This window comes from Phaenicophaeus curvirostris, chromosome 13, assembly GCF_032191515.1.
Source record: "Phaenicophaeus curvirostris isolate KB17595 chromosome 13, BPBGC_Pcur_1.0, whole genome shotgun sequence".
In the NCBI taxonomy this organism is placed as follows: domain Eukaryota; kingdom Metazoa; phylum Chordata; class Aves; order Cuculiformes; family Cuculidae; genus Phaenicophaeus; species Phaenicophaeus curvirostris.
The window spans coordinates 2,894,087-3,128,313 of NC_091404.1; the positions used below are offsets into that span (position 1 = coordinate 2,894,087).

A 234,227-nucleotide genomic window follows, 5' to 3' on the forward strand; every position below is an offset into this window, starting at 1 on the left:
ATAGATTACCTGGGGCAATAGACAAATCACAGAATGGTTTGGGTTGGAAGGGAACTTAGAGCCCATCCAGTTCCACCCCCTGCTATGGGACCCCTGGGAGGGGACATCTCCCACTGGATCAGGGGCTCCAAGCCCCATCCAACCTGGCCTTGAACACCTCCAGGGATGGAACAACCACCATTTCTCTGGGCAACCTGGGCCAGGGCCTCCCCACCCTCACAGCAAAATATTTCTTCCAAAGATCTCATCCCAATCTCCCCTCTTGCAGCTCAAAACCATTCCCACCCACCTTGTCCCTGCACTCCCTGATCAAGAGCCCCTCCCCAGCTTTCCTGGAGCCGCCTTTCAATACAACAGAATTTGCTAGCAGGAAACTCCAGTAAACTCCAATGAATTCTTAAATACTTTCCCATAAATAAAGAAAAGAAACTACAGTTCTAGAAATAAGTTAGAATTTTCATTCTTCAGTTGAGCTTCCTATAAGATTGGTCTTTACTATTATCCATAACTATTTAGAAGATGGGGGAAGTTGTGTGTTTGTAAAATTCATTTTAGGCATAGAAAATGCATTTGTCATCATTTGGTTGGATGGTGCTATGACAACCTGATCCAGTGGGAGGTGTCCCTGCCCATGGCAGGGGTTGGAATTGGGTGGGCTTTGAGGTCCCTTTCAACTCAAACCATTCCATGATTCTATAATCTGAGCATTTATCTGAAAATCCGTATTAACTGCTGGCATCATGGAATGTTGAGAAAAGCGTTTGGGATTTAGGCACTGCATTTAAGAAATTACACTTCTCATTTATCAGACTGGAAATATCTAAGGCCACTTGGTGTTCTACTTGTTGATTGAACGTGGAACATTTCTACACCAGGTATCAGAAATTCTGAAGTTCTCATTTTCCTGGCAGGATAACAGATGGATTTCTAACTTGCAGAACTGTATTTACACCTTGCTTCACTCTGGTGCATTTTAATGCAGCACACCTACTTGTTACATGAATTAAGAAGTCAGAAGTATACAAGGAAGAGACTTGGAAACCTTCATAATCCCCTGAGCACAACTCAGTTTCACTGAGAACCTTGATGTACCCGCAGTGTAAGGGCAAGCACACTCACTACCTTTCTCTGCTTCTCTTGAAGGCAAACTGAGCAAGAGTAGCAAGAGAAAATGAAAACAAACACTGTCCTTCAGCCATGGGGACTGCCAGTGAGCTACTGTAAAACTGAAAGAGGGGATCCAGTACCTGAAAGGGCTACAAGAAAGCTGGGGAGGGACTTCTTACAAAGGCTTGGAGTGATGGGACGAGGGGCAATGGGTAAAAACTGGAGAGGGGCAGATTTAGACTGGACATAGGGAGGAATTTCTTCATGATGAGAACGGGGAGGTCCTGGAACAGGTTGCCGAGGGAAGTTGTGGCTGCTCCAGCCCTGGAGGGGTTCAAGGCCAGGCTGGATGGGGCTTGGAGACCCTGATCCAGTGGGAGGTGTCCCTGCCCATCACAGGGAGCCTGGAATGAGATGATCTTTAAGGTCCCTTCCAACCCAAACTATTCTATGATTCTATGATTCAACCCCCTCATTTGTGGCATTATTTGGAATGACAGCAGGTGGCTGTAGAACTTCCACCATTCCCATTATCAGCATAGTGTAGTGTCTTGTGCATGTTCAAATCCACCTAAGGAGCATTGCAAGAGCAGTGAAGAGCTCCTTTCCTGTCACCTGAGTGTGGCTGCGTGTCCAGAAGTGCACTGGGACATCTCCAAGGCTGACTGGCACTACCTGAGCACAGTTGCTGACCCTTGCAGGTGAGGCTGCACTGGTCTAGGAGGCACCTGTGGCTGAAGAAGCAGCCCTAAACCTGGAAAAGACTCTGCTTTCCCAGGGTGGAGGTGACAGGGGGAGCATCTGCATGTCCTCTGCCAAACCCATGCTCTTCCCTGCCAGCATAAGGGTGCTTCTCCCTGCTGAAATCCTGCCTGGCATCGGAAAGCAAATGAAGAAATTCTTCACAGAAAGTGTCATTGGGCACTGGAACAGGCTGCCCAGGGAGAGGGTTGAGTCACCTTCCCTGGAGGGGTTTAAGGGACGGGTGGACAAGGTGCTGAGGGACATGGTTTAGGGATTGATGAGAATGGTTGGACTCGATGATCCAGTGGGTCTCTTCCAACCTGGTGATTCTATGATTTTATGATTCCATGATTCTATAAATGTGGGTAGGCAGGAAGCTTTGATGTGTGGGTGGATCTGCCTGCACCCAAGCACCTGAAGATAACTCTCGGCTGCTATGAGAAACCCATGAGAGGTCATGAAGGCACCATTAGGGCTGCCCAAAGTATCCTATTCAAACAAGGAACTTTCTCTGTGCCCCAGGAGAAGAGATGCACAGATGTTTAAGGAGGTGTTTAAAGGACGAGTGGACAAGGCGCTGAAGGGCATGGTTTGATGTTTGAGTGGAATGGTTGGACTCGATGATCCGGTGGGTCTCTTCCAACCTGGTGATTCTATGATTTTATGTGGTTGTTGCAAGAAGACGGGCAGCAGGGCAGAGGGGACGGAGGTTGCATTCCAGCAGCAATGCCAAATTGCTGCATAACCAGGAGAAGGAGGGCACAGAGGGGTCCTGCAAGCGAGCCAGCTTCTCAGGCAGGACCCCTCTGTGCTCCATGGCCCCTGAGCCCAGGCGATGCCAACACCCTGGCCACCCCTCTGCCTTTGGGGGAAGATGCTGCCACCTGATGCTCACACAGCTCTGGCTTTGCAGGGACAAGCGATGCTGAGACGCAGCGGGGAAAGCTCGGCTTGTTTCTTGTGCACCATCTCAGGCAGCAGCAGCAGCAACAGGAAATCCAGGAGCTCTGTGCAATGACAGGGAGGGAGAGAGAGAGAGAGAGAAGTCCCTTTGCCTTGGCTGGTGACGTTTCTCCTTCCTCCTCTTTTTTTTTTTCCTGTCCCTATAAAGAATCTCAGACTCGCATCAAACTTCCCAGTGAAAGCAAACCAAGCCCAGTGGGGTCGGGGCAAAGGGAGAGAGAAGTCCTTTTGGGCTTGCTGGCCGCCTGCGGCGTGCCCCCCGGCATGTAGCCAGCCTGGGGGACCAAGGATTCCCCCTCGTCCTGCCTTCCCGAAAACTCTGAAGGGAAAGAGTTCTTCTCCCTCCTGATCGCTGCAGCACCTGCACCTCCCTGGATAAATACATCTAAGAGGAGGTTTTCCAGTCCAGCCACCTTATCCCAAAGTCCAGGGAAGGACTGCTCGGAGCAGCAACTGGCTAGCTGGAGGAAACTTTTCACCAAACTTTTCTGGTGCTTTGCTCTGTTTTTTAACCCCTTGAGTCACTTTGCGGGCTGGGAGCCTTCTCTTCTGAGTAACACTCCCCCACCCCCCTGGCACTTAATGACTTAGAAAAGCAGGGAAATAAAGTTATTGTGAAAAAGCGGGGGAGAAACCCTCAGAGAAGAAAGGAAGGGAAAAAAAATCTGCAGCTTAAGGATGAAGCAGTGAATGGAAAGAACAATTTAACTGGAATCAACAAGTGGGAACTTCTGCACGCCTCGTTCTCCCTTCCCTTCCCGCTCGAGCCCGCGGGCTTTCAGAAACTTGTTGCTGGAAAGAAAACTTGTCCCCCAGTTGGCGAACTTCTCGCAAAGGGACAGAGCGATGGTCCCCAGGGCGAGCGCTGCCCTCGTCATCTATGCCCTTCAGGGGCTACTCCTGGTGCAAGGTAAGAGCTGCTCACGCGTGGGATTCTTGCTCTAACGGAGCGCGGTGGGGATGCTTGGTGGGGTGTATGTGCGGAGAGCCGCTTCTACAGAGCCCCTGCAGCTCTCTGCACACTCCCCCCTCATAAGGTGCCACCTTCGTGACTCACGTTTTACACCTCAAAGGGATCAGGGTTTCATCAAGAGAGATTTGGAAATAAAGGAAAGGGGAACCCCCCTCCTTGGAGTGCGTTGCACTTTAAGGATGTTATTTCTCTTTTTTATCCCCCACTCCTGATCCCCTTGAGATTTTAGCACCTGATTAAAAATAACAACTCAAGGGCTTTCATGTCTTCATGCCTCTCTCTCCCCAATGTGGGAGCATTTCAAGTCGCATTGGATGGGTTGAAGCAGAGCTCTGGTGTGTCCGGGGAGTGTGTGCAGGCTATCTGGCTTTTTTCAGGACAGAAGCTGTGTGGGCACAGAGATCTCAGGCAAATGCCTGTCTGCTCTTTGCTATTTCAATTCTCATTCACTCGGGGTTTCTCCTATTACCTAGTGCAGATGCTAGGTTAGGCTCCCTGCTCTCCAGTCTCTTTTTACCCTGCTGCAATGCCCTCTCCCCCTGGAGTCACTCCTGATTTTCACCGATATCAGAAAAGCCAAGAGGCAGGTTAATGAGATTTAGAAGGGCTTTTCCATCTGCCGTATGATTTTTCATTATCTCATTAAAGCATAAGGATTTTGCTGGATTACCCTGCTATTCATTCGTGACTCTGCAAATCTCGTACAGGAGGCACTCTGTTATTTGCTGGGGAATTCCTTCTGACACTAATGAGTTATTCTTTTTGGACAGGGAATGTATTTCACTGCATAAGACTACTGCTTCTTTAGCGTATTATAACCTTTTCATAGTTTAACATCTAGAGGATAGCTTCTGGAATCACTGTCCTTGATTTCCTTGGATTTATTCCCAGGTTTAATGTATTCCTTCTGCAGAGAGGAACTGGTTGGCAAGCACCACCCCACTGAACTTCAAATACCCCTGATGATACCTTCCCCACAGTTACCTAGAGGATAAATAGCTGAGCTGGAGATTGTGCTCCCAAGTGCTTCTCCACCTTTTCCCCTAAAAACCAGCAGCAGCAAACCTTACAGGTGACAGAAGCCCCTTTCACAAACCCTAGGGACCAGTGGGACCCCAGAGCAGGCAACCCCGCACCACACCGGGCACCAGCACTCACCCCATGAGCCGTACCTGGGCTCGGAAGCTCGCGCAGTGTTCGGAGCGTTCCCAGCTGCACGCTGCCTTAGCTTTAACATCTGAATGCTCTGGAAAAGTTGCCCGGGGAAGGCGTATTACTAGAAACCCAGTGTGATTTTCTCCAAGATGTAAATCACCGCAGACTTTCCTGGATCAGAGAGAGATAATAACAAATGTTTGGCTGAAGGGAACAAGCATGTCTTGCTGCAAATGTTCTGTGTGTTGTTAGTGAGGAGGTGGGAGGAAAGCCTGGCTAGGGATGCTGCCCTCATTTTCAGTGGTGACTTGGATCCTTACTTTCCAGGTTACTTTCCTAATAATTTTGGCACTAATAACTTTGGAATTTGTCCAGATTCACTTTCCTCTCAGTGCCAGCAACAGAGAAGGCAGAGAGAGGGCGATGTCTGCATCCATTGACAAAGAAAGGAAGGCAGGCACATCACTAACTGTCCCTGTAGGCAAGAGCTGATGATGGATTTGGAAGCAGCATTATGGATGTCAGACCTTTGTCCATCATTAGGAGAAGATAATATGTTAGCATAGTCCCCGTGTGCCCTAATTAGGCTGGAAGCCAAACTGAAATCGGGCCAGGAAGTTGGAGGATTCTGGACAGCACTGATGTTATTGAGGTATTAACTCCTCAGCCACCTTTCCCTCCAAGTGCATCTCCAACAATGAATTCAACGAGACAACCTGGGAAGGCACAGGGGGCAAAGATCTGTTCTGCAGGCTGGAGGTTAAACCTGCCAGGGGATCTCTGAGGTCAAGTTGCACCAAGGGAGGTTTAGATTGGATATTAGGAAAGATGTCTTTACCAAAAGAGAGGTGAAGCCGTGGCAGAGGCTGCCCAGGGCAGTGGTGGGGTCTCCATCCCTAGAGGGGTTCAACAACCATGTGGCCGTGACACTTCAGGGGATGGTTTCATAGGCACAGTGGGGTTGGGCTGACGGCTGGACTGGATGAGCTGAGAGGTCTTTTCCAATCTTAATGATTCTCTGATTCTATGAAAATTAGGCAGAGGTGGCGGCAGAGGCTGAGTCAAATCCAAGCAATTTCATCTGCAATGCAGATATAGAAGGTTTTACAACTCCAAAAGACATTCAATACCTGAGGTGCTGAGAGAGGACAGAGCCCAGCCGAGGGTTAGCTGACCTCCTGGATCAGCAGTTCCTGGGTGCCCAAGTGAAGGAAACAATCTTGGCTCCCAGCAAACCTTAGTGAAGGAGTCTCAGTACCCTCTCCTTCTGCAGCCGCTGTGTCATTCTTTTCTGCCCACTGGCCAAGACTGCCTAGATGTGGCATGAGTGCCAGAGGACATCACCCACAGCCACGTAGTTCATCCAGATCAAAGGATGCTCTCCTTTAGAGAACTCCTAACATCCCTAGCACTTTTGGTCCTTGTGGGTGTTTAGCAGGAGCAAAAATCATAGAATCATAGAATCACCAGGTTAGAAAAGACCCACCGGATCATCGAGTCCAACCATTCCTATCAATCACTAAACCATGTCCCTCAGCACCTCATCCACCTGTCCCTTAAACACCTCCAGGGAAGGTGACTCAACCCCCTCCTTGGGCAGCCTGTTCCAGTGCCCAAGGACCCTTTCCGTGAAAATTTTTTTCCTAATGTTCAGCCTAAACCTCCCCTGGTGGAGCTTGAGGCCATTCCCTCTCATCCTGTCCCCTGTCACCTGGCAGAAGAGCCCAGCTCCCTCCTCTCCACAACCTCCTTTCAGGTAGTTGGAGAGAGCAATGAGGTCTCCCTTCAGCCTCCTCTTCTCCAGGCCAGCCAAACATAATCCCAATAATTTTCTGCCTTATCATAAAACACAGCTTCAAAATATTGCTTGTGTTTTACATTTCCTAAGACAGTTCTGGAAGTAGCACTAAATGTTGACAATTCCCTAAAAGGAGGTTGTGGTGAGGTGGGTGCTGGTCTTCCTTCCAAGTAACAAGTGATGGGATGAGAGGCAATGGCCTCAAGTTGCTCCAGGGGAGGTTTAGATTGGATAGTAGGGAAAATTTCTCCACTGAAAGGGTTCTCAGGCACTGGAATGGCTGCCGAGGACAGTGGTGGAGTCACCATCCCTGGAGGGGTTTAAAAGATGGGCAGACAAGGTGAGACATGGTTCAGTAGTGGACAGATAGAGTTGGGCTCGATGATCTCAAAGGTCTTTTCCAACCAAATGAGTCTACGATTCTATGATTCTAATTGCCACTTTCTTTTTGCTTATTACACAGCTTATGCTCAGCTCATTAGAGCATTACTCAGGGTCTCTCTGCTCAAAACTTTGGATGTAGCAGCTATCATGCAGAATCCAACAGCTGGCACATGTAGGTACAGAGCAGGTTGGTTAAGAATAAGCTCTTTACAAAACAATCTGTGAAGAATTTTAGGGACTAGCAACATGAAAAGTTTTATATCTTTTGCCCACTGACATTATCATACGTCTTTAACATATGAGGAATCCAAGTAACTTTGCAGGTATTGGAATAAGCTCAGTAGTTTCAGTGATTTAATACTGGAAAACTAAGAAGATTCAAGAATAAACATTAACTCCTGGCTGGTCCCCTTGAAATTAACGCAAGTTCAAAATGGATTTTTTTCTTTATCTCACTTTGCACCCTCTTCTACAAACAGAATGGACTAGGATGGGCCATTTGCCTTGCTAACACAGAGGTTTCAAACATGTCATGTATCAGTAATAAGGTCAAAAGCCTCAGACTGCTCCTGGGCTGCCAGCTTGGATGCTCCCTGCGTACAGCTGGGACGCCCAGCGCGGCTCCGCACAGAGTTAGAGGCGTTTGGTGTGTTCTTTTTCCTTTCCCTGAGGCAACTAGAGCTGGAAAGTTGAGGGCTGGATAGATGACAACATGAGCTGTTGGTCGGTTCTAGTAAACCAAAAATGTGTCGCTTAATTGGTGTTATTCCGAAGCATTTGCTTTACTGTGGGAAAATGTTATAAAAAGCAGAGCAGCCTTTTTTTTTTCCAATTGTGATATATGATCCTCCTGCCAGAAGCTGCCACATTCAAACCCAACTGGAAATCTCTTTACACGATTTCATCTATTTAAGGCAAGGAAAAAAATGTAAAGTATTTCTGAATGCTCCCCGAGTGCCTAAAAACCAGTATCATACCCCAAACATACTGAGAATACAAACCAGACTGACAGCCTGTTATAAAACTTACCCTATGTTCTTTAAGAAACTATAAAACCATTTACCTGTATGCAGTTCCCTGTCGGTCTGCTAACACGGATCAACCTAAATATGAGCAATGAGGTACATCTGAGTGATGTCTGCCCTTCCATATGTTCTCTGAATTATTCATTTTGTGATTAAGCACTTGTACAAAGCAATAGCTCAGTCTACTTGAGTTTAAAGCAACAGATCAAGTCGGGTCGAATATCATCATAGAATCACGGGATTGTTTGGACCAGAACGGACCCTAAAACTCATCCAGTTCCACTCCCAGTCATGGGCAGGGATACCTCCCACTGGATGCCCCCAGCAGATTTCTCCGCTACAGTCATTGGTGGGGAATCTGCTTTTTTCCCAAGTTTGTCTTCCAAATTGCCAGTATGGTTTGAAGGAGGGTGAAAATCTGCTCTCCGCTGTCTACCTTCAGAGCTGAAACTTGTCTTTTGCTTCCAAAGACATCTGCAAAATTTATGCAGCGAGGGTAGCTTGCAAGGATCATCAGTAAAGGACAGGATGAACAAAGGAGCTGCTTTTGGTTTACATTGCAAAACAGGCTTGGGGGCAGCCACAGCAACCTGCATTTTTTAAAATGATAACAGGAAATTTCCAGGCGGCAGCATTTGACTTTCAGAGCAGGAGAAGGACAGTGATGCTCAGCCCTACCAAACCGCATGTGCTTGGTTTGATATTTCCTCCGATCAGCCTTGCTCCACCTTTCCTTTTTTCTCTGAACCAGCCTGATGCCACTGGAAAGGGAATTACGAGTGGAAGTAATTAAAAGATGTTTGGACTATCTAAACTACTGCTTGGAACAAAACAGATCTACCCATAGAGTTTTCCTTCAGAAACCACCTCAGGTCTCTGACAGAACTTGAAGGCTTCTGAGTGCCAGTTGAAGCATCCCTGTTCCTCCAGCCCCCACTTTGAGGTGCACTGAACTGTACTCAGTCACAAGAACCAAAAAAACAGGCTACCTAAATAAGCTGAAATAAAATGTGCGTAGCAGAGAATCAATCTCTGCACCAAGTTGGGCACTTGTTTAATTTTTCTTTTTCAGGACACAGAGAAAATAGTAGGAGCTGCCAAAATCAGCCAGCAAGGTGATTATCTGGAAATTGCATTTAGTATAAGCGCATGCTTGAAGCTTGCCCCAGGGAGCAGAACTTTAGCAGCAGAGAGCTTGCACTCATCAGAAAAAGGCAAGATTAGAACAAATCCTGTGAAGCAAGGGGTTTTTTTGTGTAAGAGGCGTGACCGTAGAGATTGTCCGTGAGCCACCTCCTCAAGTGGGGAAGGAGGAAGGGTCAGAGAAGGTAGAGGGTCCGATCTCGTGAGGCTGTGGAGAACATAACTGACAGCTGCCCATTTTGTGCTGAGCACGTGTGCACGGGGATGCTCAGCTCACCTGAAACCAGGTATTATCATCCATTTGGAACTGAACTGGGCAAATCTTGTGAATGCCTTTAAACGATGATCGCATCTGCTGCGTTCACCAACAAATTGAATACAAAATAAGACAGGACCTTTTGGATCAAGTCCAGTCCTGGCTTCACAGAGCTGAACCTGGTGTGATGGTGTTTTTCTTTATGGCAGCTGAGGCAGATTTGCAGCCCAAGCAGCTCGCATTGCCCTGCAAATACCCGAGCTCTGTGCTTCCAAAGGCTTTGGGAATGCAAGCAGTGAACTCTCACACTGAGGGCAGCTGAGCTACCGCCTGGTGCAGACGTTGTTAACCTTTGTATTAGGCTGATACTAACAGTGTAACACAGCTATGCACGCTGATGGATAGTGAGTAAGCCTGTGGACTGCCTTATGAGGCAGTCCCATACCCTCATCCCCAAGTCCTTGGATTAGTTAGTCTTTACAGCACATACTTTTTGCCCTCACTGCATCCTCTACCCCTTTCCTGCTTCCCCCCTTTCCTCGATGTCTCCTAAACTCCCCTCAGGGCTCAGGATTCCTTGAATTTTTACAGTAGAAAAAGCCAAGAGGAATTTCTCAGCCCTTCCATAATGGGAGGCTGTGAGTCTCTCTTCCCTGCACCAAAATGTATTTTGCCTTTAAAATTGTGTCTGATGCCCAGATTTTGGCACAGTGAGGTGGGACTGCCTGAGACCTGCAGCTCAAACTCTTGCTTTCTGCAGGCAGATGCTCTAAGCATCCCTGCTGGTCTCAATTTTACGAGAAGCAATTTTTGCGAGCCTTATCCCCAGATATCTGGAAACGCAGGAGTCACAGCAAGTACATCGGGGAAGGGAGGGGTGTGAGCAGAGCTCAGCGCTTTTCTTGTGGTTTTAAAGAGCTTGCACGGTCTCTCTTCCCTGCACCAAAATGAATTTTGCCTTTAAAGCTGTGCCTGATGCCCAGACTTCGGCAAGCCGAGGTGGGATTGATGAGACCTGCAGCTCAATCTCTTGCTTTCCGCAAGCCGATGCTCTAAACATCCCTGCTGGACTCGATTTTACATGAATCAATTTTTGTGAGCCTTTTCCCCCAATATCTGGAAATGCAGGAGGCACAGCTTGTACATAGGGGGTGTGACAGGAGCTCAGGGCTTTTGCTGTGGCTCTAAGCCGTGAAGCTTTTAGTGCTGAGGAGCGCTTGGCATTACCGAACAAGAAGGAAAGAACCTCATCTAAACCTTTGAATTATGAAAGGCTGAAGCAGCCGGTTTTCCTTTGTGCCCTGCAGGGAATGGCAAAAGCATGTGGTCCCTAAGATTTCAAACTCCAGCCAAAAACTAAACTCAGCCCCAGAATGTAAAGGAAATATAGGGACCAGCCTTCTATTTTCAGATCGCTTGCCTTTGTCTTCTGCATTTCCACATAGGTTTCCTTAGATCTTCCTGTGTTTTTCTGAACTGTGGGAACATGATTGCCAAGGAAGTGGAGAGAGGGGAGTTTTCAGCCCTGCTGGGATTGTTCTTGATTTAAGGGTCAAGGAAGCCTGACCTAGTCATTACCTGTTCCGTGTTTTACAAAATCTTCATGAATCTAAAACACTTCAGCCAAAAGGTCTGCTTCCTTAGAGCCCACAGCTCAGGAGCTGAACACCTTGAATCCTTCCTTACAGATAGCTAAGGTTAGGCTGCAGGAAAAGCACCAACCACCATGGGGCTACTTTGCTTGTTCCTCTATAGCTGTGAGGAAAATGGGACTGCTCACAGGGATATTCCGCACAAACACACACAAGCAGCTATTCTGTAAGGCATTAATCCTGTTTGTCATATCTCATTAACCAAAACCAATGCTGAATGCAATAATTCAGGAGTTAAAGCAATTCCCCCCTGTCCTTGGAAGCCTGTAGCAGGTGCTGTGATCATGGGGCTTCCTAGAATCCCAGTCCTGATCGTCAATTCTCTCACAGCTACTGGGACAAGCTCACTTTGGCCCTTTGAAGCAATAGGGATCATCCTTGAGACCTGATACTGAGCCTGGACTTCGCAGCTTTTGGGTTGGGTTGTGTAGGGGTCAGTGTTTCACAATCATGGAATGGTTTGGGCTGGAAGAGAACTGAAACCCATCCAGTCCCTCACCCTGCCATGGGCAGGGACACCTCCCACTGGATCAGGGGCTCCAAGCCCCATCCAACCTGGCCCTGAACACCTCCAGGGATGGGGCAGCCACCACTGCTCTGGGCAACCTGGGCCAGGACCTCCCCACCCTCACACCAAAACATTTCTGCCTAAGATCTCATCTCAATCGCCCCTCTTGCAGCTGGAAACAATTCTCCCTCATCCTATCCCTGCACTCCCTGATCAAGATCCCCTCCCCAGCTTTCCTGGAGCCCCTTTCAGCACTGGAAGCTGCTCTAAAGTCTCCCTGAAGCCTTCTTTTCTCCAGGCTGAACAATCCCAACTCTCTCAGCCTGTCCCCATACAGGAGGTGCTCCAGCCCTCGCTTCATCTGTGTGACCTCCTCTCCTCCAACAGCTCCATGTCCTTGCTGTGCTGAGGATTCCAGAACTGAACTGTTTCAGGCCTTTAATGTCCATTTGCCTACCCCAGTGTTTCCTTCAGGATTTATAAAATGCATTTTTCTCCTCTGCTTCTTCACTCGTTCTTCCAGCTGCCTGCAGCCACCTCCCCAAGGGGCTGTAACACATGCCCACACGGCAGCACTTGGAAGCCCTTCTTGTGGGCAATCCTAATTAGAGTACACATTCCTACAGGAAAGGACTGTTGGAAGAGATTGCCCAGAGCCCTGGACAGGAAGATGCATGCAACTGTATTTGAAAGGAGGGAAGTAAAGCACCGTGGATTTTCAGTTGCAAACATCAAGGTCTCTGTCTTTCCTTGCAGAAAAACAAACTCCCAGGTGCCGTGTTGTCCAGCGTGGGGTCACTCGGTACATCCACCACCTCTACTTAAGGAGGGGCACCCGCTCATTCACTGCCAAATATTAATACTGTCATAGAATCACAGAATGGTTTGGGTTGGAAGGAACACTCGATCCGGTTGCTCAGAGCCCCATTCAACCTGGCCTTGAACACCTCCAGGGATGGGGCAGCCACCACTGCTCTGGGAAACCTGGGCCACCTCCCCACCCTCACAGCAAAACATTTCTCCCTATGATCTCATCTCAATCTCCCCTTTTTCAGCTGGAAACCATTGCTAACTGGCAAAGATAAGGGAAATGAATTTGTGAGCATCCACTACTTAAAAGCACAGGTATTAATTATTATTATTAATAATTATTAATTATTATTATGTTATTGCTCCATAACCTGTGGGGAATATCAGAAGAAAGAATAAGGTAGCAGCCAGGTGAGGGGAGAAATGTTTTTCCCAGATCTCCTTCAGGATGTATACAAGGCACGGCAGTTGTTCCAGCTCTTGCTGCATGACACAGCAGGACAGAGATAAACAGCAAATCTGGCTAGTTGAAAGGGGTTTGTACTGTTATAATTAAAGGATGATTCAAGTGAATGTAAACAATGATGTCACCCTGAGAACCTTTTAACCACAGTTTAAGCTATTACATGGTGTGAAGCGGAGAGAATTGGCTCACCTTTTGGCCTGCTGCATTTTTTTCTCTACAAATGGATGATGTCTGGATTATTTTCATTTCATGTTCATGCACTCAGGACAAGCTCTCCTCTCAGTTACACAGGTTTAAAGCTGTAGCTTGGCTGAAGACAGTAGCTAGTCTTTGGATTTCCCTTTGTGTGACTGAGCACATTGACTGTTGTGGTCGTTTATACATTCTGTGGTAGGATCCAAGTGAGAAAAGAACTGTCTGAAAGCTGCTCTCTCACTGCATGCTTTATAAAGGTAGAAATTATACTAGAATTGCTGGAAAATCCAGCAATTAGCTGGAGAGTGAGATAGCTAAGTAACCTACTTTCTTCCTTGAGGTGAAGGAAAGCCAATGCTAGTCCCTGGACCGAGACTATAGCGAAATCCCAGCTGAGGGGGCAGCACAACAACCCCCACCACCCCTCCTGAGCACTCCAGCGTACACGCTCACTTCACATGGATTTCATAGAATCACAGAATCACAGAATGTCCTGGGTCAGACGGGACCCACAAGCATCATCCAGTCCAGCTCCTGTCCCTGCACAGGACACCCCAACATTCACACTGTGGGGCTGAGGGCCTTGGCTAAACACTGCTGGAATATTGTCAGGCTCGGTGCCGTGACTGCTTCCCTGGGAGCTGTTCCAGGGCTCCACCACACTCTGGGGGAAGAACCTTGTCCTAATGTCCAATCCAGCACATCTTCCTGCTATTCCCTCAGCTCCTGTTGTTGGTGGCCAGAGAGAAGAGCTCAGTTCCTCCTCCTCCTCCCCTGGTGAGGAAGCTGCAGAGCACAATGAGGATTCCCCTTAGTCTCCTCTTCTCTAGGATGAACAGACCCAGTGCCTTCAGCTGCTCCTCACACTCTACCTCTCTAAACCCTTTCCCAACACTGTGTCCTCCTCTGAACACTTTGCTGTAGCTTTAGATCCTTTTTATGCTGTGGTTGCAACTACCCCCAGTGCTCAAGGTGGGGCTGCCCCAGCGTGGAGCAGAGCAGGACAATTCTGCTAAGCCTCCTGGAGGCTCTCCTGCTTACAACAGCTTCCCTTCAGTCTTGGCAAATTCTCTGTTGAGTAAGGATGGAGTGACAGCTAAGAACTGGGTTTCGCCCAATAGGAATTACTGTAGAGAGTATTTAATCCCTCTGTCAGCATGAAGGGAGTGGAGCATGAAACAAGGAGGGATTCCCTGGGGCAGAGCCTCCCACTGGCTGTGATCTCAATGCAGTTGGCCCATCTCACTTTGAAAAAGCTGTGTGTTTCTCACAACTCATCATCCCACTCAGTGATGACTTTCCCAAATAGAATGATGCCGTGGCTCTCTGGGAAAATCAGGTGCACTTGTTACCGTGAAGCTGTTAATCATCCCATTAACAGTTTTATTACTTAATACACTGATACATCAGGTTCTGACTTTGTCCAGGAAGGAGATAAGCCAAGTTTTTGGCGTGATGTATTTATAGGTTTTGAACTGCTTTTGGATTTTAGGCTGTGCTCATGTTTGGACTGTTTTCCCATCGTTTCCCACCATGTCAAATAAACACGGGAAGCTTCATCCTCTGGGTCAGTTTGTACAATGTTACCCTTCCCTAATGAAAGAGAAGGGCAGGTCAAAGCAAAAGACCCAGGCTGAGTCTCCTGGGATGAGGGAACTGTCTGGGCCAAACAACTTCAGAAGGGCAGCAGGGCTTGTCAAGGGTTCCCCCCATGTGGCTCCAGACAGCATTGTACACTGCAATCCCCATCAGGGAATTTTGTTGTCACATTTGAACACTTGGAGATGTCTGAGGCCAGGTTGGATGGGGATTTGAGCACCTTGATCCAGTGGGAGGTGTCCCTGCCCATGGCAGGGGGTTGGAACCGGATCCACTTTGAGGTCCCTTCCAACCCCAACCATTATGATTCTATGATTCTATGATTCTATGATTCTATGATTCTATGATTCTATGATTCTATGATTTGAAGGAGGATGTAGACAAGGTTGATTTCTTCTTGGTATGATGAAGATATGGGCTTATTCTGATCTATAAGACTGCTCAAAGAAAAAGACCAGTAGAGTTGGTCATGGATGCCTTATATCAGCAGAGCATTTTTAGACTAGGAAGAGGAGTGACAAAGAACCCTGAAAGAAATTCAGCTTTTTGCAATGTATTAATTGGAATGTGTTCTTTATATCAAGGATAAAAATAGTTGGTATAAATTAGCCACGTGCTTCGCCTTTTTTATTGTTGTCTCCTTTGTATTTGAAGTGCCTACATAAACCACGAAGGAGTGTGCTTTCTTCTGGCTACTGATCTTGATCTCTACTGAACTTTGTGCATAACTATGGTGGTTGTATCGTTATTAAAAATAAATTACTAACCTTCTTTTCCTAATGCACTACCCAGCATGTCAGAGCTGGTATATGATATCATCTAGGGCAGGCATCCCTAAACAGGCATTGTGACATCCCATAAATCTCCAAGCAAGGCAGATGCTCCCGAGAGAAGGGCTCTCCTTTCACATCCCAAAAATCTGTGCACAATCTGGTTCAACATTCTTTCTGACAGCATCTGCAGCTTTCTGGAGGGTTTATGGCAGAAAGACAAAAGAAGAGGAAAGGAGAGAGTTTTGTATCAATCTCAGTTTTCATTCGCCAAACCTGCCCTGCAGTTTTGAGAAAACTGAGACAATAAAGCTGAAAACTTGGTGCTCACAGTGGGATTGGTGGAAAACGTAAAGCTGAGCTAGTTGTGACTGCCGCGGAGTCACATTTGATAGCCGACGTTCAAGGCCATTTGCCCTTCCATTGTAGAATATTGCAGTATAACTGTACTTTAATAGTTTAATGTAGACTTTTAAATGCTGCATGGCTTTGTGGTCTGGCACAGAGCAAAGCATCTTCGACATTCCGCTTTGCTGTCTGCCTATGCCTGGCACCTCCCTCACTCCGACCCACTTGATCTAAAAATTTTGGTCTCAACATCTTCCTGATTTGAGTGAAATCTTTATAGAAAAGTCTGGTTTTCAAGATGGTTTACATTAAGAAGATGAAGGTGTCTTTCAGAAACAGGCAGCTATTGCTTGGGAATAATCATTGTAAAATGAATGACTGGGTAGAATCATTTTGGCCAGGAGTATGAGACACAAAGCTGACAGCATGAACCACTTAGCAGAGTAAATCAGATCCATTTGTGAACACAACCAGTTGGGCCAGGGTCTAGGAGTGCCCTGGGCAGCTCACGTGGCCCATGCAGTACTGCACAACCTCCTTTAGGGGCTCAGTTGCTGCATTAAAAAAAAGCCACTAATGATTTTCTCCTTGTTCAAAGAGGGTTTAGAGGTATGTGTATTCAAATACCAGCAGTGCTGCCACCAGCCCTTCTCCTCAGGTCACTATTTCTTCTTTCCTGGGTCACACCGTGTGCAACCACACTTTGTGATTAAGAAGCTGGAAATCACCTTATCAATAAACTAACCCTTTTTCTGACCAAAAAGCCAAGTGTAATCTTCAATCCAGAGTCCTGTGCTTGACAAACTGTATGGGGGAAATACTGGAGGTGTTATTCTACAACTCTGGAATTGCTGGTACAGGTTCTGGACATTTCTGATGTGGTGGTTAGGCTCTCCCTATGCACTCCCTATGCATCCTTGGAGAAGAAATGATAGTTAATATTGACATCATTAAAGCCCTCACCAGTACGGTTCAGGATAAACACTCTACCTTGATGAATCAGGCAGGTAATGTGTTGCAAAGCCGTTGCCTTGGGCTGCTGATTCTTTTAATTCCCAAACTGACCAATATAGCTGGTCTTGTCTGGTACTATAGTGCACAGTCTCCTTAAATTTAGAGCTAGGCTGACCAGACTTCAAAAGAGACAGTAAAACTGTTAAAGAGCATCATTAGGTGAGCCCAGAACAGCCTAATTCCCTCAGCCCTCTTTCCTGGTTTAAAATCTTTCTGCTTATCTCGCTTCTGGTCTTGACATCTGCTGGTGGTGAAAGCAAAGTAGTTATGTTTGGGCATGGTGGGATGGAAGGAGGGTGTCTCACATGCTGATCTTGCCACATACACGATAAAGGAGCTGAGAGTAACTCACAGAATACATAGGGCAAAGGTCTCTTTCTTGCACTCTTTCATTTCCTGATCGAAGTGCTGTCCTTTAAAGTGCATTGTACTGCTCGCCTTTGAAAGGCTGCCTTTTTGTTTTGATTCTATATTGTTCTAAGTTAAATAGTAGGAAAAGAGAAATCTCTGCCACCATAACATTCTCTTATAGGTCTATTCATTATAGATCCCAAGAGGAAACCAGGCATTCCCCCAGACAATGCTCTGATATACAAACGAGCATACATTAACTTTCTGGGGTTGTATAGTTCATTCTGGCTGCATTTCCTTTTCATTCTTAGGAACACAGATCCAGGCATAATTTGGTTTGATGTCTTCCTCTGCCTTGAACTGCTGTCTTGTTAGACATACTGCACGTCCAGCAGCCTCTCTGCAGCCGAGGCCTGGAGTGGAAGAGCTTCTGGGAGATGGATCGTGCATCGAGGGGTGTTCCTGGAGTGAGCAACAGGGCCAGGAGCAGAGGAGACCCAGGTCTGCAGGGTTTTGGCTAAACTGAGTGAGGGATGTTGGGGTGGCTCCTAGCCAGATGCCACGTTCCAAATCAACAAGGCTGCCAGATGTATTGGACAAAAGCCATGACGTTTGAGTAACTCAACTTTGGTCCTCTGTCCCTTAACAAACACCTTAGGGGAGCACTAAGTCCAGAGCAGGGGCTGCAGCAGGGTAGGATGCAGCAGTCTCTGGGTGGGAAACAGTTGATGCAATCATAACTGTGTTCACTGCACTAATTAGCATGGACATGTTGCTCTGTTGCTGCCTGAACCGTGCTCTTCAGCTTAGTGGGTACCCACACAGACCTCTAGCGCTTTAGGCACGTTGGCATTGCGTTCCCCTCTGTGGCAAAATTAGGTTCTCTGCTTTCATGCCTCTGCTCTTCTTCAGTAAACCTGGGAGATGAGCATTTGCCTTCATCTCTGGAAGAATAAGGTGATAAATGCTTTGAAGAGAAAAAGCAACTCAGGAACTGTGGTAGATTTACTTCACCTTTCACCTCCATCACCAGAGAAAAAGCCATTTTTAGCTACAAAGATACTGAGGCATTTAAGGTTGTCAGGATTAGGACTGGGATACCATGATAATGGCTGGACTCAATGATCCTGTGGGTCTTTTCCAGCCTAGTGATACTGTGATAAGCTTGGCCCAAACTGTCTAAAACAAATCTCTCTCCTGTCCAACAAATAAGAGTCCTCTGGAACTCGGGCTCAGCTGTTGCTCTTTTGCACTGACGTGTCTTGCTCTCACTTTGCATGGGAATGGAGCCAGGCAGATGAAAAAAGATAAGGGACGGGATGGGTCATTGTTACCCTGACTTCTGCTTTGCGCAGCCTGTGGAGCGTGGCACCTCTGGAACGCTGCCTGTCCCATCCGAAGCAGCGGCTAACGCAAGGCTCCCGGCTAGGCTGGCTGGCAAAGCCCACTTAACGCCCTGGGTACCACCAAGTGCACAGCAGGGATGCCCAGGGCTTGAAAGGCCACAGGTTTTCATCTTTCTTTTGATGTGGCCCCTCCCACAGCCTCTCAGCCTACAGGTATGTGGGAGGTTGCTGGTTTCCTCAGAGAAATAATAAATTGTATGTGTATTCACACACACACCAATGAATGCAGCGTCACTCACTCCGATTGCAACTACATTCCAAAAATCCTCTTGTTTTTCATTCTGACTGTGTGTCTGGCACAGAGAAATTTGCAATGCTGATTTTCAGCTCCTGTCTGTCTAATGGATTCCCCTGCTGAGCGTCTGTTACACTTAAAGGATTCCAGATTGAGAGTTCGTTCTCGTCTCCTCTGTGCACATCTATGTTGGAGGTACCTCTTGGAGAGTTGGTTAATGAGCCTGGAGTGTGACTAAGGTGGAACTTTCCATCTTCCTTGGAGGAAGGCAGCCCTCACACTCTTGGAGTCTATTTGTTTTCTTATTGCTTTCACCCCAGCAGAAATAAGGTGATTACAGGTATCAGATTGCACAAGGGAATATTGAGTCGAGAGGAGGCCACGGAGATGATCTGAGGGCTGGAGCACCTCCCATAGGAGGACAGGCTGAGAGAGTTGGGGTTGTTCAGCCTGGAGAAGAGAAGGCTGTGGGGAGAACTTAGAGCAGCTTCTAGTACTAAAAGGGGCTCCAGAAAAGCTGGGGAGGGGCTCTGGATCAGGGAGGGCAGAGACAGGACGAGGGGGAATGGTTTCCAGCTGGAAGAGGGGATATTGAAATGAGATCTTAGGAAGAAATGTTTAGCTGTGAGGGTGGTGAGGCCCTGGCCCAGGTTGCCCAGAGCAGTGGTGGATGCCCCATCCCTGGAGGTGTTCAAGGCCAGGTTGGATGGGGTTTTGATCACCCAGATCCAGTGGAATGTGTCCCTGCCCACGACAGGGGGGTGAAACTGGATGTGATAGAAGTCCCTTCCAACCCAAACCATTTCATGATTCTAGGAAATTCCCCTGTCTGGGAGCATACTTGCTCTGGAAATTGCATGCTTTCTGGGAGGAGGAAAGAGCCACAGTTGAGCAGCATGCAGCAATGGTTCAAAAATACACCATTGTACTCTATTTCCTCCTTGCCCCGTGTGCTTGGCCCAGTGGCCACCCGCAGAAGAGAGGGCACTGCTCTCCACACCAGAGAGTCACCTGAGCCAGATCCTTCCAGCTCCTCTGGAAACCAAAGACAGGCTTTCCTTGGCTGATCCTGCAGCTCAGCACAGAACTGGGAGCCAATTTACTTGAGCTCTAATTCCTGCTGTGCTGCAGGCTTCCCGTATGACCTTAAGCAAGATACTTATCTGTCTGCAGTTTCCAGCACTATATAACAGCAACTACTTACCAACCTCACACACACGTTGCAAGGTTAAATCCCTTTGTGAGCCACCTTGCAACTAATCTTAGAAATGCAGACTGTTATGATTATTAGATTTACTGCCATTTTGGCACTGCCCTTTCTCAGCCATGGATGTTTTGCTGACATTTGCACCTACCCAAGCCTACAGCTGAGACTTAAGTATCAGTTTCCATAGAAGCTTTTCTCATATTTGGACACGGTATATCAGATCTTTGGCCCCACTCGAGCCTGGGGAGGGGCTCTTGAGCAGGGAGGGCAGGGACAGGACGAGGGGGAATGGTTTTTAGCTGAAAGAGGGGAGATTGAGATGGGATCCAAGCAAGAAATATTTTTCTGTGAGGGTGGGGAGGCCCTGGCCCAGGTTGCCCAGAGCAATGGTGGCTGCCCCATCCCTGGAGGGGTTCAAGGCCAGGTTGGATGGGGCTTGGAACCCCTGATCCTATGGGAGGCGTCCCTGCCCATGGTAGGGGTGGAACTGGATGGGCTTTGAGGTCCCTTCCAATCCATACAGCTCTGTGATTCTATAATTTTATGATCTTCACCCCCAAATGTAATCTTCAACCCTCATAGCCATGCAGAAAACATGAGATGAATGGCACACACACATATAAACAAGGCAGCCCATTTTGTGCATCTTTTGCTTCCTCTGCCTGGAGACCTTATTTTAATATCTGCTTATTTTAATATCTGTTAAGATTTTCTCTTGAGGAAGGGTGGAAAGAAGGACAAAAAGAGACACTGCTCCTCTTCGTAAAACGTTTTGTTTTCCCCAAGCAGCTGGCCAGGCAGATCTTCAAGTACTTAAGTAGACATTTCTCTCTGCAGCAGGTACAAAGACATCTGTGCTGAGGCATCTTGGTAGGACAGGAGCTACCAGGACAAAAGGAGCCCAGGTGGGGTCAGTGTTGGACCTGGGCACTGTGCGCAGCTCAGTTTAGGGTCAGGGTGGAGGTTTGGAGACAGAAATGCACTGCCAGAATGCAAGTGGGGTTGCAAAGGGGATGCCAAAGGAAGGAGGCTGCAAGTCTCTGGGAATGAAGTGGCCAGGAGGCACAGGAGACAGAAGCCTAGAGCACAAAAAGATGTCTCCACGATGTCTCACTGAAGCACTGTGCTGTTTCTGGAGGGCAAGGAAGGTACTGAGGTGTGCTGGCCATGCCTCACTGCTGAGGGAGAAATCTGCCTTGCAGAATGACTATCACAGACCCCTCTTGTTGCTGAGAGACCAAGGGCCATATAGAATCATAGGATAGTTTGAGTTGGAAGGGACCTTAAAGATCATCTTGTTCCAACCCCCTGGCCATGGGCAGGGACATCCCACTAGATCAGGTTACCCAAGGCCCATCCAACTTGGCCTTAAAAACTTCCAGAGATGGTGCAGCCACAACCTCCCTTGGTAACCTGTTCCAGTGTCTCACTGCTCTCATGGTGAAGAAATACTTCCTAAAAGATTTAGGAATGACAGTCGTCATGAATTCCTCACTTACCGCGGTGAAGTATGTTTGTGAAGCTAGTCCAGAAAGGCTACCGAACACTTCAAACTCAATCACACCCCGCCTCGGATACACGTGACCAATATCCTGGTTCTCTTCGTGTTGAGTTAAACCATCTACAAAAGATCAAATTATTGAAGTCTTAGGAAGTTGATCTTTACATTCAGGCTAAGCTAGAATTACAATTACTTAATCTCTTCCTAAGTGGTTTCTCTCACATAAAAGGCACAAATGAGTTACTACCGGAACATGCTATCCTGGCATTTTAATTAAGATGGAAATATATAGGTAAGATAAAATACCTGGGCATTATCAGTTTTCATGGCTATTATTGTATTTGTCAGCTGGGGCAATTCATTTGCTGTGTGAACTGCAGTGCTAAGGGCATGGTATCTTTGTGCTCAAGAGCAACATATTCCCAAACATGTTGTCTTTGGCATGGCCAGTATTTTATCTGCCAGAGCCAACGTTAATGAAAAATTCTTGAAAAATTCCACATTTCAACACAGCAACACTCTGATGGGAATAACAATCTCTCTTGACCTCGTTCAGAAGCAGATATCAGTCAAGGTAGAAACCAGAGAGGTATTCCTGAACACTTTCTACCCAGGACTTTGGGTACTTTGTGCTCGGTTTGTGATGCTTGCCTGCCTTTATGAGTGATGTGAGCACTGTCAGGTCGTGTACTCCCCATAGTACCTGCATCCAATATCTGCATTTCTCAGGACTGACAAGCACACAGCCACAAACATGGGGCTGGAGACACTAAGAACACAGTCTCATCTCTTTGGAACAGTCAGAGCGATGCAGCAACTTTATAATGAGAACATGGCTGTATAGAAGTTGGTTTCCTTTACTGGGACAATGCTGGTGAAGTCATAAGTCTTTCTGATACGGAGGGCAGGAATATTTGTGATCCATTAGGCTGAACATTAGGAAAAAAAAAATTCACGGAAAGGGTCATTGGGCACTGGCAGAGGCTGCCCAGGGAGGGGGTTGAGTCACCTTCCCTGGAGGGGTTTAAGGGACGGATGGACGAGGCGCTGAGGGACATGGTTTAGTGATTGATGAGAACGGTTGGACTCGATGATCCAGTGGGTCTTTTCCAACCTGGTGATTCTATGATTGATTACAGTCAACATTAGCTTAGATGATTTCTATAACAATTCCCTCATTGCATGAGGCAGTCTGGAAAACTAAGGTCAAGCAAATAAAGCTGTGAAATAACAACCTGATCAGGACTAAAATGGCCTTATATCACTGTCTCCGACTGCAAAGTGACAGCACAGGGAAACGGAAGGGACTAGTTTGCTTTGATTTGCATGAATTGTATTCACACAGCAAGTGGTCTCCCTTAGGAGTTCAGAGCATCTTGTGCTTTTGCTGTAAGCAGGATGGTCCTAGAGGGTGCCTGGCACATGGGCTGTGCCACAGTGGAACGGCTGACTTGAACAAGAGACAAGCCACCTTGAATTTCAACTTTAGTCCCTTCACTTGAGCCTTGCACCCCCAGCCCATCCTTCCTGCTCTGGTAAAGTTTCTTGTCAAGCCAGTCCCAGCGATGTGGGCAGGATCGGCAAGGCAGGGCTGTAAGACGTATGGAAGCTCCCAGCACAGGAAAGAGAGCAAATTCTCAGGAGACCTTGCAACAAATCTCAGAGAGGCGTGCTGGATTTATTCATGTAGATCACTCAGTAATTGGAGAAATAAGTGAGGCTGTCAACTAGAAAGGGATTTCCCTGCATACAGCCTCTCCCCACCCTGTCCTACAACTGAAGCCCGTGTTCTGTGCACACTTTGTGGACCAGAACACAGAGGGCAAAGGGAAATCAAGACTTAATGCTAACAGGCATCCAGAATCATCTTATTGCACACACATCCACACCTGACAGAAGGCAAGGCGAGCAGTGTAATCTATTCCCCCTCTGTTGTCAGAGTCCAAGATAGCATCTCTATCGACAATGGTGTGTCACATCCTGGAGAAAGGAGAAAGCCTGGCAGTGTTCAGATAAGAGCAGGCGCTGAGCTGATGCTGCGGTCCAGCACATCGGCACAATGCTGGGTAAATGCTCCAGTTCCAGCTCTGGGAAGATCCTCTCTTGCCCAATTCTCCCCTCCTTTGGAGACTTAGAAGGCAGTTGCTCAGCTGGCACTGAGAGGACACCGTGTCCCACCTTTGTAGACGAGATCTGTGATGTGTTCATGCTCTGAGCTGCTAACTTTATTTTAGATATAAAAGGGATGCAAAGGCAAGAACAGGTTCTTGCCAATCACAGGCTTGCCTAAATATTTATTTCTGCTAAAAACAAGTTTAGTTTCTGGATTTAACCCAGGGCTGATTCTGATGAGAGACATCAAACACAACATACATGAATTGGGGACAGCACATCTGGCACTGCCTGTGTGCTGTAGCAATATAAATAAAAGAGCCAGTAAACTCCAGCTGGTGAGGTATTTGTACCACAACAAGGCTGTCAGCTTTCTAATATCACCACCCAGTGAGAAGAGGCTGCCAGGAATCCCTTGGGCCTGCTCAGGGGTCCCCCGTTGGCATGAGTCTGTCTTTTTGCATTAGAGGACTCAAAAGTGAAAGATCATTACCACTTTTTGGAAAATGATTTGTCAGAGCGTCGAGAAGAGTGGTGGGCCAAGCCAGTAGAGCCGCCAATACTTAGAACATTTCCCTGACATGATGATATTTTATTTTTGGAAGTATCTGATACAAATAGTCTTTTCCTGGAAAGATTCCTTCTCTTGCCTGCTCCTCCACCTCCCTCAGGCTGATGGTGCCAATGTTTCTGTTGCAACGTCCTTGCTCCCAGTCATTTCCTACTACAGATTTCCCTACCCTCTCTCTCAGAGCTGACGGTCCATGTTGTTCTGCTGGTCAGGAAGGCAGCAATCATAGAATCATGGAATCACAGAATCATGGAATGGTTTGGGACAGAAGGGACCTCAAAGCCCATCCAGTTTCACCCCCTGCCATGGACAGGGACACCTCCCACTGGACCAGGGGGCTCAAAGCCCCATCCAAGCTGGATGTCGGCACCTGACTCAGGTGCAGCTTGGAAGGTCAACAGGCAATCCTGTAGGCTTTTCCCCTATGGAACGGCACAGGAATCACAGAGATGCTCAGTATCTGCCAGCGCTGGGAGGATATCTCAGATATCCAAGTGAGCCCAAGATCTTCTTTATAGAAGAGCAGAACATGTATATCTTGACCTTCCAGTACCTGAAAGGGGCCTACAAGAAAGCTGGGGAGGGACTGTTCATAAAGGCTTGTGGTGACAGGACAAGGGGGAATGGATATAAGCTGGAGAAGGGCAGATTTAGACTCAACATAAGGAGAAATTTCTTCATGATGAGAGTGGTGAAGCCCTGGCCCAGGTTGCCCAGAGAAGACGTGGCTGCCCCATTCCTGGAGGTGTTCATGACCAGGTTGGATGGGGCTTGGGCAGCCTGATCTAGTGGGAGGTGTCCTTGCCCACGGCAGGGAATGGAACTGGATGGGCTTTAAGGTCTATGATTTCATATTATATTGCTGCAAGGCCTGGCAGGTTCAGGAAGGGGCCAGAGCTCTGGACTCATATGCACAGGGGGCACCTAAGTACTTGCCGTGTCTGCTTTCCATCCTCTTATCCAAGGGCAGTGCTGGCCTCTGAATTAGTAGCATCCGTTAGTGCCTTTTACTCCAGGACTCTGTAAACTGGTAAGTACAACCTTTGGTTAGGCAAAATTTGGCACAGAGACATAAGCAGAAGCGTTGGAGCTGAGGGTGAAAAAATCACAATGCCCAAAAGACTCATTTTGATCATTTGAACCAAAACCACCACACGGAGCAGCCATGGAGCGACATCAGTAATGTCACTTTCCTGATGAGCCCAGGACGCCAATTTTAGGCACTGTAAAAACAGCAAAGGTCAAATTTACTATGCAGGGCAAAGACCGGTGATTCATTTGTCCTTATTCTTCATAGTCACTTTTCACCTTGAAGAACAAAAGGGCCTGAAGTCAGAGAATGTTTGTTCTTGAGTCTTGCCAAAGCCTTTTTTTCTTACTAAGCCATCATTAAAATCTGGGGCCACTGCCTTGACAAAAGCAAAGAATATATTTGTGTATACTTAAGAGACGGGAAAGGGACTGAGCGCCAGTGCTAGTCACAGATAAAGGAATTCCGGACATTATTCCTTGTGCTCTTAGGGGTTGTGACATGGGATTTCCTTTCCAAGTGGTAAATAGCCCCACAGTTGTATGGCAGGGTGGGGTGGTCATCAATTTCTTTAAAATGGAGAGAGATGAAAGCACATTATGAGAAGAAAGAGAGGCTGGATACATGTGCACAGTGAACCCCCGTGAATGGGGGGCCAGGGGTGCGAATCCCCCTCACCCAAAGCACCAGCACAAAGTTTTGCCCTCATAACATTCCTGTGGTTTAGAGGTGCTACCAGCTGATCTCTGCTTTGGGAAGAATGGCTCATGTTACAGCAAAACAGACTGAATATAAAAACCAGGGAGCCAAAATCTCACGGCTTGTCAGCACCCGATATGTTCCTCCTCGATCTGCAGGAGATAGAATCATAGAATCACCAGGTTGGAAGAGACCCACCGGATCATCAAGTCCAACCATTCCTATCAAACATGAAACCATGTTCCTCAGCACCTCATCCACCTGTGCCTTAAACACCTCCAGGGAAGGTGAATCAACCCCCTCCCTGGGCAGCCTCTGCCAGGGACCAATGACCCTTTCTGTGAAAAATCTTTTCCTAATGTTCAGCCTAAACCTCACCTGGCGGAGCTCAAGGCCATTCCCTCTTGTCCTGTCCCCTGTCCCTTGGGAGAAGAGCCCAGCTCCCTCCTCTCCACAATCTCCTTTCAGGTAGTTGGAGAGAGCAATGAGGTCTCCCCTCAGCCTCCTCTTCTCCAGGCTAAACACCCCCAGCTCTCTCAGCTGTTCCTTATACGGCCTGTTCTCCAGCCCCCTCACCAGCTTTGTCGCTCTTCTCTGGATAGATAGAATTTGTGGGGAAAGAAGTTTATCTTGGGGTGACTTTTGATGTTTCTCAAAGCCAGACAGCCTCTGACTGTGCACTGTTGGACATCCTGGCCTGAGATGAGAGCAAGGAGGGTGGCGAGGGTGAGATACCGTAGTTGTGAGCTTCAAGAGGAGCCTCGCTGTACATTGGAGCAAGAATCAGACCGTGAGGTCTTTTGAGGCTCAAAGCACCTTTCCTTTGCTGAATCCCACACAGGATTGGGGTGAACAATCTTCTCTTCTAGGTAAACAGAAGAACTAAAGCTGCAGATTTCATCCTGTTTGCATTTTAAATAGAAAAAAAAAATCAGCTTTTTACATGTATTACTTCTTCTGTTGGGTTTTGCATTAAGGACTCACTAAAGTTTGCTGATTTTGCAACATCAGGGTAAGCGGGAAGCGGGGAGGTACATGAATCACTTGATGAAGGAGAAAAGAACATCGAGCGGATTTTATATTTGGATTTGAATACAAAACAATTTCCTTTCCTCCCTCTTCCTGTGGCTATCTGGGAGGGTCAACAAAGACTGCGGATCCCAAACCTCACAGTGAAAGCAGGGCTTAACGAGAAGGGCAAAGAAGATTCCCATGTTACTAATCTCCAAATCCTCGAATACTGTGTTCAGTTCTGGGCCCCTCACCATAAGAAGGATGTTGAGGCTCTGGAGTGAGTCCAGAGAAGAGCAACGAAGCTGGTGAGGGGGCTGGAGAACAGGCCTTATGAGGAGCGGCTGAGAGAGCTGGGGGTGTTTAGCCTGGAGAAGAGGAGGCTGAGGGGAGACCTCATTGCTCTCTACAACTACCTGAAAGGACGTTGTGGAGAGGAGGGTGCTGGGCTCTTCTCCCAAGTGACAGGGGACAGGACGGGAGGGAATGGCCTCAAGCTCCGCCAGGGGAGGTTTAGGCTAGACGTTAGGAAAAAATTCTTTACAGAAAGGGTGATTGGGCACTGGAACAGGCAGCCCAGGGAGGTGGTTGAGTCACCTTCCCTGGAGGTGTTTAAGGCACGGGTGGATGAGGTGCTGAGGGATATGGTTTAGTGTTTGATGGGAACGGTTGGACTCGATGATCCGGTGGGTCTCTTCCAACCTGGTTATTCTGTGATTCTGTGATTCTGTGATTCTGTGGGATTCAGGTCTTCAATAATAAATGGTCATTCAAGGAATCATCAGTGGAACAGATAAATTAGTGCACTGCAGAAATTTGCAAATCATAGAATCATAGAATAACCAGGTTGGAAGAGACCCACCGATCATCGAGTCCAACCGTTACTATGAAACACTAAACCATGTCCCATGGAAGGTTCCTGCATGAGCCTTCTTGTTGCTCTCTATGTTTTGGTTAGATATCTGAATTACAGCTCTATAACCCTTTTACTGTGTTACAACCCATTTGCAGATTTATTTTCCCTTTAAACACAATGAAATCTCATCGAAATCTCATATCATAGAGGTCAGAAAAGCCTTCTCAGCTCATCCAGTCCGAACGTCAGCCCAACCTCACCATGCCTGCTAAACCATGTCCCCAAGTACCACACCCACAGAGTTTTTGAACCCCTCCAGGGATGGAGACTCCCCCACTGCCCTGGGCAGCCTCTGCCAGGGCTTCACCACTCTGTCAGTAAAGAAAAGTTTCCTAATGTCCGATCTAAAGCTCCTCTGGTGCAATCTGAGGCACAATCTCATGCCAGTATAGGGAGGCACATGATAAAATTGTAAAATTTGCCTTGTAAACTTCATGCAGAGAAGGAATGAAGGTTGAATCGCTGCTTCCTTGCAAGAGTTGGTCTGGATCTACTGCTAAGGATCTTGTTCCACTAGTGAATACAACACCCAGGGAAAGCCAGAGAGATTTGCAGCCAGAGCTACATTCAGTCCCTACTGCAGCTCATTGCCTTAAGGGATTGTGTCAAGACGATACAGGTCCCTGCAGGACCTACTAAAGTTCAGAACTCGAGACGACTTCACTGGAAAAGTGACCAATTTTCCCTCTTTGTGTTTGAGCCCTTCCTAAAATCCCATTTTTTTTCTGAAAAACAGGGAAAAAGACAAAGTTCCCTTGTTCACTGCAGCAATAAAATAACGCATCCTCTGAAATAACTGTACAGCTGGTCTGAGGAACAACACAGACAGCGAAATGAATCATACTGAGAGAATGAATCATACATATGCATTTTCCAGCAGTAAACAGATCATGCTCAGCATTGTTAAATTGCAGGGATGTCTGACCATGCGCTCCACATCGCTGCTCATGTGTATTTGAGGAGAAAATGAGGTTTTGAGCATCCTGATCCAGTGGGAGGTGTCCCTGCCCATGGCAGGGGGTGGAACTGTATGGGCTTTGAGGTCCCTTCCAACCCAAAGCATTCCATAATTCAATGATTCTATGAAAATCAGTTGGTGCACAGCAATAAAACTGATCTGGATAAGCTTTGGGATTGATGTGAGTGCTTCTGCTGGGTGGGTATGGGGTTGCGTAGCAGTTGCACATCAGGAAAGCACCCTCCTACTGCTATGGATTGGTTTTCTGAGCCCTGGAACAGACAGTTGAGTCATGATTTTTTGATATCCTGGCACGATCACATTAAATCTCTTAAGATGAAAGATATTTTGATGGCCAAAAGTCAAACAAACAAAACTCTTTGAAAAATATGCAAACAGAACCCTTTCAGAAGAGTTTTCAGAAAGCCAAGATGATCTCATTCTTGTTTTAGGGATCTGTAGTTTTAAAACAGCTCGATTAAATTAAGAATGCCAAAATTGCTCGGCTGCCCTTCTTTCCAGTGGTGGTGTGAGCATGTGAGAGATTTTGTTTCCTCACAGTGGGAACTGTCCCTTAGTCATGGTGACACTGCCCAGTGTCCTGAACTCTTTATCTTGGACAACGAGGTGGAGTCAGCCCAGGCTCAGAGGACTATTTCCATTGCAAGGATGCTCACACCAGCACAACGGTTCTTGTGAATAAAGGCTGTAGCACTGGTGCTTGACATAGAGCTCTTTTTACTCTGAATCAATGTATTTTCTCCTCCCAAAGCTGCTCACATCCTATGACCTTGCACTAAAGCCCAAATGAAATGCCTTGCAATTTTGCTAAATACTATCTTTATTCTGATGGCTCCTGTAGGAACCACTGCTATGCAGTTAATGCTCTGCAGTTGTTCCTTCCCTAAGACCTTTTAGCCAAGGGTTTACAATTTGGCATCTGAGGTCTCAGCCTGAAAATTCATCTTTGTTTTTGTACTCTCCCCAAGAGTCTGTTTTAAATTGATATAAACATTTTGATAGCTTAAGAGAGCAACAAAATGGTCAGCTTCCCTTTCCAGCTGGAAAACAAGCAGGCTCTTTTGAGTCAAGCATTGCATGTTGTTGGCTAGACTCGTGGCTGGTCTCGGCTTGGCTTGGTCACCCAGATCCAGGCATCTGTGCAACATTATGACATAGCCAGGGAGTGCAGGGATGGGACAAGCGGGGATGGTTTTCAGCTGAAAAAGGGAAGATAGAGATGAGATCTTAGGAAGAAATGTTTTCCAGAGCAGTCATGGCTGCCCCATCCCTGGAGGTGTTCAAGGCCAGGTTGGATGGGGCTTTGATCACCCGGATCCAGTGGGAGGTGTCCCTGCCCATGGCAGGGGGTGGAACTGGATGGGCTTTGAGGTCCCTTCCAACCCAAACCATTCTGTGATTCTATGATCCAGACAAAAATATACCCCATCTTTACTTACTCTTTCAATGTATCTCTTTGTCCTCTTCCCTCTCTTCCTATTGCTAGGAATATATTTTCTCCAGCACGTGGAGAAAATTCATTAGGATATTTCACACCTGCCAGACCAAAATTCATAAACTCTACTAAAAGCTGTACTGACTAATCTAAGTGAGAGGGAACAGACCTCTGAAAGAAGCGACTAAGGACCCCAGCAATGCTTGCCCTACCTTCATAAGCTGTTTGTTATTCTGTGGTGCCTCAGACCTGGATTTCATTACTGGAATTAGTTCTCTGAAATCTTAGGGCAGCAAATCAAGGCTGTATGTATGGATTGAGGATGGGAAGGAACCTCATTAACTGCCTGCATGCATTTGCATTAGTCTTTCATCTCCCACATTGGTACTTTCCTCCTTTTGAATCCAAACGGTGACATTTTTCTCTCCTGGTGACATAAAGTTCTCACTTTGCTTTCATTCAGTGTTCACTTAACTTTCATGATTCTCTTTTCTCCCAGTCATTTTTAACCAGCTCTGAATTTCTTACCACGGCTTCTGATACTCTGCGTGAGGGAGTCAGGAGAGAGCTCCAAAACCAGGAGCTGTTTTCCTCATTTAATTCCTTTTAGAATAAAATGTGTTGATTTTATTAACTATGCAGCACAAGAACTAATTTTATTGATCAAAGGGCACCTGCATGTTTTGTCTGCCTTTAAGAGCTGCAACGAATCCTTGGGTTCAAGAGGTGAGATTTTCAGGGAAAGAAAACAGGGGCATTCTTGTTTCTGCTCTGTTTGAAATCAATAGTAAAAATAGAACCAGTTTAGGGGGCTTATAATAAAACAGCTTTTCATTAGAAAATTACACCGTAGCAAAAATTCAGCGTAGAAATTGGCTGGGTAAGATGCAGTTTTTCCAAGAAAGGTTCTCCAGCCAGGATGGTGCTTCTGGTCACACCCCAGCAATGCCACAACCTTGTCACTGAGATGTATGCGTAGGATGCTGGAGAAACCACGTTCCTCGGTGGAATTAAGCCTCCAAATCTGTGCCTCCCACTACCAGGGGCTGCCCTAAATATCTGGCTATTTTTAGATGAGTCTTTTTTCTGTTGCTGCTTTTCATAATAAGAAAAACCTTTGAAGGATTTCTGTTTTATCTTTATGCACAACAGGAATTAAAATAAATAAATAGATCTTAAATATTTAGACATGAAGAGAAGAATTTCCTGCCCAGCTTTTACTAAGCAGCGTAGGTGGCTTTAATGCGAACCGAGTCTGCTCCTGGGTACCAGGCAATGTTTTCTTCTCTTGGAAGTGCCTGGAGTAAAGCACTTCTAAAAGCAGGTTCCCACAGGGCAAATCCACTGCACAATCATCTCCCCCGTGCCATAATTGGACTTGATGATCATAGAAGGTTGGAAAAGATCTCTTAGATCATCGAGTCCAACCATTCCTATCTGCCAATAAACCATGTCCCTGAGCACCTCGACTACCCATCTTTTAAATAACTCTGGGGATGGTGACAAAGGTCTTTTCCAACCAAACGATTCTATGATTCTGTGATAGTTTTTCCAGATGCTGAACTGATCTGCTGCAAGCTAACAAAGCGAACAGAGCAGGAATGGCTCTAGCTAAGGGGCTTCTGCAGCATGGAGGATGTCACTAGAAGCAGGGCAGGAAGGCAAAGGGGTCCTTTCAGTGTCTGACCCCTGCAAAGCCCCTCAAAGCAAACCCAAAGTCGGTGTCTGGCACTAAACATGCAAAGTTTAGCTCTGGGCATCACCCCCGGGTTATCACCCACTTGCTACCCCTCCTCTGGGCTGGCAGGAGGTTGCACCCAGACACCAGCAACCGCTGCTCCTCCGATAGTCAAGTGAGCTCACCCGGAACCCCCTTGGGGACAAAAGAAGGGGCTTTCGTCACCAGGCAGCCACGCTATGTAGACTTGATAAATATGTGCAGTGCTAATTCGAAGCAGATTCCTGCTTTGCCACAAGCAGTGTTCCTCCAAACCCTGCCATCAAAAACATCGTGTCCCAGCTGCAGAGGAGCCCAGTGAACAGGGGAGAAGTTGGGGGTCATGTCAGGGTAACGGTGCGGTGGAGGCTGTGAGGAAGTGATTGAAGCCCTGTGCCACGGCCTGATGGAGTTTGTCATTAAGAAGGATTTCACAAATGATTTGCAGCCAATTCCCTGCGTCCGATTGGTACTTTCCAGCTTAATGCAAACCAGGGAGGAAATGAGCTTCCAGACTTGCTTAGGCCAAACTGCCCAGAGAGACGAGAGACAACATAACATTGCCCGGGGCTGCAGGACGGAACAGAAACTGCCCCTGGGTTTTAAGGAGATCGTTAGGTTCTCTCTCCCCATCTCCAGCAAAAGGCTTTTATCTTGTCTCCCAAAATAGCAACCTCCCACCCTTCAAAACAAACAAAACAAAAAGGAAAACCTCTTGAGACAGGCACACAGACAAAGCCGACAGAAGTGGAACACAGTGCTGATCGAAAACAGATTCCAGCATCAAGTCCAAAGTCGGTTTCAGCCCGTTTCTTTTTAGTGGGTAAACTTAAGAAACTCAGAAAAACAAACTAATTACCCACTAAGAAGCTTTCACTGATATTAAGCATGTACATGTTTCTGACACGTGTGATCCCTGTGATTTGATCAAACCCACCTCTCTTTAGTGTGGCGTGTCAACTGAGTTGATGTCAGGAGGCTCCGGCTCATTCGTTTCCGGATTTATAGCTCAAGGAAAAATGATAAAACAATGCTAACTGGGGTGGGCTATTGTTCTGCTTCTCTCTGACCATCCACCTTCCCTGTTCTGATCTCAACTCCGTCCCTCTCGTGGCCTTCCCTTGGCCTGCTCCTTCTGCAGGTCAGTGATTCATCACACAGGAGGACACAGATGTTCTTTACAAAGGACTCTTTCCGGGCAAGCTGATATTTTTCCTAGAAAAGAGGGCTGGGGAATGAGGAATGTGATGGGGAGGAGGAATTCACCACTGTGCAAAAGGACTGAGGACAAACACTGAGCATTGTCCACCTGAGTTGTGTGTGGTGCTGCCAACACAACCCGCCGGCACTCCAAGGGAGCAGGGCTGGCTGCCGGATTCACGACGGCAAAGCTCCACGTGGGAGACCTTGAGGCATGGCCTCAAGTTGCACCAGGGCAGGTTTAGCTTGGATATTAGGAAAAAAATCTTTACCAAAAGAGTGGTGAAGCACTGGCAGAGGCTACCCAGGGCACTGGTGGAGTCTCCATCCATGGAGGGGTTCAAAAACATGGAGACATGACACTTCGGGACATGGTTGTAGTTATAGCACGGAAAGAACAGGTCTGTCTCAACATCCCACCTAACCTCATAAAGATCTCATCGCTCAGTCAATTGCACATGGACTGCAGCGCTGAACAGGACTGGTTTGCAGGGTCCACCCTGATAACAGACACGGCTACCAAACAGAACAACTGCCAGGAGCAGGACATCCCCAAACAGGCACATGGTTTGGGTGGGAAAATAGGGGATGGGGTTAGTGAAATGAGCCAATTAGCAAAGCGTGACCCTGAGCGTATAAAGGGGTGAAGCAAGGGTGAGGTCTGGAGAACGCTCTCCAACCAGATTTATCTCTCTCTTTATCTCTCTCTTTCTCTTTATCTCCCTCTTTATCTCTCTCTCTTTATCTCTCTCTTTCTTTCTTTCCTTCTCTTTCCCCTTTCGATGCATGCTTCATGCCCAAATAAACAATTGTGCATGACCTTGCTTTGAGTCCAAGCATCTGAGCTAAATGTACCTCTATCTTTATGGCACATATCAATGGTTTAGCGGGCATGGTGGTGTTGGGCTGATGGTGGTACCAGATTACCTTAGAGGTCTTTTCCAACCTTAATGATTTCATGAGTCTATGATTCGGTTTGATGGTCAGCGGGCAGTCATCTTTCTTGATGGGTGTACTAGGACTTAGTCATGGAGCGTGACCAGAGATCGTTTAGTGAGCTACGTTCTCATCATTGAGCAGAAGCCCATTCAAATTCCTCTGCTAGCTCCTGCATTTCTTAGAAAACAGCCACAGACCCCTTTTGAGGTGCAGTTTACAGACACTGTTGACTCCAAAGCTGAGAATGCCCACTCTGCCTTTGAATCCCAGCACCAAAGAAGTTTGGAAAGGGACAAGTTTCCTTAATATTTGGCTTGTGAGCCACTAAGCCACTCATCTGGCTCCACTGGCCCAAATTGCTGCAAACAAATAATTTCCGTGTATAAAGATTTCTGGAAGGAAAGACAGAACCACAGAGTGGATCCACATGGGATATCCTGATAATTCCCATCAGCTCGGCTTCAAACATCTTTTTTTTCAGATCTTCTAAAGGTCATTCTAAAGGAATTTCTTCACAATGAGGGTGGGGAGGCCCTGGCCCAGGTTGCCCAGGGAAGCTGTGTCTGCCCCATCCCTGGAGGTGTTCAGGACCAGGCTGGATGGAGCCTTGGGCAGCCTGATCCAGTGGGCTTTAAGGCCCCTTCCAACCCAAACTATTCTCTGATTTTCCGATTCATTCTGTACCATGCAGTGCTGAAAGATATGGTACAGTTAGTTTGGGGGCTTTCCTCACGGCCTCATGCGCGAGGAGCTAAGGAAACAAGAAGAAAAACTTGGGAGACACCAACTATGTCTGCAGGCAGTAGAGGAGGGACAGGAGTGAGCATCTTCCTCTCATGTGATAAACACAGGCAGAGGCTGAATACTGGCAGAGACCACACAAAGCTGTCAAAGAAACAGACTTACTGCTAAATCAGCATTGCAGGGGTTTCATAACTTCTCTCTTTTCTTCTCAGCTCATTTTAATGTCTCTCGAGGGTATCTCTCTTATACTTTTCCAAAGTCTTTTACGTAGGATGAGTTATCATATTTTATTGTCAAAGGACTAAGCTGACATACAGTACAATAATTTAATTGACTCAGTAGTTTGAAATACTGTGTTGCTTGTTAATATCGCCTTATGCTACATGCAAAATTTCTCTGTTAATGCGTGTTCTGCCTAAGAACTTAACTAGTCAAGCTAAGCAAATTTCAAAGTTCTCATCCCTTGACAGCTCTGTAGATGTATGTACATACAGGAGGTGGGATTGTATTCTGTGCCTTGATTTGTGTGGTGTGGCCAAGTGTAATTGAATTTACCAACCTTTTTAGAATCGAACAACTGTTTGGTTAGAAAAGACCTTTGAGATCATCAAGTCCAACCGTGCCTGTCCACTGCTAAACCAGACCCCTGAGCACCTTGTCTGCCCATCTTCTAAACCCCCCCAGGGATGGAGACTCCACCACTAACCTGGGCAACCGTTCCAGTGCCTTTCCATGAAGAAATGTTTCCTAATATCCAAGCTAAACCTCCCCTGGCACAACTTGAGGCCATTTCCTCTCGTCCTATCACATTAACTTGAGAAACTTTCATTTCCACCTGTTTGCTTTTAATTTATGTGAGTGTTCTTCTCCAAGCCCCCATGGTACCACAGCCATCCTTCAGAAATAAAAGCTGGCAGTTCTGCTTTATGATTGACAGTAGTTTCATTATTTTACTTTGCAGATGTTGGGGACAAAATCCAATCTATGGCTCTAGCAGTGTGCTCTGGGTGCCAAATTGTAGAATAAACCAGCAATAGTTATTGAATTCTGGCAAAAATTCCACTTCACCACTGCTGATTGCTCCTGAGAGCAACGTTTATGGAAACCTAAGGGAAATCCTTCCTTAATATTTTACGTTGCCAGCTTAAAGTCTGACCTCTGCTGGCAGTTGGGATAAATTTTAAACGGATGCATGTATAGGTTATTTCATTGCCTCCTAAACACTGAACTAAAGGCACCTTCTGGCCTTCAGTAAAACAAACCCTACTGCATTCTTCTTGTCTCCTGCTGTGTGAATGGACTGACCTGCACACAGCTTCACGACTGCCTTGATGCACCATGTTCCCTCTGCAGGAATGGCCACCAGAGCAGGGGAATCACTCTGTGTGTTTCCAGTCTGCTAGGAGGTGTGCAATGACGTTGTCGTTAAAAACATAAAAAGCCTCATTAATTACCAGATCACATCCCCACAGAAAAGATTATGATTGAGTCTTGTTTTATCTGATAGCTATTGTCACTTCAATAGAAAAAGATGAGAAGGGGATAGAACTGTACAGAAGAGAAGACCTGGTGAACACTTTCTATTGGTGCTCTAACTTTAAGAAGTCCATTCTCTTTAATTAGACATCCAGCCTGAGAACTTTGCTCTCATCCTGAGTATAGAATCAGAGAATGATAGAAATGTTTGTTTGGAAAAGACCTTTGAGATCATTGAGCCCAACCATCCCTGTCCACTACTAAACCAGATCCCTGAGCTCCTCATCAGCCCATCTGTTAAACCCTTCCAGGGATGGAGACTCCACCACTGCCCTGGGCAGCCGTTCAGTGCCCAAACATCCTTTCAGTAAAGAAATTTTTCCTAATATCCAATCTGAACCTGCCCTGGCACAACTTGAGGCCACAGACAGACCCTTTACTCTAGGTTAAAAGTCACATATAAGTGTTTAAACTGGAGCAAGACAGAAATCACTGCTTGCATTGACAGAGATTTACTACTCATGTTTTCATGAGACGCTCTGGCTCATATCAAGATAGATTTCAATCTGATTCTGAAAGGATCAATGACTGATTCTTTCTGTGCTCATGAGCAGGTTGGGGAATAGTTCTTGGAACAGAGTCAGCACAACAGTTGCTTTCATTATTTGCAGCTGTGCAAAACAAATATGTTTGAAAGAAATATAGAGAGGTGCTGAATTCAACCCCATCGACGTGTGAGTGAGCGTAGTGTTTAGTGCGTGACACACATCAAGTCTGGGAGTTACTGCTGCTGATTTTGCAGCCTTACATGTCACCTCTGATAAATGAGCTCATCTGCTGATAGCTACTCAAAATAATAAAGTAATTTAGTTAAAAGAGTTTTAAAACATTCCTTCCTTGGCATGTGAAACTTTCTAAGTAACTACCCGCTGCATACAAATTACCCTGCAGAGAGCAACACTGATTGGATTAAAGAGAACTGAAAACAGGGGTTTGACAAGCTGGAATCATAACCTGATCCAGCATTTACTGCTGTCGCTATGAGCAACTATTGGGCTGACATGCAATAAAAATAGCCCTCTATCCCTCAAACCAAAAATACTCTCCCAGGAGTTCATCCGTGGTGACAATTCTGAGTTGACACAGGGACACAGGGAGACGTGGAAAGGACGCAGTGGAAGCAGATGTAGGTTGTCTTCTACCTCCCATTTTCCTAGACTGTGCTCTGGAGAAAGGAGAGAAATCTTGGCTACATTCACGTCCATTGTCTTCTATCTGAAGACTGAGTAGCGGTAACTTCTTTGTTTGTTGAGTCCTGGAGGCAGTGAAGGGCAGGCAGAAAGTGTGGTGTCCACTGTGGTGGACGGCAGTGAGAACAGAGCGGAAGCCTTGGGGCCAAAGCCACCCTCAGAGAGGGATGTCACATTCTTGCAGGGGCTACTCCCCATGTTAGATCATCTCAGAAACCAACACATGCCCTTGGTCCTCCTCTCACCCACAGCCTGGTCTGAAGAATGCGCTTGCTCCTTAGAACGGCCAAGTCAAGGAAGAATGAACGCTATGTCTGGAGCGCCTATGAAGTAATCCTGTCTGGGAATCATTGGAAACACTTCCATCTGTAACCCTAAAGCTTTTCTCAGGAGATCACGTTGAGGGGGAGGCAAAGACAGTCTCATACCTCACATTTTTTTACTTTTTTTCCCCCTGAAGTCTTCAGCACACAGCACAGTCTCTTTTTCTGTGTGTCTCATTCCCACTGGGTCTGCATATTTGCTAATTATGGAGATTTGCCACGTCTCCTCTTTCCCAGAGGAATTGCCATAATTTGGATCAAGAAATAACAACATTCCCAGCCTTTTTTTTTCCATCAACATGAGATTACTGCATTTCCTAAATACTTTAAACTGTGCTTGAGTGCATGGTAGATGATTGCAGATGTTGCCACCTCCTTTCCCAGATTTCATGTTTATTTTATGGCTGTAGATCTAAGTTCTCAACTTGTCATCCAGTTACAAAGAAAGGACATGTCCCCTCACTCCATATCTCAACATAAGCACAGGGTGGTATCTCTGTCATTCTTTAGGACTCAACGCTCTGCCGTGTCAGAAGGAAAACAAGGGCTCTGATTAATGAGCTGCTGCCGCCAAAGACCAAACAATTCTGACCTAGAATTGCTTTCCGTGACCTCCTTCCATATATCTGCCACTGATACGGGTAGCTGAGAAAGCACAAGGCACTGTAGGTTCAGGGAGTTGCCTTGGAGCAGGTGTAGCCAAACTCTGAAGGTTGTGTTCTGATTAGAGAAGACCAAAGAAAACCTCGTGTTAACGGACGCAAGTTTTTTTAGCATCAGCACTCAGAGCAATAAGGTGGCCTTGTTGAAGAGTTTCTGCTGATTACAGAAGGAAACCAGAGTGACCCTCTGCCACTTCATCAGGAAACGCTGATGAGCCCATGGGCGAGGAAAAGCCTTATAGGAACAAATCCCAAGAGCAGGGCCAAGGTCCTATCTTATCTTTAAACACTTGCTCTACTTAGTGGTTGTTTTTACTGTGCTGGGGTTCACGTCTCCTCTGCTTAAAATGAATGATTTAATTTTTTATTGTCTCTAGGAACATTTACACCCAAACTGGCCGAGCTACACAAAACATCCGCTTGTGGCAGGCAGGGAATAAGGATGGGTGTGAACTGCTCCCCCTTCTCCTGTGTCAGCTAAACAAATACTGGTTCCTCTGGCTTAGAAAATCAACACAGACACGGAAATGCTAGTGTTAACCTGGGAGTATTTGCCGGCTTTGCCGGCAGATACTCCTGGGTTAACACTAGCATTCAGGTATCGCTCCATCTCTGCATGTGGGCTCTTTGCTCTTTGCTTTTCTCACCTAGATGATGTGTTGGGCTTGCAAGAGCCATCAGGGCTTGAGCACTCTGGAAGTGTTTTCCAGGTGAAACCCGTGCTCTGCTCATGCCCCTGTCGCTGGGCATGGTGGGATGGGCATTTGCAGCGTTCAGCAGTCCCACAGGTGGGCTTCCTGGGTAGCAGGAAAGAGGATGGGTTGATCAACCACCACGAGATGGTGAAGGCCTGATCCCTGGACAGTGGCATGGAGAAACAAGCTGCCTACAGAGCATGAGCTGGATTTTTCTGGTGGATCCACAGCCCATTTCCCATTTCCCTTCCCAGGGACAGGCTTGTCAGGGAGATGATTTTTTCCCACTACAGTCAAGCCAGCTTCTTGGGTCCACTAACCATCTGCTTGCTTTGGGTTTCATCCTCCAATTGGGAGAGTTGTCACATGTCTGTGGCTTGGATTCCTCAGAAAAGGTGGTGAAGCTGTCTTATTTCAGTTTGCCTAGTGCTTTGGGGTGATTGTCCTTGATTTTGCAATTATCCTGCAAGTATCACATAACTGAGACATCCAGTCCGGCCATGTGGAGGAGAGCTCAGTTACCAGCCTCCAGCACATGGAGCACTTGTGAAAGCAGCACTCCTGCCTCATGGGAGACCAGGACTGAGGCAGGATCTAAACGCCTACTCATGTCTTCCTCTAGGAAAAGGAGTTCAATAAGAAATAAACGATTAAACAACAGCAGTGTGGCTCGTATCCACACCGGATGAGGAAGCCATAGCCACCTTACATTAAGTGCTGTAGAGATGCATAGGAACTGATGAAGGCTTTAAACTTTTACAGACACATTAAACTATTATCCTTGATATACACATGGAGAATTGAGGCTTAAAAGAGCAAATGACCTAAAAAAACCCAACTCCCTGAGCAAATCAGGACAGAAATGAAAAAGGCAATCAAACCACGCTAGGTCCAGAGGGTAATTTACCCCATAAGAAGCGTTTCTGACCTACACATTCCCCATCTGCAGCCCATCACAGGGGCCTCTAACCTCTGTACTGACTTGGTACCCATCAGGTGGCTTGACACAGAATGCATCAGCCAGCAGAAAAGAATCGTTATGATGATGGAATGGCTTGGGTTAGAAGGGACCTCAAAGCCCATCCAGTTCCACCCCACTGACATGGATCGGGGCCCCAAGCCCCATCCAACCTGGCCTTGAACACCTCCAGGGATGGGGCAGCCACAGCTTCCCTGGGAAACCTGGGCCAGAGCCTCCCCACCCTCACAGCAAAACGTTTCTTCCTGAGATCTCATCTCCATCTCCCCTCTTTCAACTGGAAACCGTTTCCCCTCATTCTGTCCCTGCACTCCCTGATCAAGAGCCCCTCTCCAGCCTTTTTAAAAGGAGCCCCTTTCAGGACTAGAAGCTGCTCTAAGGTTTCCTTGGAGTCTTCTCTTCTCCAGGCTGAACAACCCCAACTCTCTCAGCCTGTCCTTGTATGGGAGGTTCTCCAGCCCTCGGATCATCTCTGTGGCCTCCTCTGGACCCGTTCCAACAGTTGCATGTCCTTCCTGAGCTGAGGACTCCAGAACTGAACACAGGGCTCCAGGAGAGGTCTCAGGAGAGTGGAGTAGAGACCTTAATTACTGGTAAGGCTTTGATTGCAGGAAATGCAGGCAGGTGGGATTGAGTTCTAGGAAGGGCAAAGTTAACCCAGTGTTGGCATCTCTTAGAAAAACGTTGTTTAAATATGCCATGTCGCTTAGTGGCAGTGCTTTTCCTTCATAGAATGAACATGGATGTTCAGCATTTTAATGTATTTCATTCCGGTTTTATGGATTTAATCAATAAATACCTCACACTTCTCAAAAAAAAGTATCTAACAGCTACTCTACACTTTATAAAGTCTCTCAGATTTCTCTCCAAAGCAGCTCTCTGTGTCATACCCTGCAAATCCAGGCCCTACAACCTGCCCAGGTGGGACAGGAGACCCGTGCTGTGGGACCAAGTCCTACTGAAGCTGATGTGCTCTGCCTGTGCAGCTCAAATGATGATGTCCAGGCCTAAAATAACACTCTCCTCTGCTAAATAATTTTGGCTGTACTCTAGGGCTACAAGGGCAATAAAATTAAAAACAAGTACTCATGCCAACCATGTAATTACCACGGCAAATCTCTGCAGAGGAACAAACAGCCTGGCAGGCTTTGTTCTGATGAAGGATGGGTAAAGGCCCAGGAAACAGCACTGGTTCTGTGGTTGTCTCTGCCTTTTTCTCTGTGAAGCTGCCTGGCTGGGGTGAGGAAATTCTTTCTTGGATCCTCAGGCATGGTTTGGGATAAGATGCTAGACTGATGATGCTGTAGAATTAGCAGAAAGCCTGATGACTCCTGCAGAGCTACAGACAGGTCTCAGCACAACATCCTCACTGTAAACCAGGGGAGAAAGACAGGCTCCTCCTGGGCAGTTATATCTTGCATCCGATTATAGAATCAGAATGGTAGGGGTTGGAAGGGACCTCAAAGCCTGTCCAGTTCCACCCCCTGCCATGGGCAGAGACACCTCCCACTGGATCAGGCTGCTCACAGCCCCATCCAACCTGGTTAGGTTCTTGCCCTCAATTACTCATTGCCAGCACAGTTCACCCGACACTCAAGAGCGCAGCGTCGCCAGGCTGAAGGTTACCTCTAGAAAGAGCCCCAAGTGAGGACAGATCTTCTGTCCAGGGCCTCACTGCACCATTTCTAATCCTGAGAGCTCATTCTTACCATCAGTTTAGACTTTAGCATTCTGTGTTTGACAGTGAAAACCCCAAACGCAGCACAGCCGCACAAATCCTTGGCAGTGAAATGGGAAAGGTTGACCAATACATTATCCAGGGAAGAAAAGTATATTGAAAACTGTTTTTTTTTCTGGGATAATCTGATTTTGCAGCACAGCCAGCATTAAATAAGAGAGAATCCTCAGGCGGAGGGTAATGCGTGCCCTCCCTCACCTCTCTGTCAGATGATTTCTAACTCTATCTCACTTGGCTGAGGGAGATCCCTCCCACGCTAAGCGAATGCCTGATTGTTCATGCTAGAACCATCAGTGAGCGTGGATAAGAACTATTATTAATCCCTGTTCCTTCCTTCAAGCCTCCTCGAGGCACTGTTGCTACCCAGGAGCCATCCTAAAAAGAGCTCTCGGGAACGCTGGTGAGATTGAACGGATCTCGATATCGTACACGGTGACAGCCAACGTCGATGTGATGTCTGATTAAGAGATCCACACAGCCCTTTTGGGCACTGCAGCACATGGAGGAGGGGGAGGCTGAAAGAACATTATCAAAGAGCACCTAACCTCTGCATCAGATGACAAAGGGATAATTGCTAGGCAGAGCGGAGCCTGCTGTGTTGACAGCTAAATAAAGCAGGTTAGACTGAGGCCCCAGTTCCACAGGGAATCAGGCACACAAATAGCTTTTTGCGCATGATTGAACTCTGGGGACTATTCATGTGTGTGAAGTCACTCTTGTGCATAGAACTGGGCCCTTGGACACATCTGATCCCATTAGAAAGGACTGGAAGTTGAGTTTTAGAGCAGATTTTAGCAGGGTAAGGGGAGAGGCATATACACAACATTTAAAAACTGTTTTCTTCTTTGCTGGCAATAGATCGGGGATGTTTCTGTAAGGTGATCATAGAATCATAGAATAGTTTGAGTTTGAAAAGCCCTCAAAGATCATCTAGTTCTACCCCATTGCAATGGGCAGGGACACCTTGTGCTTGATCAGGCTGCCCAAGGCCCATCCCATCTGTCCTTGAACCCCTCCAGGGATGGGGCAGACACAGCTTCCCTGGGCAACCTGTTCCAGTTCCTCACCATGCTCATCGTGAAGAAATTCCTCCTTACGTCTAGTCTAAATCTGCCCCTCTCCAGTTTATACCCATTGTCCCTCGTCCTATCACTCCAAGCCTTTGTGAACAGTCCCTCTCTAGCTTTCTTGTAGCCCCTTCAGGTTTTGGAAGCTGCTCTAAGATCTCTTTGGAGCCTTCTCTTCTCCAGACAAGCTGAACAACCCCAACTCTCTCAGCCTGTCCTTGTATGGGAGGTGCTCCAGCCCTTTGATCACCCTTGTAGCCTCCTCTGGACCTGTTCCAATGGCTCCATCTCCTCCTTATGATGAGGATTCCAGAACTGGACATAATCTTCCAGATGAGTTCTCACAAGAGCATAACAGAGGGGCAGAATCCCTCCCTTCGCCCTGCTGGCCAAGTTCCTTTTGATGCTGCCCAGGATATGGTTGGCCTCCTGGGCTGTAAGGGTAATGATTTTTAATATCCCTTCCAACTCAAACCATTCTCTGATTTTCTGATTCTATAATCTGTGCTCACCTTAAAGCATTTCTGAGGCAGAGCCTAGATCAGGAGCACAGTCTGAAAACACTCTGACTCGATGGGGATGATGCAAACAGCACACGCAGCCCGGGGCACCAGTAATAAGGTGATCAGCAATGACGCGAATCATGCAGGTGAAGAGGTGGTACCTGTGCTGCCTGCCAGGGACAGGTGGAGCTCAGCCTCTCCAGGTGACTTTGTGCCTGCAGCAGTAAATGCCACGAAAGAGAGACAACACGCTTCCCTCTGAGATACTGCGACGCCTCATTACAGTCACTCAGTGTGAACACATCTGAAAAATGAACTTCTCCCAAGTAACAAGTGATAGGACAAGAGGAAATGGCCTCAAGTTGTGCCAGGGGAGGTTTAGGCTGGATATTAAAAAAAAAAAATGTCTTTATTGACAGAGTGGTGAAGCCCTGGCAGAGGCTGCCCAGGGCAGCGGCGGAGTCTCCATCCCTGGAGGGGCTCAAAAACTGTGTGGCTGTGGCACTTGGGGACAGGGTTTAGCAGGCACGGTGGGATTGGACTGAAGGTTGGATTGGATGAGCTTAGAGGACTTTTTCAACCTTAACAATTCTATGATTCCACTCTATAATTCTACCCTTTTTAAAGGATGTTTTCATGACTACATCCCCAAGGAAATCTTACTTGCACTGGAACTAGAAAGCTCAAGGCTTCATTGAAAAGCTGTGTGTGTTTAAACCTGAGGTCTGTAATCATCTTAGGATTTATTTCAAGGTTACCCCTATGAAAGGAGAAGACCCAACAGTACTGCCAGCTTTATTGTGTCTCAAACCCTGCAGTATTCAGTGTGTTTATTAAGTCCTCAACTCCAAGAATCAGCTTTCACTTGCTATAATAGAGTAATTTTCTATTATTTTAAAGGTCTAAAAAGGCAGTAGCAACTAACTAAAAAGACCCACCTCCTCACCTTTTTGCAGTGTATTTGGGTGGAAGAAGGTCATCCAATTTTTTATTCTTCTAGACTTATGCACTGACAGTAATAAAATGTCTTATCTATCTATCTATTCAAGATGCAAAACTTTCTAAATGAAATATTATTGCTACCTTTGACTTTCCCAGCAAAGAAGTAGGGATGCCCTTGTAGTGAAGATCTTGACTGTAAGTCAGCAACAAACCTCTTAAAAGAAGACTGTAGGGAGACCTTAGAGTAGCCTCTAGTACTGAAAGGGGCTCCAGGAAAGCTGGGGAGAGGCTCTTGATCAGAGAGTTCAGGGATGAGATGAGGGGGAATGGTTTTGAGCTGCAAGAGGGGAGATTGAGATGAGATCTTAGGGAGAAATGTTTTGGTGTGAGGAAGGGGAGGCCCTGGCCCAGGTTGCCCAGAGCAGTGGTGGCTGCCCCATCCCTGGAGGGGTTCAAGGCCAGGTTGGATGGGGCTTGGAGCCCCTGATGCAGTGGGAGGTGTCCCTGCCCATGGCAGGGATGGGACTGGATGGGCTTTCAGCTCCCTTCCAACCCAAACCATTCAGTGATTCTATGTGTTATCCTGTGTGTTTTTAGGAATAACAGTACTTTTTAAAAGAAACAGGGAAACTGCAGGGCTGGAACCCACTGGCTGTTCTTCTCCACAGCTTTACACGCAATGGTAGCTTTTGGGTGGGGCCATGGAACAGGCTGCCCAGGGAGGGGGTTGAGTCACCTTCCCTGGAGGGGTTTAAGGGATGAGTGGACAAGGTGCTGAGGGACATGGTTTAGTGTTTGATAGGAATGGTTGGACTCGATGATCCGGTGGGTCTTTTCTAACCTGGTGATTCTATGATTCTGTGAAATAATGTCACACGTGCACTGGAGTGAGAGTATGTTGGCCAGACTCCAACTTCATATTCTCCAAAGGACTTCGGAGATACAACTACACTGTCATCAGTTATGCAAAGTGAGGTGGGGGGGAATGTTTGTGCAGGTATCGCTGAAGCTGAGGCAGTAGTCAGGACTAGTTGAAATTCTCAACTAGAGGTCTGTAGGAAGGGCTGTTGTGCCTTCAGAGAGAGTCCAGCAACACGGTACCTGGGCAGGATCCCCTTTGAGAAGGATTCTCTGGTGCTGCGAGATAAGCTTGGCCTCTGCTGAGTTGCTGATGGGAGCTGGAATGGCTCATGGAAGAGGGCAGGCTCTCCAAAGTGGGAGTGATTCGCTCTCCACACGGAGAGAATATGCCAGGCTAAGAGCATTTTAGTCAAATCCAGCAAAAAAAGAGATGAGAGCTGAGTGGTGGGAGGCAAGAAAATCACTGTTTCATCCAGTTGAAAAGTTAAACCCTAATGTTTCTCTTCTTGCTAGATACATTATCTTCCCTGTTCTGCTGAGAATAATATCTCTGCTATAAGCCCAGCTAAAGATTTCTGGCTTATCAAGTTCAAGGCAAAGGAGAAGATAGAGATTTGAAGAGCAGGAGGGGAAAGAAAACATACGGCTTTAATGTCAGAGCTTTGGAAATTGAGATTCTTATCTAAGTCTGTTTTCTCCTTTCCTTGATTATGTTACTTTGAATTTGGACAAGAAAACCAGCCTGTCCAACCTCACTTCTGTTCTTTCTCAGTTTCACTTTCTGAAAATTATACTGTCATAGATGGACACACAGATATGTGTCTCACTGGGGACATCTTCACATCCAGAAGACATTTTCTGAGCCAGGAGATGATAATGAGAGAGACCTTTATCACTGCTGTCATTAAAGACCCTTGTCATCAGAGACCCGATGAACCTCATTACACTAGCGCTGCTGATGGTGTCCTGAACACTGTGTGGATTTGCCTTGGCGCAGCACCCCAGGACCCAGCCACAAGGCCTGCCAAGCAAGCAGCTCATGATTTCTTAGAATCATAGAATCACAGAATGTCCTGAGCTGGAAGAGACCCACAAGCATAATTGAGTCCAACTCCTGTCCCTGCACAGGACACCCCAACATCCACACCGTGGGGCTGAGGGACTTGGCCAAATGCTGCTGGAATATTGTTGGTGCTGTGACTGCTTCCCTGGGAGCTGTTCCAGGGCTCCACCACCCTCTTGGGGAAGAACCTTCTCCTCATTTCCAACCTAACCCTCCCCTGGCATCTTCCTGCCCTTCCCTTGGGTCCAATGCAGCATTTGTGAATGGTGCTTTGGAAGACATTAGGCTTTTGACTTGCTTTAAATATAGCAGGCGCTTCACCACTGTGAATCAGGGAGTTGCTCCCCAGAATTATCCTTTTCTCTTCTCCCATTGATTAAAGTGTAACATGTGAGCTCACACATAAAATTATTTCCCAAAGACCTGACTGCTTCCACTTTTACATATGTCTAAAATTCTTTAGAAATAAACTTATTCTCTTAAAACTTCAGTAATTCTGTAATAAAGCAGCTTGAAATAAAAGGAAAGACCATAAGCAGAAATGCAGATGATCAATGTTAGAAAATCATAGAATCATGGAATAATTTGGGTTGGAAGGGAGCTGAAAGCCCATCCAGTTCCACCCCTGCCATGGGCAGGGACACCTCCCACTGCATCAGGGGCTCCAAGCCCCATCCAACCTGGCCTTGAACCCCTCCAGGGATGGGGCAGCCACCACTGCTCTGGGCAACCTGGGCCAGGGCCTCCCCTTCCTCACAGCAAAACATTTCTCCCTAAGATCTCATCTCAATCTCCCCTCTTTCATCTCAAATCCATTCCCCCTCATTCCATCCCTGCTGTTCCTCATCAAGAGCCCCTCCCAGATTTCTTATAAGAAAGAGATGAATAAAGGAATCTAAAAACAAACCAATGACATCTCCTGACTAACCCCATGCTCCACTGAATCGCATCAGTATAAATGCAAGCACTGCGTGGGACCCCAAATTAAGAACTATTTACAAAACAAAAGGTTGCCTGACTGTGTTATGCCTGTTCTCCCACACCGAATGGTAGAACCATCTAATGATGATTTCCTCTTTATTTTTGGTTAGGTCTTGCCGAGAAAGGATTTTTTGAGAAGCCAACATTAAGTATTGCAAAAGACTCCATCGTCATCTTACCAGGAGACACCCTCAAAGTCAAATGCAGGTAAGGATTGCTCCGGCAGCACTGGATTTCCTTGGTTGTGTTGATAATTCTGGGCCCCTCACTACAGGAAGGATGTTGAGGCTCTGGATTGTGTCCAGAGAAGAGCAACGAAGGTAGTGAAGGGGCTGGAGAACAAGTCTTATATGGAGCAACTGAGAGAGCTGGGGTTGTTTAGCCTTGAGGAGGCTCAGGGGAGACATTATTACTCTCTACTACCTGAAAGGAGAATGTAGAGAGGAGGAAGCTGGGCTCTTCTCCCAAGTGACAGGGGACAGGACAAGGGGAAATGGCCTCAAGCTCCACCAGGGCAGGTTCAGATGGGACATCATGAAAAAAAATTTCACAGGAAGGGTCATCAGGCACTGGCAGATGCTGCCCAGGGAGGTGGTGGAGTCCCCATCCCTGGAGATATCTAAAAGACAGGTAGACGAGGTTCTTAGGGACATGGTTTGGTGTTTGATAGGAATGGTTGGACTTGATGATCCAAGAGGTCTTTTCCAACCTGGTGATTCTATGATTGTATGATGCCCCTGGCACAGCACAGCTCTGACTAGGGTAGAGCAAAGACTGCTGTGCAGCCAGCAGGGAACCAGGGCTGTCTACCTGCACACGCATTTCTGTGCGGAGGAGCATCTGATGGGCTGTAATAGAGCGGGAAGGAAAGTCTCAGGTCAGCATTTAGCTTGGCCAGATTCTTTATGTTGTAAAGGGGCCCAAGCAAAATCCTTAGTCAGCACTTGGGAAAACTTAGGGGAGGGGGATGCACCATGCTTACAGACACAGCTGGAAAATCCTCATCTCAAAATAGGTTCTGATTCTGCTTATCTGCTGCTAAAATCACTCTTTCAATCCCTGTCCATAAGTAAACGATAAACAAGATAGCAGAGCATATTATATAGATATATGAGCTTCAACTTGCTAACCTCATATACCATCCAGTCAGGAATATGAGAGTTAAACAAACAGCACTTAGTGTGTGTACATTCAAAAACCTGTTTAAACATATTGTGTTCTTTAAATTAGAGACAACCAGGTCTCCTACAAAACCAGACAGCTGATATGGTAACTTATGGCAGATTTATATTCATAATGCCCCTTGTACCTGACAAAAACTCATCTTTGAGCAATGGAGAAATAAATCCCAGAATAATAAATGTACAGACCCATAGAGATATTTAAGGACTTGTCTCTTAATACTCCTAGTACCCAACAAGAGAAAGCTCTTGGCACAATGTGTACACACTGGCCACGTGAGAAACCAACAGAATTTTGGTTGTGAGAAGTGTTTTCAGGGAGATGATCCTCTGGCAGTGGGTTTAGAGCACTGGGTCATCGCTGACTGCCACACAACTCGACGTAAGACAGAGTCCAAGTGCTTTCTGTTGTGTCAAACACACAGGACTTGGCTCTGTCACACAAAAGGGCTCAGACAAAGATGTCCATAGGTGTTGCTCCTTCTGGGTGTGATCTATATGCCAGGCTACTGGGAGAGGTGTCTCTTTAAAATAAAGACTATCACAGATTCTCTCTCTCACACACTCACACATTATTTCTAAACTACCTTGCCAAGTTCCCTTGACCACAGCCACTACACAGGTGGTTTCTAGCCACAGAAGTTACTGGAAACAGTAAGAAAAAGCGGTGGGAAGGTGAATCTAAGCTGAAGTTTTTGCTGACACAGATGTCCCTTCTGATTTTTGTCCTAGTCTATTTAGTTCATTGTTATAGCAAAAGATAAATTGACTCATGCTGGGTAAATTTGCGATGTCTTCTGGAGGGAAAGGCGGCTTTTCCCCAAATACCTCTAGCTAGCCATGTGGCTTTATGAGGTCAAAGCAACCTTACAGTGGTATTTCTAGCTTGGCAAGCAGCAAGAGTGATGGCAATGAAGCTTAAACAGCCCTTTAAAATCTAAATGCAGTGCTTTGTAAAGCATGTCCTGTGGAGCTGGGCTTGGTGTGGTGCTCCAGGCCAGTTAAATCAATGCTTTCAGCAGTTCTCCATCCACTGCCTTCCCTATCTGTTAGGAACACAGAATCATTAAGGTTGGAGAAGACTTCCAAGCTCATTCACTCCAACCAGCAGCCCAAGCCCACTGTGCCAGCTAAACCATTTCCCAAAGGGCCACAGCCACATGCTACTTTACTTATATCCCCAGATGAATAAATAGATGAAGAAATTGTTAACGCTTCAGTCTCAAAGTTCCTTATGGATGCAAAGCAATAAATCCACATGACAGGTCTGAGAAACAGAAAAGTATGACACACAGGAACAGAGGCCCAGAACACTGAGGTTCCTTGACTCTGGTCACACAAGAGCTGGGAATGGAAGCTGGGAGTGTGTTTTCTGTGTTTTCAGAGCAAGATTCCCCGTTTCAGGTCCTTTGCAGGTGTCTGTCATTCTGCTTCCTCTGAGCACCAGCATCTGCACACTCGCCAGTCAGCTCCACACTGACCCATCAGAAGCCTGGAGTCCTTGGTACCTCCAGGGACCACTAGGACTGTGTGGAGCAGAGCATGAGACAGCAAACAGAGGAGGCAGCTGCTGAAGCCTGTAGTAACCCTGTATAAATGTCCCCTCTCCCTTAAACTCCATTCATTTGAGGTTCTTGGCCAGGATTTTCTGATTTTTGGCAGCACAGCCAAAGCTACTGCTGTGACTCCAACTAAGGTCTTTTCCAGCCTGCTGATTCTATGATTCCATGTTTCTATGATTCTATGACTCCCCTTCACCAGATGTGTGGCAACCCCAAAGCAATAGCCAAAGTCATTTTGTAGAATAAAATAATCATGGGTTGGAAAAGACCTCTTGGGTCATCCAGTCCAACCCCTCCGTGCCCTCTAAACCATGTCCCGAAGTGCCATGTCCATGTGGATTTTGATCCCTCCAGGGACGGTGACTTCACCACTACCCTGGGCAGTCTCCACCAGGGCTTCACCACTCTTTCTTTTGGTAAAGAAACTTTCCCCACTATCCAGTCAAAAACTCACTCCCCTGGCACAACTTGAGGACATTTTCCACCAGGATATGCAGGAGGAAAAAGTGGGCACAGGCGTGTGAAACCCCTGAGCAGCTCTGCAAAGCCACTGCCGCAGATTCCAGCCCTGATGGACACTGGACTGGGGAGAGTAGAGAGGGAGGGCCATGATGATGTGCTGGGAGTTGAGTGTCAAATGGGAAGTGGCATCGTTCCATACTCTGGGCTAGGTGGTCCATTTCTTGACAGAGGTGGTCATGACATCATTAATGACGTTAGTAAGGTAGGGAAAGAGCACCGGGTAAGGACCTCCACATCAAAAAATAATTCATCCCTCTGAAGGACAGGAAGCTGGTGTGACGGATGAGGTGGTGTTGTCCAAAAATGAGGGTGAGGCTGTTCAACAGAGAGGATATTCACACTTTTCCGAGTGCTCTCATTCAGCCAAGTGCTGGGAATAATCTCAAGAGTTCAGCCCCATGTCCGCATCGTCTTCAGGAAGGCGACAAAAGGACGGGCAGAAACAAGGGCCAAGAGGATGTTTGTTTAAGTGTCACTGAATTTGCCGGCAAACGTGTTCCCTTCTCACACCTACCGCCCCGCTACAAAGCCACTGGCATAGGAGGAGTAGTTAGCTAACTGGAAACTTCACACAGCTTGCTTCTTAGCTGCCCTTGGTATCAGCATCTTCATGCTGAGTCGATGTGTCTAGACCGGATTTCTCCCTGGCGACATTCACTGGGGAAACCCAGAAGCCTCTAGTCCTTCCTCAGCTCAGCAACTGGTGCCGCTGGGTCAATAGGAATTCACTAAGGGAGAAGGGCTGATGAGCTCCCTGTCCTCTCAAACAGTGGCTTCTCTCTGTGAACACAGACAGCGCTGCCTCCCTCTAATACTAACTTTTTCCCCAGAAAAGTTCATGGATGATTACCCCCATGCCCTGCCACTTTCAACCAAAAAACAGTCTACTACAAAAGGGCTGTAAGCTTCACCCCATAAGCATGTCTAGCAGATACTAGCACAGCATCAGAGCCCTCTGAGTGCAGCCCAAGCAGAAGAGAGCTCCAAGGGCTTCTGCTGCCGTGGTGTGGCCTGATGTCTCCAGCAGAACAGGACTAGCACAACCAGTGCCTGCTACAGAGCTAACTTTGATCAGCTGGAAGCTCTCTTTGAGTCATAGAATCATAGAATAACCAGGTTGGAAAAGACCCACCGGATCATCGAGTCCAACCCTTCCTATCAAACACTCAGCACCTCGTCCACCCGTCCCTTAAACCCCTCCAGGGAAGGTGACTCAACCCCCTCCCTGGGCAGCCTCTGCCAGGGACCAATGACCCTTTCCGGGAAAAATTTTTTCCTAATGTTCAGCCTGAACCTCCCCTGGTGGAGCTTGAGGCCATTCCCTCTTGTCCTGTCCCCTGTCACTTGGGAGAAGAGCCCAGCACCCTCCTCTCCACAACCTCCTTTCAGGTAGTTGCAGAGAGCAATGAGGTCTCCCCTCAGCCTCCTCTTCTCCAGGCTAAACACCCCCAGCTCTCTCAGCCGTTCCTCATAAGGCCTGTTCTCCAGCCCCCTCACCAGCTTCGTTGCTCTTCTCTGCACTCGCTCCAGAGCCTCAACATCCTTCTTGTGGTGAGGGGCCCAGAACTGAACACAGGATTCGAGGAGCGGTCTCCCCAGTGCTGAGTACAGAGGGAGAAGAACCTCCCTGGACCTGCTGGTCATGCCGTTTCTGATACAAGCCAAGATGCCATTGGCCTTCTTGGCCACCTGGGCCACTGCTGGCTCGTGTTCAGTCGGCTGTCAACCAACACTCCCAGGTCTTTCTCCTCCTGTAGCAGGTTATAAAAAGGCCTTGGTTTTTGTGGGTGAACTATGCAGAATTGTATCTGACATTAGCTGTGACCATAGATAACACAACAGATGGGTCAGATGGGTGGGATGGTGGATCATCTGCCCTGCCAGCTTTATGTTCTGACTGCTGTGACAAGGTGAATTGAAAAATAACATGTCTTGAGCAGATATTTGAGGATTTGTAATCTCATTAGTTCCAGACCCTTCACAAAAATCAAGATTGAATCACTCTTGATTAAGCAAGAAAGGTGATGTGAAGTTACATAAATGTTCTCCTCTCTCCATGCAGCCATAGAGAATAAAAGTTCATGTAGCTGTTAAAATATGCAAGGTCCTCAGCTTGGAAGAAACATATAATTTTATCCCGTGCTTCCTAATGTTTGAAGTGGCTAAAATACAGTGTTATTAAAACAAACTCATGTTCAGGAAGTCTGTTAAAGTAAAAATTACACTTTCCTCCAGGAGCTCGCTTGCTACAATTCCCAGAGATCATTTCAGGAACCTTTCCTGCTCTGCGGAAGAGTGTGGGATGATCCACCTTCATTCCTTACAGGCTGAAACGCAAACACCCAGCAACCTCTACCAGTCATTTCCAAACTACAAGAGTAAGAACACAGGGAACATCAATAGCAGCTGGTCAGGACGAAGCTCAAATCTTGTCTGAAGCCTTGACCCCGTCTTTGATTTGTGTTGACAGGGGAGCACCATCTGTGAGTTGGCTTTTGAGCGAGAGGCAGAAGGAGGACCCCCGGGTGCACATCACTAGCTGTCGTAATACCACGAGGCAGAACTGCAGCATGCTTCTCGTCAGGAAAGTCATCGCTAACGACACCGGTTACTTCACTTGCATTCACGATGGATACCCATCTAATGAGGATCTCATGGCCAAGATTTATGTGTTTGTTAAAGGTAAGAATTCCACTTTCATGTGTTATCATGGCTTTTTTTTGGTAATATCAGTCGTGTTCAAGTGTGGGATCTGCACAAGCAATCCAATTCAGATGCTTTCACAAATCACCCCTCCCCGCTCTCCCAGCACTGGAGCAAGCACCAGCTTTAACATTTTGAAGAGGAGGGATATAATTGGATTTTCATGCCAGCTGAATTTACAGGGACGCAAACATGAGAGCCAGAAATTACCTATCTTGCTCAATTCCAGCACTTGAAAACTAGATCATCCCATCTAGTGTCATGTTTCAAATAACTGATACACAGATTTCTTTAAAGCTCTTCCCCTTTTAGGACTAAATCCTTTTATCTGAAAGCATTTTCATATCACACTGCCTTTCCTAAGATTCATCCAAGTCCTCTCACTTTTCCCTCCTTTTCAGGCTTGAAACCCGACCACAACCCTCTATCTCTTACACATTCTTACACCGCTTTGTCCTTCACAGCTGTGAGACAGACTTAGCAAATCTGGATGACTGTGTTATACGTTATTTATTGTAAAAAATGGCCCATTGCTCACTTTTGTCCTCTCTCGGCTGCCTCTGCCCCCTGGGTCAGAAGCACTGAATTCAGATCCAACAATAAATGGAAACAGAAACTTCAGAGGACCATGGTCCTCTGTACTTAAGTGAATATAACACATGAATAACCATTTCTCATTGATAAGAAGCTCAACATGTGCTTGCAGCCCAGAAACCAACCGTGTCCTGGGCTGCATCAAAAGCAGCGTGGCCAGCAGGGCGAGGGAGGGGATTCTGCCCCTCTGTTCCTCTCTTGGGAGACCTCATCTGGAGGATTGTGTCCAGTTCTGGAATCCTCAGCATAAGGAGATGGAGCTGTTGGAACAGGTCCAGAGGAGGCTACAAGGATAATTTGAGGGCTGGAGCACCTCCCATACGAGGACAGGCTGGGAGAGTCGAGGTTGTTTAGCTTCTCTGGAGAAGAGAAGGCTCCAAGGAGATCTTATAGCTACCTTCCAGTACCTGAAGGGGCTACAAGAAAGCTGGGGAAGGTCTGTTTACAAAAGCTTGTAGTGATAGGACAAGGGACAATGGCTATAAGCTGGAGAGGGAAGATTTAGGCTGGCCGTAAGGAGGGATTTCTTCACTATGAGAGTGGTGATGCACTGGAACAGGTTGCCCAGAGAAGCTGTGGCTGCCCCATCCCTGGAGGTGTTCAAGGCCAGGTTGGATGGGCCTTGGGCAGCCTGATTGAGTGGGAGGTGTCCCTGCCTATGGCACAGGGGTTGGAGCTGGGTGGGCTTTAATGTCCCTTCCAACTCAGACTATTCTATGATTTCAATAATTCAAATTTGTGTTAGAAAATGCTGATATTTTTTCAAATCTACTTGACAAATGTGTTACTAAACCACTGAATCATCTTGGATCTTCAAGCTGAGACAAAGGAGCTGACTCTTAGTGACTTGAATAGCATTCTCTAGTGCTGAGGAGGCTCACTATTCACTTCCCGACAGATACTCATGAGAATGAATTAATTCCTTTTTCTAGTAAATGCTAAAATGCCATTCTTTGACTTCTTTTACTAAAACAAATGCCAGAGGAGCAATGAGTTTGGCTGATATTGTTTGAATAGATCAGCAAACATGTTTGCTGGGCAGCTCTGAGTCTCCTGGCAGGGCTAGTGATGGTGAAAGCAGCCTGCGGTGGGATTTCCACCCCATGGGGACAGTGACAGACCCACACAGCTCGCTTCAGCTGCTGCACTGTGAGGTGCACACACCTGTTTGATGTGTGGGGGTGATATTTTCCTGTATAAGTCTGTTGAAAATAGTCCTGCTCTACCCTTATCCTGCTTTCCCAGCAAGTCTTCCTCTTATCAGAGAGCAGCTTTTTGGTGTAGTTAGTTCCTGCAGTCAGTTTTTCGCCCCCCTTTCTATTTCCTTTCTCTGATTTTTTCTTGTTACTCTAAGCCCTGGCTGCTTTACCCACCCCAGTTCTTGTGCTGATCTGTTTCCTTTTCTCATCACCCCCTGCTCAGATGCCCCACGTCCAATATTGTTAACCCAGCCCTGTGCCTAAGCTTCAGGAAACAGTGCACTGAAAATTCCGTCCTCTGCCCTGATTCAGTGCCCTGGTGGACTACCCCAACCTTCATTACTCTACAGCAGGAGCACGTGCAGGAAATGTTATGGATCTTCTGGGACTGCCTGAGCATTTTCTTTAAGAAAATATCTCAGGTTATGAAATGCTTACCGGTGATGCACTTGGAACAGTGCTAATCTAAAAAAAAAAATCACAGGATGTCCTCTTGCTTGCCTAAGACCACTGTGCCAAGGTTCTCCTGGAAAACAGCACTGGATGGCTCTTTTCTCCGCATCATCCTGCAAGACTGTCCTCTCTCACATGCCATTTAATTGTCTAATATGCCCTCCCTGCTGTGAAATCTCTTACTGGGACTCCTCAGCTTTAAAAGTTGGTGTGAGTCCAGACAAGGCCACCAAGATGATCCAAGAGCTGGAGCACCTCCTGTATGAGGAGAGGCTGAGAGAGTTGGGGTTGTTCAGCCTGGAGAAGAGAAGGCTGTCAGAAGACCTTAGAGCAGCTTCCAGTACTGGAAGGGGCTTCAGGAAAGCTGGGGAGGGGCTCCTGATTGAGGAGTGATGAGGGGAAATGGTTTTGAGCTGCAAGAGGGGAGATTGAGATGAGAGTTTAGGAAGAAATGTTTTGCTGTGAGGGTGGGGAGGCACTGGCCCAGGTTGCCCAGAGCAGGGGTGGCTGCCCCATCCCTGGAGGTGTTCAAGGCCAGGTTGGATGGGGCTTGGAGCCCCTGATCCAGTGGGAGGTGTCCCTGCCCATGGCAGGGGTTGGAACTGGATGGGCTTTGAGGTCCCTTCCAACCCAAACCATTCTCTGATTCTACGAAAAGCTCTTGAAGGAAAAGCAGGTAGAAAATGAACCAGTTTGTACTGTGCACTCCATGGCTGGAGTATGGATAAAGGCAAGTCAGCGGAGATCCCTCTGGTCCATGTCCTAGTGCGTCAGCTGCGCATCCACCCCAAAGCAGGGCTCTACCATAGCAGTTCATCTATGAGCTTGCTAGTGCTTGCTGAGACCTGGTCTGCCCATCTGAGGAAGCTGCTGCAGTGAAACGCAGTTATTTATAGTTCTGAATGGATGCCGTCCTCAGCACACGCTCTTCCTCCCATTCCGTTCCGGTGTATATTTGTGGCAAGCCAGCAGGCTGTTCTTGGGACAAGAAAGCTGTTCTTCGGTGTTGGCTCTATGAGTTGTGGAGTTTAGCAAGGCATTCAGGAGGTACCTATATTTTCTCCAATATTGAAACAGGCCTTTTTTAAGGAAATTGGACCAACAGTGTCTGGACATCACTGAGAAACCCATCCGTTGCTTCCATGTGAAGAAATTCACAGTTCCCTGTGAGTGCCAGACAAGAGTGAGGCCGAAAACACATCTCTCCAGACATTTTGCAAGTGCTCGGCAGGGTTTTTGTGAGCCCAAGCCATGTGGAGCGAGAAAATGTTGACCCAGACCCTGAAGGCTGGCGATTCCTCTGAGGTTACACACCATTATTGCCAAAAAAGGAAAGGGAATGGTATTTTTTCCCTTCATTCCTGGCCTGCTGCTTGACACTGAAATGAGAACATGATTGTATCGGAAGCCCTGCTTATTGGCTATTATTTCCTGTGCTTGCTTCTGTTTTTCCAGCCTCCCTGGTGGAGTGTCTATGCTCTGTCAGGACCTGGCGTTCAGCAGCTCTCCCCACCGGTGCAATTGAGCCGTGACCCCTGCCCATCAGTCAGATCATAAGGGCCCCGAATGCGGCAGGGTCAGCAGCCACGCCTCAGCTGCGCACGGTCTGCAGGGACAACTCAGGATCTTAATCCTGAATAATCATTCCTGCGGCTTTTTGTGCTTCCCGCTGCAGCTGCAAGTCCCGAAGATTGTAATTCAACAGCAAGACAAGCCCCTTCTCCTGTTGCCCATCTCCTTGCTGAAAACACACAACAGCTTAAGGCAGGAGCAGAAAGAGTTGGGTGCTTTTTAAGTGCGTTGTTTAACTTCATTGCCACCCTGAGGGATAATCCCTGCAGCGAAACGCAGCATCTGGTCCAACACAGCACTACGAAGCTAAACGAGAGGTGCAGCCAAGCAGGGAAGCCCCCCCTCAGCCCCAAGAACTCATGTCTGCTGAGCCAGCTCAGGGCCAGCAGCAGGAAGGGCAAGTCCTCGCTGCAAACCAGCTGCCCACGGAGAAGTCCACACCAGAAAGTCTCATAGAATCATAGAATCACCAGGTTGGAAAAGACTCACCAGATCATCGAGTCCAACCTTTCCCATCAATCACTAAACCATGTCCCTCAGCACCTCATCCACTCATCCGTTAAACCCCTCCAGGGAAGGTGACTCAACCACCTCCCTGGGCAGCCTCTGCCAGGGACCAATGACCCTTTCTGTGAAAAATCTTTTCCTAATGTCCAGCCTAAATCTTCCCTGGTGGAGCTTGAGGCCATTCCCTCTCGTCCTGTCCCCTGTCACTTGGGAGAAGAGCCCAGCTTCCTCCTCTCCACAACCTCCTTTCAGGTAGTTGTAGAGAGCAATGAGGTCTCCCCTCAGCCTCCTCTTCTCCAGGCTAAACACCCCCAGCTCTCTCAGCCGCTCCTCTTGTTCTCCAGCCCCCTCACCAGCTTTGTTGTTTTTCTCTGGACTCGCTCCAGAGCCTCAACATCCTTCTTGTGGTGAGGTGTCCAGGACTGAACACAGGATTCGAGGTGCAGTCTCACCAGTGCCAAAGAAGTAAGTAACAAGTCCTGTTATGGCTAAAGGAAAAATCAGGAGGCATCCAAACAGCTTGTCCTGTCCAAGCATGCATCAGCCACAGCAGCAAGGCAGGGTGTGAGCCCTCCCTGGGTATTCCGAAGAATAAGGAGGAGGGTTGGGGGTACTGCAGCAGGAAAGCGTAACAGCAGCCACAACCTATTCTTTATCTAATGGAATGGCATGGAGGCCCATCTTCTTCATCCCTTCGCCACCAAGAGAAATCTAAAGAGGATGGAAGTGCATGAAAGCATTTCTCATATGAGATCATATCTTGAAGCCAACTTTTGCCTCCTTAATTCTCTTGACAGTTCACAGAGATAATCTGAATGCGAGAAGCAGAAATGCAGGGTTGGGGTGACAGCCCTAGCCTGGGCTTTGGCTTGCTTTCCAGGAAGATATTCCAACTAAGAACAGAGTCAGAGTTGCATTTCTTTTTTCTATCATGCTGGAGACATTGAGACAAGCTACACTTGCTGCCAGACACTCGGCAAGCTGAGAGAGGCCGATGCTGTCCTGTCTGCTTGGTGGGAGCCGAGCAGATAAGCTGCTGTCTCACACAGACTGGTGGAAGAGTTTGGCACCATAGCTGAGTTAACAGCGATTAGAGCCACGTGACATGGGAATATCGGCTCCATCACAGGACCTTCGCTGTTGTTCCTCAAGCGTTAAGGGCTGGATCGAAGGGAAAAGTAAGACGCTTTCAGTTCTGAATCCAGACATCCAGTATCTTCAAAAGGGTCATGTTTAAGTGGAGCAGCCTTGTAAGATAGGATGCTGAGTGAGCAGCAGAGGCTCCTGGCACTTGTAGTGACAGCACTTGACATCCAAGAAGGAAGAGTAACAATCCCCTCCTTCTCACTGATAAAGAAGTTTTAAATGAAAGCCTGATGGCCAAAATCCCACACACATTGCCCCCGCTACTTTATTCCCATTTCTTATCCACTCAGTAATTGCTGATTGCTCAGCCTTACCCCAGCTCTGGCAGCAGCCAATGCAGGGGACACAGATGGGACTTCAGGTAAAGCTGGTGAATATTGTCTATGAAGTCTATGCCTGCCTAAAATCTAGTGCTGTGGGGAGCCAGAATTTATGAATTCTTCTGAATTTCAGCCAAAGTACAGAGATTTATTTAAAAAAAAACCCAAAAATCTCTCTATGTTGGCTTTTATTTGTTTGGCATTGGGAAGAATTTTGATTCCACAACGTTTGAAGTAACGCTTTTTACAGTAATATTTTTCTCTGTAAATATTCCTGTGTTTCTAACAAGTGATCTCCAGGGGAAGAATGTATTTCATTTGAGCAAATCAGAATCCTTCATGTTGACTCAGAATGGCTTCTGGGGGTTTCGTAGTTACTTTTGTTTTGCCTAAAGAGAAACTATTCTGCTTTCTGTTTAATCTAAACATTCCACCAACAATTCTTTTCACTGTCCTGCCAAAGTGAAAAGTTCTTTATTTTCAAAGATCCAGTTTCAAAATAAGTGACTTTATAGAATTGCCTTCTGTACCTAGAAGAAGCTTTGTGGGCTACCAGGAGGAACACAGCTGACCAGGCTATTTAGAATCAATGAATCCTGGAATGGTTTGCATCAGAAAGGACCTTAAAGCCCATCCAGTCCCACCCCCTGCCATGGGCAGGGACACCTCCCACTGGATCAGGGGCTCCAAGCCCCATCCAACCTGGCCTTGAACCCCTCCAGGGATGGGGCAGCCACCCCTGCTCTGGGCAACCTGGGCCAGGGCCTCCCCACCCTCACAGCAAAACATTTCTCCCTAAGATCTCACCTCGATCTCCCCTCCTTCAGCTTAAACTTCCTTGTAAAGCTTTCCCAAATCCTCTGACTGAAGTGTCACTTGGCTGCTAATGATCCTGTCAACATAAAGAACAGACTATAAATCTCCTCTCAGTGTTTTTGACCTCAACGAAGACAAACTTCATGGAGATTATGTTGAAACATGAACTTAAAGAACCTGTGAAAGTCTGCCCAGGCTTCCCAGCTGACGTACCACTGAGTGAAGAAAATATATAGTGAGGCTGAGAGAATTTTCCTTAGCAGGAACGAAGTGAGGAGCAAAATGAGAATGTTAAGGAACATCACAGACATGAACAGCCGTGGATGGGTGTCCTCAAAGGCCATTTCATGCTTATTATCTCCATGGGCTGATGGATAGTATCTGAAGGGAGAGGTGATGTTACCTCCATTGCTTTAGAAATGATACAAATACCATGAGACAAATTGCCATCGCAGTGTATGAAACACAAGTATAAATGGAAAGCACCCAAAATCCTGTACAAATTCCTGCGTGTTTGTGCCTCGGGAAGAGGTTTTGAACACGCAGGCAGGTGATACAATGCTGAAAAACAAAGAGCTGTAGGGGAGAGCTGCAACACGCTGGGTTCCTGGGGTGCAGTGCTGAGGGCTTTTAAGTCCCACGGCTTTCTCAGCTAGCAAGACGGGGCTGTGAGCTCTCTGGAGAGCACGATTCAAACAGCAAGTGAGCATGACATAATGACAGACCTCCCCCACTTCCTGGTAGATAGTCACCTCCACTGCAGATAAGACTGAACAAAGGACCAGATGTCACCATGAGGCGAAGGAGCCCGGTATCTGTGTCTGCATGCTGTCACGGGGAGCCCTGAGGAGGGAACGGCACGTTCCCCGGGCGATTGCTGTTACACCACTGAGTTCAAAGGGACCCTCCCTGGGCTCATCTCAAGCAGCAATTAATCTCTTCTATACAGAATGAGAATCTAAACACAAAGGGCTTCACTGCCTGAAGTTAAACAATGTTCGTAGAATCACAGAATCATAGAATAGTTTAGGTTGGAAGGGACCTTACAGATCATTCAGTTCCAACCCCCTGTCATGGGCAGGGACACCTCCCACTGGATCAGAGTGATCAGTACCCCATCCAGCCTAGTCTTGAACACCTCCAGGGATGGGACAGCCACAGCTTCCCTGGGCAACCTGTTCCCATGCCTCATCACTCTCATCGTGAAGAAATTCCTCCTTATGTCTAGTCTAAATCTGCCCTTCTCCAATTTATACCCATTGCCCTTCATCCTATCACTACAAGCCTTTGTAAAAAGTCTGTCCCTCCCCAGCTCTCTTGTAGCCCCTTCAGGTACTGGAAGCTGCTTTAAGGTCTCCCCTCAGCCTTCTCTTCTCCAGGCTGAACAACCCCAACTCTCTCTGCCTGCCCTCGTATGGGAGGTGCTGCAGCCCTCAAATTATCCTTGTAGCCTCCTCTGGACCTGTTCCAACGACTCCATCTCCTTCTTATGTTGAGGGTTGCAGAACTGGACACAATACTCCAGATGAGGTCTCACAAGAGGAGAGCACTTGACCTTTGTGTAGCTTTTGTTTGCGGTGTGCTTGGTTTTTCTGCCTGGCTGCATCCCTGCAGCTGGACCACAGGCCCCTTCGTCTCCGCTGTCCCGCTGCCTCGGCTTCCTTCGCATGGCTGTTTGTGTTCCCTCTCGAGCCGTGCTGGGTAAACAGTAACACCCTGGCCTGGCTGCAGTTTCCTGCAAACTTCCACTGACCTGGAGAGCCAGACAGCCAGTCTGAGACCAAAGGGAAGAGGCCTTTCCCTCCCCTTGGAGCTGGTGCTGCAGCTGATAAGTCCCTAATGGGATACAGCTCGTCTTTCTTCACGTAGAATGAGCTGCGCAGCCCACAGGAGGTTATTCTTTTGAAGTGTTCTCTAGAAGTAGGTGTTTCTTGCTGGGTAAGATCCGTAGGGCATATTACCTTCCCAGAGCAGGAGGAACAGATGTGCCAAGCTACAGGGAAATTCTGTATTTTCACAAAGCGTTTCTTTGCTGAGAATGTTTTTCCTCCTAGTCCAATGCTGGTAACGGCAGAGTTTCCAAGTCTCACATTGCAGGACGGCACCTGCATTTCCCATGCCACAGCTCTCCAGATTGCAACAGCTGAGTGCAATTGATTTACAACATCTGGAACCAGAGAACTTCCATGAGGCTGAGGTTATCAGTTTTGAAGAAAGCTGACCCTGTCCCTTCACTTTCAAGAAATTCTGTCTCCCAGAGACTTTTTTACAAGGAGTTAAATGATTTCTGATTAACTCTAGGTGGGGAACATGTTTGAAAGCTGGCAGTGATGCTCCTGATGTGACAGCAGATCATTTTTCCATGCTTAGTCTGAACTACGCAGGAGTTTCATGAAGGGTTCAGTTTTTTGTCTGTGCAAACCATGACAAAGGTATCAGCTGGCAGCCGATTAGTTCCCTACTCAGTATTTATTCTTTGTCATTTTGTTAAGACCCAAAGCTGAGCCACTTTTTATTTGCTTATCCGTTAAGTGAAGAGTCCAGCTGCCTGGAAAGGGCTCTTGCTCAGAGCATCCCCTTCCCAATGGAAGCAGGGTCGGTTTGCTCCTGCTTATGTGGCTTCTTGGAGCAGCTGGAGAGGAGCTTAAGCAGACTACGTGGAGTTTGCTCTGTTGCTCTGGGGGTGGATATTCTTTAGGGCATGGTGAGATAGAGAGAGAGAGAGAGAGAGAGAGAGAGAGAGAGAGTGCGTGAGTGAGTGAGTGAGTGAGTGAGTGAGTGAGTGAGTGAGTGAGTGAGTGAGTGACCGACCGACCTTCCAGTACCTGAAGGGGCCACAAGAAAGCTGGAGAGGGACTTTTTACAAAGGCTTTTAGTGACAGGACGAGGGGCAATGGGTATAAACTGGAGAGGGGCAGATTTAGACTAGATATGAGGAGGAATTTCTTCACCATGAGAGTGGTGAGGCCCTGGCCCAGGTTGCCCAGGGAAGCTGTGCCCCATCCCTGGAGGGGTTCAAGGCCAGGTTGGATGGGGCTTGGGCAGCCTGATCCAGTGGGAGGTGTCCCTGCCCATGGCAGAGGAGTTGGAACTGGATGGGCTTAAAGGTCCCTTTCAACCCAAAGTATTCTACGATTCTATGATTCCATATTATTTTCTCTTTTCCACAGTTTCATAGTCAGGGAGAAATAACTCTCTGGCTGCCCTCACTGCCATGCCCAGGGTATTAGTGAGTACCTAACCTTCACCTGCAAACTACCCATTCCCTTTATTCCAGGGTCACTTTCCACTGGTGGCCAAAGTTCAGCTCTGACCTCAGGTTTAAGCTCTGCAAGTAGGTGCCACATCCCCACCTTCACTCTAGGATCTGCTCTACTGACTCAGTCCAATAGCACAGATTGAAACAGGGAGCAGACGAGGCCTTGGTGGATGGAGAGCTCTCCATAGGCTGGGTGAAGCACTGAGATTAAACAAATTATAGCCATCGGCTTACTTCACAAGGGTCAAGGAAACCTCTCATTCAGTAGGAGAGAGAAGGACCCATAGAATATGAAACCTTGTTCTTGTTTCTTCAATGCAGAGTGAGAATAATGTCCAGGAGACCTGACCTCCACCAGAGATTAACAATCAACTGCAGGTCAAGCCACCCTCTCTTTCCCCAACCCAATCTCTGTAATCTAGAAACTGACTGTCATTAATTGCACAGTGGTTTTAAAACACTGTCTAGATGTCAAATACTGATAGTAGACAGCTGGATTTATATAGTTTGGTTTCCAATTCAGATTGTGGCATATGCTCTGGGATAGTGCAATTCCAGCTGTTCATAGAATCATGGAATCATTGAGTCCGGAAAAGACCTCTAAAATAATCAAGTCCAAGCATCAACACAATATCAGCATGTATACTAAACCATGTCCTGAAGTGCCACATCTACATGTTCTTTCAATGCCTCTAGGGCAGGAGACTCCACCGCTGCCCTGGGCAGCCTCTGCCAGGGCTTCACCACTCTGTCAGGAAAGGAATTTTTCCTGCTATCCAATCTAAAACTCCCATGGTGCAACTTGAGGTCATTTCTCATCTTATTGCTTGTTATTTGGGAGAAGAGACCCAGCATCCACCTCACTACAACCTCCTTTTAGGCAGTTGTAGAGAGCAATGAGGTCTCCCCTCAGCCTTCTCTTCTCCAGGCTAAACACCCCCAGTTCCTTCAGCCAAATCTCATAAGACTTGTTCTCCAGACCCTTCATGCATATATATTAGTCAGGCATATGACAAGTCAGGTGCAGGCTGCTATTAAAGTTCAATTAGGAATGACAGTGTTAATTGGTGCTTCCCACTGGTCATTGTCCAGTAGTTCAGACCACCACGATGAGTATCTGTCCTATTTACAGCTGAAAAATTAGCAGATTTTTTTAGGTCTGTTGTGGATCTGAAAATTTGATGGAGAACAATCTTGGAGACAGGGCGAGGTGACAGAGAACAGGGTGAAATGTTTTGGGTTTTTTTTCCCTGAACAGGAAATACTTCTGAGAAATTTATTCTGTTTATCTTATTCTAAGATATTTCACTTATTGCACAATTCAGTATTTTCTGACATCTTAGGATTATTTAACTTCTGCTTAGCTGCCTTTTTTTGATTTGTTTTACTTTTTAAAGAAACAGTCCTATTCTGAAACGCATCCTAAAAACAATTTTAAATCCAGTGTTCTCATCTTTTCAGTCAAAACAATTGGTTGACACTTGATCCAGATTTTGGAATAGTTTGGTATCAAGAAGCTGTAAAACATCAATGTAACATGGGAGACCTTTCTGATACAGAAAGGAGCTGGATGATCTTTAAGGTCCCTTCCAACTCAAACTATTCTATGGTTCTATGATTCTATGACAGTTGTCATTAGCCAAGGAATGAACACTCATGTCCCCAAATTAATGACCTGTTCTCAGATGAGTTACCAGTCACAGAGAAATAAAAACGAAGTGAATGAGATAACCAGCTCTGGCTTTTCCTCTGTCAGCAGTGCTGTGAAAGAGCAAATCCAAATCTCACACTCCACATTCAAACTGTTCTGCAGGTCACCAATAACCGCAGTTACATCATTTACAGGTAGAACACTTGTTACCCAGCTAAATTCAACATAAATAAGTACTTCACCTACTATTTAATGGGAGATCCTCCAGCATGGAATACACAGCTCCTGGCTAGAGTCCAAAGGGTGAATGCTTGTTTTAAGTTGAAAAGTGGATCCCGACTGATTCAAAGCCAAAGCCTGTTTGCCAGGGATGGAGTACTGGGAAAGGAGAAATTCTCAAGGATTTCACAATTTTAGACCCTTTGTTAAAAGTAGCCAAAATGGCCAACACCCAGAAAGAGATGCTCAAAATTTTTAGAGGGTTCTTCCCTCGCTGGCCAAAAAAAGTTACAGAAATAGTTCGTCATTTTTTCATGAAGATTTTAGAACATTCCCAGTTTTATCAACAGAAGAAGGAGGGAGAGTGGCCTGATACAGCTATTCAAGGATTAATGGGATGAATTAACAGCATTATTCCAACACACCTCACTTAGGACTTTCTTCAGTCACAGAACAGCTGCCGTAACAGCCTTAGATGTGAAATGAGAGCACGCATTTAGGTGAAAGGACCGGGGCCAGCTGGCCTCACACAACAGTGCTAAACCAAGATGATGGTACCAGTCAGGCTCTGTGGCTTTGACTTTTGCATTTGCAAGGAATCTGATGACGGACGGGAGGGCTCCCCAGGATCTAGAATTAGCATTGCCATCTTCATTCAGTATATGTTGAGTTTTCCATGCGTTTGCACAGACAAGGTGATTTCTGGATGCACAGCAGGGCTAGATCCATCAAGCAATAAGACATTGGGGTTTTTTCTTCTAAAAATCCCTTACTACCACATGAGGAATCAGAAAGGAAATATGAGATGATGATACAAGGGTAGTTCAGGAAGTACATTAATGATCTTTATCAAGAAGAACACTATTCCTCCTTACACAACACTGGAGAACCAGTTGCCTACACTATAGGTGCTTCCTTTTTCCAAAGCCATAAATTGCTCATTGTTGAAGGCCTCCTACTGATCCATAGTGATGAATGTGTCACTCCCAGCTCGTTGCGTTCATTAACAATTTAGTCCATTTGGGAATAATTAAGCATTCTTCTACAAAATAATTTAATTTCCTCATGGCACATCCTTCTCTAAAGTACTGTCAGAATACTTTAGAGCACATTTGTTCAACCCAGATTATTCATAGACTTTCATGTCAGCTTTTTCCCATGCTTTAGGTGAAGCCATTTCCAAAGTATATTTAAGTGTGTGGAGGCAGGTCTCAAACCAAGCTCCACAGAATCATAGAATCACAGAATGGTTTGGGTTGGAAGGGACCTCAAAACCCACACAGTTCCACCCCTGCCATGGACAGGAACACCTCCCACTGGATCAGGGTGATCAAAGTCCTATCCAATCTGACCTTGAACACCTCCAGGGATAGGATCATAGAACCATAGAATCCAAACCAACAGTGGGTGGTGGCCTATACCGGGCGGTGCAGGTGGTATGGCATTAACTGAAGGGTATTTGAAGCTTTATACCATGAGAATATCTAGTCAAAGAATGCTTTTTTAGCAAAATCTTGAAGGCTTTAGGATTTCACAAATATTATTTTAATTTTCTGACGGCTATCACAGTATTCATACAACAAAAAAAAAAAAAAGTGAATGACACTCAGGAGCTTTGTTAACTTAAACTACCTCAGATTTTTATTTATTCTATTGTATATTTATATCCAGTCTGATTTATTGTGGTAGGTCCTTAAAAAATCCCACAGTTACCAGGCGTGTGACCAAATCACTTCACTATTAGGTTAAACAGATTGTTCTTGCCTGTCTTTGTGTATTGTGGGTCTCCAGTCCCTTCCTGCATGCTGTCTGCAGTATTCTAGTTCTCATTTACAGAAAGAAGGGGTTTTCCTTCACTAGATTTATTTTAGCTGCTGTAAACTTAATGTAGCACTTAACTGCTGTGATATAATATCACCTATGAAGGAGCACTGGGGAAAGAACTCAAGTGCCACGAAGGCCTGTGCAGCTGATTGATTAACTTCATTGTTACAGATGGGGAATGGGTACGAAAAGAGTTTTTACAAGATTACACTGCAAAATTGTGGTTAGAGCTGGAGTATTCCTATTCTTGGTCTTGGCTGTAATCCATGGATGACACTGGCATTTGCAAGCAAGCAAGATCAAAGAATCATAGAACAGTTTGGGTTGGAAGGGGCCTTAAAGATCATCCATTTCCACCCCTTGCCATGGGCAGGGACACCTCCCACTGGATCAGGGGCTCCAAGCCCCATCCAACCTGGCCTTGAACATCTCCAGGGATGGGGCAGCCACCACTGCTCTGGGCAACCTGGGCCAGGACCTCCCCATTATCATCATGAAGAAATTCCTCCTTATATCTAGTCTAAACCTGCCCCTCTCCAGTTTATCCCCATTGCCCCTCGTCCTATCACTAAAAGCCTTCGGAAACAGTCCCTCCCCAGCCTTCTTGTAGCCCCTTCAGTTACTGGAAGGTCGCTAGAAGATCTCCTTGGAGCCTTCTCCAGGCTGAACAACCCCAACTCTCTCAGCCTGTCCTTGTATGGGAGGTGCTCCAGCCCTCAGATCATCTTTGTAGCCTCCTCTGGATCTAGATGTGACCGGCTGCCTTGTCACATGCTAGAGTGGGCACTCTGTGTGCAATCAGCTGCTCAGGTCACAATCTTCTGCTTGCTGAGTAGTAAAGGAGCAGTTTTACAAATCAATGTCCTTTTCCCCGCAGATTACAGAAATCCATTTGTGGAAATTCACCCAGAACATCCTGAAATAATCTACATTTTAGATTCCAAGAGAACGGTTGTTGTCCCTTGCCGAGTTACCTCACCGGATATCAAACCCAAGCTTACCCAGGTAAGTGACTGCTTCAGAGAAATTCAATCAGTTCAGAGGTCTTGGCTGCCAGAAGAACATCTAAAAATACCAAAATACCAAGAAAACATGCATGAAGCTAGGTAAGTATCAGAAGAAAACTAGCAAAGAGGCTGCAAATCCAGCAGTCAGCCCTGCTCCTGCTCTGCATTGCTATCGAACTGTGGGTAGTGCTGTTTGGGAGACTCAGCTGAGTTTACCCCATACTTTTCTCACCTTGTGGCTCAATATTCCTATATAAATTGGCAAAGAGAGATGACAAAACACTATTTCCCTTCAAAATTCTTTGTATAACACCTGTTTGTTGGCTGTTGTCATGGAGGTTTATCTCTTGGACCTCCTAAGAACAGTTGCCCATTTCTGCTTGAGTTCATAAATTTAAACCAAGTTTCAGCCTTGGTTAATAAATGGTTACAGATTCCATCCCTTTGTCAGCACTTAGAGCTGAGTGTCGAGGTTACAGAATGGTCTGTGGAGGCCAAGGCCAGTTTGTATAATAGAAGTGGAAATTTGAGGTCTGTAGCTTCCTCACTTGATGAAGACCTAGCCGCTCATTCAAAGGGCAGTATAATTACTCTGTAGAGAATAGTATCGCCGAGTGAGGAATGGAACATAGGCCTCCTGGCTTCAATTCTGCCTTTTACCTAAGAGGTCCTGTGCCTTTTCACTCCTCTGCTAGGCTGACTGCTTGCCCTGTCCTGCTGGGAGCAAGAGCTCCTCCTTTGCCCCCGTCCATTCTCTGCAGCCCATTCTGGAGGGGCTGAGCTCTCCACTTCCCATGTCCTTTCTCTGCAGCCCCTTCTGGAGAGGCCGAGCTCCTCCTTTGCCCCTGCCCCTTCTCCACAGTGCATTTTAGAGTAGCAGAGCATGCACAGATGGGTGATGCTCTGCTCGTGGAGGGCTCTGAGGACCTGTGCTCCTCTTAGGAGTTAAGATATCTTAGCTGTGAGGTGTCTCCTTCTGCTAGGAGACAGCACATGACATCACGGTGGCCTGAGACGGCGCTTGGGCTCCGGCTGGGACCGATGGCAGGTTTCCAGCAGACGTGCAGAGGGACCACGCCGGCCTTATTGCTTTAGCAGATCGCTATTTATAAATGTTGTCAATAGGGATTAGAAGAGTGGGAATAAGGCTCCTCTCCAGTTATAGCTTATCATTTCAGCCCGGATAAGTCTTATCACTTTCTCCTCCTTGGCTCTAAAAATGAAACATCCCCAACTTATTTTAGCCTCCTTCAACCCAATCCATCGCTGGAGCACTGCTGCTGGCTTTGGCACAGTCACACGACCCTAAATGTGGCCTTGGAACCTCGACCAAGCAGATCTCCACATAGATTTCCTTATTTATTTGCAGCCCTGCTCTCCCTGCTTGCCCCCTAAATTCTCTCCTGGTACTTTCTTCAAACACAAACTGAATTCCTTTACCTTGCCACAGGCTTTAAGGTCCCTTCCAACCCAAACCATTCTATGATTCTGCGATTTCTGGAATGAAATCTCCCCTGAAATTTCCTTTTGGAATTGCAAAGACGATTCATAGTATCATAGAACATCCTGAGTTGGCAGGGACTCACAACAATCAAATCCAAGTCCTGTCCTTACCCAGGACACCACCAAAATTGACCACAAAAATGGAAGGCAGGTGGGAGCAGCCAGCCCTGCACTCCATCTATGGAAAGTCATCGCTTGGCTTGCCCTGTCCAGGAATGTCACTACATTGTGTGGAGCCAAGGTGACGGCTTCCCACGCGAAGAGGAAGCGGGGCGGGAGAAGGGTAGAGGTAAGGCTGGGGGAGGAGAGGTGAATAAGGCGATCAGACAAATTTAGAACATCCTCTTCTTCCCAATTTAATCTCCAATAGACAACGAACTTCAAAGGGAGGAAAGCCACTGTGGTTTCCTTCAAGCGGCATTGACGTGTTTTGTTTGATTGTTTAAATATATATTTATGAATATTTTATGAAGACGTTTAATACGAGCGCAGTGTTGAAAAGGGCCTCCTGAGCAGGGTTATTTTTATTTTCCCCTTCCCCTCGCCATCAGGGAGCAGAGCTGCCAAACCATGAAGTTCAGCTTTATCACATTTTATTATTCTTGTAGAAAATGTACTTTTTTCCACCGTAAATTAAGTTCCTTGTGTTACCATTATACTTTAAAATCATTGCACTCTCTGGCCTTTAAATATGTATGGGAAAGGTACCTCTCACTAATGCTAAACAGACCCCAGCTAACTCTACATCTCATCCTTGTTATTAATAAAATCCATGCTAAGACACACAATTCAAACTTTTAATTTGGCTTAATGTGGTTTAAATTCTTGGCAAAAGGAGCATTTCTTGGATCTGTTTAGTCGCTGATCTGGCTCGGTGTGCATCTGCCACTTGCAGCTTTGACCTCCAGGGGTGTTAGAGCCTAATGAAGCCTTGGGTCCCACATCCCTTTCTCTAATTTCCCTAACGGTTCTGAGCAGAGATATTACAGCTATACAGAAGTATTTCCATGAAGCCCATGTTTCCTCTTGCTGTCAGAAGAGAACCACTACTCCAAAAGTAAGAAACTGTGCTCAGTTCTGGGCCTCTCACCGCAAGAAGGATGTTGAGGCTCTGGAGCGAGTCCAGAGAAGAGCAACGAAGCTGGTGAAGGGGCTGGAGAACAGGCCTTATGAGGAACGGCTGAGAGAGCTGGGGGTGTTTAGCCTGGAGAAGAGGAGGCTGAGGGGAGACCTCATTGCTCTCTCCAACTACCTGAAAGGAGGTTGTGGAGAGGAGGGAGCTGGGCTCTTCTCCCAAGTGACAGGGGACAGGACAAGAGGGAATGGCCTCAAGCTCTGCCAGGGGAGGTTCAGGCTGAAAATTTGGAAAAAAATTTTCATGAAAGGGTCATTGGGCACTGGCAGAGGCTGCCCAGGGAGGGGGTTGATTCACCTTCCCTGGAGGGGTTTAAAGGACAAGTGGACGAGGTGCTGAAGGACATGATTTAGTGTTTGATAGGAATGGTTGGACTCGATGATCTGATGGGTCTCTTCCAACCTGGTTATTCTACGATTCTATGATTCTATGAACTGTGTCACCATGCCAGCTTCCCCCAGCACCATCGCTGCTCCCTGCCCCACAGGCACAACCCCTTTGTCTCCGCTCTCTCCTGAATATCCAATAACAAGCGACCTAAACCAATGTCAACTTGATCAATTGTGTATGCGTATGAGAGGAATGAGCATCAGCTCACAATGCCCACAGCTGAAACATCTTCTGAGCAGGAGTATTATTTAAACTGAATCTTACTTAAACTGCACTACCACACCAGACTCCTGCTTGTTTGGAGACAGAAAAATAAATTGTTTGCTGCATACAAGAGCAAACCAACTCCATCATTGGGAAGATCCTACTTGCAGTCCCTAGAGTAGCTCTTCCCTTGGCTAGTTCTGAAAGCCTAAACAAGGTAGCTCTGAAAAGGAAAATATGAAAGGAAATATGCCTCATCTTCAAGAAGCTAGGTGGAGCAGGGAGGAGAAGCGCTGTGCAAATGAAGTTATCGTGGGCACACCAAGGTTCCCCAAACCCCTTCACTGTTCAGATCCCAACATTCCCACATGGCACCCTCAGTTCTAAAGAGCTTTCCCATGTCCTGCAGGAAAAAACAGACCTACAGCCTGTGCTTTCATTTCCCTGCCTGAAAACAGGCTGGAATGGGTGGATTTCATGGATCTGCTCTTGTATTGACCCCTGAGTTGTTTGTCTGCATTTAATGTCATGCATTTCTTTTCTACATTATAATCCAGGATTTTCAAAATTATTGGAAAGTAAATTACATTTTCTCTAGCAAACTGATAATTTCCCTCTGTATTAATTATAATAAGAAATGAATTACGCTCACCAACAAAAGCTGACCTGCTTGCCATTGCTGCTGCTGGAGGGTATACGGAGGCTTCATTCTTATTCCGTGAAGTTTCACTCTACTTTATTTTCCACATTTGCTGTATAAATATGTATTATATATTTATATACTATATATATATATAAGGTCTCCCCAGAGCGAGAAGAGAAGGCTCCAAGGAGGCCTTAGAGCAGCTTCCAGTCCTGAAAAGGGCTTCAGGAAAGCTGAGGATGGGCTCTTGATCAGGGTTTCCAGCTGGAAGAGGGCAGATTGAGATGAGATCTTAGGGAGAAATGTTTTGCTGTGAGGGTGGGGAGGCCCTGGCCCAGGTTGCCCAGAGCAGGGGTGGCTGCCCCATCCCTGGAGGGGTTCAAGGCCAGGTTGGATGGGGCTTGGAGCCCCTGATCCAGTGGGAGGTGTCCCTGCCCATGGCAGGGTTGGAACTAGATGGGTTTTGAGGTCCCTTCCAACCCAAACCATTCCATGATTCTGTGATGTATAGGATTGATAGATACTGTTTTTTCAAGAATCTCAGATCATTAAGAGTGTTTATGAATGAACGGCAAACAATGTTTGTGTTACTAAGGTCCTGATTCCTGACACTCTATGATTCACTACCTGGAGCAGGCAGCCATGCCTGGTGGGAATCCATGGGCTGCTTTGGAAGCACCTCATCTCCTTCGTTGACACAGAGCTGTCGATGACCAGCAGAGCCCAGACCTGCTGTCAGGGGAGGCATCAGGAATAATTCTGCCTTTTGGGGGTCCAACTGCACACGTATCTTCAAAGTACTGTGAGAACCCAGAAAAAACTGTGGCAGCTACATGTAGCAATAAGAGAAGCAAATTTTGTTCTTAAACACTTCCAGAAAGAATACAGCACAATATTCAAATCAGATAGGGATAATTATTTCCAGTAAAGAGATGAGAAAAACAGCACCTACAGTGGGCAGCATGGTATCTTGCCCGAGATCTGAGAGGACTGGGGCTACTGAATCAAAATCCCCAGTTATGAGGTTTGGATTTCAAAGACAGTCATACCTTAGGGAGGGATTTTCTATTTGCTTATGTTGATGTTGCTTAAGATATGTGTGGAATGAGACCACCAACCACTCTGAAGGGTCAAATACCTACCCTTCCACTAAAGCACAGCAGCCTTGGCTGGTTGCCTCTACGGTCTGAGGGGAAAGGCAGTGTCTCACAAGCATCCTCTCTGTTCTCTTTCAGTACCCTTATTCTGTAGAGATGAACTTCAAGAAAATGATGTGGGACCCAAGAAAAGGATTTCTCATCCCCTCTCATTCTTTTGTGTACTCTGGACTACTGACATGCACCGTAAATGTCAGTGGAAGCGTGTTCACCTCCTACTACCTAGCGCAGAGACTGGGTGAGTGACTACTGCGCGCCAAGGAATGGCCACAAGGTTTCAGTTTCTGAAGCTCCTGGGTATTATTTCTCGGTTAGCCTCAGTTCTATTCAATCTATCATTTCATTTGTATGTATATGTAACACGTCCAAGCTGGGGAACTAAAAGCAAACTCATTTTTCTCCTTTTTTCCTATTCAATAGAGCTTGGATCTGATCCTCCCCTGGGTTTGAGGTGGCACAAAAGAGGAGGATTTTATTCAGCCCCCACCAAGGCTTTGTTTGCTTGTACTGACCTCTATTTACATTAAAACAATCACTGGGTTAGGATAAACCAAACAGGAGCTTTCTTTTTGCTTCTGGTCATTAAACACACAAGATTGTGATATAAAAATCTCATTGAATGGCTAATTCAAACCTTTGCTTTTTTATAGAGTTTCTCTTGGTGATTTACCATATCCTTTCCCTTGTATTTACAGATGAGCTTCAGCTCAGAATTAATACCTGAATTGGAAACAACTAAACATTAAATGTTTGAGCGCTGAGAATTTATGTGAAGCCAATTAGAATCTCTCTTTCCTTTGTTTCCAACCTATGTTCTTTCTTTCCTCATATATTGTATTTTTGACAGAGGAGAGTTTACTGTGACTTCATTCCCATTAGATCATGGCATCCTTCTATACAATTACCACTCAGCTTTAAACAACAGGCTTGTAAATATGTATTGTAGCCAAATAAAAGTCCCATAAATCTCCCTCTCTCTCATTTTCTTCATTGTTGGAGCAATTATTTTTTTAGCAGAAGGATGAATGCAAAGGCAAAACTCCTATGAGGTCACCCCTCTCCAGCCTGGAGGGACACATGCAATGCGTCCCTGAATCATAGAATTATAGAATCATAGAACAGTTTGGGTTTGAGGGGACCCCAAAGCCCATCTGATTCCACCCCTGCCATGGGCAGGGACACCTCCCACTGGATCAGGGGCTCCAAGCCCCATCTAACCTGGCCTTGAACACCCCCAGGGATGGAGCAGACACAGCTCCCCTGGGCAACCTGGGCCAGCCTTGCTCTATAACGTGTTTCTGCACAGCAGGCAGCCCAACGTGAGGTGTGGGGCACCTCACACATGACCCAGGCATGATGGATGCAGAGAGCGCTGTGTGGTTATACCTTTACTTTTTTTTCATTTCAGAGGGTAGAGCACAGAACCTGGATCTGAAAGCAACTCCCAAAAAACTGCTGGTTGGAGAAACACTCAGTTTGGAATGCAGAGCAGAAACCTTCATCAACGGGCGCGTTGAGCTGATATGGACTTGTCCTAATGGGAGAGTGAGTTGGTGAAAACTCTGTATTCTTCTTCCATGCAGTCTCCTCTACCCGGTGGAAAGATCTGTCCACAGGGCTGTGAAAACTCTGACTGCTACTTATTCTGAACTAAAGCAAATCATTTGTAAGCCTACAACTGACAGCATCTTTAGTTTGGATGAATCTAAAACTTATCTGACCATACTGAACCTGCAAATTAAATGGCAAATTTAAGAGAGGAAGGACATGGATCTGTTAGAGCAAGCACAGAGGAGGCTACAAAGATGATCTGAGGGCTGGAGCACCTCCCATGCAAGGACAGGCTGAGAGAGTTGGGGTTGTTCAGCCTGGGGAAGAGAAGGCTGTAGGGAAACCTTAGAGCAGCTTTGAGCACTGAAAGGGGCTCCAGGAAAGCTGGGGAGGGGCTCTGGATCAGAGAGGGCAGGGACAGGATGAGGGGGAATGGTTTAGAGCTGAAAGAAGGTAGATTGAGATGAGATCTTAGGAAGAAATGTTTTGCTGTGAGGGTGGGGAGGCACCATCCTTACATTTCTAACATTATAAATGCACAATTTCTTGGCCAAATCTTGGATCAAAAATCCTATCCAAAGTGCTAATGCTTTCTAAGACTCTACAGGAATTTACGTTGGCACTTGGCTCTAATAATATGTGGTGGTCCGGTCATAAGATATTGCTTTTAGAAAGCAGGAGTCTATAAAGACAGAAAAATACTGACTGTGACAAAAAAAAAAAAAAAAAATCAAAATAACAAGCCCAGCTCTGTCCCACAGATGCCAACAGTAGTTTTGCACTGGGACCCTGGGATCTGGTCCCTCTGAAGGGCTGATCATTCCCTGATTTACCTGCCCACCCAGATTGCAGCAGAGAAGCATCACATTTCCACTCCATTCCTCTCTTTTATTTGACTTGACAGTGAAACCTCACACGTGAGGTCTTCTTGTTGATTTGTGCATTATGATATTTATTTCAGTGATGAGGAGATAGGATAATTTTGATATAAATCCCTGCTTTTCTTTACTGGTAGACTTTGTAAGGCTGAATAAAACAATCCAGTGTATGCTGGTTTTTCACCCCCTTTTTTCTGACCTCCAGCACCCTTCTCCTAGAAGGACAATAGACCAGAGTGGCACCGTGTATAAAGTTCGCAGCAGCCTGACAATTGAAAACGTCACCATGCAAGATGGAGGCCTTTATGTTTGTAAAACGTTCAACGTAACAAGGCTGGAGGCCAACGTTACAGTGACCGTGTATGGTAAGTTCTGCAGCTAAACCAACAGATCCAGGAATGAAGGTTGTTAAACTTAAAGGATAATCACAGAATCACTGAATTGTTTAGGTTGGAAAAGATTGTTGAGGTCAATCATAAACCATGTCCCTTAATGCCACATGATTATAGCTGTTGATTTAACACATGACCACAGTGAGGATGGGGAGGTTCTGGAACAGGTTGCCCCGGGAGGTTGTGGCTGCCCCATCCCTGGATGTGTTCAAGGCTAACTTGGATGGAGCTTGGAGCCCCGATCCAGTGGGAGGTGTCACTGCCCATGGCAGGGGGGTGGAATTAGATGATTCCTAAGGTCCCTTCCAACTCAAACTGTTCTAAGATTCTATGACATGCAGGTTGCATTAGGAAGGCTGCCAGCCAGCTGAACAATCAATGAATCACCTGTTCATTTCTCTTTTCAGACAAACCTTTCATCACGGTTTCACATAAGAAAGGGCCTTACTACGAGATCACTTCAGGACACAAGTCACTGAAACTAGCGGCAAAGGTGGACGCCTTTCCCCCTCCAAGCGTTGCCTGGTGAGTACCATCACCTTGAGTAAAATTAGGGATAAGTGACCTTCTTGTAGGCTCCCGTCTAGAATAGGTTTTCCCTGTTCCTTCCCACACAGATGAAAGATGAGAGCTGGGAATGCTCATAGCTGTGGTCTCACAACCCAGCTGCAGAGACGGGACTCCTGTCGGTGCTGACATATGCTCTTGTGAAGCTGGGCAAGCCGTACCTCTTTCCCATGCTATTTTTCTTCCCTAGTTATGCAGAAAAGGTCTTTACAGGAAAAATGGAGGTTTGATCACCTCCAGACACAGAACTGTTTAGAAGATTCAAGCACAAAGCTGTTAGGGAAGGGCTGCCAGTTCACCATCGCGAGTGGTGGTCAGGCTGCAAGGAGGCAGTGTGTGATATAAAGCTGCAGGACACATCCTCAACATGAAAAAACGCTTCTTTTTATAGCTTTTAAGTAATTTTCTGCAATGCTGTGCCAAGAGAAATGTCAGATCCTTGCAGACAATGCCATGAAACCTGCTGAGTGAACTAAAGGCTCCACCAGGACTGCAGTGGATCGGCTGAACAGGAAGGGCAGCATGTCAGCAGCTCCAAGAGACATTCATCTCTTTCTTTACCCTTTCATCCCTTCTCCTCTCTCTTGCTGGTTTTTCTATGCTTCATTCTGCAGGGAGTCTTTAACACCTCCTTCCAACACCTTAAACATCTCTAACTGCATGCAATCCCATCCAACAGCTGACAGGGATTCGCCTGTCCTGGCAGAGAAGGTGCCCTGGGTGAGCAGCCACTTCTCCTTGGCCCCCTGAGTGCCACTCGGGGGGCCTGGCAGGCACCAAAAGGGACTGGTCAGGGATGGATTCGCTGCATTTTTTTTTTTTTTAGCAGTGAAACAGCATGAAATTCTCTAACACTCAGTCAGAGCAGTGAAATCAGCATTGCCGGGAGATATTTTTAATTGTTGCTCTTATTTAGGAGGTGGAACTGGGTTTGTGAAGGGAAGCGGGGCTGGTCTCCTTCTTCTCTGCCAAGGTTTTGTTCTTGGGGCTCAGCAGGGAGCTGCAGGGTGGCCACCCGAGGCCACCAGAGCTGCCTCTGGCACATTCGGTGCTGCAGCTGTTGATGCTGGATGTCTCACAGTTCAGTTGTTTAAATGACTGTACAGGAGGTGTCCGGTGTTCTCAGGTTGTAGGACACAGACTCCAGCTTCTCCTCCCACCAGACCTAAAGCTCTGTCTGTGCCATGGTCTGGCCTAGTTCATATTCATAACTCAAATTTGCATATCAGATGAGCAGCAAAGAGGAGGCTGCTCATGCAGGCTCTGCTGTCCTCCTTTTAGCAAGAGGAGATTGAAGAATGTGGATTCCTCACTGACCTCCCTATTGACTGTAAATGCTGCAGGTCAGACTTTAACTTTTCCAGAAGGAGTACAGGGTCATATGTACATATTGGAAAACATTTCTGATTGATTAATATTTTGGTTTAAAACTGATGGCATAAATTTTGGATAACCCACCATTTCCAGCACTTAGTATTGCACATCCAGCATAATTTAGGTGTGTTTAGATGCACATTTCTGATCACGGTTGAGAATGTGAGAGGCACTGTTTAATCAGGTCTGTTAAAATATCTTTTTCCTCTCTGCTGGATGAAGCTGTCCCATAGCACTGCAGATAATACTCAGTTTTAGTGCAGAAGGATAGAAGGAAGAGATGTCCAGTTCAAGCAGTGACTACAGATCTGTGCTTGCGAAGGATGACTTTACACACCCTAATTTGGGTACCAGTTGGGTTTTCTGAGGGCTAACCTGCATGCATGCGCGTGGTGAGCCTTGATGGGACTTTCAAAACAGGTACAAAGATGGCAAACTGATCAAGGATAACCACACCTGCTATGAGCCGGATCCAACAAAGTACAGACTGGGCATAAGAGATGTGAGACCAAAGCATGCTGGAAACTACACCATCGTCTTGAGCAACGCGAAATACGGCCTGTATAAGAACCTCACCATGCAGCTGGTAGTGACAGGTAAGGACTTGATGTTTATAATGACTTTCTCACTGTTTATGTGATCCTGCGTTACCAGTCAGACATTTCTTCACACTTAGCTGAGATGAGCACTGTTCATAGATAACCACCTTATTTAGGAACCACGGAAGATCCACCTCATTTCACCACGCGTTCAATAGCATCAACAGAATGGAGGGCTGGTGTGAGGAGGAAATTTGAAACTAGGTCACCTAAAGTCCCTTTTCACTGAGATATTTACCACCAACATAGCCTGCAGCACCTTTGTGTTAGGACAGTGTCTCTACTGAGGGACACAGAAATGTCTGGAAAGCCAACCAATCTAAAGGACTTAGCCTAAATGTTAATAGGAGTTTGGGAGGATATCTAGTAGTGAGGACCTGGGGCTGAGGGCACGGCTTCCCAGGAGAAGTTAGAGAAGTTTTTTATCCTTTGAGGTTAAAAACGAGCTTGGGCAAAGCACTGGAGAACGTCCTGTTGGCTGACGGAAGGAACTAGAAAAGTTACCGTGTCTTTTATGTCTCTCCATCATCCTGCTCGGAAATACTTTCTAAGTCTGTATTTTATGTCTTGTCATTTATATGCTGGGAACACATGAGAGGCAGGTTCACTTTCAGGGGAATCTGGGGAAAACTGAAGTAAACTGTTTGTGCTGAAGCAGGTCTACTTGATATAGAGGAAAAATAGACACTGGAATCACATTTATTAATCTCCCTTGCTGGGATAATGGAAGACAGACCCACATTGTCTCTTCGTACATTCGCTGCCTCTTTTAATCCATTGAATTTGGGAACAGAGATTGAATCACGAGTCCAAGCAGGAGTTCAGCAGAAGTTAATTCTGCTTGCTTTTGTATTTCCCAAGGTTCACTTAGGCAGACAAATAAATCAAGTTATTGAGACAGCTTTGCTTTCTTTTCCAAGGTGAATTATTTTTTACTTATCTCTTTTACACCTAAAACCATTCTCAATAGCCCTGGTACATATACGTATGAACTGCTGTACCAGGTAACTTCTTTCTCCTTTCTCCTTTCTCCCTCCTCCTTTCAGAAAGGAATAGCACCTAACGAACAGAAAACTCAGCACTTAGGCACCATTGGCCTATTAAAAATGCTAAATAGGATATGGTAGCTTAAACCACCTTAAACATTACACAAACCCATGTGTGATGAGGCTCTGAGCACCCTGGTCCAGTGGGATGTGTCCCTGCCCATGGGGCCTGGAACCGCCTTGGCTTTAAGGTACCTTCCAATGCAAACCATTCCATGATCCTGTAATTCAATGATATGATGACTGAGCAGAGAGCCAAGAATGTGCTGCTGCTCAGCTGATGAGGAAGAATGTGTTAAGCTGCAGTAATTTGTTCACTCGAGGTTGTTTATCTGTACAAGGGGTTTGCCAGAACGGAAACATTCAAAGGAAGAGAAAATTAAGAATGATTAAATAAACTATCTTGTCAAGGTAAATATTGGTGCTTGCATGCAAAAGAGAATGTTTACTCGAAGAGCAGCCATTCCCCAAATAGGCATATGAAAAACAAATAGACCTTGTTGTATCAGCAAGATGCTATTTCAGGATTAAACCATCCCATGCTCTTCACTGCAGTGCAAGCCTTTCATCTTTTTAGTGTGTACACGTCCACGGTTCTTCATCTCTCACACACCGTGGTGCTCACTGTTAGCACTCCAGAGAGATCAGCCCAGCAAAGACTTCACTCAGGAATGATTATCATTATATTGCAAACCCACCATTCCTTGAGAGTTGGCAGAACTGAGAACCAGCAAAGGAAAACCATAGAATCATGGAATGGTTTGGGTTGGAAGGGACCTCAAAGCCCATCTAGTTCCACCCCTGCCATGGGCAGGGACACCTCCCACTGCATCAGGGGCTCCAAGCCCCATCCAACCTGGCCTTGAACCCCTCCAGGGATGGGGCAGCCACCCCTGCTCTGGGCAACCTGGGCCAGGGCCTCCCCACCCTCACACCAAAATATTTCTCCCTAAGATCTCATCTCAATCTCCCCTCTCTCAGCTGAAAAACGTTCTCCCTCATCCTATCCCTGCATCCCCTGATCCAGAGCCCCTCCTCAGCTTTCCTGGAGACCCTGTCAGGACTGGAAGCTGCTCTAAGGTCTCCCCAGAGCCTTTATTAATAATTATATATTATTATTATTCAATAATAATGGCAGCAGAGGAGAACCCTTTAATTAGGCTGAGAAGAAGATAAGAAGTCACCTGCTGGAGCCTTGCAGGACAGGACATTATCTGCACTGTATCTCCTGGCACCGCTGCCGGCTCTCCTTGGAGCCGCCTCCCGCACGCCGAATTGACAGCAACCACAGCAGCTCTGACAAAGTATATTCTGTGTGTGCAAGGAATTTTGCTCCCTGGTAATGAGTCAGCTGTTAGGAGCTGTTTCCCCCAAAGTCTGCTATGGCCGTAAAGCCAAGGAGCATCTGCAGGGGTATCAATCGTCTCAGCTCCATGGAGGCAAGGAGGAGCAAAATGAGCAAGTCCCAGAGCTGCAGGGTGGGAAGTGATTCCAATGCCAGCCCAGAGGCAAAGACGGGGTTGATGTTATGTAGGAAGGAGGATGCTGCCTGGCCAGGAGGAGAATCACGCTGCTATTCACAAAATGTCTCTTTAAGAAGTGGCTGAGCTGTGCCTTGGCCATGCACGCTCCCACTGCAGCTGGAATTTAATCTTGCAGGAGCACATATCTCCCTTGTGGAGTCACCTTGGCTCACTGTAAGACTCAAGTCCCCAGGAGGTAGCTGACTGCATTTTCAAAACACTCCTTCTTTACATATTTACACATCAAACGCCGTCCAAGAAGCGGCGGGTTGCTGTGTTTTTGTTTTGTTTGATCAAATTCTTATTGAGAAAAGCTTCAAGAAAATAATGTCCTGAAGAATTTGGAAGGGAGGGAGCAAGGAGAAGGAACAATCCTAGCAAACAGCTGGTGGCTGCACAGCTGAGCCAGCCAAGAAGGAGAAATGTGGGAGAAAAGAGTTATTCCAGGCTGGAGTACAAAGCAGTTCCAGAACAAAACATAAACAAAACCCCTGCAATCTATTTATGGGCAAGCAGGCTGCGTTTCATTCCCACCCTTGTTTGAGTCATCTGCCTGTAGCAGGGTTCTTGCTGAGCCCTTAGAGAGCAGCCAGCGTGCTCTGACCACCACGTTGGGAGCGCAGACTGCATTGAAGCAGACGTGAATTCACAAGTGGGATGAATAACCTCCTTCACCACTTTGTCTTTCTTCTTTGTCCCAAAGTTTCTCTCCTGTGCTCCCCCAAGGCTCTTCCAGCAAATATTGCTTTGGGTACCAGCTGCTCTAAGTCAACTGAAATTACATTCCCTTGTAGAGTCTTGATCCCCAAGAGCTTTTGTAGTATCTATAAGAAACGCAGGATTAAATGCTGGAACAGACTCTGCTGTAAGAAACAGTAATTCACAGGCTTGTTATGAATTCCCTTTCTCCTGGGAAAGGGCTGGAATAAAAGGAGTGCATGGAGAACTCACATGCACATTGCCATGTGCTCCTTGTTCTGCCGGCAAGGTGACTGCCTGTACCTTGATTTGGCACTAGGGAGAATAAGCTCCAGAGCACTTAACGATGCGTGTGTTGCCCTACTCTGTAGTCAGGCCAGCTCTTCGTATTTGGTTTGAAATCAAAGGCAAAGGGAGTTCTGTGCCTGACCTACTTTGGCTTGCAAGGGATGAGTTGACATCAAAGGAGTCCCCAGTGATCTCCATAAAAGTTAATAAATATGTGGTGATCCATGTGAACAATACCCCGTCACCTTCACTGGAGCCAGAAATAGTCTGCAGAGGGAACTGAGCCTTTGGGATGAGGTGAATACATCTGGGCTCTGCCAGTTCAGAGAAAAAGAGCTCTCAGAGTGACAGATCTCAATTAAAGCTGGTTGAAGACAGAGGGGAGACTCCCACAGCCTTTCGTGGATGGAAGGGCCACTGAAATCTCTAAGCTGGACACAGTTTCACTGTGAGAAACATGAATTTCTTTGGATTGTTAGTGCAGCCCAACTGATGTTTGGCTAAAGGACTGAGCCAGATAGGAGAAGCAGGGCTACATAAAACTATCTACCTTCACCTTGCCTGCGTGCTTCGGTGTCCTGCCAGGACTGCTTTTCCTTCGTGTATCATATCCATCTCCTGCATAGTTCCGTGAAGGATGACCCATTTGGGAAAATTCAAAATAGAAAATCTAATTTTCCACCTCCTGGGCCAGCCAAGCAAGCTAGAAACCCCAAAATAAAACTCAGCCTGCCTCCACCCAGCTGTTTTTCCAACCTGTTCCTCCCTGTGCCCATTGCTTTGCTCTCATGAGTGCTGGCAGCAATGGCTGTGGGCAGTGCTTTGGGTGTCAGGATGCTCAGCTGAGAATCATAGAAACATAGAATCATAGAACAGTTTGTGTTGGAAGGGACCTTAAAGAGCATCTAGTTCCAACCCTCCTACCATGGGCAGGGACCCCTCTCACTGAATCAGGCTGCCCACGGCCCATCCAACCTGACCTTGAACATCCCCAGGGATGGGGCAGCCACAGCTTCCCTGGGCAACCTCTTTCAGTGCCTCCCCACTTTCATCACGAAGAAATTCTTCCTTATGTCAAGCCTAAATCTGTCCCTCTCCCTTTTCTACCCCTTCCCCCTCGTCCTGTCACTACAAGTCTTTAAGCAGAAGAGCAAGGGCAAAGAGATGCAGCATTCCAGTCTATCATCCACATCCCATGTATCAGACACAGGCAGGAGAGAGAGAATTGACTTTTTCTAGGAGATATATAAAAGAAAAGAGAAAATTTAGCAGCACCGACATTGGAGGCCTTTCCAGCACACTATTTGTAAGCAAATTACCAAGAATTTTCTTCCTGGCATCATGCAAACCCTGCACACTTGCAGCTCTGCAGTCCATCCTCCACGCCGTGCGCTCCCAGGAGAGCCCCTGATGGCAAAGGCAGATGAGCTACTTCCATTTTGTTGGAAGAGGCTAAAGCAATTTTAGGCAGAGGAAGGTGGGAGCCTGCTGGAGTTTGCCAGAAACATCCAAAGCATTCGGCTCACGTCTCTGCAGCAGTAACGTCTCTCTGACAGCTCTTAAACACCAGCGCTGCTGGGGGAGCTGGGGTTTCCATGCTGTCTCTCAGACAAGCCTGCAGGTACCTTCACCGTGTTTTTCTCTTTTGAAAAGCTGGCAAAGGAGACAGAGAAAAAACTCCTAGAAAACTGCCTGCTCTGCTAAATGTGAAACAGCTCATCAGGATGTGTTTGCTTCTGAACTCGCTTTGGCCACAAAAGATAAGATCATAGAATCATGGAATGGTTTGGGTTGGAAGGAACCTCAAAGCCCACCCAGTTCCACCCCCTGCCTTGGGCAGGGACACCTCCCACTGGATCTGGTTGCTCAAGTCTCCATCCAATCTGGCCTTGAACACCTCAGATCATCTTTGTGACCTCCTCTGGACCCATTTCAACAGTTCCATGGCATAAGACAGACGAGAGAAGCCTTGTTTCTTCTCAAAGCTTGGCTGCCTTAGGGGTGACGGACAGATATGGGAAAGGTGGTCCAGGACTGGAAAAGGTAGCTTGCTTCCAAAAAGGTGAAGATAGATACAAGCAAATGTGACAGTACAAGGTCAAAACAAACAAACCCAAGCCAATTCCAAATTCCAAACAATAACAACCAAATTCCCTGTAGGGTAGGTCAAGTACCCTCTGATTTTTCTTAATATCTCTTCATACAGCATTCAGCCCCCTGGCTCCTACTCCATGTGCTTCCACCCCATTGGCATTCCCAGCCCGTAACAGCAGGTTACAAACCAGCAGCAGGGGGATGTGCTAGAGATTAGGGAGGCAGCCGATGGTCAGTGACCCTAATTCTATTCCTGGGCCAGGTATTGACTCACAGAGAGGTTTTGGCCACTCATTTCATCTTGGCATCTGCTTCCTCAAAGGTGCCATGGGACAACAGAAAAGCAAACAGAACGAAACAAAGAAAACCACCTAGACAGAATCAGCTGGGGTCAGGCACAAAGTTCTATTCAACCTCAAACAAAATCTGTGTTTTCAAGTCATTTAACTCTTTCCTTTCCCTTAAAAAAAAATAAATAAATAAAACCACAAACCACAGAAATCTTTGTCGGCTGAACACAAAGTGGTTTTGCTCTGGGGGCAGTTTCATCCTCTTTTTCTGTCTGTCAAGTCCCAAATGGCATCGATGACTTTCCTGCCTTACAGAATATTCCCTCAGCTCAACCTGCAAAGCTTATCTCCTCATTAAGTCCTGTACAAACACTAGGTGAAAGGCTCTAAAGTGCTAATTATTTTTACTTTTGGGAAACAGAGAGGATAAATAGAAAGCAAGTTGCCACTTTACCAATAGTTTTAATGAAGCCTTATGTCCAGCAAAATACATAAGGGTGAGACTAAATGTTTGACTGGAACCCCCTGTTATTTTAATGATGTGCTTAATGTGACAAGAGTTTCTGAAATCCAGTTTAAATGGTACTGGGGAAGGTGTGTACAGAGCAGTTCAGTCAGAGGTCACTGGGCGTAAAGCCGGGAACCATTCCATGTGCTGCTCTTCTGTGTTTGGATGCTCCTTTGGGTGACAAGTGTGCAATCCTGTAATAACACCTGCAATGAATTTAGAGATAGAGGAGGTAATGCCAGAGGGTTAATGGCCCAGTCCTTGTACTTGCTATTTGCTCCCAATGCCACAAGCTGAAGATAACACTAGAAAGGAAGGTGTGATTTCCCCAATGCTGATCAATGGGAACTTCACAGTGAGCAGAACTTCTTGGTGATTGCATTTCACAGTGCAGCAGCCGCCAAATGCTTGGTTATTCAGGTCAGCTCTCACACCAGCAATTGCACCTCTGCAAAGCTGGTTGGGGACACAATCACACTTTAAGCCAAAGAGGATGAAAACCCATTTATTTTGATACATTTAAAGCCATCTCAATGTTGCACTATCCAAATGCAGGCAGAGACGAGAAAGCTTTTAAAGTTTGTTTGGCTTCTGCTTGAGCAAACTCAGCCTGGGGAGGGCAGTGCCTGAGGGATCAGAGGTGGGGAAGTGGGAAGAAAGAAGTGGGATAGCAGGCGATGCTCTCCATTCCCAAAAACCCACTGAAATAGCAGCAATCCACACACAAATGTATGTGCATCAATCAAATCCACACTTTAGATGGATAATTCAAGGTGCAACCAGAAACATACTTGGATTTGGCAGTGCTTACCCATGGATTCATCCTATGAGCCATACCCCACATTGAAACAAGAATGAAGATAAACAAGAGCAACCTGATCCAGTGGGAGGTGTCCCTGCCCATCGCAGGAGGGCTGGGACTGGATGATCTTTAAGGTCCCTTCCAACCCAAACTATTCTATGATTCTAAGAGTCCATAATCCACGATGCTGCTTAGTCAGCACTAGGTACTTAGATCATCACTGCCTCTGGCCTCAGAACTCCTCACCAGGCGAATGGCCAATGTGGGGAGCCTTTCTGCAGATAAGAGCTGCAGATACCAGCCCACTGAGCCAACTTGAGTTATCAGACTTGAGTTCAGACTAGACATAAGGAAGAATTTCTTCACTGTGAGGGTGGTGAGGCACTGGAACAGGTTGAACAGGGAAGTTGTGGCTGCCCCATCCCTGGAGGTGTTCAAAGACAGGTTGGATGGGGCTTTGGGCAGCCTGATCCAGTGGGAGGTGTCCCTGCCCATCACAGGGGTGTTGGAACGAGATCATCTTTGAGATCCCTTCCAACCCAAACAATTCTATGATTCTATGATGATCTGAGCAAATCCAAAGGCCAGTATCCACCGCAGCAGACAGCTCGCTTGTTCCCATCACTGACAGAGGCAACTACGGTAAAGAGCATTTGGCCCAGCAGCAAGCAGAGTAAACAGCAAAGCTTCAGCTGTCTCCGGGGGGCAGGGTAAGAGGTAAAACGGCCAGGATAGCATGTAGAGGCTTGGGGAGTCTTCAGCCCAAGGAATATCCCCTAAATGAGTTCCCCACAGACCCGCAGTGCGCTGGGGCCACTGGTGGCACCATATTACAGAATGAACCCCCCCCCCCACTGCAACCTGTGCAGGGAGGCAGAGACAGAGATGCTTTTCCACACTGTGGTGATGCCTGAACCTGTGCCCATCACCAGCGACTGCCCCACGCTGACTCTGCTGGGAGGCACCGGGAGAGAAATGATGGGGAGGCACATTTAGCCAGCCCTCAAGTTTTAAGATAAGAATTGCACAAAGCTCATAAATAATAGTTATGTCACTCAATGAATCATTTTAACTCATTTTAGGTTTCAAGTGATACTTAATACTGCCATGTAGTAAAGTAATTGTGGAATTAGGAATTCATTCGTCACTCCTGTATGTTCTTACTGGAATCGGATCAAGTTAAAATTATTATTTCTTTTTTAGAAGGATAATTTAAATGACATGGTCAACATTTCACGAGAGTACAGAAAAATCTCCTAATATTCAAAGATTGTAATCTAGCCTTATACCCCCATGCTTTCTCACACACAAACACACGCTCTCCCTCCCTGAGTGCAGAAAGCTTTGTTCCTACAGCCTGGAACAGATAACACTTGAGTAACCTTTCACATAACACTTGAGTAACCTTCCACACTGAACTTAGAGCCTCTTTCTCCAAGTGAAAATCACGCTTTTGATGTCAGTCCAATCATGCGAACACAAGATTGGAGGCTGCAATGTCCAAGATAATGAAAAATGTGCTGCTCTCTCCAGGGAGTTGTACAAAATTATTATTATTATTATTATTTTTATGATCAGGAATAATTTATTGATGGGAAATGATATGCCAGTTACAAGATCTTCAACATTAGACCCAATAATTTGTGCTGTGAATTGCTCGTAAATCTCAAAGTACTTTATCAGCAGGACAAAGAATCATGGAATAGTTTGGGTTGGAAGGGACCTCAAAGCCCATCCAGTCCCACAAGGGACCCCCTGCAAAGACACCTCCCACTGGATCAGGGGCTCCAAGCCCCATCCAACCTGGCCTTGAACCCCTCCAGGGATGGGGCAGCCACCACTGCTCTGGGCAACCTGGGCCAGGACCTCCCCACCCTCACAGCAAAACATTTCTTCCCAAGATCTCTTCTCAATCTCCCCTCTTGCAGCTGAAAGACACTACCTCTCATCCTATTCCTGCCCTCCTTGATCAAAAGCCCCTCCCCAGCTTTCCTGGAGCCCCTTTCAGGACTGGAAGCCGCTCTAAAGTCTTCCTAGAGCCTTCTCTTCTCCAGGCTGAACAAGCCCAATTTTCTCAGCCTGTCCTTGTATGGGAGGTTCTCCAGCCCTCGGATCACCTTCATGGTCCTAACATTGCACAACCCAGAGCAATGTGGTGCAGGTACCTCTGTGTCCTCACTGCAGGTGAGAATAGGAGTTTGAGAGAACCTAACCACAATCTGATGTTCTCTCCCATTTGCTCTCTTCTTCATCTTCACCTTCACCTTCACCAAAAGACAATCCCTTTCCTTGTCTAAAAAGACAACAGAGTGAGAAGTGGATTTTTGGAGCCCAATAGAACATCATCTGCAGGCAGACGGGAATACAAGACTCAGCCAAAAGGGATCAAAGAAGCAAAAGACAACATGAGTGAAACCAGAGAGGGCCTGTCATCAGCGTTTGACAAGTGAAATGTTAATCAGGACCTAATGGAGGTTCTTTAAAGCAGCTAATGATTCACTATAGCATGGAAGTTAGGATATGGGTGAACCAACTGTAGTCCCTGCTCCTTTCCTGCAGTGGCGAAAAAAACACTGAAGCATTTTCAGGCAACGATGAGGTCAGAACACCTTTCAGAGTCTGCCCTGGCAGCCATGAGAAATAGAAAGCGAGGATTCCTCCAAGACATGGGATCAGCCTGGTCAGTCCTCTCTTAAGAGCAGAGGGCTGGAAGGGAAAAAAAGCTCTTAAAAAGAAGAGGAAAAGGGCTCCAGATTGATGAGGTGGGCAGTAGCTCATATTTACATATCTGGGGCCTCCTTGACAGCAGAAAAAATAAGTTAACCCAAAAAAATAGAAATCTAATCTACATCCATTTCCCAAGTTGTCAGAAGCCCTCAGCGTAAAGTAGCCACTCTTGGCTGCGCAGAGGTGTTCCACAGAGGGACCCGACCCATAAATCTGTTTGATTTCCTGTTATGAGAAGCAGACAAAGAGATACGGGATGGGCAGAGCTGTCTGCATAAGGGAAGAGCCTGTGCTTTCACCCCAAACTCAAACCCACCCTCTCTGAGGTTAGGAAAAGTTCAGTTCACTTTGCAGATTCCTTAGCATTATTTCTCATTTTCGAATGTTCCCGTGGGAGCTGGAAGAGATGGGACCAAGCGTTTCTTTCCTGCTGGCAACAAGGAGCCCTGTAAGTGTTGCACAAAATTTCATTCTTGAGAGCCCTGCAGTCCCAGAGTGTGACCTTGCAGCCCCTCCAGATGTGGAGAATGCAGTGACAGTTTGAATGGGTTTGCTGGTGGTGAGAACTTCTCGGCGGTGCTCTACAAGTGTTTTCTTCCCACTTCTTCCTTGCTTTCCTCACCTCTCCATCCAGTCCACATTACACATAGACAGAAAAGGAAAGCGAAGTTTTCAAATCAAAAAGCCTTTTTTATTTCCCTCTAAGCCCTGGAGAGAACCTGCATAATGGTACTGGCACTGCAGAATAGCTGCTGTTTGAGAAGGTTCCACTCAGGAACATCAGCAGCTGAAGGCTATTTTGCTCACAGTACATAGACTATAGCCTGGTCCTGTTGTCCCTGGCCAATAAACATTTCATGGCATAACATTTCCAGAAGCAGAGCAGGTCTATGACAACATTTGAAAGCAATCAGGATAAATGTGGAATCATTTAGGCATTAGATTCAATATTAGAACCTGGAACCTTGGATAGGATATTAGAAAAAATTCTTTACTGACAGAGTGGTGAAGCCCTGGCAGAGGCTGCCCAGGGCAGTGGTGGAGTCTGCATCCCTGGAGGGGTACAAAAAACATCTAGATGTGGTTCTTCAGGACACGGTTTAGTAGGCACGGTGGGGTTGGGTTGATGATTGAACTGAATGAGCTTAGAGGTCTTTTCCAACCGCAATGATTCCATGATTCTATGATTTCAGTGTATTTTCTGAAACACCACAGCTAAAACCCATGTTTCTGCAAATGTTTACTTTCAGTGCTACTGCTAATTTCCCTACAGCTTCAGTCCTTCTCTACATCCCCACTGACTGATCACAGTGAAAAACTTCAAAACATTTGATGAAAACAGGACCATGACCAGGAATGGAATTTGCTCATTTGTGTTTATTTTGTTGTTTTTTTCTTTTAGAGAGACCCAAAATCTATGAAAAAGAAACTGATTTTGATAAGATTGAGCGGGTGGAATTGAGAAGCAAACACAAAATCCAGTGCACCGTAACTGGGAATCCTGACCCAAAGATCGAGTGGAAGTGGCAGCCCTGCAGCCTTGCAGACGTGCTGTAAGTCGACATTCCTATGGACGAACATGTTGCAAAACAGCTTTCTATGACTTTTTCTTTCCAGTACACATTCTTTATCTTAGCTAAAAATCACAATCAGTGACTCCTGCCTGAGGATCTCAGGGGTTGTCAGCCCAGCAGACATGGTTGTGTATGAGCTTTTTGGAGTTACAAACACCTTCTGTATTATAAGAAATGTGCCAAATAAGTTTAAAGTGACTAAAGATTAAGTTTGACTTTTCTTTAACTTGACCAGCAAAGTCTCTCTGAGTTACCAAGATCTTTTCTTACACCCCCTGGATACAGCTTATGCGGCTGACAAAGGAAAAACAGGTGCTTTCTGCGTAGATAACAAATGGTTTTTTGCCTTTAAGAGCTATTGTCAGACAAACCTGCTAAAGGCTTGGCTTCAGTTAGTTGCCAGATGGAATTTACACCACTCCCTAAGGGCTGTCTTCACTAGCGCACACGGAGCATGGGCTTCTGGGGCAGCATCTGCGTTGCAGAAGCTGGAAAAGGCAGCCAAGCCCTCGTGCCTTACCGAGCGCCCTTCCTTGCTGAAGTCTGGGACAGTCTGAGGTGTGAAGACAGAGAAACAAGTCACTGGGTCAAAACTGTCAGAGAGGAACGAGGCAAGTTTAAACACAAAATGCCTTTTGAGATCCACCTTATTACAAGCAGACATTTTCTTTGCTCCTGCTGTTGTATGAGCAGAGCGAACTGTCAAGAGAGGTCTTGGCCAAGGCCCGAATGTTTCCCCTGGAAGCCCCAGGGGATGTTCAGGAGTATAACAACTCTGACTGCCCTTCCACTCTTCCCTCCAATGACAGGGCTGAAGTCAGGTTTTCCATCTATTAAAAAATTATCTAGGAAGCAAGAGAGAAAGCTGCTGCGTGGTTCCTTATTTTCTCACCATTTCAGTGCTGCAAATGGCAGGCTATGAGACTGGGAGAGATCACAAGGAGAAGCTCCTTTCCCAGCTTCACGGCAGTTGCGGTGATATCAGGTGTCCTAGTCTCAGGTTGGGGCTGAAAAGCGACCTCATGTCCCTCCACATGTGAAGTAGCCCATAACCTCATTTAGGTAGTCACGCTGCTCCTGGAGGAACAAACCAGCAAGAGATTTGTAGGCTTAGGTAGGGCTGTTGGCATCGCAGGTCAGTAGAAAGCACACAAGCTGCTGCTTCGGAGGTGTTCAACAGGCACAGAATGGAAACGCCCAAAGGAAACAGGCTATGCTTTCTGTAGGAAAGCCATGGAGATGACCTGAGATCGTTTCCAGACCTTTTTGTCTCCAGACTTTTTTGTCTAGGGAGACAGAATTGGTCATGAATGCCAAATTAAGCCAGATTTGAACCAGCAACCTGGTGGCAAAAAACCTCGTATAACCCTCGTTCCAGCTCCCTGCCTCTCTGATCTTATCAATTTAAATACAATTGCAGAGCGGACTCTACCTCCTCCTGCCTCCGGGGCAGCCTTATCTTTTTCCAGCAGAAGCTGTGGGAGGATTCCTGTGGGAAATGACACAGACCCCATTTCCTTCTGTTGTCTCACTTCCTCTCTCTCTCTTTCTCTCCCCTCTCCTCACCAATGCACTTACTGAATCCCAAAACACCATCATTGTTCCTTAGAGCTGCGAAGTGATTTGTTTCCGTTGAGTTTTTTTCCCTTCATCCTCAAGACAGAGTGGTGCCTTGCAGGAAGTCGCTCAAGACATCTTCTAATTAGGTTCTTCTGAGAGCTATAAACCCTCCCCTGACCCAGGGTGTTACCCAGGCATCTTGTGTGGATTTAGCAAAGACACAGTTGATTTATGAATAGGTTTCCTGTAGCACTGGCCCTTGGTCATCACCTATAGAAGTCCATATTCGTTTTCCCTCCTCTAATCCTAATCCTAATCTGCTATGGTGGGCTCGGAGACCACTGGGACCGGCCACGGGAAGTGCAGCAGAGGAGGCAGAGGCAGAGGAGGCAATAAGGACATTTCCCTGCTGCGCATGGTGATGACCTGTGCAAGGTTCCATTGCAATTGGTTGTGGAACTGAACCGACTTCACTAACGTGCTGTCTCAGAGTCACAGTTCCCAGCATCCAGCCCTGCTGGACTGCAGCTGAACTGGCAATTTAAAATGCAAGGCTGCCTCGAGTTGCAGAGCTGGCACCACCTAGAGCTCTGGCCTTGCTGAAGCTCTGGCACCCTGCAAAGACCTGTGTCTCTGCTCATTTATGCCAAGGGTTGGCGTTCAAGAAGATAGAAAAGCCCTTTGCCTCGGATGGTGCAGATCTGCCTTTCTGTGTGCCGTGCTCCATGGATTGCTTCTTGCCCATAATTAAAAAATGAGGATTGATAACTGAGATGTGGCTGCTTGGCTGCTGGGGAATTTGCAATACAAAAGGGGCCTTCTGCTATTGTTAGCCCAGCATTTATCCATTCACCTCCCTCAGCCCACACTTCATGTGGGGAAGCTGAGCAGATAGACAGACACGCTCAACACCACTGACCTCCCCACAGTTTTGAAAGACTGGTGTTTTGAATTTTGAACTAGGCTACGAGTGCTAAAAGAGCACTTAAAAAGCCACAACTGCACTGGGTTGCAGCGTAACTTATGTTAGCCAGATTAAACTCACATGGCTTAATTAATTGTCTAGCATTTACTATTTTCAATCTTCAGAAAGCTGAGAGGGGGGTTCTGTGCTGGTCATATCCTGATCTTTGCCTGCCTCTGTCAAGGTGCTCCATAAGTAATTGTGAAATGTCGTAACAAAGAGACCTCATTGCTCTCTGCAACTACCTGAAAGGAGGTTGTGGAGAGGAGGGAGCTGGGCTCTTCTCCCAAGTGACAGGGGACAGGACGAGATGAAATGGCCTCAAGCTCCACCAGGGGAGGTTTAGGCTGAACATTCGGAAAAAAAATTTCATGGAAAGGGTCATTGGGCACTGGCAGAGGCTGCCCAGGGAGGTGGTTGAGTCACCTTCCCTGGAGGGGTTTAAGGCACGGGTGGATGAGGTGCTGAGGGACATGGTTTAGTGTTTGATAGGAATGGTTGGACTCGATGATCTGGTAGGTCTCTTCCAACCTGGTTATTCTATGATTCTATGAAAGAACACAGCAGCATCATGAAGAGGTGCCAGTCTCCAGCAGCAACAGCTTCTAGGAGATTCTAAGACCTAAAACTATTGTCTAAGAATTATATTCTCTATTTAAAAATGCCTCCCTGAGTTATCTGTTGTGAGTACGGTTCCTGAATATCACCTTTGCTTTTCTACCTCCAGGTGCAATCCTGAGGGGCAAAAAGTTGCAGTTCAGGAGAACATGTTCATAGGCAACAAGATCAGAAGCATCGAAAACATCATAGTGAAGTTTGGGGATAAGAGAAAGGTATGTGTCTTATGAACATCCAAGCAATGATGTCATGGAATAGCAGTGGGCTTTCAGAAGGGGACCCGGAGATCTCTCCCAGCAGTTCCCAAGCTGCTGCAGATTGTCAGCATGCTTCGAATTCCACAGCCCTGGGATCATTTTCAGATCTCCTCTGTTTACAAATGCCGGGATTTCTGGCAATGATGTCACATACCCTGTCTAAAGCTCTCCAAAGACTTCTGGGTCGAAAACCTTTCTGTCTCCCTCAGTCTTCAGAAAGTGTGAGAGTGGGTCAGTGCAGGAGGGGTCCTGTGAAGCGCCTACAACTGATAAGGACTCTAAATTCATTAATAGCTTCGTACTTAGAGCACTTTGTACTGCCCAACCCTGGCTGCTCTTCCAGCAGGAGGGTTTAAAAGGCTGTGCCATTTCAGAGGCCGGTGGCCAGTGATACCTGGCCTGGTTTTCAGTTTGTATAAGCTCCTGAGGTACCTGACTGCTTCAGCTGGAGCTCTCAGCCTTTCTTTACCTATTTGGGTTGCTAATCATGTTACAGAGACAATGAAAGTAGGAAGATCTCCTCCTTTCTGCACATCCCTGTCTACTCCCCCTTCCCAACAGCACCAGGAGCACCCTCCTGGCATGAGCTGCACAGATCCCAGCTCCAAATTATGTGTGAAATGCCTCCTGGGTACCTGGAGTGTTCCTGTTCCCACAGCCCTGTGCTAATCCACAAGGAATTGATGCAACCATCCTGCTGTAGAGTCACAAGCTGCTGGCTCCTCCTTGGCTCCTCCAACCCAGGCAGTGGTCCTACTCCCATTGGACTTAGCAGGGATCCATGGCTCTAGCAGTGGTTTTGCAGCTACAGGTTTCAAGGTGGATCCTCCAGGTAGTTTCATGCCTAATCCTGCAAGGTGCTGAACGTTGCAGTTCGTATCCTGGTACAACTTCAAGCATTCTTGAGCTACTCCCATGCTTAAAGTTAAGCACAAAGTAAAGTGCTCTTCTGGATTGGGTCCAGACTAAATCAGCATCTGGCAGGATCAGTGCCTCAGCCATCTGCTCTTTCTCATGGAGACTTTCCAGCTCCAAACATAATCTAAAGCAGAGCTCTGAAAACCTGGAGTGCAGGCTGGGAAGGAGAAAAGCAGCATTGGCATTTCATTCCTGAGTTTCCCCTTTATAAACTGGATTTATTTAGATGGCACAGTGCCCCTTAAGCTCTGCTCTTAATCTGTTCTCCAAAAATTTTAGATCTCAGGTAAAAGTAACTATGGACAATGTGCTAATTACCTGTGAAAAATGGAGGCTGGCGACGCGCGCCTACAAAGGTTCTTCCTTTTCTAAGTCTTTCTGGTTGCTGCATGGGCTGCCAAGAGTTTTACAGCTCTCAAGGCTACTGTTCCCCTCCATACACACTCAGTCTGTCTGAATATATGGTCTGGTGTCCAAGAGCTCAGTTTAGAGCTGATGGTCAGTCTTACAGTTCTGTCAGTCCCCACAGAAGAGTGAATTGTCCCATGTGCTAGGACAGTGAGGCACGTCACCAATGCATCAGAAACGTTTTCCTTTGGCTTATTACATGCACCGCTCCCATTCCTTCTTTGACCAACTTCGCTGAGGCAAATATGCAACTGGCTGAGATTTTAGTCTGCTGGTAGAGTTTAGATGGGATTTGGCTGCAGTGTCTGAACTCCATGGAGTTCAGAGACTCCGCTCTGCCACGGAGCTCCTGGATCCAGTGAGGCACTCCAAACATATCCGTAAGTCCACGTTAGTGCTTGATTAGGGACTTTTTTCCTATCACCTGACTTCCCCAGAAAGAAAAGGGGCAGCAGTTTCCAGGTACAGGAGCCAGAGAGAAGCTCCGTTCTGGCAGAGGACACTGCAGCCTTGCCCATGGGTCAGTCCTGACAGCACCCAAGTGTCCTGCCTCTAGAATATGGTAGACACCAGAGTGCTAGGAGAAGGGAAGCACAACAGCGTAGCAGAAACAATGTTAATAAGGGAACCTCAATGCCAGGACCTCACACAGTCCTCCCAAAGGGCTCCTCTTGCTCCCCAAGAGCTTTGCTGCTGCACATACCTGGAGTACCACACACGGCCCTGAGGCTGCTCCTCACTCCCCTAGCATCCCCTTTCTGCCCTTTCTGTAGAATCCACACATCCTGAACTGTTTCTTTTTTAGTCATGTGAAAAAGCACAGCCCACAACCCTTTAACTTCAGGTTTTACGTATTTCATTATTAAAATTTCATAAAAATACTTCTTTACAAGTTATATAATTTACAATTTATAGTACAGCCATCATTTCCATCTCCTGCTAATCCACTGGTTGCAAAGACATTCTGAGGTGGTTCCTAAGAATTTTTATGTCCTGATTAAGATTTATTCAAATTAATAAACCTAGGTTTTGTGAATCTCTGGTTTCAGCATTTCGGGTCTCTGCTTGCATTGGCAGACAATTCCTCTCCTTCCCCTGTTGAAGACCAAGGCTATCAGTGTTCAGTGGAGTCTTTAGATAATGGAATATAATTCAAAGAAAAGACGCCGATGAAAACTAAAAGCCTTCAGACTTTTTCTTGTGTTTTATCAGTTGTCGTTCCCATCAGAAATGGCATAGACAGGAAACAGGCCAATCCATTCCCACCACATCCTAGCAAGCAGTTCTTCTGCATCAACCAGCCAGATGAAATCATAAAGATGTTGGAGTTTGACAGAGCACAGCTTTTACTGACTGTGCTATAAAGCTGGGATTAGCTGAGATCGGGTGTTTTTCCTATGGGGTTTCAGCCTGTCCAACGATATCTGGAGTCTCAGGGCAGAAGGTGGAATTTACCCCGTCCCTAAGATTCCTCAGCATCCGTAGTGCTCCCCCTCCAAGGACGACAGCACTGGATGCTGACTCAGCGATGTCTGAAAAAAGCATATTAGATTGTAGAGATGCGAAGGATCTGAGAGCAAACCCCCAGGAACTACGAGATCCACAATCATGCTCAGAAGCTGGTAAGCAGAACAGATAGCAAGGATTTTTCCAGCTGGCCACTGATGCTCAATGTGATCTCTGATTACCTCAAGCTCATTAGTCATCTATTTGACAGGAGTGGTGTGTAAAATTGAGGTCTCGTCACCTTCATTATACTCATAGCACACAGAGAGAAATGAGTTTCCTCCTATCCTGTCTTCTAAAGGCTAAGTCTCACTCCTAAGAAACCCCATGTGGTTATCAATACAATTATGATGGACTTGGGTGAAGTTTCGCTTAAACAGTGGTTGAGGCGATTGCATCAGGCAGGTTTAATTTTCCAGGTGATTTTGAGACAATATAGAACTTTCCACTTTGTAATTTAAACTCCTGTGTAGCAACCAGGCTGCTTTTTAACACCAGGTAAAACCCCCAGGATTGCCTGAATTGCCTGAATTTCCTCTTCAAGTTGGGAGGAACCAGGTTGCGATTTAATTCTCTTTCCTGTTAGTAAACTAAACATACTGGTCTAAGCCAGGGAGGAGAGCTCATAGCAAAACAGAACAGCAAGATCCATGCATAATTCAGTCCTCCTTGGGGGTTTCTTTTCCTCTCCTTTCTCCCTTTCATGCATCTACAAGAGCGTGGCCTGGCCTCGTGGATGTTTCTGCAATGAAACTCATGCATCTCTTTTGCCGGTGAAATTCATAACCACTCAAAAAAACTGACCCCAAAATGCCAGGTTTAAACCTCCTGAAGGAACAAAAAGACTGCATTTAGAGTAGCAGGATGCGATGTGTGAACAACCCCGCGGGGCTGTTTCCATCTGTCACCCTGCGTGGGTGCCTGTCCCTGTGAGCTCCCACGAGCCTTGTCACATTGGTCTCTGTGGGGGAAGGCGAGCAGCCCCACGGCTCGGGGTTGGAACAAAGCATCTGCCCTCAGGGAGACCAGCCCAGATGTGCCAGGCACTACACAAGCACAGGAGCACGTGAACTACTACTCTGTCCTTGGTGAGACCACTTGAGAGAGCCCAGCATGCAGCAGGGACACAAGAAATGGCCCTCTGCCTTGCCTGCCCTCTCAAATAGCCTGCAGTCACTGGGTGCAAGGAAGAAGTTTGGGGGTGAGGAACATTCACAACTGGCCGGCATCTACCCACCTGCCCTCGGCAAGAGAGTGGTCGGTCCATGCTGTACACCAGCTTCTCCAGAGGCACCGCAAACCTCCAGTTTTTTCCAGTTTCCTGCCTCATAGAGTCACAGAATCAGAATAGTTTGGGTTGGAAGGGACCTTAAAGATCATCTCATTCCAGCCCCTTTGCCTTAGGCAGAGACACTGGATCAGGGGCTCCAAGCCCCATCCATCCTGGCCTTGAACACCTCCAGGGATGGGGCAGTCACAGCTTCCCTGGGCAACCTGTTCCAGGGCCTCACCACTCTCATGGTGAAGAGATCTCATGGTGAAGATCCTCCTTATGTCTAGTCTAAACCTGCCCCTCTCCAGTTTACACCCGTTTCCCCCTCGTCCTATCACTACAAGCCTCTGTGAACAGGCTCATCCAGCACCGCTCCCTAGCGCACAGTACTACGGTTTACAGGGAGAGAAGCACCCACTGCCAAAAGGAGAGAAAACCCTAAAAGATCTCAGCCAGCTCATGATTTCTCTTATCACTTGTCCTCAGTCCATCCTTTAGCATGTTTTGAATGAATTAACTCTTATCATAGATCTGAATCGTCAGGCTATAAAAGTAAGTGTTACCCCATGCCATTCAAGTAGACGGATTGGGAACTCGCTGAACGTTCTCTTTGCAGGGTCTCTGGTGAAGTTCCTATAATTCCATCTCCCTCCAGCCCCCTCCACCCCAGCTCTGCCAGCGTTAGACAGCTGAGAAGCTTTCCACCCACTTTTTCTGCTCCTCATCCTCGCCCACATACAGCTAACGAAGTGAAAGAGAGACAAACCGTTAACTAAAGCCGTTGGAGGCAGGGATTAGACAAAGGAAGGAGAAAGCAAGGAATAACAAGATATATTAATTCATGCTGGCTCCAGCCTAAAAAAAAAAGGCCTCACTGCTCTTTCCTTACTACAAGATGTCTTAAAACACTCATGGTACATGGCTGTGGAATGTTGTTTGGCCGCTTCTAAAATAACGTGGTTTTATCAGCTCGAACATTACAGCACAGGACATATGGACTCTATTGAACGATTCCATTATGAGGTTTCCCAGCAGCAATGCTTATTTACTTGTCATAGCTGTTTCTTCATACATCAGGCCTTTTACTTCTTTTCTTATTGAGTTTTAAACTGAGTTTATTCTTTTATAGTAATTATTTATTAGCTAATAATCCCTTCTTTAGGATTGGGTGGCCTTTGGGTTAAGTAAAAGGAAATGGAGCCCCTTAGCTCCAAATTCAATACAGGCGATCAAAACTGGTCGGAAGGGCGATTCGTGTTTGGTATGCGGTGAACTCATGGGATCTCAGCCCAGTTCCTGCTAGGAGGATATCTAGACGTGCCATGCCAATAATTTGGTATTAATTAAGATTGGTTCCAGCAGAGGCTGCACAGAAGCAAGGACTGAACTGCCCCACAGTCTGTGCTGCCGCTTGTGGCTGGAGCATGTTGGCAAGGGTTAACGCGGCATTTAGTTCGAACCACTCTGGACTAGGACAGTGAGTGGAAGGCAAACTATAAACTGCAGGCTTCCAGGCTGAAAAGAGTCTGTGAGCAGTGATTTCTCTGAAGAGATTTGACATTTCAGGGCAATTGCGGATTTCACATCAGCATCATTCTTTAGGATTAGCAGAAAGTGTTGGCTGGGAGCAGAGCTTTCCAAGCAGGAGGCACGAGAAACAGCTTTGGAGCGAGCCCTGCTTTGAGCAAGAGGAAGAACCAGAGACCACCAGGACTGCAGGACCATCAGCGGTCCCATGCGGTCCAGGTCCTTCTGTGATTCCATGAGTCCAGACCTGGCAAATGCCAACATATTTCAAACTTTTCTATCCTGGCTTTGATTCCAGGAATAGAAAATACTTTTCCAGGTGCATGGACTAAGCGCACAAAGGAGATTATCTCCTCTGAATTTTTTCCACTGTATACTAAAGGTCCCCAACTGCTGGGGCTGTGCCACTCCGAGAGAGAAGCCTGCGAGCAGTTTTCACTGTTAATAGTGGGAAAAGATTGCGAGGTCAGGCTGCTCAAGTTCAAACCATTTTCTTATGCAACTTCTTTTTGCAGACTGGCCTTGAAATGGTTGTGTTGAAAGTATAGGGACCACATTTAGAGGAACAAATCATTATCCCTATACCTCCCCTGGTGACCCATGTTCAGATTTTCAAGGTTGTTCAGATGGGGTTGCCTGCAATAACAGGTGATGAACAAGTGACAGGCATCTGCATTGTGAATAGGATCATAGAATCATGGAATCATAGAATCACCAAGTTGGAAAAGACCTCTTGGTTCATCGAGTCCACCCATTCCTATCTGCCACTAAACCATGTCCCTGAGCACCTCGCCTACACATCTTCCTCTATGCTTCTTTCAGGCTCTTTTTGGTAAAAGACAAAACAATGTGGTCTTACAGAGGGAAGGAGGATTTGGATAACTTTGGTACAGCATGTGCATGTAAGCATCAGTCTGTTGAGTGCCTGTGCCAAGATTAGGTTAGTTTGGCATCTTTATTATGTTTAGTTTGGCAAATGCAAACTTTATTTAAGATGCTGTAAAGATAACTGGACTCCCAGTCTCAGGGAATTACCCAGCAGCACACAGTGAGAGTGAAAAGCTGATGGAGAAGGATTTCAAGGGATTCATCTTTTTGGAAGAAAATCAGCTCTAGGACCACATCTGTTTCTTTGCTGGATGCTGCTGGTTTGACAATCACAGTTTGGGGAACTCTGGTTGGTGTGAGTTCTAAGACAAGATAGTGAAGTTCATTATCTCCTGTGCTCAGGTGTGTGGCAAGCTGCTACCCAAGTGTACGACAGCAATTTGGAGCACACAAACAAGAAAACCAATTTTTCTCTTTTCCTCAGTAGATTTTTTCCCAAGAATTTGTCCCCAGATCGTTTCCCACCACCATTTGCACACCCTTTTCACCTTCACATGTAGACACAATTGAAATTAGCCAGGACGAGGTCTCAGTACAGCTATTTGCTCTTTTTTTTCCCCACTACCACATCAGAGTGTTCTGGAGTTGCGCAGCCAAGAGATGTCAGTGTGTCTGTCTGCTCATGCACAGACGTATGTGTTTACCTTTGGCCCATCAAATGCAGCTTAGGGGACTGTATCAGTATTTAGAAGAGTCACAGTCTCACCCCTAGTATTTGGACACATTCCAAAATGGATAATTACATCCCTTTTACAATTTGAACTGGCTCTCCAGCATTATCCTTGACTCCCCGTCTCGAGCTGTCACTTAGCAAGACTAATAGCCATTAAAGAGCTATCCAAGCGTATCATCTCCATCCGCAGCACGAACGTTTCTATTGGCTTTTTCTATTCCCAGATATAAAATTCTAAGATCCAGTAATCCCGAGAAGAAAGATCTTGGTCCTGGTTCAGCAGTAATTCGGGAGGCAGTGTCTGCAGCTGAGAGCCAGCGCAGCGCTGTGTTAACGACCCGTGGCGTTAGGCCCGCTGCCGCAGGGACAGCAACAGGAGGAGGAGCAGACTGCTGCTTGGGGACTTTATATCCACTTTCGAGCTGTTTTCACACCATAAATAAATCAGAACTATGCAGCTCTTTCTTTGGTGGACACCAGAGGGAGCTGGGTTGATTGGTCTCCTGTTTTCACCCCTCAATTTGGGTTGTCCCTATTCCTGCTTGATTTCTGTATTTGATGCCCATGAAAAGTCCAAGAGATACTTTCCCGCTTACCCATTATTCTGCTCAAAGTGTTCCCCACTAGAACGCAAAATGCCCTTGGGATCAAAACCTTTGAAACTCATTTCCCTGCAGGATTTAAAGTGCCAAATCTCAGAGAATCTTAAATAACTCGCTGAAAATACATCCCGCTCAGTACAGACACAACCATGGTGCGGCTTTATGAGGAGCAAAGGAATGTCTCGGGTGAGTTTAGTTTAGGATATTAAAAAGAAAGTCCAGAGATGCTTTTGTGCACTTCAAAGGACTCTCTGGAGATAAGAACAAAGGGCCAGAGGGTGTTATAAGTTTTGATTCTCAAAGTCCTTAGAGAGGATGGCAAAGAAAGTGATATTTGTTCCAAATGTGAGGGCTCAGAGCTCCTCAGGTGAATGGCTGCAGGGGAAGCAAAGCAATCTTGCAAGAATATGTCTGTCGCTTGCGCAGTCCCTGCATTCTCGCTGGCAGCCGAAAGGAAGTACTGGAAATACCTAAAGCCGTGACCCGCGGCTAGTCCTCCACGAGCTCTTGATGCCACATCCCGGCAGGGCCAGGGAGCGCCCTGTGCTGGCTCCTCACTAGAGATGCCCTGTATAGAAGCAGGGCTTGGGATGTTTAAGGAACACAAGTTCTTTAGGATGTGTTTGAGTGTCTGAATCACTTCCTTCCTCCATGTGGTGAAGAGGACAAGTGTTCCTTCCTCCTCCTTCACCATCCTCCCTTTCTTCCTCCATTTGACAAGTGTTTTAGTACAAGCAGCTTCTCCAGGGCTTCCTTCCTTACCACACCAGTCGTGGTCAGCTTCTGAGGAAGGGTTATATAATCAAGGGGCTTCCAAGCACAATTTCTGAGTGAGCTAGGGCCCAAAGCCCTCCCTCCTCTGGGGTTAGAGCAAAGCAAAATCCTCCAATATTCTTTACAGCCCATCCATATGAATGACCTGCTTCCTGTGGAAATGGGAAACCACACACGGAAACCACACATGGAAACCACAACAGAAAAGCAGAAAAGAAGATAGGTGAATGCGGGGCTTCATTTCCAGTGCCTTAGATGAACCCTCCAGGTCCTTCACTTCAGCTTTTTGCTGATGTTGTGACAGAAAGCCCTTGTCAGGGTATTAAAAGGGAACCCTGTTTTTCATCAGAGAGACTGGAAGGAAAGAAGGAGAAGGTTTAGGAATGAGGAGGGACAAGAATTAACTGGTGATGTCAGATCAGAGACCAAAAACCTAACCAAAGCACTTGTCTGTTTGTGAGCATCATTCATTACTAGAAACCACTTTGTTAAACATTTTTCTTTCACAGAACACACACTTAGCTGCTACTCTCCAGCCTGTCTGCTAAGCCACACCACTTCACTTTTTCTCTTTGCTTGGCAGATTGTGAGCACGCTAACCATGGAAAACTGCAGCACGTCAGGAATCTATTACTGTGTGGCTTCAAACAAGATTGGTGAAGAAGAGAGGCGCATTGAGTTCTACGTCTCAGGTAAGCAACACAAAACGCTACCCACAATCAAGATGCTGCTGATCTGCTTTGCCGTAAAGATTTATATCGATATGGCTGGGGAGCGCTTGTCGGAACTCCTGAGAATGCCTGCATGTTGTGTTTTCACACAAATACAGAATGATTTGGGTTGGAAGGGACCTCAAAGACCATCCAATTCCAACCCCCTACCATGAGCAGTCACATCTCCCACTGGGTCAGGTTGCTCAAAGCCCCATCCAAGCTGGCCTTGGACACCTCCAGGGATGGGGCAGCCACAACTTCCCTGGACAACCTGTTCCAGGGCCTGATGTCCCTTCTGCCCTTTTCAAGCTGCAGATGCAGGCCCTGAGCCTTGCTGCCCGTGTCTTACAGCAATGCTCCCGACACGTGAGCGCTGTCCTCAGGAAACCTCCAGCAAAAGCTCAGCCCTTTGTAGCCTTCCAGGGCCTGCAGCCTCCCCCTGACTCAGGAGAACAGCTGGTCTCCAATTAACCCAGCAGCCATAGGAAAGGTGAGCAAGGCCAATATTCAAGTGTAATCCAGGGCTGATATCACCGGGAGTTGTTGTGACATTGGATCCCTGCCGGAGCAATTAGCCTTTCCAGAGCTCTTTAAGGAGTGAGGAGGTGGACATGCTAGTTCTCCAAAGAACACAAATCCAAACAAATATCTGCTTAACCTTTCAACACAGAAATTCTTTCGTAGTGAGATCAAGATCTACATAACGCTTTTAAGAGAGAATGGGAGTTTTACAAAAGAGAAGAGTCCAGGGACAGCCTTGTTCAAGTGCTTAACCAGAACAAACCGAATAATTTCTGTGCTCACTTTCTGGATGAGTGGATGTTGGCTGGTAGAATTTGCATCAAAATAACAAGTTTTAGAACAAAGAGTGCAGAAATGTCCTGGAAGGTAAATGTCTGATGCTCACTATGTTGTTTCTTCCCCATGAAGTGATTGCTGAGGGCGAAGCTCGCTCCTGGCAGTGCTCTGCGCTGCTCCGCCTCTCCTGCGTCCTATGCCATTTGCCTCCATTGCTCTGGAGTAATTCAGCACATTGCAAATCAAGCTGACTAAAAAGGGGCTCATGAAGTGTCAGAACCATTCTGATTACACAGCACTGCAGATATGAAAAACAGCATCCAATTATAACGAACCTGATGCCACAAGGGGGAAAGATTTCACTTCCATTCACAGATTCTTTCTACCACCCTGACACCTTACAGAGAGGGAAGAGGGTTTAGACCTCCAAAAGAGATTTTCCAAAGCCCAAACTCTTATTTACTTAGGAAAATGCCTTTCAAGATGTACTTTTGGAAGATATAGACAGCACATAAGAGGTGCTCAAGATGTGACAAGACCGATGCGGATATGTTGGAGCGGGTCCAGAGGCCATGGAGATGATCCAAGAGCAGGAGCACCTCATGTAAAGGACAGGCCGAGAGAGTTGGGGTTGTTCAGGCTGGAGAAGAGAAGGCTGTGGGGAGAACTTAGAGCAGCTTCCAGTCCTGAAATGGGCTCCAGGAAAGCTGGGGAGGGACTCTGGATCAGGGAGGGCAGGGAGAGGATGAGGGGGATGCTGGGAGTGGGACTCCACAAATAAAGCAGCAACTTGCTGATTTTAAGGACCTGCTCTCCCATTATCTCCTACTGACAAAGAAGCTGGTGCATCATGAGCTGCTTTCAGACATTTGGGCTGAACTGAGCTTAGTTAATTTCACCCTGGTAGGAAAACTCTTCTTCCCTCAAACCCTGTTTTGCTAAGCTGGGGTTGAGATGTTTTGTCAGGACACGGCAGAGTCACAGAGAACCTCCCTTGGGTGCTGCACTGCTCCCTGCGGCCGTGCTTTAGTTCAAGCTGGTGTCTGCATCACCACCACGTTCATTGCGGAAGAATGTATTCATCCCAGTGGGATAATGTCAACAGCTTGTTCGTTCTCTCACTGCAGAGCTCCCACCAAAACTCCCACGGACACTAGAAATAGCACTACTCTCTATTTTTAAATCATCTCTTTGCCAGCAGAATTCACGGCAGCGAAGGGTCAACAGGGTTTGGAGACCACACTGAAACCCACCCATATAAGGGGCCCAATGTGATGAGAAACTTCATCACTCAGTGACAACCCTGAAGCCTCCCGAACTCTTTCTGCAATGTCCCCACTGCTGATGTTCCCCCTGAGTTCTCTTGAAGTTGTCCGTGGCAGCAGATGCTCTGCTGTCCATCACGCCTTGGCCTCTTATTCCAGAATTTTTGTTTTGTGTTAATCTTTTTTTGCTGTTTCTTGTGGAAACAAAATCTGCCTCCTGCCTACGGCAGCTTTGACACCAGGATTCCCATTGAAGCCAGATGGCGATTTTGTCCTAGGCAGAGGGAATGTGGGGAAGGCAAAGGATGCTCTGAACTGCCCCACGGCACTGCCCACCACCCGCTACGTTCCTAGGACACTCAGGGCAGGCTGCAGCCATCCCAGTGCAGTGAAAAGCTTCCCTGCTGTCTCCTGCAGGTATTCTTTGCCAAGGACAAGTATTATTTACCTTTTAATATCTGCTCTGAACTTAGAAAGGGCAACTGTATGTTACTGTAGGTCCACAGTAAATCAAATGGGAGCCTTTGTATGCTTCTACTACACACAACAAAGTGGGATCCCACCCATATGAAACCTCTGAATGTTCTTGGAATATAAATAAATTAGGATAAGAATAACAAATAATAACAAAACCCCTTTTCCAAGGGCTTATCTGATTGTAAAAACAACTGAGAAAAAATGGAGTTGAAGATTGCTACCAGAAAGAAAATATTCTATTTCAAACATGAGATAAAAATCAGATTCTAGAACAATGTAGGACCTGGGCTGTTCTACAGCCGCTTGCCACTCTCAATTTGTTTATTCCTCACATGTTTATGGGATTTAGGGAAAGCTGTTTCGGATGGTCGGGCTCATCAATCCCTTTTTGTCACTGTCCCTAAGTGCCGATGCCTGATGGCAACCCCCACCCCGACAGGCACAGGGAGGGAACTGGGGAAAGAGCAGGCGGTTTGAATTACATAGATTATTGTGCAAAGCACAGGAAATTAAAACCAATTAATTCCTTGTAAATACAAATGGAGCCAGACTTTATTTTGATTTATGCTGACTTTTTACCTTCCCTCGATGGCTCATTTCCCTATTTTGCCATGGAATCCCACACTGTCGAGAGTGAAATTCACAGCTACTACACTGTAACACAATATGAAAGACAAATGTTTGGTGAGTGCTGATAAAAGAGAAAAAGGCCCCATGGTGCATCCTTTTTGCCAACTTATTAGGACTCTTATAAAACACTCTATCTGTTGCGAGAGAGGAACTTAATCACTGCTCAGGTTTGAGATGGTGTAAGCAAAGGAGTCTAAGAGATGAACTGACTTATAATGTGCTCTCAGAGCTGCAGTTCCTCCCCAGATAATCCAGGTGGGAGGAGAGAAGAGCAAAAGAGACTTTTTCTCTCTTATTCCTTCCACTGTAATGAAAATCAATGAATATTCTATCAGAGCTGAAAGAGCTTCTTGAAAGGCTAACAAGATGGAAGGGAAGAGCGCAAGTTCCAGCTAAAAATATTCCAAATGCTAAATAAAAAATGTCAGTAGAAGAAACGATCAGAAAAACAAGTCGATCCTCTGCTCCCAGAATGTTAAGTTGGTAGAAGAAATCCTGCACTGGTGAAGTCCAGCAGCAAAGAAAAACTATTGAGCATCCTTCACGATTTAGGGCTTGGAAATGAACACATTCCATTCATTGGGAATCTGCAGCCAACTGTCCGGGGTCTCTGGGTGCTCCAGCCCCTGCTGTCACTGCCACACGTACCTCATTCCAAGGGATGGAGTGTTTCCCTCAGGGCTGACTTTCTCCCACAGCCACTCAAGGAAACTCACTCTGCGAAACAAACGAGGCTGCAGGTTGTACGCAGAAACTCTTACGAAGAAAAAGCTCCCAGAGAGGCAGAGCAAGGAGAAAGGGGGTTACTTCACCTTGAAGACATGCAAGGGTTCACCAGGTCTTAACCTGGGCAATGAGACCAAACTCCTACCTCATTTCTTTACATTATATTTTCACCAAGAGCAAGCACTCAGGATCACAGGATAGTTCAAGCTGGAGGTCACCCAGATCACTGAGCTTACTAAAGACAAAGAGCTTACAAAGATCTATCTGGCTTAGTGCTAGAACTCTTGCTGGAGTGAACAGCAAATGCTTAGGAGAAAAGCTAGAATCATAGAATAGTTTGGGTTGGAAGGGACCTTATAGATCATCCAGTTCCACCCCCCTGCCATGGGCAGGGACACCTCCCACTGGATCAGGCTGCCCAAGCTTGAACCCCTCCAGGGATGGGGCAGCCACCACTGCTCTGGGCAACCTGGGCCAGGGCCTCCTCACTATCATAGTGAAGACATTCCTCCTTACGGCCAGTCTAAATCTGCCCCTCTCCACTTTATCCCCATTGCCCCTCGTCCTATCACCACAAGCCTTTGTAAACAGTCCCTCCCCAGCTTTCTTGTAGCTCCTTTAGGTACTGGACGGTCACTCTAAGGTCTCCTTGGAGCCTTCTCCTCTCCAGGCTGAACAACCCCAACTCTCTCAGCCTGTCCTTGTATGGGAGGTGCTCCAGCCCTCGGGTCATCTTTGTAGCCTCCTCTGGACCCATTTCAACAGCTCCATCTCCTTCTTATGTTGAGGATTCTAACTAACTAAGAAAACGGCAACTTAAGAGGACGCTTTTTCCCTGTTTTGGGCTGACAGATTCAGGAGAGATGCTGAGATACTGCTCATGCCACATCCCAGTGTTTTCACTGGACCTTAATTCTTTGATAAGCATCATGTTGACATGTTGGAACCACAGGTTATCAGATGTGAAGAATGGATGTGTTACACAAGCCAATTTGAGTGCACAGCTAGCACCAAGCAAGAAAGAGAGCAACTGAGGCTAACAAAACACTGCACGGAGCAAACTGAAATGTCAGGAAAAGGAAAGAAAAGAAAAAACAATTCCCACAGCTGTGGCCTGAGGGGTCTCTGCTCTTTTGGGATCTTTTGTAAAACATTTCTGGTGCCAGTCTATAAAAACCATGAAACAAAGCCTATTGGTTCTATTCCAGATGACTTGTGAATATGAGAGACTTTTAATCATATCTGAAAGCTCCTTCAGGGCTCTGTATTTTGTATAACATATGGTTTATTATAAGGCAGATTGGTTGTTTCAACAGCCTTGTGATCTATGCTCAGCCATAGCTTCAGCGTAACTTTTTGTATGAGTTAGCAGTGTGAGTCCCTGGCCAGATTCCACGTCCTATGTGGAATTTGTCAGATTGCAAGTGCAAGGCACGCTTGGTCCCCTTTGCCTTCTGTCCTTTGAAAGGTCCCATCCATTTCATCCCAGCTTGAGAAAGCCTTTTATAGCAACTTGGTACTGAAGCAAGCACTGATCAGATCTGTCACAGACCCATCCCCATACTGCACCTGGTCAAACTCATCACGAGGCCCTCAGAAATCCCAGCTGCTTGGGAATCCTGACCTAACAGATAGGAGAATAAGTCCAGGTCACTGTGGTTATCATGAACTTCCATGCAGGTTCGCTGGGTGGATAAATCAAGAGAGTGAACAGAATAGAAGAGAATTTTCCAACACAACTTAAGGGCAGGTCTCTGGTGGCTGATGCAGTAATAGAAATGTGTCTGAGGCCACACTGCGGCACTCTACTCCAAAACATTCTTTCTTGACTTCAAAGAGATTTCACTTCAGGAAAATTGATTATTTTTTTTTCTGCAGTGAAGATTTACTAAATACATAGCAAGAAACGGCTCACTCTTTTGTGCCTAGGTTGGACTCGTGCCTCAGACTATATCCCTGCTAAATCTGAAGGCCACAAGGCTTCATCACTGGGTCAGTGAATCCATTCAGTGATCAAGTAAATATTCACCAAGGCACATGGGATGAAGACTTGCTTTACTGACAGAGTGGTGCAGCCCTGGAAGAGGCTGCCCAGGGCAGTGGTGGAATCTCCATCCCTGGAGGGCTTCAAAACCATGTGGCCGTGGCTCTTTGGGACAGGGTTTAGCAGGGATGGTGGGGTTCAGTTGACGAGTGGACTGGATAAGCTGAGAGGGGTCTTCCAACCTTAACAATTCTATGAAAACAAATATTGGCAAGATTGAAAGAGGAGAGGGTTGGGCAGATAGTTCAGTGTGAAGAGAGAGAGTGTTACCTCTGAGAAATGCGGATAGGTCCCTCTGTTCTCATGCAATTCTACTTTCCAGCACTGACTGCAGTCAGAAAGAGGAAGAGCTTATGAACACATTTGTTTACCTGGATAGAAGTCTTTCTTGATTAAATGCGCTTAGTCCATTAACTATGTCTATTTATAAGCTTTCAGTTCACTACTCGAACATGTAATGACTAGAATGCCAAGGAGCAGACCACCACAGGTCAGCGCTGGGATGGGAGAGGTGCATTCCCTCCCCAGGGCTTGTTTGTATATGCAAAGGCATTAAAACCATCTCATTCCATTACAGCTGGGCTTTGAAATTTGACCATCAAGTTACAACCAGGCAGCCAAAGATCTTCTCAGTGGTGACTTAATCGTGAACACGTTTTCTCTTCCTCTTAGATGTGCCGTCTGGGTTGCAGGCAGAGCCACAAGTCACAACCATTGTGGGGAGAGATGTCTGGCTGACCTGCCGGGCCTCCAGGTACATCTACAATCACCTGGCCTGGTTTCACCCATCTGCAGAGGTGGCTCACAGTGACTCAGTGGTCAAGAGAACTGATAACTACTCCATCTCTTTGACATTGATCATTACCAACGTCACGAAGGAACAAAGTGGCCTCTACAAGTGCAGAGCCCAGAACCAGGAAAATAGCACAGCCATGCTGGAACGGCACACACAGCTCCTGGTCAGAGGTAGGTCCTGCTGATGGAAGGTGGCACGGGACGGGCTGTAGTTCTGCTGCAGGAGCAGAAATGCTGGGTGTCTGCTGCTTCCTTGGAAGTGTTGCAAAGCAGAAGGTGCCCAGCACTTCCTAGGGACTGTCCCAGTACAGACTTTGTGCTCTGGTTTGGGCAGGGCATTGCAATTCTGTTTGGGACTGACACTTCCACACATATTATTCACCTAGCCACCGCTGGTCTTGTAATATTTGCCTTACACACAGGGTGATTTCAGCTGCATCTTGTCTTCCTAACTCTATCCTGGGTGTGGATTTACAATCATAGAATCATAGAATAACCAGGTTGGAAGAGACTAAGGAGAGAGAGCATCCCCCACCACATTACTAACAGCACAGCTCTACCATTAGGGGCTGTCAGCCCAGCTTGATGATGTTGGAAGTCACTCACAGGTGCTCAGATAGTTTTAGACCCAGCAGATGCAATCACAAATGTCACTGTACAGTGTATAATCCAGTGACGTGTACCAGTTATTCTGGGTAAGTGGGATGCACTTTGTTGCATTAACAGGTTTTTCTTACTTATGCCCAGCCCTCAACTCTTCTATTGTCATAAAAACAGTAACACCACAGGTCCTGAAGCCCAGTTGCTTTGGCTGCGTGACTACAGAGAGCATGATACTTCTGGTAGAAAGTCACTGAAAATTAGGGAAGTTTCATCTGCTTCACAGCAAAGAAAGTTGGTGGTGGGCTCTAAGCCTTCCCAGAAGAAAAAGCTCTGCTGGAACAAGCGAATTTATTAGCAGTCTTCCAACGGTGAAGAAAAAACATTAGATGGGGTAGAACTACAGGCTGGAGAACCTCATGAGGTTCAACAAGGCCAAGTGCAAGGTCCTACACCTGAGTTGGGGCAATCCCCCATTTCAGTACAGGATGGGGGATGATGTAATTGAGAACAGCCCCGAGGAGAAGGACTTGGGGTGCTGGTTAATGAGAAGATCAATTTGAGCCAGCAATGTGCACTTGCAGCCCAGAAGGCCAACTATATCCTGGGCTGCACCAAAAGAAGCGTGGCCACCAGGGCGAGGGAGGGGATTCTGCCCCTCTGTTCCTCTTGGGAGACCTCATCTGAAATATTGTGCCCAGTTCTGCAGTCCTCAACATAAGAAAGAGATGGAGCTGTTGAAATGGGTCCAGAGGAGGCTACAAGGATGACCCGAGGGCTGGAGCACCTCCCATATGAGGACAGGCTGAGAGAGTTGGGGTTGTTCAGCCTGGAGAAGAGAAGGCTCTGAGGAGACCTTAGAGTGACCTTCCAGTACCTGAAGGGGCTACAAGAAAGCTGGGGAGGGACTGTTTACAAAGGCTTGTAGTGATAGGACGAGGGGCAGTGGCTATAAACTGGAGAGGGGCAGATTTACAGTGGACATAAGGAGGAATTTCTTCATGATGAGAGTGGGGAGACACTGACCCAGGTTGCCCAGAGCAGTGGTGGCTGCTCCATCCCTGGAGGTGTTCAAGGCCAGGTTAGATGGGCCTTGGGCAGCCTGATCCAGTGGGAGGTGTCCATGGGCAGGGGTGGGACTGCATGGGTTTTACGGTCCCTTCTATGATTTTATGACAACTGACAGAAACAGTAGGAAAGCAGGGTGCAGAGGGACAGAGCCCTTCTGAGGCTGGACTGGACAGTGATGTTCAGATTGGCTTCTGCAATTATATTAATGGAAAATGAGACACCAGGGGGACAGCTATATACTGCCACAAACACTTAGCACTTAGGTAAAAACCAGGGCAGGCAGTGCCACCTGTCAGCATCCTCGGACGTAGAGGCACAGGGCTTTCCTGGCTCTCTGCTTTCAGGCAATTCCCTTTTCTCCCCTCAGGCAGATATTTTTGCTCGTTTAGTCAAATTTCTACCTTCACAGACACCTACAATGATGGCAATGGGAAAAACACAGCTAAACTAGGAATACATCCATGGGAGAACACGAAGCTTAACTGCATTCTTCTGAGAACTCCTGGGGTCCGTTAGTTGTCTGACACAGGTCAGACAGGCAATTCTTCTGGAGAACATGCTCTCCAATCCAGCCCTCCTTACCCTGCACAAACCAGGTCTTTTACACACGCAGACAGCCAGCAGTTACTGTCTGGTTTGTCGGTTATATGGACTTTCAGTGCTGTGCTTGTCATTTTATTCATTGCTTTGTTGTACGTTTAACAGATGAACATAAAATGGAGGTTAACATGCTTTGTAGTAAACAGGTAAGTACACTCAATGATGAAGAACACAAAATCCTCAGCACCGTTTCCTCTTTGCCTCCTTTCTTTTCCTGTATTCACTCAGCACTTGCTCTGCCCACTCACAGTCCTCTGTTTTCTTCAGAGGATGAAGAACTCAAGGAGGTTTGAGCTGAAGCCAAATCTAAGCTTAGCCAGTTCAAAAATAAGCCAGATCAACTCACCCACTCCTCCTGTGATCTTTTGGAGGATTTTTGCTACCACTCATCAATTGAACCTTTCCTGCTTCCTGCCTGGAGAGGCCCTGCAGGTGGCCAAAGGGAGAAGAGGGCAGAGCTGTGGGAGGTGCCTTCTGAAATCACAGAATCATGGATTGGTTTGGGTTGGAAGGGACCTCAAAGCCATCCAGTCCCAACTCCCCTGCCATGGGCAGGGACATCTCCCACTGCATCAGGGGCTCCAAGTCCCATGCAACCTGGCCTTGAACCCCTCCAGGGATGGGGCAGCCACCACTGCTCTGGGCAACCTGGGCCAGGGCCTCCCCACTCTCATAGGAAAACATTTCTTCCTGAGATTTCATCTAAACCTTATTGTGTCCCCTCTTCCTTTGTGACTGCAGAGAAGGCAGCACCGTACGTGATACAAAACCTCACAGATCTGGAAGTTAACATCAGCGGCAAGATCATTCTGGAGTGCAAAGTCAGAGGAACACCAGAACCTCAGATAACTTGGAGGAAGAATGGCTATCCCATTTCAGCAGCATCGGGTGAGTACTTGCTCCCCAAGTGCACTGCAGTATGGTACGGAACACTGGAGAGTGGACTTGCAGGTCCACCACAGACATGGGTCCTACCACCCCACAGCTCCTGCGTGCACGACTGAGCTTGGTCCTGGTGTGTCCACCACCTCAGACACCACACACACCAACCCACATATGGTTGAGTCACCTTCCCTGGAGTCACCACCCCGGAGGGTGGACGAGGTGCAGAAGGGCATGGTTTAGTGACTGATGGGAATGGTTGGACTCAATGATCCAGTGGGTCCTTACCAACCTAGAGATTCTATGACTCTATAACATATCATACAACATTCTATGATTCTATGATATGTTATAGAATCATAGAATCACAGAATCACCAGGTTGAAAAAGACCTCTTGGATCATCGAGTGCAACCATTCCTATCTGCCACTAAACCATGTCCCTGAGCACCTCGTCTACCCATCCTTCAAGTACCTCCTGGAATGAGGACTCCACCACCTCCCTGGGCAGCCTGTTCCAGTGCCCAATCACCCTTTCTGTGAATAGTTTTTTTCCTAATGCTTATGTCTCTCCTGACATCTCCTACAGTCCAGAGAGTCCCGTGTCACTAGCTGGTCCTGTGACATAAATTTGGTATCGCAGACTAGGTAGGAAATCCAGGATCATTCATAATTCAGATCAGACTGTTCTGAGAGAAACTCTTCATAGCTACTGAAACTTCATAAATAATTCTAGAGGGACAAGCACGTAACTCATCCAACCAATGGAAACATAAATAAAATATTCAGAAGAAACACCTCAGGGTAAATATTTCAGCGCAGGGCACGGCAAGTCCTGTGCTGTGCTCTTGTTAACAAAAACAGGACTCACAAGCAGAGCACGCAAACTCAAAATGTCCTTTCCTTTTGAATCCAAAGACAGACCCGTTTCCCTACTTCTGCCTCAAACACATCCTCAGTAATACAGGTGAGCTCTCACATTTGTGCCAAAAAGTAGAAAAAATTAAACACATAAAATTAATCAGGAAAATTAAGTGTTGAGAAGCCTCACATAGGTCATCTCCAGGGAACCTCCCTCTTCCCATTCCACCTCCAGAGCCCAGCTGCCTGGGAACCCAGGAATGCTCCACGTGATGATTTTTCCAGGGATGTGCATAACCTGATTTCCATGTTCCACATATCAGAACCTCATCGCTTCCCACAGTCGCCAATACACGGGCTTTCAGTTCTCTGTCTCCTAAAAGCATTTGTAGGCAGGTAGGTTGTTGTGTTAATATTAACCGAAATCCCTTACAACAGGCATTTCCATGGAAAATAACACCCTGGTCATCGAGCGAGTGAAAAAGGACGACGAAGGGCTCTATGAATGCAGGGCATCCAATGATATGGGCCAAGAAAGTACATCAGCCTTCATTAAAATACAGGGTGAGTTCCAGGCTGAGGTGAAACTTGTGTTGGGCTGATGGGAATTATTGTTCAGCCATGGACTGTAGCTACATTTAATGTTTGGTTGTACATTTAACCCACAGGTTCTGAGGAGAAATCCAACATTGAAGTTATCATCCTGGTCTGCACTGGTCTGGCCGCTACTCTCTTCTGGCTCCTTCTGACTCTGTTCATTCGGAAACTGAGAAAAGTAAGAGAGTTTCCATATTGAACAAAGTTTATGGTGGCTCTGAGCAACCTGATCCAGTGGGAGGTGTCCCTGCCCATGGCAGGGGGGATGGAGCTGGATGGGTTTTAAGGTCCCTTCTGACACTAACCATTCAGTGATTCTATGATTCTAAAGCACTGATTTCTTTAACGGGTACACATAGCAGACAGTGACAGATTTGGTGTCCCCCGAGTATTTACCAACACCCCTGCTGTGAGTGGCAGGCGCATAAAAATATTCATTTCTCAGATATAAAAAAGGGAGGCGGGGAGCTGCAGTGTTGCATCCACGGTTCAGAACTGAGCCTGGAGTTCAGGGCGCCTCCCCAACACCGCCCCATCTTAAAGCACAGCTCTCCCTCATTAGAACTGCAAGGGAAACACTGAATGATTTCTCCACACCCTGTTTTTAGCCGGATGCCACAGATATTAAAACAGGATACCTGTCCATTATAATGGATCCAGAGGAGATGCCTCTCGATGAGCAATGTGACCGCCTGCCCTACGACAGCAGCAAATGGGAGTTCCCCAGGGACAGGCTGCGGCTGGGTGAGTGCTTCGGGGGTATCGCTGGCACGAGCGGGGACTGCTAACGCTCTTCAGTTTCCATGGATCTGCTGCATAACCCAAGAAAAAGCCCAGTGCTTAGTGCCAGTGTGCTGCCACCCTTGGGGGAGTCACAGAATTCAGAGTCAGCCTTAGGGGGTGCAAATCAAGGGGCTGAGTAAGAAAAGCAAAGGTGATGTCCTCTCAAAACAGCCACCACTTCTTTTTCTTTCTTGGAGATGTGAAGACAAACCAGTGACAGGGAAGAAAGGCACCTGCCAGAAGTGCAGGCTCACACCCAGTAAGAAAAAAGAAAAGAGAAGGGAATTGGAAAGGTGACAGCCTTCCACTGAATTTTCTTTTGAAGATATCAATCGGTTCCTTGAATAATCAATTCCTTACCAATCGTTAGAACCTGGTGCTGAGCCATAAAGAGCTCTCATGAAAATATCAACCAAATTTCATTCAACAGCTTGGCTCCCTGGTTGATGGAGCAAGAAAATGTAAAAAGCAGGGTGTGTTTGTATAGCGAAACAGTAACATCTGTGCACAATGATGAGTGGAGGGAACGCACACGTATTTGTGTATGCTCTGGGTGTTTTATCCAGAAACCATGGAAGATGGAGGAAGACAGACAATGCCAACTAAAAACGAGATGGTGGTGGGACATGGGGTCAAACCAGCAGAACCCACAAGCCAGACTGTGATGGCCGGTGTGCTCTGCTGTGTTGTGGCTCAGAGCCCTCCGAGCACACGAGGTGATTCAGGCAAGGGAATTCAAATGGAAGAGAAAATAAAGAAAGATTGTCATCTTCGATTCCATTTATCATAGTTTTTACGTCAAATAAATGCCAATAACTGATGAGTTAAAGGCTTGTGACTGTCTGAGAGCCTTCACTGGGCTCCATGACTGTGCTTCACGAGGGATCAGGGTGCCACGATTCTATGTTTAACCCAACTTCTGACTTTCTCAGGCCTTCAGGACAACTATATGTAATGGTTTTACCCTTAAGCCATATATATTTATTCAGTCTTGCCTTCAGCTGAATGCAGGTTTATTTATTCCACTCTGTTCTGTCACACACTGTATTGCATTAAGGTCATATGGATATAAGTCACACCACTTATATCCATATACTGCAAACATGTGATACAGGCTTCTGCGGACTCTCGGTCTGTGTTGTCCCTGGGCACTGGAGTCTCGTGTTCCTCGCATAGCTGAGAATGCATGTTCCCCTCTCTCCTGATGCAGACTGTCGTTAAGTCCCCTTTGGCTCATTCTTGACTCTTGCTTCTCTAGGTAAAACACTGGGTCATGGTGCTTTTGGGAAGGTGGTGGAGGCGTCTGCTTTTGGCATTGATAAATCTTCAACCTGCAAAACAGTTGCTGTAAAAATGCTTAAAGGTACATATCCCTCTGAGATCCTCGCAACGCTCCTCCGGGAACCTGGAGGCAAGGAGGTTTCCAGTTCTCTGCTCCAAAACAGTTCATTGTGTTCAGGAGGGAGTGGGGTCGTCATACAAGAGCAATTAGTTGTTCTACTGTGGATGTTAATGTGTAGGAAACGACAAGCGGGCTCCATGCTGTGCTGCTGATTAAGTCTCGTATTCCTAGAGGAGGAAAACAGCAGCTTCCAGGTCTGCGGGGTTAGGAGGGAAACAGATTACAGAATGTAATGACATTAGATAGTCTGAAATTGGATCTAAGCCTTCGATCACAGCCCTTCCAGATGCAGAATAGTTCAAGGGGTTGGAAAAAAAAGCAGTGCCAAGGGAGTGAATTCGAGACAACTTGTTTGCAACTACTGAAATTATGGAAAGCTTTTACCATCCTGTGGTGGGGAATGGGGAGCTTGTAGCCTATTCTTTCACATTATATTTGCATCTGAAGCCTCTGCAGACAGCTAATGGATAAATGCAGCAGCCAGCACACCGAATGTTTGGGCTGGAGGTGTCTGCCTGTTCACTTAGGGCTTTTCAGAGGTACAATCCCCGCTCACTGATGGCTTTTCACAGCCCACACTGCTCTGCATTGCTGCTGCATGACAGTAGTAACCCCTGCAATGCCACGGTTCAGGCACTTCTCTCATGGTGTTTGGCTTGTGTTGCTGGCTGCCTTTCCTGATGCTCTGTTCCTTCCCACCTCTCAGAAATTTCATAACCATCTGTTTATCACTTGGCTGGTTCTCCTCCCAGTCTGGTCTCCCTTCTCTGCATTAGTAAATCTCCAGAGCATCCTCTCTCCTGCTGTTGTTTCTTCTGTTCCATGCCCATCTCCAGATCTCTGAAGTATTCTAGATGCCCCTGATCCAAACACATGCCTTTCTCCATCCAAAACTCACCGCCCTGGACAGCTCTGGGGTTTCACTCACTTCCACGCTGTGCTTCCCAACTGATCCACATGTCAGCTCCACCCTGCCTACACATATCCAGCAAACTATTTGACAGTTTCTCCATCATTTTGCACTTTCCTCACCAGAGGAGTCAGCAGCCTCCTGCTCTAACCTGTCCCTCCCCAGCTAACACACCCATAATTCCTTTTTGAATAAAGCAGATTTGCCAATGTGAGCCAATCCATTCAGGAAAAAAATAAGGCTCTGGAGATGTCTACATTCCTGTAATTCCAGCACTATCTGTCATTCCCATGAAATAGGCTGAGATCAGTACTGGGTTGAAGGCTATGACGCAATGTGAAAGAGGATCTGAAACACTTTGGAGGCTGTTCTGTTTAGATTTTGCCATGCGTGTGTTTCAGTTCATGCCAAGGTAAATCAGGAGTAACACCACCCACGTCCAAACCCATCCAAAAACACCAATGACTGAAGAAATCTTGGGCTTGGAACAGCTCCTTCTTTATAACACAATTTGGTGAAAGATTTGTTTATGGTGAATCCTGCAGAGAGAGAGGTTACATTTCTCACTCCAAATGATCCCCAACTGTTCCGTCATATCTAAATCTTACACGATGCAAACGCAAAATCAGAGGGAACAGGACACAGCCTGGGAAAGAGGGTAGAGGAAAAAACCAGCATCTGAGCAACATTCTGGGCTGAGAGGTCCTGCTGTAGCTGTGGCAGCAGAAGGGAATGGAACTCCAGGAGAACTGGCCAGCCAGTGCTTCCTTGAGTGTCAGGTTCACGGTTCACAAACAGACACAGCCCCATCAGCTTTGCTGGAAAATGTACTTCTTGGGTTGATGAGGTCTCACAGGGCTGAGATTCATTAACGCTGTACATTCCCCAGCACACTTTGGGAGCCAACTTAGAGATGCGTTGTATTCCTTCATCTCCTGCAGTGGAGAGTCACTCAGTACTGTGGAAAAATAGATCCTGGGGTGTTGTCGAAAAGTACTGCACATAACCATTACAGATGGAGGAACATGTTCTCCTGTGCAATGTTGTCGCTTGGAGCGATTGTTCCTTTGCTGAGGTTGCCACGTGCAGTCCTTCCAAAGGCTCTGGTGTCTGGTTTGGGGGGAGGGTTCTTCTACAGGGCAGAAGCTCTACATAACCCACGCTAGAGAAAGGGTCACCCTAAAGATAAAGTGTTATCCCACTTCATAAAGGTCAATAGACAATGAAACGGATGAATTATTATCTGTTTGAGAGCCTGAAAAGCAAAGATACTGCAAGTAACCTGGGTGGTTTTTGTTTCCAAGTATAAACAGGATCTTGCTGTGTCCTGTTAAAAATATCCGGTTGTGTAAAGATGACTTTTTTCCTGTTTATCTTAAGCAGAATGTGCAACTACTAACGAATGCAAGGCTTTAATGTCTGAGCTGAAGATCCTCATCCATATAGGACATCACCTCAATGTTGTCAACCTGCTGGGAGCCTGCACCAAAGCTGGAGGTGAGAAGCCCTCATTAAATAAGGAGCAAAGATGAAACACTTTTCAGATACAGTGGTGCCTGGATGTATTATATGTGGCAGAGTCCAAGCCTCAGGCACATGAAGTTTAAGCACAAACATTCATAGAATCATAGAATCACCAGGTTGGAAGAGACCCACTGGATCATCAAGTCCAACCATTCCCATCAATCACTAAACCATGTCCCTCAGCACCTCGTCCACCCATCCCTTAAACCCCTTCAGGGAAGGTGAATCAACCCCCTCCCTGGGCAGCCTCTGCCAGTGCCCAATGACCCTTTCCGTGAAAAATTTTTTCCTAATGTCAAGACTAAACCTCCCCTGGTGGAGCTTGAGGCCATTCCTTCTCGTCCTGTGCCCTGTCCCTTGGGAGAAGAGGCCAACACCCTCCTCTCCACAACCTCCTTTCAGGTAGTTGTAGAGAGCAATGAGGTCTCCCCTCAGCCTCCTCTTCTCCAGGCTAAACACCCCCAGCTCTCTCAGCCATTCCTCATAAGGCCTGTTCTCCATTTCTACCCTCTGCGCACAGGAGAGCTTCTGCCACTGCAGAACACGGCCACATCTCATCAATCGTTTCCGAGTGTCTTCTCCCAGCCAGTAATGTCACTTTTCTTCTTCTCTGTCCCTTGTGAGCTTGTTTACAAAAGGGATTAGGGACTGAAAGGAGGAAACTAGGTGCCCAGTTCCTCCACATAGCCACTACTGATCCTTTCAAATGTTCTGTGCCCTCTTCTTCCCTGCCTTATCAGGCGGATGCACCAGGCTGAGCACTTTGCTCCTTGAGGCCTCTTCCTTTCCTAAGCACTTCACTCTTGCTGGGCAAACACAGGCAATTTTGCACAGTGTACAGGAAGCCTGGGGCAGCCCAAGGATGAATGGAGCAACAGCACAGGCTTCCAAGGGGCTGAGCTGGCACAACTGCCTGTGCATCATACAAAAGATCTATTTCCAAGCATAGACTTATACAGAGGACTCCATAAATCTTAGAACCTCTCATTAAAACATCCCTTGCCATACTGCCACACAAAGCACCCTTGTCTGTTACTGTACTGTGCTTTACCTTTATAGTGATGACTCTCAGAGATGCCTCTTAGAATGAACCTTCAAAATAATCCCCACAGGACAGATTTAGGAGAGCTGAAGACAAAGAAACCAGAGTGAAAGAAATGAAATGAGGAGAACAAGAGAGATGGTGCACGCTTCTGAGATGCCAAAGCTATCATTATCCCAAAGAAAATGTAGTGTCCAGGCACTGGGGCAAAAAGAAAACTTCTATCAGTTAGATGTGGTAGGATGCCAGGAAACAAATATTCCTTCCAAGAAGATACTCCCAGTTCCTCCAGGAGCAGTTGGTCGCCAGCAGCCACAGAACTCTAGCTGCATAGTGAGAGACACCTCAGTACCTGATCAAGCAGTAGGATGACCCAATCTCTGAGGAACTACTTCTCCTGGGAGACCCTCCATTTCCCAATCTCCAGCCTGCTCCATCCCGATTGCCCCCCTGGGTGAGGAGGTAACCCTCACTTTCCCACTAGCTGCCTAGGAAAGTCACCAGTGACTCTGGGGAGCGGTGGTGGGAGCAGCATCGCACAATGTGACCTTGTGGGCGCTGGGAGGCCCGGGGCAGGCGTGGGCACGTTTACCTCTAAGCAGGGCAACTGCAGACTAAGGGAAAACAGCCCAGAGCTCTCCAGACAGACACTGGGATGAGCGTTCCTATTAAAATGCCAGTGCAGAATACACTGCTTCCCCTTCCTTGTTCAGTTTTATGTAACCAGGTAACAGCATTCCTGGGGGAGACTGAAGTATGCACATTATCTTCTTTTAGCAAGAGAACAAATAAGCAACGTTAACACCTTGAGTCTCTGATCTGAAGTGGATAGAGCTAACGCATAGTATCTGCTTTACAATGAGGAAATAGAATATGGAGAGGTCATAGAATCATAGAATCACCAGGTTGGAAAAGACCCACCAGATCATCAAGTACAGCCATTCCTGTCAAGAATGTCATGTCTAGGAAGCATTTTAAATACATGAATAAATCACTACGTGGAGCTTTTAAGCTGTATTAGTATCTGCATTCCCTCAGGGCATCCATGAAGGACATCTACAGATTCTTCTGCACAATGTCCTCCAGAGATGCTTTGTGCTCCGCCAGATGCCAGCACTGCTGCCTGTAAGCCCGAGCAAGCGGTGGTGTTGGGGCAGCAGAACCACTGGCAGCTCAGGTTTGGGCCAGCTGTAGTTTTGCCATCACTGGGGCAGGGTGCTCAGATGCTGAACCCATTCCACCTGTCACCGAAAGGAACTGAAGTCCTGCACAGCCTAAAGGTGTATGTTCAACCCCGCAGCGCTCCAGGACTTGTACAAAGAGCCTGGCAGGAATCCACAATGTCGCTACGCCACCCTAGAACTCCCCATCTCCCTTTTGATGGGATGATCTGCTTCCAATCTGGACTCATCACCCAGCCTCAGACAGGATGCAGCAAGCACGATCTCCAAGGCAGGATCTCCAAGGAATGGTTGGACTCGATGATCCAGTGGGTCTCTTCCAACCTGATGATTCTATGATTCCCTTCTCAACCCCTGTGCTTTCCCTGACAGCCCCACTCTCAGCCTTTCAGTCCCGACTGAACACCGCAGCCCAGACCAAGGTGCGGGCTCAGCACCAGCCTGTTTGCACTTTTCAGATGGAGCAGGCACAAGGGCTGCTCGGAGCTGGTCCTAGCTGCACATAAGGGCAGCTCTCAGCACTTCTCAGAAGTTCAGACTCCTAACTCTGACCTACGGACCTTCTAGATGGAAAAAGGTCTCTGGACATGAAAGTCTATTTCTTTAGGATTGATGCACCCTAGTCCCATGATATCACCTTGTCTTACATTTGATCAGTACAAAAAGCAGGGATTACGCTAAAGGTAGGGAATGTGGCTTTTCCCTGTCCTAACAGTTCATATTAAAACATAAAAGCATTTTCATGCAGATCTTAAAAATACTCTTTAAAAGCAGTGATTACACTGAACTCCACAGCAGTTTGCACAGAAAGAAGAGAACAATAGGGCTTGCCAGGCCTTCAAAAACATCAGACTAAATATTTCTGCAGTTTTGGATTTTGATCTGTCCAGGATCCTGGACACTTCTATTGCCTCTAGTGGCATCGGCTCCACCCAAACTGAACCAACGTGAAGGCAGCAGAGAAAAATGAGGCCTGCTGCATCCTACGGATGTTTGTAGAGAGTAAAACAACCTCAGCAGCACACAGGATTGTATATTCTTATTTATCATCCCGGGTTTCTCCTTGTTTATAAATAAGGGATAAATACCAACTGCTACCATGTAATAGGGAAAGCTAACAATCAGTGCCATAATCCCTGCTCTCCATATCCACTCCTGACTGGATGCTTCTGGAGCACAACTCCTCTGTTCCCTCATTTTCTCATCTGTGTAATAGGAATGACAGCATTTACTTATTTTGAGGAGGATTTGTGAGGATAGCTTAGCATTAAGTGCTTTGCGGTGCTTCAAAACTCATTTGACTTTCACCGTCTTTCCAGGTCCCTTAATGGTCATAGTCGAGTACTGCAAATATGGGAACCTGTCCAACTACCTACGAGGAAAACGAGGAGATTTCATTGCATACAAGGTAAAAACTGACAGGCTTCTCAGAGTCGCATGGCACAGAACTAACAAGCTGGAATTTTTCTGTACTGGCACCATGACAGTTTGGTATTTATAGAGGCATTTTATTTCCTCACCACATTCAGGCTCTATGGGCAAGAAAAGGATCCTTTTTTGGCTGTAGGATCCCATTCCCATCGTCTTCTTTTCTAGCACCTATTAAAGAAGTTGTGAACATCCAAGCACTCCAGCACACTTGAGAGAGAGGGGATGGCTCATGAGAAACTACCCAGCACGAGGCAGACAACAAAGCAGGAGTGAAAACCTGGTGCTAACTGAGCTAGGAGAAGGTGAAACCTCCCAACATACAAGCCCAGCTTGGGGACTTTTATTCCTAGGCCCATCCCCAGCTACCGAAAGCAGCTCACCCTTCCACCCCCTGCTCACATTCTCCCTTCCCTTCTGCCAGCCTGAAAGTCTGTGCTGCATGCAGGGAACTGGATCCCCAACAGGGCATTTGTGCCAGCAAAAAGTGGGCTGCGACGGGGGGGAGACGTGGGAGACCAAAAACCAGTGATAAGGATTCTGATTGTGAAAATAACACATGGAAAGGGCTCTCAGATTTAAGCCCTGCCAGAAACCGGAGCCTCCCCGAGATTACTTTCAGACTATTTTGCCAGATTTTTCTATTATTAGTTATTGTTACTAGCATTGTATCTATTGTGTACAGGCACAAAAGTAGCTAAGGTACCTGAAGAAAGAAAGATTTTCCTGTTACAGTCACGCAGATTTTCTTTTCTCACCGTTGTTTCCATGGATCGCGGGATTGATCATGTCTCACTCCTCAGGAGAGAGGGAGACGAGGTATTTCAGAGCACACCACGCACATGCCTTGAACTGGGATCTTCAGCACAGTTTCTTAGTTACAATAACCCTCTGCCCATCTCAGTCTCAACCAGCCACCTTCCAGGTCATTTTTACAGTGGAACATTGTTACCAGGAAAATGGGAGGCTCTGTATTAATAAGCCAGGTTCCACTAGTTCTGCTCCTCAGGGAACAGCATGTTCCAAAATGTTTGGAGCTCATCTTCAGAGGACGTTCTCTCCATATGCCATTCTGTTCCACAGCTGGAATCCTCAGGCACTGCATCACCCATAGCTACAAATCAGTTTTATTCCATTTCTAGTCCCAGGAAAACTCTGATCAAGCAGAGAAAAGTCTGGATGAGTCCAACAGTGATTTAACTGAACTGATCAAGAGGCGCCTGGAGAGCGTGGCCAGCACAGGAAGCTCTGCCAGCTCAGGGTTTATTGAAGATAAGAGCTACAGTGATTCAGAAGATGATGAAGAAGGTAACAGAAAACATCCTAATCCCCTCTCTTTTATTCTAATACTTTACAAGGCCTTGCACAGCTAGACTTGCCTATGAAATCACAAATTCTCTTGCCTGTGCCCCATTCCAATGCTCACTCAGAGATCTCCAATAATGTACATGTAGAAAAGCTGCTCCTAGTGTGTAAGAGGAGTAACAGCAATATTGTACCAGAAGCCTTGGGGGGCCATTCTGTCCCCAGTATCATCACAGAATCATTTATACTGGAAAAGACCTTCAAGATCATTGAGTTCAGTACTTAATCCAGCACTGCCAAGTCCACCTTTAAACCATGTCCCCAAGCACCACATCCACATGGCTTTTAAATCCCTCCAAGGATCCCCCCCTCCACCACTGACCTGGACAGCTGGGTCCTGTGTTGACAACCCTTTTGGTGAATTTATATTTCCTGATAACCAATCTAAAACTCCTCTTGAGGCCATTTCCTCCCATCCTATCACTGGTAACTTGGGAGAAGAGACAAGCACCCACCTCACTCCAACCTCCTTTCCAGGAGCTGCAGAGAGTGATGAGGTCTCCCCTCAGTCTCCTCTTCTCCAGGCTAAACACCCCTAGGGCCCTCAGAAACTCGCACAACCCCTGGGCTCCAGCCCCTTCCCTAGCTCCGTTCCCTTCTCCGGATGAGCTCCAGCCCCTCAAGGTCTTTCCTACACTAAGGAGCCCAAAACTGAACCCAGGATTCGAGGTGCGATCATACCAGCACTGAGTCCAGGGGGATGATACCTTCCCTGCTCCTGCTGGTCACCCCATGGCTGATCCAGGCCAGGATGCTCTTGGCCTTCTTGGCCACCTGGGCCACTGCTGGCTCATGTTCAGCCACTGCCAGCAAGCACTCCCAGGGCCTTTTTCACTGGTCAGATGTATAACCACTCTTCCCCAAGCCTCAAGCATGGCATGGGGTTGTTGTGACCCAAGTGCAGGACCTGACGCTGAGTCACTTATTCCCTGTAAATAGTTCCCCTTACTTTTATCCCCAGATCTTGTTTTTCTCATAGATAATTCACATGATTAATGTTGGATGGAACCTTTGAAATGATCTGATCTTCTGCCCCTAGGTCAGTGGTTCCTAAACCAGAGTTGTAATCCTGATGGAGAACTCGCATAACAACACTCAGAGGCAGGGCTGAGCTCATTACCATGCAAGCAGCACCAGAGACAAAAAGGTTTGGAGCTGCTGCTGTAGACTTTTGCCATGTCTGTGATCTCTCCTAGATGCTGAGGATCTGTACAAGCGGCCCCTGACTCTGGAGGACCTGATTTGCTATAGCTTCCAAGTGGCAAAAGGCATGGAGTTCCTCGCCTCCCGAAAAGTGAGCTCATTAATACATCACTGCTGAACTTCTTCCACAGATCCCTGAGTATCTGATGCGAAGAAATCCAGATATACTTTTGAGCCCGAATAATCTGGTTTTTTGCTCCTCCGTTAAAGTGTTGGAGATCCCATTAGCTCTGGTGGTTAAGTGATAAGCAGCACAGAAGGAGTTGTGAAGGAGTATCTACCACGTTCTTGGCTATGGGGACTGGCACCTGTAGCATGAGAGTTTAGATGGAAGGAGGGAATGCAGATTGTAAGACAATTTACACAACTGACTTGTAAATAAACGCAGGAAAGGTTTCTTGAGAGAAAGATCCTCCTAGTATGTTCAATGAAAGTGCTCCTGAAAAATGCAAGGGAGTATCCAGCTATATATTCAGCTTGCCAGCAATGTTGGAGATTGTCAGCAAAGCCAGCACCTCCTTCAGATACAAACCCCGGAGCGTTTGCAGCCTGGGGAATGCCTGCTTTTCAAGTCAATTGAATGCAACGCACGGGGCAAAGTTTGCACAGAACGGAGAGCTTGTGCTCACCACACAGAGATCCTGAGCGCAGTTACCCAGTCTCTCACCCTCCTGGGATTGCATTTGCAAATGCAGCTGCAGCTGCTTTTTGACCTCTCCCAAACTTCCTAACTGGAAAGTGCCCCTCGCTTCTTCCCATCACAACCGTGAAAGGTATTTCCCCTAGAAAAGTCAGAACTGCATCACTTGGCTCTTCCTTGAGCTGTTTTCTCTTTGCATTTGACAGCGTATTTGCAGCAGATTTGCCCACGTTGTTTCCTTTTCTAACCTGATCCCAACAGAAGTTCATTTATCTCCCATTTCCCAGAGAAGGCCTCACACTTCCAGCTCTAGCAGAGCCCTCTGGCCAAGCACCCCCTCTGATCCTGCTTGTCCTCATTCCTTCCCAGTGCATTCACCGGGATCTGGCAGCGAGGAACATCCTCCTTTCAGAGAACAACGTGGTCAAGATCTGTGACTTCGGACTAGCCAGGGATATCTACAAAGACCCCGACTATGTACGGAAAGGAGATGTAAGTGGAAGCCCCTGGCGATGCTGATCTCCAGTTCTGATCCCCCCAGGGCCTGGGCAGATGAATAACAACAGTTCTGGCAACATATCATGTTTTTTTGCACCCTCAGGCGAGACTGCCGCTCAAATGGATGGCTCCAGAAGCTATCTTTGACAAAATCTACACAACACAGAGTGACGTATGGTCTTTTGGAGTGCTGCTGTGGGAAATATTTTCTCTAGGTAAGAATGGTCTTAAACCTTTTTTTTTTTTTTTTCCAAATTTATGGTGGGTTGCTATGAAAAGCTTTGAACAAAAGGCAGTGCCACGGTGCCAGGTTTCTGTTTCAGTCGGTGCAAGCGCACACTGTGGGTCAGGTGTGAAATAAAGTCACTGGAGTGAAGTCAATAGGAGCTCCACCTGGCAAGTACGCAAAAAGAGTGAATAATGGGCAGGGGGGAACCAAAAAATCTAAATCCCCAGACGTAACATTCGTAATAACTGAAACCACAGAGCACCGAGACAATGCAAGCTTCTGCTGCTCAGCAGTGAACTATTTCTTTGAGAGCAACGAAGAATTTTCCCTATCAAACCACATTTTCCCTAAGGAGGAAACCACACAGCTCCAAGGTTGCAGGGGATCACGCTGCTATTGACACAGTGGTCTGATTTCACTCGTGGCAGCCTGTGGAGCACGAGGGACTTTGCTCACGTGATATTTTATCCCAGCTCGATTATCCTCCCCACAAAATATGTGTAAGGACTCCGCATTGGCAGCAGCTGCGATGGCAGGTTGATAGGAGAAGCAGCGCAGGACCGTGCGTAAGCCATTCTGGCAGCACACAGGTGGAACGCACGCTCCTCTAGCCAGATCATTCGCAAGCCACAGCATTTTTGAAAGCACAGTAATGGTGTTCTTTACATCGGATAGGTTTCATCTCCTGCTGATCTCACTGTGATCTGGTCCCTGTCCAGCAAGCACAGACCTGACAGCAAGACAAGCAGTCAGACCGACAGTTGGACTGTGCCGCTCTCAAGCTCTCCTTGCAGAGCAGCAAGTTTAGTTTTCCTGAGGGAATTTAGGAATGTCAGCTCTGGCTTTTTAATCAGCACTTGCAGTCAAAAGAAAACAAGACGCATTGTCAACTTAAGCTGCTGAATTTTAAAGGAAACTCTGTAATCTCCTGCTCTCTCTGGTTCTTGGATCAGTTGAAATTAATGATGGGGCTCCACATGCCCCGTCCTGATCTGGGTGCAATGTCTGGAGTTGTTCCTATCCTAATATTTATTTCATAGAATCATAGAATCACGAGGTTGGAAAAGACCCATCAGATCATCGAGTCCAGCCATTCCTATCAAATTTCCTATTTAGGGCTGGCTGCAAAAATCACAACCTGATTTCTGTCCAAGTCTTTGATTTGGATTTTCCTCTAGTTGTATCAGCATGTGAACAGAAAATTCATATTTTGGTGATTTAACTGAGTGGAAGCTATCGCTTTCCCCGGCGTTCAGTCCTATCTGCTCGGAGTTCTGTTCCTTCAAGTGTGACGCAGCCCTGGCTCTGGAACAGCATCATGGGGTTTGAATCACTAGAGAGAGACGGAGCTCCAGAAGCGTTGGCAGCCTCCCAGCTCGAGCAGATGATTCCAAAGATGTGTCAACACTGGCATGCAGAGACACTGAGAGGGGCCTCTCCACTGGGCATCTCCAAGGAACCATGGACTGAATGCTGATGAATGGCACGGACCACTGCCGAGGGCAAACAGTTTATACCATTCCTAAAGGTCCTGGTAGAGTTTAATAGATGTGAACTCCACGACATATGGCCTTTAATACTGAAGAGTAATAAAAATTAAGATAGAGGGACTGATATTCATCTCTACTTTTAACCATTTTTAAAAGTAATTTATCTGGCTCCTTTTAATTTTAGAGAGCCTTTTCTCTTAATGAAGGTGCTTCCTTGGAATTACTTCTGAATTCAGAGCAATCTGTTAAGTTATTCCAAGGGCTGCCATCCATGGAGCAGCCTCTGCCCTCGTTCTGACGTAGATCATAAACCTCTTTCTTCAGTCCACGGCACAGATTCCAAAGCAGTCCTTTCTCTAAGAGGGTTTTTCAAACAAATCATCCAGGCATGTCTGTGGTTTGGCACCGCTCACATCTGCAGCTCACACGATAAATATTTAATTAAGGATTTGTGTCACTGATTGAACTCTCTTATATAAAAATTTTACAGATTGTTGAGAGCCAGGGGATGGAAGTTATTTGTCGTTGCTACAGGGTATGCTTTGAATCCCATTTGCAACTGCTGCTTTTTACAGGGTCCCACAGACTTAGCACCCTTTGAAAAAAGATCGTGATTAGCAAAATGCACAGTTTGGTTTGGACACGGGCCCTTTCAGGGTCAGATGTTGAATGAATCATGATAGGTTTGCTGCAGGAAGGCTGGCAGAGTGGGTCCATGTTCGTGATATGCAGAGAAATCAGGACTCGAGAGACTTAATTTTCACGTGGGGTTGTCTTTGCATCAAGCTTTGCATTATTGCAACGGGGTCAGCACACCTGGGGTCAGGTCATGCCAGCAGTATTTAACACACTGAAATCGATTCCGTGGTGCGTCACAGAATGGCAGTGTCTCCTGGAATTTAAATGTGCGCTGTTCAAAAAGCAATCAAAGGTAATTATGTAAACAAGAAGTGCCTGGTAGTACAACGGCAGCATCTTATTATCCTGCTAAAATAAAACCAAGATCAAAAGAGCGCTACCATATCCAATGCACGTCACATCTTTGAGCATTTTGGAGGAGATTTCCCCTAAGGAAAAGGTCACGTGTAGACCTTACACCATATGTTTCAACCTACATTTCTCCCAGGCTGATGCAGCATCCCAGTGCTGATGAGGCTCATCATGCAGTCCAGATGGGCTACAATGGTGAGTGGAGGTGGAAAAGAGAGAGTTCCCTGCTTTTGAGGTCTAAGCTGCCTCCAGCTGGCAGGAGGCCAGCACAGCTCCAAATATAAACTACCAAAAGGTCTCGCAATCAAACATTGTTCTTCTTTGCCTTCCCTGTACTGGCTCTCACCGACACAATGCAGTTGATATGATCAATGAGAAATCAAAGAGAAAGAATTCGGATTGCGAGAGCAAGTGGAGTCTTCCATCCCCCCTCACACAGTTCCACCATGTTGCCCTCAAGGTGTCAGTCCCAGTCAAGGTGTTTGCAAGAGTAATTGTTCTCCATCACCTCTGTGGTGCTCAGGAGACAGATCCAGCCAGTGATAAGAGGGGTTTCTTTCACAGATCAAGATGGTCAGTGAAAAACAGCCACTCATCAACAGCATGACTCCATTTGGCTCGTCCTCATGGATATTGGTTGGCCTTGATGGCATGACAATCACATAACGTGGTCGGCAATGAATGGAAAAGGCCGTCTCTCTCCTTTGAGGAGTCTTTGCAGTGTTGCCCCGATACATTGACAGTCTAGGGCTAACTAGACTGAGTGAGGCTTCTCTTGAGAGCCTGCATCACTGCTACATTGATGTGGGATCAGCTGGGAGAGTTGCAGATGTCTTCACAAAGCCCCTTGTAGAGATAAACCTGTACAGATGGAAAGAGAAGCCAGCGAGAGTTCTACAGGTGTCCGCAGACAGTTTATGCTGCTGGATGCTGTTTCTGCCCTTTTGTCAAAATGTCACTGTGGGGAAGTGACACTGTAGCTTCTATCTGTCTATTTAGAGAGATCTAGTGAGTTGACAGAAGCCTGGTTTGAGATCGCTGGCTGATGGGTGATGCCACGTGTGCTCAACATCCCATTAACAGGTTATTATGACACACCAAAGACAACTCTTGGAAGGATAATCAAGATATAAAGGAGAAATTATGCTTCTGACTATTTCCAGTCTACAAAAATCCAGGAGACACCCCAAATACTATGATCTGATCCTTGCACATCGAGAGAATTCAGCTGGGCTGTGGCTAAGCATCCCTGAGCTCTGAATGCCATGGGAGCCCATTTGCTGTGTTGAGATGCCCACTCACGGTGGGGTCAGGGTTCTTGCTCCCCAACACACAGTTTTGCAGACTGAGCTGTCAGATCCACAAAGTAGAATAACTCTGGGAACAGCCACAGTTTGGCACCCTTGTCACTGCTTTCATCCAAAAGATTTCTGCTGGGCTTGCTGTGCTCCCAAGCGTGCAGCACGTGATGGTGTTTCCAAATGGGGAAGAAAAAATACAGGAAATTAGCAGGAATGCTAGAGATGGTAGATCATACGCAGATTCCTTGAGGGCTGGATACAGATCCAGATTTCATTCAATCCTAGGTTAAGGCTTGATTAAATTTTCTTCCAAATCGACCACCCCGCCTCTAGGATACCAGTCTGTGACAGACAAGGGCTGCACTGCGTGTGAAGCCTTTGCAGAGAAGGAAGGGAGGGAAGCTCACAGATCCTCTGGTCTCTCTACAACAGGTTCAAAAACCTTTCAGACTTCAACACAGACATCTCTTGAATTGTAACTGCGAGGTCTGGGTTACTCAGATGCCAGAGCGCTTTCCCAAATGATGCATTTGTTCCCCTTATTTATGGTGCACCACGCAACGTAGCTGTCACACAGCACAGAGCACCTCTGGGGAGCTCCCACGTGCTCATTAGTTGAAGAGAAGAGGCGTTCGGTGCATACACAGATCTATACCGGTCACTTATCTGAAGATAATTATTTACACAGGAAAGGGAAATAAGTCTTATTCCTTCATTTTGGTGACTGCTAAGTCAACTTTTGTGCAAGGAAATGTAATCCTACCAGTCCCTTTACAGAAGTTGACCTCTCAAAAGCTATTCCAGTTGCCATGACCTGTCCTCCCAGGTTACGCACTGACAATTGAGTGGCCCTGAAAATAAGCATTTAATTAGGAGGTTGTGGAGAGGAGGGAGCTGGGCTCTTCTCCCAAGTGACAGGGGACAGGACGAGAGGGAATGGCCTCAAGCTCCACCAGGGGAGGTTCAGGCTGGACATGAGGAAAATATTTTTCATGGAAAGAGTCATTGGGCACTGGAACAGGCTGCCCTGGGAGGGGGTTGAGCATCTTCCCTGGAGGGGTTTAAGGGACGGGTGGATGAGGTGCAGAGGGACATGGTTTAGTGGCAGATAGGAAAGGTTGGACTCGATGATCCAGTGGGTCTTTTCCAACCTGGTGATTCTATGATTCTAATTGACTCAAGACTGGACAGTTTTCAAGGCAATTTTACCTGTAGGACTGCATAATACATATACAAGATTAAATTAGTGAACCAGGAGAGAGGACCTGAGGTTGAACAGTGAGGTTCTCAGGGCCTTCTGCCAGAGCCAGTGGCCAACAACTTTCTCTGCACGTTCTCACCAGTGGCCAGGGAGGCCAGAGATTCTAAAACAGTGAATGATGAGCATAAAAGACTGACTTCATGCTGATTCACTTGATGCAGGATACCAGCGGACTAACAGTTTGGACAACAGTCTGTAACCAATTGAATCGTACAATCAGAATCGCTTGGGTTGGAAGGAACCTTAAAAATCATCCAGTTCCGTTCTACTTCTCTTCTGCCATATTTCACCTTGGGGTGGTCCTGGCTACATCACGACTGCAGAGGAGATGGCATGATTGAAATCTCTATAGACACCAAAGGAGTCTGTAACAGGTTTCCAAACAAAATATACAGGGAGGAAGTGACTACATCCCCTCCTTCATTCTAGCTCTTTACTGTGGGACTCTAGATAATCTCGAATGCTCAGCACAAATCACCAATATGTGTTTAATTCACTGGACTGGGAAACAGTGATCGTGCTATTCTAGATTCTCCTCTTTATCTCTCCCATCAGGTGCCTCCCCATACCCTGGAGTGCAGATAGACGAGGACTTCTGCCGACGACTTAAAGAAGGAACCCGTATGAGATCTCCAGAGTACTCTACTCCAGAAATGTAAGAGCTCCTGGTTTTGCATTGAGAGCTATTATGTTGCATCTAGGATTACTGAAGAGACCGTATTTAAGTGTAGAGGGGAAGGAGAGCTCACCAGCTCACAGTTATCTATTTTGTTTTCAGCAAGCATTGTAGGTGTCCTGATACCACAGACAGACCAACAGACCAAGTTCATGTCATCCTACCTGTCCCTTTACAGAAGTCCCTTCTCAAAAGCAGTTACAGTTGCCATGAGTTGTCCTCTCAGGTTTCACGCTCACAACTGAGTGGCCCTAAACTTGTGAGTGACCTTTCACTCCTCAGGACAGACCAAGTCAGCTTGACCTTTGCAAACAAGATTAACAGCTCTCCCCATGTCGATTGTAGCTCATGAATCTCAGCTCAGGAGATTCCTGTCTGCGGCAGAAGCCTGGCATCCATAATTCTGACATGTTTCAGCAATACCAGTGGGGCCCAGCAGGCAGATTTTAGGTTAGGTGAAAATAAAAAAGCCTACAGGCAGGAATACAGAAGGCAAAAGCATCCCACAAGGAAACTAGACCAGAATTTCAGCACACTGAACTTTGTCTTAATCTCAAACCATTCAAACAATGGCCAAAACAAGCAGCAAAGAGAAACAGTTTGGAAATAAAGCCTCTATTCTATTCCTTTCTTACCACCTGGGGCTTCATCTAGCTACCAGACCATGCTGGACTGCTGGCACGGGGTACCGACAGAGAGGCCGACTTTCACAGAGCTTGTGGAGCGCTTAGGAGATCTCCTTCAAGCCAACGTACAGCAGGTACTGTAATACAAATGTTTCGTCAACCGATGTTCACATACAGATGTATCTGGATGTGGAGATTCACATAGAATCGTAGAATAGTTTGGGTTGGAAGGGACCTTAAAGATCATCCAGTTCTGACCCCCCTGCCTTGGGCAGGGACACCTCCCACTGGATCAGGCTGCCCAAGCCCCATGCAACCTGGCCTTGAACACCTCCAGGGATGGGGCAGCCACCACTTTCCTGGGCAACCTGGGCCAGGGCCTCCCCACCCTCACGGTGAAGAAATTCCTCCTTATGTCCACTCTAAATCTTCCCCTCTCCAGTTTATACCCATTGCTCCTCATCCTATCACTCCAAGACTTTGTAAACAGTCCCTCCCCAGCTTTCCTGGAGCCCCTTTCAGTGCTGGAAGCTGCTCTAAGGTCTCCTTGGAGCCTTCTCTTCTCCAGGCTGAACAACCTCAACTCTCTCAGCCTGTCCTCACATGGGAACTGCATGTGTTTGTGCAGATAAAGACTGTGCCGAGCAGTAATATTAGAGTTGAATTCCTAGTAGAGGTCACAAGGACAGTGGCTGCTGATGAGTAAAGAAAATGTTAACTATTCAAAGGAGATTATACTTCAAAACTAGATGTTTATCCATCTATAATAAGCCGAAAGTTAGATTAATTTAAAAAATGCTCAGTTGCCCCTTAGAGAAACGGCAGTGCTTTATCTCACAGTTTTAATTAGATCCCAGCACAGTAAACTGGCAGGAGTTGGGCTGAACTTCTCTCTCATTTTCTGAGCTCGTGTTCATCAGTGCTCTTAAGAGCTTTAAAATGATGCTGTTTAAAGCTCAGAAAGTCAATTATGTAATTATTAATTTCATAATAATTAAATCGGTTGTTTTTTTCTTCAGTAAGGACAGCCAGAGCAGTTAGGTAGCTGTCAACGCTGTTCAAGAAGGAATCAAATACGCTCCTCCAGCTCCTTCCACTTTGCAAACAAACCTAGTGAGGCTCAGTTAAGAGGGCCTAGTTTGCAGTATGAAGTGCTTGTGAGTTTTATCCTGTAACCAAATTAGATTAAGGAAACATAAAAATCATAATAAGGGAACTGGGCACCGAACTGCTTCCCAAAATTTAAAAAAAAAACCAAATCAAGACAAGGCATTCCTGAGGTGCCAATGAGAGGAATTCTGCTCACTTTTGCTGGGGTGGAGCAGCCGCACATCTGGAAGGCAACAATGCTCACATAGAAATTGCTGCAAACTCATCAAAGCTGCTGTGCAAGTCGGCTCTGCCAGATGTGAGGGATGTTCCCAAGTTCTGTAACTGCTATAATGACCAGGGAAGCAAGCGCTTGGGCTGCGATGCCTGGAAGAGCAAACACGCCGACTGCAGATGAGTGCTGGAATGTTAGAGACCATTTCCAGCCATTCCACATTGTAGGTTCCCAGAGTGAACCCTTTTCCTCACACAAAACCTCCTACAGAGTCCCTGTTGGATCAGGGCACACATTCTAACTTCCACAGGTGGGAAGAACATCAGAATCAAGTTAAAATAAAATCCAACCCTTTCTTAGTGCAAAGCTCTGTAGAACACAATGACCTCTTGCACACGAGATGCAGAACAAAATGATCTTTACCAGCTTTGTGTACTTTTATGTTATTAATGATATAGGATGGCAAAGACTATATTCCACTGAACATCACCTTGTGCCCTGATGGAGAACCTAACTCCAAAACTTGCCCTGTGGAAGAAAACTTGAACAACTGTGTTAATCGCTGGAGCGCAGTGGAAACTGGGTAAGAAAAACACATACGGGAGCTGGGAGGGAGACCCAGAGCTGATGCATCTGGTCACGGGTCGTTGTCCTCTCTCAGTGTGGTTGTTCCAAAGGGGTTGGACAGACACATTGGTGAGGGCTTTGTTTATTAGTTACAAGAGATGGAAAAGGAAAACTGGTCCAGGAAATTGAGCCATGTCAGGGGGGTGAACTGAGCCACCAACTGGTACAGCCTCTGCCTGGGTTTTATGCTGACCCCTCAACCTCCTTGCTTTCAGTGACAGCAAGAAGCGACCACTCAGTGTGAAGACATTTGATGAGGTGCCAGTGGAAAAGGAGAAAGTGATGCATGAGGTGAGTGAGGTGGTTGTGTTCTTCTCTATACGGTTCACAGATTTCTTGTCAGCAGCACCAGACACAGTGATTAGAGCTTTGGAAATTGGGTTGGTAAGAAAAAGCTTGAACTCAAGCAGAAGCTGGCCCTAGCATCTCACACACAGGTCTGTGTGACAAAGAGGAACAAAGAGGGTTCAACAAGTCACTTAAAGAGACGCTCATGCGGATTATCCCACCTTTGATCAGGCTAAGGGGTGTTACATTACATATTCCGACATACAGTTTTTCTCCAGAGGAAAATGCCGGCTCATAGAAATGAGGCTTTTTGAAGGAATGGTTTTCCAGAACACCTTCTGGCTGAGCCAGCCAAGAGCCTGAGCATGGTGAGCGTATGCAATTGCGGATCAACAGGACCAGGCTTCAAGTTCCTGCTCTACTTGGTTCACACAGAGGTGTTTAACCCTGGATTTCCCCCCTCAGCTGCACATATTTATCACCAGGTTAATGACACTGCAGGACTGGAGGGTGCTGGATGCTTCAGGACAGGCAGCCACTCCTCAGAGCATCTGAGAAGCTCCTGGGAAGCATCGCTGGCTACAGCCTGGCCTGGACAGACTTCATGTCCTCGGCAAATACAGCATATTTCTCACCTGTTCTCATGTTAGCACGAATCAATGCCCATTATTCTCTGGAGTTTTGCCAGATGTAATTTTGGTGCCTTTATCTGTGCATCTCAGGGATTAGAAGGCTCAGAATTTTCTCTGGCTCCTGCGTCTTTCCTCCTGCAGGATAACAACCCGTCCCTCTGAGGCACACAGAGACATTTGCTGGAGAAATCCTCTATCAGTAAGAGATTACTGCTGCCAGCATGAGCATCCTTTTCCTAAATGCTCCCTGTTCATAGCATTTTAGAGTAGGGACTTACAGGAGGAGGAGAAAGCTTCAAAAAAGGGCAATAACCCGCTAACAGACAGAAATAAATGGGGTATTTCAATGAGGGTCTTTTAAAGAAGAAACATGGTACGATCTACTTTGGACAAAGTGCTCTTGTGCTACTAAAATTGTCTAAAATACCCAGACATTAATAGTGATGAAGTCATTATTCAAACTGCCACCCAGGAGCTCTGCGAGCTCCACCGCTCCTTCCTGCCATTGTGCTCCTATCACGAGGCTCTGTCAGTATTCTTCTAACAATGTTTCTGTAAGCAAAGTGCAAAGCAGCGATGAGATAAATCGTTCCCAGAGCACATATTTGAAAGGGAAACAGTCAAGATAAAAACCAGGAGCAAAGATGGGTTCTGCTGAGTGTTTGACAGCCTTAAGTAACTCAGGATTTTACTTTCCACTTTGGAAACTAGCTCCCAGACTGATCTTATTAACAACTGCTACCTTACCTGAATATTTATAAAAGGCTTTTGCTTTTTATTTATTACTTGCTTGATTATTTTTTTCTCTTTCAATGGGTTTGACTGGTAAAATGTGACTAACTAGAGTTTCTCTTCCCATGCTTCCTTGATTTTGCCAGACAGACTGTGCAAATCCGTGAGCTTGAGCAGCATTTAGCACAGTAACAGATCTTAACTGCAGCCTCAAGACACGGCCGCAGGTGCAGCAGAAACACAACCTCAGCTTTAAAACTAATCAAGGCAGTTCTGCTGGACAGCTCAGACAAAAATCCGTAGTCGGAGTAGGAGCCTTTCAGGCTAGATAACTCTGCAAAGCACTTGGCTTTGCCAAAATGATACTGAACTTCCACTTCTTAACATCCCAATGTTTCTAACAGTGTATTTCTAGTTGGCAGAGAAGGTAATTTCTCTCTGGGAGCCCAGCCAGCATTATTGGATATATTGTTGATGGATTTCTGTCTATTCCTATCTCAGCTGTCCTACCTTGATGGCATCCATGTGTCAGGTTTAATATCAGTTTCAAGTTTGAAAATGTCAGATTGTTTTCTGATACGTTCATTTAAGGGTGGTTTTTCAAAACACGGCTCAAAAACTTGACCATCGCAAAAGAAAGGCAAACGTTCTCAGGCCAAACAGCAGCGTTATCAGGAACAGCAGGATAAAAATGGATAATACAGGCTCTGATAAGAGGATATTCTGAAGAAAAGGCTCCCTGTCATGCCCCAGCTGGCCATAGCTATGTGCCAAGCACTCTACTAAACAGCACACACTTGAGAGTTGTGATGCAAACACTGGCTCTCCAGGTTGTTGTCTGGAACCTAGTGATCCCATAGAACAGCAGGTAGTTCCTGCATCAGTTCCAGCACACAAGTATCAGAATAGAACATCTACAGATGGGCACCATGTCAGCCACCTCTCCTTGCAAACAGGGATCCCCAGCTCCACAGGCCACACTGAGGGAGAAGCTGCATTCTCCTCCTCTTGCTTTGTCTGCTGCATAGCTGGAGATGGTTTTACAACATGAAGTTCTACCAACCTGCCTAAAAGCGGTGTCACCACAAAATAAGACAGCTGGAATTTGGCATTCTAACGAGCTCCTTGGCTTTCCTTCTCTACTGCCTCCAACAGTGGTTTGGGCTGACTCTTCTCCAGGCTTTCCCCGTCGCACGCCGCTTTTTCTCTAGAAGTGCTTCGTGCTGTTGTGATGGTTTGGCACTCTGATGATCTTGTCTCCTTTTGGCTATACAGGAGTCTGACAGCGGGATGGTGCTGACGTCGGATGAGATAAAAAGCCTGAAGAGGCTGGAAATCCGTTCTTGGCCATACGGGATCATGGCTCTAGCGTGAGTACTTTTGGTTATTTCTTTCTAAGGCAGCAGTCCCTTCAGAAAAATGTGGAGCAGGCAGTCCGAACTGAACAGCACTGCAGAGGGGCTGACTCCTCACTCTGAGAAAAGCAAGGTGGACAGAGCTTGCCTTGTCTTTTCTGGTCTTAAACCCACAAATTACTAGCTGCTTGAAGGCAGGGGAGAAGGAGAAAGAGGAAAAGGGAAAAGGTTATGCAAGGATGGCTGAAAAGCCTTGTAGCACTACCAGGGAGCACCCAACTTATCCAACAGGCCTTACGAGGAGCGGCTGAGAGAGCTGGGGGTGTTTAGCCTGGAGAAGAGAAGGCTGAGGGGAGACCTCATTGCTCTCTACAACTACCTGAAAGGAGGTTGTGGAGAGGAGGGAGCTGGGCTCTTCTCCCAAGTGACAGGGGACAGCATGAGAGGGAACGGCCTCAAGCTCCACCAGGGGAGGTTCAGGCTGGACATTAAGAAAAAAGTTTTCACAGAAAGGGTCACTGGACACTGACAGAGGCTGCCCAGGGAGGGGGTTGAGTCACCTTCCCTGGAGGGGTTTAAGGGATGGGTGGACGAGGCACTGAAGAACATGGTTTAGTGATTGATAGGCATGGTTGGACTTGATGATACAATGGGTCTTTTCCAACCTGGTGATTCTATGATTCTACAAACTGCCACAGATCCAGCTGGATAGGAGTGGTACTCCAGGAATTACACCATTGAGCAGCACTGCCCCTGTAGACAGTGCCTCGGTGCTGTACCTGCTTGGGGATTAGCAGAGATCTAGACAAGATTCCACTTTTTTATCCTGTGCACACGCTGAGGGGATTTCTGCCCAGTGAATTGCTATGGAGACCAATGGCACCAGCACTAAAACAAGGAACTCAAATGTCAGGAACTGCATTACTGTGAAGCTTTACCTAGGCTGATTAACCCCTCTTTGCTGCACGATGTCATGTCGACACAAATCCAGCTCACACACGCAGAACCTCCCTGACAGGATTTATCCTTCCAAAGGTTTCTGTCCGTCACCTCTGACCGCTGCTTCCCCTGCAGCATTTCCTCCATTTGGATAAACAGTTGGCAGAGGAAGGTTCTGTCTCCCCCCTTCCAGGCTTTCTGCTGAGAAAACAACATCTAGCCAGATGTAGAGACACCCACATTCTGTAGCTGCCTGTTCTTTTGAGATTTCCAGGAAAACCTTCTCAACTGTTCTCAGGCACACGGGGAGCGACCATGAAAGAGCGACCATGAAAGAGCTCGGCTCCGCGGGGTTCAGCGAGGCTCTGCCTGGCTTAGACCCTCGGGGCTCTTCCCCATTTACAGCCAACACTTCCATAGGGATTCCACTCATCATGAGATACCTGATAGGCCAGGAAAGACCATCTTAGCAAAGCTCTGCTATAAAAGCAAATGCTGCCCATGCTGTGTCTGCTTTCTCCTCACTCCCAGCATCACTGAATGGACCGAGGTGTCTTTTTCCTTGGCCACATCCTTCATTGAGTGTTCAAGGTCCAGCTGAGAAAGCTATTTTGTCAGCTTCTCTTTTTGTCATGTTGCAGATTATCATTGGCACAAATCACACCTTTTTACATCCCGGTGCCCTCTTGTTCGAGGACACGGCACCCCTCACACTCCTGCACTAACAACTGGAAAAACAAGCCTCAAAAGTACATCTGAGAGTCCAGAAGAGGTCAGAAGAGAATGCTGATTTAACAAGGGAGATAAAGTCACCCGTGTTAATGGTGTATCTCTTTCTACCAAAAACATTTTCCCTGGATCATTTTCAAAGAGTCTTCCTTTCCTAAAACAAAGCTGTTCAAAGTGCAGCGTGTTTGCTAAACTGGGGTGGCTGCATTTATTATTTTTGCCAAAATCTTGCTGTTTATTTACCTTGTATTCATTTCCCTGACGATTTTCAAATTTGGCAACACTACACACCACGGTGTGTCGGTGTCAGGAGTTTACAGCAGAGGAACCCGACACCCTGGGCCCGGGACAATACTAGGCTGGACCAACCATCCCTGAGCTCTAAGCAGTTTATGCTGTGAAAGTCACAGCAGCAGCTGTGGGAGAGACAGAAAGATTGACCGGGATGATGGCACTGCAGTTAGCATTCAAGGAAGTGCATTCAGCATGATGGGATGACTCTGGAGTCAGGTTTCATCTCATTGTATTGGCAGGCTACTGCCAGGCATTGCTTTAAAATGTTCACAGAGACTCTACAATCAAGTTATCACTTAAAATTATAATAGGTTTGATATCTGCTCTATTATCCCCCCTCCGCCCCTTTCATTTCTCACTCATCATCTTCAGTTGCTCTGCAATTCCCTGTCTGGTTGTGGCCCAGCACCAGATCCCATCACTGAGGGCTCTGCCTTTGCCAAAGCCAAGCTGGGCTCAAGGCAAGCCAAGAACATTGAAACGAATGGATCTTGCTCAGGCATCCGCGTCCAGACACAAGGTCTGCAACCCAGCTGCCTGGGCTGAAATCCTTTTGCACCATCTCAGAAAAATGAGGCAGGGAAATGCGTTTGCTCCAGAGCAGAGCTCAGTTTCATAAGATTTTTCTTCTGTGATGGGTATGCTGAGACAGTAAATGTCCTTACTGTTATCTTCATGCAGCGCTTTGCACCATGACCTGACCTAAGTCTCCAAAATACAAATCACTGAACGCATAGCTGCTCCCAAGCTATGGAAGTCAATATTTCTAAGCATTATCCTACATCACATAATCATGAAATGATTTGGATTGGAAGGGACCTCAAAGCCCATCCAGTTCCAACCCCTGTCATGGGCAGGGACACCTCCCACTGGATCAGGAGCTCCAAGCCCCATCCAGCCTGGCCTTGAACACCTCCAGGGATGGGGCAGCCACCACTGCTCTGGGCAACCTGGGACAGGGCCTCCCCACCCACACAGGAAAACATTTCTCCCTAGGATCTCATCTCCATCTCCCCTCTTTCAGCTTCAAACTGTTCCTCCTCGTGCTATTCCTGCACCCCCTGATAAAGAGCCTTATGCTTGTAGTGCCAAGGTCTGCAAGGAGAACTGTGAAAGGCTGTGGTCCCCAGCTTGGTTTGGACTGCAATGCTTTTCATCTCCCTGCACTCCGAGCGCTGGAGGTCACGTCACTGTGCCCCACAGGCAAGGGGACACGTACTTAGCAAGTGGGTGGCTTCGGAGTGCTAAAACTTTATGTTAGCTGTACTTTGTGTACAAAGGGTTTCAAAACAATGAATTCTTGATCCTAACCCCTTGAGTTCTCTGTGACATAGACTACTGATGAACTGATACTGCCAGAGGGGAGCCTAGGATTAAATTCTAACTGCACAGCACCCTGCCTAAAATGTATGAAAGTAAACAGTGAATTAGTCATAACTATTGGAAGGAAAAATAACTCTTGTTCTTCTTTTGTTGTAGAAAAATTAAAAAAACTTAATCATTCTCACGCTGTGCCTCATAAAACACCTATAAAAGCTGTTACAAAGCCCTGAAGCTCCTACATGTTATTATGTGATGTGGTTATGAGACGAACTGCTCTGTTTGGCAACACTCAGCCCAATTTCTCCTCTTTCCTAAACGCAGTTGCTGAACATGGCCAGGATTTCTACCTGGACACAATAATCTATCAGTTTTTTCCTACCAGGGGCAAGATACTTGGGCACCTGATTGTAAAACAAGAAGAGCTGCCCCACAGCATGGGAAGCAAGGTCTACCCGTGGTACTGTGGCCCCTCACTGGACGGGGCTTTTCTTACAGTCACCTCTCTTTCTCCACGCTCCCTTTCAAGTCATTGCCTCTGAGATTTAGGCTAAAAGAAACTGGCTCCCTCTCACATCAAATAAGCAGCTCCAGTAATGACTTCCCAGCTCTTAGAATCATAGAATCACCAGGTTGGAAAAGACCCATCGGATCGAGTCCAACCATTCCTATCAAATACTAAACCATCTTTGATGATTTCAATGTTTTTCTACTTCTAACCAAAATCTCTGGTTCATATGGTTGGATTAGAATCTCTCTTTAGGTAATTCAAGCCTTTTGGCTACTACAGGATTGTCGTCTGTGGCATCTTCAAAACAACCTTGACACATCACCAGACAACTTTAAAATGCTTGTGAAAGATTACTCAATATCCAGGCTGACTTGTCCTTCGTCTAGTTTAATTCCTAGACTTCTCAGCTTTACCGCTACCGAGAAACCTGAGGTAGCACAGTAAAAATGGGAACTGTTAACAGCTCTCAATGCCCACAGGACTGCACTGAAACACAACAGTCCAAGCTTGAGTCTGGGCCATGAGACCTGCAAACTACATTGTGGCCCGCACAGACACACTACACGTGCGGGTAATAGCAGAAACCCAAGCCCCACGATCACCAGGCTGCTTGAATTCACAGAATCATGACATGGTTTGGGTTGGAAGGGACCTTAAAGCCCATCCAGTTCCAACCCCTGCCATGGGCAGGGACACCTCCCACTGGATCAGGGGCTCCAAGCCCCATCCAACCTGGCCTTGAACCCCTCCAGGGATGGGGCAGCCACCACTGCTCTGGGCAACCTGGGCCAGGGCCTCCCCAGCCTCACAGCAAAACATTTCTGCCTAAGATCTTATCTCAAACTCCCCCTCTTACAGCTGAAAACCATTCCCTCTTTTGCTATCCCTGCACTCCTTGATCAAGAGCCCCTCCCCAGCTCTCCTGAAGCCCCTTTCAGCACTGGAAGGAAGTCCTATCTATGGACCTGGCAGGCTTTCTGTTATCAACACTGGCTCGTCCCAGCAGGTTCTTCCACCGCATTTATACTTAACAGACTCAACACTGGCACCAGGCACAGGGAGACTATGGAAATACAGCCTGAAGCGTGACAGGACATAATGGTAATGATGAACGTCACTCTTAGAGGATTCCTGCTATCAATTTGCATTCTTCTGATCTTCTTGTATTGGTTCCTGCGGTGCTTTCACTGCTTTGGTACTACCCCACACAACCCTCCCTATCTCCCTGGTATCACTCTGAAAGAGAGGAGGCCAGTGCTGGGTCTGGGCTAACTCTGCTCTCGGCACTGCCTGTGAAACGAGGCTGAAGTCAGCTCACCACACTCTGCAAAACACGTTTCCCCTCCCAGTGCTCCACAGAAATACCCACATTATGAAAGAGGGTCCATCAGGTTACAAAACTTATTTGAGATCAGGAAATAGCAGTGTTTAAGTTCTTGTCCTTCCCTTCATTGTGCCCAAACAGTACCTATTCTTGCAAGGACAAACGAGTTTTCGGTTTGGGACGTGTTTCAGCTGATTGCCACGGTACTCACGCTCCTCATCTTCAGCCCCGTGCCGTGCTGAGAATACCAGCAGTTAGCTGGCACCAGGCTGAGACGCTCTCAGTTCTGAGCAGATTTATCAAACCTGAACATCTCTGTTATCACCTCCCGCAGCTGCAGCGCTAAGACGTCAGGCAGAGGCAAAATCAGTAAGGAAATCCCTTTTGGGGCAGTGTAATGCCAACCCAGGAGAAGCGCCGAACCAAGGAATGGCAAGCTTTTAATGAAATTATTTAATCACATAACAATTATTAACTTCTGAAGCTGCATAATTGTGTAATTAATCAAATCTAATGCCTTCAGACAGAAAATGTTTATCGGCAGGGCTCAGGGGGATTTTTCCCTCTAATCCAGGGCAGTATAAGTGGCTCAGAGCATCGAGGGGCTGTTGCTTTCCTCCGAAGCATCAAGCACTGACCACAGCCAGAGGATCGGCTGCTGCTAGGCTCAGTGTGGCTGTTTCTGGGTAGCAAATGAGATTTCAAGGACAGACAGAAAAGGGATGCTGTGGTCTCCCTTCCCAACACACAGCCCAAGCATATCTACATTTCTCTGTGGCTGAGCACGAACAAAGCAGATCCAAGTGTCAGTAAAACAGACTGTTGAAGGGGAAAATGCAAAGGCCCTGAGATAGCTTTAATTTAGGAAATGCATTTAGATGAAAGGAATAGTTTTGAAAGTTAATTGCATTTTGGTCCGCCATAAGACAGACAAAACTTGCTTCTGACCTAACCCATCAGCTTTCCGTCTTTGGAGCAAATATTTGATGTCAGCATTTTAAGAACGCTTCTTCAAACACCAGCCTGATTTCAGCGATAGGCAGTTATTCCCAGATATCCAGCCTCCTCATCTTCAGGGGCAGAAATTTAACAGGAACATTTGCTGGGAGTCTGTGTGGGTCTGAAAATTTCCAATTGTTTGGCCAAACAAAACCCTAATAATGTTTCTCCAGCACTCTGAGATATGCAGGCTGAGGGCCAACTTAAACAGATGCTTTCAAGCTTCTCTGTCTCCACCAACAACTTTAATACCTGACAAATTAGAGGCCAGAGCACCCGTGGAATTGTCTGACACGAGTCAATAGAACCAAGCAACAAAAGGAAAAAGACATACATAAACAGCAAAGCAAAGCTGTGGTTATTGGCCATGCCAGGGAAGAGTTTGTCTACAGAGCAAGTGTGTGCAGAGAAAGGACAGCTGCCAAATGCATGGCAGAGAGAAGGAGTTCCCACTTACACTCTTCTCTGGAAAAAGAGGAAAAACTTAAGACTGTGAAAGCAGAGTGCGTTACATTTCTGTTGAAGTTGTCAGGGTTACTATTTCATCTAGGATTTCTGCCTTGCCTTTTCAACAGGCTTGGTTCCAATGACTTGTGCACAGTAACATCAGCTTTATAATTTTTAAAAACTCTACCTTTGCATTTTAGAAGTCCCAGAACCCAGGCTTACTCAAGATGTGCAAGAGATGGTGAGCAGGCTGTTACAACTGGGCTCCCTTCCTAGAGACAAAGCTGGAGACGCAAATCATAGAATGGTTTGGGTAGGAAGGAATCTTAAAGATCATCTAGTTTCAACCCCCCTGCCATGGGCAGGGACACCCCCACTGGATCAGGCTGCCCAAGGCCCACCCAACCTGGCCTTGAACCCCTCCAGGGATGGGGCAGCCACCACTGCTCTGGACAACCTGGGCCAGGGCCTCCCCACCCTCATTGGGAAGAAATTCTTCCTAATGTCTAGTCCAAATATTCCCCCTTCCAATTTGAAGCCATCACTACAGACCCCTGTGAAAAGTCCCTCTTCAGCTTCCTTGTAGCCCCTTCAGGTACTGGAGCTGCTCTATGGTCTCCCCACAGCCATCTCTTCTCCAGGCTGAACAACCCCAGCTCTCTCAGCCTGGCCTCACAGTAGAGGTGCTACAGCCCTCTAATCATTTTTGGGGCCCTTGTCTGTACTGCCACAGCAAATGTGCCGTGGAAAGCCACTCCAGCACGTGAAAATCAGGCCAGCTTCCCACTGCAGCTGGTTAGAGCTGCAGCTGTTTGCTAGGGCTGAATTGGGCTGAACATCTCAGCTCCTGGCTTAGAATGACCAGCTTCATGGACTGGGATGCACAGACCATCACCTGCTCCACACCCTCCCCCAGGAAGAGGACCGCAGGGACAGATAATTTACAGAGGGAGCCTACAGGCTGTTCAGTGTGGTTGTGCACGGATCACAAACTACTGTTCCAGTCTAGCCAACACGCCGCACACCTACGATCTTTCCAGAATTAGCGAAACGTTAAGTGAAGCTGCTGACCCCAGTTCTGTCAGCCAGACCGACACCTGCAGCAGTGGGAAAACCACAGATTTTGGCAGGTTCCAGGTGCAGAGGCAACAAAACACAACTTCTGAAGTCATCACAGCATAACCTAGCAGGATGTGTTTACTTTTTCATAGTCAAAAGGAGCTGGGCTCGTGTACATTACTGTTTTGTCAGGCCAGGCATCTCTCCGCTGCACCATCACAAAACCATGACAGCACAACACGGCTGGTGCCTTGGATCTGCTCCTTGTCCTAGTCATGATTCTTGTTCCCCCTCCTCCAATTACTGTATCTGTCTCTCAGCTCTTGTTTTGTTGCCCAGCGCAGGAACTGGCTTTGCTTTCTTTCTAAAGCACCACACTCTGAATCTGTCATCGACCCGTGGGGACTGTAAGCCCCGCAGCAATACAAATACCATGAGTGTAATGAATTATACAATTATTTGATGAACTGCTGGTTATTCACATCTGGTTTAGGGTTGTCAGAATGTAGCCTTATGCTCCTTTAAACACACACGGACAGCACACAGAGTGCTTGAGTCTGAAATTCCCCCAGGCACGTTCCTAAGCCATTCTGACCTGAGATAGGAGTCCCATTAGCCAGTTAGGAGTGAGGCTTATCCCAAAGAGACGCATGTTAAAGGTTCCCTAAGCAAAGCAGGGAAGTTCAAAAGCCTTTCTCACTTTAAGAACCAACCGATCCAGTCCTCTTCCAATGAATCCCTCACATGAAGAAACCAGGCTTAATAAAACATGATTTTTAAGGCAACACAGGACAGAAGTAACTTTTACCTTCTCCACTTGCTGTTCCTCAAGGTCACTTTGAGATACAAATGTTCTCCAGGGTTCTCCTGCTTTTAATATTGTGGTTGCTCCACGTGATGCAAGTTGCTTCTCTCCCACTGCCTTCATCACCTATAATAAGAGAAGAAGGCAGAAAATGAAAGCTGTCTCTCTCTAATAGCATCAGTTACAGGCCAGTAGCTGTAACATTGAAAAGCGTTGCCCTTCACTAGCGCACTGTTCCATAATTTTAAAGGGCTAGAGAATAATAGAGAGCTTTCACTGGGTGCTGCAGGAGTGAGTTCAACACACGCTCCTGCTTTCAGTGTCACTTTAAATCAGTCTGTCACAGATTACTCATTATTTCACCCTTTATCATACTTAAAGAAAAGTCAGAGCCTTCAGTTCTGCTTTCAGAAAAGTCAAATTTTTACTGACCTGTGTGAGCACAATGAGAGAGAACATGATTGTACGAAGGGGAGAGGGGCAGTTGTAATGAGAATACATACAGTGCACTGAAATGTGGCAGGCTAAAAAGACAGGGCTACAGGACGCCTGGATTTACTCCTACATCTACTTTTAAAACATCAAGCTATTTACAACGCCTAACTCAGTTCCTTCATCCAATCTGTATAATGTCACTTCTTACCGGATGCTGCAAAGGGAAATCAAAACACTTTATATGTACATATATATATTTTTTAAAAAATAATTTTGGCCTTTATTACACATCAAGATAAAACCTCATGGAGACGGGTCAACATATTTTCCTGTTTGTTCCCAACAGGCGCAGAGCTGTGAGCAAGAGCAAAGAATCCATATTATCCGATCACGAGCGGGAGGCTGTCAAATACCAGCCAGCAGTACAGGTAGAAGAGGACACCATGGACTTCACATTGGAAGACTCTGTTCTCCTTCCCATGGATCCAAACCTGGAATGCCACAGCCCACCTCCAGATTACAACTCCGTCATCCACTACTCGGCCCCCCCGGTGTAACCAGCCCAGCAGGGCGTCCATCAGCCACGCTAGATTCTTACACGCCTCCATGCCTCGATAAAGAGCCTGGGTCACAGCAGAAGAGAAATCTGACAGGACATCGGTTCATCTGTTTCTTCTGGCACGTGTCTGATGTGACCAGAAACATTTCAAGAGCACCTCCTTTGCGATCTTTAAAGGCAACGTGTGAAGGAATGAATATTCTGTTTGTGGGAATCGTTAGCTGGAGCTGTAATCCAGAACGGCTTCCACACTCTCCTCCCCTCGCTGGGACTCCTCCTTGGCATCTGCACATCTACAAGCTCCTTCATTCACATTTTACTCTACAAAAGTCACCAAGAGTCATGGCAAGTGAGTTGTGAAAACAAGGTTCATTCTGCTGGTCCTGCCTGCGGGGATTGTTCAGCGCGATGCTGCGAGGGATCCGCTGGAAACTACAGCCAGACACATTGACACTTCTCTTCTGGGCAAAACCCAAAACTGAAACCTCACTTTTGAGATCTCACCTTCCATAAATATTCCTGAAACATTATGAAATCCAAAATACTTCGGCTCCAACTTGTGACTTAACGATTTCCACCGCTTTTAGGATACAGTCCTAAAAATGACACAGCACAGAGGAAGCAGACCACTCGTGGCTGGTCTTCTGGGCCCTCAGAGCACACAGCGTGGTTACAGCTCTTTCCTTGTGTTCTCTCCTTGTCCAAACAGCAATTTATTTCGCACACATGCAATAGGGAACCTTGATCGAGATGCATCTGTAATGAGTGCAAGGCAAAATCCCTGCCTTAAATAAGAACCTTTCTAAGCTTAAACAGCCAGAATTTCCCAGCACGTGTGCGTGTTTGTGTGAACATGCAGCAAATGCTCATCGACAACACGAGAGTTACACAAAAACGCACAAACACGCTTGCAGCACCAGCAGGGCAGCAGCATTTTCTCGTTTCACATCTCCTTTCTGCATGCAGGCTATTTACTGAAAAGGGGAAAAAAAAACCCCAAAAACCAAAAATAAATCATTTTCCTTTGGATTCTGTGGTCGATGCCCAACAGTTTGATCCTGGGAATACAAGCCCATGCTAAACTATAAGCAAATGTGACACAGATTTGTCTCTGCCCGTCTTGCCAAGGTAACGTGGGTGTGCTATGCGGTGCCCCTTGCACCTGAACCCTCCCTGCCTCCATGGTAACACAAGGCTTTTTCTGCAGCCGAATCGTGCTGCGCTGTATGGATCCCAAGTGCTCACAGCCCAGAACTCCAAAGTGTGCTGCCCTCCACCCAAAAGCCGTGGTGGCAGGGACAGTTGGGCTGCAAAGCCCTGTGCCCAGGTCCCACGGAGACTCGCAGCAAATAATCCCCATCATTCAACATGCCTCGGAGCAACCAGAGCTGACTCTAGAAAAGGAAGAGGTGCCAGGGTTGCAAGTATAAAAAGCAAGGACGAGGAAGACGCTCACTGCGAGTCGAGGCTCTAACCTCGCGAGTGATGAGCTTGGACCTGCCAGTGCCTCCCTCTCCAAGCAGCTCCTCCCAGAGTCTGCACAACCCTTCTCTTTTCTCCTTAGAATTGACACTGATTTGACTTCTTCAGAGAAAAGGAATTTCTCTTCACTATTACGCACTAAGGGAAGGGGCAAAAAAAGCCAACGCTTGCAAACCACTGCCATGACCTGGGTGACAACAGCCTCAACACCTGCACAGCAGGGAAACGATCCCTGGATTATCAGTCACAGCTGATTACACTGAAGAAAATGCAAACAAGCCTCAGGTATTACCAAACCCCAAACCACATTAACTGTGAATGCTAAAGCTTTGGAAGTATGGGCTCTTGGGAACTGCACTTCTCGCTCTCCTTGACTTTAGATTCAATAGAGTAAGGAAATCGCCTGCAGGAGCTCACGAGCCCCTTGTTCACTGCGGACCCACTGGAGAGCTGTGGTCTGTAATTGCTTTATGGTCATTTTTGCACTTCTTTGTATTTTAGTACCTATGTATGAGTAGAGCTGGTCATAAAACAGAAGAAACTACTGGGAAAGAATTCGTCTGATGAGCCCCAGTGAGCTCATTGGATCAGCTTTTCATCAAACACCAAATTAACTCCCTATAGCCCGGATCAAACCATCAATCACTGCTCTTGGAAATAATTTCTTCATGTGGCAAAAATAAAAAAAAAAGGTGCAGATACTTGGTCTGCCTCTGCTCTTGGCGACACCAGTGTGAGAAGGCTTGTTACTGTGCCTTGTTCTGCAGAGTAAGCAAATAGCAGTGTTTAAACACCTATGCTCATAAAATTTATTATGCTCTCTGTTTTGAAAATGAATGGGAAACACTGCTGCGTGGACACTGCTTCTGACGGTCGAATGTCTCACCTTTCCCTCTGACCACGGAAGGACTGGTGAGGTTCCTCAGAGACCAGAGGAACACGAAACACGTTTCCCAAGCGGGACCCAAGCAGCCACACAAGTGAAGCAGGGGCAGCCAGGTCCCTTCCTGGCTCCCAGTAACAGATACTGGCCTGTCCGCATCGCGTGAGATGACATGAGAACAAAGTGTGGACTCAAGTGCTCGACACTTGTTTTCCAACACCAGTTGCACTGGCAGTCCCCTGGAAAACCAGGGCTCCTCTGCAGTGGGAGAATCAACAACCACCTTGAGCAGGACACCCGCATCTTCAGAGAGCAGAGATCCCCTCCGAGCCCTCTGGGAATGGCAAGGGACTGGTGTTCGGGCAGCTGGTCATTCAGAGTGGAAGACTTTTTTCCTCCTTATAGCAAATATAACAAGCAAATGTATTGCCTGAAAAGTATTATTGAACATACAACTTCTATTTTATTTACTAATATTTCATTTGTCCTCTTCTCTCCTCCCTTAATTTAATTATTGTTCTTCTCTTACAGTGATGTATATAGTTTACCCAGTAGAAACAAATATAGTGATTCATTTATATGGTAAAATTTGTAACATTTTAGTCCAAAGAGAAAGAGATACCCAGCCATAACAGAGATAGGTAGTGTTACTAAACATTTCACTAATGCTTGCAGGCCAGGCTCCAGTTTACAGTGCCCTCAAAGTGCCCTCTTGTAGCAGTTCTGCTCCTGAGTGCGAGTATCTCCAGCTCTCACTCACTCTCCACATTATTTAGTCTCAGTTAGGAAACAGGGATCTGGAGGAATCTGGCAGGTTTATCTCATTCCTGGAAGTGTCCTCATGCAGGTCGGTGTGCTGGTGAGAGGATCAGCAGGGGCCAAAGGGCTTAAAGATGTCATGTTTATGATTTTTACAAATTTCTCAGGGATTCTTACTCGACTCCTGTCAGCCACCTGCTTTGTCCAACCTGACCGTTCCTACTGCTTTTGTCCTTTTGTCACCCCGGAGAATCTGGCCAAAGGAACTCAGAGCTGAACACAGAAACGTGCTGCCTTCTCTCCACGTGGGTGTCTGAGGATAAGCACCTTTACCTTGCTCTCGGTCAGGCTGCTTTTATCAGCCTGGCTTCCCACCTCAACTTTTCTCTTCTTTTCATCTACCTCTCAGTATTTGCTTCTCATGGTCCCTTCAGATTGCTTGTCTCTGCCTTTGGAATAGGATCAGGTATAGGACTCGTTTCACTCTGCTATTTTCTTGTACATTCTGCTCGTGCAGAGCCTGAACTAGAGAATCTAAAGGAAGCAGTTTTCACATCATACGTGTTCCAACAAAGGCAATATTGGAATATCTGAAATCCTCTCTGTGCCCTTCTCCAAACAAGAGAAGTCTTTTAATCCATTGATTTTTCAGTATTTGGTGTCTGGAGCAAAACAAAGGTGACTATCCACGTGAGCCTCACCTTCCATCTAGCCCTTTCTCAAGCAGTGAGGTTTCTCTTAGGTTCTTCCAGGTTATCCTCACAAGAAGAGGGTGGTAACCAGGATGCTGGGCCCACATCATCTACTCAGGACTTCAAGGAAGGTCAGATTAAAACCTAAAGTCTGCGTAATGGTCTCAGACAAAAGCACTGAAATGTGAGCCCACTGAACGCTGAGCATGTGTGTATTCAGGGCCACCCTCAAGCATAAACTGCTCTGCTTAAGCCACCCCCTAATACAGTCAATGCTCTCCAGTCAGCCTGCTTGGCAAATGCCTGGGATAACCTGGAACGCCCAGGAGCTGCTCTCTTGGGATTTACTCTCCTGTACACTGTAGGAATGTTAGCTGGCAGGTAAGCCTGTAACTGGCCAGTCAACAGGTCATCTTATCTTCTCAAAGACCCCTCACGCTGGGTGTCGGCACTGCCCTGTCGTGTCCCTACGAATTTGATGTGGCTGTAAGGATGTGATCTTGGGTCAATGGTCTCTAGCTCCCATCAGCACTTACTGGAGAACACCAGGGAATGCTTGCAGGGAAATGCCTCTAGCAGATAGCTACGTAACAGGACAAAGCGTTATGGGGTTTTCCTGAACGCAGGATCTCACCAGGGTCGGTATCACACTCAGAGATCAGCCTTTCTTGTCATAAAGTGAATGGAAAATGCAGAAAGCAGCAATAACTCCTCTGTCCCTCCCTGCAGCCAAACCCTGGGATCAGTTTTCCTGGGTTTATACACAGAAAAACCAGAAAGAATTTTGCCAAAGTAATGACAACAGCACCATCTTAGACAAGTAGCATTCCAGGAGGACTCCTGGACATGTCCCTGTCAGCATCAGTCACTATACAGGTGACTGGTTAAGTGCTGCCTCATTTGTTGGACACGTGTGTTTTCATACTAACACTTTCTGGACAGGTTCACTGGGCTCCCCAAGCCAATGTGATGCCACGAGGGCTGTGGTTACAGAACGACAAGTGTGGGACATGGTTTAGTATTTGATAGGAATGGTTGGACTTGATGATCCGATGGGTCTTTTCCAACCTGGGGATTCTATGAATGCACCGAGCACTGTCCCAGTGTCCTGCCTAAGAATCCAACACCACCAGAGCCAGCACATCCTTATCACTACGTTCCTTTCTCCTTAGCCCTTGAGTTTTCCAAAGCAGCTAATGGAAACTGAGAAGACCCAGCAACCTGAGACTTAAAGAAAATAAACCAAGTGCCACGTAACACAAAAGACACTAAGGAATGTTTGTCTGCCATGTTCCTGTCTGTCTGAAGAATGTATGCACTGAACACAATGCTTTCGTATGTAGTCAAAAATTGTACTGTATCTATTAACCAAAAAAAAATAAAAAGATTCTATATTTATACAGCCCAGGGCTCCTTTGTGTCCTCTCTTGGCTTGAAAAGTGTTGTCCTTGAAGCACAATATAAATAAATAATGTAACGGGTTTGAGAGATTTTTACAAGGTGTAGATCTCATTAATTTCTACAGGGGGTTCAGAGCTCAGGACACCAGCCTGCTGCACCGTCGCTGCTCTCAGGTGTCCCACCACCTCATGTGCCTCAGTAATTCACAGAGCTCAGGGAACGCTGGCCCAGTTTGCTGGAGGGATACAGAAACTGAGCTGCTACCCATGAATCACAGACTGCTGTCCGGTGACACGTAAAATCAATAAATAACTAGAGAGATGGGATGGAGAGAGAAGATAGGATCAGAATTCTGCATTCTAAATGAGATCCTTGGTCACCAAAGTGTGTAAGCACAAGAGCCTGTGGAGATAATCTGCAGAACGTGGTAGCATCTGGGCGTTGTTCAGATTCAGAATCACAGAAATTGTTTCATTTAGCTTACCATAATACTCTAAAGAGAACACAAATACATATTCCCCAACACACCGTCACGATGATATTACTGACTTGTCAGCCAAACAAACTCTGCTCTGTCGAAAAACAGACTATTCCTTGCTCTTCTTATTTTGTAGTTAAGGTCAAACATTCAGAGCGCTGAGGGAAAAACCTCTGCACAACAGCCAAGAGCAGCAGGCAGGCCATTCTCCTTACCCACCGGCTAATTGTTCTGAAACACAATTGCCCATTCCCCTCTCCATTTTGGTGCCACAGCAGGAAACGACTGGCAGAAAAAAACTGAGCCCTTGCAGATGTTTACAGACTGACACATAACTTGCGTCTGCTTATGTCTTAAAATAAACCCTTCTATTGGAAAAAAAAAAAAGCGTGTGAGAGTTTCAGAGCAATCCTGCCATTAGCACAGGCTTAAGAGTTACTGGTCTGTGTATTTTGGTAGTCACATTAAAAACCATGAAGTACTCAAGTCACTTCAAACATTTTAGTTTCTCTTCATTCGCTGTTCCAAACAGTCCTAGAAATAAGTGTCTAAATTATACATGTCATCCGAAAAACAGCAATCTCCTTTCATCCGCATAATAAGCAGGAACACTCTCTGTAAACTATAAAATGTTCAAGTTCCTTACATAACACGGGAGCGTCTGCGTGCTGGGTGACAGAGAATGTCCTGCACGGGGAAACCAATGTATTAAATGGGGGAGGAAAATATGCAAAATTAACTCTGGTTTGCTTTTAGCACAAAGTGTGAATTATTAATCACACACAGCTTGAGTTCTCTTTGTGGAAGGTCCCCTGTGCTGGCATTCCTTGGAGAAGAACTTTAGGAAAGCAGCACACCAGGAACCAAGCAATGTGAGCTTTCCTATTTGGCCTTGGCCAGGGTTTGGAAATTCTCTGTCCCTCCATCCCTTACTTTTTGTAGATATAACATAAAAGAGTTTGAGTTTTACATTAGCACTGTGTAGAGAAGCAAAGCTAGAACATCTCAACCTGAAGTACTGAAACTTGGTGATCTGAGGTGATAAAAAGCCAAGAAGGAAATAGGGTCAGGCAAGAGAAAAAGTTAGGAGTAAGAAAAACAGATTTTGTGGTGGTCACATCGGAAAGCTGAGAAGACAAGCCAACTGATGCCCAGTGAGGTTCTTTTTCCTTCCTCCCACAAGGAGACCGAACTTATGAAGGTTTGTAGAGTGCTATGACTCTGCAAGATGGAAAGCACTGGTATTTTTACAGGTTTGGTACATAGTGAGGCCCAGAAGCAGTAGACAGATGATGCCCTACAAGGGCAATAAATATACAAGGTGCTGAGGGACACGGTTTAGTGTTTGATAGGAATGGTTGGACTCGATGATCCGGTGGGTCTCTTCCAACCTGGTGATTCTATGATTTTTAGCAGTACTGAAACTGGTTATGATGAGTGAGTCACAGTTGTTATTACAGCCTGATAAGTTAGTATTCATTAAAACTTAGAGAGGAGGAATTCCTCTGTTTAAACTACTTTATTTAAACTACTGGGAAACACAATGCAGGAAATCATAGCTCTGGCAGTTCACTTCATCCTTCCTCATCCGCACTGATGCACAAAGGGAACCTGCCTGGCCTCTTCCTCACCACAGGGTCAGCGAACGCTTACTGGTGTCTGCACGGGCCACACGGGGAGAGTAACACGGCGTCTGAATATTCCTATTCCCTGTTTCTCAAAGAGGCCTTTAAGGCAGGGCTGTTGCTCCCAGGCAGTAATAGGATTGAAGGGTATTTCAAAGTATAAGCTGTCACAATATTAAATGCCAAATGCTGAGTGATGAAATTAATGAGGAGAGCCTCCCATATTCCTCCTGTGCATTTGTCCCTGATGATACCCAGTGTGAATACAAGATCAACACAGAGCCCCTTGGGTCAGAATCTAGCCTGCTCTTCAAGGAGAAGAAATAATACCCAGCCAAAAGTGTTTTTCAAAAAAGTGTTTCCCGGTGTTTTTCAAGCTGCGCACCCTCTATGTTCAGAGGGTTTTCTTCAGTGCATGGGTTGATTGTAAAGGAAATAAAGAGGTGGAATCTGTCTGCCAGCCCTTCGCTGGCCAGGGAGCACACACGAGTGGCTTAAGTCAAAATGAGAACTTACCACATGGTGTGAAAAAACAGTAATGCGTGTAACGAAGTGCGGGGAAACACAGCTGCTTGTCTTCCTTTAACAGCATGGTTCTACCTGTCCTGAAAAGGGTAGGAATAGATGTCTACTGGGCGCTCTCTTCTAAACCCATGGCAATGAGGTTACAGGACCAGATCTAGCACTTGCACATTTTCTAAAGCAAACTGTAGCTGCACCGCTGGTCTCCTCAGTTCAGCGATCTCACTCAGAGCAGAAGCTGACCCACCCAAACAACAGAAAAAAACTATTTCAACTATTAAGTTGAATTTTCAACTTAATTCAACAAGGACAAAACCTGCACTCGGGAAGGACTAAACCCACAAAGGATACACGCTGGGGAAAAGACTCTGGTAGCCATCAGCCAAGTGAGGCAGCCACGTGCCCTGGCAGCAAGGAGGGCCAGCACGATTCTGGGTTGCATGAAGAGGAACACAGCCCGAGGAAGCTCCTGACCCTCCCTACTTATCATTCATTAAACTACATCTAGAATACTGCAGCCCCTCACCAGCACTAGGCGAGACACTGAAACTTGGACTGGGTTCAGGACAGGGCTACCAAGATGTTCAGGACTAGCTCTGTGAGCAGAGGCTGAGGAGCTGGGCTTGTCCAGCCTGAAGAAGGTACAGCTTGAGGGGGACCCAAAGAGCAGCACCCACACGCCTGGGATGGGGCTGTCAGGAAAGAGGAGCCAGAGTCTTCACAGTAGCACATGGCAGGAGGAAGGGAAATGAGAGACAAATTAAAATCAGAAAGGCGCATATATGGACACAAAGAGCAACTTCTCCATGACAACAGTCAGAAAGCGGAGCAGCTCTGTGCAGGAGGGTTGACTACAGACCTCCTGAGGTCTTCTCCAACTTGAATCATCCTGCGATCGAGTCTGACTCACGGTTGCATTCTTGTGTTTGTCTATGCAGGCAAATTACCAGCACAAAACCTCCTCTCCACACTGTCCTGGCCTTTCAGAATCCAAACCAGTGATATATCCTGAGCCTCAGTAGAGCTCTGGGAACCACCAGTGAAATGGCATCTGCCAAGAGTTAACGACTTCTTCATCTGCACCAAAACAAAAGGTGTGGCAACACTGATCTCACACATAGAAGTGAAGCAAACAGCATTGTCCTTGTATAAAAGTACGCGTGAGCTGGCTGCTCTAAGAAAACCACAATCTATCTTATCTTACGGCTTCATATCTACTTGTCTGCCCATTATTTGTTCTTAATGCCACTCTGCTCCACTTGTCAGGTAATAAATAGGACTCAGTGTTCTCCCAGACCATAATTTATCACACCTAAATAGCGATTGTAGTCATTAGCTCACCACGCCCACTACATTAATTGTGATCTGTCTTTCAGGGTCATATTTTTACCAGAACACTCCAGAAGGTCAAGTCTCCAAAATCACATCAGATTTCTAAAATCATTACAGAAAGCTGTTAAGAACCCCAGGGGAGAGTCTGCTCCTCTGCAACTGCACCAGGAGAGACCTCATCATTGTCTACAATCTCCTGAAAGGTGGTCGTAGTGAGGTGGGTGCTGGGCTCTTCTCCCAGGTAACAAGTAGCAGGATGAGAGAAAATGGCCTCAAGTTGTTCAAGGGGAGGTTTAGACTGGGCATCATGAAAAATTTCTTCACTGAAAGGGTTCTCAGACACCGGCAGAGGTTGCCCAGGGCAGTGGTGAAGTCCTCATCCCTGGAGGGGTTTAAAAGATAGGCAGACAAGGTGCTCAGGGATCTGGTTTAGTAGTAGACAGGTACGGTTGGACTCGATGATCTCAAAAGTCTTTTCCAACCAAGCAGTTCTATGGGTCAGGCATGTGGGGAAGCGCATCACGCAGTGTCAGTAACTCACCTTCACCCAGTCACACAGGGTGACAGCGTTTCTCCTTTGCCCACGATTATTTCTTTTCTCAGCTTTTACTGGGAAAACTTAACAATTTACAGTTCTTCCTCTCTCTTCCACTGTACCATTGCTAAAGACAAATTAAAACCTGACAGCCGGCAAGATCAGAGACCAATCGCGCAATGAAGTCCTGAACAAAACCAAATTAGCCTCACAACTCCCATATGTCGGATGGTGCCTCCTGCCCTTCCAGGCTGCAGAGGACAAGCAGTATTAGTGCAGCTCTTAAAAGCCAGGACCACAGCCTCGGTGATCCTCAGGGCCAACAGAAGAGACCTGGGTATCTCTGGATGCTCTACTTGGAGTAGCACTTGTTTATTTTTAGCTTGACCACTGTCACAGCAAATTCCTCAAAAACCCAAAGGTTAATTCGCTTTTCATAACTATGCATTTAAAATAAAAACTACCAAGAACTTTATTGTTTCCTGGAAGAGTTTTGACCTTTTATTCATGTATATTTTTCAAACCCTGTCTTACACTGTTTATGCCCCAAGCTAGGATGTCACAAGCCATCTTAGCAGGGAGCAGAACTGCACAGACAAGGGGGGTGAGGCAGGGAGAGCAGGTGGGAGGGGTGAGAATCATGGATGTGGTGCATCAAGGTAACGGGCTTCCTTCATCATGTCTACTAAAACATCTGGGATGAACAGAATTCCTTTTCTCTCTTTCTCCAAAGCTTCTGGAATAAGCAACCAGCCACTCTCATGATGCAATATCAAGTGTAACATGACTGTACAACCCCATGAAAGAGGGATGGGATGGCAGGCTGAAACCAAAACATGACCTCACCAAGCACTAAAACAGCTAGATCAAAATCTGAACATCAGAAACCACTTCCTGTGTATCTGATGAGCGGATCCTGAACTCCAAGCTGCATCAGTGATTCCTCTTTTTACCACCGTGACTCATCAATGGGGTCAGACCACTACTCTGACACCCACTGACTCAATATTCCTCCACTGCTGGATGATATTTTTGGCTGTGCTGCCCTTGATGCTAGGGGGTAGAATTGGATAGGCTTCGAGGCCCCTTCCAACCCAAACTATTCTATAATAAAAGGAGAAATGGAACACCATAAACATCCATAAGCAGACATGCCAAAATTCCTCCCCTATCTACAACACGCCAAAGCCAAAGAAGAAATTTACCCCAAACAAATCATTCCTAGTTTTGACACTATTCAAACACAATGCTGGAAGCGTGACCAGTGTTGCACTGCATCCCTGTCATAAAAATACAGTTCAGAAACATGGACCAGACTGTAAGAGTTCAGAGCTTTAGGGGAAGGAGCTTTCAGTAATATATGAGATATCAAGACTGAGAACGTAGAACATCTGAACACAGATCTCCTTCTGTGAACACATAAGCACCAGAGACCACAAAGAAGGAGCTGATCAAAAGCTTTCAGGGAGAGTTATTAAAAGGGTGCTAAATGTTGAAGATTGCAAGACAGCCTAGTAGACGCTGCAGCCTAGGAGGTGCAACCTCAGCCTCAAGTTGTGGAACTGCACAGATAGCATGTTGGCAGATATCACAGGTTCCGTGATTCACTGACAGCTCTTAATTCCCGCATCCCAGATGGGAAAGTATTGGCAGACAGAGATGATAAGCAGCGCATCATTGATTTTGCACTAAGATGCAGCATCATCCTCCCAAACTCAACGCAGTCACTGCTGAGGCTTGTGTCGGTCTCCCTCCAAGAAGCCCCATCAACTGGTGTCTGTGTATCCAGCACGACTGCCAAGGAAACCAGAAAGCGAGACAAACCCTGCAGGAACACGCTGACATTGTGCCAAACGTCAAGGCAGAAGTGATTGTTGAAAGTTTCAGCGATTTATGAGGTGGGAAAGGGTGACCAGGATGCAAAAAGAGAAACAAAAGCTTTCTGTTTCCTCCGCCATGTGCACAGGGCACTGTACAAACCACTCTGTGGCCCCAGGTCGGTGTCTGTGGCCTCGCAAGGAACAGGCAAATGATACCCAACAGATAAACGGTGGCAGCAAACACAAACAAGTCCCCAGCAGCTCAGGCCACGGCTTGTGCACGAGAGCGAACACAAGAGTCAGACTGGATTCTGGAGGACAGGAGGTTTCAGAGGTTCCAAGTTTATTGAGGGTGGAGAGGTACAAAGAACTCTTTGTTCACCCAGTGCTAGAGAAAACACCTTTAGACTGTGCTTTATTCCCAAGGGAGAGGTTAATACAAAAAGATTGACCAGTTCCACATCCCTGCCATGAAAGAATCTGCACATCCCCACCGTCTAAGAAGGAAGCGCTCCCTCAGCTCCTCACGTTGGTGCTGTTGAAATCACTGGTGGCAGCAGCACAGGGTAAGTGGTGATTTCCCCACCAGCCACAGCAAATTCTGTTACCAATGAACAAATAGTAACAACAAAAAGCTTCATGAAAAACACACACTTTGCCATAAAGCACTTTCCCCCAGCACTCCAAGTCCTTCTCCTCAGGGCTGCTCTCAATCCATTCCAGTACAACCAAAATGGCAGTAGACATGAGTGCTGGGGGAATTCTTGGTTTTCAGGAGGGTCATTGAGCAATGGAAAATTCCCTTTATTTCATAAGCTTGTGTGCACTGAGCGAGAATGGGTGTAAGGGACGCCAATTATTTTTCTTCACTTGTACAGTACAGACACTCAAAATCTCAATGCCCTTGCTTGCAGCCTTATTTCTGCAACACTTTGGTTCAGGTGCCCAGAGGCTGTTGTGCAACAGCAGCAGGACCTCATTTCAGCATCCACTTCTGCCCTTGGAAATTATTAAAATCCAGCACATCTTTTGAATGAGAAATGAAATGTGTTCTCCAGCAAACCCTAAACCTCCTCGTGTTGCTGGCAGCTACATTCGAACAAAGGTGTTCAAATAAAATTGCTATTTAAAAAAAAATTTAATTGAACTTTTCAATAGAATTAGATTTTGCTGAAATTTTATTAGCCGGCAGGTTCATAAACTAATACAGAAACAAAAAAGGAAAACCAAGTCATTCTTTACGAGCTATAAAGAGGTAGACAAGGGGACCAAAAAAAGCACTTTTTTGTAATATAAAGTCTACTAATGATAATTTTATCTCTTCCTGGCAGTAAATGGCTCCTGCAGATTGGTTAAGGTTATAAGCTCATAAAATGAGCTCCCTACACTATTTCAAAAGCACTCCCAGCTGCATTCCCATCATGATGGCGAGGGCATAAAAAAGCCACACCAAACCATCAACACCAGGTAGCACCTGCTTTTCCCAAGATTCCCAGTGTCAATGGCATCCTGGCCAGCATCAAACAGCATGGCCAACAAGGCCAGGGAAGTGATTCTGCCCCTGGACTTGGCACTGGTGAGGCTGCACCTCAAATCCTGGGTTCAGTTCTGGGTCTCCCACTAAAAGAAAGGGGGGCATTGAGGGGCTGGAGCACGTCCAGAGTATGGAACAGAGCTGGGGAAGGGGCTGGAGAACATGTCTTATGAGGTGCAGCTGAGGGAACTGGGGTTGTTTAGCCTAGAGAAGAGAAGGCTGAGGGGAGACCTTATCACCACCTACAACTCCCTGAAAGGAAGCTGCTGCGAGGTGGGTGCTGCCCTCTTCTCCCAAGTGACAGGCGATGGGATAAGAAGAAATATACTCAAGTTGCACCAGGGGCACTTCAGAGTAGCCATGAGGTAAAATTTCTTCACTGAAAGGGTTCTCAGGCATTGGAACCGCTGTCCAGGGCAGTAGTGGAGGCTCCATCCCTGAAGGGGTTTAAGAGATGGGAGACAAGTTGCTCAAGGATATCATTTAGCAGTGGACAGGTATGGATGAACTCAACAATCTCAAAGTTCTCTTCCAACCAAATGATTTTATGATTCTGTGACTTCAAAGAACTTCCTTTTACCCTGTGCTGGATTCAATCACATGGGATCAGAAGCCTTCCCTCCTCCTGCGTTTGCAGTTAAATCCATTTCTTTCACCTAGTCTCCTCTAACACCCACCATGCAGTAATTCGAGCCACGCTGCACTCCAGAAGGGGCTGCATTCCCGAGAACGGCAAATTACCCTTTTTCTATAAGGAATTTTGTACAGAAGAGTGCTTCACTCTGAAAAGCACTGGAAAAATACAGTGTTTTCAAGGATTTAACTGAAAAGGCTCTTGAAGGGCAATACCTGATTCACTGTCACCTTCATTCCCCATATTTCTAATCCCTACAAGATCACAGGTCAGGAACACCTTCATCTGCTGCTCAGCAAGCAAATCCATTTGACTGAAACCTCCCAGCAATGTACTAAATATACACAACTGCTGCTGGTCCAGCAGCCGGGCTGGGCATCCCCTGGAACTACTCAGCAAAGTAAGACAAACAATGGCTTTGCCTTTGAGAATCGGTTCTCATAAACAAACAAAAGAGAAATTACACAGTCTGAAGTCAGACAGTCCTGTGACCAGGGCATAGGATGCAATCCTGTCCAAACCAGCTCTGTAACGAGCGATGAGTATTTAACCATCTCTTAATCAGCATTTTAAATGCTTTGAAATTAAGTGAAAAGCTTAGAATTATGAAAAGTTCTGAACCATGAAAGAGTTTACCTGGCGTTGTGGCTCTCTCCTGACACGAGCAGCCTTAGGGCCCACCCTGACCTGTGCAGTTGAAAAGGGAGGGTGAAAGGGTCCTTTTGATATCTGCACGGCAAATTCTGTTGTGGGATTTATTTTGATTACAGCCAAAATCAGAAACCAGATACTCAGGTGTGCCGCGAACTGCAACTTCTCAAAGTTGAAAAAACAGATCCCAGTCTGGTCAGATCACAATTTGATACCCTGAACCGAGCCAAGGTCCTTAAACGAGCTATAACACAACTCAGATTTGATCTTATACACCATAGTGCCACGAAAAAAATAAGGTATGGTAAGTCAGAGAGAGAAAGAAGTAGGGGAAAAAGAAAAACCATTACCACTCCAGTGGGGCACAGCGGTTTGGCAGCACTTCTTCAGGAACACATGGTCCAGTAGTTCTTCTTCAGGAACACGAGATCCAGTAGTTCTTCTTCAGGAACACGAGATCCAGTAGTTCTTCTTCAGACCATGGGGTAACAGGCACACCCCGTGCCTCCCTGGCAGGCACCATTTACAGGGCCTCTTAGCACGTGAGGATGGAGTCTTGTTGTGAAAGTTCTTCCATCGGGGCACGGGCAGAAGCTCCTTGGGGAAGGTTCTGGGATTAGGGCTGAGGGCTTCATGGTCACTGGTAGTTCCACAGACCCTTGCCAGAACAGCCCCTGCCTGAACCCTTTGGGGGCACAGGCACAGCACCTGCTGCTGCACTTCTTCCCTCCTCTGTGGCTGCTCAGGAGAGTGAACCACCCACAGGAGAGGGGAAGAGCAGTGCCTGCTCCTACACCTCCCCCTCTCATTGTTAACCGGGAGCAACAGAAAAGCCCCTCAGGTGCACACAGCTCTGCAGGTGCACACAGACGGTGTTTGAGACACAGAAACAAGTAAAGAAGTCAGTCTCTCCACCTGGTCATTCAGCAAGGTTTACATCCCCTGGCCTGTGTGATACAGATAATGATATAAGCTTCTTACTGTCCCCTCGCTAATGATACCATTAATGCTAATACAGATTAAGGCTTCCAGTGCACACCTGAGCAGAACAGCCTTCTAGAACACTCTGATCCCATTTGAAGAGCAATTTCAAGTGTCAGCCCCTCCTTTTCAATCCCTCTGCAAGGTAACGACTCAGCATCAGCTACACCTGGAGCTCTGCAGGAGCCCTGGGGAAGGGAGAGGAGACTGAGCCGGAGACTGAGCTCACGCTGAGCCCGCCTGCTCTCTGGATCGCAGCTCCTTTGCTCCAAGAGTAAAGTCACTGCCTCACCAACCCATTTCTGAAAGGGAAATACATTTATCATTTCAAATAATGACAGAACTGCGTGGAGTATCCAACAGAAAGAGTTTCTTTGCAGGAATCAGGAGAGTGAACGGCACATTGTGCTGGAAGCTACGGGTCAGGCTGTCCCAACCATCACCGTTTGTGCTTATGCAGCAATGACTCATGGAACCATGAGCCAGACCTGGTGACCTGCAGGGATTCAGTAAGAGCCAAAGGAGAATGGAACATCGGTATGGAGAATTAGAACATGCACATTTATAATGGGGTCAGAGAAATACAATATTAAAGGAGGAACAGAAAGCCCTTGGGATTCCAAGTCAGAAACTTTCCTCAAAATTGCTTATTACGTTTTCCCCCTCTCTGCAACATTTTGCACCTTCTCTCTGGTAATACAAACACTGGATGCTGGGTCTGAGACAGCAGCCTGCGTTCTCGTGTAACAAATCACTTCAGAAACATTCACTGTGAAAGAAGAACTGCGAGTTCCTCTGCCATACACACTGAATGTGAAGAAATACCTTTCTCGGTAGCACCTGTGAGGGCTCTGCTCTGTTTAGGACCTGGGAAATACCCATTAACTATGCAGGAATCCAGAGGCATTCCCAGTGCAACTGGTCTGTGCAACTTCAGGTGCCTTTGCAGAGCCCAGCGTTCTTCATTCCACATCCCCGTCACCACACAGAGCCACGCACCATTTCTGAAGACTGCAGGCCACCTTTCTAAAGCATGAAGAAGCAAAGACAAAAAGAAGCAAAATTGGGCACTGGAACAGGCTACCCAGGGAGGTGGTTGAGTCCCCTTCCCTGGAGGCGTTTAAGGCACGGGTGGATGAGGTGCTGAGGGACAAGGTTTAGTGTTTGATAGGAATGGTTGGACTCGATGATCCGGTGCGTCTCTTCCAACCTGGTTGTTCTATGATTCTATAAAAGCACAGGATATGAGGATACGTGCCCCTGACTCAAAACTTTCTTCCCTTCTGTTGAGATCAAGCACACAAATGGGAGAGCTACATTGTGATAACCAAATCTCATCCACACAGTACAAGACCTAGCCTCACGAAGCCAGTTTAACATCATCTCTCCATGGCATTCCTAGGGCTTGGCTCCCAAACATGAATATTCCTCTAGTGTACAGCTTGGATTTGCACTTGAGATACAGGTGGGCAGCCCAGACAGTCCTGCTCCTTCAATACTTGGATGCCTCTCCTAGAAACTGGGCTTCCTGATGAGGGATCTGCTTATGAAAACTTCTCCACTTCCAAAGGCAGACAGAGAAGGCGAGATCTGCAGATGTCTGACTGCAGTAGGCACTTTGTTAGTGTTTCTCAGTGGCTGGGTATGAATCATGGCAGCTCTCTAGGAACACTCGATGCAGTGACTGCCATGGTTGTGTGTGATACAGCTGTCATGATGCTCAGGAACTGCGCCACAAATCATCTTATTGGTGGGTTCCATGTTTTCATTCGTTTCCAGGAGACAAGCAGGCAGTAAGGAAACTGTAATGCCTTATGCACAGCATTTTGTGGAGGGGGCCAATAAATGCCATTCAACAGAGCTCCGTGCCACAAATGGGAACGTGGGTGCTTTTCAGACAGGGGTCTGTTAATGCGACACACAGAGTAGTGATCCAGACTCTAAAAAATCCCACACTGCCTTCATTAAAGAGTGAATCCCTGGGGTTGGTTTTTTTCTGTTTCTAAAACAGACTTAAAACATCATTAAATAGAACGAATTTACTGATGTAAAATAGAGTTAACAGACTGTCTTGAGTCTGCAGAACGTGTCAGCCTGGCTGCGTCTCTTGTCACTGATGCAGAGGAAGGTGTCCCTGCCCACACCACGAGGTGGAACCGGGTGCTCTGTAAGGTCCTTTCTGACCCAAACCATTCCATGATTCTGTGCTTCTCTGAAATCACAGTGTAACTCACCTTGATGTATGCTCACACAAGCAAAAACGATCAGACCATCATTTAGGTTCTCCTGACCATTTGTCCAATGTGAACACTTTTTGTAAGATTAACCATATATTTTCCTGCTTCCAGGCATTCTAATCCACTAAGGGTTTTATTCTGCTGATTTATCCAGCAGCCATATCACCTTCCTGCAGTGAATTAGAGAACTCACTCGAGCTTGTCTAAAGATTTTATAAATAAGAACACGTTATCTCTTACTGCATCTCCTTTTCCTGCCTGTTCATCTCATGGCAATTAGACAAAATGCTTCTTTTTTTAAAGAAGAAAGAAGGCTACTGGCAACCTCCAAGCTAAAAGGCGATTCCCAAGATCATTCTTAAAGGAAACAATAACACAAAATGATATAAACTCAATCAACAAGTGGTAGAAAGAGCAGGCCTTTGAGAACAGGGTGTCCTTTAAACCAGTATATACCTCACCAGGGATGCAGCATTACACCAGTACAAACACTAACCCATATCTGGAAGGAGATTGAATCCCAGATTGAACACATTACCTGACAATCACACTGTCTGGAGGACTTCTTTCACTTTCATCATTTTATACCCCAGGCCTAGGTAAGCAGCACAGATCCTGGAAAAACTGGAACAAAATTCATATATGGCTTTTTGTTGATGGGAACTTGATTCTCCAGTCACTGAGTTCTATTGAGGAGAAGTCCAAGTTCAAAGAGCTTTCACACCTCAAACCAGAATAGAATCATAGAATAATAGAATCATAGAATCACAGAATCATAGAATAGTTTGGGTTGGAAAGCACCCTAAAGATCATCCAGTTCCAACGCCCCTGCTGTAGGCAAGGACACCTGCCACTAGATCAGGGGCTCCAAGCCCCATCCAGCCTGGCCTTGAACCCCTCCAGGGATGGGGCAGCCACCACTGCTCTGGGAAACCTGGGCCAGGGCCTCACCATTCTCATTGTGAAGAAATTCCTCCTTATGTCCAGTCTAAATCTGCCCCTCTCCAGTTTATACTCATTGCCCCTCATCTTATCTCTCCAAGCCTTTGTAACCAGCCCCTCCCCAGCTTTCTTGTAGCCCCTTCAGGTGCTGGAAGGTCACTATAAGGTCCCCTCAGAGCTGGGTACAGCTTGGCCTGGGTGTGGTGATGATACTGTCCATGGGCTGTGAGCCAGAGCATCATAGTGCTGATAGGAACAGCAATACCTCTGGACCAGCATGGTCCAAAAGGGAGCACAGCAAATTCTGAAGGGTGGTTCTTCACCAGTGCATTTCATTGGAGAGCACAGCATGGTTTAAGGAGGTGTATGAGACGAGAACAGAGCAGTAGTTGTATTAGTAAGGATTAGGATAAAAGATAACTGAATATTCAGTCTCTAGAACATCCTCACAGGTGGCTGATTTGATAAAACAGCTTCTCTGGCCAGTCACAATATTTTGGTTCAAAGGATTTCTTGCACGGTTGTCTGAGGTATCTGGTTCTAACCTGTCACGGACACTGTGATGGCAGTGAGACCTGGAAGTCTCAGACAGCACAGTGTTCCATGCAGTCTATAATGTCCCCACATAAGCACTGAGTGTTTGCAGTTTTTCAGATCAGGCTTTCTTATCACCTGCATTGTAAAAATTCCAGCAACAATTCAAATGGACTAAAGAAAAATGGCACTGCTGCTTGTATATACATTACCTTGCAAAATTCACCTTTCCCATGGAGACAGAACCTCCCACCACTTCCTCACCCTCGCTGCTGAGCACTGTCAATATGAGGCTTTTCCAAACCCTGCTGTGCTCCACCGATGCATCCCCCATCATCACCAGGCATGATCCTCGCATAACCCTGTCCATCCACAGAAGCCTTCACCTCTCTGGTGAAATAATTTATTCTAGGCAAAACCGGTTAGAACACGGTTCTACGAAAACGCACCCAAAAAGAGATGTCTTGCATTTTTCTGATCGGTGCAAAGTGTGTTGTTGGCTGGCAACGAGGTCAAGTTCATTTTTCCCCAGTGCCTAATCAAGATTTCTACAACACAAATAGTTTTGTACCTAGCTGGGAGCTCTGTTATATTAGATTTAAACTCTTGGAAAAGAAAATGAGCTTCAGACTCAACCTTTTCAGAAAAATAACAATGTCTAAGTTTATGTTGACTACTCAAAGCCCACAGAATAAACACAGGTCTAATAATCTCATTAGGAACTAATTCCATGAGGTGGCCATTCCAGTGATGACTTTACTGATAAACAATTCCAAGCATTCATAGCCTGCTTGGACTGTAAATTAGAAATACAGATGAGAAAGGAAAAAAACAGGTTCAAATTTCAGTGCCATAAGTTTAAGATCTACCACAGTAATCCTACTTCTCTGCTATTTTATAATCACAAGAGCATTCAATTTCATTTTCCCCAAGGTGACTGGCAGAAAGGCATATTGGAATAAAGTTAATTTGCCTTCTGTAGGACCATTTTATTAAATTATTTTAACAGAAGAATAACAGCACATCTCTTATCTTCTGCCTAGCAAGTGTTTCCACCTTCTATTCTACATTACAACATATGTCCCCAAACCCATGGCCTCATACACACAAATTCAGGCTTCGAAAAGCCAAAGAGTCAAAAAAAATGAGGTGGGTTGCAGGAAAATAGTCCTGATTGCAAAGGCAAACAGCAACTCTACCATAAGGGCAACATTCACTCAGACTGTGCAGTTCCATTAACTCCTTTTAACAGGTATTTCCTCCAGATCCACCACTGCAGACCCAGACTCTGTTGGGGTTTAAGTGATTTTGGTGAGCAGCATCTCAGCAGGGAGAGGTCCACGTCCATGGGGTTGCACAATCAAAGAGAATGTCTCTGTTTCTCAGACGCGCTTTGCCTGTACAGCCATTCAATATCTGATAATTAAGGAAATAATTTTTATTAGCTGGTTTTCAAACATTAGGTCAAAATAAAAGGAAACTGCAGCTTCAAAGGGAAGTGAATCATTGATGAGAGCTGCTGGAGCTGCGTCACCACTGTAAACCGTGAGGTCCAAAGTGGGCTGAATGCAAAAATGTACCTGAAATGACAAATAAATCATTTTTGAGGGCTTGAATTCACAGGAGACTTTAATTCGCTGTGTTTGTTTGTTTATTGTCATTTGGTTTTTTTAAAAGATGCCTTCCAAATTGCAGCTGTCTAGCATTTTATTTTTGGATTCTGAGATGGGATTTCAAGGTGCACTCTTAAGCTAACTAATACAGCACAGTCGAAATAATGAAAATTACACCCTAACACCTGCTAAATTCGCCAAGTCCAGGCTCCGGAGAGACCCACAGCTTTGTGCACTGTACAACAGGCAGCTTCATTTTGGTTTCTGAACTGCTCTCTCCAGGACTTTGAAGCCCAAGCCTTGCCAAAGCCTGTTAACTGTGTTCTAGGGGCTTTGAAAACAAACCATAAGAGTCTGTAAATTTACTTCATCAAACTGTTAGCCAGTAAAAAGAAATGTAATTAAACTAAAATGGCCTGATGAATACAGCTGATGATCTCCTTACAGAACTGCTGTTGTTTTCTTTCAGCTATGATGGTAGCGTCCCCTCCAGTCCCCATCCAGCTCAGCTCCGATCTGCACTGGCAGGAGGTGTGGCAGCTCTTGGTACTGAGTTTCAAGATTTTACAGTCCTAGGGAATCCAGTCATGTAATAGAGCAGTTCCAATGGAAGCTCCCTGGGTCTAATCTCTGTGAAACTTGAGAGGAAATTTTTCCTCAAAGGTGGAATGGCCTAAAGTAGACTCTGAGCAAAGCTGAAAAGCTGAAGTTGACTGAGATAACTACAGGCATCTGGATTTTTGAGCTGTAGTCCACCTCTGGGGCTGGAAATTCACTTCCTCCAGTGAGGACAATGTGTATTGTAGCTGCATCTATTCCTGACACAGAGTGTTAAAGCGATCTGCTGGAGCGACTCCTCACTGAAGCTGCAGAAACACCTTTTAGTCTCTCGGACAAGCCAATGTAGTCCAAGATCATAGAATCATAGGATCACCAGGTTGGAAAAGACCCACTGGATCATCGAGTCCAACCATTCCTATCAAACACTAGACCACGTCCCTCAGCACCTTGTCCACTCGTCCCTTAAACCCCTCCAGGGAAGGTGACTCAACCCCCTCCCTGGGCAGCCTCTGCCAGTGCCCAAGGACCCTTTCCGTGAAAAATTTTTTCCTAATGTCCAGCCTAAACCTCCCCTGGTGGAGCTTGAGGCCATTCCCTCTTGTCCTGTCCCCTGTCACTTGGGAGAAGAGGCCAGCACTTCTGTGAACAACCAGGTTTTCGCATTCCCTTCTGGAACACTGAAATACACAGAACCCCGTGGCATACAATAACGCCGATGCTATCAGGTTTCCTCTGGGGTTAAGTTGCTGGCAGCCTGTGTCCCTCCAGACACACCTGGCTGCTGAGTGAGCACAGGTTTGACCTTGGGTAGCACCAAACACTGTGATTCCCACCCAAACCTACGCTGCACGCACAAGTGGAATGGGCTGGGTTAGTATTCACTGTACCACTTCCATAGTCGATCCCACAGTTGATGTTCTTCAAAGTTAAGATCTAGATGCGGTACCACAAGCCATTAGAAAAAGTGTCTTTAAAACCACTGGAGAAGGTGGTTTTAGTGTTAAGGACAGATATCTTTACCCATGGGAAGTGGACAGGCTCCTTCTCAGCTCCCTTCCCCTCCATCAAAGTTCAAACCCACTTTAATCTCTCTAGGTGGAAATACTTCTGGCTTTCTCGTTCCGCCTTCTTGAGCACAAACCAGAGAATGCTTGTCAAATTTCTCCCTAATCTACTTAGAAAAGCTGCCGTCACCACCTTAGAGCAACATTCATGTTAGTGTGATGTGGTGTTAGAGCTGAGCCAGGTTCTTAGAGGTGAGACACCAATGGGTTCATTGTACCATCCAGACAATTATATAACCCCCTGGTTGGCCTTTCGGCTCTCTGAACAAATGTATTTCATGAAAGCTTTGAGATGTTGAAGACCTTCTATCTGAAATTGGCCTCCTGACATTTAACAATTGACAAAATTAAGAAAGGTAGCTTGCTTAAAACATCATTGCTTGAGTAGGAAAGCAAGGTGTCACATAGGAATTGAGTCGGATTTTGTGGATCTGTGGATTGCAGTTCAAGAAACAAGGAGGCTTTTCTTCTACAGGCACAAACTCTAGAGGTGGCAGTGGAATTGGGTGGGCATTGCTGTTATCTCTTTTCGCTCATCAGCTGTGTCTGTGTGCTCGCTATCACAAGCAGGTCTGCCTTCCTCATTTCCATGCAAAAGCTGCCACCGAGAAAGGAGTTCCACCAGGATGCAGTAATTTAGCAGTAGTTCCTGCTGCTCCCATTGCGATGCCTGTTAATCAGGACAAAGTCTGTAAAGCGGTGGCTGACAAGGCAGCTACTGCATCCTCTGCTGAAATCAAAATAGGTCACTCGCACAATGCCCCAACATTTCCAGGCACGGAGTCCAGCAAGGTCTTTTGTGAATGATATAGTTCCTCCAGTTCTACAGCTTCCCTATTTCCAGACAAACGTGTTCCAGAGAAAAGTTGTTTTATCTTGAGGGATTTTACTATTACTCCCCTTAATGATCAGAACTCCTTCCCCAGTTACAAAATGTACATTTTAAGTGGCCTGCCAGATTTAGCGTCCTCCTAGTTCTTTCTTTGGGTTCAGGAAGGTGCAAAAGCAGTTATTACATACTGAGTCCAGGTACTGTTCTCCTCTTGGCTGCGTCCACAAAGAAAGAATGGTCTTAGGACAGAGAGAAAAACTGAAATGTAAGGTATCAATTTCTACCAGGTTATTCAAACGGATTGACTTGACTCGCATCACTCAGCTGTACCATTTATTTTGTGTCCCCTCCTGTCCTTTTATTTGTCAGCACTTCAGAGCGGTGACTGTTTGTAAGTGCAAAGCAGTCCTGACCCTCGCATGTAGTTCAAAATGAAATAAATGCTGCCACGTAGGGTAAAGCTCAGTAAGAATCAAAAAGGTCCTTTTTGCAATGGATTGGTTTGAGGTCTCCATTAGAAGATGCAGTGCCAGGTAGCAGATCAAACTCTTGGAGACAGCAAGCAACAGTGGTTATTCCACCTGCTTACACAGCTACCAGGTTTAGGTCCTAAATGGCTTTTCAGAATGCCCAGATTTCATGTACCAAGAGGTTATCAGTGTGTGTATCTAGGGACTGTTCCTCCTGTGCTGCTGGTCTAAGTCAACCTGCTACCTACTGCCGTGAATCCTGCAGAGCAAAAGGCTTGACTCACGAGAGGTAACTTTTGTCTGAGGCTGAAGAATGTGAATAGAGGAGAATAAATCAGCAGTCTAATGGTGAAGGTGTCATTTTAAAAGGAAACCTTTGGTAACCTTTGCTTGCCTCCTCTTGGCACACAAAGGTAATGTAGGGATGGTTGTACTTGGCCGGTATGATCACAAGCAGCATCCTCTGTGCAGAGGGACACATCATTGCTTGTGGTATTTGTGGCTTATGGAGGGTTTTGTCACCCTGTTGCTTACTGGTTAGACTCAGCAACAGTGAATATTTTCTGGATAATACATTTAAATTCCTTGTACATTAGCTATTTATGCGTTTGTGGAACATTTATACAAAGTAATTGGGAGAAGCTATTTCCTTCTCCCTGCAAGTACCACAAATACAGAGTTAATTTGGAGAAACAAGCTGTTGCTGTTGCTGAATTGTTCCCTAGCTGCTGGTACTCAAGCCTTCCCAGAGGCAAATGAAACCAATTCTGGAATGCTCCCAGACTCTATCAGCTTCAGAAATTCACCTCCTCCTAAGATTCGGTTTGCTGTCCACGGGTTAGCTTGAGGCTCTGACGTAGCAAAGACTTCAGCGATGCACTGAGTCATGCTGGGCTCTAAAAACAACTTTGGGGAGCACTGTTTGTGCCTCATGTTGCTAAGCTGATAAGCAAGGATGATGGTTCATCCACTCTCTGAATTGCACTGTGAGGTTTGGATTCGAGTCTTGTGAAGAGAGATGGAAGGGCAAAAGCAATCTTTCTCAAGTGCAGACACCCAGAAAGGATCAAGAAGATACTGAAGCAGAGGACACAGGGGTGATATCTACCGAAACAGAGATTTACATCACTCCAGCTTGCCCCACTGATTACTCCAGTACAAGGTTTATTTTGAAACACAGGAGGAAAGGATGTGCCATAAAAATAAGAGGCTTTACAAATAACACTGGTCAAGAGAACACGATAGAGCTGCTTGAACGTTAACTGGATTCACAGGTGCCTTTTAAGGTTTAGAAATATATTTTTGTTCTGTGTCGAGACACAAAGGAACTCGGTGACTATAACTTTGCTTATTTCCCGCTGCTCCAAGTCTGGTCTCCTAAAATGGGTGACTCTCCCTTAATTAAGGGGAAATGTGCTTTTAACTATTCATCCATGGAGTGAATGGCATCACTTTAAACTTCAGACATCTGCTAACTCACTGCAATCCTGCTTATTAACTACACAATTTTAACACCTAAATCCAGTGTCTTTGACCACAACACACAGCACGAAAAGTAATCTGATTTTGAAGGAGACTATTTTGTATCACTCTCATTTCAGCAGCCTGTCACTCTCTGACAGTCCCGGCACAGGACCACATCATCATCCCTGGTGAGATTGGCAACGAGTCTTTAATGTTTTTAACATTAAAAAAAGGAGGTAAGTTGTTTCATGAACGTCTAAAACTTCTTCTGATCTTAAATTACCAGAAGCCACCACTTATTTGACAATTCTAAGCCAGCCCTTGCCTTCTCCTCTAAAACAAGGATGTCTGGATGATGAAACTTTTGGTATAAGAAACAATTTTAATAATTTATGAAGCTTGAGACCAAAACCCATTGACTATGGAACCGGTTCTGTGAAGACAATAAACCCGTCACAGTGTGTCAGCACAGACCTATATGTACCCACCCCCTTCTCTCTTCAACTCTAGAGATTCTGCCTTCCCCTGCCCACCCAGGGCAGAAGCTTATTTTGGGGACGTCAGAGCTTTGGTTGGTGACGGTCCCAAGAGGCAACAAATACAAAGCATCTACTTCACAACTTTTCTTTTTGTCCTGAAGACTCAGAATTGACCAAAACAAATTTTCATGAAAAATTGTTTTTCAAGGACATTCTTCATTACTTTGTATCAATTCAATCAAACACTGATTTAAATATCTTTAAAACATAAAATTTTAATTATTTCAAGTCTGAAAATTAAAGGTTTTTTTAATCTTATGATTATTTTTACATTATTTTTTATATCAAGAGTACTGGTGTTAAGAACAACAGATGCAAAGTGGGAAGGTGTTTCAGTATGCAGGAAGAAAACATCTTGCTCTAGAGAAAAAGAAGATATTCATCAAAATAAGTAGTGGACTTTGCTTAATTGTTGTTCTTTGTTACAGAGTATCTCAGCTATAACGTTATCCAAAGAAAAGCAAAATTTAAAATTATTTCCCCTGACCTTCAGGATTAATTGTATGTTTACAGAATCTCCCAATAAACTCACTTTTCACTTGCAATTAGAGCTCAGATGCAGCTCCTTCTGCAGTTTGATTTCTCTTCCCCTGAGCTACAAGACAAGCATCGCTTTAAAGGCTGGACTCAGCGATGCCTCCTGATTACACCACATCGGGATCAGTGCTTAATTACATTCACCACATTCAGACCCCAGGATGAACATATCTGACTGTGCAGAAGATTGGGCAGAAAAGAAGATTCCTTCTCTTGAGACCAGAATTTGTTTCTCTAGAAATGGAAAATATTCCATGACCACATCTATTCTGCTGGAAAGAAGGTGACTGCAACCATGATATTCCTGCAGTAGATGGGCATCCTTCTCATCACAGACAAAATAAGATGACCCAGCGGGGCTATTATCTACTGTCCTGGTGGGAGAAAAGCCTTTTAATCCAAAGGAAGGATAGGAATAAGCATTTACAGGAGTGGCACCAGTACTTTACAAGGTTTATGGCACAGGCAGGTGACAGAGGGACGAAGCCACACAAAAGAGCTCAGAGCACTCAATAACCACTTAGGAATAACTCTCCCTCTCTAGACTGAATATAGGTAAATAAAAGCCTACATTATCCACTCTTGAATTTAGGCCAAGGCTTCAAATTTAACTAAAATAACAAGCTCTACTCACAGAAAAAAAATCCCACAGTGTCGTATCTGACCACAAGAGGTCAAACTTGACAGTTGCTGTTCCAAAGGGAGGCTGCTTATGTCGGATTTTCTGTCAAAATCCTTGAGTGTCCTTAACCTGAAACAAATGCTTGGTTTTCATTTGGTTTCCTTTGGCAAAATAAGAGGATTTAACGCGAAAGCTCTGAAGGCCTGAGTTCTGCCCTTGGCTGCCACATCCCCTGTCAGCCCTCGAGCTGGCGATGTCCTTCCCACCCGGCTCTCAGGTGATGCTCCTGTTCTAACTCCACTGCTGTCCTGAGAAGCGATACTCACTAAATAACATTCTCTCCCTCATTTTTTTGCTCCCACTTTTTGGCTGCATTATTGATTAGCCTGTAAGCTCTTTGGCAGAAGGAATGAAAGTTACCATCTGCCTGTGCAATAAGCAGTGCTCTGAGGTAAAAGAGAAAGTGCTTGTGACAGCTACATCAAAGGGAAAAGATCAACTCAAGTTGCAGCAGCAAACATTGAAGTCAGGGATTCCCAAACTTGTCCCAGCTATGAAAGGCACTTTCATCAGACAAATACGATAAAACCCCCCTGAATTATGGAGGAACCTACTTGGAACTGCCAATAGTCTGAGCTGCAGCTTTGTTAACCTCTCAGCACAAAGGCTCGATGCTGGGAGAGAAGTTGGTTTCTCTGTAGAAAGGCTGAGGGAGATCACAGAATCATAGAATCATAGAATCACCAGGTTGGAAAAGACCCACCGGATTATCGAGTCCAACCATTCCCATCAATCACTAAACCATGTCCCTCACCACCTCATCCACCCATCCCTTAAACCCCTCCAGGGAAGGTGACTCACCCCCCTCCCTGGGCAGCCTCTGCCAGTGCCCAATGACCCTTTCTGTGAAAAATTTTTCCTAATGTCCAGCCTAAACCTCCCCTGGTGGAGCTTGAGGCCATTCCCTCTCGTCCTGTCCCCTGTCACTTGGGAGAAGAAGCCAGCTCCCTCCTCTCCACAACCTCCTCACAAAGGTACATCTGAGAAACATCGCTGCAATCACTGCATCCCATTACCTCCAGAATGGCATAATAAATGATTAGCAGAACCTCTGCTCCACACAACAACAGCTACAAAGACTTCTTGGCAATTTCAGCAAGTGCAAGCCATAGAACTCACTGCCACAAACCATCAGTGTGAAAGTTACAGTTACAAAGAGCGCTGGATCAAATAGCAGAAGCTGTAACACGTAACGCAAGCTGTGTCTCCTGCTGTCTGTCAGTGCCCGGGTGTTGCTGAGCATTTCTGCACACCATGAGTACAGAAGAAGGTATTTAACTACCAATAAAGAGCTACAGTAATTCAGACAGAGGGTAGTTCCATCCCCTTTTGCATGTCCCAGATGAACAAGTGACTGGATCAGAAGGGGATGCCAGTAATACAGATTAACTGTTGTTTTTCTGACCTCAGTCTAGGGCTTAGAGCAGAGGGTATTGGTCACAATGTGGGCTGTACATCATCCCATAACAGTCTGCAATTAAAAAGACAAATATGTTCTTGGAATACCGGTGGCAGCAGCTCAAAGGCAGGTCTCTACGTTTTGATAGGAATGGTTGGACTCGATGATCCAGTGGGTCTCTTGCAACCTGGTTATTCTATGATTCTATGATTACACAGCAATCCCCCTCAGCAGAGACACATACCATCAATACAGGTGAAATGAGAGAGAAGGAGGAATAGCTGCCTCTTAATGCTTCCTTTTCACAGCAACCACTGCTACAATTAGCACTTCTCCCACCAGTGTTTTGACCAGACCGTGAAACCTTGGGGATGGAGAGCAGGCCTGCATGATTGCAGTTCCTAAATTCAGAAAGCGGTGATCAGCTTTTCTGTGCCTGCTTTTCTGCTGTTCAAAAAATGGGGATAAAACCTGATTGATAAGGAACACGTGAAGATCAGAAATGCTGACTTGTAAAGCAAATAACTACCCAGTACATAAAAAATAGGGTAGATTAAGACATTTGCTCTATAAAACAGCACCTAGAAACTACTCCTGCAAGTCAAACAATCACAGTACAGCCACAAATCCTCCTTGAGAAATGAGCACAAGTTGGTAAACATGAACAAACCTGACTGACAGAGCCCCAAAGCTACCAGGAGAAACTGCTGCATTCATTTACCCATCAGGATGACTTCAAGAATCCTGATTCCCTGGCAGAGGAGGATCATGCGGGATGAGGACATGGTGTTATCCAAGCATAAACCTTCCAGATGTTAGGTAAGTACTGCTGCCACTTCTGTCTGCCTGATGATCAGCAGGATCCCTGCTGGCTGCTCCTGACACTGCATGCCAGGAATAGGAGCCCACGATTCCACATTGTAGAGCAGTGAGTTCCATAACACTGCCCCGGCTGCCAGTTCCACCTGGGTCATGGCATAAGTGATGCTACAAAGCATCTGATATCACAGCAATGCCTGCTGCTCTCGAGCACTCCTATTTTCCACTAAATTGATGCTATTGTGGAATTCTGTCCTGTTCCAGTACAGGTTAAAGCCACCCCCTGTTCTGGCATTGCTGCTTTGAGACCTCATCTGGAGTATTGTGTCCAGTTCTGGAATCCTCAACACAACAAGGAGATGGAGCTGGAACAGGTGCAGAAGAGGCTACAAAGGTGATCGAGGGCTGGAGCACCTCCCAAACAAGGACAGGCTGAGAGACTTGGAGAGGAAAAGGCTCCAAGGAGACCTTAGAGTGACCTTTCAGTAGCTGAAGGGGCTACAAGAAAGCTGGAGAGGAGCTGTTTACAAAGGCTTGGAGTGATAGGACGAGGGGCGATGGATATAAACTGGAGAGGGGCAGATTTAGACTGGACATAAGGAAGAATTTCTTCATCATGAGAGTGGTGAGACCCTGGCCCAGGTTGCCCAGGGAAGCAGTGGCTGCCCCATCCCTGGAGGTGTTCAAGGCCACGTTGGATGGGGCTTGGGCAGCCTGATCCAGTGGGAGGTGTCCCTGCCCATGGCAGTGGGGTTGGAACTGGATGGGCTTTGAGGTGCCTTCCAACCCAAACTACTCTTTGATTCTATGGTTCTATGCCTCCTTCCTGGTGTATTCTTCAGGTGAAACACAGTACCTGCTGAGCCCAGGGAGCAAGGCCCATTCCTCAATGACTGAGCCATGTCATACAGCATGGAAGAAGGCTCCAGCCCTTCCTCCCCTTCACTTGTGAAAAGATGGCTGCATGGAGCAGACAGAACCCAGCAGCAGGTGGGATAGTGCCTGGCCAATTCCAGCAGCAACCATCTGCCCTCTCCTCACATGAGGAGGGGATGGATGTGGAGGTGACTCAGCCGAGAAAAGCAAGTAGCTCAGCAGCAGCCGAAATCCTGCTGAGGTCAGAACAGCCTGATTAGGTTTTTTAAAGGACTGTGCCCACAATGTGAAAATACAACCAAGGAAACTTGTGTTCACAAGTATTTGTTACGGATAACACCATCCCTCAACTTCATTTCTCCGGTTTTGCAGGCTGCTCCTTTAAACTGAGCTTCCCCAAGCCCTGCTCTGAACTCCAGCCCTCACTACTGACAACTCACACCAGAGAACCAGCCTTCCTCTGACCAGGAAAGGTACCCGTCTCCCTGTAGCCATTCCTCACCATCCCCAAGTTCCTGCAGAGCCACACTGTGCAATGACCATGCCAGGATGTGGTGCCACGTATCAGGACCCGACTTCAACCGCAGGCAATGGGAGCTGCAATAACAATCTCTGAAGCCTAGACCTACTGCCTAACTGTCAAGGGAGCAACTCCAAAAAACCCACACAAACACAGCATGACTTGAAATACAGCAGCAAATGACTTTTTCCAGTACAGCAGAACTATTTTGAGTGCTGGTTTAGATTATAACAAACAAATAACTCTCTTATAAGCTGCATTTCCTGTGGGCTACTGGTGCCTCGGGGCAGACTATTGCTGTCTTGACAAACGCATCAAGGATTACGAGCTCTGAGCTAGGAGCTGTATCCCCTCTGCTTCTGTTTCTATAGGGTCTCCAGAAGGGAGCAAAAATAGCTCCCATCTCCTCTATGATGTAGCAAATGTGCAAGGAAAGCAGTTCTGTTCTCTCTCCATGCTGCTGTTGAGCTCTGCTCACATGGAATGGAAGGGTTTTTCCAAAAGGCCATTAGAGTTTGCTTAAGGTGTTGCTAATCGTCATCAACTGAAGATCAGTTCAAAACAATGAGCCTTTTTTTCTTTGCTAACATTTACAGCACCTCTGAAAGAAAAGGGGAAAAAAGGACAGAGAAGGGAGAAAGAGAACGTCAAACAACCCAGTCTGCAAAACTGGTTCCAGTTCCACGCCCCTGCTATGGGCTTGGACACCTCCCAGGGGATCAGGTCACTCAAAGCCCCATCCAACCTTGACCCAGTTCTCTCCCCAGTCCGAGCAGCTGCACTGTGCAGGTGAGTCTGGGCTGCAGACACTACAGGACGGACACCACTCGCATCTGTTTAACAAGCTCTCCTTGTTCCAGACCTGACTCTTCACAACAGCAGTTGAGACTGTAAACATCTACAGATGTATAGGCTGAAACTAATCAAAGTATTATATTAAATCAGTCAAGCTTTTCTATATTTGAATTTCAGTTTCACTACAGAGAAGCACAAGGGAGCCATTTCCCGAGCTGTGCTCTCAAGCTGTGTTTGAAAACTACAAAACATCTTCATTTGACGTGAATACCACCCAGCGACTGGTGTGCAGAATACTGATCTCATCACATTTATACACATTATTGCATGATTTCAGCATTCAGTCATGGCCAAAGAAGCCTATGGAGAAGCTCATGCTGCTTATTCTAGAACAAAGATGCAACAGCTCGAAAATCGTGGATTACAAACTCCAAGACTCTACCACAAACTAGCACTTGCTTAGATCTTCAATTGATGGAACTGGGAAGAGCAAGAGACATACTCCTGTTCTAGCAACAGTAACAACACTGCAACGCATTCTCATCTTTCTTGTTCGAAGACACCATGGCTTGATCCATGTACTGACATTTTATAGAGTAAATAATAAATAAAAGCCTCTCCCTTTGATGTTTCACTAGATGATTCTACAGACCTGCAGGTCTTTGTATGTATGTTTCTCTTCCCTGATCCATGAGACGTGCAGGACATGCAAAACCTCAGGGATCTTCTCCCATCTGTAATCTTCTCATTTTAGAGGCAATCCTTAATTTGCTGGTATTCTTTGTAAATCTGCATCACAACTAAGTCTGGTTCTTTCTGTTCCTGGTGACATCCCAGCTGAAGAAAAATTACACTGATGAGTTTCAAGCAGGTCCTGTAAATTGTCAGGCTCACCGAGACTGCATCACGTGGCAAAAATAAACCTTCTTTATCTGGTCTGGATCAAACCACGCCACTGCAGCTACCAGAGGTTCCCAGCTGTCTCATAGCAACAGGATCTGCTGCTGAAAAAGCAGCATCGGTCACCAGCTGGAACGTTGTTTCTTGCTGCTTATTCATTACAGCAGAATCAGATGCAGGCAGTGGATCTGGAATATCACTTTTAACAAGTCTTGAGACCACATTACATCCCCTAGAGTCACTGTGTTCATAAATGAGTTAGCAGCTACAGACAGGAGACAGATGTAACTCTTTTCTTGTTTACCATAGTAATATTAGCAGTATAATTAGCAATATTCATTACCCTGATCCAGAAGTAGAAGCTGCAATTCATCCTTAGTCTTTCTCAGGACTACCCAAACCTATCAAAGCATCTTTAACTTTTCCTTCCCAACCATTTCTAGAGCAAGGAAGGCCTCACCATGCTGGAATTGGGTTGTATGTGGTCCAGCAAGTGAGCTGGGCACGTTTGTCCTGAAATCTATTTTAAGAACTACTGGTATTTTTAAGTAATAGAAAACAAACACACAAACAAACAAGGGCAATCACGAGCACAGTTGGGCTTGCAGAGAGATTTCTGACCAGCCCTGTCTGGTTGGTTTGAGGTGTATTAGTGGATCAGAGGCGGTATTTCAGCCCAGATTTTAAAGAAATGAAACTTTGCGGCTGGGATAGGAGAAACCCCTAGTTTTAGTAAACTTCTAAAAATCGTTACATGCAACATTTGTTGACAAGATGAGGTTTGGGATTACAAATGATGACCCAAAGGGAGGCATTCTGATAAGCAGCAATCTCCTCATCATAAATTCCTGAGAAATGAGGCTGCCAGTACAGACTATTGTCACCACAAGGCACAAAACCCCCTAACTGTGTGCAGCTGATGGAACATCAACATCCACAGGGCTGCACCGAGATGCATTTCTGAGCAGACTGTGAGAGAGCAGGTTTTCAGCTCAGTCTGCACGCACGGCATAAGCATAACCCACCTCTGCTAGTGAAAAATAACTAACTGCTATCAAATGCCATCCTTAGACTGCGATTTCATCTGATCTGATGACACTGGTAACATTCGACAACGGAGGAATTTCTAAAGCTTCATAAAAGACTTTGAAAATATGTCCCATAACACCACATCTGGGATACTGTCATAGAAGAACCTCTACTGATTACAGATTATCAAAGAAGAGCTTAACCTAAGGCTGGTACTTTCCACTGCTTTAAACATTAAAATTGTTGTTGTGTTACGAAACGTGATTTTATTAAAACATCATTAAACTAAACCAGCATTAACATGTGAGCACCATCACTACCTCAGACTCCCTCTGAGAAGCCTGCAACAGGCTGTTCCGCGTGAGAGCAGCACAAAGCCTTCACAGGACTTCTTAGAGGTGGGATTGAAGATTTGTGTGACTGGATGCTTACCAGCTTCATTTGCAAGGAGCACAGGCTGTTCAAGAGCTGTTGCCCAAGCTCCGTGAGCCTGAAAGGAATTAAAGCCAGAAAAGGTTTGCCACTCAAATGAGAATTTGTCCCTTTGAACACCTTTATGGAATAGCCCTTTTGAGGAAGATGCTGCTGTAAATCCCTGTTGGTTTACAGAGCAAAACTGCAGTTCAGAAAGCAGCTTTGCACCGTGGCTGCAGTAGGAGAAGAAAACCCACCACAACAAAAACCCCACAATGCAAACACAGGAATGAGACGCCCTGGCTGCTTGTTCTGCCAGAAAACCTTCTTGTTTAGTTGTTAATCCTGCACTGATCAGCAGACTCAGTCTCTCAGCCTGGTTTACAGCAGAATTCTCCTCGTGTTGACAAGCCAGTCTCTCTTCACAGTGGCATTGCTTGAGGAGAAGATATGTCTTTTGACAAGAGACTGAAAACAGTTTTGATCTAACATTTCCTGCTAGGACTTCTTTTTCTTAAAAACCTTCAAAAGAGAAGGTTCATGGTTTTGTCCTGTACTACTTCTGTTAAAATTTGACCTCCAAGTTTGGCAATCTCAGCCACGATCTTTATTGCTATCCATTCCATGGCCTGCCCTTCCTGTTTTCCAAAAACAAACTCCTGTATTTATTTTAAAAATGGGATATCCTGTTGGAAGGCTTTGAGGAAAAAAGAAAAAAAGGACATACTGAGCCTGGGACCTCAAGTACTCCTTCCTGTGCCTTCAGAGAAGTAAAGAAATAGCCCGAGTCAAAAAAGGAAATATGGCAGGAAAAAATACTTGGGAGTTCCTGTTAGAGCACTACTTGAGGAACAAATAGTAGTGGAATAATTATAATTACATGAATGGTTATTTTTTCATGGAAGTTCCTACCTACTGAGTATAAAGTCCCCTTGCAGTACTGTAAACTTGGAGTAAAACACTCTGACAGGACCATGTAGGAGCCCCATGCATGGGCTGGGCTCTATTGCACTGTTCTGGCGTGGGAGCTGAACAAACAGACAGGCCTTGCGCTAAATCAGTTAGAAAATGTTTGAATGTTCGTTCAATGTAAGCAGTCTGGCCCCAGACAGCCAGCTGTGCGGTCACGTCCTACAGGGTCCTTCATTTCTACATCAGCACATCCACCTCACAGACTGAGACAGTGGGTGAAATAGCAACAGTAACAATGAAAAAGTGAGATTTTGTCTGAGTGAGACCCCGCTGCCTGAGGAGGGGCCTCTGCTGCCGTCCCGGATCATAGAATCATAGAATCACCAGGTTGGAAGTGACCCACCAGATCATCGAGTCCAACCATTCCTATCAAATACTAAACCATATCCCTCAGTGCCTTGTCCACCCGTCCCTTAAACCCCTCCAGGGAAAGTGAATCAACCCCCTCCCTGGGCAGCCTGTTCCACTGCCCAATGACCCTTTCTGTGAAAAATTTTTTGCTAATGTCCAGCCTAAACCTCCCCTGGCGGAGCTTGAGGCCATTCCCTCTCGTCCTGTCCCCTGTCCCTTGGGAGAAGAGCCCAGCTCCCTCCTCTCCACAACCTCCTTTCAGGGAGTTGGAGAGAGCAATGAGGTCTCCCCTCAGCCTCCTCTTCTCCAGGCTAAACACCCCCAGCTCTCTCAGCCATTCCTCATAAGGCCTCTTCTCCAGCCCCCTCACCAGCTTTGTTGCTCTTCTCTGGACTCGTTCCAGAGCCTCAACATCCTTCTTGTGGTGAGGGGCCCAGAACTGAACACAGGATTCGAGGAGGGGTCTCACCAGAATACAGAGGGAGAAGAACCTCCCTGGACGTGCTGGTCACGCCGTTTCTGATCCAAGCCAAGATGCCGTTGGCCTTCTTGGCCACCTGGGCCACTGCTGGCTCATGGTCAGTCGCTGTCAACCAACACCCCCAGGTCCCTCTCCTCCAGGCAGCTTTCTAGACAGACTTCTCCTTGTCTGTAGCTGCACAGAGTTGTTGTGGCCCAAGTGCAGGACCCGGCATTTGGCCTTGTTAAACCTCATGCCATTGGTCTCAGCCCAGCGGTCCAGCCTGTTCAGATCCCTTTGGAGCCTCCCGGCCCTCCAGCAGATCCACACTTCCACCCAGCTTAGTGTCATCCGCAAACTTGCTAAGGGTGCACTCGATGCCTTCATCCAGGTCATTGATGAAGACACTGAACAGGGCTGGACCCAGCACTGAGCCCTGGGGAACCCCACTTGTCACTGGCCTCCAGCTGGATTTAATGCCATTTACCACCACTCTCTGGGCCCGGCCATTCAACCAGTTTTCCACTCCAGTTTCCTGCTTCTCTTTGGGCTTTGGCCCCCTGATCATATATCACCTTCTGCAGCTCCCAGTTAATCCCATGCTCCTTTGAAGGGAGCCAACCCAATCACTCTGCAATGCATCCTAACGTCACTCTAGGGAAAGAAATAAAACACTCCCTGCTTCTGATGCCACTTGAGAGGATGGGTTGGTTTGTTCTCTATTTTGTGCTCCATGGCAGAAACCTCCTCTGAGGGACAGAGCAGGGTGTCAGGAGGCAGCTACACCTGTATCCTACCAGTGACGAGGCTCATCAGAACTGAGCGATCAGAATTGAGCCCCATCTTCCACAATGGAAATGACATTACAGCAGTTTCCCAAGATCCTGGTCAGAGTTAGGAGCCCACAGATGCAAAGTGCTCAGTAAATGCACTGAACAGAGGAGGCAATCCTGACTCCCAAAGCTTGGAGTCAAAAAGGAGACGTGCCATGACAATTAGGAAAGGATTCTCCCAAAGCAAAGACAGAGGCAGGATATAAAAAATATAGTCATCAAAAAAAAAATCAATATTATTCTAGAACTCTATGAATTGGAGCTTCTAATAATTATATTTCATTAAATCACTGCAACAGAATTGCTAGGACTTAATATCTCACTCTGTTTAAGAAGTTGCTGGAGTCATTAAGTTTGCAGCTTAAAAATTCAAGAACACTCAGTATATCAGAACACGGGAATAAGACTGTAAGACAGAACCCCCGACGTTACTCAAAGAGCCTTTTTCATTTAGCCAATTAAAAACAAAGACCGTTAAATCAAAGAGACTAGCTGAAATTTAGCACATTGCTTGGATAATCACTACCCATTTGTCCTAATGTTTTTTTGAAAAATTACTTTGTGCAAGAGCTGATGTGGGACTGGAAGAAAATCTCACCCCCACTGGAAAATTTAAAAAATCACTTTTTTTTCAATAATCAGAATCCCTCCTCCCAAAATCATTAAAGCAACTGAAAACACAGGTTGTGTTTGCAAATCACTTGTGAAAGATGAGAACAGGAGAACACTAACACTGCTCTTTTTTACTGCCTGTACCCTGGCACATAAAGAAAATCAACAGCTCCACATATTTATAATGTGAAAGGTAAAAGAACTGCGTAATCATGATGTGTAATTGTGTAAGCACGCCGCAGGGCCAATCCACCCAGGCTGTTTAAACCAGAAACATGCACTAGGCAGCTCCTCAGCGCAGCCTGCCCAGCTCTGAAGAAGCAGGACACTGCTACAAGCTCATCTATCGTGCACAACTAGAACTGTCCTAGCTACAATAGCCTGGTTTTCTGAGAAATGCAAAATAAAGCTACAGGGTGACAATCACAGCCAGTCCTGAGAGATTCTACAGAGAAGATCCGAGGGCTGGAGCACCTTCCATATGAGGACGGGCTGAGAGGGTTGGGATTGGTCAGCCTGGAGAAGAGAAGGCTGCAGGGAGACCTTATAGCAGCTTTGAGCACTGAAAGGGGCTCCAGGAAAGCTGGGGAGGGGCTCCTGATCAGGGAAGGCAGGGAGAGGATGAGGGGGGATGTCTTTCAGCTGAAAGAGGAGAGACTGAGATAAGATCTTAGGCAGAAATGTTTTGCTGTGAGGGTGGGGAGGCCCTGGCCCAGGTTGCCCAGAGCAGTGGTGGCTGCCCCATCCCTGGAGGGGTTCAAGGCCAGGTTGGATGGGGCTTGGAGCCCCTGATCCAGTGGCAGGTATCCCTGCCTTTTTCAGTCCTAAAGCCTGTGTAGAGCTAATCACAGAATCACAGAATCACAGAATAACCAGGTTGGAAGAGACCCACCGGATCATCGAGTCCAACCGTTCCCATCAAACACTAAACCATATCCCTCAGCACCTCATCCACCCGTGCCTTAAACACCTCCAGGGAAGGTGACTCAACCACCTCCCTGGGCAGCCTCTGCCAGTGCCCAATGACCCTTTCTGTAAAGAATTTTTTCCTAACGTCTAGCCTAAACCTCCCCTGGCGGAGCTTGAGGCCATTCCCTCTTGTCCTGTCCCCTGTCACTTGGAAGAAGAGGCCAGCACCCTCCTCTCCACAACCTCCTTTCAGGTAGTTGTAGAGAGCAATGAGGTCTCCCCTCAGCCTCCTCTTCTCCAGGCTAAACACCCCCAGCTCTCTCAGCCGCTCCTCATAAGGCCTGTTCTCCAGCCCTTTCACCAGCTTTGTTGCTCTTCTCTGGACTCTCTGGACTAATGGTGTTGGTATGATAACCCTGTTCAAACCACGTCTGTGAGATTCCCTCTGTCTGACCAGTGGCTGTTGAGGAATGCCACGGTTAATCACACAGCATCTTTAATCTCCTGCCACACTGGCACCAGTTCCTTGTGCTGGTTTCAAAACCAAAAGGTATCTCTGCCTTACTTGGCACAAGGCCTCACCTAGCTGGAGCTGTAATGTTTCGTCTTGAAGATGTTTGTGGCAGGGAAGAATTCCTCCAGACAGGCCAGGAAAGAAAGAACCTAACACGAAGTTATTTTGTGCTGTCTCATTAATACACCAGCAGCATCTTCCAAAGCCTGAACTCGGGTGTCAGTGAACAGCTACAGAGATTGAAATAAGAGAATCAACTGATGTAATTTTCACCTTCGTTTAGCATTTCTGCATGCAAATTATGCCAGCTGAGACTCTCTCATCAACTTTCAAGTTCAGTCCAGTGAGCCAAATGGAAAACTGCCACAGCCCTGAATTTCACTGTGGAAGGACCTGAACAGGAAGATTTATATCACTTTAGGATTGCTTCAAACGTTACTGCCTGCACCTTTTGCAGACTCACCGCTTGTGCAATCCAAGGAATAATTAAAAAAACAATTATCAGAAGGGTATTCTTGAGTTATTTTTCCAGGATCTGTACACTGGGACTCTGTGAGTGTCCCTTCAGAAGGATTATCTGTTAACAAACTCAGGATACAATGGAAGAGTTCTGATATGCCTTTTTTAACCCCCTTTCAGTTCTGACTTCATCACCAGATGTGCTTCAGCACATGGTGCACGCTGGGTCAAGCACTAGTGATAACGTAACAGGTACAGAGGAGGAGAAGGAACGGCACAGCAGGCAAAACACTGGTTGTGCTTTGAGAGTTACATCCCACTTTTACATAAAGCCTTTGCTGTATTGTTGACTCCTTGCCAGATGAATTATCTCTGCCTCATTTCTCAGACTACAGAAAAGGAACATTATTTTTGTCCCCACAAGCGGTATTACGTGGCTAACCTAGTTAATGGTGGGGAGATGATCCTGTGTTCCACTAGCAGCAGCTTTGTACATAACCAGAGAGACAGGAGAGGTGTATGTAGGTTATTGAGCTCAGCAAACATGCAAACAGACATTGTTAGCCACGACTCTTATTCTCAAGGCTCCTTGTCTCCATATAATTACACCAGGTGATTTATAAATAGTTCATAGAAGTAACTATGCAGATAATCATCGACCCCCAGACGATCCCACGCTCAGTTTAGCAGCTGTACAAGTGGCAGCATAACAGATTATATTTGAGCAAAATCACTTATCCGTCTGCTAGGAGTGTAAAGATAGAAAATATCTGCAAAATACTTTGATCTGCATGAAAATAAGGCCTCATAAAATACATTAACTACTATTATACAGCTGTAACAGTGGAAATGGAGTGTTATGCAAAATTAATACAGTGATGCATTTAGTCAAGTACACTGCCTTTCAAATAATCAGAACCTAAATTCAAATACCATAGAGAAAGCTTCAGCAAAACAGGCACTAGACAATGCTGGAAAACCACCTTGATAACTGGTACCTTGAAGCACAAGGGCCCAGATTCTTTAGCACTTTATTTCCTATGACTCATGCAATTATCACATCTCTGCCTAGATCCTTCTGAGCTCTTTGTTCCCAATGATACCTTGCAGCAGTGCAGGGTGCATGCCATTTGTCCTTGTATAAAAACTGAGCCACTCCCCTTCAGCACCTTTTGAAGAAAAGCGGAGTGGAGCATCCTTGCATTTCCCCTTTTAGAACACATTCCCCACTTGTATCTGTTTGCTTGGTGAATCCCTTCAGTTCTGAGACACAGATCTGGTAACAGTCTCCCAGCCACAGATTTTGTAGCACAGTAAAGCCACGATCAGAAAGGCAGAGGTAGCAACAGGTATAGCACTTTCCCAATAAACAGATTCAATGCCCACAAATTCCTGTTTTAAACCCACCTCTTGCTCCAACGTTGCAGATGCCGTGCGCTTTAGCAACAGACCTCCCATGTCAGACACTTCAGAGCCTTTCAGGGTGACATTGGAAGCTTTCCTTCTCGTACCAAACTCAGCTGTTTCCAGTTCCTGAGTTTACACTGGGATTTGCAGAAATCCATTCAGACAACCGGGACAAGTGAACCAAAAATATTTGATTTATTTTTAATAATCTCATCTGGTTCATAATGAATTTTTAACGATGCTAATTGCAAGCCTACTACTTAGAGTAGCTGCCCTCAAAAGGGCACAGTCAACATAAATAGCTTAAGGGCTCTTTTTGAGTTTACTGAATAATTTTGAACCCTATAAACCACTCAGAAGACAATGTGCAAGCTTAATACCCCAAAACATTCACATATCTCAGCTGCTGGAAAAGCACTTGCATCCTTAGCAAGAGCTGTGGGAAGAGATGCAGTTCAGTTCAGCTTTCTCCATGACTTGGGCTTGTCTGTTTGTAACTCAGGGTGAAGAACAGGATTTCATCACTGCACCCCTGCACAGTTCAAGATTCATTGTACCGCCATAAATTAAACAGATTAAATCATGTGCTAACCGTGAGACTGAGCTTAGTGATCTGAGCTGAAAACAAGCAAGGTGTCCTCAGCTGCTGTTCAGTAATGTTATCGCTCCTGCTCCCACCAAACAGCTGTGCACTCATAAATACAAGATCTAAGAATGATCAGTAGCAGCGAGTAGAGTATTTATTGGTGGCAAAAGGACCTGTGATGAGAACGGACACGTGCCTGTCAATGCGACTCTGTTACAGACGTGTATTCAAAGCCGTTTCCCTGCCTCTATCCATGCCCCAACAGCTTTCAGTCTCAGTAGTGAACACCACAGAGCTTTGCCGATGATTGCCTCAGTCTTGGGTCTTGCCTATATTCCATCCTGTACAGATTACAGCTCACCCACCTCAAAACAAACAGAGCAAGAATTCCTGTTTCCTTCCATTTTTTCTGGAAGTTCCTGGGCAAATCCAACAGCTCTAGCAGCTACAAGAGCTGCAGAACAGAGGTTTAGCGTAGTTAAACTCTGCACTGTGGGAGTTTCAGTCACTAGTCTCATGTCTAGAGAAGGTGTTAGGTAGATTCATTCTTGCCAAATGCTCCAAAACAGAAAAGAAACACTGGGCAAGTTCATAGAATCATACAATAGTTTGGGTTGGAAAGGACATTAAAGATCATCCAGTTCCAACCCCAGGCCATGGGCAGGGACAACTCCCACTGGATCAGGCCGACCAAGCCCCACCCAGCCTGGCCTTGAACACCTCCAGGGATGGGGCAGCCACAGCTTCCCTGGGCAACCTGTGCCAGTGTCTCACCACTTACATAGTGAAGAAATTCCTCCCTATGTCTAGTCTAAATCCGCCCCTCTCCAGTTCATACCCATTATCCCTAGTCCTATCACTACAAGCCTCTGTGAACAGTCCCTCTCCAGCTTTCTTGTAGCCCCTTCAGGTACTGAAAGGTCGCTAGAAGGTCTCCTCAGAGCCTTCTCTTCTCCCGACTGAACAACCCCAACTCTCTCAGCCTGTCCTCATATGGGAGGTGCTCCAGCCCAGTTCAAATAACTATTCTTTAACATAAAAAAATAACCCTACTTAGGTCCCCATGAAGTTTTCCTTTTGCAACTCCTGTTTTCCTCCAAGTCATTAATTTCTTTGCCCTTTACCTCCACACTCACTCACGTCCTGGCTTACTGGCCTATTCTATTGTGCAAACTCCAACCTTCTGTGCCACTCGGTTCCTTGAAGAGCATTCACATTGGAGCTTGGGGAGCTGGTTAGGAGCAAAGTGATGATGTTTGAAGCCCACACACATTTATTAGCAGTGAGGAAATATAACAGCGCTCTGTTTGGGTTGTATCCGGCAACTTAAAATAAAACTAGGTTTTTTAAACAGCAGTATGACATTTAATTTCCAAGGAGAACAGATGAGTGTGTTGTTGGAGGGGGGAGGAATCGACAGGGCAGCGGAGAAGGCTGAGTGCGGGGATTTGGAGAGGGGATAATTTCTGAGCTAATTCTCTGTTACACCGAGTTGGGGGTGGGGATTTAATCAATGTTCGTATTAAACGGAGCTGTGAAACTTGCTGCAGGCAGCACTGCGTTGCTCCTTTTTTAGCCTGGTCAATGACTAACTCCAGATTTGAGCAGCAGTTACCAGGGTAGCCGCTCAGCCGCCGAGGCTCTGGCTGTGCTGTGGATCACAAGTGCCACCTCGTGGAACATACTCATGGCTATAAACTGGAGAGAGGCAGATTTAGACTAGGCATAAGGAGGAATTTCTTTACTATGAGAGTGGGGAGGCACTGGGACAGGTTGCCCAAGGAAGTTGTGGGTTAGAACTGGATGATCTTCAAGGTCCCTTCCAATCCAAACTATTCTAGGATTCTATAATTCTATGAATTAGGTTAAAACCTTCCACATCCAGTCTGCGGTCAGCAGCAGTCTCACAGTACCGATGGTGCAAAGAACAGAAGGTGCACCCACAGACTTGTGTCCACAGGGTTCTCAAAACCACTACTAGAAAGAAAAGAATTTCACCCATCAGGATCTAACAGCCCTAGTTTAGCTCTGCCATGCGTGAACAAATAACACAAAGGTTTCTTCTCAATTTCAAAGAGCTGCAGGCACGCGTGATTCCACCAGCTAAACACATACACACAAAATTGGAGTACTGGGATGCCAGATTACAATTTATTTCACTCTGCTGTCACTCAGTTCATACCAAGCCATCATCACACAGGCTAGGGAGGGGTTGGTAGGGTCTGAAAACTCCTGTGAGGTATCAGGGCTGCTGCTACATCAGATATGAGCTGAGCAAAGCAGGCTCCTTCGCTACAGGTTACGCTTTTCTTCCTGTTTCCATGGGCAGCTAAATGATGAGCTGAGGTCCTGCAACAACAGGCGTGTGTAAGCAGACAAAGGCAGCAAACAGAGACTTCTGAGCTTTGTTCTGGCAAGCTTATGGAGCAGCTCCCTCCTCCCCCTCCCAAGTAAATTCCTATGTTTGGTAGCAAATTACCAGGTTAGGCTGCAAAGATTTCACCCCTTCCAAGCACACTACGTAAGCAGCGTGACTCACACAGCCCGAGGAGAGCCAGTGGATCGCAAGGTGTTAACAATTCCAAGCATAGAGCATCCTGAAAATAACAGTTAGAAAGAGAGATTATTTTCAGAACTTGCAACATTTTCAGTGTTCTTGTGAGACAGCCATCCTAAAGGCTAAACAGACATCAATATATGTCAGCTAATTCATCTCACAAGTGATGAAAGGCTTCATGTTTTGCACTCCTCATACAGGATCTCTTTTGTGGCATTCATTATATTCTGTCCTATCCCAGGAGATCACGAGCATTACTTCTATTAACATTTTTCAGATTAATATGGAACACACATTATCTGCTCAGCCCAAGGTGACTGAACAAGCTGGAGGCACCAAGAATCATCAATCTCAGCGCTCAGTTCACCTCACTTCTACATTTTACTGTCTCCTCCACCAGCTCTCTCTTCACACAAAAGAGAGCCAGGCAGTGCCAGCCTGGGAGCTCTTACTGTTCTTTTAAGAGTACATACACCAATTAACAAAGGAAATGGCACATGACACCAAGATGAGTGGTGTAGTTGTCACACTGGAAGGACAGAATATACTCCAGAGGACAAAGTGGAGAAGAGGAGCTGGGAGAACCTCATGAGGCCAAGTGCAAGGTCCTACACCTGGGTTGGGGCAATCCCCCATTTCAGTACAGGATGGGGGATGATGTGATGAAGAGCTACCCTGTGGAGAAGGACTTGGGGTGATGGTCGATGAGAAGCTCAACATGAGCCAGCAACATGCACTTGCAGCCCAGAAGGCCAAATGTATCTGGGGCTACATCAAAAGCACCAAGGCCAGCAGGGCGAGGGAAGGGATTCTGCCTCTCTGTTCCTCTCTTGTGAGACCTCATCTGGAGGATTGTGTCCAGTTCTGGAATCCTCGACACAACAAGGAGATGGAGCTGTTAGAACGAGTCCAGAGGAGGCTACAAGGATGATCCGAGGGCTGGAGCACCTCCCATATGAGGACAGGCTGAGAGAGTTGGGGTTGTTCAGCCTGGAGAAGAGAAGGCTCCGAAGAGACCTTCTAGCGACCTTCCAGTACCTGAAGGGGCTACAAGAAAGCTGGGGAGGTGCTGTTTACAGAGGCTTGTAGTGATAGGACGAGGGGCAATGGGTATAAACTGGAGAGGGGCAGATTTAGACTAGACATAGGAAGAAATTTCTTCACGATGACAGTGATGAGGCCCTGGCCCAGGTTGCCCAGGGAAGCTGTGGCTGCCCCATCCCTGGAGGGGTTCAAGGCCAGGTTGGATGGGGCTTAGGCAGCCTGATCCAGTGGGAGGTGTCCCTGCCCATGGCAGGGGTGTTGGAACTAGATGGGCTTTAAGGTGCCTTCCAACCTTAACTATTCTATGATTCTATGAAAATACATTAGAAACACGGCTACTCCATAGAGAATATCAGATTAAACCACTACAGTGCGGCTCTTCATTCTCCACCGTCACCACCTCATGAGATATTTCTGCTAGCACGAGGTGGGTGTGAAACACCAGGTTTGTGACGAGACGCCCTGTCCGAAGACACGAGAGGCGAGGCGGCTGTGCAGCACAGCTGGAGGCAGCTCAGGACCCCATTCCACTCTGCTGGAGGCCTCCGAGCTCACTGTTAAACAGAACAGGACTGGCACAAGTCAACTTGCAGAAGCCTGGAGGAGCGTGTCCATGCTGGGGCCACCACTAGCTGTCCCCAGCGCTCCATGGGAGGGAGAGCTCGGCGAACGGTTGGACTCCAAGAATGATCCAAGAAGTCTTTTCCAACCTAGTGATTCTATGATTCTATGATTTATGAATTGGATGGAACGCGATGAAACAGCCCAGGAATTAGCGCTGCTGCTCAGCAGGGGGAAAGGAAAGCTTGAAGAAATGCAAAGGCCCCCCCACAGCTCTGTGAGTCCTCAGGGAAGAAATTGCGTGTACAGGAGAAAACCTGCATCCCAGGACAGTGATGTGGGCGCAACCTGAGACAGCTCGGGACGCAATCTCAGCAGCTTCCTGGCTTCGGGAGATGAGGAAGTAAAGCCCTGGAGAGCCACACATGTGGTGGAATGGGAATAACTGAAGTGGACAGGAGCATTGCAGTGTTCCTGCCTGCTCTCTGACCACAGCCATCGCATCACCATCCGCAACATCTGATAAGCCCATCCCAAGAGGTGCTTTCCCAGGCAGGATCCATGGTGGACGCTGTTGCCTGACCTCAGAATGGAGAAACTGTTCATCTTTGAGGTGCTAAGGGGCATGGTTTAGTGTTTGATAGGAATGGTTGGGCTCGATGATCCAGTGGGTCTCTTCCAACCTGGTGATTCTATGATTCTATGATTCTATGATTCTATGATTCTATGATTCTATGATTCTATGATTCTATGATTCTATGATTTGGAACTGGAAAAATGGACCTCAGAGAGGCCAGAGGAGGGAAGGTGGTTTGGGCTATTCTCAAACTGAAAAAGTCTGTCCTTTTGCGAAAATTCAGGAAAATTACTCATTTCCATTCATCCTTCGGCATCTCAGTGTGAGCCCAGAACATGGAATTGTCACTGTATTTGTCAGAGCCACAAGATTTTAGATTTGCACACTTCACAAATCAACTTGGAGAAATCTCATTTCATATTGATACTGGCTGGTATTTATTATCACATAATAGATGCTATTAAGAATACAGAATAATATTTTACAAGGCAATTAATTCCACCTTAATTGCTTTTCTAGCTTCAGTGCTGCTACTCACAAAAGAATGATGAAAGACTGTGTATTCTTGATAAAAGGTATGTTATGAATTTGGATGCTATTTATTGTTGTTTTTTCAGCCTTTGTGAATCAGACCCATCACCTGGTCTAAAGTATCTGCTTAGAAAACTCAAAGCCAAGGAATGCTGTTCCTGACATGCCCAGCCTGCAGGACACCTCTAGGCAGTGAAACCACTCATACACCACGCAGCCAGCACCCAAGTCTGCTATTTAGATCAGAATCCACCAGTTTTTTTGCTACATTACAGATGAGTGAGGATGAGGATTGTAGGAAAATCACACTCAGGATAGACAGCCAGATTCCTGTTGTGCTCCTCAAGGCTTCTGCTGCACAGGGATCTCTCTTCTCCTCAGCCACTGTTACTCCTGCACAACAAAGCATCACAGAATCATAGAATCATAGGATGATTGGGTTGGAAGGGACCTCAAAGCCCATCCAGTTCCACAGGCAGGGACACATCCCATTGGATCAGGTTGCTCAAGGCCCCATCCAGCCTGGCCTTGAACACCTCCAGGGTGGGACATCCATGACTTCCCTGGGCAACCTGGGCCAGGGCCTCACCACCCTCATCGTGAAAAATTTCCTCCTAATGTCTAACCTAACTCTTCCCCTTTTCAAATTAAAACTATGCCCGCTCATCCTATCACTACAGGCCCTTGTAAAAAGTCCCTCCCCAGCTTTCCTGTATCCCCGTCAAGGTACTGGAAGGTGGCTAGAAGGTCTCCCCACAGCCTTCTCTTCTCCAGGCTGAACAACCCCAACTCTCCCAGCCTGTCCGCGTACAGGAGGTGCTCCAGCCCTCAGATCATCTTTGTGGCCTCCTCTGGACCCGTTCCAACAGCTCCATATCCTCTTACGCTGCATATTCCAGAACTGGACAATTGCACTGGATCATGCACCAAGCCAAAATATTTACAGAGAGTTTTATTCAGAGCCGTAAAATTAAATCCTGAATTGTCAGTGCAGGGTTATTGGCAAAATAATAGAAGTAGTAAAATGCAAGTTCTAAATTTCACCAAGTTGGAGAGGAGGAGTTCAACAGTCAAAATATATTAGCAATTTTCTTTAAAATTAGCTAAAATCCTAAACGAAAACTCCTTTCATTTTGACATCTACAAGTTAGTTCCAAATTCTGAACTTTGCTCTATGTAGCATCACTGTACACAAAATGCGATGTGGCACTCACCAGCTGCCTACCAACTGCCTGGGACATTTTTCATATCAAAATGCACTATATTAGCACCTTCTAACAGACTTTAAGCCTTACTCACCAAAATAAGGAGCTCCAAATACTGTACACGCACAAAGCCCTGCATACAAAAACTTCACAGATTTAACAACCGGCTGCAGAAACCTCTGAGTGTTTTTCCTGAAGCAGCTCTGACTGAAGAACAGCAGACGGATCTCTCCAAGATACACCAGTTACAGGCACATATTCTTGCTAGAAAGCACGAAAAGCAATTCAAATCCAAACCCCTTTATATTCTGTGTTTGAGAACCTATGAAAACGTTTCTTTTCAATGAAGTACATCAGCACGTGATTATTCATGCAGCCCAGCAGTTAAAAACCACCTAAGTCTGAAGTCTGAAAAACATCTTGTCATTCAACTAACAGGTCAGATTCAATGATATAAATTAAAAAAAAAAATAGGACTAATGGAAACCCAAACACAGTTCACTGAAATCAGAGCAACTTGGGGTACTGGGAATGGAAAGGAAGCTGTTTCCTGCTTAGTGGTCACAGCGTGTGGCCAGAGGAGTAAAACATTGTCTATTTAAACAGTCAGACACTGTAAAGTACTTTCCTTCAGCAGTGCAGGACAAGGAAAACAGTCTCCTCCCATATCAATGTATACGTGTTAGATGAAAGCATCAAAAGGAATCTTTATGCCATAATCACTACTTTTTTCTAATAAACATGAATAACTCTACTCCTTTCAGCAGCTTCACAAACCAAATTATACCACTATGAAAAAAATGGATCAAAATGTTTCTCACATAACACAGTTGTAAGGAATGAACGGACACTGCAGTCTTCCATACCCAGCGTTCCTAAGCACTGAAGATCCAGATCCAACAGATCAAGATCCAAACACACAGCAAGACCCAGCCCCTAGTGCTGTTGGTCTATCAGGTAGGAAGGCCTGCAGGAAGAATCTTATGAAGGAACACAATCAGAATATTTTCCAGACAGCTGGAGGGCCAGAACCAATGTTGCTGTGAATGAGGAAATGCTGCTCCTCCCTCTGGCTGATTTATTGGTACACCTGCACTCAGGAGAGGCAGGGAAATGCTTAAGAGGATAAGATTTCAACAGTTTTTAAGAGGAGGAAAGGAAATTGAAATCAAGTTACAACAACAAGCCATAAAGAATCTTTCTTTATAACCTTTTCAATGTAGTCTGAATGCTACCAAGCAATCAGAGCACTCTGGATAATTGGGAATGGGAGTTAAACACTAATTAAAAAAAGGTACGTGTAGATCATGCTATTTTTAACTCCCATTGCATTAGTAACTACAGACAGAGGATGTCTAGAGACACCTAACTCGTATTCGGCGGATACGATCTGTTTTGCTGCTACAGAAGAATTAAGCTGCTCAGATCCACGATGCACTGGTTATTGCCCTCCCTGGCTTTGGAATCTGTACCAGCAGCTACTCCTGGTCATTCGGAATGGCTGGCTCGCACTGACCTGTAAACTGCGATCGAATAAGATCACATATGCGAGGAGGGGAAGAAACAGTTTCTGCCAACTTCTCTCCAGCTAATGGTTTTTAAAATACCTTTCAACAATTATTGCTGAACATCACCCTCAAAAAAACTCACACAGAAAGATGTAGAAGGGCACAAGCTTTACCAAAGTGAGCAGCAGGATAACCTTGAACACTCAGAGAAGGCAGCCTGGGCTTCCCCACACAGCCCTGAGCTGACTGTTAAAAAAGGCTTTTCCACTGCTCCGGCCACAAACCATCTCTGTCAGGTGTGCAAAGTGGTTCTTTCCTCCTGAGAACAAGGATAAACCTGTAAGCTCGAATGGTGTTTAAGTGTAAAAGACCCTCAAAGAAAAAATACACCTCTGAACAAAGAAAAAACTCATCACACTTTACACCTGTTTAAGAAAAAATCCTTTTAACAAGTTGGTTCATTAATAAAGGTGCAATTAAGTATCACATCATGAAAGGAACAGGAATGAAAACAGAGTAAATTCTCATTAAGAGACAATGCTAAGGGATCTATCTCATTTAAAAAAAAGCAACCAACACTTTCTCTCCTTGCTCCTGCTTATAGGCAATCTCACAGGAATTTGTTACAAACACAGGATTGCTCCTCAAAGTTAGGAAACTACTTTTTTTAGCTAAAAAGCTAGAATTTCTTCTGTATCTTTCTAAGAAAAGTGTTCCTCATTGTGAACAAGCACAGCAATGAGAACAGAAAAACCTTTAGAGAAAACCACCGCTCATTTCAATATCACAAACGAGACACAAGCATAGGGAAAGTGACAAATTCTGCATTCTCTCCAGAACAGATTCTCTTTCTGTTACCGGGGTCAGCCAGACTCGAGACACTTCAATCACTGTGGCAAGCAGCCAGCTCATGAATAGGCTGCCTAACATCAACAAGACTATTGGTATGAACAAATGCTCAAACTGACTATGAGACTTCTTGTATACCCTTTGTAATGTTAAAATCTGCGGGATTACTGGGGTTTCCAAGTGCTCTCCCACATGGACTAAGAGCTGAAGTCAAGAAGGGTGCTCACGTGAGGAAGGGGGTAAGAGCTGAGTGCTGGTGCTTTGTTTTCAGTTGAAGAAAAATAATATAACCCATCCTAAAAGAACTCCTGGATGGCAGAAATTAGGCTGTTACCATAGCCTCGTGCCTGGAGTGAGGTTCTAACGTGCACTGACCAAGAAAAGCGCTGCTGTCTCTGTGAGAGCAGTTAGTGGTAACTCCACACGCAGTTTTGCTTGAGGACCACCAGACTGCAAACCACATGCAAAAGTATCGAACCAGGATGGCAATACATAAAGGATCTGTGAGAAAGGAAGCACTGGAACTAGCAGCAAGGTGGGGTTGCCTGCATGGTCAGCCCTTCATTTGAATGCAAATGTAATTTTGGGGCAGGCAGTTATCTGTGACATCAGGCAGGACCTTAGTAAACTGTTACCACCAGCACCTGGTAAAACCATTGTTAATCATGTGTAGTAAAGGGACATCAGGGCCAGCCTAAGTCATTTATAGAGCCAGGCAGGGCTAGAAAAGAGAGAGAAAGAAAGAGGAGGGGAAGAGAGATCAAACAAACTGTGAGGAGCAGGATGTCCCAGCAAGACAAAGCCAGGCTGTGAGCATCATGTATGTGAGTTACCTTTTGGATAAAGAGACCAGCATGTACCCAGGATCTGTGAGGGGGAACAGCAACCTGCCAGTGCAGAACTTTGTGTCTACTCCAGCCTATTCCGATTACATGGGATATCATCATGTGCCAACTCTGGACACCCATGGACAGCCGGCGGGAGCTTGGGGATCTCACTACGGCCCACAGAGAGAGGACTGGAACGCTTACGGCCCAGGACCTTCCAGCACGGTGGCTGCGGCACAGCTCAATGGCTCGCCTCCCACCCAGGTCTCCTACAGCTCTGCTGATTACAGCTCCCTCCATCCTGCTGGAGCTGGGGGGTTGCCGCCTGTAGAAACAATTAATGCACAGCAAATCTCTCCCAGCAGCCAAAGGCACAGCTCTTACGAATGGATGAGGAAAACGGTGCAATCCACTTCTACAGGTAGGAGGGCACTAATGCTTTATGTTGAGAAGAGATTTTACCTTTTTTTGCGTAGCTGGGGTGGGGGTTGGCAGGTTCCCCGTTTAGAGGGAAGAGTACAGAAAGGTCCAAACTGCTCTGAAGGATTCTCTTGCTAGCAGTTAAATATTGGTTCAATTATTGGGTGCTGGGTTTGATCAGCTGACCATTCCTTCTGTTTCTTTCATGACCTTTACTGCTGAGGCAAATGAAAAGCTAAGTCCTTAGTCAAGTATTTTCACTTCAGATGTTAAAAAATTGTGATATCAAATAACTGCTTTTAAGAGGAGTCCTGTAGATTGGAAGGAAGCAGCATGTCTGCAGAGAGAAATCATGATGGAAGTACTGTACTTCACCACCACCAATACTTTGCCTGTTTTCCTCAAGATTTAGAGTACAGATGAAAAGTTCAAGAAAAATGTATATAGTAAGGGGTGGAAATAACACTTTGTATTAGAAAGAACCTCTCTAAACCTCAGACCACTGAAAAAGAATGAGATGTGCAAGATCAAACAATGAGTCAGTGCTTTAAAACAGGAATGATAAGGAAAAGCTTGCATTGCTTTGTAGCAGTAGCTCTCCGAATATGCAGGAATACAAAGATCCACAGAAACACAATCAGCTAATACAGTGACAGATCAGTCTCTCATGCATGGTAGCTGACAAGCACAAAACAATTCTTCAAACTATTTAACCAGCAAAAATAAGGCATGAAGCATGAGGAAAAGGTTCCGTTTGATTGCAATGAGGGACTACAGAAAAAAAATATAAAAAATAAAAAACAACCCTAAACCAAAAATCTGTGCCTTGTAAGAACAGAAAAAAAATATGAAACAAGAAATGGGAGAAGGACATGAAAAAGAGGGAAAACTGCCTGAAAAGAACAGAGGCACAGCCCACTATATAGAAGTATTGGATCCTCTGAAGTGCTGAGCAGCTCTGACATGCACCAAGATCAGCAGAAATTAGGGATGCTCAGTGCCTCTCCTAACAAGACACTTCCAGTATTTCACTGTCACATCCCAGGAAGACTCCTTTCCCCTCAGCCCTTCTTCCCACCCCAGCTTTCTTCCACACATGCCTGGACAGAACAGTTTTCCAAACAAGTACAGAAATAAATCTCTGATGAGAAAGTAATTACTTAAAACATGCTTTAGCAAAAAGAAAGCATTAAAATAATGCATCTAATTGATATGGACAGACTGAGCCATCCTCACTCCTGCTGACCACAACTTCAGTTCATAGAGAGTCCATAGAGGTCGATAGGACAATCAGAGCGGGTTGTGAAGAAGAGTTTGAGGGGGGATGAAAGAGCAGTTGGGTTTTTTTTTAAATCCTCTGTGCTCTTCACTGAATTCCACCTAAGAAAAAACAAAAGAGAGCCAATCTTGCAAAAACTGACAGCTTATTTTTGAGTAGTCCTTACAAGGCCAAGGGAGTTGCTCAAAATGATGTAATTTACAGATAGCAGAATACTTGCTAAAAACCCACTACTTCTCCTCTCTTCTTTACCCAACTGCCTCTTGCTCCTGTGGATTTAAACTGCATCCTCTCTGAGAGAAAGACCCGATTTGATTTGTCTGCATTGTCCCTTTTCTAGTGGGGGCATTGTGTGTGAGAGAGAGATATCAATATAATAAATAGATATAATATCTAGAGAGAGCAATAGACAATTACATTCTAAATGCCTGGCTGAGCAGCACGCTTCTGAATTTCCACATTTCAAGCCTGGACAGGTCAGAGCAACCATAAGAAGTGCTGTCTGGAATGGTCTAACAAGTTAGTGAGCATCTTCCCCTCCAAAAGCACTGAAGAAATCACCGTGTCGCATGATCACACACACCCCACGTACCCGTGGTCCAGTGTGAGTCCCTCTGAAGACAGTGGGAGCCTGTCCAGACATTTAATAGGCACTGGGTCATGCTTTAGGGGAAAATCCAGACAAGAAGCTCTCCTGCTGCTTCTTTCTTTCTAATTTTTTTGCTCGGTCAGGAATGCTTAGTGCCAATAGATCTGCTTCACCAGAGCTGGTGATTTTTGCTTCACCTGCTCCTCGTCCTCAGTTTAAAAGCAAGAGCACTTTCGAGTTTCCCCATTTTCCAAACAGTAAAATAATTTCTTTCAATTCCCACTCACAGCAATGTCAGACAGCAATGCACTGCAGTGAAATCCGTTCTAAGCATGCAAGGATTGTGAGTAACCTCAAACACGTGTCGAGGCTGACTGCAAGGGGTAGTGGTGTTTTCTGGATCCTGATCTAAATCCCCAGTATTTTCTTAGCTGGAATCCAATGCTTTTTCCATCCCTAGAGCTGCCTACATACACTGAGCATTACCTTTTGGCAAGAACTGTAGGAATTTCAGTCAAGGGTGTGCACAGACAAGAGTGAATGAATCGCCTACTATTTATTAGCTTTCCTTCCCTGTGAAATAGATATAAGCCACTATTTTAAAGAGGGGAAAAACTGAGGCTCAGACTTCCCTGCAGTAATCAGAACAGAAACTAATGAGACGAATGCTATTATTTGTTCATTACTTGTTGCAAAATACTAGTTATCAATAATAATATTTAACTTAGGAAACAATAACTATTAAGGCAAGCGATTTTTGCAAGGTATTCTTGAAAGCATGCAAGAATGTTCCTCTAGCCTTACCCCTTTAGGATAGGGAGACACTTTTCCCCAAAGGCTTTACTGACATAGAGCAGTGTGAATAACAGAAAACAAATCCTATGAACAACGGCACTTCCATCTCCAGGTTAGTTTCTCCTGTTGGTGCTCTGTGGCTTCACCACCTGACAGGTAACAAAAGCCTTCACTGAAATCCCTACCACTGCCTCATGCCCTGTGTGTTTCTTGGTGCTCTGTCATCTACAAAACTAATTTGGAACAATTATTTCAAGCCTGACTCTGTAATTTTAAAACCAACATCCAATATAAAGCCATGTGTGCAATTGGTGTTTAGTTTATGAGGTTATGCTATGTGAAATCACTGGAGATCTCAGCATTTCATGTGATGCTATCATCCTAGTGTAGTGTTACTGGAATGCATTTCCTGCAGAAAAGACCTAACAAGGCTTTCATCCATCATTCTCTCTCTGGCTAAAGGATGTCTGAATGTTTGTCCCTGCAGCTTTAGAACTGGAGGGACTGGGACTTGATCCTAAATGCAGTGCCCGCAGGATCCAGTGCCTGGTCACTGGATTCTTGGGGGTGTTCAGGATACAGAACACAAGTGTGTTTTGACTGAGAATGCTTGGAGAAGGAACACATTGACTACTGAGTAGTTTCATCCAGGTACATCGGTGGAAAAAGACCCTTCTCTAACCCTTATACCGTTCATATCCCCTCTCCTAAGCCACTAGGTTGAAAGGGTGAGCAAAGCCAAGGCACCTGGTATGCATAACAGAGGAGAGAACAAAGCCAAGACACCTAGGGATTCGAGGTGGCAGTGCCACACACACACAGAGCACAGTTACAGGAGAATTCTTTGATGGGAAGCAGAATAAAGCTACCTTAGAATAAGTTCCCAATCTCATCCTGTTGATTTTAGTTTTTCCACAGAGGTGTGCAGTCGCTCACAAGTCTGCAGGAGCAGACTTGACTTTCTTCCTTCATCAGAACACAGCACATATCTGTGAAAAAGCTGTGCCCAAAACAGTGAGTTTGAACAGTGAACTGTCAGGCAGTTCCAGCAGCCATGAGATCTTGCTCACACAGCTGAATGTACAGCACAAGGTCTTCACTTACATCACCATAAAACAGGGAGGGAAGAAGTTTTGAAACAGATAAACTAATTTTAAGCAGAGACTTTTCCTACAGATGACAACTCTCCTGTCACTGCTGTTCAAGAAAAGTTCACTCTAAGAGACAAAGACAGTTTCAGCGGTGCTGATGGCAGGCACTGATGGAACCACTACCAAAAGCACTGTAAACACACAGCATCTCATCTGTGAGGAAGGAAGAGGTTATATTCTCTGAAACTAGGAAGAGAAACAAGCATTTTAAGAAGCCATTCCTGCAAAATGCTGAATGCCTAAAGGACATACAACACTTGGAAAAAAGTTCCATTTACCACTTGCTTCTTAGTCTCTGTAGTCACTGGCAATGGGATTCTCCCTGCCCTTGCCATCAGGAATCCACTTCCACTGTCCACAGGCTGGGTCCCTCAGCCAAACCAAATCCATGCAGGGTAGTCTGCCCAGTCATTGCTTGAGGATGATCAAAATACCCCTGCTTTGGATTCAATCATTTCTGGATGATGAATGTGAACAGCAAAGTCTACACTCACAAAGCCAAGGCCAGGAGTCGGCTAAAGAGCTTTACCACACAACAGCAGAATAGCATATTCCAAAATAGAAATGTTAGAGTTTTAAATGTGAGTCAGAACAGAAGGGAAAATTCTTTAAGTCTGTTGGAAGGTTCCAATCCTAAGGTCCTGTTCTGCTCATTTCAGCACGAATCCTCTGAACACACATAACGACAACAAATGATCAAGACCCAGCAGAAAATACAAACACTGAGTTTCACCATATTTCACAAACCTTTTGCATCTAGCTTTGGACCACCCCTGCTCATCAGAATAGCACTGCTAGCAGGGATGTTCTCACTTAAATTATACAGGGCTGGATCCATGGAACAGTTTCTAACATGATGGCAGTGTGTGTTTGTTTTTATTTAACTTCTCAGAACAGAATATGCAGCACAACATCCATCTTCAAAACATTTAAAATTAATTCTGTTTCAACCTTCACTGAAGGCACTGAAACTGTACTAGGGAGAATTTGCTCCTTGCGTTTCCTACACTTCTAAACTGCATAAATTTTTAGAGATAGTCCCAAAACCAAACTGAGAGCTGCTCTCTGGCAGTCCCTATCTTTATAAACTCCAAATCTAGCACTAATCTCTCTCTCAGTTCTGAGCTAACATAAAGATGCAGATCTGAACTGAGCATACCTTCAGGCCAAAAAGCTGTTTCACATTTCTTAAGGTGATTTAAAGGGACCTCCAGTCAGCAAGTACAGACATAGCCTCCCCTGAAACAGTGTTAAACTATGGGACCCAGATTAGGATGCTTTGTAAGTAATACAACAAGAATCCCACATCATTCTATGCTAAAACACCTTGTGCCTAACTCTCAGGCAGCTTCTGGATATTATGAATGATGCCAGTTCCAGTGGACAAAGAGTATTTCTGAAAAGTTAAGAGAGGAGGCACTGCAAGAGGGGCCGGGCTAGTTCTAATGCTAATGCATTTTGCTTTGTAAACTAGTTGTGAGGTCCGATGGTGGTTTTTTTTTTACCTTTCCTGGCCTACATTGTCTGAGGTTTTGAGGCCTATCTGTCATATAGAGGCAACAGACCCTTTCAACACTTCTCTTCGCTTTGATATGCACTCTTGTCTCTTCCTTCTCCCTCTTTTCTTCAGGAGTTATATTGCCGGAAAGGGTGATGATTTTCACAGCAAATAAAGAGGCCTTCTCCCGGCTTTATTGTCTTCAGAAGAAATGCTCTGTGAATTTTATGGCCAATGGGAAGCTGTTCCCTTCCCCCAACTCAAAACTTGGCCAGTCACAAAAATTGCTGGAGTGGGTGTGATGGAACAGGATTGTTAAACTGCAGCTCAGGAGCAGTTTGCCAAGCCTGCAGTGTCCTATTTCGCGTTACTCCAAAGGTACAGTCTCCAACAATCACTGCTGGCAAAACAGGGTTTTGACAGGACTCTGTTCTGGAGCGGCTCATTCATGCCAGAAAGCCCCCTCCCCACACAAAGGCAGGAACACTACAAAGGGAGCTGCTGCAAAGCTCCTTCGTTTCATATCTCTATCACCCAACTGCCAACAACCTCTCCAACCACTTGTAGTTCCACAGGAGAACTGTCCATGGCAGAAAGCACTGCCAACAAAACTCCCATAAATTGCTGATTAAACCAATAATCTGTCATTAACAGATTAATTACGATTGCAGAAAGTTAAATGTTGGTAATTTCACTTGCAGAAAGTTAAATGTGGGTAATTTCACTCACCTAAGTGAGTAAAATAAGCAGGATATGCCTAAAGAACTGGACAACAGTATTAATTGTTATCATTCATCATTAAATTCTACCATTATCTCCTAAAGAAGGCTGAGAAGCCCTTCTGCTGTCTGCAGTGGGTTCACTAGTCTCACCTCAGATGTGATTCAGGTAATACTGCTCCTGAAATAAACTGCACCACTGTAAATAAAACCAGGAGAAGGTCTGCAAGATTTGGCTCAGAATGCAAGAGAGCATCTATTCCGTTTAACAGATGGAATTCAGAGCCTCAAGTCCCAAATGATTTAGCAATAGGCTTCATTGCTGCTGTTTGTTAACTTTGGCAAAGAGAAGTGTGTCTTGTCTTTGTGAGGAAATGCCATGTGCAGGCTCATCCTGACCCAGCATCTGAAAAAGGCACCAGGGACATCAATGAGAGTCTGAGTGAAGGCCTAACAGACTAAAACAGACTCTGCCAGAACGAAGAGTCCTCTCCACCCTGGCAGATCTCAGCTCCCTCTGCTGTCTCTCACAAGAGGGTGTTCCTCTGCGCAACAAATCAAATTATTAAAGACAAGATTTATGTGGCAAATCACAGAGAATCTTCCTCAGATTGTTGCTGACTTTTAGGAAGGAAATGTTCCCCTTTTGCTTTTCTCTACTGTTTAATTTATTCTCTTAACTAACTTTAAAGAAAGGAACTAGATATGAAAGCTCCTAATCTTCCTTCAAAGAGAAACACAATATTATCATTCCTACTAAAAATACACTGAAAGATACTGATATGAAAAGAAAGGATTTCATGGGAGAAAGTTCTGTTTTCGATATACATTCCATTTATTCTTCAGTTTAAAAAGCAAACTCCCAACTCTCTCCTAACTCAGATAATAAGGGTTCAAACCAGAAACAGGAAGGTTTATCTTGAAGTTTACCCCCTTGTTTTGGCAACAGAACAACAGCTGATATTTGTCTCTGGCTTCTGAATGAGAATAGAGTTCAAGATAAGATCACCTTGTTGCTCTTTTGTTCACTCCATCTTAACAACACAAAGGAGCCTAAGGAACATTTTAAACATCTTGTCCCACAGAATGCCCCAGAATTCTCATTTAAAGAGGAAAAAACCTAACCAAACCCAAGGCTGGAGAGATCAAAACTTACAAAATACCAAGCGAGGCATTAAAGCACCCCAGGTGACCATATGTTAAACAAACAATTTACACTTCCAATGAATGAAAACAAATGTCCTAGCATTTCTGTGGGCTAAACTGAGTCACTGCTGTTCTTTACAGATTCTAAAATTCTTACCATAATGTTGTACAATTAACAGCACTTTTCACTCGATTATCAGTGTAAACATAATTGGGCTAATTCTGCTTTCACTACAGTTTCCCAGTGATAGAAATGCCTCTGAGATGAGAATGCCATAGAATCATGAAATAGGTTGGGGTGGAAGGGATCTTAAAGCCCATCCAGTTCCATCCCCCTGCCTTGGGCTGGGACACCTCCCACGGGATCAGGGGCTCCATCCAGCCTGGCCTTGAACCCCTCCAGGGATGGGGCAGCCACCACTGCTCTGGGCAACCTGGGTCAGGGTCTCCCCACCCTCACACCAAAACATTTCTTCCTAAAAATTCATCTCAATCTCCCCTCTTGCAGCTCAAAACCGTTCCCCCTTGTCCTCTCCCTGCACTGCCTGATCAAGAGCCCCACCCCAGCTTTCTTGGAGCCCCTTTCAGTACTGAAAGCTGCTCCAAGGTCTCCCTGGAGCTTTATCTTCTCCAGGGTAAGCAAAGCTAAACAAGAATGTCATGTGTATCTGCTCCAACCAAGCACAGCACAGCAGCCCCCTCACAGGGAAGGTAACAGACCTGAGGCAAAGTGGGTTTGCCTGCATGGACTGAGCACAAACTCCAGCATAAGGAATAAACACAAACATGCACAAATATATTTTCCATATTGAAATAGTCCAGGTAAGCAGGCAGATGGCGTCAATGCCCACAGCACTGTAAACTCACTGTTAACGTCTAGTGCTTTCCCAGGATTGAACACCATGGTGCACGGAAGCTGAAGCATCAAATTGTGATGTAGACCTTGTTCTTCAAGCCTGGGAAGAGTCCTAGAGAAACACTGTCATGTAGGGTGAACTAGTTATTATCCACCCCCAGCACTGCACTGAGCAGGACTTCCACAGTTCTGTATCTAGGATCTACACAAACAGCACAAAAAGGAGCAGAGCCTGCAGAAACTTCCAATGCAAACCATACCTTGGTGAGCCAAAAATCCTTGCAAGTAGCGAAGTCCTGACTGCCAAATGCTGGGAGAGAAAAAAGTGAGATGGCTCTCAAGCCTCTGCCACACAGTGTGTGCAGCAAGTGGGAGGCAAAGTGAACTTGAACTATGTTCTGCTATTAAAGCCAAGAGACATCGCATCTGCCTCCACTGAGGGGGTCAAAAGCATTAACGCACAAAACTAAATCATAAATTAAGGGATGCATTACTTCCAGATTCTGCTCTTTGGGTGTGATTTTAACTTCAAAAGCAAGAGGAGCTGGAAGGAGGGGCTGAGCAGATATCAGGCCTGTGACCCGCTGAAGGAGGAAAGCTTTAGCTCTCCTCTCTTGCTGAGGGAAACTGGTAGTTCTGGGGTGCTGTGCCATGTCATGACGTGGGGATCTACTCAGAGACTAACACTGGACCAGCTCCCTGCCTGAAAATCTATTCCAGTCCTTTCCACTCAAAATTAACTGCTTTTACTAGGAATGCAGTCATCATGAGTCTGAAGAACCTGTCCTGTGAAGAGCTAAACATGCACACACACACATTCTTTTCAGAAAAAGTTCTGTCAGCAAACACGAGCTGCTGTATGAAGTGACATCTGCAGCAGCAGCAGCTGGTCACAGGCAGCTGGCCACAAAGTGGCTTGAGTTCTGTGCATTATCTGAAAGAACCTGAACCCAAGGGGGCTGGTTCTGCTATAATGACCACCAAGGACGCAACAATTCACTTAATGATTCACCTACAGTATCACAGCAGAACAGCTTGCAAAATAACCACCAAACTAAAAATAGATCCCCTGGACCAGAGAGGTCACAGTCTACATAGAAACAGCTGAAGAAATGTCATATAAACATAGACAGAGAAGGAAGCACAAAAAAAAAAAAAAAAAAAAAAAGAAAAAAAAAAGAAGGGTCAGACTGTGGTTAGGGAACAGGTAACACTAGTGTTAGCACAACAATGATCCAGCCTTTCAAAAATTAAGGAAGACCTTAGGCTGGGGCTCTAGGGCCTTGGTTTTAAGGTGTTGCTCTCTGCTGTACTGAACATTACAGACAGAGGAAAGGTGGGTGAGAGAGGCAGCATCAGTGTCTTTCTCATTCGCAAAACTCTTTCATTACTGCCAACATATTCTGTCCTCAGAAATCATCCTGTATGGAACCCATAAAATCTCAGCTGCTCGCATGTGTGCTCACTGGCTCCTGTCATGTGCCATTACCTTGTAATGACCCAGACGCTGCTGAGCTGCATCTGCTTCAGCCTCTCCAGCCACAGCTGAAAGGATGCAGAAGCTGCCTGCAGAGGAACAGACATTGCGGTCCTACCCTTGTTCAATGCCCTCTGTTCAGTAGTACTGCTTTCTTTTTATTAACTGTCATCTGAAAATCTATGTTACTACTCCCTGTGCTGTTATCAAGCTACAGACAGACTGTGCCAGATTTGAAGGAACAAAACAACCTTTAAATTGCAGTAACAATCACAATATTGTATTAATTTTTCTAGCAGCAAGAATTGAGGAACTTTGGTGTCTCTCAGTATTTTTAACACAGTAAAAGTGCCTTCACCATTTCCCTCTGAAGCAGGTAGCAGTGTATCAGCTTTAGGGACAGAAATAGAGCAATTCCACACCAAGCAGGAAGCCTGCATCTAAGCTGGGAACAGAAGCCAGGTTTCCTGGCTCCTTGTTCTTAACAGGAACGCTGTCCCTCTCCCTAATGATAACACAGGGGTGATAAAGGATATGAGAAGCATCTTATCATCTCTTTACTAAGGAGCAAACCCAAAATCTGATGGTATGAAATTCTTGTGTTGTAAATCAAGGCTGAGTCCACAGCAGTCCAGGCAGTTGCTCTGGGTAAGTGCATAGAGAATCAGGCCTAAAACACCCACAAACATTTACAAATGTAAAGCCAGACATTTTGTGTTACTAAAGTTAAAAAATCCTAGCTTCAAGCAATGTGTTCTTCTTTCAAAACAGGTAAAACAAGAACAAGAGAGAAGTACCGTGTGGTTTACACAGATCATCAGAGATTAGAATTAGAGAAGGAATTTCATTACAACAGATACATTACAATCAGGAGGAAGTCTGAACTTGCTGCAAACCTAAGGCTTTCCGAGAGACAGGTAGAGTATGGATCACCCGTTCAGGATTGCCTTTGAACTTGTTATTGCTGAGGAGAACATAACCCTACTGGTTAAGAACACAAAAATCTAATGACTCCAATAACCAAACGCTGTGACGAGGTTCGTTTTTACAGGGTAGGAACTCAAACTGTCCCCCTGAGTGACCTGCACTCATTTCTAAATATCCCATCATCACGGCTTCAGCACTTATAGTGACATGGGAGCACCCTGCAACAGCACAGACAAAGCAAACACCAGTCTTACCCGCAGTTCTCATCTCAGAAACAAGAGTTTAAAACTAATGACACACGCTCTCTGTCTTACTGGGGTAGTGGTAGCAGAGAGAATTTTTTGCTGACATTTATAAAGCAGAAGTCCCGGTTCTGCTGAAGTCGATGGGAATCCCGTAACAGATTCAAAAGGGTCACTCTTAGCAGAGAATGGAAGTGCTGAGCCCAAGTAGGTCCAGGACATTTGAAGGTATTTGGTTCTCTGGCTGCCTTTTACCTTTTGTTAAAGATTCCCTACATATGGCCTACACCGCTCTCCTACCTCTATTTCCTCCTACCCCTTCCAAATTCCACATCTATTCTCACAACATCAGCCAAAACACAATCCTTTCTGGTCAAAAGACACACAAGTGTTGTTCTGGAACCCCTCTGTGTCGCGTTCTTCAGCCCGCGCCAGCCGCTGCCAAAGCAAAGCACGCCGGCAACCTCTGGCTCTCGAGCCCTTCTGCTGCCTCACACCAGCCACGGAGACGAGGTGCCAGGCAGGGTCTCCCACAAAGACCTCGCAGCATGGGCCAAGCACCCCAAGTCCTGTGTCCCTTGGGAGTTCTTGAGCCAGAGCACTGAAGTGAGATGCAAGACAGTTAAAAGCTTTACTGCAGGACCTCCCCAAACAGATCTCAGGACACAATAAGCCCATTTGCTGCCTTGTCTGTTTGCAACCCATCACAGCACTGATTTCTCAGTCCATTATTATTCAGTATTATTCACTGAAGATTATGCCTTATTCACCATCGTTTTATAAGCTCTACTGAGCTTGGATGGTTCCAGACCCACCTCATTACAGCACTGTCCAGCCAAGTTGAACCTGAACAATTGCTTAGACAAGGAAGGAAAGATGTGATATCTACAGAAGAGAAAATGCAAAATGAAGCATTGCTAATATAGGAAGGATATAGAAATAAAGGAGATAGTGAGGACAAGAAAGAAGAGAGAAAATTAGACTTCAGGGCAAGAGTTACTCCCACAACAACTGAACAGTGGAAAAAAATCCTAAAAGGAAGGAGGACAGCAGGTGAAGAACAAGTCAGAGAGGTGCCAGTGACCATGTTGGCTCCTAGTCTGACGTTACAGACCTGTATTGACTTGTAGCCACCTGGTAACTGGCAGGCAACCTTGAATTGCCTACTACCATTCTCTCTGGATCTCTGCTGCTGATTCTGCATCTCCGTGTAATAACAAACCAGAGCAAAACTCTAAATTCAAAGGCAGGTAAGAACACTGAAGCCAGAGGGAAATTCTGAAACAGATGTTAGTCTGGTTTTCAGACTGTTTCATCTTTCCACGCATGGGTGAAACAAGATGCTTTCAGCATAATCAGAATGCAAGAGGTCTGAGAGCATTTGAGACTGGTTTTGGGGAACATCATTTGGTACTGAAATGACATTCTGGAGACTAAGACAACAAAACAAACTGCCAAATGTCTCAAATGGTAGCCTGGGATTTAAAAGACCTAATTCCAGTTTCCACAAGCTTTGCATGTATAGAATCATAGAATCATAGAATAACCAGGTTGGAAGAGACCCACTGGATCATCGAGTCCAACCATTCCTATCAAACACTAAACCATGCCCCTTAGCGCCTTGTCCACCCATCCCTTAAACACCTCCAGGGAAGGTGACTCAACCCCCTCCCTGGGCAGCCTCTGCCAGTGCCCAATGACCCTTTCTGTGAAAAACTTTTTCCTAATGTCCAGCCTGAACCTCCCCTGGCGGAGCTTGAGGCCATTCCCTCTCGTCCTGTCCCCTGTCACTTGGGAGAAGAGCCCAGCACCCTCCTCTCCACAACCTCCTTTCAGGTAGTTGTAGAGAGCAATGAGGTCTCCCCTCAGTCTCCTCTTCTCCAGGCTAAACACCCCCAGCTCTCTCAGCCATTCCTCATAAGGCCTCTTCTCCAGCCCCCTCACCAGCTTCGTTGCTCTTCTCTGGACTCGCTCCAGAGCCTCAACATCCTTCTTGTGGTGAGGGGCCCAGAACTGAACACAGGATTCGAGGAGCAGTCTCCCCAGTGCCGAGTACAGAGGGAGAAGAACCTCCCTGGACCTGCTGGTCATGCTGTTTCTGATCCAAGCCAAGATGCCATTGGCCTTCTTGGCCACCTGGGCCACTGCTGGCTCATATTCAGTCGCTGTCAACCAACACCCCCAGGTCCCTCTCCTCCAGGCAGCTTTCCAGCCAGACTTCTCCTAGTCTGGAGCTGCTCAGGGTTGTTGTGCCCCAAGTGCAGGATCCGGCATTTGGCCTTGTTAAACCTCCTGCCATTGGACTCTGCCCAGTGGTCCAGCCTGTTCAGATCCCTTTGGAGTCTCCCGACCCTCCAGCAGATTGACACTTCCACCCAGCTTAGTGTCGTCTGCAAACTTGCTAAGTATCTGAATTCCTCAGCTGTAACATGGGAATAATAATGCCCCAGGGATAACACTGAGACTGTCAGAGACTCCTTAAGATGTTTTGTGGGACTTCAGCACTGGTTTTCTTTTAAAACACAACCTAGTAGCCACAGATGTTATAGCTTCTTAATGTTTTACCTCCTTTCTGATCATCATTCTCTTTCCCTTTCTAGCTTCTAGCAAAGAATAACGAAACAAATCACTATTTCTCAGCAAACCATTGATTTTTCTTTGGGTTATAGAAAATAGCGACAGAAGTTTTTCCTCTGCCATCTGAACACCAGCAAGAAAATACAACATATCTGAACGAGGTAGCTTGACCCATTACACTGACTAGACATAACACAGAGCCACTTCCAAATATAAGCAGCTGGTGTGCACTGCTCTAAATCCAGTACTGGGGATTCACATCCACAGACATTTCAGGTGGCATAGAACATTCACCCTTTCATACCTGAACAAGTTCTGCTGTATTTTCAGTTGACCGTTACTCATCAACCTCATCCCATCCCAACCAAAACCCATAAGCTCTGTAAAGAGCTTCTTCCCAAAAGATGACTGTGTCCCTATAACAGGGCAGTGGCTGTGGCATCAAGCAGTGGACTGGGTGGGATGCAGCAGCAGAGTCGGGCTCCATCTACGATGCCATAAAAGGCACTGAGTTGTTGAGGCACTGCTCATGCAATATCCTGGAAGTAACATCGCCTACCAAGTACTGCACTGGTGCAATTCTGCTCAGGAGTGTATTTCCATGGCCTTACACACTGGAGCTGCCCAAATGATGTGCAGCATCCAAACAGGAATGCTTCTGGGCCTCAGTTCTTGACTTGCTCTGACTAGGGCTTATAGTTTTCAATGTGAAGATATTCTCAGATGCTTTTGGCCATCACTGTGACACATGAGATCCTGTTCTGTTAGATTTTGTACCAAAAAAAAATCCTAAACCCAAAGCTTGTTCCATAAAGAGATACCTGCTAAAATAAAACTAACACTAAAGAAACCCTCTTTTTATTAAGCTGTTCATAAGAATTTTATTACCATACAGGAAAGACTACCTGTTTGTTATCAGTCCATTGTCTCAGTTTGCCATTGCCTTTCTCGCTGGCCCTCACACAACTGGTAGTTCCTACCACCCTTGACAGTGTACAGTACTGCATGCTATTAGCACACTATCAGCAACTGAAAAAAACCCTTTCCTCTGCTCCTCTGCAGGTGAAAATCTGGTTCCAGAATCGCAGAGCCAAAGAAAGAAAATTAATGAAGAAGAAAATGACTCATTTTGATGGCAACAATCTTGCTTCTATGCAGAGTGACTCTGGCTCAGTGAGCCCGATGCCAGTTCCTGACCAACAGACTCATTCGGAAATGCCCAGCTCCTTATTCCCCCCTCCACCTCCTCCAGCTCCGCTTCCCATGAATGGTTTGCAGCACAACGGGAACCTGCAGCAGGTGGTGGCCTCGCAGTAAGGCTGCCTGGAGAGCCACTGCAGAGCGAACACTATGAACTCCACGGAGCACTACGGGATGAGAGAGAGCAGAGCTGGAGGAGGCCCCAGCAGGACACAGCTCTGTGCACATCGCTTCAAGTACCAGGAACTCAGAGCCACTGCCAGGTCTGCACGATAATCCCAGTTCCCAAGGGCAAGGGAACTGCCGTGTCCCAGGAGGCGTAGGTGCAGGGAGCCTCTGCCAGAGGATGCCCTGCTGAGTCTGTGCCAGGAAACAAGCCACACAGTGGGTGGGCAGGAGAGCCGAGGACCAGGTACGGCCACTTCTTACAGTACACTGCAGGCAAAAAAGCACAAAATTAGCCACAAGCGATACAGCATCGCTGAGGCAGCAACAGCAGCTCTGCCTGTCCCTTGCCCCTAGGTGAAGAGCGTATTTCTTTTCCTCTGAGCTCCACCCAGGTTCCATCTACTCATCTCACTTTCATGGACTTTACACATGGACCTTGATAAGTGACAGCCTGGCCTATAAGTTTGGACCCGCCTGATGGAAAGCCTGGGTCGTGGTGGTGGCACTCACTACATGTTAAGGGCAAAGGCCAGGGATGGTTTGGGTTTGACAGGTCTGATTTCTAACGCTCCACACACTGGTATAAACCTGCACTCTGCAAGCACTCAGAAACGTTTCAATAGCATTCTGGAACTGTGAGCCTTGGCCCAAGTTCATTTCTGACAGAAGAAAAATCACATCAGACTCATTTTATAACCTAAAATAAAGGGCAAAGCGGGGGGAAATCCTTTTAAGAAGTGTAGGTATTGTACAGAGGGACTGCATTGCATCGGGTGGGCTAGCCCACGAATAAAAATGCAATAATTGCATTCCACTGCTTTTAGATTTGGTCCAGCTTTCAGATATATTGTGACATGAAAAAAAGCTGAGAAGCCAAATCAATGAAAGACAAAGCAAACAAATATTTCACTTAAAGATAAGCTCTCAGCATTTTTTAAGTGGGTCTCAGTTGCTGAAATGCTGCTCCCTTCCGTACCAGCAGAGCTCGGCAGGTACTCAGCACACAGGAATAGTGCGGGTTAGGTACTTCCTAAGATGATCAACAATAGCATGTGTGGAACTTGTCTGCAAAGGGAACACTTTTAAAGCACACAAGTGATGTGGGAATTTATAACCTGGTTGGCAAAAGCAATTTAGACATTTAGGATTCCTAGTCTCACTAATTTTCAAGGTGTCCTCCTAAATATCCCTGTCACTGTTGCAAATAAGACTTAGGCTCATTAAGTCATATAGGCACTACATTCTTGGGGTTTTCCTGAATTATAACAGATAGTACTATTAGGTCATCAAAGTGTTGGCAATGTAAAATTACCTTGTATATAAAAGACATTAAAATAAATTACCTTTTTTCGTAATAATTTTCCAATGTGCTGTCAGCTACTGTAGCAAGAGAACACGCGGATTTTCATGATTCATCTGTTACTAAATGGTAATACCAGATTTAAAGGCAAGGTGATGGTAAAAAACTTACAAAAAGCAGAAGAGAATGGTGAGTGTGGGATGGTTCAGGCAGCTGACAGGTTTCAGTATTGCTGAATTTTATTTATCATTCCATGGCTGCAAGGAGTCTCACCAAGTAAGAGTAAAATATCTACATTGTACAATTCCCACTCTTCCCTTTCATAATGCTGCTCCGCTTGCTGGCAAGAGGAGTTTGGAGCTTTGCACAGGTAACACAAATGAGATGAAGAAACTGTGATTCAAAGTTCAGCAACAGAAAGATTCCTCCTGGTGCCCCCGCGCTATGAAAAGCGGAACATGACAAACAGCACGTGTGAACAGAAAAGATTTACCATCCACACTGATGAGCATGGCAACCACACCAAAACACCGTTCTCCCAGGAGAGTATGCAGGGAATGAGTCCAAAAGAGGAATTTGTTGGAAATACATGGAACAGCCACTCTGCGTACAGAGGGAAATGCTGGAGATAGTTCACTTACAGTGAACACACACAGAGCCTCACGCTAGCCTCTTAAACAGAACCTTGCCTGAATATTAAAGTGCTGGAGATAGTTTACTTACAGTGAACACACACACACAGTCTCACATTGGCCAATTAAACAGAACCTTGCTTGAATATTAAAGAAAAAGCAATAATAATGTCCAGATTTAGACTTTCCCAAGGTAAGAGGGGAACTTTGTCAGTTTTATTGATGTACAATACTTAGAACCCAGTTCTAGCTAAACACACAGCACACTGTCCCCAGGGGTTTGCAGGATCAAGCCTATTTGAATCACATTTCCATATCACAACTTAAATTTGTGTTAAAATTTCAAAAAGGACAAAGGATAAAGTCCTTCGAGAAGGAACTTTAAGAAATATATCTGACTGAAACTTCTTTCTCTTTAAAATTATTTAAACATCATTCAAAGAGAGGGAGATCTGGCAAAATGACCTGGTTTATCTTGTTTACATGTAGAAGAGTTATTGAGGAAGATAAGTGAGCGCTTTGAAGATGTGCCTCATTTCTGCTGCAGTTTGCTGAAAGCATGCCTGCCATAGGTTGCTATGTGTTCCCAATCAGAAGTTGTTAAGTACACAAAATAAGGCTGGATTTTATTTGCAGAAGCACATGTTCAAAGGTTAAAATTTATTGCTCCAAAAGCAGTATCTATAAACCAGGGCAATACCTTAGAGATTATTAACCTTCTAGTTATGCCAGTGGTTGGTTTTAGTAGTAGAATTTTTTTTTTAAACTCACCACCAATCTATCCAACTACATATTTCCAATGTGCTTTAATCCTTCAACCAGCTGCCCACCAAAAAGAAAAGAAAGCTATTTTTCTTTAAGAAGCTTGAGCAGTGCTATTCCTTAGAAGGTATATCGTGTGTACTTAAAAATAAGAGACATAAAATTGGAGCCAAATGAACTGGAAGTATTTTGGCCCAGCACTGTGAGTCATGAAATACCAGTGCTAGTCCTCACAACACTTACTTTCGTCCTGACTTTGGGTGTATAACCTACGATTTCTATCAGATCTAAAAAGCAGGAGCGTTGCTGAGAAGATGGATTGGTTGTTAGCACAGTGTCTTGAAGAAGAAAAGCATACCCCAAACAACATCACAAGAATACCTAAGCCCTTAATCCTAATTGTGATTCAAAGAACGATCAAGGTAAACCCTATTTTCAGAGGAATTCACTAACTCTGGGGTTTAAATCCCCATTACCCAGTGAGAGTTGTGATCTATATGGTACAAAAAGACCAAGAAGAGCACAGCACCTTAAGATCTGCTACAAAAACTTCATGCAGCTAAGCAAGAGATACAATTCCAAATGACACTTCTAAAACAAAATCCTTCAAGGCACGGGTCGATGAGGCGCTGAGGGACATGGTTTAGTGTTTGACAGGAATGGTTGGACTCGATGATCCAGATGATTCCAACCTGGTGATTCTATGATTCTATGATTCTATGAAATATGCAGCGTCTGCAATTGCTTTGGGGTTATTCAATCATTAATGGACATACGAGAGCACATCACGTGGATGCTACCTCCTGCCCAAGAGCAGATTCAAAAATGTATTTGATCTGGACAATCACATAAAGATCACAGAGCAAACTCCTGCTTTAGCACCTTTATTCAGTTCACATGTGCAGTACAGGCTTACTCCAATTCAAGCTTTTACACCTAGAGCTGAAATGACTCACAGGCAGTCACACTTTGGAACGGCACTGGGTGTTACTGGTTGGAGAGAACACCGTGCAGACCTCACTGTGTAGAAGAACAGGCACAGGTTTCATGACTAAAACATCTGCCAGCTGTCCTCACACTCAAAGAGCAGAAACACTTTCTTGTACATTTTTTAACTCTGTTCTTAGAGGTATCACAATAAATGGAAATACTAAATGGCTTAAGGAAAATACACCCTGCACGTTCTTGGTCTGCTAAGCCACAATAAATGCAGCGACTCATAGGCAGGACAGACTTTATACAGACAGTGATCTTTCTTACCCAAGTGTATGACAGAAGAGTTAAAACTGTGCAACAGAAATGCCAGTCCACCAGGAATATAAATCATGGCCATGGCAGAATGGCCAGCAGTAAAGGAAATCAGTTCCTTTGCCACCAAAGGCTCTCCAGGACCCCACAGGGAGCACTCAGCAGTCCCATCCAGCTGCACCCTGGGCAGCATGGGGGAGTGGCAGCACGCAGAAGCCTCATTTTCCACGGCCCAAGAAGGGAACCACATCGACATCAATAGAAAATCAGCTATTCTTTTGCATGGTTCCGCTACATATAACCAATTTAACCTGGAGTTCACATGCAGGCTCTGTAACCCCTGCCACGTGGAGCCTGTTTGCTGAGCAGTGGGACACACTCTTCTTACTGACAGTATGGATTTTGTAGCAGATTTTAACTTACTTTTATTTCAGGATAGTACGCCCCTCCCTTAGCTCCAGACCATTCTTCCCTGGCAAACACAACACTGACACAAGTCATATATGAAATATATTGTCACTTTTAATAAAATGCAAAAGTTAACATTAAGAAAAGTAGACAGGCCATCATTAGCAGCAGTTAGGAAAACAGCAGTGGAACAAGTAGCAGGGTAAATACAATCACCGTGCTCCCAACAAATCACTTCTTATCATCTAACAAGCAAAATGTCAGAGCATGGAATCAAAAATGAAACCATTGAGGAAGGCTTCATGGACAACTGACATACTTATTTCTACTGCTCCTCTCTCATGAAAAAGAAATACACACTAGGAATGAGAGAAACTCCCAGCACAGAACTGAAACATGGGATTTATCCCTTTTTCCCCAGAAGAGCTCTGTCCAGCAAGTGAAAACAGCTCAACCTCTCCAGCTCGCTCAGCTCTCTGGGCTGTGCCATATCAGAGGATACAGAGACACAATTTCTTAAGTGTCTGCATTGTAAGCCCTGACAATGAGACCTAGCTAGGGTGTTGAAATTAAACCAGCACAAATAAAAAGGGTAAACAGAATTTCCAGCAGCTTTGCATTTGCCAAAGCTTCAGTGAAAGCACAATCTCTTCAGCTGTGTGGTTTAAAGTTTTCAAACCAGCTGCTTTCTTTCCCGACTGGTTGGTTGTTTCCCAACAGAGCTGACCTCAGCTGACAGCGTGACACGTGCTGACTGACCTTTCCTCAAGACGATACAGCTGACTATTAATTTGAGGAGGAACGGGTTTGCGTGCAAAGCCCAACCTGAGTAAAGGCTCACTGATACCTGCAAAACACTGCGTTAGAACCATCAGCAACACACAGCTCCCTAACAGAGTCCTTAACTGCCCATTGCATCGACATTCCAAGCATGCAGTTACAAATGTACAGGCAAGAAGCATTCCTAAGCCTGATGTTACAGATGTGTTATTGCAGCGGTCATCCAGAGACAAGACAACATCACATCTCTTCCTTAACCAGAACAGGACACGCCAACTTTGCCTGCTTTTTCACCTCAGAGACAAAACCCCAGACAGATTTCGTATCATTTTCAACGTTCAAAGATGGACACATTTCTTTCTCCTTATCTCCATATAAAAGGAACAGTAACTTTATTATTAGGGCCTCCTAATACAAACTACCGCAGCTATAACACCTTTGATATAAGTCATTGTTGTACAGGCCAGTTGTAATCTACTAGTAGTTCTTGCAATTGCAGTTATAATAGCTGTCATTAAAACATTTAATTGCATGCTGGTGATTATATTATTACCCAGTGTGGGAATGCTCTTTAGCACAGCACATATATCATAGTGTATCAGCTACTCTGCCTGCACAAACAACACTTCAACAGTTCCTTTGGTCATCACCGTGCTTCTTGTTATTGACAGATTTTCATCAGTCAATTCTAGGAAATCTAGAAAATCTTCTTCCTCAAAGACCTCAAAGTTCATTTAATATTATACACGTACAAGTCACTTTAACAAACACCGAGGCAACTCTTGTGGACATTGGCTAAGCAGACAAATTACACAAGGCATTTTAACAGGTGGAGAAGGACAATGTGGAATTAGAACCCTGGAGTCGAGTTATTCTGGACATCCATCTGCCTGCGCCACGGCAAAGAGCCAGGGTGCAGAAGACCATTTGAACGTTGCCTTTTTAGTTATCTTATTCTCACTCTGGTGTTAGAAATCTGCAGCGCTACCCAGCAATCTTATCCTGCTATGTAAATCTTTTTAAACAAAATGCCTTACTCAAAGCCTACTATTGTTAGCCGATATCAAATCACTGTAGCGATTTGCCACCGGCATATCTTGATCTAATTACATTCTGGAAAGAATCGAAATAGATCTAAGGAAAATTCAGATAATAGAACAGGCAAAACAAGAAAGGGAAAGGAGGAGCATAAACAAAAGATAAAAGTAGAACAGAGAATAAAGGATAAAGCTCTGAGGTACAAAAAATAGGATTAGGTGACACTGAAATTGTCGGGGGTATGTGCAGAGACATCCCATAACGCGTTCCATGAAATTAATGTCAGTCATGGAGATGTGAAAGTGGTGCGTTTAGAACACAAGTTCCGCAGCGTGTCTGGTCTGCAATCTCTGAGCAGCAATGTTCATTTGTGCCGAGCCAATGGATGCCAAACGCAGTCGATGGAGACAAAGCTCCACCCTCGTGTGGATGTGCCCGTGCCTGACAGCTGTGCCCAGCACCCACCAACACAGCGGAATGCATCTGCCGCTGTAACGCTGGCAAACAGGATGAAGACTCCAAGGATGCTGCCAGCATAGGAAACACATCATTTAGTCTGGATGACACTCAGTGGAGCTCTTTCTTCTTTTTAGTAAACATCACTACTAAAAATCTGTGGGCTCTCGAAACTTGTATTACAATTCCTTTTCTTTCATGAGGGAGGGAACAAGTGTCTCTCCCGATTATTTGCAATGTCTGTTTTTCAAAGGGCACACCAATCACAGAAGGCCTTACTTTGTCCATGACCTATTGTATGATGCAACTTTTCTCAGCATTCTCAGGATTCCAAGGATTAATAAAGAAATCCACAATTCCACAACATCAGTTTTACAGATTTTGCTACACTTCTCAATAAAAATTCTTTCCTCAAAAAAAAAAAACCAAACCAGAAGAGGAACATCTTTCCTGTCTTTAGGTATACACTTAGAATCCTTCAGTGCTGGAATTAGAAGGGATGTGTGAATACTAGTAGTGTCAAAATACAAAGGGTACTGAATGAAAAGCCACACCTTTGCAAAGGGAAACGACTCATTGTAATTTGCACCTCTTTTGCGAGCAAAGCCCTTGACAAATTGCTCAGTGCAAAGAATCCAGCCAAGAGAAAAACACAACAAATTCACTCTACAAATCGTAGCCAGACAACTGCACAGAGGGGATTCTCGCAGCACCAAGTATGGTTTAGTTCCCCACGCCCTATCATAGAATCACAGAATCACGAGGTTGGAAGAGACCCACCGGATCATCGAGTCCAACCATTCCTGTTGGCCCTGTTAATATCAAGCTCTGTATGATGACATACAAAGCTACTTCCAGAAGAAGTCCTCTCCATGGGAACACGTACACTGACCTGTGCAGCACCCACGTGTCAGACACTCTACAGTAAAGCCTCATGGCAGTTCGGATCCACTAACCTGATAGCCCAGCGGTTTCTCCCTGCATGTTTCACTCACCTAAGCTGCCACCACCGCCACCCACAGTTACAGAAAAAGGCACCCAGCCTGGCAGGCAGGTAAAGACTCTCTTCAGTTTGACACAGAAGGCAACAATATTACTGGGCCAAGCCAAAGACTCTTCTCACTGCTTTTTACAGCCATTTTTTCTGTACTTCTGGCACCACCTACATTAGGAAGATTTATTGTCTGCTCTTTAAAATCTATCTGTTTGCAACAGACACCAGATGATGGGATGTCACATGGAGAGCGTGGAAACATGCTTTACAGTCAGAGCCTTAACTTCTCCCATGCTGGAAAACCTCTTACAAACATCAGTAGTGAGGGGAACGGTTCTGAGACAGTTCTATTCAAGACATGCCATTTACAAGCTGCTCTGTATTCTGAAGTCACTAACTTACAATTATTCAAACCGACTGTGTCCCTTAATGTAAGAATCAAAATGAGATTTTGAGTACCTGAGAAATTAAGAGAGTACCAGATTTACTTGTTGATTGACAACACATCACCAATAAAAGCTTCAGACTAGAACCATTTGAAAAGCAAGAACTGCTATTACAGTTACCACTGTCTTGCCTTAAGAAAAGGTCTATTTGCCAAGCTACAAATACAAGCAACTGTTGCAACATCTGACAGTACAGAACTGCTGTGGAATATCAGGGAAGGTTAAGAGGACAGATAAAAGTTCTCTGAAAGAGAAAGCAACAGAGCCACCAGAAAGGTGGGGTTGGTCAGCCCTTCATTTGAATGCAAATGTAATTATGAGGCAGGCAGTTAGGCTGACGTCAGACAAGATCTTGGTAAACCATTACCACCAGTACCTGGTAACACAGTTGATAATAAAAGAGGATGAAGTAGAAGATTCCAAGCAGAGAGGCATTATTAGAGAAAACCAATCACAATTAATTTTAAGCAGCGGAAGAAAATACAGAAGAACAAAATGTTGTGACAGCGTATTTACAACCTGTGAGCATCATGTATGTGAGCTCCCTCTTGGATAAAGAGACCAGCATGTACCCAGGATCTGTGAGGGGGAACAGCAACCTGCCAGTGCAGAACTTTGTGTCTACTCCAGCCTATTCCGATTACATGGGATATCATCATGTGCCAACTCTGGACACCCATGGACAGCCGGCGGGAGCTTGGGGATCTCACTACGGCCCACAGAGAGAGGACTGGAACGCTTACGGCCCAGGACCTTCCAGCACGGTGGCTGCGGCACAGCTCAATGGCTCGCCTCCCACCCAGGTCTCCTACAGCTCTGCTGATTACAGCTCCCTCCATCCTGCTGGAGCTGGGGGGTTGCCGCCTGTAGAAACAATTAATGCACAGCAAATCTCTCCCAGCAGCCAAAGGCACAGCTCTTACGAATGGATGAGGAAAACAGTGCAAGCTAACACTACTGGTAAGTGTAGATTCAACTTCCAACCTGGGAAAGCATCTTCTGCTATCACTGATCTTACAAATAATTAACCTCACTTGAAGCACACAGGTTGGTGGGTCATTTATGACATTTATTTAACCCACTGCTATTTCAGACAGTTTTAACTAACTTTGCACTAGTTTCACTTTCATCCCATAAAGGTTTGATGTGGTTCCTGCAGCGGGATGGCTGCCGTGATCAGATATGGCTGCATCTCACTCGAGTCCAGGAATCTTTAACATTCTGTAAAGCTTCTTGGATGAAAAGCATAAGTCTCTTGAGAATGTTACAATGAATGTAACAACACTTAACAGTCACAGGCAAAACGACTACAGAATTATTTTGTGCCGCAAGGTAAACTTCAACATAAAATCAGGCTGATATTTTTAAATCTTTAAAGACTTTTCAATATTTGTAAAGAAAATTGTGTGCTCTGATCCAGCTATGGTGATGATGCAACTTTCCACTCATGTGTCTGTGTCTTTTACTTTTCCACCCAGACTTATTAGGTGAGAAGAAATAATCCTAGAGAAGCAACTTCACTCAAATGAACAGCATAGACTGTTTTGTTTGCAAATCACATATCTCATGAGTTAAACTTTCATTTAGTTTCAAATCAGATTTACATATTTTTCTCATGTACCAGAATTTTGCAGCTTGCCACAAGCACACGATTAAAAATCACTTTCTTTCAAGTGTCGCTCATTGAGGCACCTGGTTTCTGTCACGAGCTGCACGCCAGATGAACCTTTCGGTGTATATTCCCAAGGTGTGAATTGGGTGTAGCAAGGTCTGTTGTTAAGGTTAAAAGTAGTAAGTGTGTGTTAGAGAGCATCAAAGAAAATGCTGTATAGAAAGAAGAGCAATTACAGCTGGAGCAGTCTTAGAAGAGACAGAAAATCAGCGCTGCTCCTTGAGACACAATCCTCCTTCAAATGATTATTACTCAAGAGTAAAATCAGCCTGGTAATTGTTTCATAGTTATAACACAGATACACACAACTTTCACAGTGTTACTAAATATAAAATGCCAGGTGAACATTACGGTAGCACAATGCTGTCCTTCCACTTCCAGCCTCTAACAAAGGCCTTCAAAGCCAGGCAGATTTAGTCTGTTTTCCCCTTCTGTATACTCATGTAAATCAGCAGCAACTTCATTAACATCCTTGGAGATCTCCAGGTGTAGAAGTGATGCAAGACCTGACTGTAGACCAAATTCAGCCCAAGACTACAGAATGCCAGGGAGGCAGCCCCGTGTCTGTTCTGTTGTCACTGAATTTTAAACGTGTTGGCATTCTCAAAGAATAAAATAGACTTAAATATCTAGTTTTACACTTATTGCACAGGCACGGAAATCCCCGAAAGATTTCTCACACGCTTCTCGACTTCATAAAATAGAAATGCGATTCAGAACAGCAGTTATGTGCTGAAATTCACCTCTGGACTGAGAAGCACTGAGAGTGCAGCACATGCCGAAACACCTTTCGAACCGGCTGGACAGGTGAGGGAGGGCCTGTCACAGAGTCATGTCCTGGGGCCCCGCATTCCTTGAGTCTGATCCTTTGAAGTGTTACAAACAGGCAGGACTTCACACAAGTGGGCTCAAGGCATCAACCCTACATAAAAAAAAAAAGGGCTTGGGGCAGTAAAGCATGAATGCGGTTTTTGCAAAACAACAGAATTACCAAATAGCTTTGGCTTTCCACTGGTGTTTTAAAAATAATTGTAACTGCAAAAATGGGGAAAATTTTAATATTGACACATAAAAAGTTGCGAAAAACAAAAGGAAATTCAAGCAGATGAGAAAGCTAAAATTATATGCATAACAGCTACACATCAACTGATCAACACTTTCTCTAGAAGATCACGTAAGAGAACTTACTCGATGCCATTATAATCAACCATTGAAACCAACTTGCACTTTTTTCCTCACTGCCATAAGATTATTTCCATCAAAGCTGCTACTAGCTCCTCCCTTCAATACTATCGCTGCTCTAAAGCTTCAGAATCACAGCCCTAAATATATTTATATACGTAAATATAGTCCTTTACTTCACTAGTAACATGTACTCACATCTTTCATGTGAGCAGCAAGGAGTAACAGAACTGACAACACATCTCATGTCCTAAAATACTGCCCTAAAGATGAGGGAATTATCATAGAATCATAGAATCACCGGGTTGGAAAGGACCCACTGGATCATCGAGTCCAACCATTCCTATTATTATCTTGGAGTACGGGGTGTTACTGGGAATTTTTTTCCCCTCTATTTTGACCACACTATAGACACAACATTTTGATTCAATATTCATATTTAGCATTTTATTAAAAATAATATATAAGTTGCAAGAAAAGTAAAATGAAAATTTTACTGACCAAGTCAATTCTCAGGATGAAACAGCGCCATGAAGAAATAAGTAATGTGTCCTTTCAACAGATAAGATGTGAATTCAAATGATACTAAAAGACCGTAACTGTATATTCAGAGCCTGCCTTGTTTTATTTCAAACAAACAGACATTGCAAACAGATGAAGCAGTAGGAAATGTTAAAAAAAAAAATATCAGAACTGGGTTTGGTAAAGATCTCTTCCCAGCAGGCTAACAAGCTGAGAAAAAGAACATCTCCAGAATTCTTTACGGTCTGATCCTGGTTTTACTAAAAATGAATGACAAAATGCCCTATCAACTCCAGTTACGTCAGTGCAGAACTTCAGACCAATTCACTTGTACAAGCTGTGTAGTCAACAGTGTAAAATGTGTATTCTGTGAGAGCAAGTGCGCCTGCAAAGCATGACACCTTGAGAAGACATCGAAACAAGGGTCTGGAAAACAGACTTCACATCTTTTACAATTTTACATGAAACTTCCTCAGGGAGTGACCCATCTCAGACACAGGAGGACTAAACAAAAGGGCATTATTTTCATAGTTTGCAACATCAGCCTCTGATGTTTCGGGGGCTTTTTTAACTATAGTCAACACATTCTATGTCTTTGTTTAAACAAGCAGTGATGTACAAGTAATTCAAATTACATCACAGCAGAAACAGTCAGAAAGCAAAATAGAAAAGCACAGAAAAGGGCCCGGGCGCTGCTCTGATGCTAATTTATTTTGCTTTGCAAACTAGTTGTGACATTTATTTTCCACTGGCCTACATTGTCTGAGGTTTTGAGGCCTATCTGTCATATAGAGGCAACAGACCCTTTCAACACTTCTCTTCGCTTTGATATGCACTCTTGTCTCTTCCTTCTCCCTCTTTTCTTCAGGAGTTATATTGCCGGAAAGGGTGATGATTTTCACAGCAAATAAAGAGGCCTTCTCCCAGCTTTATTGTCTTCAGAAGAAATGCTCTGTGAATTTTATGGCCAAGGGGAATGGGGAAAACTATTCCTTTTCTCCACCCCCTCAAATCATGGTTATATTTGCTGATTATAGTGAAGCCAGAATAACTCTGTTGAATTTTAACTTGTTTTCAAAGATTACCTCCTAAGCCCTCAGTTTACAAGGAACTGGAATATCTATACTATTGTTAGCATTACAGCTGTCACTTAGAGCAAATATTTCAAAGCCAACAATTTGTACCTTGAAAAAAAAAAAAAAGTAAACTTAGTTTGATGATTGCTTTAGTCCTGCAATTTTAGGCAGGAAAACCTTGTACACGAGAAGTCAAAGTGGCAAAGGATTTGGGAAAAATCCTTAATTAGGTGTATTTCAAACTATCTTAAGCTATGTCTGCCTCTAGCATCCAGATACCAATATCACAGGCTGTCCTCAGTGCTGGTCCAAAATTAAAGAGAACTCAGGAAAAAGTATTCCTTCATCTATTTCTGTCCTTTTTTCCTCTGCTAAGATGAAAGAGTCTGACATTTGTTTAGGGCTTGTAAATTCCAAACCAATTGGCTTGTGTTTCTGAATGTGAAAGGGGTTCTTGATAAGATCTCCTTGTCGCTCCTTTGTGTGGCGTGTGCTTCATCTTAACACCTCAATGGATTTTAGGGAACCATTTTAAAGGAGTCTTTGTCCTACAGTTTGTCCCAGAAAACTCACATCAAAAAAAACCTGGGAAGATCAGAAGAAAAAGGCAAACCATCTCGTTGGCTGCTGAAAGTGCAAAGAACAAATAAGTTGAAAAGCCATCTTTCTGTACTATTATTACATGAAGAGTTGTTTTAAAAGTCTGTGAAATGAGAGATATCTTCCAAACATCAAGGAATGTTTCTCTTGGCAGTATAGTCATCCAATATATCTAAGAATATTTAGTCTTTACATTAGAGACGATGATACTGAAATCTAGTATTTTATTGCCTTGCCTTAGAAATTGCCAAGCGCTTTCAACTGGAGAGGGACACTCAGCACCCAGAGCTCCCCTGGAACGGCTCTGTGGGCACTCAGCAGCTTGCACAACTGGATCCTTTTGAAAAAATAAATTCTAATTATTATTGAACTTACAAACATGTCCTGTGGCCACGCAAGAGAAGAAACACATTTCTAGTAGGACATTTTGTGTTAGAGAGGTGATACTTCAAAACTTAAATAAAGAATTAGGACATGGTGCAAAAAACAAACTGTGTGAGCTTCAGTCTTGAAATCCTGTGTGTTTCTGCCTGCATATACACGGAAGACACTCCAGTGAGCACTGAAACGAAACCCCTCTGAGATCAAATATAGCCAGCACCAATTACATACTGCTATGAATTATTTAAGATGCTTCAGGGTGTTTTTCACTTAAGAGCTTTACATTTGAATGTATGTTTACAGAGAAATGGAGATAAAGAGGGAAAGACAGTTATGATAACCAATGCTGACTCATTCGCTCTGCACCTCATTTTCCTTCTCCTTCACTCAGAAAACAATCCCAGGCAAGCACCCTGTAGTTTAATGAATGTTTGTGAAAGGTTTGCATGTTTGACAGAAAGATGGTGCAGAAAATAAAATTCAACATATTAATAACATTTCTTTCTTTAACAGGTAAAACAAGAACAAAAGAGAAGTACCGAGTGGTTTACACAGATCATCAGAGGCTAGAATTAGAGAAGGAATTTCACTGCAACAGATACATTACAATCAGGAGAAAGTCAGAACTGGCAGCAAACCTGGGACTCTCTGAAAGACAGGTACACAGAGACTCCACCATCCGTACGCGCCCACGCACCAGACACTGTCACTGCCAGAGGACATGAGCAGCACTCACGTTCTGTGTCCAAAAGTAGTGCAAAGGCAACCATGATAAAGTTTGTGAGTATATTTGGCACGCAGAGAACACACTGCGCAAATACAAATTAATAAATAGGCTAATTTGACAGAAACCTCCAATTATGGGTAACTAAACACTAGGAGTTCATTTATACTAGTAGTACTTACTCTTACATGCGTAACTGCTTGCTAGACAGCTACAATTCTAACAGCCCAGTTTAACATTACCTCAGCCATGTTCTCAATAGCTCGGACATTCTCCATTTTATTTCTCCTTGCAACCACACAAATGGGGGCCCAGAAAATTCCAAAGCATTGGATACATATCAGTTGTAAGCAGATAAGATGAAAACTCAGCATTCAAAGAGCAATCAGTCAAGATATCTGTGTATTTTCTGTTATGTCCACAGGCCACACTCTCCCTCAGTCAGTCAGATTTCAACACGTTCTAAGGAGTTTTTACAGCCTTTCATTGTCAAGCCAGGACTTCTTTCTGCTATTATGGTCACAGGTACTTCACCTATAGTGGGTTCACACCTACTATATATAGGATGCTTTAGGCTGTAAAATTTTATGCCAAATTCTTATGCCTGTTTTCCTGTATAGCCAAGACTATCCATTCAGGATATTTACAAGTGTATCCTTAGGTCCACTGCTTCTTGGGAAAGCAACTCTGTGTTCATACCTATTAAGTATGAGCTTATGTACCATGCTGAATAAAAGCAATCTCCTGAGCAGGGCCCAGGCATCAGAGCTGTGTTCATAAAGACTAGGGAAATGCAGGATAAACAATTTCCTAAAATCACCATGTTGGAGAGCACACCTACAAAGCACAGCTTTGCAGTCTGCAAATACAGTCACTGTTGAATCCAGCTCTTCTTGCACAACAGAATTCCAGTGGTTCTGGTACAGCTGGAGGAAAAGGGAAGATTTAGTGATACTGAATAAGGCTTCTCATATCTTAGCAATCAGACTTATTACCCCCAGGTGCATTTAAACAGGAAACCTTTCTTTTTAGAATTTCACAAATCTCTGTTCTTTCTGAACATGCACATTCCCTTCTCTAAAATGTTCTGCATTTTCAGAGGCCTCTGCTTCTGCATTCGGTCAGTGCAAGAACACAGAATAGAGCAGGACCGATTGAGGCTGGAAATGTAAGGATGCACAGACAAGCAGTAGTATTTAGAGATCAAGCACTGGGCTTTTATAAACATATTGCAGTGCAGTGATGTTCAATCCCAGATCAAAACAATGCACAAAGAACACTCCGCAGACTCTAAGTGGCCCCAGAAAGTAACTACAAGTCCACCAGTGATGGACTAAATGTTGTTATACATCAGGATGTAGCTGGAAAATGTCCAGAAAACTGCAGTTAGATTCAAAATCTCTGCCTTAACATGATGCAGGCTGGGTGGTTTAGAACACAGCCATACCTGGAGTAACCCATGATGCTGCGTAAGACCCGTTGCCTCCTTTCACACAGCTGCTGCTCTTAAAGCCACCCCATGTTTGACTGGAAAACTTCTGTCAGGTAAAATGTAGACAAACCAGGCAATCTAGCTGCATTTCTACAGGACTCACAGCAAGCAAAGCTAAATGCTTCTCACTGTCATGACCAGGAAGGTAGTAAAAAAAAATAACTATTGGGAAAGTAAGAATGAGATTTTTAATACAAAGCAATGGTATGACTTTCTAGATCACCTGTATTCAACACACCTTAAAGGATATAACAAAAACTGTAAAGTAAGAAAAAGACATTAATAATAAAGAAAACAGAAATGGGGTTTCCAACTCATTCACACCTTAACATAAGGAAAGAAAACATACATACTTAAACTAAAAGTAGCTTTCAAACAGATAGGAATATTTATGTTTGCACAATTAACCTGGGAAATCCACTGTCATTAGGTAATGCCAATGCCTCTATTTAAACACAGGACACAGCACATATATTGCTGTAAAACACATATAAACAGAGAGTTCAGCAACAGAGACATTCAAAACTTGTAAAATACATAGTAATATATGCACACACAAAAATAACTCACAATATAAATGAAGAAAAAGAACCTTCACTATTTGGGTTTGAATTAATCTGTAAAACAGATGATACAGAATTCTTGACAATTGTTCCGTAATTGCATCTTGATATGCCACTGTCAGAGCTTAGATGCAGACTAGGTGGACCCTGAACCCACAGGAGTAAGTTGATTACTGTGTCCCTAGAGATAACACAGCAGGTTCACTTTACCCCAGGTCTAAGAAAAGAAAGTAATTTTCTACCAATGATGATGCAGAAAATGACTACAGAGCAATTAAAATGTTTTTAACTGCACAAATCCAGTGTTCTGGTTTGTGGTTTTGGTTGTTTTATTTTTTTTGCTTTGGGGTTTTATAGGTTTTTGTGGGGTTTTTGTTTGGAGGTTTTTTGGTTTGGGGGGGTGTTTCTTTTTTTAACATATCTGTATTTTCATTGCTATTAATACTGCAGAATGTTGGCCACTATTTTGAATTAATCAGATAACGTTTGTAATACCACAGGTGAAAATCTGGTTCCAGAATCGCCGGGCCAAAGAAAGAAAAATGATCAAGAAGAAAATATCTCAGTTTGATGGCAGTGGGGGCTCAGCTCAGAGTGACTCCGGTTCACTCAGCCCAAATGAAATATCAGGTTCTCTGTTCCCAGCATCACACGGACTAAATGGATTACAGCCTAGTGACATTCACTAGGTCATCATTGCAGAATGAACAGGAAGGAAAAGAAGAAAAAAGAGCAAGAATGGACTTTCACTGCCCCCCCCTTGGAAACTCAGCTTTTCAAAGGACCATTCTCATTAATGTCTTCAGAGTGCTGATTTCTAACACAGTATCTGGGACTGGTATCAAAATACTTTAATTAGCGCAGAAATCTCAGGGAACTTGTGCCTCTAAGATTCATCAATCAAAATCTTTGAGCAGGAGGTAATTTGTTTCAAACACTGACACAAGGAGTGATGCAACTGCAGATTCAAGTAAATGTAGTTCTAGTCCGATCATATATGTGCTCAGAAAACTAAGTGAACGGATTATAAAATAGAGTACTACTGCATAAAATATAAGATGATGGGTGGATTTGGTTTGTTACATTTTATATAATTAGAGTAAACTGTAGATTTAATAAATATTCACTGAAGTGTACTGAAAAGAATGCTACTTTTTGAAATGAAAAAGAACATTGAAAACAATTAAACACACAAGAAACATAACAATGTTGCTATACAAACATATTGCATTACTTAAAACAAATCTCCTTTGCCCTGTGTGGTCGCATTCAAGCATGTCAGTCTCCTAAGTGATGGTTACAGGCCTGTGATATCACACCAAGAGCTGTTCAGTGGTACAAAATGCAGCAATTGGTCACACACATCAATAACTGCCACAGTGTTTGGAAGACAGAAGTTATTACTTCAGGCTCCAACAAATGCACGTATTATTGCTCCAAAATATTAGCACAAATGTCACGGAAACAGAACCCTAAGTGCCAGCAAACTACCCAAATGCAAATAAAGAATTTGTTTAATGCCTCTAAAACTTCTAACTGAGGTTTGGGCCACTAATTTCATATACATGACACTTATTTTGAGCTAAAGGCAAGGAATACCCCAAAACAGCTGAGGCTGTATTTTGCAGCTATTACAAAGCAGCTTAGCACTCACAAAGTCACAACAAGCACCTAACAGAAGGATCATTCGCTCCATTCCGCACATCTGAACAAGCACACGCTAGGGATAAACATGCGTGCGGTGTGGTAAGCTGTAGTTCTTGGCCCTTGGTGGCTGGTGCAAAGGTAGCAGTGGTGTGAAAGAAGGCAGCTGATGAGTCTAGAAACAGCAGAAAGAAAACCCAAACCACCAAAAAACCCCCAAACCCTTCAGCAGTGCAATTCATTAAAATGCCATATCAGGAACTTCTTGATGGCATACAAGTAAGTGCTCTATTTGAAAGATTTAATATTACTGAAAATTCCATCAGAAGGAAATCTAATAAAAAGGGAAAACAGAAGAAAACAAACAGAAAACATCATTATCTGGCATATGAAATGTCACACATCACATGCTCACATGCGTGAGGTGCTAAGGGGCATGGTTTAGTGTTTGATAGGAATGGTTGGACTCGATGATCCGGTGGGTCTCTTCCAACCTGGTTATTCTATGATTCTATGATCACGCATCTCAACATCAAACTCTTGGTCTCAGGAGCAGCTGATCGAATTCTGCTGGTCTGAGCGTCAATGAGCACTGATAATGCACTGAGCAACACGGTCAGAACTTACCGCAGCACTTCTCATCTGGATTCCATTAATTAGATAACTTAAATCTGAAGATGTGCCTCGCCGTTTTCCAATTAAATAAAAATAACTGTTACACTAACCCCATGAAAGTAATTCTGTTAGGAGTTACAAGAATTACACTCTTCAAAAACAAACATTAAATTATAACATTGCAGGCAAAGATGTCTTAGATAAACGAGGATGAAACTCTGTAGCACTGGGTAAGACCTTACTGACTGCAAGAATTGTGTGGGTGATTCTCCAGTACATTCCTAACAATCTCTTATTCATATGGTTAAAATAAGTAAGCATATTTTAATGCAAACAAACTGCAAACAGAAAATCTTGTGTGTAAAATATTTATAAGACTCAGCCCTATGATAAATTGAGGCTACATCTGCAAGGCTTTAATTCCAGATCTTCTAAAACTGCTTAATGATAGTGTGGGGTTATATGCTCGCAGGACAGTTCAGAAGGCAGAACCTGCACACAGACCTGCTTCTGTTTCTATTTATATCTGAATAAATGCTGGCAGGCAGCCACACACATCCATGCTGCTCTGCTCTGCTTTTCATTCAAAGAATTCCATGCATTTACTCTAGAACACATGAGGGAGAAGAGGCTTTGCCAGTTCCACCAGCCCCTCTACCTGTGCTGTCCTTTTATCCAGGAAGTATGTAGAAGATAAAACAACTTCCCAGGAAACTCATGAAGCAAGAAGCTGCAGTACTTCAAATGCACAAGAAAAAAGGGAGGAGGACCTTTCCTTTCCTCCCCAAATCTCACATCACCAAAAGGCCCACCTTTTAGCAAGCCCACCTCTACAGAAGAGCAGGCGACAGCTTTTGTGAAGGTTCAGCGACAGAGGAGTGCAACGCGAGAGAAAACATTTTTCCTAGTTTCCGCATTTTTTTAATGTATGATCAGTATTCAAACCGGCAAGGATGAATGGCAAGTAGAGAGCTATAAAAGTACAGCATGTCCTCTATTGTACTTGTGTACCAGAAATGCATGGCTTCACATAAAATTTCTTTCCTTCTACTTCAAATAAACAACTTAGTTATTTACTAGGTTCACATTCAGCATGTTCAAAATCACCACCTCTCAGTCTCTAACCACGCTGCAGCCCACCTCGTCAAACTGCCAGGCCATCAAGAAACCCCACACTGTTCTGACCCATTGGGCAGCAGAGTCATGGACTGCACCTCAAAACAACCACTGCTCACCCAGGAAACATTTTAAATGAGGCTATTTTAGATAGCAAAGGGGAGTTCGAATGGGATACAAAGTACCTCCTGTGAAATGCTTAAAATCAGTCTTGTCAATAGAAAGAGTTCTACTTTTCCGTGATCTTCACCCTGAATTTTTTCCATTGGGTCTATTTTAAATTTATTCAAAGCATATATTAATTGGTATGTGGGGGAGACAGTCTCTTTCATACACAAGATAATGATCTCTAAGCCTAAAAATTGCAACAGATGATTTTCTCTGGCAATAGCTAAGTCAAATAAGAAGTTGTTCCCCTACCTTGTACTGTGTATAATGACCCCCCATGTAGATCATAACGTTCCTTTAAATCCAAGTGTGGTGCCACAGCTGCTTCCCAAAATAACCTAAGGGAAAATAAAATAACCACATCTTTAAATTCTTTTAGACTAACCTGAATAATTTTGAGTAAACTTGATTGCAGAGCAATTAAATATGTAGCCATATTACGAGGTCCAGAGGCTAGAAAGCCACAAAGAGGGGAAATAACAAGCAGCTGGAAGAAGGAAACTCTTACTCTGCCTCCGACAGGGTTTGGACATTGTCTCTGACTGTAGCCTATGCCATTTAAAAAACATCATCCCAAATCAAATTACAATTCAGAACTCCATGCTGGCACAGTTTAACATCCTAGTAAAGACTACACAACAGCCTGACAAATGTTCATCCTATGTTCGTGTTCTGCCAAGAGCAGAACGGGAACACTGGGATCAGGATATGCAGGTGGGTGGAGGCAACACAACCATTACAAAGTCCCTACATTGCTATTATTTTCTGGGCAGCTGTGTTTGACTCTTCTGCATCGCATGTGTCAAGGAAGAGCTTCAGAAGATGTTATCCAGCCCCTGCATTTAATTTTTGTATTTATGTGGGTGGGAAGAAACACTAAAGGCTATAAACAATATTTTCTAATATTTATGGTTCCTCCTTTGAACACTTCTCCAGGGACTGCAATTAGACTCTCCCCTTAGCACCATTAGGCAATTAAAATAATAATAAATCAAACACAATCCTTCTCACCAGTGAGTATTTTCCCCAGGCTCTCTCAGTTTCCTGCCTTTTTCACTTTATGTAAACAGAAAGCCATCACACCGTTTAAATTCAGCTGTTTGATTTGTATTTCAAGTTTGCAAAGTAGTGAGCCACTTTAACACCATGCCGATATCAAAAGAAAATTCTGCATCCCACAACTGTCTCATTCCAGCAGCCAGCAAATCCCTTCTGACATTTAGCGGAATCATCTTTATTCTTATGAAAATACTGAAGAGATGCCAAAGCTTTGGGAGCAACAGCCCTTCTCAGTCCCACTACCTATAAATACTTAATCAAGAAGGAACACTTTACCACAAACTGGTCATGCTGAGACTCACCGTAGCAGCACTGTGAGCTGGATTCATTAAATAACTCCTGAATGTTGATCAGTGAGAGAAGATAAAGAAAATTACAGACTCATCGGTAGTTACAGTAATGACAGATAATTTAGACAAGAAATCGGAAAGGACCTTATTATAAGAAATTTCTTAAAACCTGATTTACAGAGAAGAGAGCAGAACTTAACTCCCTAATGGGTTGCTTGTAGTGGTAATACAGGTCAAGTAAAAACCTGGACCAGAAGCCTGACAGCCTCTGGAAACTAAGATTACTACTGAAAATTGATTTACATTAGGCACTTCCAGAGTAAGCAGCAGAGATCAAATCAAAAACTTCTAGACATTACAAAACATCTATATGACAAAAGCAGTTTCATTAAACCTCTCGCACCACTCTTGACTTGCCTTACTTCAAGAAATAGAACATGTCCAAATTTGCCTAATGAGTCACACATTTCTATTTCTAAACAAAAGAATGTGAGCCTGCAGCAAGACGATTGATGCACCCAGAAAGGCAAAAAGAATTCTGCTAAATGCAACAACCAAACCCACAGAAACTACCAGCGTCTTTTTCTTGTAGCAAATTCCACAGTGTTAAACAGGATCAGTCACAGTTCCCAGCGCAAAGTTACGGTTTCACTTCCCAAAGAGGAAACAGGTAGAAAACGCTAGTATTTTGGGAGTTATTTCAAAAAACCTCAGGTACCAGTATCTTAAACTGTGTGATTAATATTATTCTTAAAAGAAAA

At 45.7% G+C, this 234,227-nt stretch overlaps 3 protein-coding genes across 5 annotated transcripts; all 3 read left to right on the plus strand.

Annotated features, from left to right (window-relative positions):
• The first annotated feature begins 3,004 nt into the window (after positions 1-3,004).
• LOC138726229 (vascular endothelial growth factor receptor kdr-like) lies at positions 3,005-152,154 on the plus strand. 3 transcript variants are annotated; one of them, XM_069867788.1, is made up of 30 exons: positions 3,005-3,724; positions 47,614-47,710; positions 53,239-53,450; positions 67,909-68,036; positions 73,149-73,308; positions 74,479-74,615; positions 75,705-75,864; positions 76,299-76,416; positions 78,253-78,428; positions 89,811-89,961; positions 93,234-93,339; positions 102,534-102,642; positions 109,276-109,569; positions 112,411-112,557; positions 113,850-113,975; positions 114,080-114,186; positions 114,617-114,752; positions 116,050-116,154; positions 118,484-118,600; positions 122,170-122,258; positions 123,421-123,586; positions 124,840-124,937; positions 125,856-125,978; positions 126,088-126,199; positions 131,811-131,910; positions 132,586-132,691; positions 134,340-134,464; positions 134,724-134,799; positions 137,436-137,530; positions 146,724-152,154. In XM_069867788.1, the coding sequence occupies exons 1-30, from the start codon at positions 3,661-3,663 to the stop codon at positions 146,932-146,934; spliced, it is 3,951 nt and encodes a 1,316-aa protein (XP_069723889.1). In that variant the 5' UTR covers positions 3,005-3,660; the 3' UTR covers positions 146,935-152,154. The 3 variants fall into 3 exon arrangements, with proteins under 3 accessions (XP_069723889.1, XP_069723890.1, XP_069723891.1); XM_069867789.1 differs by having other exon boundaries at positions 3,006-3,724; positions 118,487-118,600; XM_069867790.1 differs by lacking the exons at positions 3,005-3,724; positions 47,614-47,710; positions 53,239-53,450; positions 67,909-68,036; positions 73,149-73,308 and adding an exon at positions 4,253-4,272.
• A 45,091-nt stretch (positions 152,155-197,245) lies between these two features.
• Positions 197,246-212,247, plus strand: LOC138726282 (homeobox protein CDX-4-like). The gene is made up of 3 exons (XM_069867923.1): positions 197,246-197,675; positions 207,956-208,101; positions 211,993-212,247. Exons 1-3 carry the CDS (start codon positions 197,246-197,248, stop codon positions 212,245-212,247), a joined length of 831 nt encoding a protein of 276 aa, XP_069724024.1.
• An 8,547-nt stretch (positions 212,248-220,794) lies between these two features.
• On the plus strand, positions 220,795-229,263 carry LOC138726145 (homeobox protein CDX-4-like). The gene is made up of 3 exons (XM_069867616.1): positions 220,795-221,322; positions 226,309-226,454; positions 229,075-229,263. Exons 1-3 carry the CDS (start codon positions 220,893-220,895, stop codon positions 229,261-229,263), a joined length of 765 nt encoding a protein of 254 aa, XP_069723717.1. The 5' UTR covers positions 220,795-220,892.
• The last annotated feature ends 4,964 nt before the right edge of the window (positions 229,264-234,227 follow it).

Bases quoted from the DNA above. Each gene is read 5' to 3' on its own strand.
- LOC138726229 (XM_069867788.1), top strand. From the start codon at position 3,661: ATGGTCCCCAGGGCGAGCGCTGCCCTCGTCATCTATGCCCTTCAGGGG. The intron at 112,558-113,849 runs GTGAGTACTTGC...CCCTTACAACAG, and splicing joins TCCCATTTCAGCAGCATCGG to GCATTTCCATGGAAAATAAC. The intron at 126,200-131,810 runs GTAAGAATGGTC...CTCTCCCATCAG, and splicing joins GTGGGAAATATTTTCTCTAG to GTGCCTCCCCATACCCTGGA.
- LOC138726282 (XM_069867923.1), top strand. From the start codon at position 197,246: ATGTATGTGAGTTACCTTTTGGATAAAGAGACCAGCATGTACCCAGGA. The intron at 197,676-207,955 runs GTAGGAGGGCAC...CTTTCAAAACAG, and splicing joins GGTGCAATCCACTTCTACAG to GTAAAACAAGAACAAGAGAG. The intron at 208,102-211,992 runs GTAGAGTATGGA...GCTCCTCTGCAG, and splicing joins TAAGGCTTTCCGAGAGACAG to GTGAAAATCTGGTTCCAGAA.
- LOC138726145 (XM_069867616.1), top strand. From the start codon at position 220,893: ATGTATGTGAGCTCCCTCTTGGATAAAGAGACCAGCATGTACCCAGGA. The intron at 221,323-226,308 runs GTAAGTGTAGAT...TTTCTTTAACAG, and splicing joins AGTGCAAGCTAACACTACTG to GTAAAACAAGAACAAAAGAG. The intron at 226,455-229,074 runs GTACACAGAGAC...GTAATACCACAG, and splicing joins TGGGACTCTCTGAAAGACAG to GTGAAAATCTGGTTCCAGAA.